The 286,793-nt window shown below is 40.7% G+C and overlaps 16 protein-coding genes and 1 non-coding gene across 33 annotated transcripts in view; 7 read left to right on the top strand and 10 right to left on the bottom strand.

Moving 5' to 3' along the window:
• Positions 1-40,898: 40,898 nt before the first annotated feature.
• Positions 40,899-41,873, bottom strand: ora2 (olfactory receptor class A related 2). Its single transcript, XM_073469139.1, has one exon. The coding sequence runs from the start codon at positions 41,859-41,861 to the stop codon at positions 40,899-40,901; it is 963 nt and encodes a 320-aa protein (XP_073325240.1). The 5' UTR covers positions 41,862-41,873.
• Positions 41,874-48,618: 6,745 nt separating this feature from the next.
• On the top strand, positions 48,619-49,584 carry LOC140998777 (olfactory receptor class A-like protein 1). The gene has a single exon (XM_073469152.1). The coding sequence runs from the start codon at positions 48,640-48,642 to the stop codon at positions 49,582-49,584; it is 945 nt and encodes a 314-aa protein (XP_073325253.1). The 5' UTR covers positions 48,619-48,639.
• A 1,613-nt stretch (positions 49,585-51,197) lies between these two features.
• Positions 51,198-63,198, top strand: phtf1 (putative homeodomain transcription factor 1). The gene is made up of 17 exons (XM_073468011.1): positions 51,198-51,429; positions 51,663-51,788; positions 53,190-53,246; positions 53,344-53,413; positions 53,687-53,845; positions 55,434-55,614; positions 55,813-55,933; positions 56,751-56,948; positions 57,031-57,276; positions 57,526-57,654; positions 57,884-58,153; positions 59,583-59,714; positions 59,831-59,917; positions 60,156-60,311; positions 60,472-60,567; positions 61,231-61,356; positions 62,185-63,198. The coding sequence occupies exons 2-17, from the start codon at positions 51,759-51,761 to the stop codon at positions 62,203-62,205; spliced, it is 2,079 nt and encodes a 692-aa protein (XP_073324112.1). The 5' UTR covers positions 51,198-51,429; positions 51,663-51,758; the 3' UTR covers positions 62,206-63,198.
• A 1,467-nt stretch (positions 63,199-64,665) lies between these two features.
• pfkfb2b (6-phosphofructo-2-kinase/fructose-2,6-biphosphatase 2b) lies at positions 64,666-78,205 on the top strand. Of its 2 annotated transcripts, XM_073468233.1 has the most exons (17): positions 64,666-64,731; positions 65,055-65,200; positions 65,758-65,883; positions 67,448-67,544; positions 68,896-68,962; positions 69,157-69,231; positions 70,451-70,507; positions 70,654-70,778; positions 71,001-71,208; positions 71,460-71,606; positions 72,802-72,906; positions 73,397-73,526; positions 73,619-73,681; positions 73,770-73,834; positions 74,531-74,698; positions 76,718-76,740; positions 77,337-78,205. In XM_073468233.1, exons 2-17 carry the CDS (start codon positions 65,116-65,118, stop codon positions 77,404-77,406), a joined length of 1,611 nt encoding a protein of 536 aa, XP_073324334.1. In that variant the 5' UTR covers positions 64,666-64,731; positions 65,055-65,115; the 3' UTR covers positions 77,407-78,205. The 2 variants fall into 2 exon arrangements, with proteins under 2 accessions (XP_073324334.1, XP_073324333.1); XM_073468232.1 differs by lacking the exon at positions 76,718-76,740.
• Positions 78,206-82,543: 4,338 nt separating this feature from the next.
• Positions 82,544-88,040, top strand: yod1 (YOD1 deubiquitinase). The gene is made up of 3 exons (XM_073469218.1): positions 82,544-82,588; positions 84,120-84,332; positions 85,008-88,040. Exons 2-3 carry the CDS (start codon positions 84,125-84,127, stop codon positions 85,703-85,705), a joined length of 906 nt encoding a protein of 301 aa, XP_073325319.1. The 5' UTR covers positions 82,544-82,588; positions 84,120-84,124; the 3' UTR covers positions 85,706-88,040.
• A 5,277-nt stretch (positions 88,041-93,317) lies between these two features.
• LOC140997581 (specifically androgen-regulated gene protein) lies at positions 93,318-95,087 on the top strand. The gene is made up of 3 exons (XM_073467528.1): positions 93,318-93,422; positions 93,646-93,841; positions 93,952-95,087. Exons 1-3 carry the CDS (start codon positions 93,318-93,320, stop codon positions 95,085-95,087), a joined length of 1,437 nt encoding a protein of 478 aa, XP_073323629.1.
• Positions 95,088-98,338: 3,251 nt separating this feature from the next.
• On the bottom strand, positions 98,339-105,274 carry kif17 (kinesin family member 17). Its single transcript, XM_073468746.1, has 14 exons — positions 104,787-105,274; positions 104,394-104,540; positions 104,120-104,221; positions 103,700-103,889; positions 101,671-102,123; positions 101,474-101,568; positions 101,170-101,371; positions 100,915-101,012; positions 100,697-100,812; positions 99,954-100,182; positions 99,496-99,771; positions 99,359-99,406; positions 99,150-99,270; positions 98,339-98,825 (listed from the first exon to the last, which is right to left on the bottom strand). The coding sequence occupies exons 1-14, from the start codon at positions 105,015-105,017 to the stop codon at positions 98,650-98,652; spliced, it is 2,484 nt and encodes an 827-aa protein (XP_073324847.1). The 5' UTR covers positions 105,018-105,274; the 3' UTR covers positions 98,339-98,649.
• Positions 105,275-105,819: 545 nt separating this feature from the next.
• Positions 105,820-112,352, bottom strand: sh2d5 (SH2 domain containing 5). Of its 2 annotated transcripts, XM_073467452.1 has the most exons (10): positions 112,024-112,352; positions 111,552-111,617; positions 111,386-111,466; positions 111,208-111,282; positions 110,978-111,124; positions 109,339-109,539; positions 108,923-109,109; positions 108,438-108,546; positions 108,178-108,337; positions 105,820-107,460 (listed from the first exon to the last, which is right to left on the bottom strand). In XM_073467452.1, exons 2-10 carry the CDS (start codon positions 111,600-111,602, stop codon positions 107,254-107,256), a joined length of 1,218 nt encoding a protein of 405 aa, XP_073323553.1. In that variant the 5' UTR covers positions 111,603-111,617; positions 112,024-112,352; the 3' UTR covers positions 105,820-107,253. The 2 variants fall into 2 exon arrangements, with proteins under 2 accessions (XP_073323553.1, XP_073323554.1); XM_073467453.1 differs by lacking the exon at positions 105,820-107,460 and having other exon boundaries at positions 108,246-108,337; positions 108,874-109,109.
• A 2,013-nt stretch (positions 112,353-114,365) lies between these two features.
• hp1bp3 (heterochromatin protein 1, binding protein 3) lies at positions 114,366-122,829 on the bottom strand. Of its 3 annotated transcripts, none has more exons than XM_073469087.1 (13): positions 122,746-122,829; positions 122,155-122,235; positions 120,656-120,833; positions 119,878-119,940; positions 119,616-119,772; positions 119,384-119,527; positions 118,525-118,584; positions 118,050-118,189; positions 117,497-117,587; positions 116,890-117,049; positions 116,481-116,592; positions 116,192-116,350; positions 114,366-115,886 (listed from the first exon to the last, which is right to left on the bottom strand). In XM_073469087.1, the coding sequence occupies exons 2-13, from the start codon at positions 122,219-122,221 to the stop codon at positions 115,328-115,330; spliced, it is 1,890 nt and encodes a 629-aa protein (XP_073325188.1). In that variant the 5' UTR covers positions 122,222-122,235; positions 122,746-122,829; the 3' UTR covers positions 114,366-115,327. The 3 variants fall into 3 exon arrangements, with proteins under 3 accessions (XP_073325188.1, XP_073325190.1, XP_073325191.1); XM_073469089.1 differs by lacking the exon at positions 122,746-122,829 and adding an exon at positions 122,458-122,532 and having other exon boundaries at positions 115,231-115,886; XM_073469090.1 differs by lacking the exon at positions 119,878-119,940 and having other exon boundaries at positions 115,231-115,886; positions 122,746-122,824.
• A 1,934-nt stretch (positions 122,830-124,763) lies between these two features.
• On the bottom strand, positions 124,764-185,947 carry eif4g3a (eukaryotic translation initiation factor 4 gamma, 3a). Of its 10 annotated transcripts, none has more exons than XM_073467871.1 (34): positions 185,295-185,947; positions 174,487-174,556; positions 170,550-170,711; positions 167,495-167,587; positions 166,001-166,033; positions 157,121-157,300; positions 155,885-155,996; positions 155,571-155,731; positions 154,137-154,271; positions 152,657-152,834; positions 149,856-150,632; positions 147,822-147,910; positions 146,198-146,486; positions 145,952-146,076; positions 143,741-143,860; positions 142,515-142,670; positions 141,801-141,998; positions 141,296-141,442; positions 140,943-141,179; positions 138,837-138,941; positions 136,798-136,936; positions 136,345-136,502; positions 134,170-134,260; positions 132,827-132,944; positions 132,478-132,704; positions 131,355-131,467; positions 130,768-130,940; positions 129,217-129,342; positions 128,666-128,747; positions 128,339-128,437; positions 128,054-128,200; positions 127,504-127,585; positions 127,219-127,365; positions 124,764-125,799 (listed from the first exon to the last, which is right to left on the bottom strand). In XM_073467871.1, exons 1-34 carry the CDS (start codon positions 185,456-185,458, stop codon positions 125,618-125,620), a joined length of 5,415 nt encoding a protein of 1,804 aa, XP_073323972.1. In that variant the 5' UTR covers positions 185,459-185,947; the 3' UTR covers positions 124,764-125,617. The 10 variants fall into 10 exon arrangements, with proteins under 10 accessions (XP_073323972.1, XP_073323974.1, XP_073323977.1 ...); XM_073467873.1 differs by having other exon boundaries at positions 132,478-132,701; XM_073467876.1 differs by having other exon boundaries at positions 136,345-136,493.
• Positions 185,948-187,004: 1,057 nt separating this feature from the next.
• On the bottom strand, positions 187,005-211,792 carry ece1 (endothelin converting enzyme 1). Of its 3 annotated transcripts, none has more exons than XM_073467526.1 (20): positions 211,766-211,792; positions 211,015-211,236; positions 203,809-203,895; positions 201,396-201,534; positions 198,242-198,454; positions 197,976-198,100; positions 197,709-197,855; positions 197,118-197,183; positions 196,609-196,797; positions 196,246-196,388; positions 195,997-196,111; positions 191,871-191,981; positions 191,676-191,774; positions 191,437-191,514; positions 191,234-191,337; positions 190,796-190,906; positions 190,019-190,086; positions 189,681-189,871; positions 188,995-189,090; positions 187,005-188,071 (listed from the first exon to the last, which is right to left on the bottom strand). In XM_073467526.1, the coding sequence occupies exons 3-20, from the start codon at positions 203,893-203,895 to the stop codon at positions 187,895-187,897; spliced, it is 2,259 nt and encodes a 752-aa protein (XP_073323627.1). In that variant the 5' UTR covers positions 211,015-211,236; positions 211,766-211,792; the 3' UTR covers positions 187,005-187,894. The 3 variants fall into 3 exon arrangements, with proteins under 3 accessions (XP_073323627.1, XP_073323628.1, XP_073323626.1); XM_073467527.1 differs by lacking the exon at positions 211,766-211,792 and adding an exon at positions 211,531-211,757; XM_073467525.1 differs by lacking the exons at positions 211,015-211,236; positions 211,766-211,792 and having other exon boundaries at positions 203,809-204,023.
• Positions 211,793-213,165: 1,373 nt separating this feature from the next.
• On the top strand, positions 213,166-229,898 carry alpl (alkaline phosphatase, biomineralization associated). The gene is made up of 12 exons (XM_073468375.1): positions 213,166-213,372; positions 216,159-216,327; positions 217,590-217,709; positions 219,172-219,287; positions 220,737-220,911; positions 223,480-223,655; positions 223,947-224,087; positions 224,246-224,315; positions 224,456-224,590; positions 227,758-227,949; positions 228,064-228,183; positions 228,955-229,898. The coding sequence occupies exons 2-12, from the start codon at positions 216,204-216,206 to the stop codon at positions 229,218-229,220; spliced, it is 1,635 nt and encodes a 544-aa protein (XP_073324476.1). The 5' UTR covers positions 213,166-213,372; positions 216,159-216,203; the 3' UTR covers positions 229,221-229,898.
• Positions 229,899-246,951: 17,053 nt separating this feature from the next.
• On the bottom strand, positions 246,952-247,023 carry trnap-agg (transfer RNA proline (anticodon AGG)). The gene has a single exon. It is a non-coding gene; the product is annotated as a tRNA-Pro (tRNA).
• A 1,951-nt stretch (positions 247,024-248,974) lies between these two features.
• On the bottom strand, positions 248,975-250,745 carry LOC140997507 (guanylate cyclase activator 2B-like). The gene is made up of 3 exons (XM_073467442.1): positions 250,668-250,745; positions 250,042-250,228; positions 248,975-249,045 (listed from the first exon to the last, which is right to left on the bottom strand). The coding sequence occupies exons 1-3, from the start codon at positions 250,737-250,739 to the stop codon at positions 248,975-248,977; spliced, it is 330 nt and encodes a 109-aa protein (XP_073323543.1). The 5' UTR covers positions 250,740-250,745.
• A 5,334-nt stretch (positions 250,746-256,079) lies between these two features.
• Positions 256,080-256,643, bottom strand: LOC140998834 (guanylate cyclase activator 2B-like). The gene is made up of 3 exons (XM_073469225.1): positions 256,569-256,643; positions 256,272-256,464; positions 256,080-256,149 (listed from the first exon to the last, which is right to left on the bottom strand). The coding sequence occupies exons 1-3, from the start codon at positions 256,641-256,643 to the stop codon at positions 256,091-256,093; spliced, it is 327 nt and encodes a 108-aa protein (XP_073325326.1). The 3' UTR covers positions 256,080-256,090.
• A 21,546-nt stretch (positions 256,644-278,189) lies between these two features.
• Positions 278,190-282,871, top strand: nmur3 (neuromedin U receptor 3). The gene is made up of 2 exons (XM_073469031.1): positions 278,190-279,048; positions 282,441-282,871. Exons 1-2 carry the CDS (start codon positions 278,205-278,207, stop codon positions 282,869-282,871), a joined length of 1,275 nt encoding a protein of 424 aa, XP_073325132.1. The 5' UTR covers positions 278,190-278,204.
• Positions 282,872-285,641: 2,770 nt separating this feature from the next.
• Positions 285,642-286,793, bottom strand: part of lactbl1b (lactamase, beta-like 1b) — a 15,512-nt gene continuing 14,360 nt past the window's right edge. For both annotated transcript variants that reach the window (XM_073469323.1, XM_073469324.1), the window contains exon 7: positions 285,642-286,620. In XM_073469323.1, coding sequence (XP_073325424.1) covers positions 285,642-286,620 — 979 coding nt within the window. The remainder of the gene's footprint in view (positions 286,621-286,793) is intronic.

The following is a 286,793-nucleotide window of genomic DNA, read 5'->3' as shown; positions in this document are numbered from 1 at the left end:
CTGTGATGAAAACCCATGCAGCTCGAGTGCAATAGAGGGTCTTCTATAATTCAGCGGGCCGCAGAAGAAGACAGAGTGAGCTGCATTTTTCTTTCGGAGCCACACAGCATGTGCGCGTGTGAGCCGTGCTGCAGCGGCTGCCCACACCCCCTCATCCTTAACGTCGCTTAAGCCCAAGAAGACGAAGAACAAGGGGTAAACAGAGGAGTCCGACCGAGGCTGGGAGTGATCTGTGGACAGTGCAGCTGAGGGGAATAGAGAATGAGGGTGGTGTAATGCGAGCTCCAGACTCTCTAGCCCAGAGACAAGTACCAAACAGCTCTCCAGTTGTGTGTTTTTGTACTCATTCATTTTTATTTGGCCCGGCAACTACCGGCCTGATGTTCAGCCTCTAGCACGGCTGTAATTTTATTGTCTGAGTTTCTGTCTTTTTTGTCTGACTTGACATTGTTCTCTCTGTAAAACAAAGCTATATTTCTGCTCAGACTGATTCAGTTACAGATGTGCCGGGACATATTGCTTTTGCATAAATCATCGAGTACTGACAGGGAAAAAATACATTACATTTGACAGAGACCAGACCCCAGCGAGTGTATGAATGAGAAAAATAATCAAACACAGTGATGCAGTGCATCCATGTGAAGCTGTGAAGCACATATGTCCATAATTCCCACACCACTGCACACAGAAATCAAAGAACTTATTCCACAGAAGCCTGTACGTTTGCTCGCCTTCCTCCCTCTTTGCCCATATGGCTTCGTGGGGTGGAGGATGCCAAGGTTGGAGGTATCTGGCACGAATAATTACGATCAAAGAAATTACAATGCAAAAGGAACAGCTGCTACCTCCACTGCTGACAAATCACTGTGAGCGAGAGGAGACAGCGATAGACGGCGAGTGAGGGCGAGAGAAACAGGGAAGAGGAGGAGAGATGGTGCATGTTCTACTATTCGACAACTTTCCCTCTAAGTATCTGCTGCTCCAAAACCCATTTAACATTTAATCCGCAGTGCAAATAAGGCCTTTGGTGGCCATTCACCCAAAAGCTGTACAAATACAAGCATCTGCCCAGATTATCTCAGTCTGTCTCCGTGGTCGGCCCAGCCCGGCTTGTCCCTAATTCTAACTCTGAAACTCTATCCCGCCTCCTAAGTATGATTTCGGGCAAATGCATAAATTTCCTTATTGTCTAGAAATAGAAATAGCCTGGTTTAAAGTACAGCACCCTAGTGATCCAGAGGTCTACCAGGACTGCAAACACAGGTGACTTTCACTCAAAATAGAAATTCACCGGAAGGCAAACAGGGGCGCAGGTCTTTCTATCTATTTTTTACAAAAACTCCTTCGGAGATAACACATACTGAGGAAAACAGTTTTCAGTGAATACACAACAGAGAACATTTCCCATCATTGCCGTAACTTCTTGATAGGGCGTGATCCTGAAAATAATATTGAATTCTCAAACTCTATTAAGTTAGTGCGGTCCCAACAGGTTTTTGGCTGCTTAGGGCTGAACACTGCACATGTCTCAGATGTAGTCTAGGAGTTTCTGGGACATGTTTAAGATAACTGATGACTTACTTTCCCCCCCAAAGATCAACTCATTCAGCAGGTGTTTTCTCACCAAACTGCGACGTTAACACACACAAGAAAAAGTCACAAGGGAGAAGCGATTCAGTTGCGTCCTCCTTCTGTAACCCAGTTTATTTGGTTTGAATCTGGCGCATGATTGTATATCTTTAACCTTTTTAACTTTAATGAATTCTTCATTCATGAAAATGATTCAGTTCCAGCGACCATAAATAAGCAGTGAAGTGTTTTGTACAGATTGCACGACATGTTGTTTGAAGTTTGAGAGCTGCTGATTTTCTGTGAAGGGGCTGCTGAATGTGGATATTGTTCAAATGTCGTCATTATTTATTGGAAATTTCACATTTGTCTACATGAAACAAGTACAACAAAAGATTTCATTTTCTAGAAATGGAACATTATTTGAGTTGGAGGCGTTTGAGCAAATGGAGAGAAATAGAAAGTATTTAAGCGTTGTGACACAGATTTGCCATGGTTCTACCACATTAAGACCCAATTTCCATACATTTTCCATGTCATATGACATGTTCCCCATGACCAATATTTGCATTTCTGCTTCCAAATTAAATTGCCACATTTTAATTGATAGCTAATTTGAATGTGCCAATGTATGAAATCAGTAATTATGGTTTCAAAGGTTGGCACCAGTAGGCGATTAGAGGAGGGATGGCATTCCTATCAAAATGACCAAAATGCATCCCCCTTGTTAGCCAGCCATTCCTACTCCTTCTTAGTAGCAAAGAGAGTGCAGGGACATGTTAGTCTAGTCCGGCAGATTCATTGATCCTTTATCTGAATGAGGTTTGTGCAAGTTAGAATCTACGGCCCAGGCTATGACCCTGAAACGTCACGGGTGAACGAACAGGTCCATCCCCCCTAAAAATTAGCCAAACTCCTACCGGCTGGCACCATCCAAACCTGACATGATGAACTAGTGAAAGGGCAATCAGTAGTTTGGCTTTTGGCCTCCTTAAGCTGCTGGACTAACAAAATTTTGAAAAAGAAAGGTCAAAGTTGGTGCAGAAGAAGCCAAGATATATTGAATTTTGGTCCCTGAGTCAAACGCTGGATCCTACATTTCTCATCACGGAACTTGGTAGCATCTTTAGTTTTGCCTTAATTCCACCGGGCATATTTCTCTGACTTTGCGTGTGCAACAAGGTTTTGTTACGTCCTTCATGTGGCTTCATGTCCCACCAGGACCATTTCAGAAGCAGAGTGTAAAAGGAAGTGTGTTTATTTCATAATGTTCCCTCGATTTTTGAGCTTCTGCTGTGGTTGAATAGGCTACGTAGGGAAATCATTTCGTATTTGTCTGTTTAAAGTGTGTCCATTGTTAATATTTCCAACTTGTTGTGCTGCTGTAAATCCTGAGGCTGCACAGGGTGTTTTATTTTGAAAACTGAACAGATGCTCTATCCCATTCCCGCTCTGGATATATTCGCTGCAGAGCGGAGCTTCTGGGACGCCGTGGCATAGCGTTGTCTGATTCTAGAAACGATCGCGCTCCATACCGGCAGCCGTGCTGCAGCCGTGCTGCAGCTGTAATGCAACGCAGACATGCCCGGTGGAATCAGGGGCTTAGACTCCCGCTGCCTGGTAAACATCCATGTCTTTCAAATTCTTCACCCACAGACTTTCTGTTAAGAATCTTTAGTCTTCAAACCCCAACCTGAGATAACCCTGATGACGGGGTTATCTCAGGTTGGGGGTTCTTTTGTCCTCCAAAGCCACAGAAAACATTACACAACTGTTCTTATCAGCTGGGCGGTACTTCTCATGATGAGTAAACTGATCATCACGTGCCCATTCAAGACAAAAGAGATTACAAACTCTTCAAATTAAAAAGTCATGTGTCTGTACTTCCCCAAGGAAACACAACACATGTGACATCCCTCAACTTTGTCTGTTTGCATTTTCTGTGACCATATGCTGTCTGCTTACACTAGTGCCAGGGAAAATCATGCAAAACACACACATCAGCAAAGTTATTGCACTGTTTGTATCAACAACGGTGTGACAATCTGGAGGCGACGCGCCATATTGCAAGACCGCCATCGCTGCATGCTGAGCGCTGCCAAAGCTGCCATCTGGCAGGTGAGCTGCACGCTTTCCACTTGTACCTCTCCTCCCTTTCACTCCTCTCCTCCATCACCACCTCGCTCTCTCTCTCTCCCCCTCTCCTTCCCTCTCTCTTTATTGCTCTCGCTATCTTTTCCACCTCTCACTTCCCCCTGCATTCGTCCCTGTTCTCCACCTTTATCTACCTGTACATCCACCTCCCTCCAGGCCTGGATCACACACTGAAACAAGAGGAAGCGTGAAGATTGAAAGAGGGATGAAGGAGAGAGAGAGAAAAAAGTGAGGACAACAGCATGCCGGTCGTGCTTGATGATCTGCAGTATTTTGTTCTCTTTCCCCCCCGTCACTGTCGGTTTCATGTGACTGTTTGTGTCTCTTCTCATCCCGTCTCTGCTGCTCTCTAATGTACACACTCCTATATAAAGACTCACTAGCAAATGCATATAGCAAGTACATGTGTATGGATGCACACACACACACACACACACAGTACACACACACACTGGGGGCTCTCCTCCTTCGTCTTCTTCCTCGGGCTGTAGCATCTGAACAGTCGTGTTTAATCAGTGTCTCTGTGGGCAACGGGGGTAACGGTGGGGGGAGGTGGCGAGGGCTGGAGGTGGGGGGTCTCCAGCTCTGGGTAGTAGCAGTGAGCTGCTGTGCACTCACACACCGTGTAATTGTGTTACATACACTAATTCGCCTGATGTAGTATTGCAGCGGCTATGCGTCGCCTTTGCCCCTGACCCACATCGTCGCGCTCCCTGATATTCAAATTACTCCAAAATCAATGTCGCGCATTGAACTGGTGGTCATTTAAATCAAAAGCCGTTTGATTTTTTTTTTTTTTTACTTTTTCGCAGCTGTAGCCGAGTTGTGTTGCAGATTTTTCTTCCTTTTATTTTTCTGTCTTCTCAAACCGACTGTGCAGCTCATTAATCTCTGTAGAAGTGAAGATAACACTGAACTCCTGGCTTGTGGGTGAAAATGACAGAGACAGATGTTCTAAATTACTTCACCTACACTGCTCAGGCGTCGCCTCCGGGATCAAAAGACTCCAAAACAATGCAGCTTCACCTGCAAACCCGCTACATTCAAAAACTGTCATTACAAAAACTAAAAGACGACACTTAGCGAAGTGAAATCAATAAACAATCCAACAAGTCTGTCTCTACCATGTGGAAAACTGATTAAATATATAATTCTCACACAAATTACATTGTCTCTCTTAAACCTAGTAGTGGCTAGCTATTAAAGGATAAGTTCACCCAAAAATGCCAATTGAAAGTCGTGTGTAAGGCGTGCAAATAACGTCTTTTTAAATCAGTTTGGGATCTTCCAGAGACTTGGATTGTGCCGGACGAGCTCCATGGAGAGAGTTTTTTTCAGACGTTACTTGTACATTTTAAAACAAGTCCCCATCTGCTTTAGCTGTTAAAGAGAGTGCTGTAACGCTGTACTGATGTGAAGCTCCACAAAGGTTTTCCATGGAGGACGAAACTTCATCCAACTTTCCATCAGTATGAGGTAGACAATGACTCAATTTTCATTTTTGTGCAAACTCACCCTTTAAACTGACATCTGCACCTGTAACTTCAGTCACAGCCCAAAAACAACAAGTGTAAATGTGTTTCAGCGCCTCAAACTAATGAAAAATGACATTTGGAAACCTCGACCGCGACTCGTCTTTCCAGAAACAATATGTCCAGGTTACACTGGATGAACCACAGACCGCAGATTTCATCAGAATGATTTCTTTAACAGTAGTTCCAGTGAAAACTGGTCACAGTGAGTTAGAGGGGAATAGTTACTAAAACATAGTTGTCATTTCATTATGGTTAGTTGTCAACTCAATCGCAATTAATCGGTTTGAGTGAAAGAAAAGACATAATTATCTGATTCCAGCTTCTGAAATGTGAATATTTTCTTGTTTCTTTACTCTTCAATGACAGTAAACTGAATATCTTTGGGTTGTGGATGAAACAAGACATTTGAGGAGGTCATCTTGGGCTTTGATCGACGTTTTTTAACCATTTTTTGATATTTTAGACACCAAACGACAACTCGGCTAATCAAGAAAACACAAGAGATTAATCTCCAATGTAAATAATTGTTAGTTGCAGCCCCATTGTATGACCGATGTATATCCATTGGCCGATATTGGCCTTTTACATATATATCGTATCGGCGTGTATGTTGTCTTACATCAACTGATATGAAACTTTCTGGTTTTCCAGAAAATAATGCGAAAAAAATATGTTTACGGTGATTTATAACTCTTACATTTTGAGTTTAAGTCAAAATTTGCTCTTTCAGTGCACTGATGTCATTTTAGACAATAAGACTAAGACTTGTCGATATTGGAATATTTGTATCGTCTGGCTCGGGTACAGATATCTTAAAGTCTTGCCTTGTAAGACCAAAGCTATCTGTTTGGCTTGAATCCACAAGGAACAATAGGTAAAATAAATCTCTTTTTTTGTATTTTTGGATGAACTGACCTGTTAAAACTGGGTCTACTAATGAAGTCCAGAAGTCTGCATGACTCAAACTCCTTAGATGAACAGAAATCAGCACAAACCAAACCTCTGTTTCATGCACAGCAGAAGAAGGGAGACAGAACTAATGTGGAGATTCATTTAAATTCTAAAATTAGCAGGCAACTGATAAAGTGCGGAGCGCATGACTGGCATGAACACGCCAGGAGAGAAGCCAATCTCTCTCCCCTCGCCTCTCTCTCTCTCTCTCTCTCTCCGTGAGAGGCTTTACTCACTCTGGAGGGGCCAGGAGAATAAAAGCTAGTCCAACTGGCCGGCCAGATAAGCCGGACCAGAAAGAGTATACAGAGAGGAGGAGAGGGCTTCATCTGGTTTGCATGAGGGGTGAGAGTCAAAGAGAGCGTGCATCCAACAACCAGCCCTTCACACACACACACACACACAGAGAGAGAGAGAGGGGTGCTAGGATGCACTTGGTCAACAGCATTGTTGAGGTTGGCACCGCTACAGCTGTGTGTGCTTTAGTTCTTTCAGCTCCATCTCAGCGCCTGCCCAGCCTTATCAGCGTCCCAGTGGCTTCTGCTCTGCCCAGGCTGCCAAGGCTGCACGGGCTCCGACTGCAGGAGGCAGGAGAAGGGGTGACTACCTCCTCCAGGCTAAATCCTCCACTCTGGTATTCTCCTGATGAACCAACTGATAGGATAATCCACATGTGCAAAAGAGAGGCTGGGGGGGAGAAAAACCTGCTCTAGGAAGTGAAACATTTTTTTTCTCTCCTCCTGATAATTTGCACCAAAACCTGCACAGAGCCGCTCTGCTTTGCTTGCCTGTGGTGAGGCATTTACAGCCGCTCTGTCTTCCAGAGCATCAGCCCCGCATCTGTTGGGTTGTTACAGGTGGCAAAGCAGAGAAATAATCCAATCATTTTTCTCATGCAACATTTTGTGCAAAAAAAAATACCTCGATCGCGGTGCGTCCGAGGCGCGTAAAGTCGAGCAAACTTTACCCTTGTGCGCGCTCTGCCGGGGCTGCTGTAGTAAAGGATGGACTACTCACCTTGAAATAAGAGGAGACTCATTCATGAATAGCGCAGATCCGGTTATATCGCAGGGATTTTTGGGGATGGGGGGGGAGGGTTGGTGGCTGAACGTCCCGCGCCAGGCAGTCAGTGGATGTGTGTGGAGATAAACTGCCGGTTAATTTATTCTACGCGCCGCCCGTGAAGTCATCCGGACAGCAGTGAGCATCCCTCCGTCAGCCGCTGAGAAGGAGCCGGCATCAAGTGACCCTCCCACCTCGTTCAGGGATTGATCATCTTCTGTAACAGGCAGCCACATAACCTCTCTCTCTCTTTTTCTCTCTCTCTCCCCCCTCTCTCTCTCCCTCCCTCTCTCTCCTGGTGCTACATGAAGTCACCCATCGGTTCACTTGCACCTCACGTACAGTGTGCGCTTTTAAGACCTCCGTGGCGTCATCCTTTTGGCACAACTTGAGCGCCATGCATTACATTTTATTCTATGTCTCTCAGGCGTGTGGACTCTTCACAGTGTTTGTTAGATTCGTGCATCCAGGCAGATCCAAACACATATTTCCCCCAATCAATGGATTTATTATGTGCATGTATTTTTCAAAAAGGAATGGACCCAGCCTTCAAATGTTATCAGCTCCACGCAGGATGAAGCTGATGTCAGTGTCTAAAATAGGCCTATTTGTCAAGTGATTGCTATCTTCATGTATTTGTCTGCCTTCCATGTGTGTGAATGGGCTTTTATTGTTGCATAAATCCACACATCTTCTGTGGTAAATGTAAAAAATGTGGTTTTTTGGAGAGTGTGAGCAGCAGCACTCACCAGAAAGTCAGACAGAGACGGACAGCCAGGCCCATTTTGAGTCTTTACAAAGCAAGAAATATAACCATTCAAACATTTTACAATTAATTTATGTGCGTTTTATTCTCATTAAGAAGTCCATAAATGCAAACAGCAGCATGCACTCTAAGTTTCTGTTGAAATACTGCCATCTGTAGGCTGGAAAATGCAACCACACGTCTATCAAACAGCTCTCCTCTCACATAAATCTAATTATTGAGTTTTGCTTCAGGTAAACACTCAAAAACAAGTCTGACTGTTGAGTAGGAGGGTGTATTGTATGATGAATAGACTTTGAAGGACACAGCACATCAGCAATGTGTCTACGAAACTGCTTACACAGCTGAAAAGCTCATTCCTGACAGTTTTCCTGGTGTTAGTAGGGGGGCAAGCAGGCTCCAACGGCCAGCTGTCTGCCCCTCATTATCTCCCGTTTGCTGGGTTGGAGATGAGTTGGGGATGTCAGACGGGCTACCTGTTAGGGCCGAGCAGCTCTGGGTGGCCGCCGGACTCCCTCAGGGCTGACCAGATGGCTGCTATGCTCCTCACTGGCCCAGCGTCAGGTGCCGGGGTTCATGAGGATCTGTTACACACATGCAAACCACACAAAACCACACAAAGCCTGCAGATGTACACACACATGTGAAAACATACACTGGAGGCAGGCTGGGAATAGGTGTGCAGATGCACGCACAGCTGGAGGGAAGTTTGATGGTATTTGATGATGTGACTTTTCTACCTTTCCCCAAAATGTTAATCGTTTTAGCAAAGGGGCTAAAGTTCGTTATATTTGAGTTACAGTAAATGCCAAGCTGAGCCTGATGATTCATGCTTGTATTAAATACACACTGGAGCTGTTTTTTAGTCTCGATCAATGAAGACTGTGAGGATACCTGAGGTGTAGAGGATTGTTATATTCATTCCACTGTCCAATTCAAGGACGAGTGCAGTCTTGAATGAGCTTTCAAGCTGCTGTGCAAACACATGTTGTTTTTGAGAATTTATTGTAATGTTTCAGGGTCTTGGATCTTTACCAAACCAATGGCCAGAATAAATGTTAGCCAAGCACGTCTCAGCAAAACCACAGATAAGTTAAAAACCGGATGTTGAAACTGGATTCTTTATGTTGCAACCTGTTGTCTGTTTAGGTTGAAGTTTCTATTTCTCTTTTGTCACAGCCCCGCGCGGTTTAGGCACAAAAAACACTTGGTTAGTGTTCGGAAGGCATCGTGGTTTCGCTTAAAACACCTGTTTTGGTCGCCACACTCACGGTTGGAGATGGTCCGACTTCCTGTGAAAAATAGCCGTTTTATCACCACTACAACGGATGGAAATGTCCTTAAAAATGTCCTTGCAGCATTCTCCTAAACAGCTGAAGTAGATGGGGACTTCTGAAACTGAAAAAAGAAACCAATATGAAATGGCTCCATACAGCTTGTCTGGAAGCCCAGAGATCCCATATTGATTTGAAAAGATGTTATTCAAACCCTCGATGCATGTTCTCTGGCTCAGCAGCTACAGTGCAGATTACAGCTTTAAAAAGCTATTTGAAAGTGTCGTGGTTGATCGGTCAGGCTGAGAGCCTCACTTCACCCTCGAAATCAGAGTAATTTGGTTGTGCAAGTACTTTCAAGATAAATAATGTCAATTGCTACCTGTTTTGTGGCATCACGCAGAAAGGGTACAGGATGTCCCCTGCTTCAGGTCTTATCTGTAATTGTGCTAATGGCCAATTATTACAGAAAGAACAAAAGTGCTTGTACAGGATGCTCCCGAGTTTTATATGATGTCCATTTTACAACTCTGCCTACCTCTGTACTCAGGCCTTCACTTCTGATAAAGAAAAAACATTTTAAAAAAAACAAAAAACCTTAAAATGGAGACACTAATGTGGAAAAAAATATGTTTTTTCGTGCCCAGCTTGATTTTGAGAGTTAATAAATTAGACAGCTTCATCTGCATATAAAAGAAAACATCAGAAAACTTGTAATACAAAGAAAGAAAGAAAGAAAGAAAGAAAGAAAGTGGTGATAATCCTGAACTAAGGTTATGAATAGTAAAATTACACACTCCATTTTGCTGTAATGTCACACCAGGGAGGCACTCCAGCCGGCCAGAGGGGCACCTGATGGGTTAAAATGCTGCGATCATTGAGCTCGAGTGCTCCTCTGAAATGAACTCTCAACCTGAATGACACCCGAACTGTAACCTTGTACACGGTAGAGATGTGTTCATTATGATTATTATGCTGTTGCTCCGGGCCTCTCCCACAGACAGGACCCAAGTGGAGCAGCCGGCTAGATGCGATCTACTTCAGGAGAATTAGCATAACAACACAAAGCTGTGGAAGGAGGCAAAGGGAGGTGCATGCAAATGGAACAGCAATGAAAGAAGACCGCAGGCCCAATCAAGCTGTCATAACACGCAGAATAATAACAACTGAAAGCCATTAAAACCTTCCACTCCGAACCGTTACACCTCACTGTGCAAAGAATAGGATTGAGAGGCCCTCATATCCCTCATTTTTGCCTAAACAGTCACATATCACACACACACCAGGTTGTATCCAACGCACATCCATCATCTCCAGATTGTAATGAGACATTCATCAAAAGGAGTCTTGCGCTGGAAAACAATTATCTGTCCCTTTGTCATTTGTTCCTGTTTAGACTTTTCATAGACTTTTTTTTTCTTCTCTGTCGTCCATGAAAACATTTTTAGATGTTTTCCACCCAAACAAAATAGAAAAAAACGGGTGTATTTTTCAGGTTAGGCAGACAGTTCGTGGTCGGGTTAATAACGCCCTTGGTGGCTGTTACAAAAGCCTGATAAAGTTTGTTTCTTGCTTTGTTGTCCAACAACTATTAAAAACACAACCTTGTGCCACAGAACTGCACTTTTTCCTTCATCACCATAAAAGTGGCCACTGCAGCTCATTTTGATCCCTCATAACCCGTCTTGCTGATGTAAATACTCGGATAAAAGCGACCTCCGACGCGGAAAAGTGCACCGAAACGTTCACCCAAGTCAGAATTTCAAGTCGGAAGCTTGGACAAGATCTGCATAGATGACATCACAGCAGTATGGTGGCGCACATAGTAAACAATTACTTCTTTCCTCATCAGTATTTAATTTATAGGATGTTTGTTTGTGAAACGTGCAGCAATTACAATTTATAGTTGTCATTTTCATTTTCATTCAGCTGATCTGTGCTTGATAGAAGTCTTTGAGAGTATGTTAGGAGCCGACTCCTCCTGTCTTTTCTTGAGTGCCCTCAACTGTTAAATCAGCTGCTGTAGTTGGACTTTTCCATTTAAACACCCGTTTGCAGCGAGTGTCCATGTTTTTCCGAGCAGTTGCTCTAGGACGCTTTAAGATTCGAAGGCGGGAATGGCAACTCGGAAATCCGACTTTCGACTTGCACAAAATTAGTCCAGCCTGTAAAAAAAGCCTGAGTATGAGCTTCTATTAGAACAATGTTTGCCAATAACTACAGTGATTAGCTGTCTGAGGAAGTTACTTGGTCTGTGACCTGTTTTGCAAGATTTATGTCTTCTGTGACAAATGGGCTCGGGGCTGAGTGCCACAGCAGCCCAGTCGCCACGATAAAATGTTTCTGCAAACCACTGATGGGTTCACATTTGTATGTGTCATAGGCTACGTACCATATTGACATTTCTACAAAACGTATCATGTCACGTTCACTTTACATGTCTATGACCTGACTTTCATGGGAGATTTTAGGGACCGTGCCGGAGTTAGATGCAAGAGCCAAGCCAGTGATTGCAGACTTGGATTTCCACTCTATTTATTGAAGGAGACCTCGGGACAATTTCCAGTCGTGTTTGTGGTGACAAAAACAGGTCATTAAAGCCAAAACATGATCTTCTCCTAACCCCAACCAAGTGGGTTTTGTGCCTAAACCTAACTAGATCATAAGCACAGTGTCGTCACAGGAAAACATTTAAAATTGAACCTAGAAACATATCCGTGGTTTGCCAAAATGTATTCTGGCTATTGGGTCGACCACAGACAGACTGGGAAACTCAAAGTATTGAGAGACGGGAACACGTTGTTCAGTTTGGTCTTTTCAAGAGATTTGTTGACAATAGCAAAAATATAGAATATGCCAGCCTTCTCCTTTAGGTGACAAAACTGTTGCTGAATAGATAACTGTTTGAAAGACATCTGTGATAAGTATCGTTCGGCTTGGAAGCAAAACAGCATCACAGCTAAAGCTTTTTTACTTCTGTCTCCGGACTCGACAAACATGATTTTAAAGTGTGCTCACAGACAGAAATATACGTGTAACATCCATGTTAAACAGAAAAAGGTCCACACGGTTCAGACTCTATTTAAAATAAGCAACCATCACCACTTATGTACTGTGTTTTAAAAGCACTATGAGACGACTAACAGTGGCTGAAAAGTTGTAAGCTGAGCTGCAGATGTATGAGCTACAGAGCCTGCCGTGCTGTGTGATGCAACAAGGTAAACTGTCATGATATCTGCCAAACAAGACCAGCAGTCAAAATCCAACACTCACCAACAGTCAGAGAAAAGACTCAGCTAGAAGCTGACGACCCCAAAGGTCCAGCCTCAACCTCTCACACATCAATATAACACTTCTATGACAGAGTTTCACAAAAGCACTTCTACCAGCTACCCTTCTGTAAGCTGCTATTTTTACATTCACAGCCCAGCTTTGCAAACGGTGTAAAGACTTCTTTTTTTTTGCGTGGGACCTGTCAGCCTCGTACTTTTAGCACGTTATCGTGTATGTCTTTTACAAGATTCTTGTTTCAAGAAGTCACAGAAAATCACAGCCCATCGCCAGGATAAAATGTTTGCAGTTAAACCACTGATATTTTTACATTTTCACCGTTCATGTGCGTTTACCATGTTGACATTTCTACAAAAAAAAATCACATGTTTGATGGGATGTCAACCGGGTGATTTTAGACGTAGCAACAGTAACTCATGGGGGCAGGGCTTGAACATTTGAAATATACATTCAGAGAAAGCCAAGAGATGCACTTAAACCTGTGGATCAGTGATGAGCCAGAGCAGTCATGTTGTGGGGGGGTCACTGACTCAGATGATCGTGTTGTCGCGGTTTAGTAGTAAGACAACACTTGGCAGGACCAGATCCACACAGAGCTGCCAACATCTCATGATGCTCCCAAGTTCCAAGATGATGATGTCCTTGTTTGCATAAATCTGTACTTTTTCATTTATTTCCCACGTGCATATTGCAGTCATTGTTTGGAAAATGGTCTCTTGAAACAAACACACACCAGAAATGTGAAAAATGTGTCCCATACTTGCAGAGGTAATGAAGCAATTAGTTTAAATTACCAGCTCAGTAATAACTCACATTGAAGATAGAATCATCTGTATTGTAAAATAATTAGCACTGATTTTACAAATGAAACACTTTGACTTTCGTTTAGAAGTCTGCGTACCTTGTATTATTATTTCCCGTGGGAAATTTGCCACCAAGAATACGAGCCCTGATGCTTCCACTCGATCTCATTACATCAATTAATTTCCGTGTTCAACAACACCGGCTTGATGCATTTGGATGAACAATTAATTATTTTAGTCATACAAATTCCTCTGGATTCACAGCCCAGCAATGTGCAAACACACGAGCATCACCTGATTTACACAAAAACCTTTTAAGACACATCAGGATTACCAGCTTTATTTGGCTGGTTTCTTATTTTGATCACCTTAAATGTATCTCCGTGCTCACCTCTGTGGTCGGTCGCCAGTGGAAAATGCTGGCAGTTAACGTTTCTGCAAAACACAGGTAGGCAACCTACCACATTTGCATTTCACGTTCTGATTACATATGATTATTACCTGACTTTTATTTTGGGAAGAGAAGGTTACAGATGACAAGGCTGCCAAGCCAGTGACCACAATTCCAGACTGTGTTTCAACCATTTGTAAGCTTGACAGCGATGGCTATTTTTGATGAGACCTCAGGAAAACGTTTGTGGTGAGAAAAAAATATATATTTTTAACGGGAAGACGAGCAAACAGCTGTTTGTGGTGATTTATTTTAAGTCAAAAATATAATCTGTTCTTATCCTAACAGGTGGTTTTGTGCCTAAACCTAACCAGAGTACAAGCACAGCATTATGCCGAGAGAAATATAGAAAGTTTAACCTGAAGTCATCATAAAGACATGTTAAATTTTAACTTATCTGTGGATTTGCAGAAACAAACATTACCAACATTTATTCTGGTGATTGGGTTGCCTCTTATATTAAGCTTTAGGAAAATCACAGCGCAAACATGCAGTTGATGCCAGAATAGATCTCATTAACTTTTGGTACGATCCAAGAATTTTATTCTCACTTTCTTTAGCATTGGGAGATGCCGTTTTTTGACATTTTCGTTAATTTCTTGGGGAATAATTCACAGATCTTGATTAAAAACATCTGGCGTATTTTGGCGGCTTGTATCTATGATTGAGTACAAAAGAGGACTGTTAGGCCTTGGCGGAGGCGTCTCTACTGAGTGCCATTCTAGTTTTCTGGTATTGTTTTATATGTAGTCTCCGGGTAGACGTGAGGCAACTTTGTGGAGGCTAATGGGGATCCAAATAAAGAATAAATACTTTTCTTAATAATTACACTTTAATATGAAAGCCAGACCTTTTCAACTGGCGGCCCGTGGACTGCATCCCTTTAAAACCCTCACACTGGCTCTCTGGTCATTTTGTTTGGAGGCTAATTAGCCCATTCATTGTTGCTAAGGACAAAATTGCTGTTATTTCATTAAAAAGGTTTTAACCCAGGCTGTTTAGGCAGAGGGAAAGCAAGCTGACAGTCTCCTTCTTTTTGTTTTCTTTCTGTACTTTTGTAAATATATTTTTTTTCCACTCAGAAGACTTATAAACAAAGCAGAGAAAAAAAGTGCATTGTATTAACATGTTTAAATAGCAAGCTTTACAGGGAGGACATGGGAAAGTAAAAGTGCGACTGCTTGGCACTTCAGTCATCATCTACTCACCTTTCGGCATGATAGAAATCAGGTGAAGTTTTGTAGTCAGCAAAACATTTTCTGGAGCTTCACAGCAAAACAGTGTTGCAGCATTCTCTTAAGCAGCTGAAGTAGCTGGAGACTTGTTTTAAAGCATAAAAAAACAACTTTAAGGAAACTAAAATGGCTCCATACAGCTCGTCCGGCATTATCCACGTCTCCGAAAGCCCAGAGATCCCAAACTGATTTGAGAAGAATTATTTACACCCTTTTTAAAGACAAAAGCATTAAAGCGCACCTCTTCTGAAGTGGGTACACAAGCTCAATCATGTGTCGAGGGTGTAAATAACATCTTTTCCAATCAGTTGTCGGTACTCTGAGCTCCCTGAGACTTAATAACACCTGACTACCTGTATGTCATTTTCATTTCTGGTTGAACACATCCTTGAAGGCATCGTGAAAAAGGAAAAAAATATAATAAAAGATGCAGTCATAACTTCGCAGATAATATCAGACAAAAAACGGGTTATTAGGATCGCTGTTAAATATGTGAACCACTTATCTTGTGAAAGCTTTTCTACGGTGAATAAGGAGTGAGTCACCGTGTCATTGAAGGTGAAACAAAGTAGTGAAATCCGAAAAGAAAACTTTCGATCCTAAGAGTCAGTTCAAGAGGATGTGTCAAGTCCAAACAGCTCAGGTATTACACACACTGTTCACGTTCAGTTCACTCACTTTACAAATTAAATTAAGCTGCAAATTATAACCTAATAACAGAGAGCTCGTTCACAACTTCTTGACAGACTTGAAAAGATTTCCGCCTCTTTGAGTCTTACAAACAATCCACCTCCTCCGCTGATTGAATTTCGAGTAAATTGACCCTTTCCTCTGTGAAATGAAGTCCTCTGATCTGTTTACGTGAGCACAGTGTTTATCATCAGTTTATTACCCTCACTGACTCTGGAGGTGTTTTGCAGGATGCAGCATCCCGTAGCAGGAAGGAGGGGGAGGCAGACAGTGGGAGCCAATTGTGTGTGAATGTGATATGAAAACACACAGTCCGCCCATCAGTCATGCATTTTCATCAGCTGACATTTGCTGACATTTTGTGTCCTCCTATTTATTCGAGCACTTATAATGCAACAAATCAATACTGTAAATATTGACATTACCGAGCAGACGTGGAATAATAAGAGAGTTTTGTCATGATGATGAGTTGATATTAATCTGATCCAAACTTTTAGTGCATTAATGTGGAATTAAACACATCGAGCCACATCCATGTTTTCTGGTTCCTTTCCAGGACCAAAAATGCATTTCTGTCCTCCTCTGATTCGTCTTCCTCTCCAATATATAGCCTCCAATTTGCTTCATATTGCACATTTTCTTATTTAAGAATAACCACAGCTTTTTGAAAGGGGAGAATTGTTTTCTGTGAATAATTGCATTCAAGATCAAAACCTTTATTTAACCAAGGGAAACTGAGAACCGGGTGCCTCGTTAACACTGATACAACAGGGACAAGTAAGAGTTACAGGATTATAACTCACTGTCACAAAGAGTAAAAATAAAACAAAAATAATAAGCTACAAGAGATATATAAGTGAAGGTGAGATGTTTGTGTTGAGTTATCTTTATAACTAATCTCAAAGGTATTTTCAGAAACCTCCAGCACAGATTGTAGTTAGAACAGCATCAAAACCAATAAACAACACAAATTGCAGCAAAAAACAGTTTGTCAAAGTAACTTTTAGTCAGCTATTACTCAATTCAAACTATGGCACCAACCTTTCTGAGTAATATGGGACAAGATTGGAATGAGGATGGTTGATAGAAGCATCATAACCAGTAAATAACAGGCAACTATTCAGTAAAACAGCCTCTTTCCACATTAAGGAGAATGAGACACAAACAAACTTTGATGCAAGCGTTCAACAGCTGGTTATGGATCAACATAACCAGCTGTTGAGCTGTTGATGCTGATATTGAGAAGCACCAAATGATTGTTTATTAAGCCTTAGTTACTATAAGATAAGATAAGATCTTCATAAATATAAATATAAATATAAGTGCACAGGATATATACATTGCTGCATCTGTCAATCTTTCCCTGTTTCCACAGCACATACAGTACTGTACATAGTCTATAATAATCATGCTGCCACTAGAAATTAGCAATAGATTTGACACAATGGGTCTTTGATTTCAGATACACTTGGACAAAAGCAGACTTCTTATTTTTAGCTGTCGACTGTCGACTTAATAGGCTGAATAAGAGCTGTCGCCGGCAGATTTTATTAGCTCGAACTCGCTAATGGTAACACTAAAACTCAGTGAGTTGATTGAAAACTCTCCAGCTCACTTTTAAATGTTTCCAGCAGACTTGTTTTACATCTAGAACCTCTGCAAGAGGGTTTTAAACATGTACTTGATGTCAACACACATGATGTCATCCGAAAAACTGTAATGCAGCATGCCTCAGGCAGAAAGTCTGCATCCTCAACCACTGAGGATAAGAAAAGCATTTAGGGATGAGGACAACATCTTGTCTTCCACGCAGGGAATGTTCCAGTCCTCAACAAGTACTTTCTAAATATAATCTGTACAAAACAATGTACTTGGATAGAACGATGTTTAATGTCAAAACAGTTCATTTCAGCCAGTCCTGACGTGCCTTTTTGAGTTACTCTATTTTATAGAATATTCAGTTTTGCCCAAAACACCAGATGGCACCTTGTCTTTCCAACATTTCAGGGTATTTTCTCTCCAGCTCACTTCCTGACACGTCTCTGCCTCCAAACTACACTTTGGGTTTGAGTTCACTCCCCTCTTCCCACACTGACATTATGGCTTCATCACTCCACTGTGCATTGCCTGCATGCTTGGCTTGAGCATGAACTTACCCTGCTGCGATGTCTACCTGTTCCTGGAGGTCATTCCCTCTGCGAACAGGTGGACAGAACTTGATCAGCTAGCTCAGCATTTCCCCCCACACATGTACCCTGTGGAGCAGGATGCTCTCTTTACGCCAAATCGCTCTGGTAACCTGCCCACTGCACACGTTTGAGTCCTGGGCATGCATGATAGAAAATGTCAAGCCTGTTTTTTTCTGAAGTTGATTAGATTTTCATCGATTTTAAAGAGAGCTTAAGAGATCCTGTATTTTGTTGTCAGGGAGGAACGTCGAAGGCTATTAGGAATGTTTTACGAGCCAGCACTCAGTGCAGTGTGCACCGTATTTTAAAGCACTTCCATATTTAGACCAACATCAGACCCTTTTTATTAAAGAGGGCTCAGAAAATCTTGAATACGTTTGACCTTCTTTACTGGAATTCATTTGCATCTGGCTTATTGGATGAAAGCAAATGTGTGTGCCCCTTAAATTGGCATTTTCTTGTCAGAGGAAGATACTGCATGTGTAAATATTCAGCAGGAATAGACTGAAACCTTCCCTGGGGCTGCAAATTAATGTGGTGAAATATGAAATTGGGTTCTTAAGTGTAAGCTGGAGCGAGTCGGTGTGGTCAGAAAGGGGCAGGGGTGCACCGTCGCCGAGTGGAAAGAGAAAATGAAGAAGTGAAGCAAAAATGTCTATCACTGCCATTTAACCACCAGCTCAGCCAGATTTCAGAAGTGCCCCTCTGCAGATGTTCTGGGGGGTCGCCTTAATGAAACCTCAGCACAAACGACAGAGCAGATTTTGGTTTAATTTGTGCTATTAGAAAATGTACCACAGACCTTGAGTGATGATAATTCTTAAATTGGCTTCTGAAAATGGCCGCTGATGAGCCTGGCTCCGGCATACATTGGACACTGGCTCAGTACAATGTGTGGCTCTGATTAGATCTCGGCAGGGTTTCTCTCACTTTCAGCCTTATTATTGGATTCTTTCACAATACACAGGGAGGATGAAGCCTGTGCTCAGAATAGAGTTTTAATGTGCAGTGCCTCCACCTCGGCACAGGAAATCATTGCACAGTGGTTGAGCAAATAAAAGGAAGCGAGGCAGAGGAAGAGAGTGTGCTTCAGCATCAATCCCTGGTTTTTGGAGGGGATTTGAGGAATCATGTCAGTTTCATCGTAAGAATTATTATCTAAAATGAAGCAGAGCAAAGGTTTCACGTCTAAACTTCAAATTACCTCATATTTTATCATGCCAGACTGCAGATTTTATACTGTTTTTAGTGGTGTAGCTGAGTTTGAAACCTGAAATCTATTTTCTTTCATTTTACGCGTACAACCATCATGTGTTTGGCTCTGAGCACATGCGACCTACACTCAGTACTGCGCCTGAATGCAACCTGTGTAGACACAGATGGAGGACTGAAGCTGCTGCTGACTGAAGAAGCTGCTCACGTTGCACCTCCTGTGTACAAAGGGTGGAAGAGTCCACAACCACGTAAGAAGCTCAGGAGAGCATCTATAAAAAGGGCCACTCTGTCTGCACAATGAGTGCTTTTACTCTTGATACCATTTTGCAGATAATATTTTCATTTTCGTGCTTCAGTGAAATTAAGATTTTATTAGTATTTTCACAGCACAGTATTGTTTTTTTGTTTTTCTTTGCACCAACAATAACCAATGCAGATATTCAGTCTTAATTTAAAAACCAGTTTTACCGCACGAGCTTGAGATGAAATGAGGTCTAATGAACTTGTTATCTCCGCGCCCGCTTAATCATAATAACAATAAAAGGCTGCGATGTGAGGAAGGCATCACGTTGGATGAATGGAATTTTAATTAGCATCGAAAAAATGCATCACATGATTTGAGCAAATGCACCCGAATAACCTGTCGTACAATTCATCAATCTCATCCTGTCTCCCGCAGGTGGAGTAGGCATTAAAAACGAAAACAACACTCGAGAAAATAGTGGGAGAAAAATGTCTCATCCTGTGTGTGTGACTGCACTCAAAAGTCGTCTCTGGTTGCTGATGAATCTCAAATGAAAAATGGTTTTATGATAAAAGTAATAAAAGTACATCAAAAGCATGATAACAGGTGGTTTTTCATCTGCCGTCTGGCGTGCTTTTAAAATATGCAGCACTTTTTCCACAAATGCTCTTCAATTTAAAAAACCCCTCTGATGGAAACTGTGTTGATCAGGCTTTTATTGGGCAAAATCAACCCTGAATAATTACTTTATTTGATATAATTTAAAGTCTGTCGGTTTCAAACATATAGACGGGGAAAGCAAACGCACACAAGTCCTTTTTGTGTCAATTTCAGCACCACGGACAGCTGCACTCAGTCATCTTCCTCCGCGCTGCGTTTTGAAATTGCCAGTCCAAAGCAATCACAAAAGTTTTGATGAGTATATATCTCCCTCTGCAAAGTTCTGATGTGACACATTCACCCACAGAAACAAGAAAACACACACCTGAGGCAAAATCCATATTTCCAGTTGGAGTAAAATAATTACCGCTCTGACAGGCCTGTCCAGCCTTCATATCATACTATCATCCCTGCAGTTCCTTATCTGGTTTGACATTTGAATTAGGTGGTGCGATGTGCACATCTTTTTCCGAGGTGAGGCGAGCTTGTGTTTGCTGTCACACAGAGTCACTACAGGAGAGATGATGACCCGCTCACCATGCTCCACTGAAAGCCCTAATAAGCGCAGCCCAGCACCAGCGCCGGGGAAGATCTGCAATATCAACCAACTGATCAGCAGGTCAGCTGGGATTTGTATCCTGGGCCTTGTCTGATGAATGAATCATTTCCTCTCATCTCTCGCTCAAAACACACTGTGTCCAAAGGCTGGGTTGTGGAGGACATCAAATACAGACAGGGATGTGAAGGGAGGAGAAAATATAGACTCAGTGCTGTCATGAATACAAGAAAACCCTCTTCAGGGAGAAACATGTTGAGAGGAAGAAAATGTATTTGTGTTGGACGTCTTCAAAGATTTTTTCTCGGGATGGAAGTGTGTCCACAGGCATTATTCAAGAAAAATGACAATTTAACTTTGTAGCGCTGTTCCCTCTTTGTCTCTCCCTCTGTGTCTTTTTCCCTATCACACATTTCGCTTAATTTATTTTAATTAGGACCTTGAGGTAATTGCACCTCGTTCCTTGCGAGTTGAATGATTTTATTTCTGCATGTGACGGTGGCTCCCTGTGAGCACGTTGGCTGCAGCTCAATCTGGTTTAGTTGTAGCTCTGCTCAGTGGGACGTATTATTAGACAAGGCCCCCCTCCACTCCTCCACTCCAGCCTGCTTCCTCATTGCTTTAAAATAGTCATGAATGTTCAGGGTTTGTTATTATTGTGGGTGGATTAGAATTTTATGTACTGTTACAACCCAATCACCAGAATTCATGTCGGCAAAGTAACTTTCTGCAAACCAAGGATGTGTTGAAACTTTACATTTCTTTATGTTGCATCATGAAACATGTTCAGTTTTCTATTTCATGTTGTGACAATGCTGTGTTTAAAGTCTGGTTAGGTTAAGGCACACAAACCACTTGGTTAGGGTTAGGAAAATATCTTGCTTTGGCTTAAAATACCTGGTTTTGTCACCACAAACACACCAAGGGATGTCCCGACTTCCTGTCAAAAATATCCGTTTTTTGTTGAAAGGCTGCAGAAATGTTAACTGCCAACATTTTACTCTGGCGACTGGGCTGACTGTTAATATAATATGCATATAACACCTTATTACATTACATATGATACATTTTTGGAAGTACATTACTTATTTTCTTGCAAAGAGCTAGAATAGAAGATTGATAAGCAATCACGCTCATGTCTGTAGAGTAAATATGTAGCTGGAGCTCGCAACTGGTTATCGTAGCTTAGCACAAAGACTAAAACAGTGGAAAAAGCTAGCCCGACTCTGTCCAAAGGTAATAAAAACTTTTTCTTTCTTTTTTAAAGGATAAGAGATATAACATCTTCACAAGCTTCACATGAGTGTGCTCCTTGTACCGAACAGCCCGAATAAAATGGTGGCAGTTAACGCTGCCAAGCCTGTGACTGCAGTTTCAAGACTGCGTTTCAACATTTGTAAGTGTGATGCACATTTCCAGCGACGCTTGTGGCGACAAATGGTGGTGTTTATGATGAGACCTCAGAACATCAAAACATTGTTTTTTTTCTAACCCTAACCAAGTGTTGTTTTTTTTGCCAAAACCTAACCAGACTATAAGCACAGAGTTGTCAACAACATAAAATTGTAACATAGAGAAATGTAAAGCTTCGACATAGCTGTGGTTTGCAGAAACCTACATGAACAACATTATTTCTGGCAACTGGGTTGTTACCTAAATGACTGAATAGCCAGTGGATCCCAAAACGTCAAATGTCACTGTTGCAAAACAATATGACCGTGTATCAGATCTTCGTCATACAGTGACAGTTTGGTTAAGTTTGGGAAAATATAGTAGTTTGGGTTAAAATAAGAAAGACTTATGTAATGTACCTTTATCAGGTATGTACGTTATGTTTGTAACTCAGGTTGCATTGTGTACCTGATGTCAGTTAACTATGTTAGTAAGATAAAATAACTCAACGTTGACGTTTGGTTTGATACGGGTCATGAACAGTGTTCTCCTGAATGAAAGACCTGTGTGTGTTTTACCACCTCTCCTCCCTTTGCAGACTTTGTTGCTCTTTCTACTACATCACCTGACTTCCTCTTTTGCTGCCTTAAATGTGCAGTTTGTAAGATAGTTGACTGTTGACTGTTGCGAAATATTGTCGCTTTTGGTTGGTAGCTGGCACGACCTACCCACCGACAGCAATAAAATGTTGACCATTACTGTAAAGAGAAAGGATGTTGGAATTGTGTGTTTTTCTTATTGTCGACAATCAGTCAATCCAATTAGCAAGCATTGTCCTCGTAGCCAAAGTCTGACTTGCGGTAGTTTTTACCTCTGTGCCACTGACTGCCATTATTTTCCAAAAACTGTTCAAATTCAGCCACTCTGTTGGCATTTAGCTTTATTTCATTAAACATGGGCACTCTTCCTCACTCTCCTGCTGCCTTAAATACTCACTCCAGCACTAAATAAGTGTTAATCTGCAGCTGAAAATTGTCCCCTAAAAATGCACCATTTAATCCAGTTTGAGGAACCGACGGGCGTGGGGCTGAGTGCCTCAAACATGATAAGTTGGACGTATTTATAATTTTGTTGCTTTCATGCCATTTGTTGACTAAAAGAAAAATATAGAATGTCACCAGACTTATCCTTTAAAGCAAATTTGATATGCCTGGTTTGAAATAGCACGCATGTTCCAGTGAGTGATTCTACAATTAACATAGGATTACATGTCTTAATCACAGGATTTCAAGCTCCGACCGGCTGTATCTTGGGTGAATCCACATTCATATTCCCCCACCTAAACGACGATCAACTTCTGATGCTGCTTTTCTCCCACAATAGCTTCCACGAGTCGACTAATCCTGGGTTTTCTCTGCTAAGACGTGCCGACATATTATCAAAGGTTAAGCTACCTCGCAGACACGGAGGGAGCCTGTAGAATTCAAATTTGAGTTCAAGTTCTGTGAGGGAGCTAATGAGAACTTAGGGATTATTTGAGTTATTGGCCGTGATCAGGTCAATTGGAAGGTAGTCGGGCATCAGGAGGAGTCGGGCGGCGATGTCTGCCCGAGGAAGGATGAGGAGAGGAACAGCAACAGAAGCCCCAGACTGTCTCAGTGACAAGCAGGCGTGCTCTGGGTCATGCACAGTGGTAATTCCCACAAAGGTCACACAAAATGACACCTAGCTGCATTAAAGCCAGCCCCTGTTCTCTCTGCTCTCTCTCCTCAGACCCATAATCTGTCTGATTCGTCTTCCTAGCACCGCTTGTGTCATCTCTCACACTGCTTTCGGCCCCGCTAATGCCACCTCTGACAACGAGAGGGCAAAAAGGGCAATCTCCGACACATTTCTCAGATGTAATGTTTCTGCAGCCGCACCGACTTAAAGGCACAATCTCCTGGTGTGTGTGTGTGTGCGACGCCGGGGAAATCAATGAAAAAGCGTTTCACTGTGTGAGCATGTGTAACTTTCTATTATTTTTTTTTTTCATTACCTAAGGAGGAACAGTACGTCAAGGATTTATTACGGTGTTAGCATTACAATGCTAAAGCAATTTGGTCAACTCCGGCGGTAAATTGGCTTGTCACATAAGATAGCATTAACGAGATGAACGGAAAATGCCATGGTGCGCGTTAAATTATGAACGATGGGAATTATATTAACATTTAAATGAGACAGTCATGGTCCGGCGGGATTACAAGTTTTCAGTGTTTATGGTGTGGAATGATGTATCGCGCGGGAATCAGAAATGAATTTCAGTGTGTTATTACATGCCCACGGTTGTTCCTTACACAACAGCAGTTTACTTCTAAATAGCATCCTGATGAAGCTGATGCGATAACTAATCATCATGATAGGCCCATTAAGAACCGGCCTACCACTGGTGAGGTGAATAAATAAGAGGAGAGCAGCAGCAGCAGAGAGAGAGAAAGAGACTCAATAAGTTTACATTTCTGTTTACTCCATATATCTGCTCCTCGTATGAGAAATGTTGTCATCGTATGAGTATTTCTCTGAAATCACAGCTCCTGATTCCCCCGGCTGCAGCTCCAGCAGGCTATAAGCAATCACAGCAAAACATGTCCAGAGGGGACGGGAGAGGAAAATGAAAGCAGCAAGTACAGCCGATGACCTTTGCAGACTCCTAGCATGATAAATGTCAAAGGTTTTCTGTTTTTAATTTGTCAGAGTTTCCAGAGAAGCCTGACCTATGCCTACTTTCAGCCACAGCGTTCCCATCACAGCAGTCGCTGAAGCGGCACCTCAAAACCTATTACTGCCCGCCCTTGCTGAGGCTGGTGCTGTCAAAGCTGCAAATTAGCCCATTTGCAACCTTTCATAATGCACTGTAGCAAGGAACAGCTTGTTTTTCTCCGGGAGGGCTGACGCCGAACAATGTAATGTATTGCGAATGTGACATATTGCAGACAAACCAGAGCATATACATTCAAATTTGGCAGGTGTCACTTTTGTGCCGCTCTGCAATCCATTATGCTTTCTTAGCAGATTTTGACCCGAGGAACAGCCCTAGTATGAAATCAGGGCGTGGTTTGGTGTTCTTGAAAGTGCACACATCTTTGAGTTCCTCCACGCTACATCATCATCGATATGAATTGTAACTCTGATATGTGACAGGCCCCCTGCAATCTCCTCAAATCTGTGCAAAATATCAGTAAGTACACATAAAAATGTGTTTCTCCTGGTGTGTCTTTACCTTGATATTACTCCCGGGAGGAAAATAGCAAAATAATGTCAATTGTGCAGCTTATTTTCTTGCTTTTTGCTTTCTTTTCATACTGTGAATCATTATTTTAAGAAAAAAAGGGTTCTAGCAAAACAACAACAAATCCAGAGGTCAAAAATAAGGACACGCTGGCAGATAAACACATGGGGAAACATATTTTGGCGCCAGACCTAACAAGACTCCAGCAGACTCATATGTTCTAATCAATAGCTGTCGTGCTCGTGCTGCACCCTGCATGAGTACATTTTTGTGAGAGACTTAGTTATGGCGGCATCCTCGTGAAAATGAGTTCTTCCTTGATGGACTAACGACGTCTGAGATGAGCTTTTTAGCCGTACACCCTCCGATCGTAATGTCGAGACAATAACATAATTAAACTTTCATTGAAGTTTTTTGTTTTGTTTTTGTTTTAGGGGTTGTGGAGGACTTAGTTAGCAAGTTTGTCATTTACTTCTGTTTATTACTCTTTCAGTTATTCCCTTTCTGTCTGTGACAATTGCAACCACAACAAAAGACGTCACAGTTTAAGAGATATTTTACAGCAGAGTGCTCCTCAAAATGACCATCAATCAAGAATTAAGTACAATAAAATGCAGGATATGTGCCTGTCATATCACGAAGATTTACTTAACAGAGCTATACTGGAAGATATAAAAGATTTCTGTGCACAGGCAGTCGACAAGGGTGGTGCCCTGTACCTCCGTCCTGATGGAAACAACTCATAGGAGAGCCCAGAGCAACATTATCTTCAATTTGGAGCTGATGGAGTCGAATATTAATGTCTGTTAGCTCTGTTTTTGTCTCCACCAACTCCTAACAAAAATATCTTCCTCTTTAGCTGTAAAATCCTCCACTATGTTCACCAGCTAGTGGTGAACTGCTGCTTCACATAGAGTTGAGATGAAGTGCAGAGTCTAGCCTACATAAACACCCGACAATGAAGTGTCACCTTTGCGGATAGCTGCTGCAGTCAGGTTGATAAATGGGAGTGAGGATAAATCCACTTTTCAATCCCAAAAGTTAAAAATTAACCTCTGGGCTCTCTTATCGTCAGTAAATGGCTCCGGATCAGAGCAGATTCTGATGTGACTCAGCTCTGCACCCGACTCTCAGTAGCTGGTGCTGATGAACGTTGGCGGATCAGCAAACTCAGTAAGCTTCGTCCTCTGGAGAACATGACCACGTGCTCTTCATGACAACGAGCCTGTTAGTTGCTGGGATATTTCGATCTGGACCAACCGGCAGACCAACATTCCCATCCCAACAGCAACAGCAGTAGAATAAATGGCACAATAAATGTACAATGTACAAACAATTAAATACTCAGAGATTTTGGAAATAAATAATGTTTGCTGGCAGATTATCATATTTAAATTCTACAATACCACTGGCCAAACATTCATACAGCATGACTGAAGAGACCTTGAATTTTTTTAATACCAACAATAGACATTAGAGTCTCCAAAGCTCTAAAGGATTACTGATTTGTGAAGCAGAAGCAGAGAGTTGGTCCCCCTCAAAGCTCTCTTTGTTCCCGTCTTGGAGTGCTTGATCAATGAACGGCTAGTAATCATTAAAAGACCCTCTGGTCGATTCCACATTAGACTCCATCTTCCTTATTAATGGACTTTTCTTTTTCTGCCTCCGCCTACTCTGTGTTTCAAGAGAGCAGAAAGATCGTATTTCAGATGAAAGTCTCAGTGAACGGTGGTCTTGCTTTATGATCTAAATGTGTGGGAGCATCTCGAGGGAAAACAAAACGGCACTCAGTGTCACACTGATGATATCTCATTAACAGGTCGTCAATTATGAACCCGGGCTGAACCGAAGTCTAAAGATCTGAATGCAAAGCGTTTGACCTGTCAGTCAGTGCGGCTCTATCCTCAGAGGTCACCTTTCTCTGCCAAAGATGGAAAGAGAGAAAACATAAAAAAAATCAAATAAAAAAAACACCTCCTGTCTCAAAAGCAGCAGAGCTCTTCAGCATGCAGTGAGGCTGCAACATGCTGACCTTCATCTCATAACCTGAACCTCTCTCCCCCTCCTGAGGACCGATGTGCTGCTGGCTTGGACATTTTCCAAGGTCAGGTGGAGGGCCTCGGTCCTGTGGGGAGGTGATGAGGTGATGTGTCCAATGCCCTCTACTGTTAATGAGAGTATCTTGAAGGACCATAGGGGGGTAAGAGGTTCCAGGGAGAGCTTGAGGTGAAGGGGTCTCGCACCATCCGCCGAAATGGGCCAGATGTGTGTGTTTTTATTTGTGTTTGCGCTGAAGGCTAAAGGGAGGTTGGTGGTGTAGGGGAGGCAGAGGAGTGGTCGTATTTTGATCGACTAGAGACATGTCAGTTTAAAGGAGCGTTAGTGTCAAAGATCTCTGCTTTGTAATCGTTTGTAGCAATGATTCCTCGGTTTATTGATTTAAATTAAGCGAGATGGAGAGTTTCTCTTCTCTTCTGACACCTGTCTCAGCTCCCAGGTATCAACACCGCTGTCAATAAAGTGGAAGTGAATGGATACAGTGTAGTAAAATGTGCCAAAAGAACAGGAGTAAGACAAACAAAACGGGTGTGGTAGATTAGATTTGTCATCATCTAAATATACTTAAGATACTGTGAGGATTGTCAGTGTATAATCTGACTGTGCCCATGCTCAGCTAAAATAGACCTGAAAGCGTCTGCATGTGAACAGAGAGGGCAGGCCGTTCGCTAACGGCACAAACATAAACAAGCTAGCAGCTGATTTAAGAAGTTAATGGCAGAACCACAAGAACTCTGTTGTGTTTTGGAAAACAGCTTGCAACCTCTGCATGGCTCCAGGGATCGTACATTGGCATGGTTAGTTAGCTTCACTGTCCTTCAGACTCGGTGTACTTATGTGAGCAGGCTCTGGGCTGTTTGGAAGAAAAGATACCAACCTTGTTGATTTTTTTCAAGTGACACACACACACATTGTTGGCCTGCTGTTGAGTTCTGTGATGACGCAGGATATGATGTATGAAGCTGAGCAGATGTAAAGTTACATATGACTCAGTGTTTATGTGTCCATGAAGCTGAACCAAGGTCTCCTCTGAAGTAAGATTTGTGTTGAAGATCGACAAGAAGTACAAGGTGCTGGTTTGTTTCGGACCAAATACCTCAGCTCAGCTTCAGCTGTACCTTTTAGCTTTTAGTGCTAATTAGCAAATTAGCTTGCATGCTTACAAGCCAAACTGTGGCAAACATGGTAAGAAGTGAGCTGCACCTACTAAACATCAGCATGTTTACAGTGGCATTGGGAGAAAGTTAGCATGCTAATGGTAGCATTTAGCTCAAAGTACTATTGTTTTGTTGTTATTAGTGAGAACGGTATCACAGAGCCGCTGGCTAGCATGGCCGTAGAGTCTTTCTATTTTACCAAACACACAAATAATCTGATTCATATTTCATTTCAATCCATAGAAACCTATTTGTTCCCTTTCTTCATCTCATATTTTTTTTGAGAAATGATTTTCGTGACACATTTTTAGATTACATTTGCTTTTATTTAGGTTAAATTCTGTATTTTATGTTGTGATGCTGTGCTTGGGTAGGTTTAGGCACAAAAACCACCTGATTAGGGTTAGGAAAATGTGTCACCACAAACACAGCAAGAGACATCCCGACTTTCTATCAAATAATTTTTCTGTCACCACAAAAACGACTGGAAATTGTCTCCTTTAAAATATCCAGTGGTTTAGCTCTCACTGTTGAAACACAGCCTTCTCATCTGTAACTCCCCTCCAACTACCGTTATGAAACTAAGATCTTAAACATGTAATGTGAACGTGTAATGACACATATTATAGAAATGTCCATATGGTAGGGAGCCTATGGCACGTACAAATGTGAATGTATCCATGGTTTGCATTTTATCCAAGCGACCGGGCTGCACTAACCTGCAGTGACAGTTAAGCAGTGTACTGTTCTGTTTATCTGGTAGCACTTTATTCCTGCAGATATAAAGCAGACGTCCCTTTGTGCTGTTAGAAACTGAGAAGGACACCGTTGCTGACCAGCACCTGCCTGCCCATCAACACTCTCTGAAGGCATGAATTCAGAAATTATCATCAGAATAGTGTTCTAGTGCTACAACAGACAAGACTGCGCCTGAAATGAAAAAAGAAAACTGGCAGTTCTATAAAGGCTAATTTGGCACTGCTGCTGCGCCATTGATCGCCCAGCTTACTGTGGCGCTCCTCCAGACAAATGAGTCAATACATTATTCAGTGCATTGAGACTTTCTACAAAACCTGTGTCACTATTAGAGAATAGTGGCCTCTGCTGCCTACTTACCAAAAATATCTTCATTACCATGAATGCATCCAGAAATCTGCAATCTGCTCTCCTCTTACTTGTGTTGATTTTCGGATATTTTGAATGGCTTTGGATTTAGAGACATGTTAGGGTGTGGGAGAGGTCTTTAACTATTTATATGTGAGACATCACTACACTGTAAGCCGGTGCATGTGTTGTGCATGACTTCACCACAAGCCTGTTTTGTGAATACATCTGTTAAATACAGTATTTTTTTGATTGAGGGGCAGGGATTATTTGTTCACAACATCACATGTATGCCGTAAACATGACTGAACGACATGTTGTTTCATTTGGTAGTGAAAATGCTCAAACAGCTCTTACGTTCCTCAGTCTTATTAATATAAACTTGTTTTTTACTTGACAAGATCGTTACTCAGTTGTTACTCAAGTGTGTCGGTGACAAGGCCACAAAGAAAAGGAACCTTGATTTTGAAGTATTTTAGCATTTGTTTGCCGAGGGAGACCAATTAGGAGTCCAATCGTGGCCAGTTTTAGTCAGCCTGTCAGAAAATGTGGATTTGTGACAGTGCAACAGCTTAATATGTAAGAATTCCACAAAAGCTTAAACAACTTTGAAGATATACGATATATTATGGAGAAGAAAAGTTCTGTAAGGAGGACTCCTTTAACTAGCAGTCAAACTTTTTCTGCAAAATGACAAGAATCCAAGACGAGAATCTTTTCTTTAGAGCTGCTTTATCCTGCTGGACGTTGTTATGAATATATGTAGGTGAAGGCAGAGACAGTAATATCCAATTCAAACATAAACTCAGCACTAAAGCAAGTCTGGCTTATCAAACAGGTAAAGCAGGGAACTGCCCCAGACCTCCAGACGTCTCCAAAGTCCCAGGTACACTGTGTGCCAGCTGCTTTTAAGGTTATCTCATCTCTTGTTTTTTAATACCAACCCATCAGGCAGAATACATGTTGGCAATGTATTTTTCTGCAAACAACGGATACATTCATACTGCCGTTATGATGCAATATTACGTTCTTTAGGTTCAGATCTCAGTGTTATGTTGTGACAACGCTGTGCTTAAGCTCTGGTTGGGTTGAGGCACGTAAACTTGGTTTGTAAAAGATCATGTTTTGTCTTAAAAATACCTGTTTTGGTCACCACAGCTGCAAATTGTCCCAAGGTCTCCTTAAAAATATCCAGTGGTTTCTTGATTACAAATGTTAAAACGCAGTCCTGAACTGTGGTCACTGGCTTGGCAGCCTCCATTGACATACAAACATAAAAGCCAGGTCATAAACGTGTAATGTGAACGTGATGTTCACACACAATGACACACACAAATGTGAATGCATCAGTGGTTTTCATGAACAGTAACTATAGGAAGATTTCATTCTGGCAGCTGGGCTGTTATAAAACTAATCTTGCAGACCCTGTAGTCCTCAAACTTTTTAGTTAATATTCTGCTCACATGGTTAATGTTACTGCATTAAAATGTGTTTCATCAAATCCAGACAAAGTAGCTCGCAGAAAACCAGGATGCAGTCCAGTACACGAGTGCTGCCGTTGGGTTTCTACGTCTCTAGGTGCAAAATATAATAAAGCTGCCATCTACAGTGTGTAGTGTGCAGTGTACTTGATGGGAACTCAGAGGTCACAGGGGATCAACAGCAATTTCCCCCCCTAAGCAAGTTAATTCAGGCATATGGTGAAATCATTTGCTAAAATCTGTAATACAAAGTTATTGTACAACAAAGTCTTTCAGAGTTTGGCGGTTTCTGCAATATTCTGTCAATCACTTTTATTCACTTGGACTAAAGGATTAAGGTCAATGAGGTTTATTCTCGTACATTTTTTCATTATTATTTCTGGGCATTTCTGCTTTATTTCATGGTGACAGTAGAGAGAGACAGAGAGGGCAGTGGAGAGAGAGTGGATGACATGCAGCAGAGAGCCCTGGCCAGATCTGAACCCAGGCTGCTGCTGTAAGGACTCAGCTTCAATACATGGTACGTGCATTCTTGCCAAGCCTCCCAATTTTCCTGGGAGACTTCCATCTTTCATTGCCCTGTCCCCAGTTTTCTACCATGGTTACAATTGTCCTGTTTTTATGATACATTTTCACATCTTTTTAGTTGTAACAACCTGTTTCTGGCACTCTCCAGCATGTAGTCTGCTGTTCTGTTGCACCTGGGGATGGACAGAGAAATGGAAAAGAGGAAGAAACACTGAAATTTCAGACAAAATAATCACTGTTTCTTTCAGAAAGTTTTAAAGGAAAGGGGCGTGCATTTTTGTAAAATCTTCCGCGCTGATTTTCTGTCGATCACGGGCGGTCGCACCAGTGTCAGCCACCATCGAGGGGCTGATAAAACCAAACATCAAACATGGAGCGGTGGCGTGCTGATAATTTGAAGGGCAGGGGCAATGAAAACTGGCAAGTACGTGCTCTACCAGGTGACAAAGCTTTGTGACTAGACTCAAAGTGATTAACAGAGTGCAGAATTGTTTGGACATTACTGAAAACAAAATGTTTTAGTTTTGCATGTGTGAACTAGTTTTCTCTCGTGTAATGCACGAATATAAGCATCAGTTTGGCTTCATGCATTTGTGAAAATGTGACAGACTACACCCCCTTTGTTGCCCCTTTATTGTAGTAACATAAAGAACCAACAGGTGGCACTCTCTCCTCCCCCATTTCCAAATACCTAAAGGTTACTAGTAGCACCCAACAGTGACCCAAACTCACACAATGTCCTCCCAGGTTACAAATAGTGTTTTCAAAAAAGAGCACAACACTCCGAAGTGAGCTGGTCGGACATTTTTCACAATGAGGCAGCTGCAACCAAACCAGTGAGTTTGTCTTTAATTCCTGCGGCGGTCCAACTCAGCAGACTGTGGAAAGCAAACTGGTGACTGATATACACTCTGATTTCGCAGCGTGAGTGCTCCACTCTTGTCTTTTGTAATTACTCTGACAGCGGCAGTATGATACGCAGAGGATCCATCAGATCTATTATTCAGCTTTAAGTGGGTGGAGTGACACCACTTATTCTGAAAAAGCACAAGGAGACTCAATTTTTCATAGTGTGTTGTAATGTTCCTTACTACAGCATCACATGCCAACAACTCCCCACCTCCAGGCAATTTGTCAACTTATATACATCCCATTAATAGTGTAGGACTGTGCCATACATTGCACAAGTGCTTTGTAAGGTACAGTAATTATGGCTCTAAAGAAGCACGATGTTCTTGTCGTGTTTTCCAGGTATTGTTCTGCACTTCCTTCACCTGTGTGAACGGTGGTAGAGGCAAGATGAAATATGTATGGCTGTTATGTCAGCACATGCCCACGTTGTATAACTTTACAAGGTCTGTTGCTCTGTGGCACAGATAGCAATCTACGACTGTTTAATAGAGCAGTCGTAAATGTCTCCAACAGCTCTGAATTTAGAGTTGTGTGAAAGCATCCTGCTGCTCTGAGGGCTTTTTGTGAGAGTTTCTTACTGTAGGTCGACAAACATATCGAGGGATGCATTGAAATTACCTAATGCACCAAAATGCTTAAGCAAAATAAACGATAACGTCTATATGAACTAGTTACTGGAAAAAAATCAGAGGATGTCCTAAGCTGACGCTCTGACTGTCAACTCCCAACACTACAGGACACGGCTACACTTTGAGTAAAAGCTTAACAAACCCCCTGAAGGGAGAGTTAAGGAGGTGGACGTGTTGTGCACAGGCTAAACACCTCAGCATACTGTTACTGCTGAGATTCGGCGCTCTGCAGGACTTGCTCCATCTTGCCTGCATTCCACAGCGCACACAGGGAAGTGGCTTGTGGAAAATTCCAGCTTTGTGGCATCTAGGGGGGATGATGGGAAAGATAAAGGGCAGGATCCTTGTTACAGCTGCAGTGTGGATTTGACACAAAGAAGGTTATGTTACTTTTTGATTAAAGGTCGTTGTTGGGGTCTGTTGCCTGATTTATAACCAATTTAAAATCAGCGAGCGATGGAAATACTCAGGAAATAAAGGAGTTGTTTTGAGAAATGTGCTTATGGCTTCTCTCTCCTCTCTCATAGCTTAGCAAACACATGGTAACAGGGGGAAACAGCTAGTCTGGCTCAGTCCGGTCAGCCCCCTCTAACGCCTCGTTTCCACACATATTTGTTTTGTGACCATAATTACAGACGTACGCCCTTAATTTTCAACGCAAGGAATTGTGTTTCTTAACAGATGGATAGAAACTCAACATGAGATAGAAGCTTATTTCCTCTGTTTTTATATGTGCTTGGAGCATTAGCATTAGCCTGCCAGACATGAAGCCATTTTCATGAAATATTTTTGTTTAAAGACGTATGAACACTAACATTATGCATGCACTCCCAAAATTAGCGAGCATATGCAGGCTTTTTAAATGCAGGTAAATCAGCTGAAAAATGGGTGATTGACTCCTTTCCCGCTGCCAGGAGTCGAGGTTGCTGTTTGTTGTCGAGTCTGTTTTTGTTTGTTTTTTCTTGTGTGTCACGCTTATCATCACGTAGGCGTTGGAGAAACAGGTAGAAAGCAACAGATCATATAGAAGACGTTAAACCTGTTTCAGAAAAGACTTGAATTGGACACGTCTTTTTTATCTGGAACTGATGACGGGAGTAGCTAAGGAGTGAGACATCGCGCCGCTTTCTCATCTCTGTTGAGAGTTGCACAGGCTATCTTAAGTGATAAGGAAGCACCTGACGTGGTAACGATGGTTACTTTTTAACATCTTTTACTTTAGTCTCTCTTCAAATTCAGCAGTGACTGAGTGATGCTCTGGTGCTGCTTGAAAGAGACAGATGGAAAATGATTAACAAACCAGCAACCTTGACTTCAACAGACTTCATAGCATCGCACCTGAGAAGGGAGGAAAATTAGTGTGTTCACCCGGTGTTGTGTTTCCATCACAGTCGATCAGTGCTGGACCCAATAAACAACCATGACTATTGAATCCTGATTGTACGCAAACACATTAAAGTTAAGAGCCAGGTGTTAGTGGGTGTTAGTTGATTTTTTTTGTCCAGTGTGAAATATATATATATGTTGCTCCCAATGTCAGCTAGATATGCCGTCAATCTTTTCATTTCGAAAAGCATTTATGAAAATAACTGTATTCGGCTACATTCATCAATCAGTTAGTCAACAGTGAGCATGGTCTGTCCAAAATCCAACAATTTTTCAACGTACTCGAAGCATATTCCCGACTGGAGCCCAGATGAACTGAAGCGCTCACAAATTAACACAACTGATCTGTTTTGTTTAATACGTATGAAAACCAAGGTGTAAAAAAACTGTCAAATATTTTACTTACACCTGATTTTTTGAAGACTAGCTGATGTGATGCTAGCTAACCAGCTGCTGACTCCAGCTTCATATTTACCGTACAGACATGAGAGTGGTTTCGATCCTCTCATACAACTCTCGGGAAAACAGCAAATACTGGAATCTCCAACTTTAACTGTTGACTTTATTCCAAAGATATTTCACAGGTGCAGTTTGTGTGTTATTTCCCTTCAGGTGAGAAGCTACTCTCTGTATTTGTAACACATACAGTATTCAACTGAGAGCTAATAACCTCCACAAATATAAAATGAAAAAACAAGAACCTCATATATGCATACGGTACAACTCAAAACATCAATAATTTAACATTATTCATACACATGATGTAAATATTCTCATCCTATACGTAGAGACCTGGTTGATGTCACAGTGTCAGAGTGTTGCATGATATTTGGGGATGTCTTTGAGTGAAGAAACAGTGCTGAGTTTTGCCCCTTTTTTTTCTTCTTTTCAGGCTTTCTATTCAAAAATAAAGAAATAAACTGAGCCTGCAGTTGCAAACACAGCTTCACTATTATTCCTGGAGTTAAATGCAACTTTCAAACCCCCAGTTTGAGCCCCCTGATGTGTCTGCTGCCTTTTAACTGCTATCATTTAAAGAGATTAAAATCTAGGTCCTGGGTTTATGCATTCACACAGCATTCAGCATGAATCAGTGTCCCTGAGGGACGCTGGATTGGCTCATCAAAGGATAAATCTCTGCAAACTGACATGCCAATGAAGCCCTTTCCTCCCTGATATACATTTATTTCTCTCTTGAAATGTATCTTTCTCCGTTAAAAAAGAGATCTTGATCTCAGTGAGAGAACCTGAATAAAGATAAAACAAAAACTCATTCACCCCGGAGTAATACATTATAAGCCACATATTTAGAGTACTGACGAAGCACATACTGATACTTGGTTCAGGTCAGGGCAGGTTTCTGGTTTCACCTCAGCCAATTCAAACTGTGGCTCCCATCTTCTTGGTGAAAGAACTATTAATATTCACTTGTTTGTCAGAGGTTCACATGACAACATTTCCATGCCTGTTTATGGAGTTTTTTTTCTCCCAACTCGGCAACCTAACCTTCTCCTTTCCACTCCCTCCTCTCTTTTTCTTTTTTTCTTTTCCTTATACAGTGATTCACTGCTGGATAGGGAGCAGTGCATCTTGAATGTCTTTCAAGTCTCAGCACAGCAATGCATATCTTACCTGAGAGCGGTGGAGTTGCAGCAGGCTGCTGCCCTGGGGCCCCAGAGCCTTAAACCCCACCCCCACCCCCCTTCACTGTGGTCCATGTCCTCACACATACACTGGAAATGGGCGTAAGTTGCTTCACAGCCTCCCTGTCATAGATTTATGCAGCCATTGCAATAGTAGTGTGGCTTCACCACTCCTATTTATCTGGAATCCGAGCTGCATTTAATGTTTTCTCTCCTTGTCTTGTAACCTTTCTATAAACTACACTGAATCTAGATTACATTTAAAGGAAAAGGTCAGCAATTTGGGGGCACAAGGGTATTCACTTTCAAGCTGAGAGTTACAGTACATATGAAGCTTAGCTTAGCTTAGCATAATTAGCCTGGCTCTGTCCTAACTAAACTATCTGTTAAACCATATAGCACATAACAAATGAGATACAACATTTTAATTAGTGAAGAGATTTTGTTACCTTTGAACAGAGCCAAGCTAACTCTTTTTCCATCTGACTCTAGCCTACATAAAACAAAATGGGAGTGGTATTGATTTCTCATCGCATGTCAGTGAATAAGCTGTATTTCCCAATATGTCAAACTTTTCCTTGTGTGGTAAAATCAGGCTGCCAATAAACCCCAGAACCTGCAGATTTATGCAGACACAAGTGGCATTTCAGGCTTTTCTACAAAATGTATACATTGATTAATCATTATCATTGATAAATCAGTCTTGTGTTTAAACTTTTTATTGCAGCTTAATTTAGTTTTTACCCTCACCCAGGAGGTTATGTCTTCACTTGTGTCCTTCTTGGTTGGTTTGTCAGCAGGATTACACAAAACCTTTTGAATGGATTTCCACGAAACATACATGAAGGATGGGGCTCGTCTCAGAATAGACTCTGTTAACCTTCTGTGCAGATTCAGATAAAAGGATCCATCATTTTCATTAACTGGATCTAACCTGCTGTATTTATTTGAGTAGACTTGACTGAATTAACAGGGACTGTTCGGCTTTGGCGTAGGGGTGCACTCTACTGAGGGCCATTCTAGTGTTGTCTATTGTAACACTGTTTGAGGCACCACATGTTCCACTTATCTCAACAAGATTTTCCTAATCCAAAAGGCTTTCTCTTCCCATTTTCTCCTCTTTTCAGAAAATACAAACTTCAATCAAATTCTTGGTGTGGACATTTTGCCAGACTTGTGTATTTGTGTCTAATTATGTACGCCTAACTCATGATTTGTCTTGTACTTTCCAGAAGTTTTCCCCGAGACATTCATTCATATTTCACAAGATACTCTAAAGACTTTCTTCTTCGACAGTGCCTTTAATCAATATTCACCGTAATGCAGAGGATCATCTCTTTGAAACTATTTCCTTTCATCACTACAAGCAACATCTACGTCATCTTTATTCAAAAGACATCTGAAAACGACTCTAATTAGCAAAGATTAGCAAAGGATTTCATTGTAATGCATCTCAACTTGAAAACATAGTAACCTTAAGTGTAAATTGTTCCTCTCAGTCTTGTTTTATTGCTTTTTTTGTCTATTTTCTTTCTTTTCAGTATGATTATTGGTATTTATATAAGGAGTTTCTTCATAAGACGTTTCTGGCTTCCGACCTCTCCTGCACACTGTTCTAACTTTTTATATACTAAACTATTTATCAAGACAGAACAGGCCAAACTTTCACCTCAATTCTGTGAGACTCCTTCTCACCATCTTGAGTTCGGAGCTCCTTGCTGCCGTGCAGCGCAGCATTCCAGGCAAGCTGAGACACGACTGTGTTTGTTCTCTGTCTCAGGGAATCAGTTAGACTGGGTGGATGCATGGAAATGGGTCACACACACACAACTCTGTAACTTAAGAGTGCAAAAAATGAAATAAAAATCATGTTAAACTTGTGTCACCTCGCGGCAGGTTTTCTGAGGTAGAGTTCAGAACACGTTGCCTTTTACATAATTTAAATATTTTCTTTATTTCCGTCCAGTGGAACGTCATAAATGTGGGCTGCACTGTATTAAAAAACCCACTTCTGGCACTTTTACAATCAGTCCTGCACTTTAAAAAATATATATATATATATATTAAATGAGCTTTACTTAAGAGTACAGTTCTTCTCTGGCATTCTCCATCAGTAGCTTCACTCAAACAGGGAATAAATCCTCTAAACAACACGCCTAGAGAAACATCCCTTTGAAGGAAAGGCAAAGACGGTATCAGCAAACATAAAAAAAGGGCTTATTACGTCTGTCATTTCCATAAAATTTGGGTTTTGAAAGTACCGTAGGATGTGTTTATTATATTTTCACCACAATAATAAGCCCCAAAGTTTCCACTTGCTATAGTCAGCCAGAACTCTTCTTAACTGGGGAAAAAAAAACATCAGAGAGAAGATGTTTATGGAATTAATAACAAGAATAACTTGGATTTAATAGATGATTTAGATGCAAACAGGTTAATGATGTTTTAAAAATGTTTTCTTGTGTCATTATCAGATTATTTAGGATTGTTTTAGAGAGGTTGAAGTATGCTGGTTGACACTGTTTGCATGTCCGTTGTCCAGTTACCCCATGCATCACACATTTCTTCATGTTTCACACACAGTGATTGCAGTGATTCAGTTTCTGATGTTTGTGTAATTGGAAAAGTTTTGTGCGGGGGAGGAGAGGGTTAGCATTCAGGTCCTGAGTAAAAAAGGACATGATTAGGGTGTGGACTGGCTTCAAGGCAGAAAAAGGGGGCGAGGTTTAACAGTGTTGCTGCATCGCCATTGGTGGACATGGGGGACAAAAATGCCTGTACCTGGTGCAGGTAAACAGACTGACATCAGGAACAGCAGGGGTTGATCGGCTGTCGGCTGGCGGGATTTAATGCAACCCTTCGACTTCTTTAGTCGACCATTCTGGACAAGTTGACAGCTTTTTTTATGTTTCACTTTTGTACAGGTTTGTGTTGTGTTTTTTTTCTTACTATGGACAAAAAACACTTGAGCATTTGTAGCTTTATTTCTTTGGTAAATGGTGCTTTGTTGTGTTATTTTTCTCCTGAGCAGATGAGTTGCAGTTGGAGGTTTTAACAGATCACGACGAGGTACATTCATCAGCTTTTGCGAGTTCTCTTCTAGCTGCAGAATTAAGATGGTGCGAGCAGAGGTGATTTGAGAATGAGTCAGTAATAGATGGTTACATTTGTGAGGGTTTGGTCTCTACGTGTTTAACAGCACCCTGCATTCACTGGGCTCAAAAGCTTCTCGAAGGACGGAAAGCAGTAAAAACAGGTCCTGTCTTGTGCAGGCGGAGGCCTGCCTGGCGCACCCTTCTCTCACACACAGTCAGAGACATCAACGTACACACAGATGGAACCTGTTTTTCATGTGTTTGTTCCTTTTAACTAATCTGCCACTTCTCTTTTCTCCCCGACAGAAAAAGAAAGAATGACATCACCGAAAGCGTTGAAGGGGATCAATCGTGTCAACTGTTTCGTTCCCAGTGATTCCTCACCGGAGGCGCCTGCGCGCTCGCTGCTCTAATGAAACCATCCATGTATTCTATCCTTCATTCCACCGGAGTCTGTGTAAAGTGCCAATCAGATTTCAGTGGTGTGAAGAGTAAGACACATGGAATTAGTCGTCTGGAGAGAGCTTTCCAAACAATATGGAGGATTTTTAATGCTTTCTTTACAATAAAAATGCATGTTGCTTTTTGTCAAAACCTTGTTGTATTCCCTTTAATATGCATTGATGTTGAATGCAACAGTTCTGCACAAGCACAGACAGAAAGAGGACTTCTCCTCCTCCTCCTCCTCCTCCTCCTCCTCCTCCTCCTCCTCCTCCTCACCTGCATTGCGACAGCAGTTGAATAGCGTCACATTGATTGCACTTTAAAGTTATTGCAGGATCACGGAGTGCTGGCAGCCCCACTTTTATGTCTTTTGGACTGTCACTCACAGAGGTTGTTATGTCCTCGCCCTGTCTTCCCGCCCTTGCTTCTCCAAGACATGGCAATTACATAATGACTCCTAAATTCCCACATTGCCACATCTACAGCAAACCTTTTCAGGGATTGTGCCAAAAAAACTGAGCTTTTGTGTCGCTAAAATCCCCCGCAGAACTATTACACATACATTGTCGGCATTGTATTGAGTGATTCATTATTGAGTAATAGGTTCTTTTTCATCGTTTTTTCCTCTAAAGAATATAGTTTTCCCATCAGGTTTTTAACCAATTCTCTCCGGGACAATTAACCTGCCTCATTAGCACAGGACATTTCCCAGATCCTATTCAAAGCCTTAATTATAGTTAAATGGGCAGCTGGAAGTCATTTGACAGCTACAGAGTCACCCCGGCTATAATTCTTCCATCCAATTAAGATGGAGAGAACATAACGAATAAACAAACAAAGCAACAATAATGGCAGATTGGCTGGGAATTCATGCAGACCTGTGTTGAGAAACAGGGTTGTTGTGACAGTTTTCTTCCTTAATTATAAGAAAAGAGTCCTACTGAGCTGCAGGTGCTAAACCCTCATCAGTAATTTCACAACATGTCTGTCTCATAAATGAAATATTTTAATCAATATTTGATCATGAACTCACAACCATTCCAAACACAGACAGAAGAGTCTCCCCTGCAATTCCCACACAGGTGGACCCATACATGACCCAGTCCTCATCATCCTCCTCTGCTGCCCTGTTAGTAATCAGCCAACCCAGCAGGTCTCAGATAGTCGAGAGGCTCGTGGCTCTCTCCTGAACTGGCTTCTCCTGCACCGTACACCTCAGCCTGCCATTCACCTTCCTGTTAGATGCGATGATGACCATGGGGCTGAGTGCTGCGTAGAGCGAGGAGAAGAATATGCGCAGGTCAGAGATCAGCGAAGATCTCATGGTCTTCCTCACAGTGAGAGTGTACACCCACAGACCATTATCGACCCCATAGAGGATCACATACAAGGTCACAAGCGCTACCACGGCTTTGGCAGCTCGTTGCTCGGCCCCTCCGCTTCCTGCACCGCCACTACTGCTGCGGAGCCCCTTCACCTGCTGGCTGTGCTTGTAAAGGAAGACCAGGATGATCAGACTTGCGAGAGTCATGAGGGCCATGGGCACCACGTCTCTGCCCACCTGAGCTGCCCCATTTGACTCTTTTGACAACTTTGAAGGAAAGTGAACAAAGCAGAATTGTACATTGATGGCATGGTTTGTTAGGCTTGAGTTATTCTGGGTGCCGAAGGAGAAGAGGACGGCCGCTGAGCTCATACAGGTGTTGAGGAGCCAGAGGAAGAGGAACACAAAGCCCAGATAGTGGGCTACCAAGACACGGAAAGAGGCCCAGCGTGAGCCAGGAGGGGCGATGCTCAGGCACTGGTAGGCACTCAGGACAAAGGTGAGCCAGATGGAGAGGGAACGAGATGTTCTGTAGACGAAGATCACAGCCTTGCAGCCCAAGTCTCCGAAAATGCTGGCCAGGTAGAAGGAGGCCAGGGTCTCCAGCAGACAGCGAACGCCCACCACCAGCAGGTTGACGCAGGCCAGGTGCAGGACGATGGCGTCAGCTGGGAGGAGGCGGTTCTCGTGGTAGATTAAGAGGAGGAACGCCAGGATGACCGCAGCGTTACCCGGGACTCCCACAATGGTGAGGGACAGATAGAGCATCCCGCGGATAAACTCGTCTGATGGCATCCCTGCAGGAATAGAAAATTAAATAAACTAAGTATTGTTTGTCTCTGTCATTCAAAATGATATCACAAAAATCAGGACAGACACTTACACCCTTACCTGACAAGAGTCAAAACTAGCAAGGTCTGAAGTGGACCCTCTCCCTGATCCCTCTCTCCTGAAGCAGTCAGGTTGTTTGTGTTCTTATACTTGCAAGCAGGTAGCAGTTGTTGGATCTGTTTTTCATGGTCCATTGACTTCTCTTCCCTCGGCCTCCAATTACTTGAGATCAATCCAGATGACTGCTTCTGTCCCCTCGCTGGATTTCGACAGGATAACACAGAGAAAGCTGTGTTTGGATTAAGATCCAGCCAGTGGACAGAGAAAGTGGCGGTAATGAGGAGATAATATCTATTATACACGTGTTTATACTCAGAAAAGATTAAAACACTTTCTCAGTTCCATTTTTTGGAGACTGTTGAATACCTTTTCTAATTACCTCTCCTAAATTTAGATTTCCTTATAATACCCGTGACAGTACTTTTGTATTTTTCATGTCTACAATCAATTCTAAAAGCCACTACCTATTAAAGAGTCCTGTCTCGTGTTGGTTAGTCAAACACCAACACCACAGTGTCCTCCAGTGGAGAGAGTTGAAACAAAGTAAAAGCCAGAGGACGTTCCACTCAGCCAGCATGATGGATCACCCACAGTTTCATTCGTAGAGGGTGACTTAGCATCCAATTTATGATTGTGTAATTCATGCAAAGCAATAAAAAGTTCTTAAAATGGAATTAAACCAAAACTGTGAGGATGTTGTAAGGGCACATCAGTGCAGGCGGGCTGCGAGATTTAACTGTCCAACAGTAGGGACTTGGTAATGAATATTAAGCCTGAGTACAGGATGAGACACGTCCTCCAGTGAAAAGAGAAAATGCGACAATGTGGCCATTAACGGCATTAGTTACATGTAAAATAACCCCATTACATTTATATTTTTGGAAGTGTTGAGTTGAATTTTTAATAGTTGTGGATAACATTAATCAAATATGAGGTACTTGTTCTTGACTGGAGTGTTTCAGTTTTATGCTGATTTATACTTCAACTCTACAACATTTCAGAGGGAAATGTTGTAGTTTTCACCCCACCACTATTATTTTATGACTTGCCAAATGAATATAGTTTCTTTACAAAACCATGGAATTGTATAAAATAGTACGCTTTGTACCCAATTTTGATTTAAAAAAAAAAAAAAAAGCAGTTAGCTTCACCTTAAAGAATAAGTGATAACTGAAAATGTTGTCATTATCTACTCACCTGCAGATGAAAGACAGGTGAAGTTTTGTAGTCCACAAAACATTTTCTGGAGCGTAACAGCAAAACAGTGTTGCAGCATTCTCCTAAACAACAGAAATAGATGGGGACTTTTTTTGAAACGTAGTAAGCAATAAAAAAAAACATAGAATGGCTCCATACAGCATAATCCAAGTCTACTGAAACCCCAAGATCCCAACTGATTTGAAAAAACGTTATTTACACGTAGGGCGCACAGTTTGGGAGAGTGCTGCAACCCTGTCTTGCTGTGAAGCTCCAGTAATGTTCTGTTGACTATGAAACTTTACTCGTCTTTCCAACGGCACTGGAGTGAGTAGATAACAACTGAATTTTCAGTTTTGTGTGAACTTATCCTTTAAACAACTGCAACAGAAAAATGATACTAACATATTCCAATTATATAATATACACAGTTATAATGTACAAAGTAAACTTTTGAGCTATGTACATAAATTTACTTAAATAACTTTTTTAATGTACTTGTAATGGAGAATTTTACCCGGTGATATTGCTACTTTTATTCCAGTATAGAGAATTAAACTCCTTCCTCCACCACTGTACTTTACCTTCACAGTTTATATCACTTCAGACTTAACTTAATTGTCCTCGAAGGGAAATTTAATGAAACGGATGGTAAACAGTCTTGAGGATAGGCCAGCATTAAAAAAAAAAACAATGAAAAACAACAATAAAACATATAATATGAAAAGAGGAAACTGATGGCAGATACCTAAACTGATGAATGATCTGGTGTGATAGGGGAAGGTGTTTTCAACTGAGCATTATAGACAAACTTAGAAAAAGTAAGTGTGCATCCTGTAGAAATGGAGTCACATAAACTCTAAGGTGATCCGAGGTCATTTTCACTCCCCTCCCCTTCAATACAAATAAAGAGTCGGAGGCCCATCAATATCAGACAGGAGACTGCTAAGCCAAAAGCCTCTTAAACCACATTTTTGCTGTGGGACAGATTAACCGACGCAGTCAGGGGTGCGCTGAATATTCCCTCTTCACCAACCAAAGCCCTCACCAGCATACTTAGAGGTTAAAAGCAAAAGGTTAAAAAGTGACATATCTCTGAACTAACTTGAGTTACATGCAAACAGCAAACTTAAACACTTGAGAAATGACCTGATTTAAGATGATACAGCACATTATGTCGCAATAAAGGCTGTCGACAGATCAGTTATGTAGTAAACAGGATTGTTTTTGTTTTAAGTATTAAAGAGTGATATGTAACAGTATGAAAATGTCTCATTTCAGTGCAGCTCAGTATTTAATTATACATGCAAAATCATTAACTGCTGTCAGGCTTCTTATATTCAGAAAGTCAATATGACGTGTCACATTTATTCTTGCATGTGCAGAAAAAAAACTCCAGAACATTGTACTTTACTTGAATGTTTACATTTTCTGCCACCTTACATTTCCATTACATTTTGGAGGCCAATATTTTACTTTTTACTCCACTAGTTTTATTTGATTACATGCTGTATCAGAAATGTTAAATACTGGATCCAATAATCAGCCAGGCAGATAATCGGTTGACCAGTAGAGTATATACACATATTTACTTTTACTTGTACTTTTTATACTTAGGTACATTTATTGCCAGAAAAATACTTTTGATACTGAAATACATTTATCATCAGATACCCTGAGGCTTTTACTCTAGTACTATTTGTATTAGTGACTCTCACTTTTACAAAAGGACTATTATTATCTTTACTTTTACAATATGATACGATACGATACGATGCAATACGATACGATACGATGCGATGCGATGCGATATGATACGATACGATACGATACGATACAATACGATACGATACGATACAATACGGTACGATACGGTACGATGCGATGCGATGCGATATGATACAATATGACATGATGCGATATGATACAATATGACACGATACAATACGACACAATATGATACGATACGACACAACACAATACGAGACGATACAATGATACAATACGATACCATATACTTTATTGTCCCGGTCTGGATATTCTCTTGGACTCAAACTCTGTACACATATTTCCTCCACAGTGGAGATAAAAGCAAAAAAAAAAAAGAAACATTAACAGAGCAATAATCTTAATTGGATTAGGCGCAAATGACTTTTTAAAATGGTAAAGTTGTAGAACTTAAGCACGACTTTTGGGTACTTTTTACAACACTGGTATTATGTTATACAGATGTAAACTTCATGTTTAATGATATTATTATAATGGAATTAGTTAATGTAAAATTGAGATTGAATTAGTGCAATAAGGGGAAACAATTTACATCAGCCATAAACAAAAAACTCAAATCTCATGTCGGGGGGGAAAAAAAACAGGATTTTTAAACTTGGCATGCAGCACACGTTATATGATGCAGTCCCTAGAGAAGGACATGCTTGAACTTGCCATTTTAATTAGCTCTCTGAACATGTAAACATGTAAAAAAAAAAAAAAACACACAGGGAAATAACACATTTGATGATGCTTTATCCCAAAGCCCACTCCCAGGAGAAAACAGGCTTCTCCAACAGCACTGTTTCCAAATGCAGTGTGAATTTTGCAACTTAGAACAAAAGGTGCAGGCATTTTTAATGTAAGTTCATGTGGATACTGTTTAAAAGCGAGTTAAACTTCTGTTGCAGCATATGTCGGTGCTTAGAGTTAAGAACATAAATGAATATTGGCTGATTGTCCCTCTGCCCCCAATTAGTGCAAACATGCATTGTTATACGGCTAATTGTCTTGCTCCTCTGTGTCTTTTAACACGCTCCCAGGACATGAAGGAGGAGAAGAGTGCGGGCGAAAGCACCAGCTGTGCATGTAAAAGCCTCTTGATGGCTCATTCAAGGCATCATCAGGCTGCTTCTGCATCAACAATAACCGCACACTGTTGTCTCCTGGGGGGGTTGTTCAACTCTATTTTTTAATTCCGTGGGGGAAAAGCATTATAATATTTCCGAGGACTGACTTTTAGTCTTTCTGTCTAAAGAAACTGACAACTGACATGTAGGAATTAGAAAGCCACTCAAGTTTAGAATCCACATAAGGTTTCACATATGTTATTGATGTGACCTGAGGCAGCCGATTACTTTTTATGATGATGAGCAACATTGAAGTGTAAAAAGTGATCTGGAGTGCTGTATTGATGTTCAGCCTGGAGCACCTTCATTCATGTGAGAAAAGAGGGGTTATTTGCAGACTTATGCCACGAGTGTTTAAAGTTTGATCGTCATGCTTTTGCTTCTATATCTGACTCCAAAATAGAAAATGTTCTCTAATTCCTCACCTGTCCTTATGTTTTTGACCTTTTTAATATCCTGTAACTTGTGTACTGTCTTGGCCAGGTCTCCCTCCCCCACTTCGAAAAAAATAATTTTCTTATTATGACAGATATAAGGATTTCACAATAAAACTTAAAGGATAGATTCACATTTCTAAAGTCTGCCTTCAAACAATAGTCATAATTATGGAAAGAGAATCCACTCTACTATCCAGCCTACTTCTTTATCAGTATTATGTGCTAAATTGCCACTATTATAATCTCTTCAGATCAAATCCAATTGTTACGTTCACTAGCTGAGCCAGCAGCAAAAAACCCTATGTTCATCCCCTCTGCAATAGATGTGACATATGACATAAAACTTGTCATTCCTATGTCATACCTGTACAGATATTTGCAGCTCAGAAGCTTTATGGCATTTCATTCTGACTGTTTCCTCTGCTGACCTACAGTAAAATCTATGAATTACTTAGCCTACCTAACCTTGCAGCTTTGGACTCTTTAAAACAGAAATGGAAAGAAGATATTGGAGAACAGATATCAGATGTGATGCGACACAAAGCTATTTATTAATCCTTTATTTGTCTTAAACACATTGTTGTTCAATATAAGATGTCCGCCATGGTCGAGAGCGCGGTTAGCTAAGGTTAACAGTGATCAGTGTAAACACTGCTTGGCCACTTTGTGCCACATGTTCTCATCGTGTCTAAAACTATTACATTTCTGGGGGTTTTATGTTTTGCACCTTTTCAAAAACATTTGGACAGTGTGTTGCTCCATCTATGTCCATGGCGATATTTGGAGAAACTCCTCTGGATGTCAACCTAAGCAGAGTCCAAGTGCTATTGTTTCAAATTTTAAATTTTAAAATTTTAAAAAACTAAATGAACAAACTCTTTTCATGACTGAATACTTTAATACTGTTACTTTGTTTATATGTGGCGGACCCTGCCACCTTTCTAGCTTCAAACAGTGTTCTGGGGACCTTATTTTCCTCTGAGAACAGCTGGTTTATTCTGTAATGGAAAAAATAAATATGTCTGAGTTTGTGTTATTACCTCACTAATGTAAATAACAAAATTCTGAGTTTTAATTTCTTCTCCAAAACTACATAGTGCCTCTTTAATGGACGGAGTCTTCACCTCCAACATATGGACAATGGATTAAGGATGTTATGTACTATATTCAATTGAAGAAGATCTGCTGTTCATCAAGAGATCATCGTTGTGTTTCTGTGCCACCTGGAAACCATTTTAACTTGTAGTGAATTACACTATGCTGCCCTACTCGTGTCATGCATGTCAAATTTTTTCTTTTAAATGTTTTAATTATGTCTCTCTGTTTCTTTTTGACTAGTCAGGCTCTCCTTATTTGTTCTTGTATGTTGAGGGGTGGGTGGGGTTGTTTGCACTGGATCTTGGTTCATTTGTTCCTACTATGTTGGGCTTTTCTGCATTGTTAATAAAAATACCTTGTTCAACAAAAAAGCAATAATCAAAGTTAGTAATTCCAGTAATCAGTAATTCCCTCTTTGAGTTTTGATCTCTCTGCTGCAGCACAGTAAGGAAACACTTTCTGGGAAACACAAAGAGAATTTCTCAAAGACTTGAAACTTTAAAGGCTTCATATCTTCAGAATAACTTTGGAATAAATCTCTGTACAGAACCGGACTGTGGATTTTGTCGTCCATCTCTTCCCTCGAAAACATGGTAGGAAGGGCTCTCCTCACAGCCAGTACGGACATTAAGGATGATTACGGCAAGAAAAAGGATTTCAACTCTCATATGTGTGCCTGACTATTGTTTTTAAGAGGAACTTGAAAATTTGTGTGTATCCTTCAGAGGTACCGTGTTGCCTTCGCAGTGCTGCCCTCAGAGACCATCTGAGTCAGATTTAGTTTGTTGCTTTAATTTGCCAAACTGAACTGTGGGCTGAACACTGCATTGTTGGCCAGTGATCTCGAGGGGCATTAAAGACTATAAATTGTAATTACACAGGCTGTTAAACAGCTAATGCACAACAGACTTGCAACTTCATGTGAGCATTATATACATGGTGAGGCTGTCTGGTCAAAAAGGTTTAAACTTGCTGTTTCTTGTGTGCAGTGATTTCATGACATTTGATTCTCTGTCTTGTTTGCACGTCATGCCAGGTGCAGGCCTCGGTGTCATGGATCTGTGTGTGACCATCAAAGGCGTCTCCTTCCTCTTGCAAACAGGTATGGGCATCTTGGGGAACACCGTGGTGCTGCTGGCGTACGCCCACATCATTTACACCGAGCCCAAGATACTTCCTGTGGACATGATCCTGTGCCACCTGGCCTTCGCCAACCTGATGCTGCTTCTGACCCGCTGCGTCCCCCAGACGATGACTGTGTTTGGGCTGAAGGACCTGCTGAACGACCCCGGCTGTAAGGTGGTGATCTACGCCTACCGTATCGGCCGGGCTCTGTCAGTCTGCATCACCTGCATGCTCAGTGTGTTTCAGGCAGTGACCATCGCCCCCGCTGGGCCTCGTTTGTCCAGGTTGAAGCCTGCACTTCCCTCCCTGGTCCTCCCCACGTTTGCAGGACTGTGGCTTCTCAACATGGCCATATGCATCGCAGCTCCTTTCTTCTCTATGGCTCCAAGAAATGGCACCGTCCCTGCTTTTACTCTCAACCTGGGCTTCTGTCATGTAGACTTCAGAGACAACCTGTCCTATGTGATCAATGGGGTGGCTGTCTCTGGAAGGGACTTCGCTTTCGTGGCTCTGATGCTGGGCTCGAGCGGTTACATCCTGCTGCTTCTCCACCGCCACAGCCGGCAGGTGAGAGGGATCCGTCGCTCTCAGCAGGGAGCCGGGGCAGAAACCAGGGCAGCCAAAACAGTCGTCACCTTGGTGGTTCTGTACATGGTCTTCTTCGGGATTGATAACGTGATCTGGATCTACATGCTGACGGTGGCGAAGGTGTCACCAGTGGTGGCTGATATGAGGGTGTTCTTCTCCTCCTGCTACGCCTCTCTCAGCCCCTATTTCATCATCTCCTCCAACAAGAAGGTCAAGGCCAAGATCGTGTGTGCAGCCGAGCAAGACCAACCGTCAGCAGACAATCAGGAGTCGAGTGACAAATGAGTCCTTCTCTATCTTGACAGGCTGTCAACTGACCTGCAAGACAGCAGAGTCGTACTCTCAGACTTTGTTATTTTGAACACTGGTGCACAGATCACTGTCATTTAGCTGAGCAATGGACCCTTTAGAAAGTAGTCAGAGACTGTAGAGTCATGCAATGATGTAACAGGGTTTTCTCTGTATATTTTTATCGAAATCATAAATATACATGCATCTGCAATGGGGTTTATGGTCATTTTGTATGTAGGCAAAAAATAAAAATCAATCAGTAAACTATCTGAATCAGCTTTAGAAGTAATTTAATTCATTTTGCCAAACATCCCCTCTTTCCAGCTTCTCCGTTGTGATAATTTGCTGCTTTTCTTGATCTTTTGTGATCATAAACTGATTATCTTTGGGTTATGGGCTGTTGGAGGCCATACGTAAGCTATTTGAAAAAGGCTGTTGCCACTATTAAGAACATGAAGGTCAAGTCTTCAACATTGTTTCAGGGAATTTGAAGGTTTATAGTCCCTTACAAGGTGTTTATACTGTACAGTGTCATATAAATGTCACACGGTTAGTTTTTTTAAAGCCTGGTTCAGATCTTTTTTTAGAGTTAAACTCATTAAATTGGACTGTTTTAGGTCAGAGACATACATTAAAATAATGAGATTTTGATTGTTTTAGGCAGCAGTCGCTCGGTGGCTTGTTCTAGTCCAGCGCGGACCAGTCAGAGTGTGGACAAGGCACAGAAAATCATAGCTGGTGCCTGACTATGTGGCATAACTTTGACATCTCTCTAAAACAACTGTATGTCTGTGGGTCATGGGTGTATATTGGCGCCGTGTAGGTGTACAATGTATTGAAAAAACTATGATTTTTTTTTTTTCTTCCATCACCAGAATTGTATTCTTTGCATCGTGGGAGTGCAGCTGTTCAGGGAGCAGTGCAAAATTATATTTTAGAAGTTAGATTATTATATTAACAATGTAAAATTAACAAAAGGATTAACAAAAGAAGAAAAAAGATTAAAAAGTTTATTTTGGCACATAGTCAAACATAACGTTGCTTGATGTTGTAAATGGCTTGTCTGAAATCTTGACTACAGTCCCGAATTTATAGATTTCCCTTTGGTCTTTAGGAAAAAGATCAAACAATTAACAGTGAAAATAATCGGCAGATTAATTAATAATTTAAAATAATAATTATTTCCAGCCGCTTCTCTCGACCTCTCTTGCTGCGCTCTGATTGGCTGAAATGTTGGGAATAACTTCAGGAAAATGCACAGGGGTATTTTTTTGTCCTCACACTTGCCTGTCAGGTAGCGCTTTCTCTTTACGAGTATGTGACAAGCTTCATCAGTCAAATATTTACAAAATGTGGAACATAAATTGTCGATTCAAGGTTCAAGAACAATGGTAGCGGTTTATAATGTGCCGGTTTTATCTCCGGAAAACGACTCTCAACGCAGCCTGAGCGAGCGCAGCCTCCGCCTGCGAGACAGCGCGCAGGGAAGAAAAACACCACACACAGGCACAACAAATCCCGGAAAAGGGAAGCGGAAGACCGAGCCAAATGTTAAACAACAGTGAAGTTAGAGGAGTTCAAAACCCCCTCAAATAAAAGTATCGGCGAGTAGACATTTGTTTGAGAAGGTTAACTTTATAAATGTAGCGTTTTACATGTCGTTAAACGCGTCGAAAAGCGGTCGTTGACGTAAAGCGCGTTGCTAACGTGAGTTGTGAATCTGACAACAAGACGCTGCTGCAACGCCCCTGAAAGTGATGACCGAGTATTTAACCAACAATTTGTGATGATTACTAAAGGTGTCCTCCAGTTTGTGCCAAATCGACTGTTTTATTTCAGGTAAGTCAACGTTGTCCTCTTGCTAACAGGCGGCTATTGTTAGCTAGTAGCCTGTACTCGGCTACAACTGTTCAGTTTAACGTCAACAGATTTAGTTTAGCATTAGTTGCTAAACTAGTCCGTAATAATTCGTGTAAAGTGCGACTTTATAATCAGTTTGTATCTGTTAATCGTTGTGGTAGTTGTGTGGCTTTTCTGTCAGAGTCAATGTGTCCGTGTCCCTTGTTGTTTAGTGAACAAATCTGGATTTGTGCCCAGTCGTCTCTCTGTCCTGAGCTCTTTGTGAAATGACCTGAGTCCCACTTCACTGGTTCCAGCATCGGATCACAATGGCCAGAATAGCCTGGTATCAAGAGAAGGTGAGACAAAAAGACACACATTTTTAATTAATTTCTAAAGAGATATATTGTGATATTTACACAGGAGCAACTAGACGTGTGCAATTTTAAGGGAAAAGCCATTCACGTTGATTTTCCTTAAATAAGATACTGATAAAGGTGTTTTTAGTAAGTTTTATATAAATAAATGCAAATGTGTCAGGGAAAAGAAAACATACACCAGTTCAAGAGCGGAAACCTCTCCCCAGTCATCCTGCAGCCTTTTCCCCTTTTTCCCTGTTTACCTTTCTTTGTTTTGTAACTCTTGTTTTGTAAAAGGCAAAGAAAGTTGGCAAAAACGAACAAGTTCTTACCTGTTCGGTGGGTTACCAGATGTGTAAACATGTATCGAGGTATTTAAAAGCCTGTCAGGGCTCAAGGCTGTCATTAGAGCAGAATTGTGATTCACTGGCAGTTTTTTAATTCATCTTATGAGCTCTGAGGCGTTTCATCTGATTTGCATTGAGTCATGTGTCGACACGTCTGAAAAGCAGCGCAGCGCAAAAGAAAGGGTTTTCTGCTGGTGAACTATTACACTGCTAAGTCCAATCTTTTACCTTTTTAAATGTCATTTATAATAGTTTATGTAGATCTATTTTGATGAAAATGTCTGTGGTTCATATACAGTTTCAGATACTTTCATTTGAATTACCCAGTTTGTTTGTAGCAGGTTTTACAGCCATAAAGCTCAATATATTTATTGAGACACTCAGATAAACAACTTCAGTTTGACCCCCCAAAATGGTACACATAGTTGTATTTTATATGATGAGGTTGGGTGGTCTTCCCTCAAAAAAAAAAACCCAAAATACGTGATATTCACTGGTATCTTTTTTTATCTGTAAAGCCCTTACTGAAAAGCTACCACATTATCTGTCAGACATGCTTCATCTCTCAGACGGGCTTTATCAGAACCGCTCTACTGTGTGGCTCATGCTATATGTTCCACATGTTAGGTCCGAACTTGGAAGGACTGCTTTTGATTTTAGTGCCTCTGACTCCTGGAACAAAATACAGCACATAATTAAAATCAATAATTTCATACCCTTTGGCCATTTCACATATTTGATCTTCAACCTTCCAACCTCTAGTTGTAACTGTTTTAAATAACTGTATTTTATTTGCATTCAATTATTTTAATCGTGACTTTTTTACTATTTTATGACTGTATTTTGAATGTTATTTTACATTATTTGAATTTTCATCATATGATCCAATGTTTTTTAATAGCCTTGGGTTTTTACTAGCCTTTTATGGGACTGCATTTACTTTGTCAGCATTTCTCCTTGTTATTGTTCCTCTGCTTTGTTTTGTTCGACTCAATGTCATTGTAAATGAGGGTCATTGATTGATTGATTGATAAAATTTGTGTTGTTGCCACAGATCGGGGCCTATGATCAACAAGTCTGGGAGAAATCTCTGGTGCAGACGGATCTAAATGTAAGGAACCTAAAAACTTTTGTAAAGAAATAAACATTTACTTATCTTTGTTGTGCATTACCGCTCAATCGAACAATACTACTCTCCATTTATCTAGGGTTTGGACAGCAAACCAAGGAAGACGGGTCACATCAAACCAGACCTCATCGATGTCGACTTAGTAAGAGGTGAGTGCCGATGAAGAGTAGTTCTCCATCCGTTGTTAGTTTGTTTCAGAACACGCACTTTTACTACACTTGTATACAAAAGGTTAGACAATAACAAATACATTTCTGCCTCCCTCTTAAGAACGCACCACACCAGCCTATGTAATTTCTGCCTGTCTTCGGCTTGTTTCCTTGTTTGTATGTTCAGTTTCTGTAACAAACAGTAGTTATAGAGTCATATTTCTATTGGTTTTAATGGAGTTGTGTAAGAGACTTTCTCATTCCTCCACTCAGGATCAACATTCAGCAAAGCCAAACCAGAGAGTCCCTGGACGGCTCTGACTCGGAAGGGTCTGGTCAGAGTGCTGCTGTTCCCCTTCTTCTTCCAGTGGTGGATCCAGGTGACCTCCAAGTCCGTCTCCTCATGCATCCTCATGCTGTACTTCATGCAAGGTTAGCATCTGTTCACACTGGGGTTGTTAGTTTCTCTCTGCCCTGAATATGAAAATTTAAACATTTGCATAATGACAAGAACCAGTGTACAAGTAACAGGCTGCACATTGTAAACCAGCTCCTGCTGCGTTGTCTTGACATCATTCATATTCATGGAAGATTTAGTTCTGCTTATTGTTTGAGCTTTAGAATAATCTGTTCATCAGCTTCTTCTATGTTTACTGTACCAATCAATCATGTGTTTTAAAATCCACAAAGATGGAGCTGTTATCAGTCTCAAGATGAAACTCAATGGAAATAAAACTACATTTCTGGTTTCCTTAAGATTAATAAATGTAGATTATTGTAGTCTCAAAATCTCAATTGTCAAGATCGCATATTGAAAGGGCTACTGAAAATTGGCCCTTTCTTTAGAAATGAATTCATTGTTCCTTGTTCTGTCGGAAGCGGTTGTTGAATTAAATTTTCTGGCTATTTTGGATTATGGTGACGTAATTTCCAGACATTCAGACAGATTGTGTCTACAGCTCAGCCCTGAGATTTATTACTGGTGACAGCTACAATACTCAGCACTGCCTCCTCAAAGATAAGGTCAGTTGGCCTTTTCTGTCTGAGAGATGTAATAATCACTACTATCCATTCATCTTTAACGCCCTGATCAGAATATTACCCTCATATATTATATCTATGTAACATTGGAACCCTGGTCAATTTTTAACTCCAGTGACTGGTTGGTTTTTCAGGTGCTTCATGCCAGGATTGATCTTGGAAAGACTGCTTTTAGTATTAGTGCTGCTAAACTTACGTGCTGTGCTGGAAGCCGGTCATTAGTTTATGTTGGAGGACTAGCAGAGAGAGGCACTGAGACAAGGCACTCGGAAAAGTGCATAAAGTGACATCCTTTGGACTGTAGCCAAAAATCTGACCCCTCATCTGATCAGCAAATCGTCCACAGGCTTGTATAGACAACCGGGAGACGGGGAAGGTCTCATTTTTCACATTACATTACAATCTGCTCACGTATGGCCATTAAAAAAGTGTTGCTAGAAATTGTTACATAGACCCCTCTTTAAATAAAGCTAGAATTAATAAATATGGTGCTATAATATATTAACAAACAGGACACGCACGCCAAGTCATGGTCTTAAAGCTAACTTGCAAAGTAGAAAGAGAGTCTGCATGCTTTAAACACTGTGAATCCTGTTTAAAAGACTTTAACTGCACAGTTATATTCTGAGTGTGTGTCGTTCTTCAATGAAAACATTACTACAATTCTAGTAAAAATCCTTCAGATGGATGCTGAAGGGTTTTTGGATTTTCTCTTTTGACTTTGCTAACCATTGGAAACAAAATGACAAATCCATTAAAAGTCATTAAAAGAAATTAATACAGTACATGGTTGTTGATATGTTGTAAATTTAGCCACACTATTGTCACAGTGTACATTCAATTATGTGCAACAATAAACATATAGCCAATCACAGCTGCTCACCACAGAAAGACCTCATTAGTGAGCATGAATTCTGTTATAATGGCTCCCCTAAGAGACCGTTTTGTTTGCTGTTGCCAAATGTTTTGCTCCCCTCAGTGGCAGCAGTGGTGCTGTACTTGGAGGTCCCTGGGGCGAGTGCCAGCGAGGTGTTTGGACCCATGTGTCTGATGCTGCTGCTGGGTACCGTTCACTGCCAGATTGTGTCGACCGAGTCCAGCCGGTGGCCCTCGGGCAGTCCAGCTGCCAGCTGCACCACCAGCCCTGCGCGCAGGAGGAGGTGGTTGTCTCATTGTTAGGCACTGCACACTCATTTGCCTTCACCAACACACTCTCACCTCTTGGCACGTTACATTACGCATGCAGATAGACCTTTAATCAACCTGAAGTTATTCTACGCACTGATACTCTCATTTTGTAATGCTGTGTATCTACAGTCTCTTGTTACTGAATGTTATTTTTATTCTGTCTCCTTCAGGCCGAGGAAGGGCAGAGGGCTGAAAAAATCAGAAGAAAAGAATGACAGCGGGGACACTGAGCAGCAGGGGCCCTGGCAGTTTGAAGAAAGCCAGCGATTATACAGGAACGAAGAGAGGAGGGTACAGTCACTCATCACACTTGTCGCTATCAGAACTGTGGTATGAAGCAAAATGGGAACAAACTTGAATTTGTGTCGATACAGGAGACACATGACACCAACATCGATAAAAGCACATCGTGTATATTGTGGAATACAGTGACTAAATTTACATGCACAAAAAATTCTGTTTTTTGCCTATATTCTGAAAAAGACAGTATTCCTATAATAGAGTCATTTACGTGGCTAATGAAAATGAATAATCTACTGATATTTCATATTAATGTGCCCTAACATGTTATTAATCACAGCAAAATGTAGATGTGTTAAAATAAGTTTATTCCACCGGTGGAGCCACCTTCTTTCATTCTTTCCACCTTTTTGGAAAGGTCAGCATTGTGATGTTTGCTCATATTCACAAACCTGTTGATATCCAAGTCTTTCATTATGTTTCAAAGTAGGTGTGTTGCTAAATCCAACCAGACAAACAGGCTTTGTATCTCTACCCCAGCCATGCAAACTGTTGGCTAAGCAACGTGCAGAGCAGATCGTAATCAGGCAAGAGGCCGTGTGTCGCAAACTGCTGTAAAAGCCCCAACTGAGGCGCATATTCCAAATGTACTCTATACATGTGTCGAGAATGCTCCTTACACAAGAATAATACTCATGTCTTAATTGGAAAATGCAACATTCAGAATAAGGACCAAATGCAGTATGCTGTTTACATGACCTGTATCAAATTCTGATTATTGTCATATTGTGAATAATAGTGGAGAATTACAGTGCAGGTAAACGTAGCCATTGTTAAGATGTATGCGTGTCTTGATGTTCTCTCACAGAACAAAAGGAAGTCAGGATTTGGGGCATCCGACGAGCTCTCCAGTGAGGAAGAGGAAGGGGTACAACTAGTGGAAGTAACTCATCCAATACCTCATCCGGAGAGACACCCTGCTGCCACCCTGCCGACGTCTGGCCTAGTGCCCTCTGTTAGGAAGAGAAATCTAAAGCCTAACCCCAAACCCACATTGAGACTTCAGGTAAAAAATTGTTGCAGAGTTTACAGTACAGTAATTAAGCTGTAGTTAGATATGTGCTACATAAGTTGTTTGATGGAAACAGGAAGGGGGTGGGCCATCCATCAAGGCGAAGCCTCGAGAGGTGGAGCGCCTCAGGCCGAACGTCAGTTCTCGTCCTGCCTCCGACACTGACGACACAATGTGGGAGGAGCTTCTCCAAGATCCTGACACCGCCTCGACAGGGAGCAGTGACAGTGACGGGAACGGGAGGTACAACGCTGGTATGACAATCCCACAAACCACCACTCTGAGCAGTGACGATGAGAGTCTACAGCAGGGAATCACCGGAGTAAGAGAATCTTTCTCAACTGTTCTTGTCTTATGTTGTATTAAAGAATTTTTCCAGAGTCAACATGTTGGTAAACTGTATTAATACACTGCCAGTCAGCCTTCATTTTCCCGGGAGATTTCGTTTCTTGTTAGCAGACGGCAAAAAACATCTGTTGCCAGTTTAAGCCCATTGCAGAAGTCATCACTGCATTTATTCCACATTGGAAACAAGCAGTAAACTGGATGTTATTAATTGTGTCTGTTTCAGAACCAGATGTCTTGGCTTCAGGCATGTCACCCATCCAAGGACCGTGTCAGTGCCATAATATGGGAGCAGGGCGAGTGTAAGAAAGCAGACATGTCAGTATTGGAGATCAGTGGGATCATCCTCACACGGGTACACATTATCCTCTTTACATTGGTCTTATTTTTGTGGGTAAAGATTACTTGGAGTTACATAATACAGGAGCTTAAAGCCAAACAATTGTACGTCACGTAAAGTGTCGTATTTCAACTTATTTACTTTCTTACATCTTACTATCACTGTTCTTCTGCTGTAGCTTTGAGCAGCATAAAAGTGGTGCATCATAATAACATGTCTCCTGTCTCGTGTTTATTGTTCTCAGGTGAAGTTGGTGGAGCAGGGTATGGGCTACCTTGTGCTTGGTGGGCTGATGACAGCCACCCTGGCGCTGCTTCCCTTTGGTTTCCGCCTGGCTCAACATCTGGACGTGTTGAGCCTCGGCTCTCTGTCCCTTGCAGAGCTCTTAGAGATGGCGATGGGGCCTCCTGATGCCAGGGCCTATGCCTTTTTCCTCGTCACAACGGTGCAAAGAGTCTGCCTCACTGGGCTGTTCTTCTTCATGATGTGTGTGGCTGAGAGAACGTACAAACAGGTGAGCTTTGAAATCGTGTTGTTCAAATCAACATCACTCAAAATGAGTTAGGGATATTAGGGTATTTTAGTGATTCACTTGATTGTTTATTCTGTGACACATCCAAAAAAAATTGTGTGTTTTTGTGAATATTTTTGTTCCCAAATAATAATGTGACACATTTCTTTAGACTTTTTTTGCATATCCATGCACACACATTTATGCATCCATATCCCAATATCCCTAACTAATTGTGTGTATATTGAAGGCTTACCCTCATCAACTTTATTGGTTTTTGTAAATGTATGCTTTTTCTGAATTTGAACATGTTTCAAACAAGTTGGGACAAGAGCAGCAAAAGTCCGGGAAAGTTGTTGAATGCTCCAAAAATGCCTGTTTGTTACATTCCACAGGTAAACAGGCTCATTTGTATCAGGTGATAGTGTCGTGATTGTGTATAAAATGAGCTTCCCTGATAGGCTTGCTTCATAAGCTAGGATGGGGCAAGGTTCACCACTTTGTGAAACGAATGGTTGCGTAAAGGATATTACTACATGTGCTCAGAAACACTTTGTAAAACTGTCTGTAAACAGTTCGTTTGCAAGTGATTGCATTCAGGCATTTATGTTTTTTGGAATCAGAGATGCACTACAGATAAACATCTAGAGCCCTCCTAGAAATCGTCGAGAAAGAATATACGTTTTCCTTATAACTTCAGCTTGTGCTTCAGAGTTACCCTATTTGGAAGTTTTCTTCAGTTTCAGTTCTAATCATGTGATGGTTTATCTGTACTCATTGTTACAGTGCAAACAGGAACTGCAAATAGCTAGTTTGTTGTAAATTTTAATTTGTTATGGTCGAAATTAGCAGGGGAAAACTTTTGCACACCTGTGGATAGACAAAATCAGGACAAAAACTCCTGCACACGGTTCACCTCACTTGCAATCAAGAATGAATTTTAATAACAATGTTTTGGAACAAAGACCTTCATCAGGTTATCTGTCTGGTCCTAATCAGCTAAATGTAAGAAATATAGGCTTTAAAATTAATAATTGCTTAATAGATGGTTTATAAGCATGTAATTGTTTCTTGACAGTGAAATAACTATTAACTAAAGTTTAATTAACTATAAATTAGCCTTAAAGTGTTAATACAGAAAATGTGTGGACATAGTGTCAAAAAACTTAAACCACTTTTTCTGAAATGAACAATATACAGTATGGCACAGCAACAACATCTAGGGTTAAAAAACATGAATTATTAATTGTATGGGTTTTTTATGTAAGGTGCCACTTCATCCACACTAATGCTGGTCTTCCCTCTAGTGGCAGTTGAGAAGTGGTGTCTACAAACTGTACACGAATCACCCACGAGACGCTTTGCAGGACTGTTAAATTCTGCCTCGTGCTTTGTACCTCTGACAGTGTGTGTCCGTGTTTCCTCCCAACAGAGACTCCTATTTGCCAAGTTCTTCAGCCACATCACTTCAGCACGCAAGGCCAAGAAATCAGAGATCCCTCATTTCAGGCTGAAGAAAGTCCAGAACATAAAGATGTGGTTGTCACTACGCTCTTTCCTCAGGGTTTGTATTCTGCTGCTGTTCTTTAATTACTTAACATTGTTTTCACCACTGTGGGGGTTGCCATTGACTTGTTTTTGTTTGCAGTGGTGCGTCACTAACTTCCTTGTTCATTGCAGAGACGAGGGCCGCAGCGCTCGGTTGACGTCATCGTCTCCACTATCTTCCTCTTGGCGCTTTCCATTTCATTCATCATTTGTGCCCAGGTCAGTCATATCCGCTGGAACAGATCTGATCTGCTTAGAGAGCACAAATTTAATATCCTTGTTCAAATAATGTGAGTGTTGAATAGAGATGAAATAACAGCAAGGCAGCAGCAAACATGTTACCATGTAATCATATTACCTGAGTGAAGATAAGCCTGAGAGGTCAGATAAAATATATTTTATCCTCATTTTCACAGCAACAGAGACTTTAAATAGAGTTGCTTGTGCCCTTCCTCAGCTTCTGCACAGCCACAAGACATTCCTCGAGTCTCTGATGAACTGGGAGATGATGGTGTGGGCCTCCTCCCTCATCCTCTATCTGCTACGGCTGGCTACGCTGGGCTCAGAGACCAACTGCAAATACAGCAACTCCTCAGTGCTGCTCACTGAGCAGGTAAGCGTCTGCAAAACACATGGAGCAGCTGGTTATTTCTCAGTGGGGTCAGCACTACAGGAAACACCACCAGCTGTTTCATAATCAGTATCATTTAATGCAGGTTTAAATGAATTACTATGTCTTGATTTACAAAATGTAAAACCGTTCTTTGTTGCAGATTAATTTGTATCTCAAGATGGAGAAAAAGCCCAATAAGAAAGAGGAACTCAATATAGTGAACAACGTTTTGAAACTTGCAACAAAACTGATGAAGGTAAGCCTAAAATGTTGCTTACATTTCCTCATTTCCTCCTCCTACATTTTCTCAATAAAACAATTAATTGACATGACAAAATCTCAGTCAGTGTTGCCCAAAGGCCAAGATGAGGTTTTCAAATTTTGTCCACCACCCAAAGATATGTGATTTTCTTTAGAAAATATTTATATTTAAGATGCTGGAAGAAGAGAATTTAAATTTTCTTTTCTTTAAAGAAATACTCATCGATTAATCGACAGTGGTTCTGTGGTACAAATACTCTTTTATCCTAGTAATATTCCATACTTATAGATAATAAATAAATACTGTTTTCCACCAGCAGAGCCAAAACTTTTCACATTGGGTTGTTTTCAAAGTGTAAAATATTTTGCATGCTTGATTTGAAGTATTTGAATCCAGTCAAAGTTTGATACAGGCAGAGTTTTTGTAATAATTCGAATAATCTTTGAATAATGAGAATTCATTGATACTGTGTCTCAAACCACATCTACAACACATTACAATGTCAGTGTAACAGAAGAAAAATACTCCAAAAGAGGCAAAAAGTATTACGTATTAATTCGTTGCAATCAAAATGATATACAGTATACTGGCTCTGACCCTTTCCTTGCCTCAAGCTGCATGTCATCATAACATTATATTCTCTCTGACCTCCCACAGGAGCTGGATACTCCATTCAGACTGCTGGGTCTGACTGTGAACCCTCTGATCTACAACATCACCAAGGTGGTCATCCTGTCCGCTGTGTCTGCTGTGGTCAGCGACCTGTTGGGCTTCAACATCAGAGTGAGAGTCTTTCCGCTAAATGTCAAAAGTACAACCCCTTGGTGCAAGAAGACAGAACAACATAGATGAAAAGGACACGTCACTTAATATAAAGCACTAATCCGCCTGTGAGAACAGTTGTTTAATGTCATCTTTGGCTCTAAAGTTAGATTTAGCTTAGACCTGGAGAGAACAAACATGGGTGTTTACCAGTTAGTTGCATAATGGAAAATGTAGGATCCAGATATTGTGGTGGCACTAAAACTCATGTTTGAAAATCTCTCTCCTTTGAATACTCCAACTTTATGGAATTGCTATTTTGAATGTTTTAGTCCCCTTTAAATGCAAATTATGAAATTTTCCGTTTATTGTTGTATTTTCAGCTCTAGCTGTTTGGGTTATAAGTAGCCTGCGGGGACATCTTAAAAGTAGCTTCTTGCTTCAAGATGGCGTCACGCAAAAAATCCAGGATATGACTGATGAAGATAATGATCTAAAGAGAGCCTTTAATTACATGTACTGTACACTGACACTGCCCTTAATTAAGGCAGGAAATGTTTTAAATAATAGTTGGACATTTTGAGAAATGGCCTCATTTGCCTTCTTGATGAGAGTTAGAATAAAAGATCTACTTTATGTCTGAAAGAAGTATGTAGCTGGAACAAGGGCGCTGTTAGCCTAGCTTAGCATAAAGACTGGAAGAAGGGGTAAACGGCTAGCATGGCTGTCTCCAAAGCTCACATATACGCCTACAAGCACCTCTAATTCCTTTCATTATGTGTTTGTGTTCTTCTGATGTCGGTGCGATGAGGGTAATATGTCTTCTTTTCTCTTTTTCTTAAATTCCAGCTGTGGAAAATCAAGTCTTAATGTGAAAACAGCAAACCACTAACAGTCGGACACTGGAGACCGGATGCTCCCCTCGTCTGCTGCAGAAAGCCTCTCCTCTACAAAAAAAAGTGCAAAACTACTGACAGATTAGTCATTGTCTGTGCCTTCAGACGGAAACGTGTGTGTCTTAAGTTTCAACGGTCATTCACAAGCCTGAGATGCTCTGACAATCGCTCACACACTTTTACTGGCGCCTCAGCAGGTGTGGCAACACAGTTTCCATCAGCCACGCCTCTAACCCAGTGCCTAACCTTTGACCCCAGAATGTTCCTCAGTATGTGGTTAAATTTAGCGGTGAGTTCAGGCCTGAGATCATTTCAGGCTTCTGCGGCATCCAGATTTCCTCATGTGACTTGTACAGATGTGTGGACACAAAGTGAAAGATGTAAATGAGTTAAATGCAGATGATGATGTAGATAGTTTTTCTTTTAGTTTTATTGGCTGATGTTTCTCATCAGTACATTAGTACAATTAACTGTAAAACAGGTTATGGGCTCTCTAAAGGCAGGAAATGAAGCTCAGTCAAATCAAATGAGCGACCGGCTGTGTTAAAGGGGCAATTTGTAAGATATGGCCAGAATTTTAGTTTAAAATGTTAAAAAAAAATGAACTAATATTTTCACCAGAATGGGAAGAAACAACAGTGTTAGTGTTATTTCAAAGATGTCTTTGGATTGTGTTTCAGAAATGTCAACTGAAGTTAGCATGCTAACCTGATAATCTGATAGCCCCCGTAGTTTCAGCTGGGGGTTGTATGCGGAGGAGAGTTCACTACTAATGAATCAACAAAATAAAATCACTAATTGTTAAGACAGGACATGTTTTAAAACATTTGCTTTTTTTCAACTAATCAGGAAAATTCAACCGTACACAGTCTGAATGACTAAGACAGTCGTAATTGTTAATCGTTAACTTGTCAAACACTCTTCATTCAAACTCGACATAAACTAAATAAAACTCACCTAAAAAGTCTTGGTCTGTCTTTCCACAGTCACCTCATGTTTGGTTGAAATAAATTCTCAATTTACCTGGAAGCTGTGAAAATATTTCGGGTCTAGCTGAGCGCAGTTATCGGCAGTGAATCCCCCCGCCATCCGAGGTAGCAGCGCAGGCAGACTCCCGTCACCTAGGGCGACTGAGCTCCGAGGCTAACTGAGCTACTTGCTAACGACTTATGATACGTACATAATTTTAACACCTCTTTTATGATTTTGAAGCATAAATGAATCAAGTAAAAATCTAATTTTATACATCACAGTCGCATGACTACAGCATCACCACCACTACACTTTTTGCTATTCTTTTCTTTACACACTTAACTATAAATTAATCAATCTACAAGTTTTAAAGTTAGAGTTTAAATAATTTGCAACGAAAGTCCACCTGTAAAGACAGGCTAATGAGTAGATGAGTCTCATTCACCCGCCTTGTCTGAGGCACAAATGCCTTATAACTCAAACGTGGGGTATTCACTGATGTATTTTATGTCGGAGAACAAAACGCAAAAATATCTTGATCATGTGTTTAAGGCATTTAACTGAAACCCCATTTGAAAACCTCATCAACTTCAAGACGAGGGAACCGGAAGTGCAGGACTGCTGACTTCTAACTTAGCTAGCAGCAGTTAGCAGTGATGCTGCCTAATAATTCTGGTCATCTCTTACAAACGACACCTTTTAAATGAATTGTCGTAAGACTCCACTTTAAACCTTTTGTACCGTTTAAGGAGAAAATATTGTGATTGTAAGTGGGCTTTATTTATTTGGGGTTCTGTTTTAGCGCTTAATTTTGTAATGGTACCTGTATGTCATGACCACTATCTGCCTTTTGTATTGAGGACCATATTGTGAATAAAAAAAAATACTATGCAAAATGAGTGTCGTTGTGTTTAAAGGGACGCTATGTTGTTTTTGGAGAGGAAAGTCAAACACACTGGGAAATATTATTTTTTTCCCGTAACTGAATAAACAAGCTGTTCTTGCACTGTTTGAAGCTAGAAAGGTGGCAGGGTCCGCCAAGTATAGACAAAGTAAAGCAGTATGAAACTGTTGTCCTTTAAGGTCAGTTAATAAACAAACTGACCTTAAAGGACAGTTTCATGCTGCAGTTAAGTTAACAAAGAGAGTTATTTAGTTTGTTTAGGCATAAATGAATAAAAGTCAGTCAATGAAACTACATAATGCACCTTTTAAAGAAAATAAATGTTTTTCATGGATGGCATCAATTCTGCCTCTGTTTTTTTACATTCTCCTGACTTTTGAATTAGTGATCTATTACCAACATTACGGTAAAGGGGGGGGGAGACTATGACGTACAGGCACACCTCCAGCTTGGAAGGACACCAGCCGGCCGAGGAGGCACCTCAGCTGCACCAAGGACAGGCCGACCAGACTGGCTCCTCCGCCGGGCGCAGACTCTGAGCTCCGCGTACCCGACGGTGCGCAGCGGCGTCCGGAGAGTAGGTACACACTTGTGGGCTGACTCATCATTTCCCCAATCGAGCAGGTAATGAAACAAATAACCAAATGAATGTGATGCTGTCTGGATCATATTATGCTATAGATGGTGTAGTGTCGCATGAACTCAGTCACCCCGGTGAGAAGGAAATCACCGCCTGCCTTCCTATGCGGCTCTATAAACACAGCGCTGTTCAGCCAGCAGATGATGTGGCAGCGCCTTTTATCTCTGTCCTTCCCTCCCGTGGTTGCATCTTGCATGTCACCACGGATGCATAAAATCCACATTCATAATATACTGTAAGAGAAACCACATAGCTCTGTGTGCAGATGGATTGAAGCTGCTGCATGTGTCTGATTCCTCTGTTTCAGACCAGCCTGGACATTATGCCCTTCTGAGTAAAGACCGAGAGGGGAGAGAGCACATTTCAACATGTCAAGCACTCAGATAGACAATGGCTCTGCAAACTCAGCAGAAGCAAAGAAAACAGACGTGAGAATGAATGAGAAGAAATGCTGTAAGTAAAGTCCCAAGTTCACTTCACACTCATTAGATTTGAGCTGAGTTCTTCTGCATGGCTGCTTTGGTTAAGAGTCCACAGGTGCACTGGGAACACAACACCTTGCATTGTTCGCTCTTTCTAAATCATCTCCCGAAATGGGAAAGTGGAGGAGTGTGTGTGACGCCTTCTGTGGTTTCGACTGCTCTTTAGCAAATTAACTTTTTCCTCTCCCAGGATGTTTCTTCTTCCAATTTCTTCACATCCAGCCTTTTGATCCCAGTCCACAGATGATATTTGTGTCTGAAGAGACACTTATTTTTGTCCAGCGACACATGCCCTAGTTATTAGATTAGGATGGCATCAAAATAGCATCAACGTGAATTTTAGATGCAGCATTTTCATTCAGTTCTTGTCAGTTATGTAGAGATAAAGCCTCATTCTCCAAGACACAGTCAGTTTTCATCTATTTATCTTATTCTCTCTGCCTGATATGCAGCATTTTTTCTTATATCTTGTCACCCAGGTGACTCATTTCTGTCAATGTGCTTCACAAATGTATGTCTGTCTTCTAGCATGGGCGTCCTACATGACTAATTCTCCAACCGTGATCGTGATGATCGGCCTGCCTGCAAGAGGGAAGACCTACATGTCAAAGAAACTCACACGTTACCTCAACTGGATCGGAGTACCAACCAAAGGTAGTACACGACTGGAGACACTGTCAGCTGTTACATTAATAGCCAACTATTTTGACTAAAGTTGGACCAGCGGTTTATCATCAGCCCACTGAGAGGACAAACTCCTCAGATTGTTATCATGACTCTTGTTAAACACTAATGAGGTTTTATCTGTCTGATAGAGAGCCGAAGTCTTGACGTCACTTCCTGTCCAGCGTCTGTTCGCTGACTTATGAAACATTTATGGTTTAATATAAATGAGTAGCCTGGAAAAGCAGCAGATTGTGTGTTAAACATCTTGGTGATTATTTCTTCCTGCCTGGTTGTCAGATTGAAAACAGCTCTGCAGTTAAAGTGAAACTTTTTTTTTTTTCTTTTTCAAGAAAAAGTCTAAATTCTCTGATTCCAGTTTCCTAAATGTGAATATGTTTTGGTTTCTTTACTCCTCTGTGACAGTAAACTGAATATCTTTGGGTTGTGGACAAAAGCAAAAAATTTGAGGAGGTATTGGGCACTGATCGATTTTTTTTTTTTTTTTACCATTTTCTGATGTTTTGTAGACAAAACAATTACAATGAAAATAATCATTAGTTGCAGCCCGAGACATGACAGAGTTTCTCTTCTTTCAACTTATTCCAACTTTCAAAGGGCATATTAATAACATTGTTATGAAGACAAGTCATTTTTTTTAAATAATACATCTACAGAGCTTGTAGATAGGTGCAGAATAAGTCTCTTTCCCTTAAAAACATTATTATGATTGTGAATTTATCATTTAAAATGTTTGTCGGGTCCAAAATGATTGTTGTGTTTATCTCTGTGTAAGAATTCTGACGGTTGGTTCCAGCTTCTCACAAAGTTTGAGAGCCGATAGTGTAACGCTGTTGTTATTACGTGGTATCCGTGTTTCGTCAATGATCAAGGGTCTTGGTCGTTGCCAGTTTTTGGAAAAGAAAAGTAAAAATGGCTAAGTTGTACTGTATGCGTCCACCAACTGGCAACCACTTGAGGGGACGGATGATTCGAACAACAGCAGCAGCGTGCCTACATTACCCACAATGCACCTTGGCCACTGAGTGACATCACTTGAGGCAAATTATTTAGGCAGATAGTTCACTGCACAAATTGTAATTCAATATAAACCACCATCTTATCTTGAACATTTCTTTACCGTACGTGTGCCATATTTAACTCAAATGTTCGGTACATTTCAGATACAAACTGTTGTTCATATTTAAAAGTTTTAAATCAAAGTTTTAAATCAGAGAAGATATCTGGAGGAGAATTTGTTGTTGTCAGTTTTAACTTCTTGTCGTCTTCTAACACTGCAGATATGGCATTAGGATCACTAACATATTGATTACAGGTGAAAGTGTATATTATTTTTACCGTTGTGTGCAGCAGCCACCACCTCCTCACCCCAGCTGACCTCTACATTCAAATGTAATGTCATAGTATCTCAGAATAGGAGGCTAAATTTAGCATCAGTTCAACTGCAATAGTTGTAATTGCGTACAAAACGACCCCTGGTGCCTTTAAGCAAACACAGCGATGACAGCGTTGATATCTTTTGTTTGATTTGCAGTGTTCAACTTGGGCGTGTACCGCAGAGAGGCCGTCAGAGCTTATAAGTCCTATGATTTCTTCCGCCATGACAATGAAGAGGCCATGAAAATAAGGAAGTAAGTAATGTTCTCATCATCTTCTCTTATTCAGTCACCACACAGGACATCACGTATCTAAATAACTTTAATAGAAGCCGGAGCATCTCTCCTTCCTGAGTGTAACATTTCCTCCAGTCAACATGACTCTGTTTGGTATTCAGCAGCCTCCTCTGCTGCATCAGTGACTAAGCTGTTTTTGAGCCAACAGTCGATACACAGACGGGGTCAGCACAGTGTTCGACCTACCTTCAACTGGCAGCGACCTGCACTCAATGTGCACAGACACACACCACCAAATTCTCGTGGTTGCTTATCTGTTAATCACCATCAGATTTCACCTCAAAGCCTAAAAAAAAAGAATATAACTGTCTCCTCGTGGTCTTATCCAGCAGTAGTCACTGAACTGGGTCTTTGCGGCTCACGCCGTTCATGAAAATGCGTCAGGCTGTTGACAGCATCCCAGCGCTGAATTGTGACCTAGATATTAAACAAGCTGCCGCTGTCACTCTGAAGCCGACTTAAGCCCTCCACGGTGTTTCAACCTCGGTCAAACAGCAGCTGAAAATAATTCTGAGACTTTGTCTTTTTTGCTATTGGAAGTATCAGTTGGGTGGGGTTAAAGGAATAGTTCAACAATTTTGTGAAATGCACCTTTGTGCTTTCTTTCCAGCCAGACAGGTTCTTTTTTTGATAAAAAAAAATGGTAGTAGCAGTAAATGGTCCCCAAACTTTTGCAAACATCCTGTTTCCCTTTTCATATAAGCATCACTCTTTCTAAATGAAACGCTTTTAGTATTTAGCTGAACCCAATGTGGTGAAGCTTAGAGTGAGTCTGCCTTGTTCCAGACTTGATTTTCTTTTCAAGGAAACAAAGAAGTGCATGTCCCAAAATGTCAACCTGCTCCTGAAACTCAATGAGGCAATTAAGTCTTGTTCTGTTGAGTAAATACCAGCCACCTGCACCCCAGGTAGAATAAATCAACCCCAAATACATGACTTTTATGTGGAAAGAGTAATGAAATAATGAAAACTGTGCACAGTAAAGTCTACGGATTATCAAACATGTTACCAAGATATTGTTTGTGAAAAATTAATTGCTTTTCAAGGTTTTTTTCTGTGCTTTGAGGAGCACAAATTATTTATAGATATTGTTTTATATGAATAAATATGAGAAAAAGCACTCAGAGTCAAGGTCTACATGACACACAATATAATACTAATAATAGTTCCTGTTTTCTGACATTTTCCGTGTCATTTATGAATCATACACAACACACAGTCAATGTAAATTTCAATAATTGTGGACTTTAATGAATGGGAGCTCACTGAGGCTCTACATGTGGACATGATTTCTCTTTCTCCTCCGCAGGCAGTGTGCTCTGGTCGCTCTGCAGGATGTGAAGGCCTACCTGTCGAAGGAGGGAGGTCAGATCGCGGTGAGTCCTCTCGTGACCCTTTAATCCATCTGTCTCTGTGTGTCTGCCGTCTCAGAGTTGGATCATTTCCAAAAGCTTTAAAATACTCCAACAGGAAATTAATCCCAAACTGTCCTACAAACACTTCGACACAGAGAACCCACGTTAAACATGAGAGATATTTACTTTTTCCTCCCTTGTGTCGATTTAATTAGGTGTTTGATGCAACGAACACAACAAGAGAACGACGAGACCTCATTCTAGCTTTTGTGAAGGAAAACGCGTTCAAGGTAAGATCGGCTGAATTTATAATGTGTTTATACTTTGAACATTATTTTATCTGTTTTCCTCTCGTTCTTGGTGGTGGTGGGATTTGGCTGTTGATATTCAAACACACAACAACAACAATGGAAGCAAACATTTCAAACATTTGTTGGTTCTAGCTTCTAAAAGGAGCAATATGTGAGAATTTAAGTTTAAAACGTTTAAAAAGTTGATTAAAATTATCAACAGACTGTGAAGAAGAGTTTTGACGTCGTGTCAAAGATTTCGAAGTTCGCTGCTGTGTCGCTGAAATGTCTCCTGAAGTAGCATGCTGACCAGCTAGCCCCAGACTGTTGGCAGCAGTTAGCAGTTACTCTGGTGATATGCTGCCCCCTATCTGTCTGGAGTATGAATTCAAGAGGTGGTCAGTTTTTACATATTGCACCTTTAAATGTAGCCGCTTGTAATATATGATAGTAAATGAAGAGTCTTTAGGTTTTGGACTGTTAGTTGAACAAAAGAAAAAAAATAAAGACATCACTTTGGACTCTGGGAAATTGTGATGAACTTTTATAGACACATTGTTGTCTTTTTATAGATGAAACAATTTATCGATTAAACGTGAAATTAATCATTAGTTGCAGCCTCATTAGAGTCAGGTGCTCTTAAGACATTAGTGCTGTAACAGGAGTAGAAAAGTGCTCACAAGCATCGATCAATTTAGTTTATAAATACTCTTAAAGCTTTTGAGCATTAGTGGCACTATGTTTGACTGTATTTCCTCCTCGTCATCACAGAGGTAAAACAATATAATGCAAAAAGTGCTCACAAGCATCGATCAATTTAGTTTATAAATACTCTTAAAGCTTTTGAGCATTAGTGGCACTATGTTTGACTGTATTTCCTCCTCGTCATCACAGAGGTAAAACAATATAGTGCACAGAGGTAAAACAATATAATGCAAAAGGATTACAGAGAAGAAGACTACAGCTAGCAAACATGGACATAAACAACGAAGGTCTCAAAATTTTTGAAAAATCAGCTTTGCAAAATTTCCTTGAGAAGAAAATGTACTCAACATTTGGTGTCAAGAACACACACAACTTATTTTGTTGAGAAACAGTGATTGTTAACTGCCACAGACTACCTTCAATCTCTGATGATACTGTGTGGTGTCGTTGTTTCAGTGGACACTTTCGAGAAGCTTTTGCACGTTGACCCTCTGAGCCGTCCTCTTTCCAACAGGTGTTCTTTGTCGAGTCCGTGTGTGACGACCCAGAGGTCATCGCTGCTAATATTCTGGTATGATCTCACGCCACCCAACCAGACTGTGACTTTCTTGCCCGGGTCAAACTCGTAATCTATTAATATTCACACTATCTACAGTGTTATGTAAGGACTAACGTGCTTTGCCCACATTGTTTGAATGCGCTGCAAACCTGTGACAGGAAGTGAAAGTGTCCAGTCCCGACTACCCTGAGAGACACAGAGAGAGAGTCATGGATGACTTCCTCAAACGAATCGAGTGCTACAAGGTTACGTACCAACCAATAGATCCTGACGATTACGACAAGTAAGAACTGATCAAATCCTATTGATTGTATCTGTGGATTTTTATTTATTAAATTAATACTAGATTATCCCTGTAAAACTTACTTTGGAGTGTTTTTTATCAAATCATTTGCATCTTAATACATAATCGTGTGGAATTACAGTTGCAGTTCAGAAAATCAACACTAGATGGTGACAGTTAACAACCATTTGATTCACCTACATGACTCACTGGCACATGCAGGGACCTTTCTTTCATCAAGGTGATTAACGTGGGCCGGCGTTTCCTGGTGAACCGGGTGCAGGACTACATCCAGAGTAAGATCGTCTACTACCTCATGAACATCCACGTGCACTCGCACTCCATCTACCTGTGCCGGCACGGAGAGAGCAACCACAACGTCGAAGGCCGCATCGGAGGAGACTCAGAACTTTCTCCTCGAGGGAAACAGGTGCGGTCGCCTTCATAATCCTCATTTTATGAACTGTAAAGCCAGAGTCTGCCGAAAACCCAATTACAGGCCTCTCTCGGGGAGCTGGATAAGGTGTGCTTAACTGCAATAATATGAACACTTGAGTCATGACCTTTATCACACTTAATCCTCTCAATTTCCCATCTTGTCTCTGTCAGCTGAACACGGATCTAATGAAGCAGAAATAAAAATAAATGTCTCTGCATCTCTCTCTCTCTCTCACATCACAGTTCGCCCACGCCTTGCGAGATTTCATCGAAGAGCACAAACTGTCAGATTTGAAGGTGTGGACGAGCCAACTGAGGAGAACCATCCAGACAGCCGAGGAGCTCGGGGTTCCTTACGAACAATGGAAGATACTCAACGAGATTGACGCTGTCAGTACGACTGTCATCTAACCTCTCACATTTTTACAGATTCATGGAGCTCTGGTTCAGATAGACAGAAACGATATTGTTCTGAGACACTTTAGATCAGCAGGAGAAAAGGGAAGAAAAAGAAACTAAAGGCGTGAAGAAAGCTAAAGTTTCGTTAGATACTGGCTACTGAAAAGGAAAAAAACGAAGAGAAGTTATACTAAAACTTTTCAGCCCTGCGTAGCTATTTGTTTTTTTATGATCGGAAGTTATTTTATTCTTTTTCTTTGCGAATACACCAAAACAACACATTAGACACATCATATGGCAACGCAAGAGCTGAGAGACAAGAAACAAGGTTACACAATTATATAGCTGGAGGCAGATATTGTAATTTTACTTCACTACATTTCTTTTTATAACTTTAGTTACTAGTTACTTTGCAGATTACATGCTGCATCAGAATCACAGTAGTGCCTTTTTAAATGAATTTATTTTTATCAGCAAAAAAAAAAAACACTGATTCTAAAAATCAGAAAAATGCTTAATATCAGATCAGATGATCAGCCAGACTGATATTCAGCAGCCATTCCCAAACTTAGTGATGCTGCAGCCCAGTTTGAAAGTGGAAAATCTTCTGGAGCCCAATGAAACTTTTAATCACACCTCTGATCAACACACAAGACGAAGATTCAGCATTTCCATAAACTTTCCCTGCTTTTTTCATAAATAGAACAATTATATGTGAACGTGGGTCTGAGGCAATGCAGTGCAAATTAATAATCCACCCACATACATGGAGCAGTTTGTAAACTTGCATATCTTCCAACACATGCAGGTACAATTCCCCGTCAGAGACCCGATAAGATACGTTCCAATGTCCAAATAAATGAATGGTCAGATAAATGAATAACATGTTTGTTAACCTTGTTTTTAACAGTACCCTTTTAAATGTATTTATTCAATTTAATAACTATTTTACCATAATTTCAAACTAAAAAAATTGGAAATAAAAAACATTTTATGTTTTCATTGTAAATGACCTCTTGTGGCCAGTCTGCAGTACCTTCACCCACCAGTGGGCCATCGTCGTCACTTTGGAAACCTCTGGTATACAGTTTAAACAAACATGTAAATAATTGTAAAATGTACTTTTACCTGTGTCACCTATTTGTGCCTTTGACATAAAGACAATTGTTGTGCTGTCCTTGTCCAGGGTGTGTGTGAGGAGATGACTTACGAGATGATCCAGAAGACATTCCCAGAGGAGTTTGCTTTGAGGGACCAGGACAAGTACCACTACCGCTATCCAGGAGGAGAGGTGACCTGACACACTGCTTCCATAACACAGTCTAGTTGTGTTTCAGTAAACCAAATTCATCTTAAAAGGCCCTTTTCAAGACACTTTGACATGTGGGGGAAAGCACAGGTGTAAATAATCCAATTAATGACGGCTGAGTTCTTATGAGCTGCTTTGGTTTCAGAGTCCTGGTCCAGGCGCCAGGTTTTAAAAAGGAAAGGCGATATCTCTGGTTCTGCTGTATCAAGTTTGGTCATTTTTGTTTTTTCGACTGTCTGTAATGAGTCCAACAGTGGACTGCTTTTCAAAACCTGGTGACTACATTACCCAGAATGCAACTAAGCTTCCTCTGGAGCCAGAAAAAGGCTTTACACTTCTTCTTCTTCACATATGCAATAGTACTCCCCAAGACCTGTAAACACACATGTGTTAAATCGATGGAGTTACCCTTTAACCAAACATGGCCTCCTGCGGTGAGGTTACAACAGTTTCTTCTCTTCTCTTCCTCCAGTCCTACCAGGACCTCGTTCAGCGTCTGGAGCCTGTTATCATGGAGTTAGAGAGACAGGGCAACGTGCTGGTCATCTGCCACCAGGCTGTGATGCGCTGTCTGCTCGCTTACTTCCTGGACAAGAGTGCAGGTCAGATACACACAAGTTCCCACACTTACCCACCAACTAGATCACACCATCGTATGATAAGATGTTGTCTACTCTCTCCTTCAATCCTGCAGAGGATCTACCGTACATGAAGTGTCCGCTCCACACGGTCCTCAAGCTGACCCCTGTCGCATATGGTAGGTCGGATCTCTCTCAACCATAAGACTGAATTTAGTCTCATAATGTCGTGTTTTATGTAAATGTATTTTATCTATTATCTTCTAGGTTGTAAAGTGGAAATGTTTTATCTTAACGTGGAGGCAGTAAACACGCACCGAGACCGGCCTCTTGTAAGTCGACCTGAAAACCAGCTGAAAAATTCACGTCGTTGCATAAATGTGCATTCAGCATTGTCGCATTATAACCTCAGATGTGATAATAATCCTAAACATGTCAGCAAATCTCAGCGTCTAATCCAAAGTCTAACAGGCTCTTTGTCTTTGTTGTGTCTGCTAGCTGAATGCAATCACACTTCATCCCCCGTGTGTGAGGCTTTGCTCCCTCGACTCCTCCTCTCCTTACATCCCTGTTTTGTTACGTCCCCTTTTATCTTTAATCCTTGATTAATCAGTCTGGCTTGAGCTGTGAGCTGATGAATGTGAAGTCAGTTGTTAATTTGGTATCATTAGAGGCAATGGCTGATCATGCTACCTCACTTGGCTGATCTAATCATTACCGTTGCTCTGGTTTGCATCCTGATATTTAGATTATGAAAACCTGCCGCTCCTTTTTCTCTGTCTTAATTGAAGCAGTTGTTCGTCTTCATTAATGTTTTGTGTTGTGTGGTGGAATGACATGGTTGAAACATTTCCTGTCACTAAAAAAAAAAAAAAACGCCTTCAGTCGTCTTCCCCTGTCGCTGTGGATCCATTTTGGAGAGGACGTCTTGCTTGCTTGGCAGCGTCTGGTCAGGTGTTTCCCCCCGGGTGTTGTGTGTTCCCTCATCTTTTTTTCCTTAACACTTGCGGTATTTCATCTCCTACCAGGGTAAAAGCCCGAGGGACTCTGCTCTCATACACCGGCGGAATAGTTACACTCCCTTGTCCAGTCACGACCAGGTCAAGCGTCCCAGGCTCTACAGCGCGGGCAACCAGCCCTGGCTACCGCTCGCCCCCACCCCATCAGCTCTGATGCCCGAGGGACGGCAAAGCCAAGTTAGTGCCAGAGTCACAGGCTCCCCCTCTAAATCAGTCACCGTCAACTGTAATCAGTCACCTCCCACCACAGTTGTAACCCTGTGTTTGGCATTCCCTCGGATCCTCCCGATGATTTAGTGTGTGTGTGTGTGTGTGTGTGTGTGTTGACGATCATGGACTCCATCTCTCTGTCTGTCTTTCTATCTATCTCAGGGCATGATCTGGATCTTGACTGCGTTGCTCCCCTTCTTTTTAACATTGTGCCTGTCTGTTTTTCCAAAAGTCAGAAGTTTGTCTTGCATGACCTCCCGCTTCACCACTGGGCTGTTCCCGGCTTGAATATGCAGAACAGCATGCCGACTTTTTTCTGAGGAAAGCTGCTCAGGAGTTTATAAGATACAAGAGACACACAAACATCAAAGACATCTTTTAATTTTAGGGCTGCAGCAAATTATTATTTTAATTGTTGATTTATCCGTCAGTTATTTTTTTGAAGTTAGCCCTGAGGGGCAAGTGAAGATATTGTCTTTAATGGTGATCCATGCATCAGTTCTGATCTAAATTGTTTTCTGTCCTATGACTTGAGATCTGGTCGAAAAATAGAAAAAAGTTTTGCCAGGATAATATTTGCAAGATTTTTTTTAACAATTTTCAGGAGAATTTTTTTTTTTCTTTTGTTTTTTTTTTCCACACATGGGAAACATTCACTCGATTTCATGTATGAAATCGAGTGAATGAAAAAAAAAAATTTCTCCTGAATTTTTTTTCAGGAGATTTTTTATTTACCATGTGTGAAACTGCAAAATATTTTTCTTTGTCAAGAATAAATAAGAAAAAAAATTCTCCTGAATTTTTTTTCTTAAATATTTTTTTTTGTCAAGAATAAATAAGAAAAAAAATTCTCCTGAATTTTTTTTCTTAAAAAAAATATTTTGCAGTTTCACACATGGTAAATAAAAAATCTCCTGAAAAAAAATTTTTGCACTCGATTTCGCACATGGCTGAAAAAACAAAAATCACTCAGTTTCACACACTGAATTTTTTTTTTTTTTTTTTTTTTTTTTTTTAAATCAATCTCCTTGAAAGTTTTTTTTTCCCACAAAAAAATCAGGAAAAAATGTTCCTGATTTTTTAAAAAAAAATTTTATTGCAGTTTAGCACATGGCAAAAAATCGTGTGGTTTCACTTGTTTAAAAAAAATATCCTGAAAAAAAACTTTTTTCACTCGATTTCACACATGGAAAAAAATTCTCCTGAAAATGTTTTTCCCGCTCTGTCTCACACATTTAAAAAAAAACATAAAAATCACTTGGTTTCTTTTTCTTTTTTTATTTCTCCTGGAAAAATGTTTTTCACACAAATTGTCCTCACAGTTTCACACATGAACAAAAAATGAACACGGTTTCACACATTCAATTATTTTATTTTTTTTCACTTGTTTCACACATTAAAAAAAAATCACTTGGTTTCACACATGAATTTTTATTTTTTTCACTCAGTTTCACAGATGGAAAAAAAAAATTAAGGAACTTATAAAGATTATCCTGGCAAAATTATTTTTCAATCAGTTCTCAAGTCATAAACACAGGCGAGAAAACAATTTAGATCAGACTCAAAAGATGGATCACCAGAATAAAAAATGTCTTCACTTGCTCCTCAGGGCTTCCGTAGTTATCAAAATAGTTAGCGATTAATTTATTAGTTGACAGCTAATCGATAAATCATTGCAGCCCTGTTTACTATATTTTGTCACAAGAGATAATGATCACAGTATTAGTTAAACATTACCTTTATACATCCACACTGATGATTACATTTGTAAAAACAGAATCCCATTTGAGGAAAGTTGAGAGCAAACAACAAAAAAATGACAAATTTCAAACTTAAAAAAACTGTTAAAGTTGAAAAATGCATATTCATATTTGTGGGTGTTGTGTAATTGTTGGCCTTGCCTTGTTGTGGGTTCAGTGCTTCAGTCCTTCTCCACATTTCTATCTCTCTCTCTCTTTCTCCACTGTCTTTAACTCTGTCTTACAGCCTCGGATAGGAAGCGGTTGTCTGTGAGTATTTTGGAGACTCGGTACATTTAACCAGCCCTTCATTTTCTTTCCCATAGTTCAACTCATGTCATTGTAACCCATGTCATTATGTTGTCACAGTGGTGTATTTTTATGGTTTTCAGTCTTCGGGTTCCTCTAACTTTCCATTGCCTTTGCACTTTATTAGAACGAACTTATCTGCTTATCTAGAACACTATCAGACACGGATTACTTGGTAGTTTAATAAATGCTTCAATAAAACTCTTTGTCGGTATTTGTTGGACAACTCAACTTGGATAAATTAACGTCAGAAAGCTAAGGGTTGGGAGTATCAGTTTCCTTGTTGTTGCATAAAATGAAGTGTACTTGATCGTGATTTTATAGCCAATGTGTCAGAATGTGATTAATTATTATTATTACTTCTTGAGAGTGTGATAAGAAGAGTTTCCACTAATTTCGCTGTTTTACCGCACTTCACATGACGACCTATATTTTTCAAGTAGGAACCTTAAGACTCCTGGGCCCCCTGGGTGGCTATTAGTTACCTCAAATAGGATTTGCTGCTGTGAGGCATTAATTTGTGAAAGTCAGTGACATTTTCTTTTTTTTCCTTGAAGGAGTCCCTGTGCGAAGGAATCGACTTTGACAGCCCCGAAGAAACTAGTGGCTGTGTCCGCTTCTGAGTGAGGACGAACGCGTCTTCCGTTCTTCATGGCACAAACCACATCCTGAGGGAAACGAGGGTCAAATTAAATGTCGGATGAAGTCGAATAGCAGTTGGTTTATTTTCATGTTTTGGTCTGTTTAACTTTACTCTGCATGTTGAGGCTGTGAACTGGAAGCCTTATCATTAATGTCATGAACACTTCTTGCATGTGCGCCAAAATCAATCAACCAAAAGAACAAACTGGCAACTAATCCGCAGTGTAAATGCTGTGATGCCTTACTGAACTTTCAATCTAGCAGTAGATTTAGCGCCACTGTATGCTCCACTGAATGTAACCACAACAGGTTATACATTATGATTCACTTTCACTATTGGAAATACGACATGTCATCAAGTGTTCTGAAAATATTTTTATAATACAAACCAGGTAACGCTTTTTATTTTCCAGGAGATTCATGGCAAGATGGTGGTAATTACCAAGTAGCATGTTTAAAATTTCTTTAGAGTTACCACATTAATTACCTCAAAATGTATTGAAATGTATCTCAATATTATTTAATAATAATATTCTGTTATTTTCAAATTAGAAGTTGATAAGTAGTTGGTAATTTCTTTAATACATTTCCAGGAAACTTGTGCTTAAAACTGCTTAACTTCTGCTGATCATGTCAGTTTAATTTCAAACTAGTTTCTGTCTACTTTCCCGTCAGCAGGCCACTAGATTGTTCTAGATAGAAGTTCTTCAATTTACTGACCTGCAAAAGTTGGGCAGAAACTTGTTGTAAATTAAGCTGCAGAAACTCACCTCAATGTAGTAATTTTTTCCCCAATTTTTAAAAAAAAAAAAAAAAAATCATACAAAATGTGTTGTTTTCAGTAGAATATTTTTGTTTTCATTCATGGAACCAAGTGCGAAAATACAAAAAGAAGAAAAAAAACTTGTCATGTGTGAAACCAAGAGAAAAAAGTTTCCAAATGAAAATAAGCCTTACAAGAAACATGTTTATCCTCTGCCAAGAAAGAAAGTTAGAAACTATTTGGGAAATTAAAATGCCATGAGCAGCAGAAGTTAAGCAGAAAGTAGTTAAAAGTTTCCTGTAAATGTATTAATTACCAGCTATTTATTAAGTGCTTAGCAGAATATTATTATTAAATTATGTAGGGGTGATTTTCACAACATTTTTGATGAATTATTGTTGTCATTTGGGGGTAATTTCAAAGAAATTTTGAATATGTTACCACCTATTTGCCATGAAAATGACAGACCTGTAAAATGAAATGTTACCCAAACCCATATCGACCGTACAATCAAGCTGCAGTTGTTGTTCACATCAGAAAAGCCATCATCTGTTACGTCTCATGTTACTGATTTGTTGTGGGTTTGAGAGAAATGTGTAAATCAGTTCTGAAGGAAATTAAAATGCTGTCTTGAGTTTCTTTTTTCTGTTTTTGAAGCATTATGTGTTGTTAGAAAAATGCACCACATTGCTGGACGAACTGTAAACCAGCAGTAGATTTTTTTTAAAAAAGACTTTATTTTCTGTGACAAGCTGCCATTCACATGCCTGCTGTAATAAACTGGTGTAATCTGTCACAATGAGGACAAAATCCTGAATGTTGATCTTTTAGTCCGTTCTTCTTCTTGCCTGTGTATTCTAGAAAGGGATATTGTGCAACAAAAACAACACATGTTGATAGTATTTTAGCTATTTCTTGACTTTCTGTGTTCATGAAGTCATTCTGGCCATGCAAATGTATCTTTACTGCTGAAACTCTGAAACATCAGCCATTTTTGACTCCACGATCCTTTGATTTAATTTAATAATAGACGGTGGTACAGGTTTCTATGACTATGTAATCTTTGACTGTCGGTAAGTTATTGCCCTGCTCAAAGCAGCCTATTGTGCCTTTTTAGCAGACAATAAAGGTGAATTTTGAAGTGAGATCATTTTTTTTTTCATTGAAATGTAGGAGATGCACAAGGATCTCTGTTGCACATGACGTCTTTCGAACTGAGTGCTCCAAATCTGTTACAAGTTATTTTATTATGTGACCTTCATTGAATTGTTCCTTGTTTAATGCAACATTGTCTCAAACTTATTAAAGAACCCAATGGAAAAAATGAGAATTTGCTTTTCTTGATAGATACTAGGCCTCAGTTCAGGTGGGTCAGGTGGAAAAAAAGGGTTATCAATTAAAAAAGGCTTCTCCCTCCTACTATACTACTCTCTGTCTATTTACACATTTCCCAAAGTACCAGATGGTACTGCAGCTAATTTTACTTACAATGAGTTTACATCACAAACAAAACACTATTCACACTAGGCACTGGATCATGTTGGGAGTGGAGGATTGGTGGAAGAGGAAGATTGCAGTCAGCCAGCGGTTTAAAAAAGGGCTCCGCTCCTCCCTCTGACCAATCCCGTGTCAGCAATCAGGCTGAGGCAGCCAATCAGCAGGTCCAACCTGCTCTTAATCAAAAACACACCCACACACAAGCACTCAGGGAGAGACTGCTCACACACACACCCACACTGAGGAGGAGAGAGATCAGCAACAAATAAACACAATAATGACTCAATAATGAGGGTCATAACAACTGAAAAAATGGTTTTATTCTCTGGGTCTGCTGTGGCAGCCCTGAGAGGCAAGTGAAAAAAATTTTTGCCAGGATAAACTTTCTAAATTCCTGAATTATTTTCCATCTGTGGAAACATTTTTTTTTTTTTTATCTGTTTTCAGGAGATTTTTTTTTTTCATGTGTGAAATCGAGCGAAAAAATTTATTTTTTTTCATAACTGAAAAATTGGTTTTATTCTCTGGGTCTGCTGCCCTGAAAGGGAAAGGAGATTTTTTTTTTTTTAAGTTTTGCAAGTATAAACTTTCTAAATTCCTGAATTATTTTCCATCTGTGGAAACATTTGGAAAAAAAAATCTGTTTTCTGGAGATTTTTTTTTCATGTGTGAAATCGAGTGATTTTTTTTTTTTTTTTCATAACTGAAAAATTGTGGAAGCCCTGAGAGGAAAGTGACAATTTAAATTTTTTTTTTAAGTCTTGCCAGGATAAACTTTCTAAATTCCTTCATTATTTTCCATCTGTGGAAACATTTGAAAAAAAAACATGGAAAAATGTGTGAAATTGAGTGAAAAAAACATTTTTTTTTTCATAACAGAAAAATTGGTTTTATTCTCTGGGTCTGCTGTGGAAGCCCTGAGAGGCAAGTGAGAATTTTTTTCTTTTTTCTTTTAAGTTTCGCCAGGATAAACTTTCTAAATTACTTAATTATTTTCCATCTGTGGAAACATTTGAAAAAAAAATCTTTTTTCAGAAGATTTTTTTTTTTCATGTGTGAAATCGAGTGAATTTTTTTTTTTTTCATAACTAAAAAATTGATTTTATTCTCTGGGTCCCTGAGAGGAAAGTGAGATTTTTTAATTTTTTTATTTTGCCAGGATAAACTTTCTAAATTACTTAATTATTTTCCATCCGTGGAAACATTTGAAAAGAAAAAATCTGTTTTCAGGAGATTTTTTTTGTCATGTGTGAAACCAAGTGAAAAAAAAAATAATTTCATAACTGAAAGATTGGTTTTATTCTCTGGGTCTGCTGTGGAAGCCCTGAGAGGCAAGTGAGAATTTTTTTTTTTTTATAGTCTTGCCAGGATAAACTTTCTAAATTCCTGAATTATTTTCCATCTGTGGAAACATTTTTTTTTTTTTTTATCTGTTTTCAGATTTTTTTTTTTCATTTGTGAAATCGAGCGAAAAAATTTATTTTTTTTCATAACTGAAAAATTGGTTTTATTCTCTGGGTCTGCTGCCCTGAAAGGGAAAGGAGATATTTTTTTTTAAGTTTTGCAAGTATAAACTTTCTAAATTCCTGAATTATTTTCCATCTGTGGAAACATTTGAAAAAAAAAATCTGTTTTCTGGAGATTTTTTTTTCATGTGTGAAATCGAGTGATTTTTTTTTTTTTTTTCATAACTGAAAAATTGTGGAAGCCCTGAGAGGAAAGTGACAATTTAAATTTTTTTTTAAGTCTTGCCAGGATAAACTTTCTAAATTCCTTCATTATTTTCCATCTGTGGAAACATTTGAAAAGAAAAAATCTGTTTTCAGGAGATTTTTTTTGTCATGTGTGAAACCAAGTGAATTTTTTTTTTTTCATAACTGAAAAATTGATTTTATTCTCTGGGTCCCTGAGAGGAAAGTGAGAATTTTTTATTTTTTTATTTTGCCAGGATAAACTTTCTAAATTACTTCATTATTTTCCATCCGTGGAAACATTTGAAAAGAAAAAATGTTTTCACTCAATTTCACACATGGAAAAATGTGTGAAATCGATTGAAAAAAACATTTTTTTGTCATGTGTGAAATCGAGTGAATTTTTTTTTTTTCATAACAGAAAAATTGTTTTTATTATCTGGTTCTGCTGTGGAAGCCCTGAGAGGAAAGTGAGAATTTTTAATTTATTTTTTTATAGTCTTGCCAGGATAAACTTTCTAAATTCCTTAATTATTTTCCATCCGTGGAAACATTTGAAAAAATAAATCTGTTTTCAGGAGATTTTTTTTTCATGTGTGAAATCAAGTGAAAAACATTTCTTTTTTTTCAGAACAGAAAACTTGGTTTTATTCTCTGGGTCCCTGAGAGGAAAGTGAGGGTTTTTTTTGTTTTTTTTTTAAGTTTTGCCAGGACAAACTTTCTAAATTACTTAATTATTTTCCATCTGTGGAAACATTTGAAAAAAAAAATTCTGTTTTCAGGAGATTTTTTTTTCATGTCTGAAATCGAGTGAAAAAAAAAATTCATGAGGAAAGAAAAATTCAAAGTGTGGATCTGAGTGATTTTTTTTTTATTTTCATTTTTATTATTCTGGTGGGGAAAAAATCACTGGGTTTCACACATGCAAAGTGTTTTTTAAATAAACAACGTCATTAGAGATGTTTAACCAACCACAGTTCTTATCTAAACATATGACGCGACCTACATGACAGCCTACATCTGTGGCTCTGCTCAGGGACACCACAGCATTTATCTATTTGTTGTTGAGGTTTTCTTACCTTCGCTATTAGAGAACTTACGGTACAAGCCGTCAGGCAGAGAGCGTGATGCCGTCATATGGACGTAAAGTGACGTTCTACACATCAGTCTCTCACTGGATGTTTATTGTCTGAGGCAGGGCTGCAGTCAACAGCAGGTAAGAAAACAAAATAAGTCCCTGTCATGTCAATAAATAAACCCTGTCGTGTATAGATATGTTAGCTGACAGGTAACAGAATTCACCAAAGTTCAACTACAATTGAAAATGCCCTGAAAAACTGTCCAGTTAACGCCAAGTCAGTGGCCAGGTTAGCATGCTAAAGTTAGCAGTTGATAACGTTACATGATACAGCTAACGTAGCTAACGTGAACGTTTGTTTGTTTGTTTGTTTGTTTGTTCGGGCCAGTAGCTGTGTTTAATGTACACACTTTCAGGATAAATGTCACACGACTATTTGTCGAGAGATACGACAAGTGGCTCCACGTAATGCTGCTTTTTTCTCGCTTGGCAGAGAGTTTCTTGTTAGCTCAGCCCCACTATCTGTCACTATCGTCAACGTCAACTGACAGAACAAAGAAATTAAAACAAAGCAGTGTCGCTGTCATGTGCTTCACAGTCGTCCTGCTGATCATCAGCACTTTCTTTGTTATGCCGGGTCCATAACAACCAGCATAATCCCGGTTCTTTCTGTGTTGCATTGGCTAACAAACACATTTAGCCAAATGCTAGCTAATATAGCTGATGAAGCAGCTAGCAAAATTGCGAGCTAACCTGGCTAGCTAACTTAAATGACCATGGCATGAAGGTGTCAATGAAGTAGATTTCATAACCAACTCGAGCAGGCAGTATTCAGGGCTACTCGCATAAAACTGAAAGGATTAAATCATGTTTGAGTGATTCAATGATTTGCTAGTGTTTCAGTCAAGGTTAAGAGGCGAACTAACTTTTCAAAATGTCAGAGTTGGCACTTGTTTAACTTCATGTATAGCAGTGATTCAGAAGATCTGGTCCTGTTTGTACCTCACACATAATCACGAGTTTTACATGTTAAACTTTTGAATGAATGAGATATTTTATTTCATTTAAAGGTGCACTATGTAGTTTTGGGGAAGAAATTGTAATCGGAAGAGAAAGATCTTCGTTTACTGAAGATTATGCCACATTCTTGAAATTACTAAAACATAATTAAAAATCTTACCTTTTAGTCAGGAAACAAGTGTTTTTATTGTGTCACAGATAGGATACACATCTTTTTAGTCAAAAACATTCAAGAACTTTAAATAAGTAATCATAAATCATAAGAGTCTTTCTGCACAAATAAAGGATAAATACATGGTGGCAACCTCATCTCCCTGTTCTTTATTTTGGACTCTGCAGTGATTACACACATCCTGTTTAACTTGTGTAACAGTGTGTAAGCCATGCCTCCAGCCATGGTGACAGGCTTAGGCAATTTGAAATAAATCAGGAAAACAATATAGGACTGTACGTCAGTGAATTAGATCATTCATGTGAGGATAATCATGATTATCTCGTTTGTGAAAATTCTCCATGATCAACTAATTGTGTTTTCTATTGCGATATGCAATAAAATCTTCGTCCCATCCCTACTCCTGACAACAGATGCCTCGACGGATTGGCAAAGCTCACAACAAATACTTACTGTGTTATTCACATGTCGTTGCAGGCAGGATGTTGCGGCTTCGCTGTAAGACCAAAAACGGGAGCCACATAATGCAGGGCTTGACTCATCAGTCCTGTGTGCAAGAGCTGAAGACTAAGGTGGAGGAGCTCACTGGTATCCCCTGTGACGTGCAGAAAATTATGGTTGGTTATCCACCTTCCAGCCTCGATCTTCGAAACGGAGACGCTCACCTTAAAGACTATCCCATCAAATCAGGTATGTTGTCAGACATTCAAAATATGCAGACAACATGAACTGAAATCACTCCATTTTTTGTTTGTAATTACAGTTCACCTTTTCTCAGTCTGCAGAGACAGGGACGTTTCTTGAGTTGTCAACAATGTTTGTTGTTATACAGATCTGTTGCACCTGTTTTCTTTTGGCAAAGTAAAACATTGTAGCCGAGTGTTACGAATGACCTATGAAATGACAACATGGAGGCTCCGTTTTGTGACCTAGAGTGGCCAACTTGTTAAAGTTTGAACAGTTCATGAACAGGCCACTCAATAAAATGTCTTACAACATATTAATAAGATAAGATAAAGTGGGATCTACTGCAATTCACTTTCATTTCTCTGTCAAGTAACAGAGCACTTTATTTTGAGATATCTTTTAGTGAGAGTGACAGAAGGTCCTGTAACCTGGTGCACTTTTGGAGAATTTGTGATTTTTAAAAGTCAGTGTTTTATTATGAACAAACAATTAGATTTTTCATTTTAAAAATGTTACAGAAATGTATGTGTGTGCTGTCAGTTGTAGTTCTCAGCCAAGAAAAATTGGAATTGTTGCATCTCAATTAAAGATGAGAAAAGAAAAACCCTTTTTACTTTAAAAATTCTTGTTACCAAAGTCTGACCAGGCTGATCCGTGGTGTGTTGTCATCCTCTGCAGGAGACACACTCATTGTTGAGGAAGAGAAAAACAAGCCAAAGCCTCAGGATCATCCCACTGTGACTAAAGTACCACGCCTGGAAGCCTCACCCATGCTGGCGCGTCGAGTGGTCCCAGCTGATAACTCCTGCCTCTTCACCAGTGTGTATTATGTGGTGGAAGGTGGTGTGTACGACCCTGCTTGTGCCCCGGAGATGCGAGGCCTCATCGCCCAGATTGTGTCAAGTGACCCTGCAGCGTACTCGGAAGCGGTGCTGGGAAAGACCAACGAGGAGTACTGCACTTGGATAAGACGTGACGACACCTGGGGAGGCGCCATCGAGGTGTCTATCCTGTCCAAGTTTTACCAGTGTGAGATCTGTGTGGTGGACACTCAGACTGTCCGAGTGGATCGCTTTGGGGAGGACGCCGGCTACCACAAACGCGTGCTGCTCATCTACGACGGCATCCACTACGACCCGCTGCAGAAAGAAACACCCGGCTCTGACACCCCGCCCCTGACTATCTTCTCCACAACAGACGACGTAATCCTGGCCCAGGCCCTCGAGCTGGCAGATGAAGCCCGCCGCAAGCGGCAGTTCACAGACGTTAACCGCTTTGCATTGCGCTGCATGGTGTGCCAGACAGGCCTGGTGGGACAAAAGGAAGCTCGTGAGCATGCCAAGGAGACAGGCCACACCAACTTCGGCGAGGTGTGAGCGTCGTTTTGTCTTTCCTCCCTCTCACAAATAAAACCACCACCAACCCCGTGCCCCATGTCTGGCAACTGTTGGTCTATCTGTCAATCTGCTTGTGTGATCCTCTACCTCACATTGTCCAGCGACATCTATGGAGAATCTGCAGACACTGTGTTCAGCCTCTAACCAGTTCAGTATTACTCTTTAACTGCTGTGAGTTCTCAAAGTCAGAAACACTACTGCAGTGCTCCGATGTCATTAAACCATCGTTTAGTCTGTTTGGGATGGTTTCAGATCTGGTTAACTGGGTCAAGTAAAATAAGCAAGTTATTCTTAGCATTTGTTTTAATCTGTTTAGAGTACTCGATGGCTGGATTGTACTGATAACAAAACAAATAGTGCAACAAATGCACCAAATTGCCAACACTTTCCTGTGACTGATTTTTTTTTTTTTAAATCCGCCATCTGTCTCTGGAAAGAATTTAAAACAACCACTAAGAATTTCTTGCACTACATATGATGTGATCTGATTCACTGTTGTCTTAAGCGCAGCACACAAAGTTTGACTGTTATTCATCATGTTGGTTATGTAGCATGTTTTTTTATTTCCCTTGTTGACAGGTGTCAGAAGCTAAATACTAAGAACTGATAATTTGGTTAACTTCAGATGTCCGAATTGTTCAACACAGTCGTTCTGTGTCAACGCTAAGCTGGATTTATCTTTTTACAAACATGCTATCTGTGACATCTTTGAATTTACTGGGTAGCGGCCGTTGAGATTGGGGTTTGAGATTGAGGTTATGCATTTTGAAATGCAGATTGTGATTAAAAAAACAAATCAGCCTAATTACTTATGAGACTTAATCCTTCATATATATTTTTTTTCTTTTTTGATGTTGCATAATGGTTTACCAGTGAGGTTATTTTAAAGTAGATAAAAAAATGGTGCTGAAAACAACGTTTTACAAAATCTGTAGCTCTTTGTTTTTCTTCATGTGTACGACAGTTTTTCAGGAGTGTAATTTTTAATTCTAGTGTGTGATTTTCAAATGTCCTCATGCTGTAGGAACTAATCTTTTTTAAAAATACAGTGTTTTTGTTTTATATTGCTGCATACTTTTGATTTTCATTTTAAGCTTGATGAGGCGTCGGATAACAGAACACAAATCATGGTGAGAAGGTGGCGTGATGACTAGAAATCTGAAGTGGAAGTTACGCTGTATGTCAGAGATCAATCCTGTTCACTTAATGCATTTACTGTTCAGGTACAGTCCTTACACTATGTTCTTTGCTTATCAGTATAGGGCTGCAATTAAGAGTTATTTTCAGCGTCGATTTATGTGCAGATTTATTATTTTTTTGTTATGATTAATCGTTAAGTCTAAAGTGTCACAACATTGTGAAAAAATGCTATTCGCAATTTCCCAGTCGTCTTCAATTTGCTTCAACAGTCCAAAACCCAAAGATTCTTCATTTATTATCATAAATGACAAAGGAAAGAAGAAATCCTAACATTTAAGAAGCTTAAAACAGCGAATATTTAAACTTTTTTGCTTGAAAAATTTAACTCAATCATCTAAATAGATGGCGATTAATTTTCTTTCAACCAATTAATCGTGCAGCTGTAACCCGTATTAACCATTTATATTTGCAATTTCACTTTTCCTTCTCACATTTGCGGTTGTAAAGTAACTTTTGAAAACCACTAGTAAACTTTGTCCACTTTGGTTTAATATTTAATGCACAATGTTACATGTTTTCGCACAATTGGAGCATGTTCTCACATCTTAAGTCAGGCATTATCGCTTTGCTACTTCCTTTGATACTCACTGCGTACAAGGATAAAGCACACACTTACAAACACAGCTCAGAAACGTAAAATTGGAGGAGGCCATGAAGATATTTATTGGATTACTTTTTTTCCTTGCAGCCTGGATTATTGTGTCCTGGTGTTGTTCAGAACCAGTATATGTGAGGGTAATATTGGTACTGAGTTGTTGCCAAAAAGAAAAGGATTGACAGTGATTTCACATTGTGATTGGTTCAGACTCAGAGATAGTGTTGGGAACAAATGAAAGGCAAAGCAAAAATTGTCAAATTATGTCTGTGTGAATGTGAGTTACTGTATTTTTTTCCTTCTCTGTTACTTTAGGTAGTTTATTTTAACAGTGATTATGGATTAATAGGCTTGCATAAAAGTGAAACTATGAAATGGCTTTGTTGTATTTTGTATTTACCAAGTTCTCATGACTCTTCAAGGACAATAACCATGAATGTTGCACACAAAGCACTACAGAATAACTGGATTTACTTGATTTTTTTCAATGTGGTGTCACAATTAAAAGTTATAGCCAACTGTGTTGTGTACGAGTCGTTTTGTGTCAATTATTTCATTTTTTTACGTCTGTAGTTCTGCTCAAACTACTTTTTACTAATGCATTTTATTTATATCTATTTCTAACTCCTATTGACAATCCATGGCCGCTGGAAATAAACCCTTGTTGGCTAAACAACACTGATCCTGTGCCATCGTAGTGGGATTACACTACCTACATGTTATTTTAAGGAGCATCTAACCGCTCTTAATAGGATCTTACATTTGTTCACGAGCTGGTTGACCAACTGAAGCAGCTACCACTGCTACTACAAGATGAGATGAGACTTACAGAGGGGTAATTAATAACTTTAATAACAGCTGTATTACATCTAGGTGTACTAGTTTCAAGGCCCTCTTGGATGTAATTGGTTACACAAGTGTTTTTTTTCCTATGTCAGCTAATAGTCTCCCCAGCTCACAGATGGACAGGTCCGTTTTATGGTCTTCATTTTATCTATTTACTGACTTGTCAAGGTCTCCATTAAAAGGTACGACCTGTTGAGTTTATCATTAGATAATAGACAATCAGTTCTGATAATCAATTCATTGTTTTCTCTCCAGTCTTCATGACTCGACAACTGGCGGGGTAAAAAAATTTTATGCCAGGATCATTTTTCTAAGTTCCTCAATTTTTTTTTTCCATCCGTGTGTTTTCAAAATTCAGAGAAAAAAAATCCTGTAAAAAAAAAAACATGAAAAAAAAAGTATACCGCAAGTCACTTTGTCAGATTTGTAAGATATCCGCAGTCCAGCAGCTTTAAACAACTTGAAGGTGCAATTAGTAAGAATTGTAGTTGAGAATTCTCAAAAATTAAATAAAATTGTCAACATAATGTGAAGAAATAACAGTTTTGATGTTATTACATCTACGTATTGTGTTGCAGAGATATCAGCGAAATGACTTGTTTCCCTGTCATTACTGGAGCCAGTCGGTCCGATAAAATTTGGAAAGTCTAGAAGAGCCACAAGATTCAATTACTTGATCCCATTTCAAGTTAGCCAGCTCGGTAGTCGGAAAAGTCTCTAGTAAATAAAATGCCACCGAGCAGCTTTCAAAGGAACGAATGGACCGCTAGCTGCATGGCTAACTAAGCTAACGAGCTAGAGTGAATTTGACGGGTGGGAATTTCTTACATATTGCACCTTTAAGTACAATTATTACCAGAAAGTTACTTTTGATACTTAAGTAAAAGTATCTGTCATTCAAATATACTCGAGTACTCTTCATATGAGTGACTTTCACTTTTTACTAAAGTAATATTTTCCACACAACATCTTTATTTTTTTACTCAAGCCTGACACATTCGGGTGGAAGTAATTACCTCCTCGAGAGTAACGTGTACTCTGATTACACTTCCTCTTACAGCAGGTGTTAGTTACACGTCCCTGTGAGCAGAGGGAGTGTGATACTCGGATACTGACCAGCAGATTACTGTACAGTTGTAGGTACCATGACAACGGGGCTCGTGCGTCTTAAGGAGAGCGCTGCCCTCTGATTGGCTGAAGGCTTAGAGCACAAAGTCCTTCATGCAGGTGTCACAGAGCCGCTCAGTCACTTCACTCACCGCGTCTTCACATGAAGGAGAGGCGCATGATGGATAACTGATCAGTGTACGACGATTCAAACAGGTATGTGGTCAAGTTTTAACTATTTTTATTTACTGATGAAAGCTTATTTTGCCAAACGATGGTACCCTCCTACTTCTTCTCTGTTTATGTGTAGTGTAATATAGCCTAGCTGATGTCATTTTATTTTAAATTTAAATGTGTTTGCAGATTTTTTTTTTTTAGCTAGCTTGTGTATATTTTTGCAGGCTGGCTTTAGCTGTAGCAAAAGTCTAAAGCATACCTAATAGGCTATATATTTTGTATAGACTGTATTTGGGGGCAGGTAATCTTTATTATATGTTACCTGGAGGTAGAGAGGGTTGAAGGCCAGGTACTGAGAATTAAAAAAAGAGCATGGGAAAAAAAATGAACAGTGATTATTAAACCCAGTTGCATAATCCCCTTCAAACAAAAGCAGTAGGCTAAGTGTAATAAAACCTTGGCTGGTTGCTCTTTTATAGCCACAATCAAAACAAAACTGGTGTTACTGAACCAGAGGTTATTGTTCCAGGGAAATGTCAAATGGCAGTTAGTTTTATTGCCCCGACCTCTGCATTATACTGTCTTTTGTGTCTGTTGCCCCTGTGTCGATAGGTGTATCTATATGGTGATAACGTTAATGATTATTTTCACCGGTGCCTAAGATGTGCTTTCACTGGAAATGGTCTGTGAGGGTTAGTGACTAACCACAGCGTAATTCGACTGATGTTTTGTTATGACAAAGGAAAAATCCTAAGTCACACTACACACCTGACAGCACAAGAAGTGTATAATACTTAAAACATTGTGATAAATGTTCTGCAAAGTGTTTTCTATTTCAGTCGCCTCCAGGCAACAGCAGCTCCTCTTCTTATTTGCATGCGATCAACCCAGATTGTGTCGGGTGAAAACACAATAAACTTTATCTCAGACTTTCCACTGTTTCGCAGATTCATATCCTGACCCGCATACATCGGGACAGATGGGGGGTATTTACATAATGGCATGGTGATAGGGGGCTCTAAAATTTTACAGGGATGAGATGACATGGCAAAGCATGAACAGTGAACAGTGAACAGGACTGCTTTTGTGCCTCTCTTGGCCTATCTAGCAGTCCTTCCCTCTCGGGTGGTGAAACTTATCCAAAAAGTAAATTTCTTTTCACTAGGATCAGACAGAGGTGCCTTTATACTAAACTTCTAACTCTGTTTCTACAATTTCTATAGGAAAGTTAAAAGTATTTATCCTCTAAAAGTGTATTGAATTGATGTTAGACAACTACTACAATTTCTAGGAAGATGATTTTATCTAAAGTGTGTCACAATGCCAGAATAGCGCCAACATTTTAGCATCCTCCAGAGACCAATCCCTAATCATGCCACTGACGTTTTACATTTTCTTTAATTTTCACCAGCTAAAACTAATACACTCCAAATGAATAGTCTAGACTGTTACAGTAAGACAACGTGGTCAAACTGGATATCATATAGCTTCCAGGAGATCATTGCTGCTGCCCTGCACTCCCTCTGAAACTGATCCGGTTGAGGAAGATTAGGAGTGGCATGTGTGCTGTAATCTGAGTCACATGCAGTAAGAGGACTAGTTCGATATCTGTCAGAAACACACTCCAAGCTATGATACCCTGTCATTCCCTCTCACCGGAAAGCCATTGTTCGTGTAAAACACACCACAGGGTTGTATGTTGATGAGATGATATTCAGACAGGTCTGTGTGAGACAGTGAGCAATTTAGAAATCTAGAAAATATCCTGACAAATCATACATGTCCATCTAAACACATGCAGCTTCTAAGGATCACTGAGGTCGTTTTAGCCAATTAACTAGAGAGTATGTGTACTTTAAATTATCATGAACCATTTGCCAAGCATACTGTAGGGTTAGAGGTTAGATGGATGGATTTTTAGATGGATTTCAAGGCAGCCACTAGTAAAAAGCTTTGTCAGTAATAATGAAAATGCACAAGCAAAGTGTTCAGAGTTTATTAAATCCATCATGGTAAACATTTAGCCACCTTTACTCTTTCTCTTTCTCAAAAGGTACGTTACAGCGGTGCAGTTTTGAGCATAATTTGCTTTTAGGTCCGGGGGTTTGCAGCCCTTATTGTTCTGCCCAAATTGTTTTAAAAAATCTTATGAGTTTGAAAATCAGCTGTACAAAACACAGTTGCCCTCAAAAGCTACAGTATCAGAAAATCAGACCTAGAAGAACAATAAAAAGTTTGGTGTAGGGGTTTGACCACAAACAATTCATTGCATCAATAACAATAATTTTCTAAAACTGTCTTTGAGCAAAGACATTTTTTACTTGTAACTTCAAGGTGCAGCAAGCAAATCTGGAGAAAGATAGACGATTGTTGAGTCTTATCAACAGGTCGTCAAAAACTGACGATTGAGTTGTCAGCTCCGACCGAGACAGTCGTTATTTAACAACCTGGGGATGATAATCAATCTTTTTTTTCTTTTTTTTTTTCAATCACTTATAACAGTTTTGAATTCCCTTGAAATAGTTTTGAGTTTCTTGAGTATCTGCATGTAATAATCCTGTGCCAACCATTGGACCCATTTATGGTTCTTTAATGGCATGATTAAGTCTACTGTTCTGTACTCTTGTCCAAGTCATGCGGCAGTATTATAAATGTGTTACGAAAGACGGATTATTGTGCAACATGTTATAACTCTATCAAAATATCCAACCACCGTGTAGGCCCTATTTACAGTAAAGGCTAATGACGTTAAAGTAACCCGTGTCTAATTTTAATCCTGGGTTGACATAACTCAGGGTTATGTTTAGCCCTACATGTTTGACTGTTTTACATTTAACCCTGAGCTAATCGTAAACACAGGTCAGCCTGATCCGGAGCTGTCCAGTTCCAAGTGGTGCTGATTACAGTTCACACACACAACATTTTCCATCCTCCACTGGAAACAACTTGACTGGAAGCCAGATATTGTTATTCAGAGTCCGTGCACATTGTACTGCCATTTATCTGTTAATTATATAATTAAAGATCAAGCCAAAGTTTAAATATCTTTACAGCTATTGTCAATTAATCAGATGTGGTTAAAGTTCTTAAAGTTCTCATTTTGGTTGATGCTTTTACACACAGTCCAGTCAGAAAAATGCTGAATGTCTTCTTTATTCAAACAGTTTTGTTGATCAATAAGTGCATGTCGAGCCCTGTAGAGTTTCAGTTTGTAATCTGTGAGAATTCACACGTTGCCTTTTTTTTAGTTGGACATCTGTTTATTTTTGTAATGGAAGTCTAAAAGAAATAAACAAGTTGGCAGATCTCCACAAGGCAAATCAACCTCCAGTTTTCTACCTAGAAGTGACTGCTGTTGTTACCGCAACATCACGGCGATTGAGTCTATAGGAAAGTATTTTGAAGACAATTCCCAATGCAGTCCTTTAGATTCTGTACTGTACAAGGAAGAATGCAAACAAATGGCTTTAATAATGTGGTTAGAATATTCGAAACAACCAAACTAATCCATGAATGCTGTCTTTTATTTTTAAGAATAACTTTGCTCTGCCAAGCTTGTTAATGAACAATTTAAACTGTTATTCAAACGCAACATGTATTCTTCTTTCCACAGAGTGAAACACAACAATCTTTAACACTAACCTCGGATAAAGTAGCGCGCCAAAGATGCCCAAAAGCGATACCTGGCCAGGTGGCATTGGATTGGAGGCGATGACCGGCATGGAGAGTGCTGGCAGCTGTGACAGCGTTGTCAGTGCCAATTCTAGCTATGTAAGTTCCTAAAAATCTTAGTAATTTTTCTTGAAACATCAAGACAAAACCATCTAGGTAACTGCTGGTTGAGACATAGGAGCTGAAGGATGGGTGTAAGGCTTAAATGTTTCCATCTAAAAAGTGACGCCAATTGTTCTACTGATGTCTAAGAGTTTATGTCACTTAATATCTTACTATGAAAGTTTTGTCAAAATGAAAGCCCTACTTTTATGTATTACAGAGTGATGACAGTCTGGAGCACCTGTCTGCTGAAGAGAAAGCCTGTCTCATGTTTCTGGAGGAGACTATTGAGTCTTTGGACACTGAGGAGGACAGTGGGCTGTCCAATGACGAACCTGACCAACTGCCCTGCCCTGGCAACCTTGCTAACAAACTGGCTGACCTGTCAGCCTCCCTGAGCAAAAGCAAGCTCAACAGTGAGTTAATCTCTGTGAACAGATGCCTAATTAGCAAGTAGTCAATGAAAGACTTTAAAGAAAGTTGTTTTGTATCTCTAGTCACGAACATGTGCTTGTTTGTCTTTCAGGTCCAAAGAAACATGCCTCCAAGGAACCCATGAAGGAAAATGTTGACACCAAACTTATGCAGAGCTACCTGGTTCCTACACCTTTTGTTGTGGCAAACGGTTCTCCTTGTTCTGTACCGAGTGCTAAGCCAGGGGTCCCTTCAGACAAAAACCTCAGCTCTCAGCCTCACTTCACTCCTTTGAGCCAAGCACCGGGGCACAAACACGACCAGAAACCGGCTCCTCCCCAAGTACCTTTAGAGGTTAATGTTGTGATACCTCCTCCCATCAAACCCAGGGATTACTCAAATAAGTCACCTGAAGGTCCTGTACCTAGAGGACCTCTATCCTATGACGCACTTGTTCACCTGCGGAGGAGTGCCTCGTCAAAGAAAACGCCTCTATGTCCCAAAATTGATCATACTATAGACTCAGACAAGGACCTTCCTGTTGCAGTGAAAGGGCCAAACCTCGGCAAACCGCCAAGATCTGACAGATACAACTCAGAGGCTCCTCCAGCTGTGGCCCCCAAACCCAAAAGGATTCCTGCCAACATATCTGTGAAAACACAAAACAAAGCACCCATAACCTCAGATTCTTCATACAGTGTCAATCATGCGAAAGATCCCAAGGTTGTTAGACTGGAAGCTTTGCAGAAGCTGGGCCTTCTGACAGACCAAGAGCCAGAAAATGATACAGTCGCCCCACTGGCTCCCCCTAAATCTCACACCTCTCTGGATCCAACACCAAACAGATATACAAGAGGTCCATCGAATGCTAATCCATCAAGAAGCCCATCATTTTGCTATTCTCAAGTGCCCTCAGAGCCCAAGAACAAGCCTCTGCAGAGCAGTGCCAGTTTCCATCACTACTCCAGACGTGACCAACACCCCGTGTCTGTATCACATCCCGCTCAATCCAACGGGTTGAAGCCAGCTGGTCTGGAGCGCTCTGCTACCCTGGACAGCCACATAAACGGTGGAAACTGTCCTGATCAGCGATACATCACAACCTCCAAGCCAGTGAAAACCACCACTGCAGCTCAACCTGCACCCAACAAATCCTCAAACTCAGTCGGATACACTGTGATGGTGGTGCCCGGGATGGGAGCTGATCGAAAGGAAGCGCTCAGAAAGCTTGGACTGCTCAAAGACTGAAACAGATGAACAGCAGAAGTCTGGCTGCGTGAATGCAGAGCTCGGAAAGAGTTCAAGTGTACCATCAGCTTAAAGAGAGTTAGAGCATTAAGCGGGGACTTGGCACTCGGCACTTTGGCAAACACAAGCAGAGGAGGAAGAAGAAAACAGAAGAAGGGCTATTCCAGCACTTTTAATGTAGGTCGCAGTTACTTACTTACATGAGGGCAGTTTTTCTTCATCTATTGTTCTTCTGTAGGTTTCACGAGTATCTGAAAATGCACCTTACAAACCCCTGAGGCTCTATTGTATGGTAATTATATGAAATCTAATCAGAATCTCTGTTTGCTCGAATAAATTACAGTCAGATATGACTTGATAGGACATGAGGTCAGCCCAAGAGTTTCATATGAAATAAAGAAGCACTTAAAACATCAATATAATAAGTACGAAGCCTCAGTGTGCACAAAACAAGCCGTACTCTGGTTTTCTACTAGTCTTGTTCCTTCCTCATTATACTGTGCAGAACACGCTGCTCCACTGTACTCCTACTTAAAGGAAACATCGACCCAAATCAGCAGAGTTTTGACGTTGCTGATCATTTCATAATTCACGGATGTGCCTGTAAGTGGATTGTTGAGTACAGTCCTTGGAGCAATCAGTTTATGCAGCTCACAATTATTGTAAAACAAAATTCTGAAAGTGTTTTGGGGTGATTTTTCAGTGTTTTCTAATCTTTAGTAGCTACCAGCAGTACATTAGGTAACACTTTATATTGTGGTTCTTGTAATATGCATTGGTAATATGGCCATAATACATCCTTATAAAATGCTTATTAACATTAATGAGACTATTTGAGTGTTAATAATAGCATAATAAACATGTTTATTGTCAGATGACATTTATATAACATATATAAGCCTAATTAAGGATTCATTAAGGCATTGTTCTTGCTTTAGATCCGGCAGCTGCACAAACATAGTTAACTGTTAATAAATGTGTAATAAAGTATGCATCAATCAGTATTTACAGTGACATAATTAAGTTAGTTGAAGGTACAATAAGTAAGAATTTCAGTTAAAAACATTCAAAATTAACCAAAGTTATCAACACAATGTTAATAACAGTTCTGGTGTTGTCCGAAAATTTGATGAAAGATGTACTGAAGTTAGCATGCTAACCAGCTAGCCCCAACAGGTCCCAGTCTAAAACACCCCTCCTGTTCTCCCAACTCCCAGTCCAGACTGCTAGCTCAACGGCTGCCTGAGCTAACTAGCTGACAGAAGCTATAGTTAGCAACCGTAAGCAGTGAACAGATGGCCAGTTCTTACATATTGCACCGTTAAACTCAATAAACATGTGTGTAATGATATTATAAACAATGATAAGAAACTCATACGGTTTTTATTAAAGGTGCAGTATGTAAGAATTGGCCATCTGTCGAATTCATACTCCAAAAAACTCCAAACATGGCTGCTAACTACTGCTAACTGTAGCTGCTGTTAGCTTGTCAGCTCAGTTAACTGTGCAGCTAGCGGTCGTATTAGCAGACTCTGTGGGGGCTAGGAGCTTGGAGCACCGGGGGGCTTAATGGTTTGTCTTCTTCTGTCTTCATATTCTGTTTCTTAATTTAAATTTTTAAACATAAACTAAAATTCTTACATATTGCACCTTTAATGTTTTTAAGCATTCTATAAACTGTTTTTTTATGTTTTGATGAGGGCTTACGATTGTTTATTACCTAACAATGTGTTTATGATGTTATTATTAATGCTTTAAGTCCGAGGACTTAAAAGGGCCTGATCACCTTTTAAGTAATTCTTACTACAAGGATCTTAATATAAAAAGTTAACGCACATGATTATTGAGATCTGATGTTTCGTTAGCTCACCGATTTGTTTCTACTATTTTATACAGCACATGTAGTTCAGGTGGTTTTGAAAATGTTTGACAAATGTCTATGTGACTGCCTTCATTGTCTAAAAACTGGAGATGTTCATACAGAATGAAAGAAAATGATAATGTGACTATTTTTACCCACTCTTCCCCGTTTCTGTGAAAATAAAGACGTTCACATCTGACATATTGCATTTTGTTATATTTTTCCTCAAACCTTTAAATACATTATTAGAGCTTACATCAGTTTATCTTTCCGTAGTGAAGTCTTAAACAGAGCCACCATTTTTAAATTAAGACGCTCAGTTTCTGAAACAGTTACAACTCCATGTAAACGGTTTGCCTTTTCATGCTGAGCTGAAAGAAGTGAGGTACTTCAGTCAAAGCTTCCTCCCTGTAGACCGGCTCCATCCAACACTCCACTCACAGAATAGACTATCAGTCATACTACTCGTCTTACACGCCACTCGAGCAACGAGAAAGCCCGCTCAGCTGTTCTTCCATTATCCGATTATCTTGAGCCCCACCTCAGCGTGAACTTAGCGGATCGGTCTTTCCCTTTCTCTCTGTTGTCTCAATATCCCTCGCAAGTAAGCAACTAATTCTAGCCACTGACTTATGAGAATGGCTCGGCTTTTGTTATGCAACAGTCTTGAAGCTATTGAATGAGTGTGTAAGAAATGATTACAGTTTCCCTCTATTGCGTTATCTCTCAGCAAGGCGAAGGGGCTCGTCTAATGGGCCAGTATCTGTGTCTAGTATGACTGCGCGCAGGACGAATAAAGGGTGTCAAATTTTGAAACTGACACGGCTCTCTGCCGGTCAAGTAATATTAAACAATGGGTGAAGAAATCAGGCCAGAGCCAAAGTTAGACATATGATACACAGGCAGAAGAGCGAGCTGCAGAAAGGATTGAGGTTATTACGGAGATACAAATGCAGCAACATTTTGTGCTTCTGTTGGAGCTCCTATACTAGAGATATGGACCACATCATAGGATTTATTATAATTCTATGCAATCAAACTACACGTTCATGAACCACAGATTCTCAGGGTTCTCCTATCTTTATTAGTTTTCTGTAAAGTCACACAAAAATCCACACTGCTGACCCCCGAGGTCAGAGGTAACATGAGATACCTGTCACTGCTGACTTGACAACAGCTCCCCTGACCCGCATTTGAGGCATCAATTTTGTATAACACGACAAACTGGTCTGACGTGTTGGTGACTTGAGATCCTATTCCTTATTACTGTTCATAAAACTCCACATAAGCCAAGTTTAAATGGATGTTTTAAAGTAGCTGACAGTAGCCATGAAGTGTATTTATTATTTTTATTTGATCCATTCAGCAGCAACAGAAAGTTTTAAATGTTAGAACAGGAACAGGTTAAACTTCAGGTTTACAGGCAGCAGCATGAAAACACATGAGAGGTTAGATATTAGAGAAGCTGGAGTCTCACAGTGCACAAGTTTTTAGGTACAGTGCAAGAATTCAAGGGTAGTATCATACTGTAGGTAGCATTATCTTTTCAGAGCAAGCGTTCAAGTTACAACTATACATTTCTGGTCAGCAGTGGTTATCAAAAAATCGTTTTTCATCATTTACTTTATACTGTATGTGATGGATCACAGTGTATACATTCCAAGTTACAGACAAACTGTATGTCAGTGATTCACAGTCTTTTCAAATCCCCTCGGTATGGTTCTGGGATTTGCTCTTCCTGCGCTTCACCTTACCGTTGGACACAGGGACATCCAACGACTCCAGGCGGAAGGGCCGAGAGCTGACGGGCGGGTTCATGGCGGAAGCGCTCACTGTGAGGTGAGCCGGCCCGTTCACCGGGGGAGGAGAGCGGACGGCTGCAGGAGGAGAGCTCCGTCAGGTGGGTCAAAGCAGGTGTGACATTGTGACGGCTGCGGGAAGTCGACTCAGCCGTAGCCGTCAGAATTTTTACTTTTAATTTAAATTGCATTTGTACCATTTTTTTAATATGAACTTGGTTTGATTATTTGCTCCTTCATCAAAGCCACCTACCTCATCACCAAAGACACCTCAGTATATAAGGTAATGACATCCTTGCCATCAGTTTGTAAGGCTATGTAACTGTAAATGTAAATGTTTTTATGGTAAACAAGGTAGTTGTATACAAGGAGTTATTTAAAAAGCACGTGTGCAGGTCTTACTGTGTCCCTTGGTGGCGTCACGTCCCAGCAGCTGGCTCGCCCTCTTCGATTTGAAGTAGCTGTTGGCGATGTTCTCGCTGTCACTGCGGTCCAGCATTTCCTTGTACCTGTCCTCCTCCACCTGCAAAAAACACAGAGGAGTGAGGCTGTGTGACGGTGTTTCAGTGTTTGTGAGAAAAGATGATGCATGGATGATTCATAAAACACACCATGGATGGTTCACCAGCATCAGCGGTGGAACCTCTGCGAGCTGAAAGCTTTGGAGCCACCGCTGTGAGAGAGAAAGACGGCGAGATAATATTTAAAGACAAGCTACATCATTGCTATAAACTGCTTTGATTGTAACTCTATTTTCTATTTGACCTGAAGGCAGTGTCGTTTTCTGCACCATCACATCGGGCAGCCTCCAGGTGGCGCCGTCTTCGTCCCACACTGCCTCTTTCTTCAGGCGGTCCAGGTTGCTGTAGTTGCAGTCCCGGCGCACCAGGGGCACCATGCGCTCCAGCAGGCTGTGCAGCAACTGACCCTCCCTCTCCAGACGCCGGATGGTTGCCAGGTAGTCATTCCTCTCCACCTCGAACTCTGCCTGCAGGTCACGGATCTCCAGTCTGGCTGCTTTCAGCTGTCACAACAGGTGGATGAGGTTTAACGGTTGGATGGCGGAGGGGATACTTCAGTGCTGAAAGCTTAGACAGCCTACAATTTTGATTTCACAGTATCCTGCAGCAATTTCTGTTGTATCTTATACTGCACTCCCTGAACCCCGTTGTTGAATATGCATCATAACACAACACTTTGACCTACCTTTCCCTGGACCTTGACCAGTATTTGGTTTTTGGCATGGACCTCTTCCTGGATGGAGTTGTAGACGTTCAACAGCACATTTTCGCTGTCCTCGCCGTTCTCTGACAGAGCGCGGATAAGATGGACTTTTCTCTGGTCGGCGAGGTTCTTCCTCTGCCGGTGTCTCTGCTGTAACTCTTTGTTCCTGGCCTGCTCTCCTCCCACCACCTCCTGCTCCAGCTGCTGCAGTCTGCAGACAAAAGGCACTTGAGCTGCCTACTGAAAACTAATGTTGTCATGGTTATATCATCAGATTAGCGATACTATGGGATGATGTCAGCAATAACACAACTATTACTGGGTTTTTGAGGCTGAAACTGATATAAATATCTTAAAATCTAGTAGAAAAGTATCAGCCTTATTTATTAAGTTATTAAAATTCTTACATATTGCACCTTTAAACTGTTATACATACTCCCGAACAACTAAAGTAGTAGGGGACTTCTGAAAAAGACAACCCCAAAAAAAACTAAAATTGCTCCTAATTCAAGGCTCCAGAAGCCCAAAGATCCCAAATAGATTTTAAAAGACAGTATTTAAACTTCAGATGCGTGGTCCAGCCTGTGAACCCGATTCAGAAGGAGTGCGCAGTTTTATCTTAGCAGCTCCAGTGAAGATTTTAGCTTTAAAAGAGTGTAAATGATGTCTTTTCCAAATCAATTCAGGATCTCAGGGCTTCCAGGGACTTGGGACTTCCCACACACCTTTCCAAGACATGTTGCTGGTCCAGAGACTCTGCAGAGTTGATATCAGGTGAGTCTATGAGCCCGCCTCCGTCTGGATCTTTTTGGTCACCGGCTGCTGCACAAGGTACTGCAGGCTGGTTCACCAACATGAGGAGATAAAACCCAATAATAATCCTTCACTCCAGCAAATATAACATGTTCTGTGGTTGATGGCGACAGATGTGAGTGAACAGTACCTCAGTCAGGGAGGTGTCTCCACTGTGGCACATGGGATCAGTGTTGTGGTGGAGCTCTTCCTCAGCGACCTGTGTCATACAGCTGGAGCTCACCGGTGCTGAGAAGCAAGACAAGCAGTGTCAGTATACAGGGGATGCACAGGGGTTGAATTACAAGAACTCTTGATAAAAGTTTATGTGATTCACAAGTTTCACATGGTTTTTTTGTTTTTTGACAGAATGATGAGCTCCAGATTCACCTTATATTCCACTTACATGTCTCTTTGTTTTGTGCAGATGATTTTCTGTTGCCATTCTTTGGGACAGAGCTCCCCCTGCTGGATCGAGCCTTCTCCAGATTAGACAGCTTGGATTCATAGGAGGATCGCAGGGCAGCAATGTCCTCCTGCAGCTTTGCTTTGGACTCCTGCTCTGCATTGTACTCAGCCTGCAACTTGGCCAGCCTCTCTTCGTACTCCTGTGGAGGCAGCAGAATACAGACACATAAATCACCTGGTTCTTATACAATGCATGTAGAGATGGGAGGTGATATATTGGTATGGGAAGGTCCTGTAGTTGCCTCTTTAATCTTCTCCTTCTCTGCTTCTGTGGTGCTGGACTGTGGCCTTGAAGGAGCGGCAGGGGGAGCTTCAAATGACTGACCAGCCAGCAGAGCTGCAGCACAAACAAAATAACAAAAAAAAGGTGTTTCTTTCAAGCAAGTCTGGTAATAAAAATCATTCAACAAAGAAGCAAATAAAACATTTCTAAACTTACAGGCTATGTCAGCAGATCCGAGCTGGCCTGAAATGAGGGCCCGCAAGTTCTTGATCTCCTCCTGATACTCTCGGAGCAGAGCATCCTTGGGGTCCTCATTGATGCGAGGCCTATTCTGGATGCTCTTGGCCCGGTTGGCGTAGCGCAGAGTGCTCAGGGTTTCCTCATAGTTGTTGTCAGCAGGGGAGAGACAAGCGATCATCAAGGTGCGCGTGTTTCCTCCCAGAGAGTCCTGCAGCAGTCTGGTGAGCTTGGAGTCCCTGTAGGGGATGTATTTGGAGCGTCCGTCCACCAGAGCGGAGATGACGTTCCCCAGGGCCGACAGGGAGAGGTTGATCTTGGTGGCCTCACGGAGTCGCTCACCGGTAGCGCCGGTTTTGGACTGACGCTCACTTCCTGCCAGGTCGACAAGGTTGAGTTTACCTGCTCGTAGGTGATCCTGACCAGCTGCATCTGAGAATGTGAGGTGACAAACGCAAAGGAAGAGAAAATATAACTTGAAGGTTTTTATTAGTATGTTCCATTAAACCCTCAACCATTTAGAAACAGGTGTTATTTTTCTGTATCTGTTGCTGTTTTTGTCATGATAATATGGCTCGGCTGTATTGTGATTAATATTTTAAGTCATAAATTAACCAAGAGAAGGTGGTTTGTTCTTGTTTTTATTTAGCATTATTGTCTGTTTATTGTTGTTAATTTTGTATTGTTTGTTTACCTGAATATTAAAGCCTTGATATTCTGTTATGTTATAGTACTGACAGAGGTCACTTGTTACCTGCGAATCATACAGAAAAAAAAAATGTTCACAAAAAAAGTATGTTCCATTAAAGGTCCCTTGTGTAGGATTTGGGGGGTTACTGGCAAAAATAAAATATAAAAATCATAATTATGTTTAAATCAGTTTGAACTCAACTGAAACTGAAGAATCATTTTGTTTTTGTTACCTAAGAAAGAGTCTTTTATATCTACGGAGGGAGCAGGTCCTCCATGTTGCACCGTCATGTTTCTACAGTAGCCCAGAACGGACAAACTGAACACTTTCTCTAAAGAGGGTCTTCAGTGTTTGGTTGCGTTTTTTGGGCCACTGTAGGGGAGGGTGAGGCGAGGGGTATTCAGTTGGTTGCAATTTGCACTGCTAAATTAAATTGACCTTAAAGCAAACAAATCATCCCTGAAATACCAACATAACAATGTTATAAGCACCTTGGATTTCTCTTTGTTAGCATTTAAAAAGGTCCTATGTAAGAAAGTTGATTTTTTAGTTTCATTCCCAACTTGTCAAATACTGGTGCTTTGGGATTGTTGGTTGGGTTGACGAATTGTGAATGAGACTCAAAAATCATCTTTCTGACAAATAAGTGTTTTAATACGGACAATAATTTCCGACTCTCGTCCCTAAATGAGTTTTATTTCTACATTTGTTGCATAATTATCAATCCTCAGTCTTTTATTTACTTATTTCTTTGGTGTTTTTATCTGATTAGAAGAGTAAAAAGACCTGACTTGACTATTATATTGTTATACTGTGCTGTTTTCTGTATTCTGTGTAGAACTGACAGCTCTTTTTGCATCAACATGTAAAAATCATACAAAGAAAGAACAACGGCACGCTATAAGAAATAATAACCTGTATCCTTCATCCATAAATCCCTTCTTGGACATTCACCAGCTTTTATCGTCTATGCTGGACTCAACCACAGGACCCTAGCAAACTTGTTTTACTAACTGCCTTGTGCTTTGAGTCCTGCAGGTGTATTTTGAACTTATTCTGCACCAAAGACATGGAATTATACCCAAAACATCCTCAAGATCGACAGTCTCACTATACCTAGACAATTCAAGACGATGATCACACACTTGAGTATTAAACTCCTCAATGATTTTCAAGGCTTAAATACATGTTTGAGTCACACTTTAAGATGTAAAAGGATCAGATCACAAGCTCCTGCAAGCACCCGTTTATCAAACAGATTACAGATCTGTTTCAACCTGTTAAAGCAGCCATTATGTCATCTGTGTGTTTGTTCACCTGTGCTGCAGATCTCCAAATGGATGGTGAAGATGGAGTGTGAGCGGGAGGAGTCTTTGTTCATCAGTGTGTAGCCCACCGCCCGGTTCCTCCAGCCTTGCTCTATGATCCTCTCGCACTCCCCGACGCTGTGCACAGTGTGCATGGAGAGGTCCCGCACATACACCCCTCGCTCCGGATGCTCTTTCAGCTAAACATTCATCAGCCGCACAAAGAAAACGCAGCATCATCCAAATCTGTCTGCTTGTTCAAACACCTTGACCTTCAAGGAGTCATGTAACTACAGTGCTTTAAAGTCACCATGGCAACTTGTAGCATAAGCACTGTGTTCACTGACACAGAGAATAGTCTGAGAAACAGGTTTCGTAAAGAACAATCATCCCTTCGGCTCCCGATTTGTTTATTGAAACAACAACTCACCTCCAATCTCTGTTTGGTGTCACTGCCCAAAAGGTCTCGGATTTCTTCATTGTAAATCTCCAAGTAGGAGGCCCTCACCAGGAATTTTGTATTTTCTGCACACTAGCTTGCACACAAAAACACACCCCACTTGTAAAAATGATTCTGAGCTTAAACAAGCCCAGACAGAGACCAGAACCACCAGACTGAAGTGAAGCAAGTTTGAATATCACTGAGTTACGCACACTTGTGGTTATGGATATGTTGCACAATTAAAAGCAGCTGCTGAACATACCTGAATGCTCTCAAAGATGTGCTCAAAGGCTCGTGGGATGACTCCCCTCTGGGCTGCAGGCTCGGACACTCCCTGCATGGTGAAAGACTTCCCACTTCCAGTTTGTCCATATGCAAAAATTGTGCCGTTGTATCCCTCAGTGACACCCTGTAGAAAATCAAAAATGTGGCATAAATCACCTTTTGCATTAAAGCTTCTTTGAATGATCAACATCCTGCTGACCTTTGTGAGTGACTGACAGCAGACTGTTAAGTAAATAATGAGGCCCACAGTCATTAGCAATAAGATATAGCCGGCTGTTGGCCTGAGGGTGTCCAGTGACCAGCGTGCTGCTTTTGTAATGCACAGATCTCCAACCCAAACACAGAATCAAAAGTAGTTCGAGGAGCTTACCTCCACCAACGGATAGGCAATCTCATTGTACATCTGCTCGGTGGTTTGATCGATGAAGTAGGTCCCATCAAAGGTGAACTGTTTGGGTGGCTCATCCGCCGCTCCGGGCTTCTCTATGAAGCACTGGCAGCGGTGCAGGTCCATGGACAGCACCATCTTAGAGCAGAGAGCCTTCTCCCTGTCATTCAGAGGCCTGCACCTGACCACCACCTTCACAGCCTCAGACCCCATGACTCAGGTTTCACTCCACAGAAGTCGGATGACACCCAAAAGTAAATAAAAATGCCCAATTTTGATTTATGAATCCATGTCTACAGAGCAGAGCAGCAGCAGGGTCCTCTCAATAGCTGGATGTTGAGCTCTGCAGGCTGGCTAATAAACAGCTCACATCCTGGTTGAAGTCCACTGAGAGAAGATGTCATGCAAGAAGAAAGAAAATACTCAAAGAGTCTCTAAGAGTCAAGTTCAGGAGGCAGACATTACTCCCAGACACGGTGGTGATTGTCCTCGTCAGGTATCCTTACAGGTCCTCTGTCATTCAGCTGCTCCTGCCACGGCATTTGGAAGTTGCTTAGCAACCGTAAACAACCGCTGAGGGAGGAAAGGCCCCACACCGGCGGCCATTTTGATGAGGAGGGAGTGAGGTCAAAGTTAGCAGGCTAACACAGTATGTGGAATAGAATAAGTATATTTGCTATCTTTACATATTACGACACAATCACGATTTGTATATATAGTTTAGTAGTGCTGTCCAAATGTATAGTGAGATTTAGTTTACCTCATGTAGCCAAAGATGTTTTTCGTTTTAAAACAAGTCCCCAACTACTTCAGTTGTTCAGGAGAATGCTGCAATGTTTGGCTGTGAAGCTCCAGAAATGTTGTGTGGACTAGAAAACTTCACCTAACTTTCCATCAGGTGAGTAGATAAAGACTGGATTTTCATTTTTGGGTGAACTTTTCTTTAAAAAAAAAAAAAGAAATATGCTCAGTTACTCATTTTGTCTTCCATGTTAGCCTTGAGTTCTTGCCAATGCATATTTTAAACACTTTATTAGTGTAATGATTTACAGCAAGGAGTGGACTCCTAGAGAAATCAACAGATACACTCAGTCATTAGTTTATTAGGTGCATCAGGCTAAAACTAAAACAGTCTAACAAAAGCAGTCCTGCAATAAATCCTAACTTCAGGAAGGTTGTAATTTCATTTTTGTTGAAACCGTTTTGGAAAGTCATTTTTTTAAGCTGTCATTTGTAGTGCAGTAGAATAATAAGTGTGTCTCTTATTTTGCCAACCTCATTTATATCAGTGAGGGAAGGTCAAGTAACAGAACACTCTCAAAAATGAATGCATCTAATAAACTGTCAACTGAGTGTATATCAGCATGGAAATCTCACGTGACCCCATTCACACATCAAGCAGTCCCTTGTGGAGTGTGGTCCTAAGATTTAGAAACTGCGTACAGTCTAAGGTTTCCTGGTTATTATTGAATATCAAAGCTGCGGGTGATGTTGTGCCACACAGTCACAGGTGAAGGAAGACAAAACTTTTTGAAGGTTGTGGGTTGAGAACAGAACACCTGTCATTTAATCGCTAACTGAGGTGAACAATATAAAACTTGTTTGTCGGTCTTATGTGGAAAAGACGGTACAAAGTGCTCACATAAGGTACTTTAGAACAATTACGTAACACGGCCTCTTAGACCGGAAAACAAAATCACAGGGCAGATGTATTTTCATACCACTGTTAAAATCAGTGTGCAAGGAATGTATTAAACTGCACACAACATTACCTGTTATAATTACCAAACAAGAAACAAGAACAAACATAACCAGTCTGACTGCACACACCACAGCCAACCTTTCATCCATTAGTGGCCAGGATATAAGCACACTTACACACTGAGGTGGCAAGATGTGGAAAATATTTGGTGTCATGTTCATATTTTCTTATACCAGGACAGATTATCTTTACTGCTTACGTCTCCTCCAGGTCTAATGCCCAAACACACAAAGAGTAACGTGTGAGCAAGATTAAAATGTGATTAAAACAATAAAATTGGTGCAACATCTTTCGAATGTATGAAAAAAACAATAACAGCTTTGCCATCAGGAGCAAGAAAGTTTCAGGTTGTTTGTTCTTAAAAACACTAATAAACTCAACTGATACCTTAAAAGGCACAAATAAAAATATTATTTAAAAGTTATATTGAAAAACATAAAAGCAACAGGCACAAAATATTAAAACTTTGACAAAGAAGTACCCTTTGAAGAAATGACTTGTGTACCATAAGTGCCAACGCTGTTGATAGGTGCATTGTGTTATATCGTTTGTAAAACCTCCCCGCAACACCAAATGTGATTTAAAGGTAAAAGTATACCGATGTGCAAAAAAAAAAAAAAAAGAAAAAATGTCATTAATTCTGGATCCTCTGAAGTTGACGATCCACAAGTTGCAGTGTCCAGGGGTTTAAACCCATTCCTTTCTGTGGGAACTTTTCATTTTGGTTTTGGTCGGGCTCTTGCGTGGCTTCACAGCGAGCTGTTTGCTGGCGTTTTCCTCCCACTCGTAACAGTGGTTTACTCGGGCGCAGCTCAGGGAACACGGCAGCTCCTCCTGAGTCTCTGTGTAGTGTTCGATCAGTTCGGCTAGAGAACTGAATTCAGTCTTGCATTTCTGCCACAAAGACAAACCAAAGAAGAAAAAAATCGGGTTATACAGAGTTCAATTTACCAATACATTGACCATCAAATGCCACGTTTCAGTGCAGTTTTAGACTTAATATGATTGTTTTAGTGCTATTTTATAGGATTTTGCATGCTGAAGTCCAAATAGTTGCAATATTTTAGCATGAAAAGTGAAAATTATTCTTCAGCACAGACCATCACATTTTGGAGTGCTGCATCAACATATTTTTAAATACTATCCCAGATCCCACAGCTTCTAAATAGTCAGTGTTTCCTCTAGTGGTGGACCGCAAAGTAAGAACCCAACCACCACAGCTAGATAAAATGGGGAATTAAACATTAGCTAACAAAAAACAAAACAAAAAAACCCATCAACAAGCCTAAGGCCTAGTGCATGAGAAGCCCTTCAACCATGATTAATGAACAGTTTTAGGGCTTCAAACCACTTAAAAGATACAAAATTAAGAGACATTGAAATATTCTAAATAACACTGAAATGCAGGGAAATAGGAATCCACATGACGTAGATTCCTTAAATTAACATGACTGTGCAGCCCTGAAAAAACCCTAAAGCAACTAGTTGAGAAGAGGAAGAGTGAACAACTTCCTCTGCAGTTCAGTTTTTTCCACTAATCTAAGCAAATACAACCTGGCAGTCCTCCCCGTTTGCTGTTAATTATTTATAAAAATGCAACAAAACAATTACCTCCAGCACGAATTTCCCTTTACGAGTGTTTTCTATGAGGTGAGTGATCAGGCCGGAGGGGAAGCGAATGATCAGAGAGCCACACTTGGGTTTTTTCGGATGTGGACACAGGAGGTACGATCCCAGAACATCGTCGGCAAGCAGGGAATAGCTGCTGTCACTGAAATAAAGAAGATACGCTATTAGGAAACCACTGACACACTCGAGACGAAATAGGGGCCAGAGGTCTAAAGTATGTTAAATACGTAAGTGACACTCACGTTGCGATACCTGCCCAGCACCACACCGCCTGAGCAAGTGCCTCTTCGGTTTCGGCCAAACTTGGAGCGCGAGATCTCCTCGCCTGCGTCTTTTCTTGGTCCTTTCCAGCTGCAAATATAAGAAGAGAAACCATTGGGAATTTGGATACATTTACATTAAAAAGTCCAAAAGTGGAGAAGACCCACCCACTCCAACCCAGTGAAGGAAATGTCAAGAGGTAATGAAACAACCCATAAAACCAAAACTTGAGTTTCACTGTTAAAGATGAAATTAACAACAGTGGGAGAAGCTCAATAATGAAATATGAAGAACATATATGACCCACGTGAGACAAAAACCAGTATCCATCACCTCATCAAATTAAAAACTACCTTCTGACACCACAACAGACAGTGAGTGACTGCCCATCACCTGACACTGAGGGGTTTGCTTTACCTAATCAACTCTTTGACCCTTGAAAGTGCTCTGTGAACACTTGGCCCACCTTGTGATGCACTCAGTCGCTCCTGAACATTTCGCTGTTTGAGTGGTGTGAAAGTGAAGGAGCGGTAGGCCCCAGAGCGCAGCGCTTTAGTGCGGATGGCTTTCTTGCGCACCAGCGAGGGGGAGGAGGTGGGGAAGACTTCGTCTTGGCTGCTGGCCGGGTCATCGGAAGACTTTTGACTCTTCTTCTACAGATGGGGGAAAAGGAAAATGCTGTTTAAGTATACTTGGATGGTCAAAAATTGGACTGGAGGAAGTTCAATCAGCATGACGGTTCGTCTTCAACCTCATGGACCCTCTGGAAAATTCACTTAGAAGCAGCTTGAGAGAAGGCTGCAAACTAAAAGGCAAACACTGAGGTTGAAGCAGTAATATAATGCTGTAAGAGTGAACAGAAGAAGAGATTCCAGTCCAAACCTTAATCCCTGGCAACAACCCTCGGAAAGGGGCTCTTCTGAAGGACACCAGGGCGCTGACGCTGAGAGGGAAGCCGTGGTTGAGCAGGGAGGGGTTGCGACGAGGCAGCGAGCCAACAGAGTCTTCCTGGGCCTCCTCTGGGTGTTTCTCTAAGTGAAACAGCTGGAAACAGCGGCAAAGCAGCAGGTTCAGGAACTGAGCCTGCAAGAGAGAAAGTGGGAATAGATAGCCGAACAGTTACACCGACCAGCCACAACATCCACAGATGGCCCATTGCTGATGGGACTCGGGTTTGACACCGGACTTCTGTGGTGTCTGGCACCAGAGCGTTGGCGGCAGATCCTTTGAGCTCTGTGGGTTGTGAGGTAGGGCCTCCATGGATCAGACTCGTTCCATTAAGCCCCACGGATGCTCAATTGGATTGGGATCTGGGGAGTTTGGGGGCCAGGTTGACACCCCAACCAAGGTGGTTCAGGTGCTGGTTCAGAGCCAGTGGAGTCTGGAACCAGTTTGTGGTGTTTCCACAGCTGAAGAACTGCCCACCCAGCCAGGAAGGCTATACAGTGGATGATTAAAACCACCCAGAACATCATCGGTACCATCTACCGAGCATCAGTGATGCTGGTGAAGTGAGTCGTCCGCACAGAGCCCAAAGGATACTAAAAGACAACAAGCCACAGTCTGTTCACCCTGCTGCTATCTGGCAGAAGATACAGGAGGTATCCGCTCCTTTCCTCAGGCTGTGAGACTTCTGAACTCATCCTCAACACTCCACCATAAAAAATGTTTTTTTTTCCTTGTGTAGCACGAAGGGACCACAACTTGTGTTTCATTGTACAACCCTGTGTTGGTGAACAGTGAAGAGGAAATATCTCAAAGCAGAGCAACTTTACAGTCATCCCTCAATCTAAGTCTCACTTACACTACAAAGGGCTGACTCAAAATGACTGAATGTTGCCGGGGTAACGGGCAAACGCTGGATTATCTGCACCAAAGCAGCAAGTTTCTGAAGTTTAAATGTTTAATTTAAGATCAGAGATGGCTGAGGTCGGATCAGAGTTTGAAATGGTTGAGTTTTGGGTAAGAAAGGCTTCTGTCTCTGCCTCTAATTACAAGAGATCGCAGAGTATATTTACAAGCGTGTCACTGCCCAAAAGTGTGTGGTCTTACGAGTGTGTCTCTCTTGTGTTAATTGTAGGGTGTTGTGATAGTCACATTAAAGTCTGTACACACACATAGTCCGCCCAGGCATGCGTTTTCACTTACGATGTCTAAATAGACCTCGTCTAAAGGCCGACATCTGCCTCACTCTCATGCTTTTGTTGTACCTGTTAGGGTGGGACAGCTTAACCTAGTAATTCTGAACACCTGTGTGGGCGTGCCTTTCTAAAATTATAACAGTGTACCATAATAATTTCTCAGCCGTGTCACAATCCTTGACAGCATTTCATACAAGTTTCAGCGGCTGTGACAAATTCCTGCAGAGAAAAGTTCAACTAGGCGCAAATTTGTTTTAAATGTAGCCTTAAAATACAAAACATATCCTCCCTTCTCTTCAATGCATCTTGTTTTTAAGACTACAGACCTTTTCTTCCCTTTGTCGTCATAAAAGAACAATGACATTAGCTGTATATCTCACCGCTCTGGCGTGCCTTGCTTGAAAGACATGGCAGTACAGCTGGGCGTCAGCGCTGCCAGGGTTGTGGGAGACAAAGGCGAACTGGGCATCGACGGGCCGGGCGGTGGAGAGGGAGACCCTGCGCAGAGCGTGAGCCATCAGGAGCGTCTGCAGACAAGAGGCACAACATCAGTGATCCCCGGTGCGACTGAAACTACATCTGAAAGCACAGTATCGACTACCACACTCACAGTTTCATCCTCATCGTACATTTTCACTCCCTTGATGGAGAATTTGATGGACACGGGCCTCCTCCTTCTGCACGTCTGATCGAAGACAACATATGAAGGAAAACAGGTTTTGAGTTGCTGCTTTTTTTTTTTAAAGATACAGACCATTCTGACTACCGTCGTGAGGCTCTGGACTCACTTTGAGAGACTTGAGCTGAGTGTGCAGTCGCTCTATCTGGTCATCCAGACAGCGGTCATCAACAGGAAATGAGCCCACATACTTTTACAGTGGAGAGATAATTTTAGCCAAAACACAAACATAAAAAAGACACTGAAGTAAATATCTATCAGTTGTTTGGAGTTACCTCTGCTGATCGTGTCACTGTACCATCTTCTGTCACTGGTGCCTCACCCATGCTGCCTGCTTATATCTGTAAAAACCAGGCAGCAAAGGACACAACTTCAAATATCTGAGGAAACACTGTCAAAACATGCACACATGTGGGACAATGAGTGAGAAGTCACAACAGTATTGATATGAGGGTTCAAGAATATGAAATGCACTGTTAAACCTGAGTGTGTCTCGGTGTTGAGCCCACAGGAACATGATTACTAACGTGGAGTTTGTGCTTGTTTTGCGGGTCATTGCACCTTTAAAAGCATTTTTCAGGGGCCGTGAACGCGTCAAAGTCAAAGTTACTCCACAGGAAACAACCGTCTGTCCGTCCGTCCACGTCCCGACTGACAAACGCCGGTGGGACAAAACTTTTTCCAAGACATTTCCGCAGTTCACCTCAAGTCTCAACCTGGAGTCACAAAAAAATCACAGAAACTCACTTTTCACAGTCGGGAGAGCCTCCAGCCACACAAACGCCACCTCCTCCGCCCAGTCGCCTGCTCCTGCTCCTTCTTCTTCTTCTTCTTCTTCACGCCGTAATTGACGCCGAGGACCTCCTCACCTTTACCTGCTGCCGCTCCGTGGTCCAGGTGCGCCGCTGCTGCTGCTGCTGCTGCTGGTTGTGGCTCGAGGCGGGGCTCGAGGGAGAGGATTCCTGAGAGGAAGAGGAGGAAGAAGACGAGGAAGAGAGGGATATAAACACTGCTCTTCCTCAGATATGAAAGCGAGCGGAAGGTAAAGCGTTGGATCAGTCCAGCCTCCCCCCCTGCCGTCGTCTCTGTCTCTGTCCACACGCACTTTTCTTCCAGCTCCGCACATTCCTGCTCATTGCGCAATTCATCCCGCCGTGACGTCACACGTTCAGTGGTGGGAAAAGGATTCACTCAAGTGTCACAACAGCAAAGTCAGAGGATAAGTATTGTGTCAGTGAAGTGTTCATAAAGTAAAAAAATAAAAAATAAAATAAATATCTCTTGTGCAAAATGTCAAACTGGAGTAAAAGTACAGATACTGTGTTTAAATATTACTTTGATTAAAGTGAAAGACACCATACAAGTAGTACTTAAGTAAAAGTGAAAGTATCTGATATTAAATGTACTTAAGTATCACACTTTGTGGCTGTAAATGTATTCAAGCAAGCCACAAAAATCTGTCTGGAGCTGCAAAACATAGTTGTGTCTTATAATGAAGGTAACACAGTCTTAAAAAGTCTAAATCAGCCTATCAAGATTAATAATAGGCCTAAATGGGCATTAATTAATATTTTCACATGATGTGGCAACTGTCCAAGTGGGCTACTTAACTTTGCATGTCCATTTCAATGATGTCATGTTTTGGTGCATTAATGAAATAAAAGAACAAGCCTACAATACATAGAGATAGAGAAGCACTACAGAGCTATATATATATATATACAAAATAAAAAGTAGCCTCCTGGGATAATAAATAAAACGTATAGTGGCAGACAAGATTTAAAAACAGTAAAAGTACAAAAAAAATGTAAATGTAAAATGTCAAAGCCACAGGGAGCCAGTGCAGGTTGTCTGTCCCGGTACGAGGGTGACCAGATGTCCCCGTTGTCCCGGGAAGAGTCCCCAATTTTTGGTGACCTGTCCCCGGCTGGTTTTTAACTGTGCATTAAATACATTTACTCAAGTAATTTACTTGAGTACACGTTTGAGGAACTTGTTCTTTGCTTGAGTATTTTCATTTTATGTAACTTTCTACTTCTACATCTGGAGGCAAATATTAGACTTTTTACTACAACACATTTATCTGACAGCTTTAGTTACCAGCTCCCTTTCACATGTAACATTTTTCGTCCCCTTTGCTGTCGAGTGAAAACCAGATGTGTTGATGTTGAATGTTTGTGATGAACTGAAAGATGAACTGTTCCCTCAGGTGTCGGGAGCTTCTTAAGATAAATAAACTCTTTATAAAGCCTCTTGGATTAGCTGGAAAATGCATCGTCACAAAGCTGAAAACGGGAAGTTTTTTTTTTACTTTTTAGAGATTAGTGCTTCTCACAGGACAGCCACACATGTGATGATCTTATGTAATAAGATGCATTCATGTAGATTAAACCGCCCAACAGTATATTAAGTAGTTCAAATGAGCTTAACTTTAAACATCCACACTTAGTACACAATTTTATCAGTCGACCTGCACCACAATTTAATAATAAAACAGTTATTAGAATTATAACAGCATGCCTCCCCTTTTTTTAATTCATAGATAAAAACATTGGATATTTAAAAAATATATATATAGACTGAAAACTGGAAATGTCCCCAGTTCTCATTTCAGAAATCTAAACAATTTTGTTACAAATACGCCAAAAGGAATGTTATCAATTAATTTGATAATGAATGTAGCAAAGTTTTATCTCCACAAATTAAAAAAAATGCACTTCAAAAGTTGACTTACTCAAGAAATCAAACTGTACAATCTGAGCACGCGCTCAGCTGTTTTCAGGAAAACGTCTACTTGGTTTTCATAAGTGTTAATAATGACTTCGACCTTTGGAAAAGTAAAATAATTAAAATCAGGTGAATCATCTATATTGCTGTTAATCATTTAAATTTCTTCAGAAGACACCCGCTTGTCCCAGAAACCCTGTTAGGAAGCACCGACCCACAGCCTCGTTGTACCAAACTAATCATTTATCACATTTAAATGAAACACCTGACACTGCTTTACGTTCTGGAATAAAGAAAATGTGCCATTATGGTTTTTCCAACGTTCTCCCTGTACACGATCAAAATAATTTAATGAACAAGGGTTTACAAATATAGCCATTTTATTAATGACTTGAAAAAAACAGCTTAACAACACAAGGAATACATGCATGCAGGGTATGTATGAGCTAGTATCCTCCTTTTTCTTATTCACAACACACATTTCTTACAGTTTGGTACTGAATTACAGTTGTGAAGCAATTAAATCGATTTATGTATATGCTTTTTTTTTTCCTTTTACACACATATCAAAAAAAGACACGTTTTTTTCCCCCAATGCGACTTGTTTTAAAATCAATACTAACATAGTGTTTTATCCTCTGTTAAGTTCTCAACCTGTCACCTGCAGGCCTAGTCTTTTCTCAGGGCTGTTTAACGTTTTAAATAAACAAATATCAATCATTGTTATTTGATGAGGACACACATGGATAGAAATTCAGATTCTGGTGCAGTACTGCATGGCCAAAACATTGTAATAACCTTAAAATCTGCATTTTATAAAACATTAATATCATTAGTAACCGTTTTACCTTTTCAACCCATATTTTAACTTAAAAAAAAAAAAAAGGGACATCATTTTCAACCCCGAAACACTGATATTTTGCTTCATGTGATATTAGGAACGTGTGCTTCCAACACCTAAAGATCTGATGAGGAACAGATATAAAAACGGAAGTCACTACATGGCTCTAGTTACAGTATGTTGGATCTTGCTATGGTTTCCTGATCTGGCAGCAGGTCTCACATCTGTTTAAACGGCAACACTAACTGAGCTTTTCTACACATGGTGAATAAAAAGGAGATTCAGAAACTCTCAACGTACAGTAAACTTAACTGGTAGGATAACGTTCTTATTCTACAATAGAAATTAAAAAAAAAAAAAAAAAAAACTACTGCCCCGTTAAAAAGGGAGAAAACAATGATATAAAGAGAGAGAGCACTGAAACAAAGCGGCAGACTGCTGCATATTCAGAGCGGCCCAGTCCGTGGAAGCCGCTCTCTGGGCTCAGTTTTTCCCTCTCTTGGACTTACGAGTGGACTTCTTGTTGCTCTTTGTCTCCTTTTTGACTACCGCTTCATCACCGGATGACTCTTCAGGTTTTGCCTGCCTGGACCTACTTTTGGTCGCTGGCTTTTTAGGTGCAGGCTCGTCCTCATTGGATGACTCTGCAGACTTAGATCGCTTGGACCCTCCCCTTATCGTCTCCTTTGCGTCTTCAAACTCCTCCTCCTCCTCCTCCTCCTCCTCCCCCTCCTCCCCCGACGACTCTCTGTACACAGGTCGCTTGGACCCTCTTTTGGTCAGCTTTTTCACTGCTGGCGTTTTGGGCTTTTTTGCAGGAGCTCCTCTTTTGACAGGTGTGGATTTAGATGGCGTTTGTGCGGATTCCTTCTTAGAGGTTGTCTTTTTCCTCGCCGACATAATGGCTGAAGACACTGCTTTCTTGGCCGGAGACTTCTTTGAGGGCCGTCCCCTGCCTCTGGCTTTTGACTGACTAGCGCTCCGAGACTTCTTGGCTGGTGGAGGGCGCCTAGCTTTGGGTGGAGGCCTCTTCTGAGATTTCCTGGAAGTAAATTAAAACAGGCAGCTGTTACTCAGTGGAAGGAGAATAATTACACACAAATCATAAATGGGTGCAAGGCTATTGGAAAACAGCATCAATGTATTTAGTAACGCAGATTTATTTGTACAGACAGTATAACATTATGTAATTAATCTTCTTCTCCAAAGACAAAGTTTTTATGTCTTTACTCCTCAGATTCTGACATCAAGAGGATTGATTGAGCATTTCTAACAATGCTTAAGCAACTATGCCTGTGGAGAGACTGCAGACTTCAACCCTCTGTGAGGGATTTTAAGTACACCCACCTCCTACGCGATGGTGCTTCATCTTCAGACTCCTCCTCCTCCTCCTCTTCTTCCTCCTCTTCCTCGTCAGAAGAGTCGGCCGCCCGCTTCCGCTTGGGTGGAGGCGCAGTGGTTTTGTTCTGAAGCTTTTTGAACTTGTCTGGGTACAGGGTGGTAGGGCTTAGGAGAAACAACAAAAAGATGTTTATAAGCTGTGTTTTTGTTAATGTGGCCTTTATAAGCCTGGCTTCAAACTGAACAAACAATGATAATATAATAATATAACTCTTTCCAAAAGCTGTGGATGTACCTTGGGTAGAAAGGGAACGAGAGCTGGTAGGTGCCTGTGAAGCCGTGACCGGTGATCTGCTCCATCCAGCCGAGTACTTTACACTTTGTCAGGGTCCTCCTCAGATTGGCCACTAAAGAAGAGAGTTCAGCTTTTAGTATCAGCATTTTGGACGAACAAACCTCGTTATTCAAAATGGTCATCGTGCATCTGAAAAGAAAGCACACATTAAAAAACATGTCCTTAAAGTGTGAAAGGTTTTTATTCTCCTCAGAGTTGTAATCAACACGCAGAACAAAACTGCAATCTTTTTGACGATACTTTAATTTGTCTCTTTTAATGAGGCCCAGTTTGTAACTACCGAAGAAACTAGTCAGTAGTCAGCAGCAGTGCTGCCAACAAATGTAAGCAGCAGAGGGGGGAATCTCACCTAACTGGTACTCCTTTCTATCCTTGTTGGTGTCTACTAGGTATCTGCGTAGAGTTGTGGTGCTGCACGTTTTAGGTTCATTCATGGCTGTGATGGCGGCTGTGATGGCGTCCTCCAGGTCGCCGCCCTTCAGCAGGATCTGGTTACCAGTTCGCTTCAGCTATGAGAGACAGATATTAACATTTTTAGGATATTAGGTCATCTTTTCACTTCACTTCACTGTAGCTTCTAGACATAAATATCAGCTTTTTAATGCTGCCAATATGACCATAAGACAGTAGACCCAACATAGACACTTGACAAACATTTATTTCTCCCTGGGTTTAATGTTTTACAGAGAGTATTACCCGGCAATATCTTTATCTAACAATATCTAATTCTGCAGAAATAGTGTAACACAACAATGATGCACGAGCTGGCAGTGTGGACCTTTGTCAGGGCTGGAAACAAAGCAGATACCAACAAAAATGCACACATAATGAAGAGGAGAGCGAGGGTTGCCAATTTCTCTTCCCCAGAGTTGGACATTATGTGCAACCAGTTGAGTCTAAAGACGTGAATCAATTTGGAAGAAAAATGAATAGAACGGTGTTACAAAGAGCTTTACCTGAAAAGTCCCTCTGGCTCCTTTCCCGGTGATTTGTTCCAGTTGTCCTCTCTCCACTGCCTTCACCAGGGCTGACTTCAGGACTTCTGGCCTGAGGACCAACCAGAGTTAATAAATCATTAATATATTCAACAGAGGCAACTTTACACGTCACTGAGCCACAGACACCCAAGGGAACTGGTAAAACTGTGTGTGTCTTGGAGGTTACATTTCTGAAAACTCACTTTAACCACATTATAGCTGCAGTTTTTACCTTTTTAAATTTTGTTACATTTTAAAGCAACGGCTGCTGTTACTGTAGTGATGAAAAACTTGTTTGACTTTTATTTTATTACAGTTTTGATCAGGGATAGATTGATCTTCTATTATCAAGGAAATCTGCCATTTCAGCTTCAGGCTTCCCATATGCAACCATGTTGCTTGCATCTACTCTAGTTAACATCATCAATAGTTCAATATTTTGTTTTTTCTGGAAACTTACGACGCATACAACAATGACATTTTCATACATCAAACAACATCAATAGGGAAAAAGTAAATGTGATGCCCATACCTGTTTTCGATGTTGAGGCTGGGGAAGTGCTGCTCAAGGTATTTCTTGATCACGTAGTAGGACGCCTCTTTGGGCTCACAGAGCCGAGTGATGATGAGAGGAAGAGCATCTCCCAGAGACTCAGACTTCTGAGCAGCTTTCTAAAACACCATCCATTTACAGACATGACGATTACAACCAAACACATCCCAGTCTCATAGGGGAAAATGGGAAAAGGAAACTGTTGACTATATAACATAAGCCTTAGATCTGTTAAATAATGTACTGTGAAAGAAACACTTAAGTCCAAACTAGGATGGACAGGACTGAAACTTCACTCATGACTTAAAGGAATAGTTTGTTATTTTGGGAAATGCACTTCTGTGCTTTCTTGCCGAGAGTTAGATGAGAAGATCAATATCACTCTATAAGTGGAGCTGTTGATGCTCCCTGACAAGAAATACACAACGCACTTCCTCCCTCTGCTGTAACATACCTTAGCCGACGTGGGCTGCTTTCCGATGGCGAAGGTTCCTGAAAGGCCTTTACCCTTCAGCTATGAGAGAGACAGAGAAAAAAAACAAGAGTAAGCAGACCTTACTCATTTCCTGGGTTCCTACACAACATGTGTGAAATAGACTGTTCATAAAACCCTCAACCTGACACAGATTGTCCAACAAACCTTAGCAATTGTATCGAGAATATTTGAGATGGTGTCAGTACTAATGTTTCACTGCATCGATACACCAGAACCAGCTGCGGTTTTTCTCTCTTCTGCGCTGCAGTGCCCTCATAGCCCAACCTCCTCCAGAAGTAAATCAACTCAGATGCTGTTGTTCTTTCCACACAGTTAACAAGCATTATTATATTTATCTTAAAAAAAAAAAAAAAAAAAATCAATAGTGTAATGCTCTCAGTGTTGTGTCCATTTGCCCTGTGGTATCAAACATTGATATTTTTCAGGGTATTGTATCGAAGTTAGAAATTGTCCTTCAACATCACAATTAACGTTGTTTAAAACATCATTATAATGGAGCAACAGAGTCTGACTAGGGTGCAGGTCATGGTAGTTTTATGGGTCAAACACAGGACTCTCACCCAGAACACTGGGGTTCGTGTCCCATTCTGAATTTGCTGTTGACTTATTTTTAACCACCCTGTCCATCAAAATGACAGACAACAAGGAAGTCTAACACAACCTCTGTTGTAAAGTTAAGTTTGACTGACGTAGCAATAGTAACTGGACCATAAAGACCAGTCAATTACATTTTAAATTATGTTCCACTGAAACAAAGCACACATATTTTGTCCAAATATGAAAATGAAAGATAATCCCCCCCCCACCAATTCTTTACCTGTTTGATGGTGCCCTTCTCCAAATGTTTCTTCATTGCTTTCTTTATGAGAAACTTCTTCTTACTAATCTCCATCCCCGGGTATTTTTTCACAATATATTTCAGGACGGACTGGTATGAAACTCCAGATCTGTCGTTACAATCCTGCAAAGAAAGTAGAGCAGAAATCAAACCGCTTCCTTTTTAAACAACAAAACAAAATGTGATTGCTGTGTTGACAGTTTGCACACACCTGAATAGCTTCGATGAGGATGCTATCCACTCTGTGCTGCGTGCCTGCAAAGTTGGTAACAGGGACTTTTTTGCTGGCAGTGACGCTAGCCCACGCGGGAATCGTCCTTTTCACCTTCTTGGATTTGGACTTCTCGTACTTGTAGCCATCCTTCAACCTGTCGCCGAAAGGAGCAAGACACAAGTTCAGTAAAGTGGGTCGTTTCTTTAGAAGCGATATTTCACTGTGATCGTTACCACCCTTATCTTTATCACATCCTCACCTTAGTAGGAGAACATAGCAGTGTGTTGCACACTGTCCAGCCGCGCAGTCCTTGCATTTGTCACTTTGTCCATTTGTCACCGACGGGAAAGACAAAATGAAGATTTAGAAGGTCTGTCTTAGTGATCATCATGGTAATTTGACCCTGACTGAATTGCTACTGTACTAAACTAGATGGAGGAATGTTAATGTTTGTCAAGGTCTTTGTCAAGGTCTGGGAGAAGGGAAGGAGGAGACATTACAAAAATTACAGAGTTATGGGCAAAACAAAGGTTGTTACTTTCTCATGACAAAAGTTTGTACATGAGGCTCGTGATGACGTCCAAACAATTCGATCACCTAGTTAACCGCAGGGCTTTTTCCTAAAATTTGGCACAAATTTTGCCTAATTTTATATTTGCATACGTGGGGAAAAACAAAAAAATATCTTTTAAACATTGTTGTGACTGTCTGTAGCTTGTAGTAGATAATGCTGCTCTGTCTTTTCAGATATGAGCTAAGCTGCTAACAGATCATCAGACTTTCATGACGCCAACGCCCTCTCCTCCTGGTCTCCCCCAAGACTGCGGACAAAGGGACCGGTACATCTGTCTGATATCTACCTAATGAATATGGTTGCGACAGGTCACATCTTTTGGAAATGCAACACGACAGCCATGAGAGGGGCAGTCTGCTGTTATCCAGCAGAGGTAAGGATAATATAAACAGATAAAAGTGCTATCAGAGTGAAATATCGCAATGTTCTCAGAGTTGCAGACTCGCTCTCTGGTGAGACTCACTCTTTCTTATCCGCCCCCTCTCCTCCCTTCTCCTCTGCGGCTCCTTCAGCCTTCTCTCCATTCTCTGTGGGTTCCGTCTCACCCGTCGCCTCGGCCTCCTCGACCTCGGCTGTCGCGGCCGAAGACGCAGCCTGCTCCTCGTCAGCAGAGGGCGACTCCTCCGAGGAGGCTTCAGGCTCTGAGAGGAGAAAGTCATTGAAATTAAGTTAAATCAGAAACACACAAGGATAGTGCCAATAATGTTTGTTTACTTTTGGACTTTTATACCTTTTTTTAAAGCTGACGGTGTAGAACAGAAAAGTTTTTTTATCTGGGTACCCAGAGCTGAAAAGCAGCTGGCCCTAAGGACCAAAGCTCTTCAATGCTTAATTAAATACTGTAAATACTTTCAATACAGGAATAGATGTAAATAAGTCAGGTTCACTAGATCATCTAATGCAAAACTTCAATAAGTACACACTGCGCTGGAGATATTTAAACTACTGAATATACAGTTTAGTATATATTATATAAAGGGAGTTAAACATTACGATATATATCAGTGTTGTTACACTCAAATGGGGTTATCAGACGCTCTTGACAAATATATGTAATGAAGGCAGTAAACAAAAACAACACACAAAATGTACTAATCATAAATCACCGCAAGCATCAATTTCTGCACTGTGTTCCTTAAAACCAAGAAGTTTTCATATCAGCCGATATCGACGACATATGCGCCGATACCGATCTACGATAGGCCAATATCGGCCTGCCAGTACATCAGTCGGGCTCCTTAAAATACCACGGTGAAAACCATTGTTGACTTCTCCACTATGGAAACTGTCCTTTGCCGTTTTCTATTTTTGTTTTGTTCTGGTTTGGGAAAAAATGTGAACAATTCTATGCAATTTAGCGAGCAACTTGGGTCATTATGTTAGCACCCACAAATAAAGATGCTCAACATACTGGGGATCATTTGGACGTAGTTTAAGACACACTGCGAGCGCAACATGCAACAGAAGTCTCCTGCAGGAATCCAACTTGAGGTGCTGCAAGTTGCATGATATGCATCTTATCCACTGAGATAGCAGGATTTATAGGACTTCCCCGTCTTCAAGGAGAGCTTAAAGGTCAATGCTAAGGTTGCACACAACTGTTTTGCTATTCCTGCAACTGATTTTAGTTGCGTTATGTCTGATAACAACATAGTGATGCACTGTTTGGCCATGTGACTGCTGATATCCTGATGATTGTATTACTCTTTCTAAATTGTAAGTACCCAGAACATTGCAGTGCATTTGATTCTGACAGCATTTTGTAAAAAGGTCTATAGAGGTGTTTCTGTGAAGGAGGTTTGTAAACACAAAACTTGGCATGCCCACACACATCCATCTCCAGACTCAACACACAAGCCTGGCTGTGTGGGTTTGTAATGGGTCCTGTGACCACACTGGAACCTGTGTCAGAGATGATGGTGCGTTCACGGGTCCTTAGTTTAAGGCACCCCCTGGCCTAACCTTTCTCTGCTGCAGCGGAGGGGGCCTTCTCCTGGGTTGGAGTCGCTGCTGCTCGGCGAATCGGCATCACACGAGATTTACCTGCATGGAGGAAATAAGACGTATCTGAACACCAGGGGAAAGCATGGGTTTGCAACAGCACCGGTACCGGGGGGGCCCCCAATTCAATGTACGTGCGTGGTTAGAAATGGCGAGACTGCCAAACCCACTTCATTCATTGAGGCCCATTATCGTCAAACAGAAAGGGAAGAGAGAGAAAAAAAAAGGTGCACTTGTAACGCGTATTAGCTAAAAACAAACCACCTTCCGCGCCGTGCACGCCGCTCCGGCTCAGCCGCCCGCATCGGCCGATACATTTGGACCATTTTCACAGAAGCCAGGACGCGAGTTGCCAGAAAATTTCGGCAATTTCGCCATTTTGTCAGTTGGCTTTTTACACACAGTGATGGCGTCGCACACGGCAGATAAAATTCTTCTCAGTTGCGTGGAGGACTACAAACCCGCCGGGGCCTCGTGCGTCCTCCCCGCATCGCACGCGTGCAACCGCACATTCGGCAGCTCACGGTGCGACGCGACGCGAGTGAAACTTACCTTGTACTTGTCCCGAAAAAGTGAGTTACTTCGGGGTAAAATTTCTGCACGATCCTTTATTTAGATTTCTCTGTTTACGAGCCCCGCCCCATTAGGACCGTTGGTCACGTCGCGGCGTCACACGGTTACGTCGGAGGAATCCCACTGTCATGGCCGCCGACACCAGCCCGTTCAAAAAAACCCTTTATTTAATTTCCTCATGACGTTCAGAGCATCACATAAAAAAAAAAAACACACCGGAGATTAATGTGCTTCAGTCAGATTGTCGCTATGACCGCCATTGTTTAGCTTTTAGCGGGTAGAGGCTAATGGAAAAGAAGCTAGCAAGCAAAGTGTTCACCACAAAGACTTGTTCCCCCTTTCTGTCAATGTCCTCTTTTAAAAAAGCTCAAACACGACACATGAGGTTTTCTGTCCGCATTTTTTTTAGTTTATAAATATGTCTTCTACCCTTCAGCTCGATACAATTTAAACCCGTCAGTATTTTAACCAAGATAAATCAATTTTTTACTGTATAAGCATTCATAAACTACAACTCTTAAGATTTTTTGTTTGGGAGTCAATGGCAAAGACTCATGGGAGTTGTAGTTGACTAATGCCAACAAAGTTTTGAATGGTGAGGAAGGCAACTTTTAGGATTCGTTAAAGGATAAGCACACCCAAAAATGAAAATTCAGTGAAAATTCAGTCATCCACTCACCTCCATGCCGATGGAAAGTGAGAGATCCTAAATTGATTTGAAAAAACACGAGTTACACCTTTTTGTTAAGCCGAATCTTCACTGTAGTTGTTAAGCTAAAAGAGCACAGACCCAAGCTCCATCGTGCATCAGGGTTTAAATAATATCTTTTTTTTAGGATAAGAACAAGTCCTCAGCTATTTCAATTGTTTGGGGGATGCTGCGACACTTTCTCTGCGAGAGAGTTTTCATTTTTGGTGAACTTATCCTTTAAAGTAAACCAGCATTATAAGCCAATATTACTTAAAGGCTCAAAGGTAGAGGTACACATTGTGCGGTAAAATGTTCAAAATTGCGTTTGAATCATAATTTTAGACCGTAAAATATAGACAGAAAATGTTAGAAACATTTGAGCTTTCTGGAAAGAGTGATGAAACAAACCCTTTGTGGAAAATACACACAACTGAAAATGACCCCCATGCAAAATGAGCACGTATTCAATATTTACACATAAACATCATAAACATATCTGTGTTTCTAGGTCAGTGTTGGTAGATTTGACAGTTTTAAATACTCTGCATTTCCTCTGGTATTTTGTATTTCCTTGTCTGCTCTTAATCACACTCCTGCTGCATTGTTACGTGTAAATTCTGACTATTTCACCACAATCCACTTTAGTGATATGACTAACAATTATTTTGATTAATCTGCAGTTTGTTTCCTCAATCAAAAGTATAATAGTTTGGTCTATACAATGTATGAAAATGATGCTTATTTTGTCCTAAACAGTTCAAAACCCACATAAACAATGACATACAACAGAAAAACAGGAAATCCTCAATTAAAAAGCTGTGACTAGTCGATTTATCTTATCAGCTCCAGTCTCCTCGTTCACAACCGATGCCGCCTTAAAGGCTTTTTGGGTGAACAGCTGTAAAGACAAGTGAATGCTTCACTGAGATCTAATTACACGAGCCACATCTGGTGATCAGATAAGCATGATGTGACCTGGATGACCACATTGACACACAACTTGATCTAGACACAAAAATATAAAACTTGTGGTTAAATACAAGCAACAAATGAACTGCTGCAACAATTTTAAAACCAAGGCATTGACTGAGAGTTAATTGATAATGATTGTTGATGCTTCAGTGGCTCCAGCTGCTCCTCCTCGTCAAAGCATACAGCTCTTCTTCTTAGGATGACAAGGGCATCGTCCATAATACAAACAAATGGAAACATTGCCTCTGTTGAACACACACACAAAGTCAGACAGAAAAATAGTCGCACATCTCCAAACACCACCCAACAAAAGAACAAATGATGAGAATCAGCATTTTTTAAATACCTTTTTTGTCTTTAATGTATTTACAAGCTTTAATCTGCTCTGTAGGTCTGAAGTATTACAAGCATGTCATGTTCAGCGACCCTGGCCATTTACTTTTTAAAGTTGCATTTTTGCTCATTTCATTTGAATGTATCCTGGTTGTTCATCTGCGTTTGTTTTGACAGTTCTGTGGACTGACTTGCATCGCTTCTTGAATGCATACCTCTGCCTCTCATGAGGCGTATGTACATGGTCAACGTAGAGCAAGCCAAGGCTGAGGGAAACACTTCCTGGTTATGAAGAGATAACCGTTGACCTCGAACGTCATACACGGACAACGTTAATAGCTTCTGTGCATCCACTCCTTTTTATCGCTGCTTCCCCTTCATCCCAAAATAATTTTGTTTTACCCTGTTTTAAACCAAACAGTGTGGAATCCAGGGAGGCTATTTATTTCACAATTATTATTTTGTTATTATAATTAATTATATTGTTATTTCTGTTGTCACGTTCTCGTTTGTGAGCATCTGCAAATGTTAAATAACTTTCATATTTGCAGTCCTTAAAAAAATAATAAATTAAAGAGTCCAGAACCTATGTATCTTTTAAGTCTCTTCTTAAAAAGTAACAAAAGAAAAGTAAGTTAAAATTTAAAACAAAAATATTTTCTATGTATAATACAGGTATTTAGTGCTTCCGCCGTTGGAATCCAAACTCAAAATGGCGGCATGTTTCAGAACCGTACCGCAGAAAAAAATTCCAGCCGTAAACATGTCGTCCTGCCCACACATCCATTTTGAATGTTTGGTCTGCCGTAAGAATGCAGTTCTACTCTACGTCATGTCCTCCGGATGTCTCCCTCGTCAATTGTCTTCCGACTCCTCCTCCGCCTCCCGCAGCCAGGTGAAGAAGGCCGTGACGGACTTGAGGGCCACACCCTTACCATGCTGCTCGGCGGGGTCTTTGCTCGACTCCCAGTTGTAGAAAGCGTCCTCCGAGATGACGTCCTCGTCATACAGACAGTCAAAGAACATCCGGAGAAGGTCTGGAAGAGCAAAGACACATCGGTCAGTTTTTTTTGGGCTGTGATATGGAACTGCAGAGTGACATATGGCTTTTGAAGGTTAAATATGAAAAAACTGGCCACGTGTCAAAATCATACTCCACACAAATAGGGGGCAGCATATTACTGCAGTAGCCTAATCGTTTACCTTTTAGCTTCTTATTTCTAGGGATGCACGATGTGAATTTTTTTCACCAGCCGGGGAAACTAAAACTGGGCTCCATAGCCAGTAGCGGGCTAACTTCAGTGGATTTCTCAACAGTACTATACATAAACGTGCTGCATTTGACAGAACGTTGAAACTTTTCATTCTTCACGTTGATAATTTTTAAACGTTTTACACTCAAGTTCTGACAAGTTGCACCTTTAAAACTCAATCATATTTTTGATGATACAGTTGAAAACTGAGAAAAATGTGCGCCAGACTAGATTTTCCCTTGAGGTAAAGCAAGGATCTTTTAAGGACAAATTATACGAGCTTTATCTGTGACTGACAGTAAACCGACACTACTTCCTGTCCTGCTGCAGTAACCCCCGACTGTCTGTACTTCAGATCATTCATAAGCCTCTGGAAACGCCCTCTGGAGGAGGTGTGAAACCCGTTTTAAATCCGGGAGGTTCAAAAGAAGAATATATCCTGAGGGTATTTGATTCTTAAAAAAGGTAAGCCTCTGGCACTTCAAGGTACATTATGTTCTGGTTTGTAGTTTTCTTCATTTATGCCATTTGGTCTTTCACACTTTAAGGTCTTATTGTTTTCAGTTTTTGTATTTCTGGTACTTTGTGAATTTGAATATAATCTTATTTATATGATTGATTGTATTGAATGTCGTAGTATGAGCTCACCAAAGTCCCTAATGTTTGTTGTAATGAACATAAAGTTAACTGGTTCCCTCACTCATTCAGGTTAACTCCTCTCAATGCAATGTCCCCAGTTTAGTGCCAACTGGTTACTCGTAAAATGTGTTTATTATTTGGTGCCACAAATGCTTTAAATGCTGCTCATCAAGTTACCACACCCGAATCAAGTTAAAGTTACAGAGCACAGTGATGTTGAGATTCTAAGCTCCTTGTTGACCCTGGAAACGTTTACTTTTATAGTTTACTTTTATTTTTAATCCAACATGGCGGAGAAGTCTTTTAAGTGCTCTGAAAAATGTACATTTGAAGATCTGCTGATGAAGATCACGTGACATGATCGATAGCTTCAGACCAGCTGCTTAATGGACCTCGGTGGTGAGATTATACCATCTAATATAATGCTGCTTAAAAGATTAGTGTAAACACGATGTAGGAGCTGAACAGTAAAATCTTCTCTGATAAAAAATAAAGAAATAAACAAGTAAAGAAAATTAAATCTCATAGTTCATTAGGAGAAGTAAACTATGATGCAGCACTTACTTGGAGGCTGATCGAGGGCGACGATCAGCGCCTGAAGTGCATAAAGTGCTTGCAGCTGTCGCTCAGTGTCTGAGTTAAGGTACTTGAGTAATACGGGCAATCTCCTCTGGATGATGGCCGTGTCCACTCGACAGTTGGTGTTATCATCTGTTTGGTAAAGCAGGAGGCAGAGTGAGTGCACGCTGAGCCTCTGCGCTCAGTTTGGCAGAGAGCAAAAACTGCAATCAGAGGTGCGATTTTTTAGCAGAATAGAGAAATCTCTCCACCAGGTGGTGGAGTGCTCACCTTTCACTGCTGCCTTACACACAGCTGTCATCAGGGCCCTCAGGAAGGGAGACGAGCTCATCTGAGATTCATCTAGGTTTGCCTGGGAAACGGAGAACAGAGGAGGATGAAAAACACCACTTGTCAATTTCACTTAATTTCAGGGAACACTTTCAACAAGAATACAAAAAAAAGACATGTTAGTAGCATCATGTTTGTATTCAGGGTATGTGAGTGGGAGTGGGTGTTGTTTGCCTGAATTGTGGAGCAGTAAAAAGATGCTCTCTCCTCCAACAGGACAACAGTTTAAAACAGTTCCCCTTTGCACCGTGTCGTATTTTTGGATGCTCTCATGTTCCCCAACACTCTGCCACTGTAGCCGGTAGCCACAGTGGCAGGGCTCTGTTGAACAGAGAGCCCCTTTAATAGACATTTCTGCCATGACATCTCCTGTCATAACATCTTCTCTAATTCAATAACCTGCCTATGTGTCATAATAAATAGACTTCCACACTCGCTAGCAGAATTTGAGACTTGGGTTTTTCTCTGAGAAATGCGTCACTTCTCATACCTCGACCCAGTCAAAGATCTGCTCGTCGCTGGCCATGTCCTCCAGGAGGAGTCTCTCCAGCTGCTGGCTCAGCTCCTCAGGAGACAAGATCTTTTTAGACAGAGCCGCCTCAGGGCCGGAGCCGTCCGACAGAACGAACTGGAGTTTCTGTTTGTGTCAAGACAAGATGATGTCGATATGATGAGGAAGTGGCAAATAAGAGGATGAAAGGGGAAACAAGAGGATGATGGAAGGGTATGTTTTTTTAAATTTTTTTTTATTTGAGTCGAGGCCTTTATTACCAACCTGTTGTGAGATGAAAGCCTGGACGTCCTCTCCGTCTGGCAGGAAGTCCGTCCAGTTGAGGCCAGATTCCCTCCACAAAGAACCTACAGTCCTATGGCTCTGTGGAGACAAGACGACACAATGTCAGCCAATGTCAGCTATAAATCAAAAGCGAAAAATATATATTCTATGTTTTGTCCTTACTCTTTCACATTCAAAAATCAATGGACCACAATATTTCTCACAATGTAACTGAACAGAACAGTATTTCCTCTTTATAATAATAGCAGGAAACAAATGTATACAAAATAAATTCAAACAACAATTGAAGCAGAAGTGTTTTCTTACCATTTGTTTGCATAGTAAGTGCAGTATTTCAGAAATTAAGATCCCGGCTCTTCCCACAGGAAGCAAAGGTTTCCTTAATTCACTGTGAACAAGCAGAGATGGAATTCAATAAACGTCTGCCAAAACGGTTTCACTTCATAAAGAAGATAAATAACCGAAACAACTTGTATTCTACTTGAGATCTATTCAGATGAGGAAGTTAACATCAAGTTAACAAATCACAGCTTCACTATGAGACACTTCAGACAATTTCCTCTGCAGTCAATAAGTGTGTGTCGACTCTTACGTTGTCTAAAATTAATCTTGGAAACGAGAACAGGAAGGAGAAACATTAACTCAAACTGTGTGGCTCAAAGGACAGCAACCCTGTGAAAATGCTGATCGAAATGGGGTATTGTGGTGGAAATACAAACCAAGGGGAAGAATTCTTAACTACTTCTGACACAAATCGATCATTTTTTCCTGAGCAAACACACCAGATGTGACTGTATTTTTAGTGTATGCTCTCCTTGAGTGTCAAGTGAGTGGCTCAGGTGCAGCAGCCTCAGTACCTAAAGAGCTCTCTCATAGAGAAGCCCCCTTCCTTCAGCACAGGGCTGAGCAGCTCGGCCAGGTACAGCCAGATGTGGGGAATGTCGATGGCCATGTCATCCGCTTGCTCCAGCGTGTCTGCAAACCTGAGAAAAACAAAGAGGACACACCTTTAAAATCATTTTATTATATGAAATATTGTTTTTCAACCAAATTGTTTTAGAATTATCACAAGGCTGAAGGTTGAGGGCAGGTTCAGATGTACTTTATATGCAAGTTTGTCAGGAAATGTAATAGTTTCGAAACAATTATATTGTTTATATCTGAAAATAGGAGGCAGGTGAGGAGCAGTCACATAACATAAGCAATGAAAGAAAACAGTGTATCGAGCCATATCTCACTGAGACAGTTTGCTGTGCTTCATATCTCAAGAATACACAAGAAAAGGTTTTAAGAAGTAGCCTCAAGTTTCTTGAATAAAAGCCAGAAAATAGGTATAAGGACAAAGACACATAAACAAAAATCCTGCAAGCATAAAAAAAAGGACTGCCCAAAAAGATAACGATGAAACCATTTGAACAATTAAATGCTTTTATCTCCCTTTTTTTATAGGTTTTTACAATTGAGACATTTTCTAACAAAACAAAAAAGACTGGCACAAAATTGCCAATCCCACAGGAGCAGAGAAAATCTTGATAAATGTACAACTGGGGAATAGTCAGGGAAAGATAATCTCAACCTTTTATTGGGAGTTTTTTAGTATGAACCCAAATTAAAGAAAGAAGTGAGGCTGAGATGCAACACGAGCCATCAACAGAGGAAGGTGACGTGCTCTGAAGTACACTTTGTAACTAGCACAAACCGTTGGAGGGAATTCACATGGAAAGTTACTGCCAGATATTTCTGAACACCACAGATAATGGCAAAGACGGGCCCAACACACACTTGTGAAGCCCAAATAAGACACCATTTTAACATATTCTGGTCACTAAGACCACTCTGGGAAGAGCTACATCGAGCTCTGCCACATCAACATCGCTCAAGACCCACAGATCGTCTTTTCGGGGTAAAACCTGAAGGTATGTGGAAGAGCTGAAGAGCTGCAAATTATTTATTGCAGATCTTACTAACCACAGTAATGAAATGTAACACAATTAACAGGTTAAAACCTGAACCACCCACGTACTATTTGTGGTCCTGAAGGATTTGGAATATCTATGAGATGGAGCAGATGACCTACTTTCCAAAATTATAAAAGAACAAGTCCTATAATGAGCTAATAAATGCAGTGATAACCTCAACTAACATTATGGGCTGATCAAAGCAACAATAAACCCAAACACAAATCTCCTCAACCCCTAGAAGGTAGATATGTGAAGTTATGTTATTTGTATTATTCATTTAATCTTATTTTAATATTTATCTATTTATGTTTTATTCATACCTATGTTATTATGCCATTATACAAAACTGTAGACTATGATATTATCTCACTGAGAACAAAAATTAAGTTAAAAAAATGAACAGTTAGCTCCTAGCTAAGTCATGATGCATGTTGCAGGTGAACTGACCCTTTGTTGAACTGGGGTTTGGGCAGGAGTCCCTTCTGCACCAGCTGGAAGAGGAGCTGGCCCATGTGGTCCCGTGTGATCTGACTGCGCTCCAGAGTCGACTCGACCCCCACACGCACAAAGATGTTCAGCTGAGAGCCCAACTCGAGCTCGTCCACACACTGAACAGCCTCCTGCAGGAAACAGAGACGACAAAACAACCCTGAGTGAAGAAGGAGAACTAAAACAACAGATGCTTCTGCATCTGATTATTGTTACATGATAAAGAAGGAAGATTTAGCTACTGTTCTGATCTTATCAACCCAGTAACTAAAGAGCAGTATCTAAATCTGTATACTTCATTAAATGTATGTATACATATATAATTTGCTAAAAATTGACACGGGCATGTTTCACAGCATCACTTAAGCTAATTAGGCATTTAAATCATAAATTACGTAAAGACAAATGAATTATTCAATGATAAATTAATCAGTGGTAGCAGCAGCAGCAATCATTGATTTATCATTGACACGCTTATAAGCTCCTAATCAAGTGTTTGCACCTAAACAGACATCTACTGTTGACTTTCTTGTGAATCTCAGTACCTTGTAGTCGTTTATGTGCAGGAACTCGTCGATGATGGACTTGGACTTTCTCTCCACCTCCTCTTCAGACAGAGCAGGTCTGTCTGGGGTCTGGACCACAGGCTCAGGTTTCACTGTAGACATAACAACAACAGCATAAACATCCTCTCCCTGAGAGTAGAACGACGACAACGCTCTCTACATTTATGGTTTTAGGGAGAACAAACCGAAGAATAGATTATCAACTGATGAGATAAAAGCATTTACAGTCAAAACAACGTATTGATTTTTGTTACTGGGATGATCCTTTTGTGTACAAACAATATGCATGTAAGTGTAAAAGAGGTTCAAATGTAGTTATGCATAGTTGCCGATGCCATTAAAGGTGTTTATATAAGTCATGTTTATGAACAGCAGACAAAGAGGTTGATATTTTCAGGTTTACAATACACACGTTTATAAGATTATTAAATAACGAAAATAAATGTAAAAAACAAGACGTTGTAGCTGCTGGTTTGAGTAAAACAATAAAACAGTGACTTCCACAGTGTCGAGTGCTAAAGTGCAATAAATTCTAATTTTACATTTGGTTCTATAACTTTTTACTGTGTAATCTGTCTGGTGCGGTGCAGGCAGTTTTGTATTTAAAGGGCGGGTCCATTATTTTCCTTGTTTTTGAGGTTTTTATATCATCCTGTAGCTTCCCAGTAGTGTTCCTCTTGTTGTAAAATTCGAACATTGTAATTTAATTTTAAGTATGTATGTTTTAGAGTCAAAATGCTACTTTCCCAAATCTTTTTCCCACGTGATGTGACGTAGGTTTCTGCATGACGTTACAGCAAATCTTTCCTCGGTGACTGAGCTGTAGGTCTGTGTGTCGGTGTCCTACAAAGTATGCCTCTAAGTTAGGGTTTATAAATAAAAAAATAAAAAACATCTTCTACCTCCATGATCATATCTTATAAGCAGTTTGGTCTCTCACCATGCTTTCACTGTCATTCTTTCAATGTCAACAAAGTCACTGACTTTTTAAACAGCTGAGGGGTGTTTTTAGTTTAAAAAGCCGAAAGAGAATGCAGATGAACTCGCTTTTCGAATATTTTTTTCCTGTATGTCCTGTGTTGTGCAGCACTGTCTTCCTCACCAGGCTCCCTGGCTCTGCTACGCTCCGGTTCTGTTTTCTCCTCGGTGACACTCGGTCTTCGAGGCTCGGCTCCCTCTCGCTCCCGGTCTCTTCGTGGCTCATCGGGGGTTTGACTCTCCAGCAGCTCCTTCGAACTGCCTCCCCTGATGAACGACCCGGGCCGTGACGATGGAGGGGCAGAGATCAGTGGCTTCTCACTGCGATCCCTCCCGCTACTGCTACGACTGCTGGGAGGACAAACAAATAAGCTAACCAGGATGTTCCTCTATGTGACAGATTATCTATCAGAGGCACAGAGATGAAACGATTGAATAGGAGCTCTAAATGTGAGCCAGGTGTTGTCCTTTACCTTCCCAGAGTTCTCCTGGAGTCAAAGTCGGGGTTCTGTGGAGGAGTGGAGGAGGGTTGAGGTGAAGGCGTAGACTGAAGCGCAGAGTAACGATTGAGGCCGGCTGTCCGTGATAGCTCTGTTATGGAGAGAAAATAAGAGACATGAACATAACTTTTGATCTATCTGCTAACAGCTGGTAAACAGAAAAAAATGGTAAGACAAAACATATTTCAACCGGCTATTAAACAGCCAAAAACTCTCCTCACGGCCTAATCTGTGAGGCAGTAAACTCTCTTTTAACTGCACTTTCATCATGTTCTCCATTTGTCATTTTAGGTTAATCTACTGCCGCCACAGATTTTTCCTCTGTGGTACCCCGGCACAGCAGCATAGCTAGCTTGATGAAGGAAGCGTAACCGCAGCAATAGTGAACTGCGAGGGTCAATCACAGAATTAGGGATAGACCAATTATCGGGCCTGATATTCAGCATTTTTCCAATTATAGGTTATCAGTCTCCTTGATTACTAATACGCCATAATACTCCATATTGGTATTAGTCTTGAAAAAAACTGTATTGGTTGGTCCCTATAAAGAATTGCAATACAATTATTGATGGTTATAAGATGCACGCTGCTACCGTTGTGAAGAGTAGATGGAAAAACTAAATATGATCAATCATTTTATGTGTTGTAGTGAAGTAGGCCTATTTCAGCAACCTGCAAATTGTGACTGACCCCATTTATTTCATTCGCCATCATAGATTTTTACCAACACTGATGTCTACTTCACAAAGCAACTTGTCAGGTGTGTCAGCTTGGTTTTAACTTCTCTCTCGGTCTCTTTTTTCGTTCTGTTATGTAACTATTTCTGTCACTTCAAGGTTGCCTGAAAGTGTGCACTGTAATCCCTCAGTTATGAAGTCTTGTCCCTTTCTTTGGCAGACATTTCGTCCCCGCCTTCGAGAGTGGTCGTTTGGAACAGCTATCAACATTTTTGGCATACTGATACTGATACCAGAACTATGTGACATTTAGACCAGCTGCAGCTACAATCTGACTGTCACACCTGGCCCGTCAAAAAGGCACAGATGATGTAATGTGTCACAGTTGGGCATCTACTTGGAACTACCGAGATTATTTCAAAGAAGTTCACATTTGTTTGAACTCAAATTTTGATTTCTCAGAGAGGTGAAGGATAAAGAAAAAAGTTTGGAAGAATCATGCTTCACCTCTGAGTCACTTTGATGTTTTCATGAGAAAACACAAGATGAAACGCACTTGGCTGATGAACAATTTTTTCGCTCGTGCAATGTTTCGACCCACTGTGGTCACGCCGGGTCAGTTAATATGTGTATTCTTACCTGAGTCACTGGCCTTGGCTCCTCCACTGCTGCCCTTCACCCACGTGACTTGAGCCCGAGGGCCCAACTGGATCTTCTCATCCATCTGAGGCTGCAGAAAGAGAAGAATTTAAGAACAAGCTGCAAGAACACGGTGCCAGAATACAGTGTATAACATGTAATATATTGCACGAATAGTCCGAGTAATATGGATGTTCTCCTGGTACGACTAACACTGAGAACATGGCAGAATTCCTCCTGCGAGTGGAGCTCTGCAAAAAATAAAATACTTTTCTTTTCTTTTTTTTAAACAAAGCAGTACCTCATAGATCCAGCAGGTGGACTGTGTACTACTGAACATAAACCACAATAATGTAGATCAGATGAGGGCAGAGACAGTGTAAACATCATGAGCCACAGGATTCCTCTCGGTGATGTGTAAACAATAATCTGCTGTGTACAGAAACTTTCTACTGAAAGATCAACGACCAGCAGTGAAGTGAAAGAGTTTGTGACTGACGAGGAAAAGCACTTAATGACCGTGAGACCAACGTGTCATGACATGAATAACAACCTCACACGTTTAACTAAATAACAGTGTAGACCTGACAGACTGGGGGATTCATCACAGACTCAAAATGCTGCAACAAAGCCTTTCAGGTTGTTTTTGGTCAAATGTGGATCCTTGGTTGGTTTTCAATCACCATAACTTTGAATTCATCCTGTGAATTTGATGCATTATTTAATTTAACCTTTGTAAAGCATTCAGAGCTGCAACCGGGGTTCATAATCAGTACCAGCCACGAGCCACATGCTGGTAAAATATGCAAGTATTAAAATAGATTTTAGATTTACTTTACTCACCAGCCAAAAACAACAATTGTAATCTAACGGGTGGCTGGTAAAATTTGAACATTCGCTTTGCTCCCTGGCTGTGACGAAAGATTATTTTTTTTGGATAAATCTGCTAGAAATCTGAATTTCTAGTCAAAGAAATGTCAAAAAGCTCAAACTGACGTCTTCAAATTGTTTGTTTTGTCCAACCAACAGTTCCAAAACCCCCAAACTCTTCTTTTACCGTCATAATAGACAAAGAGAAGCAGCAAATCTTCACATTTATAGCTGGAACCAACAGATGTTTGGTTTAAAAAATGACTGAAATTATTAATCGATAATCAAAATAGTTGGCAATTGATTTTCTTTTGGTTGAGTCATCATTAATTGACTAACTGTTGCTGCTCTAATGGCATTTAAACCTCTTACAGGTTGTAGTTATGCTTTCAAACCTAAGCTGCTTGGTTTGGTGAGGCTGGCAGTTAAATATATAAATCAAACAGATACTGCAGTATGCACCAACCGGAGGATTTAACGATGGTAGATTTGAAAACTTCACTACTGTCAGGTCTATCTGCTGATTGTGAACTGCCTAAATAAGAGGTGTGTTGTGTCTTACTGCTTCTATTTTTTGCATTTATTCAGTTCAAAAGTCTTTGTCAACACAAAGCAGATCAAAACAACACGTATCATTTTCTTCCCCTTGTGTGGACCACCTGAACCTACCCACAGGTGTGAAAGCAGCCTTAAGCCCTCTTCACACACAATTAGTATTCCCAGGAGACCTGATGATATTTAGAAATGAACTGCACACGTCTGCTTTTTACTTGAATTTAGTGACATTATCCCCGGGATATGATGTCAAAGCTCTACGTTATATTGATGTTTCAGAAGTGGACCCTCTGTTCTTGTGCAGACACATAGTTTAATGTTGATTTCTGCATGTGTTACAAGCATAAATTCACATTTGCAGCTCATTTAGATCAAGTACAGGACGCTGTGTGGCTACCTTTTATTGCTCCTAACCTTCTCTGTCACTCACTTTGAACATCAATATAAAAGATTTTTTTTTAAAAAAAGGTTCAAGTCCAAATCACCAAGATGTCGATTCACATGGGACTAATATTATAACGTGGCATCTGTGTTTGGTGAAATATGGTAATGGCACATATGGTAATATAATTTGCGGGGGAATTTTTACTTTATAAAAAGGTACAGACATTAACATGTGATTACGATCACGATCTACCTCTGCAATTACAACAAATCAATAGAGGCCCTGAGGTTACACCAGCCCCGTGCGAATAGGGCTTCAGTTGAAAGGGGAAATTGTGGGTATTTAGCTGCAGCTGCATGTCTCACCTTGGAGATCTTTGGGATCTTGGTGGGGTCGATGGTCCTGCTGTTCTTGGTCATGGGCACAGTGTTCCAGGTCTCTTCTCTCTGCACGCGCTGTTCTCTTTGATCTCTCTGATCTCTCTGATCTCTTGAATCTCTTGAATCTCTTGAATCTCTTGAATCTATGAGGCCAAAGAAACACATCGACGGGTCAAACAGTTTTAAAAGTGGAAATCAAACTATTTTCATTCGCGAGTGACATTTTTTTGACCGTTTCTGTTTTACATGATGAAATATTATAGATCGGCTAACAGATGGGAGGGAGTGGGGGGCTTCCTGTCTGCTGTTTGGCACAATAGCGTCTCTGCAGGCTATAGGGACAGGAAGTGTGCCTGTATGCTCGCAAGCTTCCTGAGTCACTGTAGCTGTGTCGATGTGGCTCTAAGCCTTAAAGAGGATTTAGACTGCGGGCCTGACCTGGCCGTCTCTTGCTGTCCTTGGAGAGCAGCTGCTGGTGCACTTTTCTCTGCTCCTCCTGCTCTTCAATCTTCGCCTCCTTGTGGATCTGCTCGATGGTCTTCGGGCCCTGGTCGGCTCTCCTGGACACCCAGTTGTGCTGAAAGAATAATGAGAAACACTTCAGAAATAATTGGTTGTCAGGCACAGAGGAAAACGCTGGTGAATTTGCCAATGATCAAAACTAAAAGACAGATGTGTTGACAGATTTATCAACCCTTCAGTTGTTAATACTTGAGCAACTCTGTGATGCTGAATCTGGAGGTTTTGTTTTTAAACAAAGTGGATCCTTGCTCTGCCTCTGCAACCTTGCTCATTTTAATTTCAAATTTGATTTTGAGCAGCGCAGCACAGCAGGATGGTTCCAGCATCTTGCAGGAGACGATGACATTGATTCAAACAGCTTGTGTTAGGTAAGAGTTACTGTAGGAGACAATCACACTTTAATCTATGCAGATGTCTCTCTACTGATAACGCCTGACATGACACCTGTCATGATAAAGTCATTTGCTTCTTGTTCGTGTATCTTCCTCTAAGTCTTCATGTTTGTTTCTGCAACTGCTGTGAGCCCAGGATACATTCATGTGCCCCCAACTGGTTATTTATTTGTTAGTTTATTTAAACGGGACAATACAGATAAATATTGTTACATGAGGAGAAACAATGCATCAGATGTTATGTTTATATGGCGTCTACCTGGAGCATAAATTGAGCCCCCGGGCCTGGTTAGGCCTTAAACTGAATGGCCAATATATCAGTAGATATTGACATGTAAGAATGGAAATCAAGAACTAGCGCCAAATTGTCCGAGCCATTGGATCAAGTCCTTATATTGATGCCGTCATGATTTTCTGACAGTTGCATGTGACAAAACAATGACATCATGGCAGAGAAAAGAGTCATGGTGGAGAAGAAGAAACGGTCTGACAGCGTGGCTTCATTTCAAAGAAAGATGACAACAGTGCTCGTTGAAATGTCTGCAAAACGACAATTGCAAGTGAAAACACCAGCAGCAATTTGCTGAAACATGGGTTTAAATTCAAAGAATGTCACGTATCTGACACTCTATGCAGGAGTGGTATTGTTTGCCAACAGAGCAACACATCTGTTACAGAGGGTAAATATCCTAATGTTGTAATTAGGGATGGGAATGGAGAACCAGTTCTCCATTCAACAGTGTTTAAGTGCTATTTATTCTGCTTCTACACTGTGTTCATTGTGTTCAGGGTTAATAAAACAGTTGCCCTGAAGCCAAAAACCTGTGTCAGCCTTCTTGAAACAACTTGACGACTTGAACGAAAAAGGCCGTCTTCAGTCAAAAGTAGAATCTTGAGTCATGATGTTAAACTGTGATGTGGAGATCATTAGCGACAGTTTACGGGACTGTCAAGTTGTCGAAATGTTGGCTAGCTCACAGTGAATGTAGCAATCACATCTACAAGAGGAAGGCAGTGTAAAATGTCTCTAAACACTCATCTGAGCTTTTGAAATGCAGTAATTAGAGATTGATTAGACTTCTAAGAGGTGAAGCCAGGGGAGAGGACTGATCAGTTTGCAGGTTTTTGGTTTGGAGCCTAAAAGCTAGCTCACTAACTCAGGCTGGTGTCAAGAAGCACAGACAGTACAAACGGTGCAAAGCTGTATGGGATCATCTATATTTCTTATAAATGCATAATGGTGACAATTCTGCTGTTAAACATGTTCTTAATGCTTTTGCTACAACTTAACTTCTAAGTTTTAGAGCCTCTATGAAAACCTTAATCATGTGTTGCTTCTATTATTCAGTGTATTTTCTCACAGATATTTCACACAAATGTGCTTAAAATCCATAAAGAGAGCAGCAGTAGATCCATTTAGCAGAATATAACCAGAATATCCACTATCATTATCCAGAAGGACATAAAGATCTTGAAATAAACCTCTGTGGGAAAATTAATCTTGAGACAGAGCTAGCCTGAACATGAGGAAAGAATTTGAACTTTCTACAAACACACACTCACCAATCTCAGGTCTATGACGTCCTGCAACATGAACCGTATCCGAGATGACGTCTTCCTCTCCTTGACGATTTTTTCCATCTGATTGAAATACTGATCCATCCGAGGCTGAGGAAAGAGAGACAGTGAGAAGGTTAATTTGAGACATGAAGGTTAAATTCTAAGTTTCTCTATTCGATGTACTAGGTGTCAGGGATTTCAACATTATTTCAGTTTATTACTTTGAGCAGGAGCTGCTCTGACCGCTGAAGATTAAATAGGAACATCTTTCGGAGACAGCAGAACAAAAATTGTAATAGCCCAGAAAGAACATATCCAATTCAGTGTAATGGCCGGACATTAAAACGACCATGTTTGGAAAATTACCACATTAAACAAGATGAAACTCATCCGAAGGACAAAATGGATGATTTATGACCACATTCTGTTGGATTTAATGTACAAAAACTGTGTTTATCTGTTGTTTAACAGTGTGAATATCCTTCAGTAGCAAACAGAAAAGGAAACAAAGTTCAGAGCAGCTTCCCTGCTGGTCAGAGGGCTTTCCATTTGCAGGGTGACTGGTAGATGATGAGGATCAAACCACATATCCACAGCACAGCAGAGAGAGATCAGAAAGGCCTCTGGGTCAGTTATGTCTCTTCAAGCATGTGGTGACTCTGGCTGCGTCTAGAGAGTCACTGATGTCGACAGGAGAGCTAGTCGGACAGAACGAAGCTGTGGTCACACTGTGGGGATATTCCCGTTTCACTCATAACCTACATAAACTGTTTCCCCTCCGCCTCTGAATGTGGCCCAGCTGGTGTGAGATCAAATCCAACCAGAACTTCCTCTTTTATGTCACTCAAAACTGTGTTGCTGCTGATAAGAATCACCTCCACTAGCAGATGCATACCGACAAACTGTACTGACGTCAAAGGGCTGCTGACAAACTGTTGGCCTCATGACTTCATCACTGCAAACACTGTCTGAATCAAGCATGCACTGATTTATTGGCCAAGCATTGTATCAGCTGATATTCACCTTCTGCAAGTAAGATGTTTATCTTTTGTGTCGCATGATCTCGCATCAATTTTGCGCTGCACATTCATGAGCTTCTGACTCATGATGTCCCTGTCTTCAGTTTGAAAGGCTATGCAAGTACTGAAAAATTCAGATCATTGAGTATGTTGTTGCATAGCTGACTGAAGGTGTTTGAAGCAGTTACCTTTTAGATAAATAATCTTTTTTTAATGTGAAAGAAGTTTGTTTCATACATTTATATGACCTAATTTGTGCTCATCGGTACCTGTAATTGGCTATCAGCCAAATTGTTACTCTTAACATTGGTACTGGCCAAAATTACACAATTCCCTCGTCTGAATTACTTCATCAGGAGGTCACAAAAGTTTTTATTACAGCAAGAGACAAAGAAAATCAGGTCTCTTCGTGGTTTGACCCCGGGGCTAGGGAGCCTCCAAATGTCTTATGGACAACGAGACTTTGTGTAGCACATCAACACACCAACAAAGGCAAGTTCCTGCCACATTAATAGTCTATAATAATCATATTGAGCTAATAAACTTTAATTTCAGTTGCAAAAAACCTGCTAAATCACCAACAGCATTTCAGTTTGCTGAATATATTTCAAGCTTTCATCTGCGATCTGTGACAACATGCTGTTTTGACCCCTTTAAACACACATTAATTAAAAGATTTATATCCTTCATTAACCAACGTACACAGCATGAGACGCTTATTCTGAGGCTGTCTGAGCCACTGCAGTCTCTTGTGAATTCACAACTCTGTAGCCTTTTCCACACGAAGCTACACAAATTAAAGGAATAATTTGATGTTGTGGGAAATACACTTATTGGCTTTCTTGCTAAGGGCAGTTTCAAATCTGTATGGTATAAATTAAGCTCCAGCTAGCAGCCAGTTAGCTTAGCTTAGCAGAAAGACTGGAAACAGGGGAATGGTTAGCCTGGCTCTGTCATAAAGTAACAAATCAAACTACCAACACCTCTAAAGCTCCCAATGAATATGTTAAAATCACAAAAAAAACATGAAACCAACAAAAAACAAACCACTCTGGTTCATGTAATAAATCAACGCTCTTCTCCGCCTCACCTTGGCCTTCTCAAAGTCGAGGTCCTTGCCGATGGTGGTTAGCAGCCTGCACAGGCACTCCAAAGACTCCTCATCGTGGTTCTTCAGCAGCTTGACGACACAGTCATGCATGATGGCCTCCGTCAACATCTTGAGCTTGAAGAGCTCGCCGATGAACTTGATGTTGCCGATGGAACGCCGCCGGGCCTTGTCCTTGGCTTCCTCCAGCTCTTCCTGCATCCTCTCACGCTCTGTCGTCTGAAGGGAACCAGGGAAACACGAATCAAATACTCGGCCTTGACGTTATTCATAAGACACAAAAAAGTATCATTCACTTTGGCATCTGTTGTCGCACTCGTTCATTGGCCACGTACCGATGCAGCAGAGTCCAGCTCTTTCTGCTTCCTCTCGAACACCACATCGTCCACCTTGTCCTTCTCAAACTCCTTCTGACAGCGGTTTAGCAGCAGCTTGCGAAAGTTCACTGTGGTGTTGGGTTTGTCAGTCATGGGCACTTTGAGCTGTACATGAATAGTACACATAGAAGATATAGTAAAGAAACAGAAGTATAAAGACAAGTAAAGCAACAAACTAAACCTTTCCGTATATTTTCCGTGACTCGGTTGGGGCCATAAGACAAAGAAACTTTTACATTTATAGTTTCCACGTGTGGAATCTCAGAACAGTCTGTATATGTTTCGTGTTCAATGCAGAACATCAGTTATTGTTGCCATGTCATGTTTTTCTGGCAAATGGTCCACAGTCAAGGTGAGATAATTCATTTACTTCCCCAATCAAGACCTTGCAGATCAGTCGAGTAATTTAAACCATTAACAACCCTACAAACACAAACATGCATCATCAAGTTGACACACTGACCGTGGCGAGGCAGCGGCACATGTTTCCGTAGGCCACAGAGAAGCTGGGCTCATCGAGGGCCTTCTCAAAGACCAAGTCGATGACCCCTTTGAGCCGCTCTTCTGTGTCGATGGTCAGGTCCGTCACCTGCTTCATCAGCTGGTGGAACTTCTGAGGCGTCAGCTTGTTCAGGATGCTGCGGACCTTCCTGAAGAGATCCTGAGGGGAAATAGTCATTTTAATTAGACATATCATTGAAAATGTATTCTGTTATAGGGCTGGCTATTATAGGTAATTTTTGATAAGGATTGGATTTTCTTTTCCTATTTTATATAATGCATATTTTTCCTCATAGCTGCAGGGGGTCAACAGGTATGAGACACAAAGACTTTATGCTTTAATGCTTTATAAGGTCTTTTCAAGATGATTTTTAACCAACTTTAAGGCAGATTTTTTTGACAAATCATTTTCTTTATCAAGCATTGCAGGTAAGTGTAAAGGAGAGTATGTGGTCCTGTGTAGAGGTAGGTTTTATGTAGGAATATGGTTGTGTGAAGTGAAAATATATATATGTTAGGTTCAGGTTTAAAGATTTCCAACATGAGAATTGTGGATTTTCACAAAGAAGTTACTGATATTAAGAAACAAGTCTGGTGCAGGTATCTCACGCTCTTTTGTGTGTGTTTGTGTGTACAGTAGGTCTGTGTGCTTATATATAAGATTACTTGGCCCTACCTGTGTTTTTTGTATCTCAGGATCCTCTGCAGGACTCTCCCTCTTCAAGCCAGGTTTCCAGGCATTCTCTGATTTTTTCAGCTGAATGTCATCATTCACCGACACGTTCATGATGATCTTCCTGGGCGGAGGCCGTCGTGCCCCAATGTTCATAAGCTGTGAATGTAAAGAATGGCAGAATATACAGCATGTCAATATTCCTGCCGTTTTTCCTTTAACAAGTCACAAAAACACATTGTCTATTACAGTTTAAGTGCCTTTCCGTAATAAAAACAACAAAATTTAATCAAAAACATAAAACAAAGCTACACTATAATGACTGTAATGTACCTACCATCTGCTCTGCTCATCATGTTGTAAAAATATGTAATCTATTCTACTTGAGCAGAGCCATAACAGTGACTCTGCATTGTCTACAAGAACAGATACACTTTAATGTGCTGCAGCACTTGAGGAGGTTAATTCTGATCCAACAAATCTCGACTCTAATAATGGTGAAACAGTGCTGCATTGTACTTTAGAAATGTATCCTGGAGTTAAATCAGCCACTGAACATTTATAGACGTCGCCTGAAACCAACTGGAACCAAGAACCTAAAATGATATCCTGTAATCCCCGAACTATAATGAAAAGTTTGACAGATGTGCAGTGTCAATATACTCTTAAAAGCGGCAAGTTTTCAAGCAGCTAAGAGGAGAGGTTGTTATAGTGGTTATAAAAATGTCAATTATTCAATATGTACAGCATGCGGAGCCCCCATTTTTTTCTATTATTGCTAACAACTTAAGGGCACTTGGAAAAATGCTTTATATGTAGATTCCTATAAAATAAATTATTAAATTATGATGTTTTTTTCAATTGATTTTTGGAATTATGTAAAGTGTCACAGTTAATTGACACATTACTGAAATCACAATATGACCAGGTACAATATGGATATCGAAGAAGCCATAAGACCATAGTGTTAGCTAATGTCAACGTGCAACGTTTTTTTTATCCTCACAGTACAGGCGCTTCAACCAAGCGACAACCCACTGGCCTCACAATCGTAATGTCCCACAGAAACTAGTTTTAGTTCAGCGGGGTAAACGTGGGGACGAACTGAGTGTCGAAATGGAAAGTGAGAACAGGAGGACTGTGTGTGATTTTATGAATGATTGTGGCAGCTTGAGCGTGCATGTGTGTGTGTGTGTGTGTTTGTGTGTGTGTGTTCATGTGTGACTCACTGCAGCTCCTCTTCCTCCAGTCATCTGCCTGCCAAAATCTGCAAAAGCAGGTGTGAAATCAGGTCCTCTGGAAATCGCCCTGGTATCCACCACCCGAGATGGCAACTTGTTTTGGTTTATCTATAAGACACACAACATACACAACACATTATTGCACACGCACACAAGATGAGGGGTGAACAGCAGGGGGAGCAGTGATCCCCTAATAATTGTGGCAATAGGGTGAAAGGAGTCAGCCTGCTGAGACTGTCTGTCTGTGCGTGCGTTTCTAACCCAGTGGTCCCTTTAAGGTGACCTGTTGTAAATCAGAGTCATCCGATGTCAGCAGGTTCTGGTTTATGTATTTTTACTGTTCTGGTGATAAATTGTGCTTGGCGGGTTCAGCAGGCCGCTCAGTCGTTCAGTGAGAGAAGTCAGAACCAGATGTGGAAGGAAGGAAGGAAGGAAGGAAGGAGGAAAGGCACGCAGGAGAGAGCGAGATAGTTGTGGGGGAGGAGAGAAGAACAAATCCAGCTCTTTGTCTTTCAGCTGTCCTTGACTTCCTCTCGACTCTTTTCCAGAGAGATTTCACTTTCCCCCTCAGAGTAAATGAGACTAAGGGATTGTACATCAACTGTTCGCCGGTCTGCTTGTTCTTTTTGGTGAGATGGGGGGAGGGGCATGTACTCTCAACACTGCCAAGTGTGACATAATAGCAATGTGATTTTAATCAAAACAGCATTTCGGCCGGACCATATGCTCCACCCATACGTATGTGTGGATCAGAGGAATGAACCAAACTCTCTGTGGTTTATCTTTGATCCAGTGTGTGAAACACGCCTGTTGCTGTGAGCTCAGGATAAAGAAACCTGTTTCATGAGGAGCTCTCTTCAAAACTAGGGCTTCAACTAATGACTGTTTTCATTAATAATTAATATAATCCATCAATTAATAGCTTTATCAAACAAACAGTCTTTAAATCTTAAATATAATCTCAGATAATGAGAAATAATGCCCATCACCATGTCCAAGAGCCTGATGTGAGATTTAAAAATAGCTCGTTCCGTCCAACTATTATTCAAAAACTCATTGACATTAAATTTACACCGATATAAAAGACAAAAAAAACAGAAAATCTTTCTATTTAAGAAGCTGAAACCACAGAATGTTTGGCATCTTTGTTTCTGGAGATGCAATAATTAGTCGATTAATTGATTAGTCAATTGAGAGAAAATTACTATTACTAACTATTTTGATAATCGAATAATCGTTTCAGTCATTTTTCAAGCAAAAGTGCAGGTGGGACGTAACAAAATACAAATACTTTGTTATTGTATTTTAGCAGATTTTTCAGGTGTATGTACTTAACGTGAGTATTAATTTTTCGGACAACTTTTTATTTTTACTCTCTACTACTTACATTTTTAAAACGGGCTCGTTCCTTTAGAGTCAATGCATTTGAAGGGAATGATCGATTATTCTTATTTTGCATCACTGCACGCCGCCTTCCCAACATCCCGAGACTGATTTCAACCTAACAGTGGACCTCACGCACGGCAGATGTAGACGCCGTAAAAGACAAAAAACAAGACAGAAACAGACAGAGAGGGAGACTCGAATGGGGAGAAAAGCTGTGTTCGTGTCTTGTATCTGCAGAGATCCTGCAGCCCTCTGCCTGTATCTTCTCATTTTCTCAGTTTGTTGCTGTGCTCGGGACGCTTTACCAACCCAAAATGTTTGTATTTGCCGACCTGGAAATGAGACACTACAATCACCTATCTTTGTGGGGCGTTTAGGAACAGCTTGGACAAATCCTACTGATTGTATCTTTAAATTGAATAGTCTTTGAATTATATCAATATAATGTGAGGTTCAGTTAGCTTTGCACAGAAATATCCTCCAGAGGGATTATCTGTACTTCTACTTGAGTAAGGAATGTGTGTACTTTTGCCACCTCTGAAAAATGTCCAACATTTGCTTGTTCAATCTTGTTAAATTTAAGGGTTAGCTGCTTTTCTCTGTCATTTATGACAGTAAATGAAGAATCTTTGGGAGCAACTTGAACTTGTTTTTGACATTTTGTAGTCTAAACAATTAATCATGAAAACAATTGTTAGTCGCAGCCCCATTTGTTTCATAACTGTCTTAAAATATTAATTGAATATAAAATGTATTGCTGTTTAATTTTCTGTTGTCTGACTTACAGTATCAGTTCAAGACTGGCTCACTCACCTTGTCCAGCACCACATCGCTGATGGGCGGGAGCCCCTCAGGCTTCTGTACACAGGCGGGCATGAACTGGAAGCCCAACAGGAAGTCCCTGTCATATTGACGCTTCCCACTGGACTCGGCCAGGTCTGGACCACCAAGCACAATTAGAGAGGGAAGGAAACAAAAAAAAGAGCAATTACAGCGTTGTTATACAGATAAAAAAATTAAGTTTTGTTTAAAGTAGCTTTTAACATCTGTCTCTCTAACCTTCCATGTCCTGTGGAGCACCTGTGGAGTTCTCCTTGTCTCCGGGGGTGGCTCCACTGTCACTGCTCTCAGTCTCCGAAGTGTGGCCCGCCCCATTCCTCATGGGCTCTATCTCAGCCTCACCGTTCTCCTCTGGTGCAGCAGGCTTCCCGTCAGCCTCGGGGCTGCTGGCCGGAGGTGGAGCAGAGGTGGAAGTGAAGACTGGTGGTAGGGGCACTGGGCTGCTTCTCAGAGGAGCTGACTGCGGGGCCTGGTCTCCAGCAGGCTGATCCACCGGCCTGGGCTCGTCCTGTGTGGAAGAAAAACTCAGCTTTCAGATCCTCAATATTTGTCAGTAAGCATTATGCGCTGCTTTGTTATCATTGAGCCAAATAATAAACGGTTGCTGTCGTGAGGCTCTCTCTGAGGGGATTTAATGTACAAAAAAAGAATGATTTGATAATTCATCACATTTAAAAAGTAGCAGCATCACCATTTCTCCAGATAACACGGTCTATAATTATTAGTTATGAAGCTGTAAGGAGGTCATCTGCCGACAGGGTGAGAGCATGAAGAAAAGGTAAAACTGCAGGAGTAGAAAATGAGGGATGAGGGAATAAAAACGTAATGAAGGTTTGGGACTCGGGGATGAGTGAGAGATGATGAAATGCAGAAAGGACAGAAGGCTCAGGTGCAAAACAAAAGACAGAAAAGGGGAAAAATAGGGGCACAATGGGCTCGTCATAGTGGGCCGGGCCATTGGACAAACCTATATTGGTATGATTTTATCTACACCACTGCTGTTGTCATTAAATCAATAGTATGTGAATTATGACCATTTCTGCACAATAAAAGAGATTATTATTCTTAGATTTTATTGATTTTGTGTTACCTGCTCTGTGTTGTCTTGGCCAGGACACCCCTATGAAGGATTTATATATATTTTTTATTTATTTGTTTTCTCTGAGGCCTAATCCAAACATACATCGTTATTTTATTTTTTTCAAAATCTTAGTTTTCTGCCCGTCCAGACGTGAAGAGTTTCTGAATATCTCCTCCAGATATTCAAATGTGAGTTGTGAGGTTTATTTTTAATTATCTGTATTATTTTTTTTAAGGTTCTGCGTGAATTGTGTCTCTCTGTGTAAAATAACATTTCTTTTTAACTGTGTTTGTAGCCTCAAAGAAGGCATCTATACACGTCTGTACCACCAGTTATCTGATGGTGTGAGAATTCTCCCACAGCTATAAGCCCCAAACAAAACAATAAAGGGGAGGAAATGAGAGCGGGACTGAGCTGATTTTACATACAGTGGGCTGGGAGAGCAATGAAGATGATGGATAACTCCTCGCTGTCGTTCTCGGACGATAACAACACCCCCAAGTCATTTATGTCTGCTTCCTCCACCTCACATGTGGAAACATTTTCCACTTGAACTATTGCCCACATTGTGCCTTTTTCTCTTCTCTCTCAGCCTCTCTGTCCCGATCTTTGATACTTTGTAGGCATTTTTAAATGTCTTGTTCCAAAAAAAAACACCAAAGGTTTAAAAAAAGGTGACAGGATCTCACCAAATTGTTGAAAAGTAGGTAGTCAACGGACTAAATAAAATTTCTACAAAGACACAATACGCTCATTTGTTACCTCTTCCTCCTTTTGAGGTGCGTCTCCAGCAGACATCCCTTCATTTGGTTTCCTCCAGGTCTTTGGTATAGCAGACGCAGTCTGATTCACTGTAGGGAAACACAGGAAAAGGCAATCAGCCCCAGCCAGTCAGCAAACAACACAACCACAATGGATTTAAACAAGAAATTTGTGTTTTTGTCTGTGGTAATAAACCTGTGGGGCCACATCTATCACGACAGTCCTGGAAAATACTAAAATGTTCAAGCCTACAATGGGCTGCAGATGGTTTTGGTCAAGATAATGTAAACCAGATAATTCTATAAAATGCTTAAAAGTCACTTAAATAGACTCAACTTTGAGTCCTATATAGTCCTAACATGTCGAACTTTACAAACCAAAATAAAACATTATTAGCGAATAATATTTGACAGAGTGGAAAAAGATGGATGAATGGTCTGATATGATAGACACAGCTAACTATGCTTCTCCTGCTTTAGTTCTTCAAATTCTGTACTTAAATAATAAATGTAATCTGCTATAAACCGAGAACATGATAAACTGATATGAATGCATCAGTAAAGACTTTAAAGGGCTAGAAGAAGTGACATTAGTTAGTCTATGATCTAACATAATAGTCCAATTCTGTGCAATTTCTCATTTCATCCAATTAATTAAATTAAAAGTATTCTACTGGTGATTTAAGCAATTCTTCAACTGTGAAATTTCTCTAGCATACTGTAGCACTTATACTGTAAATTATTGTCAATTATTACCTCATTCATTATACGCACTGTATTAAGGGTGCACGATATTGGCAAAAACTGACATTCCATATTTGAATTTTCTGCTATATACATTGAAATATGAAAAAATACAGGACTTTATTCCTCCAGATAACTTGAATAGCTCTATCTGGGTAAAAAAATAATCATTCTTGAATGATTGGGGGGATTTTGTAGAGGAGTGCATTTTATCAAACAACCAAAGTAGGCCCTGCTTTGTTTGATAAATATTACGAAGGTTCCTCATCGCTCACAAGCAAAAACTTTCCAAGAACCCATTAATCTGACTAAATTAAGCAGTATTAGAAGTCTCTCGTGATATGAGACAGACATCTCTCTTGTAGATTAGTCAAGGATAATGAGACAAACGGCAAAAAAGTTGCTCCATGCCGTGTTTGAGTTAATTTGCCTTCCTTGACAGTGTACATCCGACGCTGCGATGCGACTATACTGACGATGCTGAAACAATATATTGTGCAGCTCTTCACTGTATAGTGTAGTATGAGCCAGATGTCACTATGTATTTTTTTTACTTCTTTAGTATATAGATACTGTATATATAGTTGTCATAAATCATAGGTTAATGCATATATTTTAACATTTAATTTTATATTTTATCTATCCTACCTTTTTTCCCCTATTTTTTTTTACTATCTCTTTTCTATTTAATAGTTTTTTTTATAAATTCTCTACACTGTGACATTTCTGTTCTAGAAAGACAAAACTGATGTAACTCAGTTTTCCCCTCGGGGACGAAGAAAGTATTTCTAATTCTGATTTCTCTGACTCTGACTCAGCAAACCAGTGATATGTATGTCAATGCTGTCTCAATAGAGGGAAAACAAAGCACATGAGCTAAAAATGGTTTACTGAATCTTGACTATGAATGGAGAAGGAGTACTGCAAAGTTCAACATGCTTGATGCGTCCCTTTTTGAAAGGGAAAAAGTCTTAAATGTATTTAAAACGCGTGTCATCAATTCTCAATGTTTTCTGAAAGAATGTAACTCTGACCATGCTGAGCATTTACCCTTTGTGAGGGAACCAACTGTGTCAGCACAGTGCATGATTAGAGATTATTTGTAATGAGTGCTATGTGGGTGTTCATAAAACTCCCTAGTGCCCAATAGAGGCACTTAATTTTGCTAATAAGCCATAATACCATGAAAAAAGTGTTTTAGTTTTAGCTTGAGTGTCACTGAAAAAAAAGGTTGAAACATTTTTGTCGAGGCTACGATAGATTTTATAGTTGAAATGAACAGATACAGTACCTGTAGTGGGACTCTTCCCTGTGAGTGCTTGTTGCTGGGACTCTGTTTTGCTGTCAGTAATGCCTCCATGTGCCTCTGTCCCTACTCTGGGGAGGTCTTTAGTGTCTAAGGGCTTGCTCAGCTCGCCGTCCTCTGTTGTGGCCTGCACCAGAGGCGGAAGGCCAGGGGGGAGCATAAGTGGCAGAGCTGGGGCGGGGCTTGAGGTCAGGGTGACTGGCACTACAGCCACAGGTGCCATGGGGGCGAGCGCAGCAGCAATGGGCACCTCTGGCCTCACATCAGAGGGCAAAGTTTCAGAGGAGGAGGCCTCTCTATAAGCAGGAGCAGAGGCCTGGGGCTGGAGTGCAGCTGAGGACAGAAGAGAAGGCTCGTGAGCCGGGGCGTCGAGCTCGGTCACAGAGTCTGCAAGGCCGTTCAAAGCCTTCGGAGCCGGTGCTGGCGACGCAGCCAGAGTTCTAGGGGCGTCTGAAAGAGGCTTCTCTGTGTTGGGAGTCTGAGGTGGCGCCAAAGAAGGTTTGGGCTCCCCGACTGAAGGGGAGGGAGAAGAGGCTGAAGCAGCGGACTCCCTGGCTGAGGGACGTTCACTTTTGTTGGCCACTGACAGAGGGAGAGTGGCGGGGGCTGTCATCGAGGCAGGAAAGGGAAGCTCTGGTTCAACAGTAGAACAGGGCTCGGTTACAGGAGTGTTGGCCTCGAGTCTCTCCACAGGGGCTTCAGGCTGCACGAGTCCAGGCGAGGAAGACTTCTGGACAACTGGCTCCAGTTTTGGCGTATCATCTGGAAGGATGAAGAGGAGATAAAAGATTCAGTCATCAAGGGTAATATTTACATCATATGCTGTGTTTGCCAGTTTCTTTAAATAGCTGTAAATGTTTCTCTGAAGCATGTTAACTAAGGCACTTTTTTACTGTTCTTCACGACACAATATCTTCAGATAGCAAGTAAAGAAACAGGTCACTATGTAAACATAATATTTGCATGGAGTTTACCACTTCAGAAATGCGGTCTGAAGCTTCTTAGTAATAAAACTGGTTCCAAAAATAAAGTTAAGTACTGTTGGCTAAACTGTTCCAGCTGCTGACACAACACTCGCACACACTTGTGAGTGAAATGAAAGTGAAAGAATTCAGTGTGCAGCCTCTTCTTGGAAAAAGAAACAGATACTTAAAATGTTTAGGAATCTTTTCTTTTTCAAACCTGCTCAGTATCTCACTATGGGAGGCACCTCCTGGTGTCCCAGCCCATGTCTGGATTCTCACGCAACTGTTCTCCAATGCAGCCATAAAGGTAGTCAACGAAAAGAAATCCAAATCCTGACACAGGATAGTCACGCTTGATTCTAACCCCTTACAGAGTAAGCTAGCCCACTGAGGTGAGCTGTGTGTCTGTTACTGCTGCTAGCAATCAAGGATTTGAGGGGAACAGTGGCGGCAGCAAGGCTAAATTTGTGGTAACCATCTCAGGGTGGGAGGCATCGCCGGTAGACTTAAAGTCTTTTGAGTACACATGCGCCGTGCCAGTGAGGATACTGGACCCCCACATCAGTCGCCTCAAAAGTGGACCCTTGCCTTTCTGATAATGCAGTTTTCCCTTGAAATTGGGAAGGTGATGTTCTGCCCAAGCCTGTGCCTAATGTTAGCTAATCTTCTTCTAGCCACCCCGTGCCGGAGATGTCACCCAGCGCCTCTTGCAGGGGGAGTGAAAGGCTTCTTAATTCACTCTGTCCTGTAAGAGCCTTATGCATCTATTTGGACAGGACTAATGGATTTAGGAAGAGTGACCAGCTTGTTGTATCTTGGCCCCCTTCTCACACAGGGAAGGCTCTGGCTCGCCTTTGCGTGTCAAAATGGGTGGTGGTGGCTTTTGAGAGTTGTGGTCTGTAGCTATTGGAGAGCCTGCGGGCTTAGTTCACCAGGGGTGCAGCCACAGGGGCATTTCTGTGAATGCCCGCTGCTTGTTGGACATCCCTTCACACATTTATTTGGTTTTATCACCTGGACATGATGACTTCATGTGACTTGATGACGAGTGTGGGTTCATGTTAACTGTGTGCTAGCCCAAAAGGAGGGTTTGCCTGCTGGGGCAAGGTGGTACGTCTCCTTTAGTGACACAGTGTGGAAGGTTTCAAAGGCTGCGTTCAGACAGCAGGCACAGAGTCTAGAATTACCGTGACCTGGATGTCTGAGAATCTTCACCAACAATTTATCTCATCGTTACTGTCCATGGACTGTCTCCTTCAACACCGCTCTGCTAGTAGCAGTATGGATTCTGTTTAGCTGCTCTGATGCACTTCCGTCATTCTGGATTTGATGTCGTCATTGTATGTCGCATTGTGAGGGACACAAAAGACACTTTGTAATGTGATTATGAGCGGCCAGAGCATACGGACTGAGACGCATCTGTAGAAATTGCATTTAAGTCGTATTTCAAACCATCTTCAAATGTGGTTTTTTTTTTGTTTTTTGCAGTGCAGACTTCCTAAAATCAATCCGTAGATATGCCTAATATCTGTTTTGGGGCTGGCAGTCTGAGCACAACCAGAGAAGAGAATTTTTTGTTACCAGGGTAACACCAGTGAAAACCGAGTGAGGTATCTCACAACACTGCCTTGCTTGCATTCATGTTCCCTGTTAATTAAAAGTTTTCTCAGTTCAGGGTTACTGCTCCACATAAGGGGGGACTTCCTGCCATAAGAGGTAATGACAGAGTAGTAACTGGTTAAACTGTTAAGTGTGGGACCCCTGCTTGTTAGGAGTGGATCTATTCTGAAAAAAAAAAAAGGGGGGGATGTTGGTGCAGACCTGGCCCTGGTTTGGTGTCTGAAGCCCCAGTTGTCAGCGGCTGCTGTGGCTGTTGGGGCTGTGGTGGCTGTGGCGGCTCCAGCGTGTAGCCTCCAGGATGGGCCTGTTGTGGCTGAGGAGGCTGAGGCTGCGACTGCTGCGGCTGCTGCTGCTCTGGAGTCTGGCTGCTGCTCAGCTGCTGCGATTTGAGGTAGAAAATGTGAGGATAATGAGGGTGCGGCCATAAAAACTAGCAACACAGAAAACCAGAGAGATAGGCACAGAGATGTAGGCAAGCACGCACACAAAAAATAAACAAACAAACCCAAATGCAGGATTAAGCAGAAATAAGGAGTCCAATGGGGTGTGGGTAGATTAAGAGGACAGCAATGGAGGATGAGACAGAGGATGAAGATCAATGTGGGAGGAATGGCAGGAGAAAGGGAACGGCTCAGAGCAATGCAGAGGAAAAGGACGTAGGGAAAGGGGGCAGATAGAAAGAAATAAAATCAAAAGGGGCACAAAGAGACAGAGAAAGAGAGGAAAGACACTGTTAACATCCACAGAAGGACACAGGGAGAAAGAAGTCACGATGTCCTTCTTCAGAATCCAGGAAAGCAGTCTTATTTGGGCTCTGGACGGTTCATTCATTTAAAAGTGCCAATGGCGTTAGATCAATAGTTTCAGCTTCAATACCATAACCCAGAGCCCTGCTGCTTTCCATTCTATCCTTCTGATTAGGAGCTGCAATGCCAATAACAGCGGCACTGTCATTGTTAACATCTTGGCAATGCATTTGCACTAAAATACAAATATTTTTTTTAAGAACAGAAGGGATAGACAACATTATTTGAATGGATTCTGTAGAAGGAGAAGGAGAAACACAGTACATATGCATCTACTGTAGAAGATTGTGAGTGAATAGAAAGAGTGATAGGAAGGGAGTAAGTATTTAAAACAGCTGTTAAGAAGATTAAGTGTTGTGAGAAAATTAGGCATTAAGTGGTTTTAATAAGTCATAGATGTCCAAACATGTTGTATGTCATGTCAACAAAAAGGACTAGTTGTTTAATATTCTAAGGGCCTTTCGACTTGCATAGTCTCACGAACATAAGACAAAATGACGCGTGTGTCGCTAAAAAACACTCAAGATTATTTATTAAGAAACTACTAACAAAACGTCCTTTCATATAATGTCATCATTCTTTTCTAAATGTAAGTCCTGAGCAATAAACTACAGGCATGTTCAGGACAGAGAGCCACCATGAATTTCTTATGAGAGGGTAAGATGGCAGAGTGAATTACCAAGGACACCGAGGCCGTGTCCTGTCTGTCACACACATGGTGGAGAGCAGACAGGATTAAAGAGCAGAGCTACCGAGCAACATGAGACGCTTCTCCTCTACTTGGGTGATGCTGTAGTCTAATCAGCTGCTCTTAATGCTACTCTACCTCAAGTGTAACTACTACAGGTGAGCGGCGGATGTTGAGGGAGCCATACCTGTGGGGGTGTAGGGGTAGAGGAGGGGCGACCGACAGGAGGCGTTGAATTCCTGCTCCCTGAACCCCCTGCCATGATCTCCTCTGTGATATCCCTGCCACCCTGATTGGGGTCACGGATACGGATCTGGGAGGACAATGGCACAAAAAAACAGACCTCACTAAAGCGCCCAAGTCTTAGAGCGACCCAGCCTCAGCCATATTTTGTGTAAGTTGTTCATCAGCAGAGTTATAGACCAACAGGAGGTGGGTCTAAGTTTGGAATAAAACATCTGTTGTGCCCTGAAGTGTGTCCTCAAGTGAGCACTGTACTCGAAACAATATTGGTGTGTTCACGAGCAAGATGAAAGCGCTGCAGTGTCAGCTCAAAGGCAACAAAATTAGCAAATGTAAAGTCATATGACTGGTTTTGGGCCACGCATTTTTGCAGAATTTTTAAAACAGTAAAACTGATGTAGTGTCAGCGTTCTCTGATTAATATATTAAATAAACAAACCTTATACTGAATGATTAAACTCCCTATAAGGAACATCTCAATTTCAATTTAATGTGGAGTACAATGTCATGTTGAATATTCCATCCGTGGGTAAGCGAACAGGTCACTGACACTTAAAGGTGTACTTTGTAACTTTGGGGAAGAAATCTGACTCAGAGGAGAAAGATTTTCATTGATTACTAAATAAACAAACTAAATAAACAAACTCTCTTTGTTTTCATGACTGAATAAACAAACTGACCTTTAAGCACAATTTCATTGGACCTTATTTTCCTCTGAGAACAGCTTGTTTATTCAGTTATGTAAACAATAAATAATCTGAGTTAGTATTACTAGCTCATTAATGTTATAAATATTATGTGAAAAGTATTTCACTAGAGATCATAGAGACAACAAAATATAATTTCTCCAGAAATTGCAAAAAATGTGTATATCTACGGATATACCTAGCTCTAGTTCTTTTAAAATGTAAATTTTTTTCTGAAGATTTCTCTTAATATCTGTAGATTTTTATCTATATACTGACTATGGCAGTTTTTAATGATAAAAAAAGGGAAAAAAAGTCATAGTGGGATGTCTAAATCATAAAATGACTTTATGCTGCAAAATATAACAGTGGTAAGATCCAAACATAGCTGAAGCCTGCAAATTGTGAAAACAATGTGTGAGGATGTGCAGATAGATTAGAGTCATTACATGCTTATGCAGGAGAATTTAAAGCTAAATTAAATCTTTACCTTTCTATTCAATTTATAAAGTAATTCACATTTAATGCAATAAAAACATATTTCAAAGAAGGGAAAACTGATCCTGTTACTCTCAACCGGAATAAGTGGGCAAAGTCCATCTGCTGATAAAGATTATATTGCATTATATAGTTAAGGTGATTTATATTTACTTTCACTTTGCAAGCTTCCATGAAACTACTAAGATACTCACTGTTTTCTTCTCACGCTTGGCTGGTGGAGGTTGCTGTGGTGTAGGCACTATGATGGGGGGTGAGGGGGGGTACACAGTCTGTCCTGGGTAGTAGGGCGGGCCGGCTGTGGGAACGGGAGCAGGAACAGAGGGCGAGACAGGTGGGTGGTACCTGAGGGGGTCTGAAAATAATAAAGAAGAAAACACATGTCAGGAAAAAACACTGATACGCAAGCCTGATAGATTGTGCTACTGTGTGGTGAAATCCGATTTTAAATGTGTTTTGGGTGCTGGAACAGTACAACATGTGTGTCTGCATTCAATTAATGACTCACGATATGGGGCAGGGTACTCCCCCGGCCCTGGACCAGGATAGAAGGTTCCAGACCCTGGAGGCTGAACAGAATACTGCTGAGGAGGTCCCACGTAGGGCGTACTGTGACGATACTGCGAGTAAAGAGGGCAGAGAGACAGATTAACACATCATCAGTGAGACGAGGCAGATACTGCAAAAACAATTAAAAACTGCACACAATTGGCAGTGTTTATTTGAACAATTGGATTTTATTGAAGAGGTTTTAATTGTCCGTCTGTGAGATTTTAGATGCCTACATCAGTGTTTAAACTGCATTTCTAGGAATCTGTCAAATCTAACGAGCACCAGCTGCAATCACAGAGCGTTTCTTTGAGGTCTTTCAGCGCAAGAAGAAAACAAGAACAGGTCAAAACCGGGGCTCAATCCCCAATTTCCAATTTTTACCCCTACCCCATGTTTTTAAGCGGCCCCTTGCCCCTCAGAACAGAGTTGCAAGGGTAAGTGGTTGAAATCTACCTCTTCAAAATCCTTGAACATCATTAGTTGTCATGGCTTTGATGTAAACAGACGCAAACGGACATTTTCAATACGTCGTCTTCAGCTGTGGTGATTTCTCTTGCGTTACTGTGACAACCCTGGTGGTATCACAATTCCATTTGCCATTTATTTGATGGAGATAGAAAAGTATGAACGCTCGCAATTTGTTCACAACTTCAAGCTATTAATCAAGTGGTCAAATATAGAAACAACACCGCCTCATTACCTGGTCGCTAACAGTGCTTTATAGGCTAACATTAGCAACCCATGCTCCTTTCCTGCCAGTCTGCGGTGACATTGGAGGAGAGGTACCAAATGCAGCAACTTTGCTGCTGGATTGAAGTTAAATTTCAGGCATCATTATATTTGTGCAAAATATTTGTTGTTATGTGATGTTATGTTCTGGACTATTTCTTGGAATGGTGTTGAAACTTTCTGGAGTCTAGCCGTTTCTCTGTTTCCAGTCTTTATGCTAAGATAAGCCAACCGATTATTTCTTTAATCAGTTAAATCTAACCAGTAGCAGCTGCAGCTTTCTCAGTATTCAACAACTGCTGAAGAAAGTCTGAAATTAAAATACTTCTGCTTAACTTGAAACAAAGACAAAGCATAATTCAGATTTTCAGAATCTGTGCTCATTTTAATAAATTCAAACTTACGTGCTCACACAACTAAACTGAGGTACAGAACAACAACTTGAGTTGAGTGTGTGTGTTACCTGTGGGATGTAGTACTGTGCAGCCTGTGGAGAAGGGAAAGGCATGGGTGCCATGGTCATCATGATTGGTTGGTTAGTTGGGTAGACAGCCGCTGTTGGGGTCTGCGAGCCGGGCCGTATGGTGGGTGTGTTTGTAGGGATGGTGGGCCTCGCAGTCTGCATCTGAGTCCGCTGGAAAAACTGAAAGCAACAACAAAAGACATTGAGGACTATCTCTTTTCAGCATGTCGCCACGCTTGAACTAAAATACAAACCAAGTGACGTTTTTTGGATGTCTTCACTGTATGACCGACACATTTCTCACAGTGAGAAGACAGACAGACAGACCTGGTGTTTATCAGCAGCTTGAGAAATTGCTGCAGACCATTCAGACCATTACATAAAAAACAATCAGAGGGATGGAAGACAGAATGATTTACAGGCAGACATGCACAATAATATTCTTCTTTCAAATCCATCTATAATCACCCCACAATCTCCTCCACGGATTGCTTCACTAAACACCTCTAATATCGGGATTTTATATTGCAACTGGTGGGCAATATTAGGAATCAGATGATTGACATCACTTTTTGGACACTTTGGTCCTAAATATTTCCTCCTACAAACATCTAATCAGCAGCTGTAAAAGCATGAGTGAGTAATTTATGTCCGAATAGAAATCGATGGCATGTAATCAGTGGACTGAAGAGTGAAACATCTCAATCCCTCCTGGCATTCAAAACCTTCACAGCCATTGTCCTTTACAGGGTTCATATACAAATGTATACAAAGCGGTGGATCATTTAGTTTCAGTTTTAGGTTTGGAAAGGTTTCACTGACTGACTGGAGTCTGGGTACAGAACCTTTGTGGTATCTTGATCTGAATATTCAGAATATTTCTTTTGATCTTGAGCCATTTCTTTGCTAATTTTTGCTTTGTTTAAAACAAATTCTTAATGTCGTATTACCTCCGCCAAAGAGGTGTTGTTTTCACCGGTTTGTTTGTTGGTTTGTCAGGAGGATTACACAAAAACTACCGATCGGACCACAAAACTTGGATGGGGGATGGATCCCAGCCCAGAATAGACCCCATTAACTTTTGGTGCAGAATTTTTTCACTTTCTTTATCGTTGCAGCATTTTCGTTTCTTTTCATTTCTTAAAACATGGATCGTGATGACAAAAAGTAGGCGTATTTAGGTGGCAGGTATCCATGAGATGACATTTATGGGCCTTGGTGAAAGTATGCGCTCTACTGAGTGCCATTCCAGTTTTAAATGTATTTCCAAGGTGGCAATATGGGTATATCAATACAATATGGCATATCAATGATCTTGCCTTGCCTAAACACACAGTATAGTGCTATTAAAAGACAAAAGCAGACTTCTTTATACTTTTATTCATGATTTATCTCAGATTCAAGTTGTTTTTTATTCATGAATAAACCCTGTGATGAACCAACATTATCTACTGTTTGGTTTAGACTTGTGACTGACTGGTTACAACACTTTTTCATTCATCAATGAAACCTGAAGCCACCTGCTACCAAGTAAAACAGACGTGGAAGGAATCAAGTTAAATGAATAGTTTGTCAAAGTGATATCACATACCTCTACACACAGACTGGTGGTTTAAGGCAGCGTTCATTGGGATTTTAAATGTCTTTTGAATTTTGATGATGGATAATTTGAAACTTAAAGTCCCCTTCAGGTCAAACATGTGTTTTTTCTTCTTGTTCCTACAGTCGAATGTCTGAGCTTCACATTGTAGAATGATGCATGTGCAGAACTTGACAGTAAAAGGCTGTTTTCACAAACATTGATGAAGGTGTAAATTTTTGTGTGCTCATTAAAAATCTCATTTGAAAGAGGCCGACCCACGAGCATGATTTGTGTCATCACAATTGGTTTGGAAGCCAATATTCAGCATGCCCATTTTTATACTTCCTTCAGTGCACACCACTGAGAAGTGAGAGGTCTGTGTGCCTGTGAAGCAGGTAAACATTTTAAATGAAATATAATTGCATAATCATAGATCCAGGATTCTTATAATGAGGGAGAAGGAATAGATGCCATTTTAAGGATTTTAATGTTGTAATTATACCTTCTTTTCCTGCAAAAACCATGTTAGAGATTTTTTTTGTATGTGTGGAGGGGATCTTTAACTACTTTTAACTAGAAGGAGAATCTCTGTGAGATGCTTGTTAATCAATTTTCCTGTGGTTGGATAAGCAACAACTTTGGAGCGTATTTAAAAGACAAAGAACAGAGGTAACGGATACTGTTAAAAAGCATAAGCCAAAGTGTAAATTTCATTACTTCTTGTTTTTTATGTTTTCCAACATTTGAGCTCTTTCTTTTTCTTATTTTGGCCAGTCTGTCCGCACTGTGAAAAAGCTACACCAGACTCCACAGCTGTAATAAATAAAAACTCTTGGGCTGCTGAAAGACTTCAAATACCTCTTTTTGTGCCTGAGCAGCCTGGCCAACCTTGTTCTGACTGTGTGACACACAGCATGGCCCCTTTTCAACGGGCAGCAATATGGCCTTTTCTCATGAATCGCAGAGCGCACAAAACTTACCCGTAGCCACTGCAGCTACAATGACTTCTATAAAGCCGGCGTCACCATTTGTCCAAAGTTCAATATTGGATGGGCTTTGTGTTTAGACGGGCCCTGAAGAAAGACCACTATCAACAGCTGTGTCTGACTTCCAAACACCCCGAGCTCAAGCTGGGATACCCAACCACAAGTCACAGAGTGCTCCAGTGAAGGAGAGCAGAATAAACAATGCCGTAAAAACCCTCTAAAAATACCCAGGAGGGAAATCACCTTTACCATAATAAATCAGGTTCAACGGTTTTTATTGTAAAAAGCCCTGTGGAAATCTGGGAAACAACCAGGAAACTGTTCATTAGCAGCTACCCGAAGATGGTCTCGGTGTAATTGCTGGCAAAGCAAGAAATATGAGTCAACAGACAAAACAACTTTTAAACCCTGTCTACAAAAACAGTGCTTGAAACAATCACTGAAAACAATATGTGGTTTCTGCAACAACACTGAAACCACAGGTATGTCCAGTGGGCATCTACAAAATAATATCCAAAATTACACATTTCCAGTGGTGGAATGCAACTGAGTATACTTACTTATACTTAAGTACAGTGATGGGTGTACTTTACTTGAGTATCACTTCACTTGTTACTCCACTACATTTGTCTGACAGCTTTAATTACTTTTCAGATTACAATTTTTAACACCCTTCCTGCCAAGTGAAAACGCCGTATCCCCAAATTTGATGCTTTTGAATTTTTCTATTAAACTGAAGGATTATGTGTTCCTTCATGTGTTGAGAAAATTCTCCCTCTTAAGCTAAATAAACTCTTTTAAACCCTCTTGGATTATCTTGAAGATGCATCATCAGAAAGATAAAAACAGGCTGTGCTTCTGAAGTCATGAAAAGTTGACTTTTTTAGAGATGCGATCACAGGACAGCAACGCTGCAAACATATGATGATCTTCTCGAATATGATGCATTGCTGTAGATAAAACCACCCAACAGTATATGAGGTGGTTAAAATAAGCTCAACCTTAAAACATCTACGGCAGTTAAATACAACATACACAATAAAAAGGTGCAATATGTAAGAAATGGCCACCTGTTGAATTCATATCACCTGAGTAACCGATAACTGCTGCAAACTGTAGCCGCTGTTAGCTAGTAAGCTTGGTTAGCTGTGTAGCTAGCAGTTCAGACTGTGAGCACGGAGTACCAGGGGAGTGTTGGGTTTTTACATTGCCAGCACTAGAGTTTTGGACCTGGACAGGCAGGACTTGCTGGTTAGGATGCTAAACATGCCTTGCAACACAATATATAGAGGTTTTAATGTCAAAACTGTTCCTTTCCTTCACGTTCTGGTGATAAGGTTTGGATGTTTTCAAACAAAATTCTTACATACTGCACCTTTAATGCAGCAGTATTATTAATCCAAAAACATCCGGTATAATAGTCATTTTATTATATAATGTGTACTTGTCCTTTTCATAATTTCATTACATTTTGCTGGCAATACACATTTTTACTGAAGTAAGGTTTGGATGGAGAATGTTTAAAACATTTAAAAATTTACTCAAATTATCAACAGAATATCAAGAAACAACAGTATTGATATTATGTCAAAGACGTCTGTGTGTTGTGTTGCAGCGATGTCTACTGAAGTTAGCATGCTAACCAGCTAGCCTGACCCATCCTGTCTTCTAACACCACTTTGTACCTAAGGAGGCAAAAGTCTGCGCCCGGTAGTTTCAGCTAGGAGATGTTTGTGTGCAGCAAATACGCCATGTTCCACAAGTGCTCAGGTTTTTTTAAGTCAAATAACAAAATGTCAGAAAAAGAAATATTCTTACATCTGTCTTCCTTACTAAACAGAAGTTGTTTGCCCTGTTAATTCATCTAGAACACACTTCATTAAACCCGACAGAAACAAGGCCAAATCCTACATCTTGCACCTTTAAGTAATGGATGTGAATACGTCTGCCACCACTGCATATTTCCAACAGGTGGTAGACTTTTTCAAACAGACAAAAAAGGGAACTTAAAAACCACTTATCTTGGGGAGCAATATACAGTATCTTTCATTCTGCATGCTGTTCATTAAATTGTGCAAGCTAACTAAAGATGAGTAATGAATGGAACAAAAAATGACAAAACTACAAACTAAAAAGGTCCAGTAATGATCCTCTTAAGATAAAGAGAGAAGACATGGGGATGCAATGATGATTAAAGACCTCTCTACTGAGCATACACTGTGGTGAAAATGAGGGGGTGTGCAGGGGTAAAAGTTAGGAGGGGTGGGATCATTTCAGGGTGATCCTCATCATGCCATGCAGGTCTGCAGAGACACAGAGGGAAATGTTACCTGGATGGGCCTGAATCCTCCCTTGAGTATTGAAAGCAGGAAAGAGAGAAAAGCCAATGGGAGACTGAAGCCTCAATACAAGAAACAAGCAAGCAATCGCTCACCCACACACATCAAGACAGGAAACTACCCAATTATTTCCATATACCTGACACAGTACCTTTTCCTGAGCTGCTTTGATTGACTGAAATAACTCATACAATAGCAAAGAACCTGAGAGTGAGAGCTGATTTATCATTGAGTGGGTGGTAGAGCGGAAAAAAGCGTTAAAGTCACATCAGCATTTTACTCGTGGCAACCATTTCCGCGTGCACATGGGACTTTCTCCCCCAAACACGCACTTCAAGAGGTATTTCCTTTCTCCAAGTGTGCAGCCTGTGTGCCAGTCTACCTTTGCCAATTTAGCTTTTTCCAGCCCCATTGAGAACTGGCTGTCACCTACAATAATGACTTAGCCACAAGGATGAATGTTGAGGGCTGAACAGGGAGAGTTACAGACATCCTTCAATCTTAAGGAGCTGATAGGTGTCACTTCACTGCCCTGATAGTCCAGCTGAATCATAGAGATTAAATAAATCTCTACTTTTGGTGGAAACTTTTTGTGTTCTTGGGAGATGTGGATTATTTTGTAACACACACACACTAAACTCAGGCTGACGACTGATCTTTACTCTACTCGAACCATTTCAACCTTTATGAAATAGTCTTTATCTCGTCTTTTTTCTAGCATCATGATGCAGTGTGAATCTGAGCTGGAAGGATTTGTCAATTAATTGATTTGTCCAGTGGTTCAAAGGTGGAAATGCTGACCTAAATGCACAGTATATATTAAGATCTTTCGACTGTGTGACATTTCCACTGTCCTAAGCATCTCAAAGGACACACTCAGGGGTAAAACTCAGATTAATAGAGTTATTTACGCTCTGGACAGTTCTCTGGAGGAAACAACAGTTGTTTGTTTAAGCGTCAACTCCATCATCATCGTCATCTCCACTGGTTTTGACCTTTTGGTTCACACACATACACACAAAAGCTGTGTTTCAAACCCAAAGTAGTCAGTTACACTGATAAGTGGAGGAGGAAAACATAATAATGATGATCCTTGTTTGGAGACAGACTTATGTTTTTGGCCAAATGAATTCATTTTCTGATCTCTATGTAGCCTTTGCTGTGCATCGAGTGTGTTTCAGGGGGACAATGGCTGTTTTCTCCACTAGTATAAAAGGCCACTGTTCCCCTTCATCTGCTTTCCGACTCCACTTCCGTGGTGGCACAAGAGGATCCCAGCGCCAGTTTGTGACAGCCAGAGCATGCGCTTGTATGTGTGTGAGTGTGTGTGTATGTGTGTGTGTGTGTAGACACTAATGTCGGCAAACACACCCGACACACTATGACACCATTCTATTAATAGTCTGTTAAAAATGTGTCCACACAGAAGGGTCCAGAAGGTGAGCATGTTAGACAACAAGTTACACAGGGTGATCTTGGCAACCTGAGGTGTGAATAACACATCAGTCTTAAAAGTCGACAGCTGTGTGTGAATCATTACAGTGTGAAATCAATAAACATAACAGGAAGTCACATGGACTGAATGTCAGGAGGCAGATGTGGCTAAGACTCCACCAGGTAACACACAAAACAACATCAGAAACACTGCACTGCCAGACAAAAAACACATTAACATGCCCTTCATAATCTAATGACACTGGAGTCAACTGCCGAACAGGATCCAGAGTGTAATCTACACAAGTGTCAGCCACAGACACACACACACACACACACACACACACACACACACACACACGTAGTTCCAGTTCCTGACTCTGTCCTGGACTACAGCCTACCTGACAACTGACTACTATCACTTATCACTTGGTCTTGTTTGTCCCTGGAGCACATTTTCCATTTAAAAATTCCTGTCACGATTTTGATTCTCAAACGAAAAGATTTTTTCTTCTGCGCTGGCTGCCTGCTTCAAACTCCATTAATAAACACACTGCTTGTGTGATCAACTTTATCTTAGAAAATCTGAATTTTGTATTTTAGAAAACAGAATAATCAGCATCTCAAGACTATTTCTTAGAGGCGTCTGTGTCCCTGTGGAATTTAGTTTGTAGATGTGGTTGTGAGGAAATCTAGATCATAAAGTTTTCACCCCAAAAAACAATGAAACAGCCAATTTAATTAGTAGTACCTTGGTGTAATTACCAGAAACAAATGAGACTATGGTCTCATGAGGTTGTTGGCACTGAAAAAGTCTGACAGACTGAGTCACACAAGCGTGGAAATAATTGTCCCTATTTCTGTTTTCTGGCATAAAGCAATCTTTAATACAGCAAAATATCCTTCAGTGCTAGTCTGATTGCGTATAACGCCTATTCATCTGAGGCCAACAACACTGACGCTTTAAAAAGATTCACTTTCAAATATCAAACTGATGATGTTTAGATGACAAGTCGCTGTCAGCCACTAGGAGAACGCCTTTATCCTTTAAGATAAGCAAACATCTTACAACATACTCTTCTGCTAAGATTGTCATTTCATCCTTAGAGGTAGATTCTCCTAATTTTTCAGAGATGCTGTCAAGTATTAGGGTATATATTATATTAAACATACTTTTTTTAACGTTTTGGTTTACATATATACACAGACTAAATCTTTTCTCTTTGTTTAACTGTAATGAAGATCAATGCTTTATTATGTTAAATGCCGTGTAATTAAAGCCCATATATATTTCAAAGTAAAAATGTGAATTATGAACTAAATGTGATTATCAAACCCTTGCAACAGAGATATGACACTTGAAAAATGAAACTTCACTTCATTTAATAATTGAAACGTATCCCAAACATCTCTTTCTGCATTATAATCGCTAAAAGAAAGTTTTCATATTTTAATATTATATTAAAGTTTAATTAAAGAACTAGCTGAACCCAGTGCAAAATCTGAAATTCAACACTCAACTTGACGTCACTGGCTTACAACACTGTAAGACCGTGCTATATATTCCCTATGGCTGAACCAATTGAATGGTGAAACAGCAGCAAAACGTCTGAGCTAGAAACCTACATGCTAAAAATGACACATTACCCTAACCATAACCTGGCCACTAATGGTACAAACCTAAAGCAGCTAGCAGCTCTGACCACTTCTTGTGCATGTATTTAGCCATTTTAATGCCAGGGCTCACCTCCACACATTCAAATGTTCTACCTAAACAAGTCCCCCGCCGACACCATTTTGCAGGACCACCATCACTGCATACTGTGCTTCCTACTGTTTGCACCGCCCAAGATGACTGTGATTGGTTTAAAGAAATACACACAAGCCAGAGCGTTTTTTTTCTTCTATAGCAGAACAACAATGGGTGCAGCCAGTCCTTTCTGTTCCAGCTCTGGAACAGTAATGTGAAGATAGATCTGGCTATGCAAGACTAATCGTTTTATAATTGCATCGTAGCCCGTAGCTATTGAAAGGTACCAAGAGATTTCCACCCCTAATAATCACTCAGAGAAATATATAAAACTAAGGAATCCTGGGAGAACGACATGAGGATATATCCTGTGGAAAAACAGATACTTGTTCCACTCAGAGCTCAAGCACGGGACACCCTAGAGCTTCATTGCATCTAAACCTGATAAAGGACTATTAAATACCAATTAAATTCTTGGAATGAACTAAGATCAGTCTCACCATAAAAATAAACATGAATAGTGCGAGAACACACCCGACAGGAAACGGCTCTGTGCACCTGGCTGGATATCTTGATTTAATAGCGGCATGCTCAGAAAAAAATCCCACGATAATTAAAACCTCTTTAACTACATCCAAGATACTTGAAGGCTTTTCGAATCTGAGACTTTTTTAAGGAACAGCAGACGCCCCACAAACAGCCTTTTTTGCCAGCAGGTACCAGCAAACTGCTTTGATGATGATGATGCGAGAGAGGGAGCAGGAGGGGCGTTCAGCGGGGGTAAATTACCTGATGGTGGGTTGGTCGTGGGCCCGTAGCAAACTGGTGGGGGAGGGAGGAGAGGTCCAGCAAGGAGATTTGAAGCAGTGATGGCAAAGCGGGGGGAGAAGAAAGAGCATAAGAGAGACACAGAGATAAGATGAGCGATGAAGGCAGATGCTTGAAAAATACAGTACAGAACCACAGAGCAACAAAGCTTTAAAAGGCACACGGCAGCGCTCAGATCAGGTCCAAGTGTGTGTTTGTAAATAACAACTGGCTTTAAGTACAAGACAGCTGCATCGGGACAGCGTAGATATTTTGATGCATAATTGTCAAACACAGAAAAGAATACAATTTGTAGTAGCATTAGGGCTGCAACTAACGATTATTTTCTTTGTCAATTAACCTGCTGATTATTATAAGCCAAAAGTGAGGTCCCCAAATGTCTTGATTTATCCACAACCCAAAGATATTCAGTTTACTGTCATAGAGGAGGACAGAAACTGGATTCAGAGAATTTTGACTTTTTTCGTCCATGAAATATTACTCAAACAGATTAATTGATTATCAAAATAGTTGAGGATTAATTTAATAGTTGACAACAAATCGATTAATCGTTGCAGCTCCATTCCAGTATTTTACGTGGCAACACTGTACACACTGACCGCGGTCTTTATCTACTGATGGGGGCTGGGCAGGAGCCAGGCATCATTAATAAATAATGTTTACTTGATGTGTGTGTATAGAGAGAGTCAATATTATATTAGGATTTTTTTTATTATTAATTTGTTTTTTGCTAGGCTTGGTGTGGTGGGATTTTTCACAGAAGGTGTCTGCTACCTTTCAGTGGTCCTCGAAGGGAAAAAATGTGAGCGATTGTCAGCAACAAAATTAGCTTTATTTCATTGTGTCTTATTGGAAACACTTAAATAAAAGCAGCACGATGCGGCAAGCTGTTTTGCTCACATTAAAATCGCGACCTGGACGAGGAACGGTGGATTAATGAAGTTCAAATGAGGAGTTATCTGTTCACTACCGTCTCCTTTGACTACAAAACCCTAAATAAAGGTGCCAGCTGGTTGGAGGGAGATCACCAGTGAGCTGAAAGTGTAAATATCACAGTATAAAACATTTGTTTTCTGTTTAAAAAGTACAAATGTAGGAGGATCAGATAGTGTTTGAGTCCCTAAATCTGATCTCTAGCGCACAGCTAACAGGTATGGGTTTGGTTTACATGACGTAACAGAATGCATATTTAACGGATTCAATGTGGACAGTGAGCGTCCAACATTGCATCATATCAGGTGTTTAGATGCTGTTACAACACAGTGCGAGTTAGATATTTCCTCACTGCCATGAACAGACTGATATCATCCACCATTTCAGGAGCTCTATTATGTTGCTTCTACACACAACATCCCTCCATCACTAACTCAATGAAACGTTCACAGTAAAAGCACAAACTGTTTGTGTACTTTAAAGCAGGTGAGCTGTAAATCTACAGACCAGAGGGACACTCACCGGGCGACTTTGTGGCTGTGCATTCATTGGCTGTGTCTGGGGAGAATACACTAAAGGGGCAGAACCAGCATTTTGTCCAGGGTTGTATGGAGACTGTCAAAAGACGAGAGGCAAAGAGACAAAGAGAGGGAGAAGGTTCATTACAAACAGACCAGAAACTGTACAGCAAGTCATTTCATTAAGACATTTCACAGTAACAGTACACCAGGCATCACAGCAGTACTTTGCTTTGGATGTTGCTGGGAGAAAATGTTTTCGATTGGGGTTTATGTTCTGCGCACAGATAATTGGTACCCTCAAGGACTGCAAATCCTGTGTTCCTTTACTCTTCATCTAGTGTGCAGCGGAGCTCGGCAGAGGTGGGTTTAAAAAGATCTGCTTACTCTTCCTCAAGCTGCTGCTGGTGCTGCTGTGATAATTTCAGTTTTAGCTGGCTGACAGGACTATCTATAGAAGGAGAGACAAGAGCTGCTTTCGGGTGAGGCTATGGGCCATTAGGCTATAGCGGTAAAGAGGAAGAGTAAGATTCCTGGGAAGCAGAGTCACATTCTCCCAGAGAGGCTGAGTCACGCAGTCAACATATTCATCAGTGAGAGCAGCCAGAGACACAGCAGTGTCATAGTCTCACTGTGATTCTGTCCTTATAATAGGGCTGCAACCAATGATCTCTAGATCAATTGATTCAGCATGTAGTCAATAAAATCTCAAAGAAATTGTGAAAAAACGCTCATGTCAATTTCCAAAGGGCCAAAGTGACGTCTTCAAATGGCTTTTGTTGTCCAACCAACAGTCCAACACCCAAGCACTCCTCATTTACGGTCATGACTGACAATGAATAGCAGCAGCTCGTTACATTTAAGAAACTGGAAAAGCAAATGTTTGACATTATTACTTACTTCATGGATTATCAAAATAGTTGGATCTTAATTTTCTTTCAAGCTCTATGATTAACCCTCAGATACCTACACAGGCACCAGTGGCTAAAATGAACTATTCCTCTAAAATGTTTAATAACTTTTGAACCACTAATCCTATCCATATGCTTTGAAAACTCATGTAAAGCTCGGTTTCTCAGCTCAATGAAACCCATCGTTCCTCTGGGCCAACGGGCAATGGTTGAAGCCAAGCTGCTTTTGTTGTTCATGTTTAATGGAAAATATAATTCTGTGGGACAAGTCAGTCTTGTTTCAGTGTCCTCTGTTATGATTTATTAACCTTTGGAACAACTCTTTAAACTTTTTTGGACACATCTACATGGGTCAGTAAATGAAATATAGCATTACACCTATTTTCACTGAAAAAGCTGAGGATAATATTATAATAAATGGCTGTAACAAATAAACAAAACTTCCTGAGGGTTTGTCACATTCTGACTGATACTTTAGGTTCTCCTGAATCAAATGATGCATAACACTTGATACTGACTGCTAGAATAGGCCAGGAAAAACTAAATAAATACAGGGGAGTCAGGGTTTGATGGTTAAGCTATTAGCCTTTTACAGTTAATCTTTCTTCCCATCATGCTCGGCTCTGGTTTATATCTGTTGTGCTTCGGTCCTCTGATTTCTTTCATTGCCCTTTATCATCTCCATCGCATGCGTATGGATCTCACTGTAGTTCTGAACAGAGAGCACAGCCACTGTTAGCTTTCCTAATAACTGTGCTTCTGCCCTTAATCCTGGTAGTATGCAGGATTTTACACCCATAGCCCCTTATAACGAACTCCCAATCCTGATTAATTATTTCCCACGTTGACTTTTTACAGAGCTTTCACCCAAAGAACCTCAGTCTAAACAGGACAGGCAATGCTTTTAAATGTTTAACTGATGATCTTGAAGCTTTGCAGGAGACTTTTTTCAGCTGCAGGCTCACAAATCTGACTCTAATATGTAACCATGTGGTTAGTACCACAACCTTACAGTGATAGGGTGCTGGGTTCAAACCCTCTGCTCACTTGAGTTTCCTCCAAGTTCTCTGCTTTCCAACATTACTCTTCAAGCATATCAGGTACCGTATAAAAGAGGAGTGCAGTACAATAGATGCATGTTTATCTATAGGAACCAGTGCAGAGACTGGTCTATTTGGATTTCATTAAAACAATATACACATGGCTTACTGCTGTATTATGAAAGTAGTAGGCGATTTTTGCAGAATTAATATACTGTATATATTTTCACAGCATTATCTTTAAGCAGATGTTTTAAAATTACATGATTCAAATCCAGACTTAAAGTTAAAATTATGTTCTGATTTCTTTTCTTTCTTATTTTCTAGAACTTTAATCCCACAGTTAGAAAATGTATTTTTTCTCAAGTGTTCAACATCTTGCAAAAAATTGTTTTCATTCAGTTATACATAGAAAACACAACATCTTTGTGAAATTTTGCAATTGCAAAATTGGTCTAAATGAGCTTTCCATTTAAATCATCATAATCCAAACAGGATCTGCAATTCTCCCTGTAATATCTTTACCTGTAACCCTGCCTAAATGTGCACATCTGAAGAAAGTAAAAAACACTTAATAGGTTAACTCCATCAATTCTACACATTAAAGTGTGTTTACAGGTCTTTGGGAGTACTACTGTATATGTGAAAAGTGGTATAAAGCCTTTTGTGGCTCCAGAGAAGCTGCAAGTAATCTGGTAAATTGCCTTCAGTGATGTCACTCAGGGGCTAAATTGCATTGTGGGTAATGTAGGTGCTGAGTGCTGAAAAGCAGTCCACTGGTCTAGCATTTCACTCCTACAACACTGTTGGACAGTTTAAAAACAAATGATCAAACTCGATTCAGCAGAACCAGAGATACCACCGTTTTTATCCCACACATTCTACTTCCTGTACAAAACCACTGTTGCTGAACAAAAATGTTATCGAATCTTGACCTTTTGAATTGGACGCCAAATCAAATGGATTTGGATTATGGTGACACTCCTAATGAATTCTTGTGCTGAACTGTCGCCCAGCCCTAACATAAGTCATAAAGAGCAAGCAGATGAATGGACAGATGGAATATGAATATGCAGAGAGGATGACGGCGGACACAGTGACAACTCACCCCTCCACCTGCCTCCCAGCCCTTAGGGTAGCGATATGGGGAAGCTGTGGGTACCTGAGAGAGCGCCGGGGAGTGGGCATGACCGGGCGGGGTGCCCGCCAAGCTAGGGTGTCCCTTTGTGATGTCGTGAGCAGTGTAAGGAGGGCCAGCGTGCCTGGGTACCTGCATCACAGAGAAGAGAAAGGTTAGAATGAGATATTATGTCAGACTGATGCACACAGACACACTGATGTAGACTAGGAACAGCAGAGGCAGGATTCCACAGGTCATTAGTCTACCCTCCTGCTGAGGAATGTAAATTAAGTGCTCAGGCTGGAGGATTAGCCCCTGTATGTGTGCAGAGGTGAAGACTTGTACTGTGCATGGGTGTTGAAGCCTGCTGGGGTTGGCTAAGACTGGCCTATTCTGCTGTCTGCTGCGCCAAACTACGCTGTGCAAGGATGTCCAGGCCTCGTATGGCAAAAATGGGTCAAGTAATCATATTATGATCCCACTTATCTGTGATAGATAGAGTGCACCTGGTACAGCAGATACAACCGAGTCATGCTGAACAAGCCTCGTCGATATGGGTCAACAAAGGGTTCCAGGTAGGCACCAGCCGAGCAAGTAGTAACGGGAAAAGATGAGATTTGACTCGGCTCTCAGCCCGAGTGTGGCAGGATGGGCCTTGGCTGCTGCAGCTATGGGCTGGCACCACTGCAAGTGCTGCTTGTTGCTGCAGCAGGCCCGAGACACGAGGGAACGAGACAGGATACTGCAGGAGGAGAGCAGGAGGCAGATACTGAGACAGCCTGCAAAGATGGGCTCTCTCTCTGGAGACCCTTTTTTCTTCCTCTCTACACAACCTGACCATTAAGAGCTGCAAAAGCAGAGCTAACATTGAAAAGCTAACATCTCCAAATTAGATTATGTTTAAAGCTACCCGGTACAACAGGGACTATTCTGTACAGCTTCTATAGTACCAGTCCCCTCTGCATCTCTCCATCTTCTCTGTGTGGCCCACTTCCCTCGGATGACCTCGGATAAAGCAACTAATCTAGCTGCTGTTGCCAGGGGAGGGGCCTGCTCTGCTTCAGGCGAGTGACTGATTCTGAGGACATACAGAGTGATGGGATGGGGGATGGGAGGCAAGCGGCTGTATAGGAGCTGTACATGAGGCGGTGGGAGAAAAAACAAAAAGTAAAAAAAAAAAAAAAAAAAAGAGTACAAACCAAACCGTCCACTGCACAGAACGAATGTTTCATGCCATGGGCACGGTTTATTTCCACCAGTGTCGTCATTGTTACAGCCTGACGCTTTTCAGAGCTAGAAAATCTCATAAAACCAGCAGGGTTTCCAGTTGTGTTGAGTTACAGCAGATAATTAAGGTCACATCTTCAAACAGTGACTTTGCTTGACCGTACGTCCACTTTTCAGAAACGTTTTCATCACTGTGAGGATCCTCTTTGTGGTGTCAAATAATCAACGAAGCAATTCTAAGGTATACTATAAGGTAGTCTCACTGAGCGCCACAATTGTATTTATTTTGTCAGCTTAGTTCATTCAGTGTGAGAAAAATCAATAAAGTGTGACACGATAAAGGAAATCAATATTCCTATCTCCTAATTTCTGCAGTAAAGACTCATTTACAAGATGTGCAACAGTGGACAAAGAGCTATCTGTGCTTTTAATGGGAGGATTGTCACTATCAATATCTTACAAAGTCTACAAACAGCCTCTAATAAATCCATGCCCTGCAGGTAAATGCACATTAGGCTTATCAGAGGAGAGACCCAGCACGGTGCGGCAGAGCGGCATGGATCGTTGTACAACATCACGTTCTCTTGGAAAGGGTGATGGTCAGGACAAGATCCGCAGAGGAAGGGAGGATGCCATTTCGGGTTTGTTTTTGTCTTTAGAGAGATACAGTAGGTGTGGCTGGTCACTGAGAACCAGACAATAAAGGGCCCCACAGTTCAGCCAAGGACAGACAATGAAAATATTTAGATTTTTTTTATTTTATTTTTATCTGAGACTAAATATAATTGTCTACCTGAATCTCTTAACTCACGTGTTGTTGCCCCAAGGAGGTTCAAATAAAAACAGCAGGAATTATGTGAATATTATTATGACAAAGATCTGATACAGGGAATGTTAATTAACTCCTGAAGGACACAGTGAATGGCAAAGGTCCCCTGAGGTGACACATTTCCACAGCAGGCTTCCTGTGGTCAGATCTCAGCACAATGTCTTAACAAGCGTGCCTTCTCCTTGAGGTGATAGAAATAAAAAAACCACAAACAGATGTTTACTCTGCCTGTAAAAGCTATTCAAACCTCTTGCAGAGATTTGTTTACACATTCCAGATAAAGTGCTTAGTAAGAAAAAAAATCCTAGTTACTGTGACACAGTGTTAAAGATATAAAATTTTATATTAGATACACTTCTTAATATTTTTTTTTTTTTTTAGATTTTTGGGGTGAATTATTTTACAATCAGTAGGTGGACACATTTTGGCACGAAGACCTGATTATAATGGTTATAATGGTCTGACTGAGGCGTTTCTGTTATTTCGTCCGCCCTAGTTATATCAATGATGACACACTAAGAGACACCTCTCAGTATCTCACTCGCAACTGGAGGTCAGCAACCCTCAAAAACAACCATAAAGCTGAATCAACACCTCTCTACGACACTTTCAACAACAACAACACTTCATTTTAGCCAGGTGTACATAATTATCTGGCAACCGATGGCTGAATATTTTCAGTACAGTCATGGTTGAAGTATGTGCAACTACATCCTTCCTCTCTAACTGTTGTGGTCGGGAGGCGCTGTCCACACATAAAGATATTTTTCTCAACAGATATTTGTCCACACCACAAAATATATCTGTAGTATAGTCAAGGCTCTGTCAAACACTAGAGAACATTATAAGCATTCATAGTGAGCTTATTCTATTTAAATAAAACAATCCACTTAGTTGAGTTGAAAAGTTGGAATTAGACCTGGCAGCACAACTCACACTTAAGCGAAATCTGTAGTTTGCTGTTGTTGTTTTAAGTGCTCAGTACATAAAGCAATCATGGGCGTGCACGAATTGACGCGATAACGTTATCATTTCCCAAACGCTCAGTTTGGCCTCAGGCACACCTTACCGACATTAGAGAACTAGCAGCAATGAAGGCCGACTGCTGTGTTGCCTAACGTTGCCTGTTTCCCGGCCAAAAAGCTGCACTTGGACACACCGCTAACTGCCAGCAGCCAGCTAGCTCGTACATTCTTTGCCTGTGTGAGAGGAAATACTTTTCCGTACCACCAGGTGGTGGTTGTCTGTATTCGTCTTTACGAAAGGGAAACCGGAAGATATATAAACAGTTGTTGTGATAAAGCAGTGTTTGCCTTTCATTTTCACACCACTAATTTAGTCACTTTTTATAGAGCGTGTCTGATAAAAAGTTGCAAATGCCACTGCCGAAGACGTGGAGGCGAGAAATAATGAGAAACCACACTAAATGGGTGAAATCGAGGGTACAAAATACTCTATTTTGCCGTTTCTCTTTGCGTGCGCTACTTTGCATATCTCACCAGCCAATCAGAGTGCTTTCTGTCTCCGACGGGCTCCACCACCAATTCTACTTGCTCAGCCGGCTGAAAAACCACTCGCCGGTGAACCGACATTAGTCGTGACCATGAGCCTGGTGTGTCTGGGCCCTTACATCCACACAAATACACACAAACCAGGGTTTTTAAAAAATCTGTCCTTTAGGAAGAATTAAAAAAACCCTCAATTTTAGTGACCTAAAATGCTGCTCGCGTGAACGAGAGGCCAAAACGCTAAGGAAAATCTTAATTTTGCAAAATATCTATAAACTTGTGGACGAGGCCCTCGGAGGTGTGGTTTTTCTGCATATGCACTGCGGTATACAGGTGGGTTTATGTATGTGCAGTGACTCACGCTGTATACTGCAGCGACTCCAGACTGTGTGGAGAAGATTCGATCGTCCAGTGATGGAACCCGTGGGATTCTAGAAAGAGGCGCGTTGAGGAAAACTCTAAAGACGACAGCAGATCAAAGAAGTTTCACGCTGGATAACAACAGGTAAGATTCCTGTCATATTTCAGGTATTTATGTAAGAGACGTGGTTGACTCTAAATATTACTGTCTGAACCACATAAAGAGACTTAATTTAGTGTGCATTTCCTGCATCAGCATATAGTGACAGCTCTGCTTAAATTACTTCCTTCAACACTGTTTTTATGTAATACTTTTAGCTGCTTCAGATCTAAAGGGCTTTCCTCAAACCCCACTGGCTCGCATAGTTTGATTTCAAGGATCCCCTTAACCACTCACCCCTCCCAAAATGCCCCATCTCTGAGAGTACACTATGTACCTTCTGCTTTTTGCAAGTGTTAAAGGGAAAAGCTGAAATGGATTACCGGACCGTTTCAGGCGAGGGGACGGACTAGAGCAGATTAGGCGACTGCAAAGGCATAATAAAAAGCATAAACTTAATTCAATATCATTTCTCCTTTTCTAATGCTAAAGGTAGAAAAATAAGTCCAATAAAACCCGTGTGTCACAACACTAAAAACAGTCAAGGCTTTATGAGGGCTTTGCTTTGTTTAAACAAGACGATAACTTTCTTCAAGGCCTCCAAAACATGTAATAATGAGATTCACTCTGGAGACAACACTCAGATGTTCAAGGAGACAAAGAGGGAATGTGTATCCACCACATAAAAGAGGGAAGCCCTGTGGTTAGTAACCTGCTCAGGCAGTTGTCTGTGACAGACAGACTCGCACACTGCTGGTCACATGGTTTATGGGAAACCGAACGTCTGGCTTTCTTCCTTTCACCCAAATCACGCCTCCCTTTCCCCCTAAGGGCCGGGTTATACAAGATAAGAAGTATTTCATTTGGTGCGTTGTCCGACCACGTTGGAAATCAAAAATGTTTATAGTGAATGGCCACACGGTGAGGAGGGGTGAAAAGCCAGCTGTGATTGAGAGAGGAGGGGTTTTAAAAAAAAAAAAAAAAAAAAGGATATACAGATACCAGTCACTCCTGGGAGGCATTTATGGTGTTGTCACATGAAAAGTGCCACAAATAGTAGTGTTAGAAAGAAGAAAGGAGCCGAGAGAAGTGCGAGCAAACCAGCAGACGGTCTCATGGCATGAAGAGAAACAGTCGGAAGCTATCCGACCATCCAACAAGCAATCCTGACGGAGCAAACTGCCCCCTTAAACCCTCTCCCTTCACTCTGCTCTTGCCTGCGGGGGCCCTCATCTCTCTTGGCCCCCTGCCAGCAGCGCTACTCGTAACCGACAAACACGAGAGGGAGATAAGGAAAGAAAAGAATCATTTAAGAGGGGGGCTGCGATTCAAGAAGCAGAAGCGCAGGGGGGCGCATCATTGGTTTCATTGTCGGGGAATTTGGAAAAACAACACGCCTACCACCACACACACACACAGAAATTAGGAGTAATTAGAGGCTCAGTCTCTTCACACTGACCTGATAGTCTAGGTGAGGAGAGCACAATTAAACTGTGCTCTGGGCAACACAGTATTTACAATTTTTTATCTGTTGTTTTGATGCGCCAAGAGTACCAGAAAGACTGAAAAACATGTACTGAAAGAGGATTCAGTGACAGATTATCTTTCATGATTTGAAAAGTATTGATGTGGTACATTCAATGCCACAAAGCACAGCATAGGTGAAGAAATCTATGGTGAAAATCCCTTGCAAATACTACTTAACCCAGGCCTGATGGGTGGCAGACAGAGAACGATACAGGCAACCTGATCTGTCTGCTCTACATGACCACTGGCTGGCAGGGATGACTGTGTCAGGGACTGTAAACAGAAGGAAGGCAGCAAGATGTTCACAGGTGAAAACAGGGTTCGACCTGCTAGATGACATTTTCCGGGGATTTTGGCAGACCTGATCTTCTTACACCTACAAGAGATTGATGTATTGGTTGGCCATTATGCGTGTACATCAGCCGATTTTGTGGCTATGACAGATGAACAGGGAGTTGTGTTTGAGTCTCCGTCCCATTCATTCTGGCAATATGATGCACTTTCACCACTTGAATTATGTTTCTTTACTTTTTTTTTTGCAGTTTAAAAATGGACTTTCTGGTAGTAAAGATATTCCAATGCTCTGACACCAGAATAAAGCCAGATAAAACACCAGATAAAACATCATCAATGGGTACATCAAGTCTCTTAAACTGCATCCACTTTTCCTTGTGTCTCAGTCCCTCCCACAGGGTACGCATGAGAGACGCAAAGAAATCATGCAAAGAGAGAGGAAACAAGGAAATGAGCTTTAAGAGTAATGAGACGTCCATCATCTCATTCAAATGGGCCACATGTAGGGGTATTTATATGTCGTGGCATGCCGCTGAAAGTCCTCCGGAAAGGCTGCTCTCGTATATCATCGTTATGGCTCTCTCCTCGCTCATCGGAGTAGAAATAAGAGCTTTGGGACAGATTGCAACATGGCGGACCAGAATGACTTCCGGTTCAAGCGAGGCTTTTGGAGAGAGGAGTACTCTGGATGTACCCGACGTCAATCCCTCCATATGGGTGGTCAGGTAACCAGATGGACGCAGACGCTTTTCAGTCAAGCCTTACCCCGTGTATCAGGAACAACCATGAAAGTGGCCGACCTGCACTAATTAGACATTAGTCATTAGTTTTGATCTCCATTAATTTTCTGCTTCAGGAGAGAGCACAATGTCAACTTAGAGACTTACAACAGGGACACTGCTTCAGGGAATAAGAGTGTCAGTGTGGCTGAAATATTACATGCAACATCCAAGTGGACAAAATTACACCAATGGTGAGTGATTCACATTTGACCTTCACTGAGACTGAGGAGAAATGCAATGAGTGTGCAGATGAGGGAGGATTGAGGGTGCATAATCTTACATGAACGATACCTCAAGGATGCCAACTATTGAAACTCAAAGGACATTTGAAGACAGGGATTACAGATTTCTTACGACACCATGAGCACATCAGGGCTGTAACTACATATCATTTTCATTGAGGACACATGCACACAAAAATCTGTTAATTCACCCAAACATTTTGATTTGGTCACACCGTCGCACCTGATATTCAACATGTCAGCTTCATTTTTTCATTGTTATTTTAATTTCTTGATGCTTGTGCTGTGATTTAAATTAAGAAAAATGCTAACTGCTTCTTTATTTCCTATTACAATCATTTACGTAATTGTTCAAAAATTCAATTAAAACCTATTATTGGGTGCAACTAAATTATGCGCTGGAGCCCTGATTTAGTCTATAAAATGTGAAAAAATGCTCATCACAAAAGGCCAAAGTGACGTCTTCAAATTACAATTTTTTTCCAACTAGCAGTCCAAAACCAAAGACTCTTCATTAACTATCACACATGACAAAGAAAAGCAGCAAATCCTTACATTTGACAAGCTCGAACAAGCAAATGTTTGACACATCTTCTGATTAATCGACTAATCGTTCCAGCTCTAGCGCACATGTCAAAGTTCCCATCAAACAGGGTTCCCATCTTCCGCCACAGCCTACAACGAGCCAATGCTGACCATTCTTCTTTGCAAAGTGGCTTCAGCCACTGCTTCCTGACCTTTAACCCCAACACTGACCTGCAAGCCACAATTAGGAGGTAAAAGCTTCTGCGGCTCCTGCTTCATCATTAGCTTACTGTAAAGCCATTAAGTGCCGAGTGGATGAGGAAGGGGAAGCCAGGAAGAAATACAGCCTTACGAGTAAAAAGCAGGGGGATGATACAGCTCAATAAACTGCAATCTGAATAAATTAATGAATCACAGCTGTGTGGTTAGCAACCTCACCCTTGAATAAATCACAGGACATACACAAGAAAAAGGGAGGCGAGAGAGTGCCAGAGAGTGAGAGGTGAGCTTTGTAGACAAATGTAGACAAACATCACCTAAATCAAACGGTAATATCTGATCTTCTGTACGGCAGCAGAAAATCTTTCGCCACTTAAACATGGCCTACGTCTCTTTTGAATGACACAGGCTACCTGTAAATCTCAGTGCAGTGGGTTCAGTGTGGAGGCACAGGAAGTGAGTGGAGACGGTCCAGATGGTGCAGACACAAACCCTCCTTCTCCCTGCTGGCCCAATGACCACTCTAACACACACATACACACACACACACAGTTGGATAATAGCAGAGCTCACAAAGCTCTCACTGACTGCCTGCTGTTGCTGCTCTTTCACTACAGTATGAACGATAGGTGACAGGTTAGTGGATTCAACTCAAACGAGCCGAATCTTGAGCAACAATGGTTCTGGATTTCTACGACAGATTGTGTTTGGTTTTAAAATTTAAAAGGACATGATCACTAAATATGCAGATAAAAAGGAGGTAGATGAAATAAAGTAAAATACTGAAAATAGTTTCAAGTCTTCTTCAATACAGCATGATGTTTATATTGTAAAGTATGATCCCATTTACAGTAAAATAGACGATACAGCAGGGTATGATTTAGGCTGTGGCTACATGGTGATGGTGATATCTATCGATATCCTTCCCTAGCTGCACCCTCTTGTCCAAATTTGGTTGCTTCTGGCCCTAAATTATAATTTGATCTATGACCATTAAAATCCAATCGGTTTATCTTTGAGTCAGAGTGGACATTTGTGCCCCAATTTGAAGAAATTCCCTGGATGCGTTTCTGAGATATGGCGTTTACAAGAATAGGATGGACAACCCAAAAACATAATGCCTCTGGCCAAAAAAAAAAAATACAAAATGGCGCCGGCCACAATGCCAAGCTTGAGGCTTCAGAACGCTTGTATTGATCATGGTGGGTGTACGCTTGGCAAATCCACATTCACGTTACCGCTTTCTTTTGGTTTAACTTCCTAAAATTACTTTGATCGTGATGAAATGATGATGACTGGAGGAAGACATATTACTGAAGCCTGAGATGATTACACATGTTGATTACACATGCCTGTACATAGAAAACTTCCTCTATTTGTCAGAAAGCTGGTCTTAATAGTTTATACTGTACTGTATACTGTCTACACTGTATATTTGTTGGAGGGTGAAACTCCACCAGCAGCCATAATACTGCAGAGTCTGTTGTGCATCTCTGAAACGCTGCCAAGGTGCTTTTAAAAAAAAAAAAAAAGAAAATACTTCCTGTTATTTAGTCAGTAACCATAGTGGATGTAACCCTTGTCCTCATATTGCAGTGACGGCTATCTTCTGTGAAACAACTTAGACTTAAGAAAACATGAATTAGTCTGATGACTAACAACTTGCGCTGTTGAATTGTGTGAGTCAGACACAGGTGATAAATTACACGAGCCAAATTGCTCTGACCAAGAATTGAAGCGTTTTCTCGGAGACCCTGCGGCGGAAGCAGAAACACAGGCCAACAGTCAGAAGGAGCAGCCAGGAATACACCATCATGAGGTCACTGGTTTGTGTTTAAAACTGCAGCAGAGCTGAACCACTAGTCTTAACAAGGGGAAACTGACCCAGCTGACAAATACAAGCTCGCCAACAGAAGCCAACAGTGCCAACAAATGGTGCCCGATCACTCGAAGACAAGTTTCACCATGAAATGCTGAGTTTTTTGTATTATCCTCTGAATAAAAAGACTTCTGATGTGCGTGACAACAGATGACTGAAACAAATGCCTGCCACTATAATTGCGTTATCGACTTATCTTACACGTCTTATCGGCTTATCAATGTATGTACATGACCTCGATGTTGCCCGTTGTGTGTATTTGCGTGTTAACATTACTACATTGCTGCAAGAATGATGATTGTGATCATGATGAGCATTTTTTTGCGTTTTATTTAATGTTTCGATTGTACGGTTTTGTATATTTATGTTGTTTTATAGTTTTTTTTCATTTAGGATATAGGTTTCTTTCTGATTTTGTATTATTACCACATTATTAATGTAAAAGTTACCTTCCTGAGTTTTAACTGCATAGTGCACCTTTAATAAACCTTTTTTCACATTTCCAATGTCTGAATATTAAGAACTAAAAGTCTGTTGCTCTCTGAAAGGGTGTGTTTGTATTATGCTTTTTATTATAACAGTGCCATAAATTGACAATAATTTTGTTTATTGCAGTCATTTCCTGGACAATAACTCATCCAACAAAAAGTAGTAGCACTAGTAGTAGTAAGGATGGGACAATAAAAGTTTTTATTGTAGATCTCGATATATAAAACACTCACTGAAATGATTGTGGTTAATTATTATTGAGATAATCATGAATATCACATGAATGACTCGAAAAAAGCTGTCTAGCTTGCTGACGTACTGTCCTATACTGGTGAACTGATTTATTTTGAATTACCTAAGCCTGTCCCCATGGCTGAAGACATGACTTGCACATTGTATCCCCCGTAAAAATGAATTTAATTGGATGTGTGTAAATACTATGGATTCAGACCAACGTGGAGATGAGGTTACCACCATTTATGTATCCTTCATCTGTGCAGGAAGACCTTATTACCTTGATTTATGATTACTTATTTAAGATTCTTTGATTTTTACTTTAAAAAATGTGTGTCCTGTCTATGATGCAATAAAAATCATTTGTTTCCTCAGAAAATTTAAAGTTAGAGTGATTCCAGTGTGTTTTTGTGTCATTTTATTTTTTATTTTCAAGGTTTTAAGAATATTTTGATGATCACTGGGATCGGGACATGAAATTTTCATATGTACCCATGCCTAAGCAGCAGTAAGCAGCCTTACCAACACCAGCAAGAACAAGGGAAGAGGGACAACTGACAGAAATAGCTGCTAAACTATCTCTAACTGAAAAAACGTGGCAGGGTAAATTATATATTGCATCTACATTTATAGGGCAGAGCATACATTGTTGCTCTTACGACTGACATTACAACAAGGTTGTAACATTACTTGCTGACAAGAGTATGTGAATGTTCTCAACTGCACCATCGACTTCAGAGCATCACAGCGTGGGCGGGATGGATCTCAAAACACAGAGTTCATTGTAAATATCGAGTGTTGTAAGAACAGTTGACAGCAATATGAGCATAAGCAGAAGATGTCAGTTTTCAACCGTTACTGCTAGTATTTGGAAAGCTTTTTCTAGACTCATTCAACGTCGAAAAAACCAAAAACATCCACACTGATGTGACTTCGGATGAAGAAACACTGGGAGATCACCGACGGTGTGCCGCATGTCTTCTTCAACAGGCCACTCCCTCTCTGGAAAGAACAGTCCTGCATGCTGGCTCATAACGACTCAGCAGTTTATTTATAACATCCCACGGCGAGTATGCTCATGAGAATATCTTCCCATGCAGGCTGCACACACCTGTCCTGAAATACAGGACTACTGTGCAGTGTGACCCACCAGCTGGGCACACACGATACGTAGCTGTATGTCACAAGCGACACTAGCTGCGACTGCACGTCTGGCTCACGGGTTACGTTGAACTTCGCTGCTCTTTATTGGCAAATGCTGTCGTCCCTTTTGTCCAAACAGAAACGTGAGGACAAAGAATTTTTAAAAAACTTGCGAACTCGAGAGGGAGAAAAAGGAGTTGGCTTCCTCGAAGAGAGATGAAAGTACTGTACCATGAAAGCTAAGGGATTGGGTGGGGGGTGCCCGGCGAGATGAGAAAGGGGGGAAAAGGGGGAGAAGCCCTCAGTTTTCTCAGCTGGGCCAGCAGTGGGGTGAGGTGAGCTGTGGGGGGATGGAAGGAAATGAGGGAGGGCTGAGGCAGGCTGGGTGACCTGGGCCTTTGTTGGCAGATGGTGGGAAGCGCCACCTTGGCCTCTCGCTCTGAATGCTAAGCAGCGCTGCCATTGTCTGACAAGTGCAGCAGCAGACGCATGCGCTGGGTGTTTCTCTGGCAACCAGGAACAGAAACAAACTGCCCCCCCCTACCCTCCCTCAACACTGCACACACACATGCACGCACAGGGGTTCAGAAAAGCAGGGTGGTGAGGACTTGACAAAAGCACACGCCAACATCCTGCAAGTGGGAATTCCCATACAGCAGGAGCCAAGGCCAGACGTCTGTAACATGCTCCCACACTCCTGACCTCGGAGATCTGGAGAGAGTGAGAGGTCAGACAAGCGGCGACACTCAGAGGGTCTGTCGTCATATGGATATGAAAATGAAGTTCAGTGCTGTCTAAAAACAGTTCAGGGACCATCAGGGGGATGCTGGAAATCACTCAGAGGTCCCAGGACAAAGCAGACCGGCGTCATTTTCCTGCAGTTCACTCATTTGATGTCGGAACAATTTATCCTTTCTGTTACCTCCCACCTACTGCACAGATGGTTACGTAACGCGAGAAAAAAAAATCATATTTTATTATAGTGTAAGAAGACACGCAACAATTGAGCAGTCAGTAAAATCCAATTAAATTCAACAGCACCACAAACGATAAACTCCACATTACTAGATAGTTGAAACAAAACCTCTTCAACACACGTTCAACAACAAAAATAATAAAAGTAAACTCCATTAAAAGAAGGCGTCAGTGAGCAGCTGCTGCGCTAGACTGAATTAAAAAATTAGCATCGTTTAAGTGTATCGTAATTCATATTCCAGGTCGATCACAAACACCGTACTGAATGTTTTGGATTGGATTTAATTGACCAGGTGTCCATGGTATCATCTCCAACCCCCTAAATACACTATTTCAGACTGTACGTAACCAACCAGGCTAATTCTCAACTTTAAAAAAGGTGCACTACGTAGTTTTGGGGAGGAAATTTTAAATAGAGGAGAAAAATGTTTAATGCCTTAACAAACAAAGTCTCTCTCTCTGTAATAAACTGAAAAGGACATCACAATTTCATGCTTTGTTTATATTTGGCGGACCCTGCCACCTTTCTAGCTTCAAACAGTGTTCTGGGGACCTTATTCTCCCTCTCAGAACAGCTTGCTTATTCAGTTATGGAAAATATAAATATTTCTGCGTTTCATAAGTTTATTATTATCTCATTAATATTGTAAATATTAAAATTCTGGGTTTCTGGTCCACAATTACACAGTGCCCCTTTCATAGCAAAATTAATTTGTCTATGAGGTTACCATCAACTCTTCCATACTGCCGTCTGCCACAGGCTTGTCACTGTTCATTTAACAGGGACACATGAGCTCCCAACATGAGTGGATCAATAGCCACAACTTCATCACGTGAGTCAATGTTGAATTTAAGCAAAAGTGATCACAGCAAACCAAAAAAATACTGCAAACAGATGTGATGTCTCGAGCCAATTCGAGCCACTGTTATGTCTTCCTATCGCTTAAACAAAACGTGGGTTGAGTAAACGGGGAGGGTGTAGTTCTGTATTCAACATGTAGGCACGATCATACGGCTAAAAGTAGGTTAAGCAAATTCAACAGCCATTTCACAAGCCCGGAGAGTCAAAAGAGGACATGGCACAAGAGGTTAAGAGATCACTATCTTCTGCGCTGCGTTCAATTTACTCATATAACTCACAGACAACACACTGTGAGCGAGAGAGGCTTTCACACCGCCACCTGCCATAACCAGCTACTTACTGCCCCTAACAGATGTCAGAATCACGGGGTCGGCTGTGATGATCGTGGGTGGCAGGATATCAGGTTGAGACATCACACCCCAAAGCTGAGCCACAACAGAGGCTGTCAGATCACAAAAGACACATCTCTGTGCCACTGGCAGACAGTAGATGTCAACTTAATCCTCTCTCTCACAATACTGCCACCATGCTGTAAATAAAACAGGAGGTGACATAACCACTGTGACTTCACTCCACCAAAAGTAGGGTAGAGTAATACTGGCCTGTGCTGTGTTTACTCAAAAGGTAAAAAAAGGTATATTTAGGGCAATGACGGTGCAAGACCACGACAGGAAAAGGCTGATGATGAATATTTGGAGTCACAAAACAGGATGATTGTAGTGAAAACATATATATGCTTTAACAATCACGCATATCAAAACTATAAGTCACGGCTGGCTACTTTCCCACTTCCCAATTTCTGCATGCTGTCATCCTCAGAGCTCACCGGCCCGACCAGGCACTGACAGGCCTGTCAAGGTGCACCAGCAACACCCCCCCCTCCTCCTCCTCCCCTTCAAAAGGCTGGCTAATGTGATGCGAAATGGGACAGGAGGTGCAATTCCCACAGACCAGGCCTTGTAACCGCTAACATTAGCCCCCCATTATTAAGCCACAGGTCGTCACCCTGAAATGGACGAGGCTTTACTTGCTCTGCGACGTCGCACACACACACACCGACTTGTGCACTTGCTAGCTGGCTGCAACAGCAACTCGGCTAATGCACCTTTGCTAGCAAGGGAAAGATAAACTGAACAAAGCCGGTAACCGGTGTGGGAAAGCCCGATAGCTCGCCGGTAAACGGAGATTTAACACACCAAATAATGTCAGCTACACACATAACGCCAATACACTCAAATGTCAGCTATGTTTGATCAGAAATGTGATTAGGAGCGGCGGTGTGCGGCCAACTCTCAAAAAAAATGGGACTGACATTTCCGTTAGCTTTGACAACCGGCTTGATAAGCTAATGTTAGCATGCTTAGCTAGCTAATTGTCCCCTCCCCTCCCAGCGCCTTTCCAAACGAGACCATCATCCCCGCATCCAGCCGATATTATCTACTAACACAACAACAGCGTGTTCTACTGTCAAAATGCAGATTAAAAAATGCATAAATAATAATAATAAAAAAAGACATGTTACCCAAGTCAAAGGATACTGAGGTGGTGGTACCGCGCCGGGCTGAGGAGCTGTCGGGGCTCCCGGCGGCAGAGACACGGAGGTCAGGGTAGCCCGCAGTTGGCTCGACGGAGAGGGGCCACTTCCAGGTCCGCTAACTGCGACAGCGGCGGGTTTGGGGACCACTTTCGGTGGCAAACTCATCGCAAAAAAACCCCCCAAAAAAATCAACAAATTAAAAAAACAATACCTTTAATAAATACTGATACAAACAACGCCTAGCTCGCATGCATCGGAGCGAGCGTAGCAGATTTCTTGAAAGCAGGCCCCAAATCCCTTTAACGAAACTGGGATAACGAAGCTCGAGCAGCAACGCGAGCGTCTCTTTTTTTCATGGAAAGTCGCTGCTCGGATCAGCGGTGCTGTTCATGGGGACGGTGGGAGGTTTAGCCTCCCTCGCCCGGTCCGGAACCTCTGCGGATCCGGCTCGGTTCGTTTCTTTCAAAAAAAAAAAAAAAAAAAAACACCACAACGACGATCGCCGCGATCTTCAGCCTCCCTTCGGCGATCTACCTTTTCTTCTCGACAAGTGTCTTTTCTGTCATTTTTCTCCTCACAGAGATGAGAGACTTCGCCAACATGGCGTTGCGGCCGCTTCCAGCAGTCCGGGCAGGACAGATGATTCGGCGGTTCTCGGCCGGTTCCGGCTCCGCTCGGCTAATCAACTAACCTGCTCTCGGACACAGATCCAACGCGCGGCTCGTGTTTCCGTCTGACACACTGCTTTAAGCCGGTTATTATTATTATTTTTAAAACATTTTATTTTTTTATTTAAATCTTCAATTTAACCAACAGTATTAAACCAGAATATAAAAAAACATGTCATTAAAAAATTACATATTTAAATTTTTTTTTTTTCTTAATTACAAAAAGCTGCACAAATGTTGGTAGTAATTTTCGTTTCTGCACGGCCAAAAAAAATAAATAAATAAAAAATCTGAACATCCAGTATTCCGATTTATAATCCACAGTATAGATAATGCTCCGTCCTCTGCAGCAGCAGCACTAAAACATGGACCCGTGTGTTATTAGCGCCACCTAGCGTTCACCTGGCTGCCTCGCATCGACCACACTTTTTTATTATTTGATTGTTTTATTCTGTGACATCTGTTTTTGTGATTTTTTTTTTTTTTTTGCATTTCATTTGACTTTTGTCGCATATCCATGAACACATGGATGCAGGAAAAGTAAAAACGAGGCTATAACATATGCAGAATTAACAAGCAGGCCCAATTAATTAAGAATTTGTCAGTGACAGCGTTACACAAAGTTTATAAAGCTCCTCCAAATTCAGCAACTCGCAGAATTTAGTGATTTTTAAAGGGAGTCTGGGGAATTTCTCCACACGTCTTCATCTCTTTGCTGTTGTTGACTGTGGTTGGTGCCTGTGATATGTGCAAGTTTGCCATCTGCTGTAGTGCAAATCACTCTCAAATTGTTTAAAATTATTGTTAATAATAATAATTAGATGCATGTTATCCTGGCCCTTAAAATTAATAGAAAATAACATAACACCAGTGCACCATTTACGGTCATAATATAGCCTGACCCCTCAGCACCTTCATCTGACTTGCTTCCCACGTCCCTGTAAAAATAAAAGTCCCTTGAAGTAGCTTTAAGTCATGTTAACCGAGAGTGTGTTTGCATTGTATGTGTTTGACTGTAGACAAATTGTGGACATGACACAAACCTGTTTTAAGATTGTTTTTACTATACAAAATAATTTGTGACAAACTCTTATTATAAAAACAGGTATGGCACATCATGGCTTAAGCCTATATGACCAAGTTCTGAATGAAAAAAAAAAAAATAGATGAAGCTTTATTTTATTGCTGTGAACTTCTTCATTCCTTCATTCTGTTTACTGATTTGTGTTGGTCTTCCATTACAGAAATGAAATGCCAGCAATGGGACAGTGTTATCTTGACACCTGGTCTGAAAATGAGATTATTAAACACAATAAAATGTGACAGTTTGACCTGATTGTAAATAAATTGTTTCTGAAACATTGCAATGGTTAAAAACTGCTGCTGTAGCATTAAAACATGTGTAATACTTTTTAATAAACGGCCTTAAAATGGTTTATATGACACAATTTCTCCATCAGGTTAAAGATCTCGCAGGTCCCTGGTTAACTGACATTTATCATGTGTGACCATAAATTAAAATACAGCTTAAGTAAACTGGAGCAGATCTGAGCACAGTGAAGAGTAAAAGAAACGTCACAGTGCTTATTCATCACTTTGTGACAAACAAGCAGCTTACAAAATGTGAGAGTGGTTCCCCCCCGTGTTTTGTAACCATTTGTCAGGTTTCCAGTGTTCAAAAAGCGCATTTATAGCTACATTTAAGTTCAGAAGTTGGGGAAAGCTGTTTGCAGTCCCTGTGGAGAAGCACTCCAGATAGCAATCCTCCAAACACAGCAGCCCATTTTGTCCTGATAAGCATTAAGTGGCAAGGCAGTGAAAGTTTCAGTGGTTCTCGCGTTCCCTGTCCGGAGAGACTTTGTCAGTATCTCGAGCCATTTCCCCGAACGTCCATTTCACTCCCTGCTGATAAACAGCACTGAGCAATGAGGCATCACCAAAGCTCACACTTGTGTTTCGGGTTCATGGGAGCATCTGCTTTGCAGCCAAAGTGCTCCGAGAATTCCTGCGAATTGGAGATGGTGCCGATGACTCTAAATCTTGATGGGCTGTGAGGGTCTGTGATTACACCCTCGTGTGAGCTTTCCGGTGTCCTGACAGAGCACCATACCTGCAACAATAATAAACAATCAGGTTACTTTTTCCACATGGTCTTTCAAAATTAGTTGCTTTTATTTTTTTTTTATTCATTTCTTGTCATTAAAGCTCTTAACGTTTTTTGTTTTTTTTACCTCAGCCAAGAAGGTTATGTTTTCACCCGTGTCAGTTCGTTTGCTGGTTTTCCACGGAAAAATGGGTTTCAGCCCAAAATAGACTGCATTAACTTTTCTCTTTTCACATCAGGCCTGTTTAGGTGGCTGGTATCTATGAGTGGGTACAATTTGATTTGGATCCATATAAAAATCTGGACCTAGAGGATTTAAATATGCTTTATTTGATATTGGATAAGGCTTGACTGAATTAAAGGGGGCTGTTGGGCCTTGGTGGAGGTATGAGCTCTACTGAGTGCCATTACTAGTTGAGGCAATTTATTAAAAAAAATATCCTGCGTAGGACAAATTTACATTTGAGTTCCCCTCTTATCAAAAATGTGTTTGTGTCTTTTTTTCTTCTTGGTCCTTGCAGTGACCTTTAAGCTACACTGTGGAAAATCATTTATGTCCAGAGTTTGACACTAAAGGGCTGTTTTCAGGTTCAATCTACTGAAGATGGAAAGTTCCTCTGTGACCACCTTGAATCTGAACTTAACCCATGAACGTACGAGCAGGATTTAGTAACATCACAACTTGCACAAGTGTGATGTAGAAACTTGAAGCCTCCAGTACACACACACTGGCTTTCAATGAAGAAGAAGTGTACAAGATATCAGACACCAATTGTTATTCAGATAATTTTCATATGTCTCAAAACATGTTAAGAGGGGAGGTTTCAGAACAGGAGTAGTATTAGTATGTGTAGTATAGTAGTAGTATAATAGTAGTAGTAGTAGTATATGACAGAGGAAAGAACATGAGTAACATGAGAGATACAAACCTGAGCAAATCCAACAAAAAACAGCTGATGGTTGGTCATTCCCAGCGCAGGCAGCGTGGCCTCCTCGCCGTTCTTTTTGACCCAGTTCACGTAAGCCTGCGAAGGAGCCAATGATCATATTACACACATGCGTACACTCACGAATCAGTATATAGTGATATACATCAAGTGGGAAAAGAAGATCCTTCAGGTCCTCGACAGAGTCGTTTCACTCTGTTTAACGTGGATCACATAATGCAGGCTGCTTACACTTCTATATGATTTGCTCATCTCCTTCATAGCTCATGACCTTTCATTACATGGAAAGAATGTGTGCATGTGAAGAAGTAACCAGAGGCTGACAAGGCCACTCGTAACCACCTGTTGCATTTCCAGGCTTCGCCGTAAACCTCACAACCTGCTTTTTCCAATACAGATGAATGGATGTGACCCACTCGACAAATAAACTAATGCAGAGGATTAATGTGAGACCTGCGCGATGGTTTCTGACCTTGTAAACATACAATCTGTCAGTGCTGCTCTCGGAAACATAACAGCAGAGGTCTGACCTTTCCGTGATAATCTAAATGCTCTCTTGGCATTTGGTTGCTTGTTTTCATCAGTGACAGAAATCCGTTTCCCCCTCATGGTTTAGCAGCATACAGAAGGTAAATGAGGTTTGTTATGCTTCCTATCTGACATCGGACCTTGTAGGCGGCCTTGAGTCCACCGTTGTCAGCGATGTTCTCTCCCAGGGTGTGTCTTCCATTCAGCGGCTCCTTGTTGATGCTGTAATTTCCATACTGCTCCACCATGCACTGGGTCTGCTTCTTAAAGGCCTCCACAGACGAGTTCTTCCACCAGGGACGCAGGTTTCCATCCTTGTCGTATTCCCTCCCTTTAATAAAAAGTGTGAAATATGACTGCATTCTGTGCCAAGTTGTGCTTTTTCAATCATTTTGTTTTTAATGATTTACACTTTCAGGATGGTTCATTTTTATCTTTTGAAATAGAAAATGTTTCAAAAATAAAACTTGTTCCCCACCTTGGTCATCAAAAGCGTGAGTCAGTTCGTGTCCCATGACTACTCCAATTCCACCGAAGTTAAGAGCTCTGAAAGACATGAAAGAAACGCAACAACTTTTACGATTTGTGTTTATGGTCCTGAATTTGGTTAAAGCAATGGCCGTAATTAGATCAGCAATAACAATAAAATCCACCTATCAGCACCTCTAAAGCTATTTATATCTTGATTGTTTAATTTGTATAAAAACCCAAGTGTAAGTGACAGTTTGTGGTTTTACGGGAGGTTATGTGCGATGCTATTTTTTGGCCGGCTTCAGTGAAATCATGGAATCTTGTCACTGTGAGTTAGTTTATTCATTCAAACTTCATTTATACTCGAGAGATCATTAAGGGGTGACCATCATTTGCAATGACATCAAGTCAATTACAAAGAAAACGATGAAAAACAGCAACAAAGAGATACAGTGACAAAGAAAAGGCAGTCCCACTATTGCCGTTAAAAACTTGTGGTTGAGAGAGAGAGAGACTTGAGAGCTGCCCACATCTCAGATTTGTTCAGCATTTCAGATTGAACGAATCCATATATAATATCCCAATGAAATTCATTAATGAAGTGAAACAAAATGGCCGTACAGTCCGATTATCAGACCAAGGACTGAAGTAGTTAAAAACAGCAGCTAAATTACGTCTTCAGTGGATAATGTTGAATATTTTTATTTGATGCTGCTTTTACGGCTTTATGAACCAAAGAAAATCCATCCAACGTAATTTAGTAAACCTGACACAGAAGACCTACTTTGGCCATGAACGACTATAGAACGGAGCCTGAAGAATTCCTGCCGGCAGCACCATCTCATTCTTGGTCGGGTTGTAATATGCATTCACGGTCGGCGGGGTCATGCTCCACCTGCAAAAACAGGAGCACAGAGCCACTGAGTGAGGCTGACATCAAGGTCACACCGAAATCAAAAACATTGATTCTGCCCCGCTCTGCCGTGCCCGGCTGACTGCAGATCAGTCTGAAAGGCACTGGAACACTGATCTGATATGCCCCCTCCCTCTCGTAGCCTAATTAGAGACAAGGATCAGTTTGGCGGAGAGACGTCGGTTGCCTGGGAACATTTGTGGACAGCAGCAGTATTCTGCTGAGTCAGTACAATGGGAATGTGTCCCTGCTGGAGCGTGCAGCCTCCTCTCTGGAAAGCGGGGAGGTGGGGATGAGGGAGCGACTCACTGGTTTCTGTTGGGAGTTTTCCTCAGCTGGTCCGCAGTCACTCTGGCTGAGAAGTTGTAGTACTGCATGACGTTTTGGAAGTAAAGATCTGATACCACCTCAAACTAAACAGAGGAAGTGATAGAAAAAATGTAGTGTTTTAGTGAGGCAAAACGAGATGTTTGAGTGGTTAGAACGTATAATACAGCTCCACATTTACCTACATCATTGAAAACTTTGTCGAGCTTTGTCGAGTTCATAATGAACTCTGGATATCCCACCATGTTGTAGATTGCATCTGCCTGTGACCAATATAAAAAAGAAAAAAACTGTAAACGACATATTTTCACACCAGGTGGCAGTGCTGTGTATCTTAGCACACAAAACAGCTCAACAGAACTCATATCAGATGGTAATTTCTCCCGAAAGCAGCAGAGAGAAATACAATAAGTCTTTCTCCCACCTTTTCCTTTGCTGCTTTTTTCGTCTCCGAGTCCATCCAGCCCACATACTTCAGGCTTTCCTCAAAGGCCCATTTAATTTCTCCAACCATATCCTCGGCCTGAAGCACAGAGTCAGCAGACATAAGGAAGTCAGAGGCACATCATCTCACACAGTAGGAGCAGTTATTGTGAGGGGAGGACTTTGAAGTTCTTACAATGGCCTTGCTGTCCTCAGCAAAGGTGGCTTTGACAAACATGGCTCCGAGGGCGAAGCCCAGGGCGCTGTCGGTGTCGCTGACGCACAGCTTCCAGCGTGGAGTGCAGCTCTGCAACATCAAATCAACACATCCAGACACGTTAAGAAAGAATGCACCCACACATTCTCTTGCAATGTTAAATAACATTGCTGTTTTGTCTGATACAATTAGTCACTTCCTACGTTTCCTAGACTGAACATGACTAACCCTGCAGTTGGTGGGTGGACTTGTTACTTTCAGCTGTGGGCTGCATGTGTAGGTGTTGACAGAACTGTAGTGATAGTGAAACAGTCAAAGCGAGAGATAACACCGTGTACTAATAGAGGCCCAGTTCTCTTGCAAAGCCATGTGATAGTTTGGTGACCTGGCTGATCTGTTCCTGCTTTTCACCCAATGCATGCTGGGAGGAGGATAAGCATGTATATAAAACTGATGAGTGGATTGTTTCCAATATGTGAAGTGGGGACGTACACTCTCTGTTGGTTTTATTCCTGCATTTCTTTAAATTAGTCATTAAGAAATCGATACTGCCATCTTTTTATAGAGCAAATACCCTGCCTGTATTTTTACATATGTTATTGTACCTTTGAGTGGACATTGCTTTATTTGTATTATTTCTTTCTATTTTGTTCGTGGTGTGTTGATATATTTTGGAGTGGATATGGACATGTTGTTTTTAATGTTTTCCTTGGTGAAAAAGGATAAAAAAGGTTAAAAAAAGAAATCAACACAAACTATATCAGCGTCATAGTCGGACTGTCACAGACTTTTGGGATATAGAACATAAACTCTTAACTGCCACTGATTAAAAAGGAGCGGCGGTGTGTAGAGGATTCATATGACAAGGAAAATCAACACGAGCAGAAAATGAGACGAAACAGTTGTGATCTTCTCGTGACCTTTCTTGTGAGTTCAGTGTTTTTGAGCCGTTATCTCTCTGTGGACTGAGACATCGTGTTCTCTCCAAAGGACAGAGTCGTGGGGGTTTTTGTTAAGACAAAATGGTGACATTAGGACACATGCAGATTCTCTTGGTATTTACAGTCAAAACTGAAGAATGACAGCGAGCAAGCAAGAAAGAAAGGTCAGTTTCACTTAGTGTTGAACTAGTCTTCGACTAGCTCAACACTACATTAGCCTTTGATTTGTTATATTTAGTAAAAGTTATATATTATATACGTTTTGGTTATATTTTGCTATTTTCTAAATTTGTTTAAAATCAATGTTTTAAACCTACAAAATCTTTGAAACATATCTTAGTTGTGCATTGTTGATTAATGACTGCAAATTATCTTTCTAGAACTATGCTGGAAGTTTTGCAATTTGTTGCACTCTGTTTTTAACTCATATTCATGAAAGAGATACATACACACAATACAGACATGGCCATATCCTTTTTCAATGACTATGTCTTCCCTCCACCTTGAAACAATAATTTTACATTCTTTAAAATCAAAATCTCACGCTAAAACTCACTAACCCCAGAGTATAATCACTGACTGATGGTAAAAAGCCCCTGGCTGACAAAGTTATTTTCAGGTGAAAGGAAGGACAACGACAAATGGAGCTGCATGTATTCTAAGATAAAGAGGAAACAAGGTCGGAGGGAGGAAATGAGGAGCGTTCTGAGCAAGTTGTAAACCGCGCACATAGGCACAGATGGAAAAAGAGACAGCTGCACTCTCACATAAAACAGATACACACATTGGGAGTTTTGTGTTTGTTATTACAGCTTGACCCCAGTGGAAAACAAGACCGAGGGAACAGGATCTCGCTCAGATAAGGTCTGGGGGTCAACGGAGTCTTCACAGTCAGTAACTCACTGAGAAGGAAGTAAAACTTGCAGCCTAGTCAATTTTATATACACGTCTGAATATCTTCACCTATGAGTCTAATCAAAGGCTCAGTTCACCCAATTTACAAAAAACACTTATCTCATTTATCTATAGTGTAGCGCATTGCAGATCATTCTGATCTGATCGACGGTGGATTTAAGATAACTGTCTCTAAGATTTTTGCTAACAACCCAGAGACTAATAACATTTGGAGGAACTCTCCACCACAGGAACCAGGGTTTAAATTAAGTTTGGGGGACATTATTTTACCCCCCATAAAGTCCCTGCTTAGGGGGGAGTATTTTCCAGAAGTACAGGAACTTTAGGGTAGGTTTTTAGGGTTAAAATGAAGTTAAAGAAGAAAGCACACAACAGATGGACTTATCACTGCTGTTGTACAGTCCGTGCAACAATGATGTGTAAAAAAAAGACATCGCTTTTTCATATGTCAGCAAATTAATTTGCTTAATCCTCGCAGGTCTGCATGTCGTGGTGGAAACGCAGACAGCAACAGACTGAATGAACCTTTAAGTTAATTGAAAAGTAGTTCCTGGGACTTAAAGTTGGGTGGGTGAAAATGTGGCTTTTGTTTGTGGTGCACGCAGAATTGGAAACTCAGTCAAACAGCAACAAGGCTAGTAAATGTAGCAAATGTACATTTTCAGTGTCTTGGCTGTCACAAATGAAATTCCAATCTGAGCACAAAAAGCCAAAGCTATCATTTTTTATAATTTGAATGAACTGACCCTTTAGCCTCACTATTAAATACTCAACTTCAACTTCAGTGCAAGTGCACATAACCCAGAGAGCCTCTGTATACTTTACAAGTCACACAATATTACATGTAAAAAATGCACACATGTTTAGAAGTTTTTAGGTAATTGAAAACAAGGATCATACAGTGTATCGTTAACAGGATTAAAAATGAGAACATTCAGTGATTTGAGTGCCCAGCTGGTGAAGTCAGGAGGGTCATGGTGAACAGAAAACAGATGTGTTTTCAGTCTGGATTTGAAAATGTTAACAGAGCTTGCCTGTCGAATGGTTAGTGGTAGGTTATCCCGGATAATTGGAGCTCTGTGGGCAAAGGCTCTACCATCAAAAGAGTTTTTATTGAATAAAAGTTTTTTATTAACCGCAGGAATTTTCTTTTTATAAGCCTTTATTAACCAACAGCCTCTGTTTCCATGTACATGAAAAATAAGCTACTGAGATTTTTCCTTTACCTAATGAAACATATCTATCTTATATATCTTTGCTGACTGTTATGTATGTAATGATGCAGTTTAGAGTTTTTCCATTTCCATTTCCATTTTTCGGTCGAAGCATTTTACATTATGCACATATTGAAGACAAGACCTGTTGAGTAAAATCATAGTCTGTCTGCATTTTACAAAAAGCCTATTTCTCAGTTGAGGAAACAAACTTATTTCAACTGGTTTGTTTCAGTTTTAGTTGCAACGTAATTATTTTCAGACACAAGGACGAACAGCTACGTGTTATAATGTTTCCCCTCATCTTACCATACTGCTGCCCATGCGATAATGCCATGTGGTGAGTCTTTGTAAAGGACTGATGCAAACATAAACATTTTGTTGGGCACCCTGGTACACATGGAAACCAAAAAATAATAATCAGGGTTCACCAGCAGAAAAGTAGTCGTGTTGAGCAAATTCCTCTATTTAATCTCTTATCCCAATTAAGGAAACCAGGTGGAGGAAATCGGGTTGAAAGACATTAAGCACCAAGTGATTATTTACAGTTCGTGTCAAGTCTCGTCATAATGATGGGAACATTCTGCTTGGTGCCAATTTCCATTTATCTGCATTCAGTACAAATGAATCCTCTGCCAACTGTCACACACAAGAACAAGAGGTCAAGTGAAAAGCTCTCCAAACCCAGCTGTTTGGCTTTGGGATATTTCCTCTGCCAGTATATGCTGGGCCTTCTAAAAAAGCCCACATACACTCAGACTGATAGCACTTTCAAACATTTACTTGATTCATATTAACATTAAACTGTTTTTTTTACGCAAAGAGCAGAAAGATAATGGCAAACAGTGGCTTATATTCTTATATTCAGTTCACAATCATGTTAAAAATACATTATTTGGATGAGAATCTGCCGGCAGATGAAACATGTACAGGACATTGCCGTTTGTCCCGCTTTTTATCTGCTTTATTCAACCCTTGTTTTAAGATAAATCTGTGTCATGTCGGATTAAAGTGGCTGTAAAAATTATCTCTTACCTTCTTGGTTCCGTACATGACCTCCAGGAAGCGCTGCTCAGCATCCTGAAACCGTTGGTCTAAAATGGACACCATCTTCCTCACCACCTTCATTATCATATAGTTGTTGAGCAGACTGAGAAGGAGATGTCAGGAGAACAGCGTAAATACTTTTAAAGTTCCCTTCCTCCTTTCTATCATCGTTCTTCTAGAGGGAACAGTATAACCTGTTTTTGACATGAAATGGAAAATCTATTAAGTGTATCTGACCTTTTATTTGTTTTAGTTATGAGGTCAGAAACTTTCTGGAGGTATTCTTTGGCATAAACAACCACCGGCTCTGACTCGTTGAGCGGGACAGGAGCAAACACTTCTGTGAGGTATGGCATCCAGTCCACTGCAGGAACCAGACCCTGCAGAGACGCAGACGAAACACACGCACATGAACAAACACTGACTGTGTTGTTGAGAAAACTCAGCCTGAAGATTTAGATTTATATTTCCATTTTCACACAGCACAGCGTTTCTTTTCTTTTGGTAAGTCGTAGGAGTGCTCATGATTTGTGCAAAATGAGCATCTTAAGTGCTGTATACTGTCATTGCAAACAAGGAAGACAAACAGGAGACACTTACTGCCAGATCCTTGGCCTCCATCTTATGGTAGATGAGCTCCTCATCTCTCCTCTCCTCCTGAGGGACAGTGATGTTGGCCAGGGTGGTTTCAAAGTCCACAATCTCCCCCATCAGCGACCGAGACGTCTCCTCGGAGCCGCCCAGGAGAACCCCTAACTCCACCAGGAAGTTGAGGTATGCTGTCAGATACTGCAAAGTCCAAGAAGGCAGCACAGTGAGGTGGAGATGGAGGAGGGAGCGGTTGGGAAAGTAAGAGGTGTGTTTATAATTCAATTAGGAGAGTAATCCCAAACTGAGCAAATACAAGCTACTATGGAAAGTATTTCCCCTGAAGCTGAAATATTTATCTTTCATTATTTATTAACTTTATTTACAGAAATCTGCAATCAGCCTTTGGTTTTTTTTGGTCTCATTACAGAAAATGCCAGAATTTGATTAGGTGACCTGACTTGAGCTTTAATATCTTTCGCTTTTACAGTGTAATGCTGCAAATGATCCATCCACTGTACCTTTTCATTTGCTGTTTTGTTGAGGTAGTAATCCCGTGAAGGTAGTCCCAGGCTGGACTGATCCACCTAGAGTTAAGAGAAACCTTATGACTTCCACTTCACCCTCCATTTCAACTCACACACAGCCTTTTATTTTCATTCCTGTGCCTCCAGCACGGAGGCTTAAAGCAAAAGCTTGCCAAAGATATTATCAGTACCGTTTGTTATGGTCTCATGACACCCTACAAAAGGAATGGATGTCAAACTGTCAGTGTGAAACCACGACCACTGTGATAATGAGTGGATTGTCCCCATAATATCGGCAGAGATAAAAATCTGGCCCCTTAGGGAAGTCTGTGAACGCTGCTTGTGTTGGAGGGAACTCTGTGTATGTGTTGATGTATTTAAAGGGTTAGTTTGGAGTTTTGGGGCAGTATGAGGTACTTCAACACATTAGTTCAGATCTGAACTAAAGACCGAAGTCATACAATTACAAAAACACACTAACTGATCGAGACAGCAGTAGACCTGCAACTCGCGTGTTCTGCGAGGTAAAATGGTGTTACACTTAATACACTTAATTGTTCAAACTAATCTACCATGACCTCTCACCTGGATGATGTTACTGTTGGAGTTTTTGGAGTCAGTGCTGACAAACACGGTGAAGAAAGGCGAGGTTCGGTAGTTGGCTGACACCATACGCAAAACTTCCTGGAAGTTGTCCTTGTCCCAGGATCCGGTCAGGGCCCATCCTCCTATCTGAAACAGACAGAGTTGAGGCAGACACTCAGAGACAGCTGGATGAAAGGAAATTGCTTCTTTTAATGATTAAAATGATGAAAGGGTTTGATGTTTGATCGCTTTGGGAAAGAAGCATACCTGGCTGATTAGCTCTTGTAGTGGCTTAGCTCCTAATTCCTCAATCTTGGCCTCATTCATGCAGGCCTGATAATATCGCTGGGCCTTTTCCTCAGCCTTACTCAGACCTTTCATCGTTGTGTTTTCTGCCCAGCAAAGATATAAGATAAATAAACGTAAATGGAAAGGGAGACCAGAAAATGAGCCAGAAAAAGGGAAACGTTACACCTTTGCCTGGGGTAAAGGCAGCTGAGGACACTGAAAAGCACTCAGACGAGGACTCTTACCTAATAAATGCTTCATTACGAGCATGTTATGCTCCCAGAGGTTGCTGAAAGGTCCCCAGCGGGACTTGCCCTCAGGGAGAGGGTTGCTCTTCACCCAGCCCCCGCAGGCAAAGTTGTAGAAGTCATGGCAGGGGTCTACGGATCTGTCCAGGGCTCCCATGACCGCACTGGCCACAGTAATGCATGGCTCTGTTAGGCACAAGCCCGGGTGAGCTGCAGGAGAGCAGATTTTTAAAAAGAACATGTTTAGTTCATAGATCGATCATAGATTCGACTGCTGGAAACTGTCTCTTGATACATTTTTTTTTTTTTGAGGATTACCGTGGAATCTGAAAATATTTCATAGGAGGACATCCAAATATACATGTGGGTCTTCAGACCATCTGGAAACTATTATTTTATAAAAAGTAACAGCCAAGATATACAACCTGGAGGGAATACTTCTTGTAGAAATCCTTTATAAATAACTGAAACGTGGTTGATGATGTTGACTTTTGGGGGGGAAAAGCACATTTTTTGCAAACTAATGAATGAATTGACTGTGTGTTTAGTTGATTTTATGTCGGCCATGTTCCCGTTAACAGGGTGGCTGGTATTTACATGTCAGTGTTACTCCTACATTTTCCTGAGAACTGTTATTTTGTGTGTTGTGTTCTCTGGAAAACTCAAAGTAAGGACACTCCCACACAGAGTTTAAAAGCCTGCAACTCCCCTCCAGCTAGTTAGAAGTGAAGAAGCCTCTGGGATGAGAAGTGAAACGTCATCAAGAAACTGAAACATGTCCAGCTGCCTACGATACAGCACTTTGAATTACCATGACCTAGACGACTGAGAACCTTCATCAACCTCTAGGAAATCGTTAAGCAGAAGTGATCAGTGACTTTTGGCTGCTCTGTGGTACTTTTTTTCACAGTCTAAACACAAAAGCTGTTAAACAGGAAGAGCTCTCAAAAGCCAAAGAAAGTGTTTAGAGAAGTGTAAGTGCAAGTTCAAATCCAGGGAACAAGTCACCTCTAATGCACGACTTACAGTAAAGACTTTTCCCCCACCTATCCATATAAGGTATCAAACAGAGACGGATCCACATTTACGAGCAGTGATGAGGTTAGTGCCCTCTGGAGAATTTCATCCTTATTCCTTTTATTATTTCAAAGTGTGATCTGACACGCAGCTCTGAATAGGAGGATGTGGCATTAAGTTTCCCATGGTAATTCTGAGGAAACCGACACAGATGAGACGTCGCCTGGATGTGATGGTAAATCCACAAGCCCTTTTTCCATAATGAACAAGCTCAAGGGAGAGATTTGGAGTTGTTTTTAGGCAGCTTAGCTAAAGGTGGGGCTTTGGTTTAAAAAAATAACCCACATATACCGTATTAAATCCCACCGCCCTGTAGTTTTACAGTTGGGTGGACAAATAAAGAGATTCATGCACATTCAGCTTAGAAAGGTTGTACGCAACAGCTTTTGACCTGGACACGACAGAAAATCCCTCTCCTTCACAATTACCTTTGATGAGAGGATTGGTACTAGCTAAAAAACTAATTCTTAAAGAGTGGAGAAGAATTTTTGTTTCCAAGTTATTTTCAAAAGATATAATGAAACAATTGATATTTGTCATAATTGTTCAGCATAAAGAATGTAAAGGGTAACAAAAGATGTTTAATTTACGCCTCGTTATGCATCTGCTGCTAAGACCCACCCTACTCTCTGCCTCTAACTGGTTTGTACTTGTTGCAAAGGCAGCTTATTACAGGCAGAGTAGTAGAGCCCGACCAATACTGATACTGACAGGAAGAAGATAGCTAGAAGTAAAAAACCCCGATGTTGATATATCAGCTGATATACACATCTTTGCAATGATACCAGCCTTTGTGGTTATCAAATACTTGTGACAAAGATATGAAAGGGAGGCAGGGTATTTGTGCATTTGTACGTGCAAGTTTTCATGTTCTTATCAGGCCACCTATACGCTGATACCAATTTATCTGTGATAGGCCAAAATCAGCCCATAATATGAGCAAACCAATATATCCGTATGGCTCCACAGTGTAGGGCTGCCTTAGCAAGGAAAGCAGTTGAATCCAATACAACGTATAATCCACCTATTTTTTGTCCAAGAAATATACACGAATATAACCACAATAAAATTGCAAATTATTGTTTTTACACTTTGTTTTTTGTGAGCTTTAGGTTGGTTTTTAGACCAAATCAGGTGGTGCGGCGAAAAAGTTGAAACCTACGCAACTTTCGTAGAAACGCTGCCTGGCGTCACATTGCTGTGGCCAATCACATCAACTGGCAATCAGACTTGCTGCATGAATGATTGAAACCACAGTAGATTGTAACATAGTGCGTCATGTATTCACTCAGTTTGGCTTTGTACACCATCCGTGGATGCCAACGTTCAATGTAGGACCGACATGCTTAACTTACTGTGGCCGAGGCGTGACGGCAGATCAGAGGCAGATCAGGTCAGTAGCAGGGCGTGTTATTTAGCATGGCTAAATGCTACAAAGGGAACACAACGGACATTTCTCTGCGCAGCGTGATGTTTCACTTGCGATCACTCAGTTTGGTCTTGTTTCCCAGTTTAAAACACACAGTAATGATCTGCCTCACATCCTGGTTGTTTACTGTCATTTTTTAATCCATCAATGGTGAGAAACGATCACCAGCATGCTAATAGCATAACAACACAGCCAACCATGGACTGACACTCCCACACTGACGCACAAGCCTGCAGCATTTCACCGCCCCACCTGATTTTGTCTGTATGTACCCTGAGAGGTGCTGGTAGGTGGCTTTTGTTACCTCTGTTTGTTTGCTACTGTTGCCAGTATTCACTCCAGATTTACTGCAATGGACAGACGTGAGAAGGGTATCACAAGATGGTATCAAACTTCTCATCCATCTCTTGGCAAAAAAGCAATTCTCACCCCATCTCCTCTTTGTGTGTGTTCTAATTTGAATTATTCCTCTTCTTGGAAAGGTTGCTTTGTTTTTGATTTGACAATATACTTAAAACTTGAGAATAAAGAGGATATAAGAACAGTTTTAACCTGAAGTCTCCTGGTTAGACTACTTCACAGAGACCGCGGGTGTTACTTTTCAGCTTATGTCACCACTGAGTTTAACTAGAACTTTGAACTCACTCTGTTTGTAGAAGACGCCGGTTGTGATGAGACACACAAACAGGCCCACAGACACGACACACAGCAAAAACAGCAGCCTCCTCTCTCTCGGTGTCCTGTCTGGCCAACATGACGGACCGCGGCCGTGCAGAAGAGTCACCTGCACACACAGACACAATAAAACCTTTAAAGCACTTCATTTAACTCACTTTGATATTGTTTGGGAGTTTTAAAATAGTTAAAAGACATAACAACACACTTTAAATCAGCTTTAAACCACATGAAAACACTCTTAATAATGTCACTGTGTTGCACTAATACAGTGTGGAAAATGTTGTCTGTAGTCAAACAGCTTCTCAGGGATTTGATGACAGGTTTGGTTTCCAAACACAATGGCTCCTCTATTACGGCGCTTTCGACCCTCCTACATAGAAAAGATTAAGCATTCTTCTATTGTTTCCTCATCTCTAGTTTAACATTCACTCATAAAGGACTTTTTCCTTCTGGCCCAGATCGGGAAAAAACACAATAATGCAGTTGAACCATATCTGCTGCTTTTGTGTTTCACCTGTAGACCATGAGGAAGTCAACCAAGGACAAGAGACAGCGCCTAGTTTATAGATATTCTGGTTCCAAAAAAAAACTATAAAGCCTCTCAGAAAAGAATTTATGAGCTAAAGAGAAGTCCATATTTTGTGGTGAGTAATCAGTGATTGATGTAGTGGATTTTAAACCAGCATACCGTGCTCATGGACTTTTTCTACTGAATGTTTCTTTAGGTGAGGCTGCCAAGGGAATTTATTTCCTACAGGAATGATTCCAAGGGTCACTCACAAATCTTTCCCAGGGCACATTTAGCGCTCCGGCCGCTCTAAATAAAGGCCAGATCTCGGACCTCACATATATCCCGTGGAAGTCAATTACCCCTGAAGTGTACATTTATATACATATATAAGGATCCGATTTATTACTATTAGCTCAGATCGAAGTCCAACAGTCAAACTTAATGTGACCAAATCAAATGCCAAAGCCACAGAGGCTTCTTAATCCCAGGAGCTCAGCGTGTTGGGCTGGTTTGGACCTAAACTGAGTGTGTTTAAGAGAAGAATCCCACTGCCAAGCCTGTGCACTTTCCATCTACGGTTTATCACAATCTCTCAAAACCACATTTTATTCGCCTAAAAAAGAAAAAAAAACAGAAAAATGAGAATTATGTCAGAGTCTTGAATTCACAAACTATACTCTGCATATACGTATGAAATGTGAACAGAAATATCCACTCAGACGTGTGCAGTATGCTGTTTAACACAAATAAGTGTTTGTCAAGTTTGTCAGCCAATATATCAAACTAAAACCTCAAGAACTTGCTAGAAAGGATTTAAGGTTTAACAGACTTAGTTTGTGTGTGTGTCTCTCTAGTGAAAGAGAATTTGATCTCAGTGGGAATTTTGGGATAAATAAAGCTTAACTACCTACTCAAAGGCTATTAAGGCGTAAGAGTAAAACAACTCAGAGTTTAAGCAGTGACAGATTTTGGACTTTGTTCAGACACATTGTTTTGGTTTAAAAACAAAAAGAACGCTGCTGTTAACAAAATTTACACACAGTTCTGCTGAAACGAGAGTTGGTGTTAATCTTCTTCTGCAAAAACTGAGCTGCAGCATTAGGCTGATTTTAGGGTCCATAAACTGCTCATCCAAAAGACAGTCATATAACAGATGGGCGATAAAAGAAAATTATATGAACAAAAAGCACAATAGATGCTTCAGTAACATCGGTGCAAAATGGTTCAGATAAAAATAACAGCATTAAAAGTAACAATGTAGTTTTTTTTGCCGTACAAACGTCTGAAGAACATCTGAGTTAATTTTCTCATCCATCTGTTAGCATGATGAAATTACTGTATTAGCAGTAGAGCTAATATATGACTGTCATTACGTTTAATCCCATATTTCCAGCCTCACAGTGCAGCATCTGTTTAGCAGGTTGGCCTCTGTAACATATTATGGAGGCTTTTTGAAGTTCTGGCCTACAAAGACACATGTCGTGTTTCAACAAGAAAGAAAAGAGACTTTTAATGTCATATCACATACATTAGTTAACAGATCATATGCCTCCGGTTACGCACAGGCATTTAACCAAAGTGTATATCTGACGTACAATGGTTCATGTTTCTGGATTTATGACAACATGCTCCAGTTAAACCAGTTCAAACCAGCAGCCACGATGACACAAAATAAGTGAATGTTCTGCAGTCACAGACATTTTTTAAAACATTTTCCTGAAAAGATCTGATTTTTACACGACAGCTGTTTCATTTTCCACATAGTGTGACACCCTAGAAGGCCAACACAGTTTTCTATGAACTGTATAATAATAGCCTACTGACAGTAACGCATTAGTTTATTTTTAGTATAGGGTGTTGCATGTTTACCTGCATAGGTGATGATGGGTAGATGTCGTCACCGGTGGAATCCACCAGGTCCTCCTCATCCAGCGTGGCTCTCTTATACGTTGACATCTGAAAAGTTAAATGCAGAAAAGACTCTCTCAGTGCTTCCATGTTCCTTCTACACCGTCTCCTCTCCCACTCACGTGTGTGCGAGAGAGAGTGTTTGTGTGTGACGTCTATTCGTCAGCAGTCTCTGAGGCTTCAGGGTCGGGTTTCCCTTTAAAATCCATCAGGAGGTATCTAGTTTGTCTTGTTGGAGCTCTCCCACTCGAACACGGAGTTAACTTTCAGAGCACTCCTTTCAAAAGCACTTCTCTGCTCCCCAACAACACCTCTCACAGTCCCCATAGTGCCTGGCAGATCCCCCAGAGGGGCAAACGTCACCAGTGCCACCAACAACAAAAACCTCCTCACAAAAAGTCCTTGGAAGCTCTCCTTCTGGGTCCCTCTCTTCCTCTCTAACAGTACTGTGGCTCTTCCTGGGCAAACTTTTTTCTCCTCTGGACTTCCTCCTTCAGTCTATGCAAACATGGCACGAGAGAAGACGGAACCAGTGAAAAACAGGAAGGAGCACTGACTGCAGCAACTTACATGACTGAGACTGGGTGTGTGGAAGTGATTGTACAATTGTGTGTGTGTGTGGTGTGTGTGAGCGCATTCTCCAATGTGGTTTCACTTAGATTTAGGGAGGGAACCCCCCCAGTCGTAGATCACACCCAGTGTCTTTTCTATAGGGCGTGATGCGCTCGGGGGAGGTGCCTGGATAAAATAACCTCCTCCCACTACATGCTTGTAGTTGCTGCCCGTGGCAACCTGTTACCTGATAGGCATGACAGCCACTTCCTCTCCAGTTTAACCCCTCACCCGCAGGCCTTTACTGCACGATACAAACACTGCATTTTGAATACTTTACTCCTCATTACGGTATTAAAACGTGGGTGATAAGCTTCAAAAGAAAGGAAACAAAAATGTGAGTCACCTCCACATGTTACAACTAACCTGCTAATATACTGTACATAAAAACAGCCAGTAAGTCCTACTAAACACGACATCCACCCCGGACAAAGGACAAAATCTAGATATAAAATATCTAACAAACAAGTTTAAAAGTCAGATATACAATTCAATAAATTATTTTTCCTAATAAAAAGCAGGAAATATGACTTGGTTTTACGTAGAAATGATGTCCTTGCCTTATTTATCCCGTAGAGCCTACTCCAACTCCATTCTTACTCAGTAAGAGTCTCTCAGTCACACTGACCTCCTGAGGTCGGGACCGGAGCTGAGCAGAGCAGAGCAGAGTTTGCCTCCACGGTAGGTTTATAACTAGTTTGTGAAATTAACAAGGACTCCATAAGTTTCCCCGTTTCAATTCAACCCACTTGTCCGTGAGTCATGACGTGCGTCGTTGTGTCGGTCATGCTTATCTGTTCGTTATGTTGTAAGCTTAACGTTAGTGCAGGCCGTCAACAACCGTCATGTCACTCTTACTGATCATAAGTTCACTTTGCTGTATAACATTAACCTTATGACTGAGCACATTAAGGCTACATTCACAGCAGCACACCAGGTTTTTTTTCCACATCGGATTAACTTGCGGTACGTCGAGAGCTCGCCCTGCAACCAACAGCAGAGGCATTGGTCATCTCTTGACTGTTTGTGACCATTAAACACTAAAAAAATGAAATATTGCAAAACATGACATGTTTTGATAACGTTAAGCAAGAAAAGGCTTTTCTGGTCAGAGTTTGGTTCATAAAGACTTTACTAATTATGTTGTTTATACTCCTACCTATCACCTAAATATAAAGATAATAGTAAATTCATCATTTGTAAATACAAGCTTTGTTCATGTAGACATGCCTTGCAGTAAGAAAAATGCGTAATGTTGAACTGCAAATGCCCCAAGTAACGTTAGACATATTTGTAATAATAATTATTATTATTATTGTTATGACAATAAAGAAAAGTTCCTGCACTATTTTTTGACAACAGAAGTATTCTTAAACAGTAAAAGGTTCTGCCTACAGTTAATTTCTTTGTCACAAGTGTTTGAACTATATTAAGGGACCAAAAAGAAGTTTCATTTTTACTGTGAATGCATATCACTCCCAATCATCTCCTTGATCTCTAATAATCGGTATAAACCCTGAAAAAGCCATATGAGTCGACCCCTACTCGATCTTTTAATAAATGGACAACAACCTTATCTAAGTTATTAATGTTTTCTGATGCTTTTGAAGGTTTGTTCACATAAGTAATGAGTGTAAGCACAGGTAAATAGACATTTATTTTGATCAGCTGATCATACAGGAAATAAATTCCCCTTGAATATAAAATTCCTGTTTTTTTCTATTCTATAAGGCGGCCTTCAACTGTAAATGACATGCCTATGATGTATATGGTCAAACAAATTACTGTTTTTGGCTAAAACAAATAAAATGTGACAAAAAAACACGAGTAAACAAAGGCCGTGGTTGAAACACGAGGCACTACAGGAGAATGTTTACATCTGATTCCTCCTCTCTACAGTGCCAGCACGGTGAAAAGGGCAATGATTAACTTAGGCTGTCTGCCAGCCTGACAGAGACACAGCTCACTCCAGTCTGATTGCTCAACACAACGTAATACGGTGCAGGACTAACTACCCTGTGAAGAAAAAAATCCTGCTATGATTTTGCCTTTTCTGAAATACAATGAACACACAGTCACAGTCTCTCTCCCTCTGGACTTCAGCTTCATGCTCTGGCTTGCAACCTCCCATTTTAACATCCAGCAGCACAAGACAAACCAGTGACTGAAGATAAATGTTTATGCAATAAGGACAGATTAGATTTTCTGGTAAACATAACCAAAGGGGAATACTGTCGCAGATCCCTGCTTATTTTTTCCCCCACTTGTTTCACGTAAACATGCCGCAGAAAAAAAAAACATGTTCCCACCACAAGCATTCCAGAGAATTCCAGGCAAAACCGAGAGCAGATTCCTGTTAAATCTTGTTTTCTATCAGACAAGATGCCGCAAATCCACTGCAAGGAGGAGGGAACTGCTGTTAGCCTCATCCTATCTCCAAAACAACAAGACATAAAATCATACGGGGTGCACCGGTAAGGGAAGGGTAGGGCCCTTTGCTGCATGTCATCCTCTCTCTCTCCCCTGCCTTTTCTGTCTCTTTTCAGCTGACGCTATTTAATCAAGCAGAAATGCAAAAAATAATCATCTTTAAAAAGAGAAATAAAATCATACCAGACAATTCCCGTGCCGGTGTGTTTTTAAACTCTGTTAAAGCTCAGCACCCGGCCACCCAAGTCACATTATCGGCTTATAGAGGGACTGTTGGGACAGAAGATGGAGGTGGGTTGGGAGTCCGTTTTTCAATTACATAAATGGCTTCAAATGGCCTATAGCTCAAAGCAAAAAGGGCCTAATGGGGGGTATTGACGTTTGACTTTTTCTGTCTGAGCAAACAAAAAACGCAGCATTTGATCTCGATCAATAATTAACCTAGAGTGCGTGAAAGGATTACAGCAGTTCCCTTTAACTAAACAAGGGATGCTTACTGACTTTACTTAAACTGGATTTTATCTCACAGAAAAATAGCATGTGGCCTGTTTTGGATCACACTGCAGCGCAACGAATAGTGTCGCGGTGTAAACGATCTGGCACAGGCTGTGTTGTTGTCGCACACATAAATTCCTCAGGGCACAATCGTCGTTTTTCCAACACTTTCCTGGCATTGAGATCTGCGCAGATGTGATTGCCACATAGATTAACACCCCCCCAACACACACACACACGAGCCGATCGCTGCTCGGTGACGACGCTGCCTTCCCTTTCCTGTTTAAGATATTTGGTGACTAATATGACGTTTTGCGCCTGATGCAGCGAGCCAAGATTTCCACATCTGTATCCTGCTCCACATAATCCTGAAACTAGGAATCAAACAAATATAAATATTTTAAATCTGAGGTCATCAGCCTGCCATAACCTGCGGGAGAGTGAGAGCGGTGTTGAATAACCTACTGAGGAGCTCCTGCTGATATCTGGAGTCACGCTAAGTGGCAACTGGGAGCCATGAGAACACACAATATGATGCTCAATAATAACAGTTTGTGGTCAAGGCCAGCTCTGGACAATTTGTAGATAATTTGCCATTGTGTCCCACAGGGCATGAAGAAGTCCTCCCAAAGAAAAGCTGACAGTAAGAGGGGTCAGAATCCCATGATTTCTTGGAAGTGACGCGAGGCCACGGCCCCTCGAGTGAGGCCGTAAAACCACAAACATGCGTCAGTAATTCGTCACTGATCCTGCAAACCAGACAATTATTTGTAGCACGGGGAGGGGGGGGGGCATTCCTCCAAGAATAACTGGAGCCTGTTTGTGTTTGGGTGCTGCGTTCGCTTGAGGGTGACTTGTGTGCGACAGTTTGTTTCTGAAGAGAAAAAAACGACAACAGGATGACAATTTATAGAAGAAAAAGACAAAAAAAAAGAGAGAAGCCGACAAGAAAGGAAGGAGACTGCAGGTGATTTACAGGCGTGTTTGACGTAAGTTGGCAGTAAACACGTTTTGAATCTGAAGAAAGGCGGCTCGGCCAACCACCGTGGTTAGCCCAGTCAGATGCGAGGCCTAGATGTGGTTTCAGACCACAGAGGAACAGTAATTAAAGACTACCATCCACAAAACAAGCTAAGTGACAATCTAATCCTCGTATTCTGTGTGATAAGTGACTTGACCTCCGTGATTGGAGTCATGATTCTCTTAAAAATACAACTTCTGCTTTTCAGTTCTGCTTCTTGCTGATAGCATCCTTGTAAACTCGCTGTCGTACAGAGATTAAGCAGGTACCACAGAAAAAAACAGAACTTCCTCTTTAGGCGAAAAGCAATCAGTTAACCCTTTCTGTGAATCCCAAAGGAGCTCACTGAGGCTGGGAAAACATTCCTGAAATACCACAAAGCCTAATGAAAACACGACTACACGATTCATCGTTACCTCACATGAAGGTAAACTGGCAGCACACATTGCACATGCGCTGTTCTCCCCCTTGACTTGAATGTGAGGTCCTGACCCTGCGCCACGTACAGTATGTGCCCGTTGACTGTATGTTCACATATCAAATGCAGCAAACAAACAAACCGGGATGATGACTCAACACTTGGACGTTCATAAATAAAGCCGCTAGCCACCTCTGCTGTAACACTTTATCTTTCGTGTTGATTCCCCCTGTGTTTTTCTGCCTGAAGGCCACAGATAAGACAAAGTTGTCTCAGGCTTTAGCTCCTGACCTCTGACGTAGGGACAGCTCTGGAAATGTCTTTCTTTCCATGGCACAGAGATGTTTCCTTTAGAGAAAACACCCTGATAATGAAGCGTTAACAAAAAAAAAGAAAAAGAAAGCTACTTTCCCAGGCAATCGGCTTTCCCCCGCTCTGGAGTAGGATTGTTAAACTAAGCCGAGAGGGACATTTACTGTAATCATAACACTATTGGTTTATTTTTAGACATGCAAATAAAAGTAAAGAGCTTGCATATTTCCTCACATGCAGGCTGCAGCTCTGAAATTCTTCAGATTCCTGGTTGCTAGAGTGCTCGGAGTCATTCTTCTGTGCACGTTTCAGGTACTCTGACGTACGAGGAATGATCAAATATCACACAGTCAGGTCTAGTGTCTATGCCGTGCACTTTATCTACTGCAAGCAGTCAAATTCTTGTCAGTCAAATGTTGGTATATGATGATATATTTCAGAGCTCCTCCTAGTTGGATTTTTTTCAGCGTAAGGTCAGGATTAAAAGGAGTGGCACATGGAAGCTTGCTTACAATAAGATTCAGCCGAGGCACAGACAGATAACAGGAGATTACCTGTTCCTGCTGTTGTTGCAGCCCGGCAGCACATTAATGATCACACCTAGGTAATGAATAACTGCAGAGTACACAGAGCTCGCTGAGCGCAACTCATCCAGAACCGTGTGAGGTTATTAACACAATCAATCACTCGGGCATCAGCTCGTACAATAAGCGATCGAAAACAGTTCCCTGAAGCGAGTGCTCTCATAATATTAAACCAAGTTATTTATTGTTTTGAATCTGTAGCACTGGTTTGTGGCATTTTAACTGCTTCATGATTTAAAACAACACACAATAAAGCAGAAATAAACCAATCCTCGGTTTAAAAGGAAAAAGCAATGACAGATTAACAAGATGTGAAATGTCTGCATTGTTCACAAGAGACTTCGTGTCTTGCCCCAGCTGACTTTAAAGTGATGCAATCCACAGTTTGGCAATAAATTGGCTCTAATACTGCGAGCTAAAGCACCTAAAAGCTGTTTTCTACTTCATTTGCTTTAATTTCGCAACATGTGTTTTGCTCACTTTTTCAACTGATTAACAAGATGATCCCTTTTCATGTGTTTCGGGATGGGCTTGTGTTGCCAAGGATGACAGCTTACTTTAGGAAAACACACAAACCAGCAGATGATATTTCACATCTGCCGCCGATCCTCTGAGTTGGTTTGGTTACTGTTCAAAGTTAGCGTTTGCTTACAAGTATTTCTGATTGATGATCACTGGCATGTGGTTGTTTACAATCTCCCCTCCAAGTCCCAATAAGAGCAATGACTTCTAGACATATTCGAGATAACATTTAGACAGTTTGAGAAAATATTAATCTGATGCAATGTGGTTTTGGTGGGTTTATTCAGTGTAAAGGTTAAAATGACTGACATTTTAAGATGTAGGCTAGAGGGGAAAAATTGAAGGTTGACTATATGACTGGCTGAAAGTAGTCTGAGTACATGTGAAGTTCAGATTGGGAAACTTTCAGCTTGTCAAAGTTTTCCTCTGAGTAACAGTGAAAGTTAGTGCAACAAGATTTATACATTTAAAAAAAAAAAAAAAAAAAAAGTCAGAGATAGCCTGATAAAAAGTGAACTTAAAGTAAAGCAGCAACACCTGAAGTCCCTGTAAGAATATTTGAGAGAAGATGCACACAGTCTGTAGTAAGAAACACAACCACAGGATTACACTAGTTAACTCAGAAAACACTTAGTTGCATGTCAACAACACGCCTGCAGTAATCAATCAAGCACACGTGACGCTGTCAATCCTCACACAGATAATTAACCTCGCTAATTACTGAACGTTTGTAAACACATGGTATAGTTCACGACCAGAGGACGTGATCTTACCTCTGCTGTCAGATGGTGCACCGCCGCCGCTGCTGCTGCCCGTGACTCCGGTGTGCTCTGCTCTCTGCCCGGGGACAGTTGAAGTGAGCCTCAGCTCCAGCGACCAAAGAGGCTGCGAGTCAGCTGTCAAGATAGTTCACATCCCACTGGAGCTTTCGCCGCTACAGCGCTACCCCGGAAATCATCTCGCACTCTCTCTCTAAAAAAAAAAAAAAAAAGTTTCTAAAAATAAGATAACAACAGTTTAAATGAAGATGCAGTGTGATGACAGTCGAGCTGTAACTTAACCCTTAAGTTTACATTTACATTTTACATTTACATCTGTTCCAGTATGTTCAATTTAAGTTAATGTAAGAATTAATGAGGTACACCACTGACCCAACCGCCTATCCAGCTAACAGTTAGCTAAATGCTAAAGTATCTTTGTATTTGAATATGTGTACAATAAATGAGTTTGGCTAACAGGTAGCTAGCTAAGTTTCATCTTGCATTTATAAAACCACACATACAACTCACCCTGAGAGAACAGTGAATACTGAAATATGAATAAATAATAGAAAGGACCTGCTAGGTGCCTCAAGTGTGTCAAATGCGGTCATATACTAATGCTAATGGGGGTACTGGTACTTTGGCAAATATCTCAGTTATATTGATTTTTTAACTGCTTCAGCGATAAAGTTATCTACATTTTTGTGGCAGCTACCAACGGTTAATAACATCAATATTTTACACCCTGTCTAATGTTACGAACCTCCAAGACTTCATGATGTTGCCCAGTGCCCTAACGACCCAGCTCGCTAAGTTTAATCTTTCTGCTAGGTGCCTGTCCTAGTGTGATAAGGTTATCTACATTTATGTGGCAGCTACCGACGGTTAATAACGGTTAAAGTTATAAACTCAAATTTCATATTGTCTTCGCACGCTCAAAGGGTAAAGTAACGTTTGTGACGTCAACCTGGTTTTAATGTAACTTCCTTGCGTTAACCACTGCCTTAGCTAACCACCTAGCTAGCTGACTGTCAAAATCCAAAAAAAGGCAATAAAGACCTTTAAGGTGTTTAAATTAATATAATATGATGCATATAATGTCAAATCTGGTATTGTAAAACATGAATGTCATTGTTTTTTTACTTGGCTTGTCTGTTTTGCCTTGTTTTTGGACAAGTGTACAATAAAGAAGTGAAATAAAGAAGTTTCCTCTTTCATCAAGTGGTTTATGTGCTCTTACTTTTGAAACACCATGAAGTGAACTGCACCACACAATGCTATCAGCAATTTACAGCATTATCACCTTAAAATACACCAAACCACCCAGGAGAAGAGTTAATAGTAAAGGGGGGGAAATGTAGAAGATCAACTGTAATCAGTGAGAGCTCACTTTGGATCTTACTGGATCTGCTTCTGCTCTCTAAATAATGATTTTCCAGGAAGAAAGACCATTTAAAATACTCTGAATGAACATCAGATGAATTGGGTCTTAAAGCAATTGAAAGTAAAGAGGCAGATTTTTACACATACAAAGTCAGTCAGGGTCAAAATAGTCAAAAGTAATGCAGCGGGTGCTGATACAAGTTTACGAACAGCCTTACAGTGACATCCGAAGGAGGCCACAGTAAACAGCAAGGAGTCTGCACTGTTCAACTCTGCTCCACCCGACAGTCAGTCCAAACATAAAAACCCTAGCTAATTACTTGTGTTCACAAAGAAATGTTCCTTCAAAAACTGCCATAAAAATACTAAATATTAACAATATTTTCAGCTTTCACTGGGTTACATTTTTCAACCAACATCAGTCCTAATAATAACTAAATATCCATTTATTTTCAGGATTTTAACCCTTTAAAAAACAGCTTGTTTACATGATGATGACAGTTTTTTTTAATGAAAATAACTCAATAAAATGTTATTTTCCATATACTTAATATACATATTATATGAGCTGAGGTTTTTTTTGCAATATGCATTAAAACAGCCACAATAATCCAAAAATGAAAGTTAAAAAAATATTAAGTGCATGCATGAGGGTTAAAGTAACTGAGTACTTCTACCAGTACTCAGTTACCATGGCGCTCCATCCATGATGCAATACACCGGGCGGCCGACAGGGGGAGCTCTCGGTCCATCTCTCTCCTCTGCAGCAGCATGGCATCGTTATTTCTTTTTTTGTTTTTTTCAGCCCCTCGTGGGACACAGACCGCTATTCTCAGACCCCCAGAGCCGGAGACGAACAGTGTGGCCTTATAAAAGGGACTGAGAGCAGCGACAGGGACACATTTTGAAGGTGAAGCAGTGGATGAACTGTGTGTGGGCACGTCTGGATGTAGATCTGTGTCCCGGGACAATAAACGTCACTTAACAGTAAGTAAAACAAGAATACAACTTTTTTTTTTTCCTTTGGCTCGTTTTTCACATTAAACACGTTGCTTTTTTGGGGGGGGAGAAACACGCTGTCGGTGGAGTGTCGGCTGATATTTGGTGACAGCTTGTTATTGTAGTTTTTTTTTTTTTTTTTTGCATCTTTCCTCTCAGCATCCAACTCTGAAGTGATAGTCTTATTCTGAATGAATGAATGAATAAAGAGGGTTTTTTTTGTACAACTGCTGCACCGAGACCAGCTCTGTTTTCACTTGATGGTGCTTCAGTGCACAGTTTTAATTAATTTATTAAGAAGTCATGCGTGATTTGATGCCTTGTGTTTGTGATAGAAACCAGAAAAGTCTTGAAACAGTTGGAGATTGTAAAAGTGTGTTTTCCCTGCACCTACTCCTGTTTCCTCTCCTCTTAAATGTGCAAAAAAAAAATCCCATTATATCCCAATTTCTTGTCTTATTTGGGGGGGGTTTTAATGGCAGAATCTCAGCTGCAGCGTGGGCTCGACACCACCCAATAACTTCTTGTTTTCTTAAGATATTCACACTAACGGATCACATATTTGCTCAAATAGAGGGAGGGGGGGAAAGATGTCCCCTTTCATTGTGAAATTCAGTTGAAATGTTAGTTATTCTGTGTGCATACTAGAGGCTGTGGATGAGGCAGCCTGGTGTGAGAAGCAAACCAAGTTGCCTATTTAAAAACTGGCAACCGTGTGTAGTGTCCTTGGCAAGACAGAGAAGATAACACAATCTTGCCTGTCTGGAGAAACCAGGCACACAACAATGAATTATCCTACATCTATTATCCCTCCACTCCTGAGCATTATTAAAAGCCCCATAATCCTCCCTCTGGAGCTGCTACCTGCTGGAGTGACACACTGAAGTAACTGACTTGCTTCAGGCTCCGAGCGGCAGTGCAGACACGAGCTCAGCGAGGGGAAGTGAAGTTTTTTTTCTGCTGGGAAAAATTTCACCCTGTTTGACACCAGCTGGGGTTTTTTGGGATATACCGGAGCAGCTGAATGTTTGCCGACACCATGACTGAAGTGGGATTTAACTTCATACTGACCACTGCCCTGGGCGGCATGCTGCTGGGGGCTGTGGTGGTACTGCTCTGCTACTTTACCTGCAGACTAGCTGGTGCTCTGCCTGTGGGTGGACCTGGCAGGTTTTAAGACATGCAGACTACCTCGAGGGGTAGAAGAGGAACATGCTTCTACCGTGCCATCTTGCATTAATGCCATTTCATAACATCCTTTTTTTTTTGCCTGGTTGGCTTCTTTCTATGGCTCTCGGGTTGGTTCAGACTTGCCTTCATCTTATTATTAACCCAGAGGGATCCTGGCATGGTTTCCAGGCAGGAAGCGTTTGGAGTCGTTGACTAGGTGATCTTTTGCAAGCTGGTTGGAATTTAATTAAAGTCAGCAAAGAAAGTTAAAATGTAACATGCCTTTTTAAAAAAGTTACATCAGTGGAACAGCACAATGAATTAAATGGAGAACCATTTAACGATATAAAGCGATACTTTTCTCATAATTTGGAAGATGCAACCCCCGTCCACACATAAAAAACTCCAGCCAGAATCGCACATGTGAAAGATTTTTACGATACAAGTGTAAGAATCTTTTTTTCCCCTCCTGGTTGGACGTGTCCAGTCAATCATTTGGTGTTAATCGGCTTTATTATGGCCCTTAAACCTCTCAGTGCTATGGAGCTCAATCCCATTAAAATGACCTTGACTATAAGCACAGGGAAGAAAAGGAGGAGGGTGTGGATAATTATAGATGAAAGCCTGACTGGCCAGGACCCATAAGGGCCCCTATTGTGACTACTTACATTCACAGCGAGGCCTCCAGCTTAGCTTCACCAAGCTCTCCTTTTTTGTTTCTGCTTCTGCCTAATGGTGGTCTGAAAGATTTTACAGCTGACACCAGGTTCAACGGGAGAGGAAATACAGTTCATCAGAGCGGACACAGTTGATGGATTAACCGGCTATTTTGATAATCGATTAATTGCTGTTAGTAGTTCTCGTGAGGTGCACTATGTAGATTTGGGGAAGAAATTTTAATCAAGAGAGAAAGATCCAAACAAACAAACCAAATAAACGTCAATCCTGAATAAACTGAAGAAACAAAAGGATAAAGGATTTCAAACTGTTGTACTTTTGTTTCTGGGGACCTTATTTTCCTCCGAGAACAGATTGTTTATTCAGTTATGGAAAAAATAAATATTTCTGCTGTATGTTTGTATTATTACCTCATTAATATTGTAACTATTAAAATTCTGAGATTGAATTTTCTTCTCCAAAACGACACAGTGCCAGATTGAGAACTGAAAATCAAAATTGTCTGATTCCAGCTTCTTAAATGTGAACATTTTCTTGTTTCTTTACTCCTCAATGACAGTAAACTGAATATCTTTTGGGGTTGCGGAGAAAACAAAAAATTCAAGGATGTCATTGTGGGCTTTGGGGAACAATGATCGACATTTTTTCACCATTTTCTGACATTTTATAGGCCAAACAAGCGATCAGTTAATTGAGAAAATGATCAACATTTCATTAACGAAGCTTTGAGGACATGAAAACAGATGGTTGGTTGCATTCTACTTGTGCTTTTGGCCTTATTTTTCCATATACATGATCAAAAGTGACAATGTCTGCAGAGCTCGGGCAAGAAATATGTTTGCCTGAAATAAATTTACTTGTCAGAATCAGTTTGTGACGAGATGACACAAACTTAATCACCAGTGATCTTCTTTTTGTCCCACCAGCTGCGAGGCAACAGCGGACTGGCTTCCTCAGCTTCTCAAAGTGGCATGTTATGGCTGTGTAGAGCAACGCGTCAGCCACACAGAGACGACAACATGAAGATGACATCCCTCCTGCTCATCGTTTGCTCCTGTCTGATCGTTGGGAGTGTGGGGAAGCCGCAATTCCCCGGTGAGTTACTGTGTTGTTAGTCAGTTGGCACCAAGAAAAAACCCCAAGAAACAGCCGTGGAGGTGTTCGGCAAACACACTGGAGAATGTTTGGAGCCATTTAAGGAAGTTTATTTTACTATTGGATTTCCTGTTATTTGAATACGGGATATTTCTGGAGCTGTATTTAGTTTGGTGGCGCCAGGACAATAACAGGATTTCATTGTTTGAATACATTTTCTTCAGAAATGTTCACTCTGCTGCTCTGTAGGAGATGGATGTGCATTTGACGTGTAACAACTTCTGTCTTCACATCTTATAACAAGATGTGATCATTAAGTGTATCTGCAGAAAAGTATCCAGCACCTATTTTTAATTGATTTATTGTTTTAGGCCTCAGTTAGACTAAATCAGGTGCTGCGCCGATGATGTCACATCTTCACAGAGGTGATTGAGAGGTCAGGCTGTACCCTGATTGGACAAACACCACTCATGGGCTCTCTGCTCCTGGATTTTAATGTCAACATCGGTGCTGCTAACGAAGACAATGAGTGGGAGGCGTGGGAATGTTGAATCCTGGGACCACGTACCATGAGTGTGGCGTAATGGGCAGCAATGCGGACGGCAGGGGTCGTCAAAAGCTAAAACATAATAGACTTTTGAAGAAACGCAACCTGATGTCACACTGCAGTGGTCAGTCACAGAAGGTGGCAATCAAACCGGCTGGTCGACAGCATTGTTGTTCACGTTTTTTACAATGTTAGTTATGGCCTGCCCAAATTGCTCAGAGTTTCTATGGTGTCGCTTGGCTAAAACACATCAAGCTGCTAATGGGGGAGAAACACTCTGCGAGCTTGTTGCATGTGAAGATGAAGACGTTGTCGTGCCTGAGCCGGTAGCCAGAAACCGGACGCCATCCAGGTGGAGTTCACTGACCAAACAACAATACTCTTTCAGTTGTGTCCTCAAACACCACCACAAAACTCAGCATTAAATGCTGCAACGCCTGATTTGGTCTGAACGAGGCCTTATTATTATTATCATGTTATTTCTAAGCAAAACAGCCAAACATTTGCTGGTTTTAGCTCTCAGATGTGAGGGTTCGGGCCTTTTCTTTGTCATTCATGACAGTGAACAGAATATCTTTTGGACTATTAGTCGCTTAGGACAAGACATACACTATGAGGACATTTCCTTGAGCTATTTGAAATTATAAACATTTTATCTGATGATTTCCTTTAACTATCCAAATCTAACCAGTAACTTGTGTATTGCCATTCACAGAAAAAGAGAAGGATCCCAAGTTTTGGAATGCTGGTGCCCAGAAGACCCTGAAAAACGCCCTGACGCTGCAAACTCTCAATATAAACAAAGCAGAGAATCTTATCCTCTTCCTTGGAGATGGTAAGACACAACATCCTAATGGTTACATGCTGATTTGTGGCAAGAGAGTATGAAATGTCCCTAAATGCTTCAGGTTGGAAGGTAACCTAGCTGGAGAAGATTTCAACTGCAGTAAGCTCATCATTTTGTCATTTTTGATAGATAGTTTATTTGTGGACAGTCGAGCTGAGCCAACATTTATTGAAGCTGAAGCGATGTTCTCGAGGATCCAGTAATCCAGCAGAAAATGAATGAGATTTTTTAAATGTTTTCTTACATGCGAGATGAATGAATAGTATCAAACAAAACAACTGTGCTGCCACCAGATCACTGGGCTTCTGTTTGAGCTGGGACGCTCATTGGTCACATAATAACTTTTATCCTCCATCGGGGCCTCTGCTCTCTCTGTTTGGACTATAGGCACAACATGACATTCTTGCACACTGCTGCATGCAGTCATGTTAGTGTGGTTGGCGAGTAACAAGCAGCATTTTATAACTTATAGCTGTGAGAGGACACAGCAGGGAATGAGTGTCTAACTGGAAAATGTTTCCAGGACATAGTGTACCTTATACCAGGAATTATTCACAGGATTCTGATTAAGTAATGAGACTCGACTGTGTCCTCTCTGTACTTCTGAGCCTCATGCAGGCTTTACTTATTACTGTAAGGTATCAAACTAGACCTGGGGCAAATGTTGCCTCACAATGTGTACTCACCTGAAACTAAGAATTGTTGTGTTGTAGTAACCTCAGAATGAGCCTTTTATATCTACAGAGGGAGCGAGTCAAATGTCGTTTTTTTGGATTTTGTGTATGCAAGAAATTCCTGGATGTTCAGTATACTACATTAGCCCCCCCAGAATGCACTGTGTCTCTTCAGACTGTCCAACGGTGGACTGAAGCTGAAAGTTCAAGCACCGCAGTTTTATTTGCAATTTTTGAATGCTATTTTATCTCTAACTTCACTTCTGTGACCCTTTCAGCTGAACCAACTGTTCAGCTGGTTGCAATGACGTCACTAGATTCCAATAAATCCTACAGACTCAACCTTTAAAAGAAAGTAATTCAAAATTAAATTAATCCAGATCTGGCAGGTAAATATTTCTCATATTTACCTAGAATTATCTATATTCTGGACATCCAAACCGCAAGTCATCATCATCCTGCAAGTGACAGATTAGCTCAGAGAAAGGTCCTTTCCTTCTGTGAGCTAAAAAGTATCTGTTTTGTTTGTCTCTGTTTTCTTTTATCTTTTTTTTCTTCAAGTTTTTAAAGTAATTTGTATCTCAGAAATGTTGTTGCCTCACAGCGATCATCTTGTTCTAAAATGTCAAAGAAAACAATACATCTCTCATGTGTTGCAAACTGTGCACAGCGGTGAATGAAAAAGTGTTTATGTTTGTCATGCGCAGTATCTTTCTGTCCCTCCCTGAGGGGAAAATGAATCCAATGCTAACAGTCGACCCATTTCTGATGTTTAGGGATGGGCATTCCCACTGTGACGGCTGCTCGTATACTGAAGGGTCAGATGAGCGGACAGAGTGGAGAGGAGACGCAGCTGGAGATGGACAAGTTCCCCTTTGTGTCTCTGGCCAAGGTCTGACTTGCTTATTATTATATCACACAGTATGGCGCAATGTATTGATCTTGCTGTGACCATTAATGGCTTCCTGAAAAGGCCTGTGACCGTAAACAAGGTCATTCAGTGGGTCACGCTATACTAGCTGTATTATGTTACAGACCTGAAGACAAAAAAAAGCCTGTTCTACTGTAAGTCTGGTGATATTCTGTATTTTTCTTACTGAAAAGACGATATACACGAAAAGACCAAAACCAACAACTGACTGATCATGTTTCCTTATTACTATAAAGATACATATATTTTTTATGATGTTTGGCATAAGAGGAACTAAATGCAAGACACCAAGATTGACAGGTTGAAAAACTAAAAAGGGAGCCTTAATAATGTAAAGCTGATGTCCAAAAATCAAAGGCAGGCAACATAACAGACAAAAGGTAGACCGGGGCAAATCCAAAGAACTAGAAAGAGAAATACAAAAACTAAATTCAGATCGAACCGTTAAGGCACAGGGGATCAAAAAAACAGGAACACTGAAGATCCACATGATGGACAAATGCAGGAAGACATAAGGGGCTTAACAGGACTGGGGAAGAGATGTGAAAACACAGAAGTGACAAATACTGATGACAAAACACAGACTCAAATACACCAGGTGTGGAAGACTAATGCGGTACAGGAATTCTGATAACATGATACAAGAGGATGAAAACTACAAAGTAAAACAGGAAATAACTGAACTTAAACCTAAAACTATGACAGGATTGGCTTCCAAACTATTTGTAATGTCACAAATCATGCCTTTAGCGCCGCCTTTTATAAACTGGGTCGTCAGCGAGCACAGAGAAACTTTCATCAACAGCCCTCGGGTGACGGCATCAAGTAAAATTCAAACGTTCAACTGTAGGAACAAGAAGAAAAAACACGTTGACAGGATGGGGACGCTGAAGTAAAAATGTTGAACACAATACAAATGATCTGAATATATAAACTGGGAAACTGTGTCAACGGATTTGAATAAACTGAATTAATAGTAATTAAAGGTAATCTCTTCAATGATTAGATGCACTCTGCAGCTCAAGCCCAAACAATGTAGATTGATAAATAGCACTACAAGAAAGAGGAAAGTATTTACTTTTTGATTTTGGGGTGACATGTATCTTCAAGCCTGCTTTTTTTTAAGATAAAACCGAACCAAGGAGCCAGGGGCTGAGAGCAACAGAAAGGTTAGGGCAAAGCGTTGAGAGATGGACAAACACATTGTTGGTTTTGGTCATTGGATTTGACAAAAATAAGAATCATCCTTGAGCCCAGTAAAAACTTGTTGTGACACTGGAATAGCACCAGTCCAGTTAGTGTCATGTCTCAACAAATTACATCACACAAACAACCCATTATTAGCACATCAGCGAGGCTATAAACAATATTTTAATGCTGACCACATGTCAATGACCTGTAATTCTGCAGACGTACAACACTAACGCTCAGGTGCCAGACAGCGCCGGCACTGCCACAGCTTACCTCTGCGGGGTCAAAGCCAACGAGGGCACAGTGGGAGTGAGTGCAGCTGCAGTCCGTTCCCAGTGTAACACCACGGAGGGCAACGAGGTTACCTCCATCCTCAGATGGGCTAAGGATGCAGGTAGAGTGAAATTGAATAACATACACAGGCCTCTTTCACAGACGGTTTTTGTCTACAGGGATGCAGAATTGTAATTTTTCAGACGACTGCAATCAATTATCATGCGTTTCACGTCCATGGAAACCTAATTGTGGTTGTAGTTGCTGCTGTGTTAATGTGAAGTGGGAATACTCACCGGGGGTGACTTGAACGCTCAAAGCAATGACTTTGAAGTGTTCTTGAAAGCGATGCTCTGTTTTTTCACTCTGCTCATTCCCTTTTTTAGCTGTTCAGCCTTTGAACCGACGTTCTCCTTGGAGCAGTTTGTAATCGACATTAACTTGACCCAAAGAGTTATTTTTTTATGTGTTTTCATTTAAAACTTTTAGCCACTCATTTTACAAAAATCTCCATCAGGCAACAGTTGCCCTGAAGTTTCGTCAGGTTTTTGCATTTTTTTGTTTCGTCATTTTTTTTCCTGATTTCTTCCAGATTACTGATGTGTTTGGGTCCTTTATTCAAATGCCAAGTGGTTTGTAGTGCTGAAGAACCCAACAGAGCCACATCTTAAACAGTTTTTTCTAGTACATGATTTTCTTCATTTTTCCTTTCCATCATTGTTGTTACAAAGTTTCCAGCTGCCTTGACGCATATCCAGTACAAGAACAATAGGATGTACATGAAATCCAAGGAGGCAGTCATTTCTTCCATTGCATACAGCTCCCATGCTTCCAGAATCCAGATGTTGTATCATCTACTTGTGATACATTTAATTACCCCAAAGAGTATTTTTTGGGAAATATATTTGGCCCCCCTCCCTTCAGCTTTGGCGATATATTGATGGAGCACCTCTCTCAAAGCGAAAAATTACTTAACTTCTTACATAGCCAAAAAAACATGTGAGTGTGGTTTCTCTTTTGTGATTCCCATTTTCTCAGGCACATGTCTGAACTGGTTGGAGTTCCCTTGGCAGTTATCCGGACGGATCTTGTTATAACTTTCCATTTGAACTTTCACTGAACTATAAATCTTTTTCCAGTTATCTAGTAATTAGATCATTGTTCATTGCAGCCTCCCATGTCCCCTTTGTTTGTGAGTTATTGTTTGTTTTCATTGAGAGGCCAATTCAGAACATATTTGGGAATACTTTTCTAACCCGTAAGTAACTGCAATATTTTTCCCGTTCCTCATGTGTTGTAAGAAAATGTCTGGGTTAGGAATGTGAACCCTTATCTTATTTGTTCAAATGACTTAAGCTCCTCATTGTGAAATCATTCAGTCCATTTTCAGACCACTTCAAAGCCTTCATCTGTATGCGTTGTTGCAAAATCCGTCAGATAACCAGCAACTGATGAGATTTGTTTTGTTAAGCAGAATGAAGTTTGAATAGCTCTCAAGACTTTTTAATACCTTAAAGAGCATCAGACAGAGGCCCCTTTCAGAAAAATCCTCAATCTGTGATAATTGGGGTCTCAGTCGTGTGGTAAAACCTGAAATTTGGAAGCCTTTGCAACAAACAGTTTAGCTAAATGTAGTGTTATTAGTTTTGTTCTTGGTTGTTTTGTTTGCCAGAGAAATTTTGAAACTATTTTGTTCACTTCAAATGTACATTTTGAAAATGAAATCTGGAATAGATGGAGTAACCGGGGCAGAACGTTCATATTTACACTCTTCATGGTCTGTCAGAGATTAGGGAGCACTGACTGTTATCATTTAGCCTCAAATAGTTTTTCTGTGAAGGAGGGAATACAAATACCCCGGTATTTTAATGGATCCTTAACCCTTTTAAGTTCAACTGATTTTGGAAAATAGCCACAGGTATCCACAGTTCTTATCATTGTTAAACAAATGCTTATGATTCTGCATGGACATATTACTTAAAACACAAAACAATAAAAGGCACAAAGGAGGAAACAGAGATGTGAAGAGACTGCATACCATGGTTTTTTTCAGAGGGCGGTGTTGGGGATCAGTCAGGGGTGGGTGGAGGTCAGTGCATGTGTGGGTGTGAGAGCATGTGTGTGGGTTCAGAGGTCACAGATAATAAGAAATCCAATCATTCCTCAGGGACCATGGCAGGCAGCAGCTGACCTCCTGCACAAAGCAAATAGAAATGGAGTGTAGAAGTGTTTTCCATCAGGTCATTTTACAAGGCTGTCCTCTGATGGTTTACCCTTTAATGTTTTACTTTTGACATGCAAAAGATTTGATAGCAGATTTATGCTGATTCATATTGGTACATCCATTAATGGTGGCTGTTTCTGTTAATCCTGGGCTCTTAAGATGTTTTTTACATGATTAACAATTGCTTTCATATGATCCAAAGATAGACTTTTTCTATTTTAATACAATACTCACATGCCCTTATGTACAATAGCTATTGGTTGGTGACTGGCTGAGATGAGTGATAATTCTATCCCAGCACTGCAGCTTAGTGAGAAACCACAGCCTGAGGAACCACAAAGAGGGAATTTGTACTGAAAAGACAGTAACTTATCTACATCTGACGTGTTCTTTAACCAGAAGATTACTCACTCAACCCTAATTCATACAGCTGACTGTGTGTGTGTATGTGTGTGTCCACTGCAGGCAAGTCAGTGGGAATAGTGACGACAACCCGCGTCAACCATGCGACGCCCAGTGCTGCCTACGCCCACAGTGTGGACAGGGACTGGTACTCTGACAATGAGATGCCAGCTGATGCACTGCAGAACGGCTGCAAGGATATCGCCAGACAACTCTTTGAAAATATTCCCAACATTGATGTGAGTCAAAAGTATTAACTCTGATATATAACTTTTTATCAAGTGACGAGTCACTAGACAGCCCTCAGAGTTACATCTGACATGACGCACATTAACACATCGAACTCGGAAGAGCGGCTCCCCAATTCTGGAAATGGGACTATCTGAGGAGCATGTGAATGCAGCAATTGTATACCCAAAAAATATTAAACTAAGTTGTCGTTTCATACTCATTGCGCATATTTTATCATTTGGTCCAGAAACAGTTAGGACTAACATTGACATTTGTTATTCTGCTCTGCGACTTTGCAGGTGATTATGGGTGGAGGAAGGAAGTATATGTTCCCTAAAAACAAGTCGGATGTAGAGTACCCTGGTGTGGCGAAACACAGCGGCACACGAAAAGACGGAAGAAACCTGGTGCAGGAGTGGATTGACAGAACGAAGGATAAAGTAAATTTCTCCTTCTCCTCTTCGCTCTCTTTGCTTCTCTTCTTTGCCTGCCTCCTCTTTTATCTACCCAATTACATTTACATATTTAGGAGTTCAAAGTGACTGCAGTGTTAAACATTCACACCATGCTGTACATTTGTGTTTTTTTAACTGTGCAGAAAGGCCATTATGTATGGAACAAGAAGCAGCTCTTATCACTAAACCCTAACAACGTGGATTACTTATTGGGTGAGCTTCCAGTCTCAGTGTCATTATGAAACTCTCATTGAAGTGTAAATGAAGAGCCATATGTGTGTGCATTCACTGTAGGCTTATTTTCGTTGTGTAATATCCTATTTCTCCTTTAACCGTGCCTTCTGTTAATCCAGGCCTATTTGAACCTGGGGATTTGACATATGACTTGGAGAGGAACACTGAGACCGATCCTTCGCTGACAGAGATGGTGGAAGTGGCCATCAAGATCCTGAGGAAGAACCCCAGTGGATTTTACCTGCTTGTAGAAGGTGAGTTTGTAGCCTCAGGGTGACATTGGACTGTCATCTTTTGTTTTAGGTTTTTATTAATGAATAGTGAATGTCCCTGAAGGTTTGGACATTTGGATTGTAGTTATTATATAATCTGGGTGTCACCACTGATCAGCTTGACAAAGTCTGTTGTAGTAGAGGCTAGTTAGTGTGTGGAGTTTGGATTGTTTGTTTCAAGCTCTACTGAAACATACATATGATACACTGCATCGAGGTTTCTTGATACGTCCATGGTTGCTGCCAAAGGTTGTTATTAGGAGTATTAAATGAATAGTTAAACATTTTGGGAGAGACACTTGTTTCCTATCTTTGTGAAACCAAGATGAAAAGATCAAGACCAGTCTTATGTTGGCGTGTGAAAAGTGAACTCCACTGATTTAACATTGCGTGAACATAAGTGAAAACGCTGTCTGAAGGTCAAGATGGAGGTTATCTCAGGAACACCTTGAAAGGATTCCCTCAAATTTGGCAAAACAGCCACTTGGACTTGAGGATTGGACTGGTCAGATTTCTTCTCAGGAACTTTCTCAGGAAGGAAATTTGGGATAAACGTCCACTGGGACTGGAGGACAAACTGATTAAATTGATTGACCAGGCTGATTCCCAAAGATAGTTACTGTAACTCTAAGTGCTGGATCGCAAAGTACATTAATGTGTTAGTGTAGCTTATCAAGTCACTGCAATTATGCTGTTCTCCTAATGTGACTTTGACGGTTCTACAAAAACAAAGTAATTTAATCAATGACATCTGCTGACAGACGACCATGAGGAAAACACGACCCAGTTTGTGGTTTGCTAATATTGTTGTGGAGAAAGAAAAGCAAAGACAAGGATAGCCCTTGGTTCACTTATTATCCATGAAAAACATCCCTCAAACCTTGTAAATTAATTTTACAAGGTGCAAGAGTAAACAGTTCAGAATCTCTATTGATCATGATAAATTTACTTCCTTCAGATAGTCAAGACGTAGGCAACCTTGTGACCATATGTCTGTTCAAAACATGCCGTATCACTAAATATTCTCTAGTTTTACATGTTGGTATCACAGTAGAAAAGGGCCCTGTATATTTTTGAAACTCTAGCAATATCATCATGTTCTTAAGTTTAAACAAAATAGTTCCAACTTTTCTGTAAAACTCCTGAATCCAGAACGATTAAGTTGTTACAGAATCCGTGCCTGAGAATCCATTCACATACCATGAGAAATTGATGGAAAACATTCTACCTTCACCAAGTAGCACTGAGCTTCAACAAAGCATCCACTTTTACAGTTAGTTTAAAGGCAACTACTTTCTAAGCCCTTTACCTTGCTGCCAACTTCCCTTCACTTAATCACCCCTTCAAGGAAAATGTGTTTTGCACCAGTTAATAAACTACAAAGAGGAAGATTCAACATTCAGTAACATTCACAGGGATAGGTATGAAAAACATAAAATCCAGCAAACATCCAGTCAAGGATTCAGAAGCAGGGGACAACAATTAAATAGTATAAAAAAGTGTTTATCAACTTTGAAAGCTGAAAAATGTAAGAGTTTGTGTTATAATTTAAGAAATATGTTGATGTTTATTCAAGGTGGTCTGCTTGGGAGAGGAGAAAACAAGAGCCATTCAAAATAAAATTCTGTATTGTTCTGGGCTTAACATCATCATCGTCTGTGGCACAAGGACTGTGGAATCTGTGAATGGCCAATGTCTGCACGACTTTAGACAAAATAAGAACAGGAAGGTTGTTGTTGATAACTATGTGTCCTTGGCTGAATCTGTTGAAAGAAACACGGCTGCAGTCAATGGCTGTTGATAGCAAACACCTGCAGGTATAGCAGTGGATGTTCAGCCAGACTGAGCGAGAATAAAGGGGTCAGTATGTTTCAAACAGAGTCTCGTCGAATCATTGAGCACCGTCTGAAAGGTGGTAAGACGGCCCCCACACTATTAGATGGTGGAATTGTGGGGGCTGCATCTGACATTTTTTTGTAACTTGTGACTTGACTTATTTTTATGTTTTCTGTGAGTGGTGGGAGCCAGTCAGCCTGAACCAAATTTGATTGGATAGTTATGAAACTGCCCCAAGTTCAAGATGAGTCATTAAAAACAGTATATTTAAAAGAATACTATGCAGGGTTTGTTGGTTGCTGTTTGTAACCTCCCCATTCAAAGTTGGCCCCTCCTCCCTGGAGAGAAAGAGAGAGAGAGAGCAGCAGTTTTAGAGTGAGAGTGACAGTAAATGACCAGAGGGAGCTGCGTTAACAAAAACAAAGCAGTGAGTCAGATGGTCATTACGTTCTGAAGTACAAATAAACATGCCCAACATTGGCACAACCCTCCAGATTTTGTGTGAATGCAGCCAAAGTGCAGGATTTATCATGTTCACTGTATGCCTCTTTGCTCTGCCTGTGTGTGTGTATGTGTAGCTCAGCCCCGCCCTCCACAAAACAGATGCAAAGACCTGCAAAGGAGAGAGACAGCGATGTCCCTGTGTTTTTAGTTTTGACCTCTCCTTACACCCTATGCTCTCTTATTAGCTGGGGGCTACGCACCACTGCCTAAAGGTTGACGCCCAGGAAGTTAGCAGAAGGCAGGGTCTCTGCAGATACAGACACTGCCACACACTTCTAGAGTGATGATTGAGAGGAATTGCTTTTGTATGAGTCCATTCATGTATGTTTTGGATTTTTTTTTATAGTATACCAAAGTCCTTTTAGGCAAGTCTTGCCACTTGGCAGCCACCTTGGCAACGCTCCCAGGCAATTATTTCGGGCCAAGAAGGTCAGGACCCTATCTAAATGAATGGAGAGAGAGCCAGATCTTCACTTTTAAAAACTCAATTCAGGGTGTCGTAACTTGACGCCTTTGAGTGTAATGTCTTTGTCTAATGTCTAATATCTTTGAATAACCTCACCTTTCTTGGTAATCCTGTGCATTAGCATGATTCTCCTTTCTATGCTTATTAGAAGTCCATCTGCAGCCCGCATCATATTCGTTGAAAAGGTCATGAATCTCTCACTTGTTCGCTCGCGTCAGTGTAACAAGATAATTGAACAATTCGCACAGGGACACAAGATGAGAACATTAAAAAAAAATGGTTTTCATCCCACTGTGTCTCTAAGAGACTAAGGACTAACTGGAAATATTTGTGTCACTGTCAGGAGGACGCATTGACCACGGACACCACGAGGGCAAGGCCAAGCAAGCTCTACATGAAGCTGTGGAAATGGACAGAGCCATCGGCCGGGCAAGTCTCTTGACCAGCATCCACGATACACTGACTATAGTTACTGCTGACCATTCTCATATGTTCAACTTCGGAGGCTACACCCCCAGGGGAAACACAATATTTGGTATGTAATGATAATCAGGCACATCCAGTACTGTATACATCTTTGCTGTAACATCTGTTTAGTAGTACTGTTGTTTTGATAATTGGTTTTAATTTGCTCTGTCTCCATTCACAGGTCTGGCCCCAATGATGAGTGACGTTGACCAGAAGCCCTTCACCTCAATCCTATATGGGAATGGACCAGGTTACAAACTTGTTAACGGAGCAAGAGAGAATGTCTCTACTATTGACTACGGTAAGTGAAATCTGGCTAGTGAGAAATCTATGGATAAATCTTCTGCAGAATGGGAGACAATACTCATTTCTCCACCGGAGATACCTGCAATAATTCAACCGGTCTAGACAGATGGCCACCCCCCACTAAGTCTGGTTCTGCTTGAGGTTTCTGCCTGTTAAAAGGCAGTTTTTTCTCGCCACTATCGCCAAGGGCTTGCTCATAGGGGAAATGTTGAGTCTCTGTGAATAAATTAATTTAAAGAGTATGGTCTAGACCTGCTCCAATTGGAAAGTTTCATGAGATAACGTTTGTTGTGGTTTGGAGCCAAATAAAGATTGATTGATTGAATAGACAATAAGCCAGTTTTAGTAGAGCATGCAAGGAGACTTTCTTGGAACAATTGAGGGGGCACTGAAACCAAAATTGTAATAGGAATGAATGTATAAATACATTTCTTTCAACATTTGAAAAGCTGATTTTTTTTTATATTAAATCCCTATTTTTTGCATCCATGTTTACTTGCTAGCAGTCTCCTTCTTCCCTGCCTTTGATGGCATTTTGTGTTACTGAGTGTTACTGCTGCCTATAGATCAGGGGAATAGTGTGAAACCATTGAAATACATGCTTGTGGGACCTTGTGCTTTTCCTTGTAATTGACAAAACGGGGAGCCTGCCACTCAGGGAAAAACAGCTCCATACCACTACTAGAGGGCAAAAACAAACTCACAAGGGAACATTTAACTGTTAACATTTAACAATATCTTTACATCCATTCTCTGTGCCTTTCAGAGGGAAACAACTACCAGGCCCAGGCAGCTGTACCTCTGAACATGGAGACTCATGGGGGAGAGGATGTGGCTGTATTTGCTAAAGGTCCCATGGCTCATTTGCTACATGGGGTCCATGAGCAGAACTACATACCCCATGTAATGGCATATGCAGGCTGTATCGGCCAGAACAGGGAACACTGTTTGTCACGCAGCGGGACTGCCGGTCTGCACCCCGTCCTGTCCACCATCGCAACCATTTTCACAGTCACCCGACTTCTGTGCTGACCTTCCTCGTGAACGTCGTCATCCTCTGTTTTAACAGTCACATTTTGAGATTTCAATTCGTTGTTGTTGTTTTTTTTAAATGTTCAAGTTTTACTCGTCACTATTTTGATAATGGGACCACTGTTAATGGACAGTGTAATGGACACAAGTATCAGTTTTAGTCTCTTTGAGCAAATATGTAAAACATTACAAAATAATCAAACAGCCCTGATGCACTGAAATTAAGAGATTTGTTGCAGAATTAATCACAAAATCAGAGAGCTCAGTTGTGATTTGCCTATTAAATAGTTTTTATTAAAAGTGTTGGGACCTGTTGAGCCTCTTTGTTAAATGTAAACCTTTTCAAGTTGAATAGATAGATTGGATTTACCAATGTTTGAATATGTTTCATTTCTTAAATGTGCAGTTAACAGAATCTACCTCACAAGCTTGAAAAAGATCTCTCATGTAATCACGGTGTGTTCAGAGGGACACATTTCGATGGACAAATTTAATGCCGAAAACCAGAGGTGACTGAATGTATGATTGACAAAAGAGTAAAAGATATATAATTCTTGTCATACATCTTGTGCATACTTGCAAAAAGCATTGAAAAAGCCCACCTGTCATTGTTGTGTCCAATAACAGAAGTTGTAAAACCTATTAACCAATAAAGGAAATGTGCTTGTTTCCTCATAATCTTTTCTTGAATTTACTTTATATCATTTTATGTTATTGTCCCAAATGTCCACAATTTTCATTAGAGTAATTCCACCAATTTTAAACACTTAAGTGTGTTTATAGGTTTTGGGGAGTACTACAGCATATTTGATAGAAGTAGTATAAAGCTGGCTTTTGTTGCTCCAGAGAAAGCTGTATGTAATCTGAAAAATTACTTCCAGTGATGTCACTCAACAGCTGTTGCAGCGGGTAATGTAGACGCCAGGTTTTGAAGATTAAGAAGAATGTATGTAATAATGGCGATATCTTTGGTTGTTCTGAATCAATTTTGATCGTTTGTTTTGAACTGTCCAATGAGTCCAACAGTGTTATAGGACTGCATTGCTAGACTAGTGGACTGCTTTTCAAAACTTGGCACCTACATTACCCACAATGCAACTTAACCACGGTATGACATCACTGTAGGCAATGTATCAGTTTACATGCAGCTTCCTCTGGAGCCACAGAGGGCTTTAAACTACTTTTTCACATATGAAGTGGTACTCCCCAAGACCTGTAAACACACTTTAATGTGTAAAATTGGTGGAGTTAAAAGTGATAACTTTTCAGTACACAAATACTTAAGTTAAATTGATTGATATTTGACATTTTTTATGTAGCAACAAAGGTATAGAAATAATTGCGTACATAAAGAAAAAAAACCTTTTTGACATACATTACATCTGACATTTTGAAATCAATTAAAGAATGAAAGCTAAACAGAAGCAACATTTTTATGATAAACTAGTGCAACCACTGCACGCACTTCACCAAAAGGTCAAATAGACATTTTGGTGGTATGCACTGGTATGTAAAACGTCACACAAATTCATGATTCGTCACATATCTGCCCAGAGATCCTCTGTCAGTGAACATCCTTTTTTTTAGGTTGTGACATATGTTGTATGTTGTACTTTTCCATCTGCTCTATTGTGCGTGTGTGGAATGTGAATGGACTGGAGCCACTCATTCCTTGGCATCATGTGGTCACTGGGAAAACAGAGGAGGACTCATGCTGGCTCAAGCATGAAAAGGGGAGGTTCAGTTTAAACGGGCATGAAATGAACTCCTCGTGCTGTCACTACTCGTATATTCTAAACATCAGCACACATAATGGCTGCTGAGGACCTCGAGGGCCTCTTCATGCTTTTGTGTAATCTTGCTTTGCTGATTAAGATTTTTCTTTGACTCCTCTTGGCAGAAAAAAATCCTTGTCCTGTAATCCTGTTTTATCTTTTCTATTCTATATTTAGAGATGACGATCAGTATCAGATTGTATGAGTATGGCATGAATATTCAAATGGGCTTTCAACCACCAACTTCCTTTTGCTTTCAAGTGTATTTGTACTCTCAGTGCTTCCTGAATAATGAAACCTTTCATTTTCTAAAATGATAATGAAACCAGGGCAAGGCCTTGGCTGTGTCTTGAATGTATAGTACTTGTAAGTGTTCGCCTTGCGAGAGCTTTGCTATTCAGTCCATAGACGACAAGGAAAACAGCAGTTGTGATGAAGCACAATAGTGAAGCCCTCCTCTTTCACTCACATGTCTTAGCTGGAAGCAAGTCAGGTCCCTAGAAACACTCGAGGTGGCCTCACCAGACATACAATTTGCTCAGGCAAGCCGTGATGTCAAATGAGTTCATATCACAAAGCCATGTGTAAGGCTGCATACCAGAAACACTGTAATTTTCTATGTCTCCCCATATGAGATCTTGCCTTTTATCTAGTTATTATGTACACTATGTCCACAATTACTGTAAAACTAGTTGTAGCATTTGCTTGTTGACCTCGTACGATGACGATACTCGTGGTTGTGCAGATTTTAGCTCATTTACTACAATCTACTTTACATTGCACGCATTTTGCAAAACATACTGCTGTTTCAAACATTATAATAAAAATATGAGTGTGCATGCACACATCTTAACCAAAAAAGGGGGGGGGGTCTCGAGCCGAGGGAGAACAAAACATGAAACAAAAAGGCCGCTTGTATGCTACAATATCTACGATTTAATGCACCAAAGTAGTGACATTTCCATTAAAAGTTAGAGTTGACTTTTTCAACAATTCCAGGCACCCATTAGTCTGATTAGACATCTCAATCACCTCACACATCTCTGATTTACTCAGTGATTCATAAGGTCTGGTATTGTGCCAAATGACGGCTGTTTACCTGGATTAAAGAAACAAATGTCCATTCAGAGTTTAGTAGGCCTGGATTAAGAAAGAAGGAAATCCTATACAAATGGCTGGGAACATAACTACATCCATGAAAACTAGCCACAAAAATACCAACAGCATGACATTGAGGCAGCTGTACAATAACAACTGTTAAAGGCCTTGAACACCCACACAGGTGTTTTCAGTTATTGTCAGGTGAAATAGTCCCGTGGGAAATATCAGTCAAGCAGAGTTTGACACCAATACAGACAAAATAATAAAAATGACCTGTGTGAGTCTGTCATGGGCGTGGAACTGAGGCGTATCCATGTGAAAAACATCAAGTGTTTTACATTGAGAAGACGGACACATCACTCATTACTGATTGGTTGGGCCAAACCAAAAAGAAACTAACACCCCCTCCCAACACCAAATCAGCGAACACTAATGTTTTCAGGGATAATTAATAAAGTGAAATGAAATGACAATCCAGACTTGGCAGCCATTGGTTTCCCTGCCAGTACTGGTTGAATTTTGTAATACATCATGGTTTGCTTAAGGTTTGCAATGAAGTTACCGCTATAAGGCATCCAGTTGCCAGAATAAATGTTGGCATTGTACATTTCTGCAAACCACAGATATAATAAATCTCTACCACCTCTTGGTTAGGGTTATGAAAAGATCATGGTTTGGGTTTAAATACCCACTTTTGTTGCCAAGAAAATGGCTCCCAGCGTCTTGCTAAAAAAAATAACGATGGTCTTGAACAGTGGTCTGATGCTTGGCTGCTATCTAGTCGACCAACCAACCCCTCCCTCTCCAAATGAGATCTGAACCACCTTTACCTGTATTGTAGAAATGTACGGCATGAAACACAAATATTTAATGTATCTCTGGTTTGCAGAAACCAACAATGCAGATATATCATTGTGGTGACTGGGCTGTGTGAGGTGGGACACGATTTTTCAAATCAGTCTGCACTTTTGTGACGGTTGTAACATGTTGCTGTAATTTAGTACATTTCAAACCATAAAGAAAGACATGTAAATGAAACACAATGGCTTTCTGGAACTGTGTTAAAAATACATCCAAAATCTGTGACTGTACGAATGCATTTGAAAAAGTTGGCAAAAACATAAAGTATATATAATTTGTAGTTAAAGGGCTACAATTAGCAACACACTGTGTTATCTTTTAACCTCAATGACCTGCCAGTTACTCAGTCATCACAAACTTTTGCTGTGCAGCCAAACATTGTTCAAACCCACAGACTCTATTTTCATTTCTAGGGAATAACAAACATGTCAGGCTAAAATATATAGATACAATACAGCCATATGGAATCACCAACCAATTTCCAGCTTTAAAGCTAACTAAGGTGGAAAATGGGGAAAGCTATGAAAGTAATTATACTAGCATGATCTCTGTCCTTGCTAATTTTCCTTTTAATCAAGATGGAAAAGCTGCTTGGATGTCAAATTTATTCTATATAATGCTCTCTCTGATGCTTCTTGGCAGCTATTCATCAGAGCCTCAGTTACAGCTTTCACTGTGAGCCTGGATATAACAGAAAAAACTGTAGCCGCTCTGCTGTAGATACAGATCTTGATTGACCCTGAAAAGTTCTGACTGTGTCATCAAAGCGTCACTCGCCCTGACACCACTGACATCAATTCGCTCATCAAACACATCACCTCAACCTCTCTGAGCAGCGTGCTGTGACAGCTCGATGCTTTTCATTTCACCCCCTCTTGCTCTCCTATCTCTCTCCCTGAATTTGATTTGGCCAATTTTACTTTGAGTGATGATGTTTTGTATCAATCAGTCTCTCTGACTCTGTATCAGGGACCGTCTCTTCAATCCATGTCATGATCTCCAGCCCTTTGATTCACTGTGGGTATGGTTAAATAATGGAGGGGAAAAAAGGAGCGTGTTGGGATTCGGAGCCTCAGACAGATCAAACTAAGAAAGCAAGGCAAGGCTGACAGCTCCAGGCTGCTGTATAAAAGGAGCAGTGAGGCTGCAAGAAGATGCTAATTCTCCCCTTTTCAAAGCAGAGATCCTTCTCCGGGCAAAAATTGAGTCAATGACCCTCCTCCTTTTGGTAATCTAGTTCAGCAGAATGCAGTTAATGAAACTCACAATGATCCACAACCTGATTAACTATGAAGTTCTTAATCATAAATGTAATGATGAATGCTTATTTCTTATTATATCACAGGAAATAAAACTCATACTTATTTTTGATGTATTTTAATCAAATGTTTTATATTTTACTGTTCCTTTTGCTTAAACTCTTGATGCAGTGCTGAGTACATCTGCCATTCTCTCTGCACATTTCTGGATCTGTTCATAATCTCATAGTCTCTTATCGTTTCCTCCTGGGAAGAGGTGAACAGGTCCTAATCTCCTTTCTCTACACCCTCCAGCTCCCATCAGCCCTCTCAGGGCAGCCAGCATGAGGTCTAATCCCTCGGAAGCTAATGAGGGCAGAAAGATTTAGGCCTGGGCTCTGACTTCTGCACATATTTCCATTTGGTTTCTCCAATTCTCCTCCATACAGCCTCACTGTCAGGAATATAATGGCCTAAAATGCCCCTCTGAATGTGCAGGGACTGAAAACTGGGAAATGAGAGTGAGACCAGCCATAGTGGTCAATTTTATGGAAGGAAAATTTGCAATAAAGTCAGGAAGAGATGTGCCCAGCAAATGTACATCATTTGACTCACACTACACCAAGCTCTTTACTTTACACAAAAGATGCCGTTTTTCAATCCTTCTAATGCAATGTAGTGTAATGATTAAGAATTAGGGACATACATTGGCATTTTAGGTTGGCTAGTCACTCTGTTCCTGTGGCCTTCGATGAAACAATGGAGTGTCAGCTGTGTGTCAGCCAAAACTCATTTCACCCACGGGGTTCACTGACTGTTAGCCATTGATAAGGTGGCAACGGCTAAGGTGTAACTAAGGTGGCTGATAAGATAACACAAGACAACACAACACACAATGTAGATTCCAGGATTGGGTTTTTGATCTAACTGGGTTTGTCATTTCTCCCACATATCCACTCCATGCACAATAGTCTACCAGAGTTCCAACTTTACGCAACAACTTTACTCATTGTTTACTGGCAGTCAACAAAAACGTAACACTGTCTTACTAATGTCATTTTATTCTTGCCTAATTCTCTCAGCATGCGCAAATAATTAGCAAGGATTCAGAATGCAATCAGCCTAGTGTTAAAACAACATGTTGGGGGCATACAGTTCAAGGTAAGTACAAGACAATGTAATATGATCCAGGACATCCAATTTTCGTGAAAGATTGATGTGTTTAAAGGCATATCATACGCCAAAACACTGCACAACTGCAACATTCACAGACAGGAATTCTGGAAAGATATCAAAGCAGAAACTCTTTTATCTGTCATTGTAACGATTGTGAGTTAAACAGTAGAAATATGGTGTAGTCTTCCAAGAATGTGATTGTTTGGACAATGTAGCTAGATGACATCATGTTGTGTGAGTTGAAAACATGATTACAGCTCTTGTCAGAATGGTTCTGAAAATTGAGGATGGGATTTTGGGGACCAAAGACAACAATTTCGGATTTATTCCTCGTAGCTAGAGAAAGTTTTGTGACATCCAACAATTGACTTCTAAGAAACAAGCTAAAGGAAATGATAGTGAAAGTGTTTGCAGATATTTCCGTGTGGAAGCATGTATGCAGAGAAAAACTAGGGGATGAGGACGGTGCATTGGGAAACACCACAAATCAAAACAAAGGGTTTACCGAAGAGGAGGTAGCCCCAATAACAACTGAAAAAAGTCTTTAATATAATTTTAATAAGTCTTAGGCAGTATCCTTGATGTCATCCCAATTGTTTCTGATATCAAAGTCAAATTGTAGGTGGCTGTTTTTGTGCCATAAAGGTCAGGATTACTGGCATTAGGTGAATATCAAGGGCTAAGTGTGTTAAAAGTGTGCACTGACCATCGGGAGGAGGAGTGATTTGCAGGAGTGATTTGCAGGAGTCGGCGCCAAACCCATGCAGCCCAAAGAGGAGTAAGAACAACAGGAAATGCAAAGATTAAAGGGAAATTCCTGGTGGGCCAAACATGTCAAGTTGTTATTCTGATTGAGAACACAGAGTGTCAGAATCAAAGCAGATGAAAGTGAAGCAATTTAGAAGAAAACATTGATCGACAGTGTTTCTTCAAGTGTCTGTTTCCATTTGCTCAGCGACGTCTTGCGTATTTTTCCAAAAGCAGATGAAAAGGCCTCCATCAAATGTCCAGATGGCGAAAAATCTACAAACCAACCGTATGTTATCCAGTGGTCCCACTCTCAGACTGTGAGTCGCAGACAGTCTGTGACTAGAGTGGTAACATTACAAGAAGAGGTTTCAAAGTCGTGCTTACTTTAGCAGTTTGCCACATTCACAAAGAAAGAGTGGTTTAAGTGAACAAGAAATTGATGGTGCCATAAATAATGTGCCATAGATCTCTACCAGTCATATTCTTCAAAGTATAGCTTACTGTATATCCCTCATTGATACCATAGGGTTACTGGTTAAACATGCAGACAATAAGACAGCTATTTCTGATGTAAGATTACCACTTTTCTGCCAGAATGTTTAAAAAAAAGCATGAAAGCTATGTTCAATCACAAAGTTCTGGGTTGCTTTAAAGTGGTTAGAAATATGATAGAAGCATAAAGAAATGCAGAAAACAGTATTCAAATCCTTTCTTACTTGGAGACAACCCCAAAACACCCTGCTTTTTTTGTGCCCTCCCCTCCACTTTTCAAACCAATTCTACTCTCTTGAAAGTGACTTACATGATTCTGTTGAAAATCTACTTCTGCACAGGTTACTGGGAAGAGGCGTGAGATGAGTAACATACGGTAAAGATTACACAATAATGTTTTCCTCATTCAGCCACTACATCACTGTTTCAGCAGTATGCGTTAAACAGGAAAACACAAAACAGGCAGATGAGGCTGCACAGTAAGCAATACGCTGGAAGAGAGAAAGGGAGGCAAGAGACAGGAAGAGTCCAAGAGACAATGACTTCAGGGGGTTTCAGGCAGGGTACAGGAAATCTTCACTATTCCCAAAAAACAATTTGTGTGTCACAAGACCAGTGTAACAGATGTGCATCCGTGTCTAATCAAAGCAAATGTTCCAAAAAAGTCTTGGATGAGCCAACAGTCATATTTTCAAACCTCTCAACTACATCTGAACAAAAAAAAAGATTTATTCTTATTATTACTTATTTTTAGGTCATGATTTATTTCCAAAACTCAATCGACAACAGCTTTTTCAAATTGAGCTGTTTGGTTTGCATGCTACATCTCTGCGTCGGCTTTCTCTCTCCATTTCCTGAGAGCAGAGCTTTGAACGAAGGAGATCTGATCTCTTTTGTAGTCTCCTGGCTCCCACACATTCCCTCTGCCCTCTCCTTTTGGCCCTCCCTAACCTCCCCCACCCGACGTCTTGACTCTTTCTCCACAGCTGCATGCATAAGTTGATCTACACAGTGAACGTAGAGCTTTTCCCCTCCCCACCCTGAAAAACCCAGTGGGCAAGGGGATGCCAAGTTATTCTTTAATGAGCTCTGCAAGCCAGAAAGCTGTCAATGCTATTGATTAACCAAGGCAGATAAAAACCTAATGACACTTGTTACAATCCAGATTAAGTCCTGTATGAGAGGTTGGGGGAACATTTAGTATCACAGATGCAGAAAGAAGCATTTCCTGCTGGAAGAGGTTCGCATCTTCAGACAAGACTGGAGTTTTGGACAGCAGCGCACACCAGCTTCATCATGTTTGTAATCTAGACTGTATAAACTACTACAATGACAACGCAAAACTAAAAATATAATACACTCTCTCTACTGTACAGGTGGACTAACATGTTTTTCTGCCACACCAATCTGACATGATAGGACAGGCTATGGTTAAGCCATTGCCTGCTGGCAAAACAACCCTCTCACGTTCTTCTGCAGCTCTTGTATGACTTAAAAACAAACGAGTGGACATACTGCAGATTTTGGATTAGTGTTTTTTTCCAGTGTAGATGAAGTGACCTTTTGGTCTCATCCAGCTTTACCATAACAATCCTTTGGGTTTTCTAGAGGGGATAAACTAAAACAGGACATCTTTGTAATCTGGCACATGACATTTCCCGACATTGTCAGATGGGACCACCGGATCTGGCTTTATCCAGAGAACTGAAGCAGCAAGGTGGTTTCATGTAAGTCGCAGAATGTTTTTCATCAAGACTAAACATCGATCAGCTCTACGAACTGATAAACACAACAATCTCCAAGAGGCTGGCACTCCTAGAAAACCAATCATCCAGTGTTCCCTCAACACCTCTGTTTTCCTCGTGAGTAATCACACATGTCACAAACTGGATGGCTGGCTTTTTAGATTTGTCGCCGCAGAGCCAACTTCAGCTGCATGTCTTGCTGATGTCCCAAAACAGCAGAATTCATCTGATGATCGCAGAAGAGAATTACTTGCCAAGTACAGTTAATATCCAATTAACCCGATTGCTGAACCCAAATCCCTTCTCCCACAGGCTGCTACTGTTGATAATGCCCCCAATTAAAACACAATATTTGGGGCCTTTGCCTCGTTACGTAGCAATTAACAGAAGGTCCACTTACTCTTCGTTAGAGCAGATAGCTCCTATTTGCTCATTCAAGATGGCAGCATATGAATGGCTGCTTGAAATTCTGCTGAGACAGAGGACTCTTTGATGTGTGGTAATGAGTGACTGGGGGGATTCATTTAGTCCTAAACAAACATTGAGGGCTAATCATTATATATACATTCTTCCCCCTCAACTAGTCCATCAACGAACGCAAACATACAGTTTTCTGTGGAGTAAACTCTATAAGCTCTGGCAGAGATTTGCTTTGATTCAACCGTTTGGCCCATAAAGATTACATTTTTGTGGAAACGGCAAGATTGTTGTTTTACAGACTTGAAGGTTTTCATCAGCTCCATTTCCTAAAAGCATTTCATGATCTTTACCTCATCCAACATGTCTAAGCATGAGTGGAGTGCATTGGAAAGTAAAAGGGCATTACAAAACATGTTTATAATCAGAAGGCAATCAGACGTTAATCCCATGCAGCTGAAGCCAAGATCTCCTATCTGTCCATCTGGCGAAAAGATGGGATTAACTATTGATTACAGGGAAAAATAGGACAGGGTGGGAAGTCGAACAAAAGACTGAGATATAGAAAGATAGTAAATAAACAGAAAGAAGAAAAAAGAAAGCGTATTTCTTTTTATGGTGATTTCTGTTTGGGTTTATTACATTAACATTAAATTGGTGAATGAAATACTCATGGTGCTCCTCTGTGATTAAGTCATTGTTCCATTGTTCTTAAACCAAAGTAGTGTATAAATGAAAAAGATAATGGTGCGAGAGGAAAAGTCAGATGATCATCAAAGTCTGTAGGCTTCATCCTCTTGGCACCACAACTATTTAGACTAAATGTAATGCCAGTACAATCAAAAAGTTGTTGAGATGTTTCAGAAAGAAAGAAAGAAAGAAAGAAAGAACATATAAAGGGAAAGATTAAAAGGCCGACACAGATAAGACCTCTTGCCTCAGTTCCTGTCTCAAAACTGATACTATAAGTCTAACTGGTGGGTTCACCTTAGGTTAAGCACAAAAGAGCTCTGCGTCTCACTTTTATGGATGTGTGTGTGTTCTTATGTCATCTCAGATCTGTTCTCAGCCACATTGTGTTCTGGGAAAAAATTCTCTCATTGAAAACTCTACAGGAAAAGAGAATAACTGTTTGTACAAGGAGAACTTGGGTGGTACGGATTCCAGTTTACGCAAATGCTTATGTTACCTTTTTTTTTGTGTGTTATGGCTTTGGACGATGTCTTCGCCTGCCAGACGAAACAAAGCCATGCCAATCATGTGCTGGGTTAAGTTTGTTTGTTAGGCATGACTGTTGCTCTTAAACATTATTTGGATGAACTTTTAATTTACTTTTAATTGAGGAGTCACCAATATTATGGCTACAAAATCAATCAAAAAACATAAAATGACAAAAACAATTCTGGTTTCCACCATCATGTATGTTCAGTATGGAAATGCAGATTGGTCTGAAAATTAAAGTTTATTAAATGACAGATGCAGTCACGTTCCAGCAGGCTAAAACAGAGAATTTGGTTTAAAATAATATAAAACCACATTTTCATCAATAGCTGTATCATATTTATTGCGCAATATGGAACTTCTGCTGTCGGGGGCCTCTCAATCAAAACAATGAAAACAAAAGATGGAGTTCAATGATTTTGTGCAGTCAAGTGGCAGCTTGTTGTCTTTATTGTTAAACAACCACCGTTGCCAATGAAAAACTATCTGTCTCAAGCAGAAATGATCATGGGCTAGTTTAGACTGTTTATAGTTTTAGTCACGTTATGTTTGGTCACATTCACCTCACAGACTTGCTCACTCTCTGACATAGACTCTCTATGTAGATGTAATGCCAGTACAATCAAGAAGTTGTTGAGATGTTTAAGAAAGAAAGAAAGAAAGAAAGAAAGAAAGAACATATAAAGGGAAAGATTAAACATATATAGATGTTTCCCAGAAGTTAAAGTGACAAGGGACCAAATGAAACGTGCTGTTACCTTGAATTAATTAATACACTTTTCTGGGTTTGACGTGTTGGAAACATTTGGGATAATATGATGTTTCTTGACATTTAATGCGGAAATGTTACATATTTCATATTCAAACTGTCACTCTCTCTGATTCACTGCATTCATCTCTTTTATATGTTTTGTTAGACTGTGGGGACTGGTTGGCCATCTTCAAAAACAAATGTCTTTTTGTGGATTTTCTGTTACTCTAGCAATAAACAAGATTTATACCAGCTTCTAACACAGCCAAGAATCCTCCTTTTCCTTGAATAGATATTTTAAGATGGAGGTACACTTACAGAGAGCAACTTGGGACTATTTTACTTTGTATTTGACGTTTGAAAATTTCAATGTTAAATGTAAATAAGACCAATGTCCTAATTGTCACTTCCTAGTTTAACTAACTGAATATGGATTTACAGAAATTTATTTTTCCGTGTTGAATGGGGGTTAAATGACAAGGAGCAACAACTGGAAAAATTGAATTACTTATGAATATAAAATCATGCTTACTTACTGAAAAATGCATAAAGTAGTAGTAGATACGACATAACTAATTTGCATTTCAGGGTTAGGGTTAATAACTTTATTCGTAGAGCTCCTTTAAAAACAGTTTACAGTTTACAGTTGAGAGTTTACAAGGTGCTATGATAGAACAAACGCAGGACACTCAGGAAGATAATATAAAAGGCTGCATAACAGTCAAGCCAAACTTTTTTAGTTTTGTTAGATGAGTCACATTTAATCTTTAACAGTCACGTTAACTGGGTTTGTTAGTTTGTTATCCCACAGGATTCCCATTAAACAAACAACTGTCAGCCGTGTTTCAGAACTTGAACTTGCACTTACAAAGAAACTGTAGCTGCTAGTGAATCAACAAATAGAGCTGCAATGTCTACATATATTTTAGTTATTTTGATATTATACAGGTCATTTTTCGAGCTGCTCAGATGAGAACATTGGCTGCTTGAATATCTTTTGGACTGTATGTCTAAAAAACACAGGTGTGGCACTGACATACACTTTCCACGGGAGAAGATACCCGTCAGATTAATCGAAAATGACAATAATTATTAGTAGCAGCCCTATCAACATCTGACTGGAGGCTGAAGGTTAAACAGGGGCTTGAAGCAATAATTTCATTTCAGAGGTCGCACAGTTTCAAGACAAGAAAAACATAATGACAAGATAACGCAAATAATAAAAATACTGAACTACTATTGGCTATAACCACCAGAGTAAACCAGTATACTGAAATGGTTTGGCTTTATATGGCACTGTTACAAAAATATCAGTAGCACTGACAGTTTTAAGAAGTAATTTGAATTCAGAAACCGATTTGCATACTGTAATTTACTGGCAAAGGACAAAGTTGGAGGTTTGTAGCCTGAGTCAGTCAAACTGATGCGTCATGTGGCATGCCAAGACTAGCAAAAGTTATAGACTCACAAAGCCTGACAGCGTATATGACGTTGTTAGTTTGTGTTACAAAGATATTAATCTGGAAAAAAAATAAACTTCAGATAAATATTACAACATCACATGTCAGTGATGTATGGGCATTGAGTTGATTATGTCTTGTTGCCTCTCAAGACCTTCCAACATATACAACAAACAATTGTAATACAGAAACAGAAAGCAACCTGAGCTCAGTCTGTGGTGAATTAAAGTCAATCAAGTTTAGGTTTATTTTGATATATCTAACTGAAGAACAAACCATCCGTCATCTATTACACAACCTACTTGAAACTAAAACTGTCAAGATATTTCAATCATGACCACAACGAGTGAAGTGAAAAGGGTTTGCCAAATTCATAAAAACTGTCAAGGGATAATGCAGAGAGACAGACAACTAGTTCATTGCAGCGCAAACTGGCCAACCAACATGTGTCGCTTCAAGACATACATGACCACATTCACAAGTTAATGCAGCTTGTTATGTAACACAACAGCAGCCAGATGTGGGTAGGAACTTGATCTTGTCTATTTGATGACTGCCTTCCCCAAACAGTGATTATCCAATTATAGCTTAATAAATATGTAACTACACTAACCAAGCCTGTCACTTTAGATGTTTAATCTCCCTGAAACAGTGTGTATTGGGTTTTATTAAGATGGCAAGAGTGTAGAAAAGCAAAACACTCAAGACTAAAAGTGAGAACAACAGTCTGATCTTACGTCTTTCCAGGTTGTACTTGCAACATAAGTACTTACCACATTGATAATCATCTGGTGAGAATGATGACTTTTCGCTCGGGACAAGCAGTAATAGCCTAAGTCTCATGCTCTTGATGGCTTCATAGATAATATGGTGCTAAAAGACCATGTAGGAGCCATTTTCCAGGATTTTTGTTTTTAAATGTGTCAGCTAGTAACATTAAAAAGTCAGCTGGAGATATTGTTTTCCACCAGATCATAGAGCTAACTTCATTTGATAACTAGCGAGCTGATAAAATCCGTTAGACACAGTTAGCATTTCAGACGGCAAAATTAGTGGTTGCCGGTTAAGCTGAAACAATTAGTGGATTGATCGATAGACAGAAAAATAATTGGTAGATATCATAATTAGAAATGAAAAGCCTGCTTTTTCCCCACCTCTGTCTATGACGGAGGACCCATTGTTTCAAAAATACCAAGGATTTTTGAGTGTTAGGTAACATCTGCTGCAATTAACGTCATAAACTACCAATGTGTCTTAACAGAAGGGGAAGCTTGCTCAATATGTTAATAACAGTAACTAAGGGTGGCAAAAACAAAAAGTCAGTGTGCTTATTTACTTCCAGTAACCTGCTGTAAGATTTTCCACAGAATGTTGAAATCAAGCTGAACTTACTGGTTTGTTTTGCCAGATTTGGTGCAAATGAGATACATCAGTTTATGATGAAAGCCCGGGAACCGCACACGTTAATGAAGAACGTGCATTTCATAACTCTATCAATTGATCTGAGTCACTCAAAGGGATGAGGGGGTTGGGAGATGTGGAGGTTCAGGACTGTGCAAATCCAACACATTTCAAAGTAAAAAAACACATGTTTTTCATTCAGTTTTCCTTATCGCCTTACAACAGTCTGCGGTTTTGAAGCGAACGTGCCAGCTGGTTCCTTTCTTTGTGGATTTTGCATGTTTTCCTAAAGTCAAAAGCGAGAACTTTAGATGTGATGAAAAATCTATAAACATTAGGTGCAAATGCAATTGTGTTTGTATGGCTATGTTTCTTGGCTCTGACATAAACTAGTCAACATAGTTCTCTGTACTGGGATAAACTCCAGCAGCTTGACCCTGAACAGGATAAAGAGTATAGCCAAATTAGGGATGGAGGGATTGTTTCCTTTATGCACATAAAACAAGCTGTGAAAATAAGAAAGATTCCTCTTCAGGAGACGACGAGGCGAAAGTGCTTCGAAAATGTGTGGGATTCTCACTCTTTCTCATGGCTCCTTGGAAAAGGAGGTAACATGGACTTTACGTGCATGCTGTTTAAAGCTGTACTCTTGTGCACATTTTGTGTTATTTAAGTTGTTTGGAAGTTTTTAGACATGGATACAGACAATTATGATACTATAAATTAGTAACCTGAAATGATTTACTCTTTATTATATACTCAACAGTACCCTGCCATAGAACAGAATAGAATAGAATATATATATATATAAATAGATAAAAATAGTCAAATATATACAACAAGTTACATAGACACAAGATTCAAGTTGTACACAAGTGGGTATGTAAATGAGGGGTGGTAGTGGTAGTGGGGGGGTTATTGTACTTGCAGTTCTCGGGTGTGAAAGTCTTTAGAGAGTGAGGAGTGAAGGGGAGGGGGGTGTTGTGCATTTCACTGCCTGTGGGAAGAAACTGTTCGGCAGTCTGTTTGTTTTACATCTGATAGATCTATAGAGCAGGGGGGAGAACAGGTAATGTCCGGGGTGAGTGGGGTCCTTAACAATACAGCTGGCCTTTGGAGTCGGCCAGCGTCAATGTCTCTGAGAGGGGGTAGTGTCGTCCCGATGACACGCTCCACTGCCTTCACCCCCCGCTGCAGGTCCTTCCTGTCCTGTGTTGTGCAGCTGGAGAACCGCACCGTGCAGCAGTAGGTCGGGAGGCTTTCTATCGCTGACCGATAGAAGTTGGTCAACAGGTGGTGAGGGAGGTGAGCATGCTTTAGCTTCCTGAGGAAGTAGAGTCGCTGTTGGGCCTTCCCCACCTGATGAGAGATGTGTGTGGTCCAGGTGAGGTCGGCCGAGATGTGAACCCCAAGGAACTTAAAGCTCCCATATAGACTGTGGTGTTGTTGGGGTAACTGTCTGCCACTGTCAACCAATGGGCTTTTTCTCATCCTAATTTTACCCAAATAGCAGCTTGCAAGAAAGCAGCTGTTTCCCCTTTTGAGGTAAAACAACATAAAAATGTAAGTGCATACTTGTCTTACTAACATTGTATGGAAATAATATTTTAATGCAGAAGTTACATCCATAAGATACCTACAAGCCTGAAGTCTGCAGAATGAAGTAAAAATGCTTTAGTAAATTGTGCCCTCTGGTGGGTAGTGAGAGGAATGAGCACACTGGACAGATATACAAAGGTGTACTAGCAAAATGAATCAATGTGTCAACAGTAAAGGACCATTTTAAAGGAAGGACATATATCACGAGTTATATATCAAGTTATAATATATGTTAAATAACAGCATTATTATTGTTAAGGGTTTAAGGAAGATTTTAATGTTGTTGCTGGTAACAATAGGGCTAATTTTAACCACTTTATAGTGCTGGTCAATACAGTCATTTTAAAGGCAGATATGTTTTTGTTTCTACTTTCAAATGTATGAAAATACTTAATTAAAGTAAGAGTGACCTACTCAAAACTTTAGTCAAGTACCCTACTTGAGTAAAAGTACTTATTTACTTTCCACCACAGCAAATAGGACTCCAACTGATGATTCCTTTAATTATTGATTGATCTGTTGAGTGTTTTTCCAATTTAATGCTTAACCATCTAGTCTAGAAAATGTCAAATACTGGAAATCTACACAATTGAGAAGCAGTAAACACAGAATGTTTTGCATTATTGATTGATAAACTATTTAATTTATTATCAGAATCAGTACATAAAGTACTTTGAGCTGAATTTTGTGCATAAAATGTGCTGTATAAATTAAGTTTATTACATTTATTATTACCATTATTATTATTTTACTTTTGTACCACTTAACAGGCAGTGTTAAAGGGTTAATCAGTGGGTTATTTAGCACAAAGACATTGTGTGCAGTCAAACATCGAACAGAAATTAAGTTTATTTTCTAGTAGAGATAAGGAGAACGTCTCAAAAGACATCAAATCTGTTATGTTGAATTTTGAGAAAATGTGTGTTACATGATGTGCAAGATGTAGACGATATTTTCATTTGATGAAAAAGAGCATGTCTTAGGTCTTGGGTTTGAATATCTGACTCCGTAAAATCATAGCTTCACCAAAGAGCTGGAAAAAATGATACACAGTGAACATGTGATACTGTTGTATAGTGTGATTTTAGCAGACTTAAAGACAGTGCTGTAAAAAGTACCCAAAACTTTTACTTGAGTAAAAGTAAAGGAACTGTGTTAAAAATTACTTTTTCAAAAGTGAAAGTCACATAAGAATAGTTCTTGAGTTAAAGTCTTAAAGTATTTGATATTAAGTTAAGTATCAACAGTTGTTTTCTGGCAATAAATGTATTTAGGTATCAAGATTAGTAAAAGTAATTATACATATATTTACATGTATGTATATTCTGTATACTATGGGTAGATCAATTATTGGCCTAGACGTTTAACTATATATATATATATTTAACATTTTTTACAGAATCAGTGTTTTTGATCTGATTGCCAATAAAATAAATCCATGTAAAAATACACTACTTTGGCTCTGATGCAGCACCATTTCTCAAAAGTAACTACTAACTAAAGTTATCAAAAAAATGAAGTGGAGTAAAAGTAAAACATTTAGTGGAGTGGAAGTGTAAAGTAGCAGAAAATAGAAATAGAAAGGTAAAGTACAAGTACTTGAAAATTTTACTTAAGTACAGTACTTGAGTAAATGTACTCAGTTACTTTTCCATCACTGCTTAAAGGGAAATAAAAAGGCACAACTGAATGTTGGTGGTTGCATACTTGAAAATTACTTTCTTCCAAAAGTACTTAAAATGGAGGGCTCGTCCGGGATTTGAACCCGGGACCTCTCGCACCCTAAGCGAGAATCATACCCCTAGACCAACGAGCCACGTGATCTGCACAAACCAAACTTGCAGCCAGAAACCTGCGGATCTTGAACACAATCTTATTGTTGTTGTCCGTGTGTCAAACAAACTTTTCTACTGCAGCTGTCATCTCAATTAACTGCAGTACCAACAAGCTAACTCATGCTATCGGTGATTAGCACCAACCGAAGACTGAATGTGAACGGTCCGGGTCTAATTACGACGGGTTAGAAGAGAGAAACGGTCTCTACAAAACTAAATACCGTTACTTAATGAACACGACGTCAAAGAGAAAAATTAAAAAATATAAAAAATTAAAGTCTGCTACCTAGTTAGCTGAACTCTGCTAGCTAATTCTCAGTCTCCTTACCTCGTTAGGTTGACTGACATCGTGGCTGTTGACAACGTTTTCTTTGCTTTCTCTCCTATAACAGAAATAAAAAAAATGAAACAGGGTCGAAATATGAACCAAATGTCTCTTTAGCTTCATCATTAATCTGTTTGAGGCGATATACTTACCGGAACAATGCAAGTTTAGCTACTTTAGACGTTTTAAGAGGTGTTTGTTGAAAAGGACCGTTACTTTAGAACTCTCACACCGTTGTTACGTCACTGCAGCGCCACCAGAGGTCGCCGCGAGCTTTCAGGAAGAACGCTGAGGGAGGACGCAGAGGATCCGGGCGAGGCGAGAGGGTTCGCTCCCCCACACTTCCGGTTTCGTTTAAATCCTGTTGCTCAGACAGTGTCTCTTTTTCTTTGTAGTAACACAAAATCTACTGCCATGAACTACACATGTGATGTTTGTCAATTTAAAAAGTACATTTTTCAAGTCAAGAAAGTCGCAGTTTGTCGTAAAGACATTAAAATAGCATCTAGTTTTGTGTTAAACCCACATCACACACACACACACCAGCACCAACATGGCCGCCAACTTGGCACAGAAAAGGTACTAAAAAAGATGAAAATCACAATGAATCTGCTCATATTGACAACTGCAGTATGTGAAAGGGTAGTTAGTCACTTCTGTGAGATGCTACTATACCGGGCCGGCTCTACAATGTTTAAGTTATGGGTTTTGGTGAGTGTTCAATAAGACAACGTCACTAATGCAACTGTTGGCTGTGTAGTCTTTATAATTAAGTATTTTTACAGTCTTGTTGCTAACAGGTGGCCAAAAGGGACTACATAGGTCGCCATCATGCCGAACAGAGACTTATCTACTCACTAGCCTGTCTTCACAGGCCAACTTTAGTTACAAACTATTCTAACTCTAACTTTACAACTTGTACATTGATCAATTTATAGAAACCATGCATAGTAATTGTGTAGTAAGACGCTCAATGGTGGTGACGTTTAAGTCATGTGACTGCAAAGTAGTCTGTTTATCGCCTAACATTAGCTTTTTACTCCTGCTACAAAAAAACATCATCCCTTCAGCAACTCTGTACTGGAGGGAAACGCACATCAGCCTTCAAGGATTAATCCCACTATTTGTTGAGGTTGATCACTTTCATTAACTGTTCCATTAAACTCCCATTAGCGTGTATAGATCATTGAATCAAAAACAATGCAGGCAGTAGAGCAGCATCAATGAGGGTAAATAGGAGGATTTACTTTTATGAGACTAATGTCAGTAGTTTTGAAACAGCTTCTCCCTTTAAGTGTGTACGTGTGTGTCTTTGTGTGTGCATTTAAAGTAAAAACTGCTTCCAAGGATGCAAAGAAAACATTTTTTATTATCAAGAAGCTGCATCAGACTCAATAAATTAAAACTTTAATATGAAAGCAAAGTAATATTCAAACATTGTACTTATTAACAGCGTACTCCACTACGTTGACCACTGAGCCTTGAGCGGTTGCTGGGTGACAGTCAGTGTGTTGCTGGTGTCCATGGATGCCTTATACATAGAGATGTGAAAGAACTACAGAGGATGAGGCCCCCCGGTGTGTTTGTGTGTCTAGCAGATGGCAGTCTCAGTCCCGACAACCAAAGCAGGCGGGGTTGGCACATATTTCACACTGATCCGTAGACGTCATGATATCCACTGTAACAAGCAAGAAAAAGGAGGAAATATAAATATTCATCTGACCTAAAAGACGTTTTTTGCACCACCCGAGGGTGAGCTTTTCAGGTTCATGAAATACTTGATATAACGGGATCCGTAATCCATATCTGTCTTAATACAGCAACAAGGGTGCAGTCTGCGTCTAACTAGCTTAAATGGTCCCTGAAGACTATTTGCACAGCTTTCAATAGGCCACTTGTCAGGCATTATCATTCTAGAGCTACTTCATGGTGAAGCAGTTGTGCAGGATGTGCATAATAAAGTGTGTAAACCGTGAACTCTTGGGTGAGCCTGCAGGCAATGGCCTGAAGACTAAGGAAAATATTAAGAGTCGTTGTTGTTTGGGTTGGTCTTTTCATAGGATCTCTTAACAATCAAAAATACAGAATATTGCCAGCCATATCTTTTAATATGATCGTGATATTCTTCTGCAAAGACACTCTCCTCTTTTCTTTTTGTTCTCTATCTTCGGTCCTGCAGTATTATTTGCCGATATGTCACGAGCACAACTTTTCATCCGTGCAACACCCTCTGCAAGGTGCTGTTCAGAGATCAATAGTGTTTTCACATTTATATATAGATCAGAGAACACAAAAGATGGAGACTTGGGAGCAACGCACCGTAATCATACCTGCCAACCTTCAATAATTTCCCCAGGAGACTCCTGTTTTTCATTGAGCTCTGCCAGTTTCCTCCCGAGGTCACAACTCTCCCGTATTTCTCCCGATTTATGACAAATATTTTATTTAACATGGCCTGTTTCTGGCACTGTATAGCGTGTAGTCTGCTGTACTGTTGCAACTCATACAGAGATGAGATTAAGATGTCCTGAAAAGGAGAATTTCTGTTTCTTGCGCAAAATTTTAAGCAAAAATCTGCAAAAAATGATATGTAGGTGCAAAAACAAAGCTGATGTCCCATATTCCACATGTTATTTCCTTATTTGTCATTGCTTTTTCCTTTGCTCAATCTTACCTAGTTTGGAGAAAACGATGCCGGCTCCCTTCCCTTGACACACGGGCAGAAAGATCTGCGGTAGGAGAGGGTCAGCGCAAACATTCGCCACGCTCGTCCCAGTGAGGTGAGGGTTAACGCTGTCGTCCAAATCCATCAGCAAAATCAACTGCTTCACTGGCTCCAAGGGTAAGATCCTGTCTCCAACCTGGGGAAGAAAAGACCAAGAAGAGGAAATATCGAACATTATTAAAATCTTTCAAGCGCAGGTGCTTTGAATTGAGAGTGAGTGCTCTGTCCGGGTCTTGTAATGAGATTGATAATAGGTGCAAGGGCTGAAACTACTTTAATGTATTTTCAGTTTTGAAAGGAGCTGACAGGATTGCCACTTTAGATATGGCTTTGGAGGATCGAAAGAACATGACTGGACTAAATAATTGGTGTTTAAAGAGGTGAAACGCTTCTGCAAATGACTCTTCTGCCATTAAACAGGCCTGACAACATCCGGGTTTTCAAAAAAAAAAATGCTACAAGTATTTCTAAGATGCGTTTAGAAAATCTAAAGAGCAGAGTGAACAGAAAAACAAGCAACACAGCCTGACTGATAAGATAAGTCAACAATATTTCCAAGAATATGCGATACTCACCTTAACCTGCACTCCTGCAGCTCCTCTGCACACACACAGCACCAAAACAAGGACAACACCGAGCACTCTCATTTTTCAGTCGATGCAAAGATCTTTTTCTCAGTTTGGTCTCGGTGTTTCTGTCTTCTGTGGCCTCTGTATACCTGCTCGGCCTCTTATAAGGTGTCTGGACAGATTTGTGAGTAATTTATTAACAAAGACAAATGGCAGGGTGAGGACGGGAGTACAGGTAAGGGTAAAGGTACTGACTGGTCAAAGATAACCAAATGCGTACTGCGTACTTGAAATGTTAGGATCCTCTTTTTTTAATATATAACCAATAAATTTGTTTATAACCGCTCTCTCTGTTGTTTCCCCCGTCAGCACCATATTTCATTATTGTCTCTGGGTTGCACCTAATAAATCTCACCCTGTGTCTCTCTCCCACAGATGTACATCACCGAGCTGTCTGATAAGGAAGCGGCAATACACGTACAGAGCTGATCCATATAGGTCACTTGTTTTTCATGGCTGCAGATGATGATGTTTTCCACATGCAAATGTTACCTTGACTTGTTTGGTGACACATTCAGAAATACACACCCTAAAAAAGAAAATGTTTTTTTTCCCATGAACAAGAAAACCTGAAACACTTGGGAATTAAGTCTATTAAAAAGAGACTTTCACTCCCTTATTTTAAAATACACAATTTGTGAGTCGGTGAAATAAAAAGTTGATTAATACTCGTTTTCCACTGGTCAAAAATCCCACTCAAACCTGCGAATATCCGGCTTTTGTGTGCAATGGAAATGTGTAAACTCGGCATTTACACCCGGGTCAATCGACAATTTATCCACCGTTTTACGGACGCTTCTTTCACAATGGGTCTATTGTTGTTTTCTCTTCTGTTAAGTGAGAAGGTCAGTGACCAAGACCAGACCGGTGAAAGTCCCACACAGTCTGACTGGTCTTGAAATAAAATCCAGAGTCCACTTTTTCTGAGTATGAGACAAGACATCATTGACTGAAAAGTATTACATGCTGAATATACACTTACCTGCTCTATTATGAAAACAAACATCGCACAATGTTTTTAACACAATAAAAGACAGAACTCAATGTATAACATACGCCGAATTCACAAAGAGGCCCAAATTATTGAGAATTTATGCAGACAGTGTTTCACAAACTTTATAAAGATTCTCCTCATTTAACAACTCACAAAATTGAGCGATTTATAAGGGAGTCTGGGGAATTTCTCTCCCTGGCGACCAAGATTGATCTTACGACACTTTGTCAGGGCCCTCAGGCAACCAGGGATGTGTGTTAAAAAACAGTTATTCACACAAAAACTTGGGAGTTGGTGAGAAGGAGCAACTTTTTAAAAATCTGTAAAATCCACGAAGCCATTGTGAGTCACAGCTTGGAGCTTCCCCATTAACAATTAATCGTGTCTGACTGCGTGAGACATTATTTCAGAAGTCACATCAAAGTCACACAAAATCGACCAATTTTAGGCAGGTTTCACTCCGATGAAGTAAAACAGAATAACAAAGCTTTCACTTTCTTTTTTATAACTTTGAGACAAACTTTGTTCTTTTGTATTTTAAACACTTACAACAGCCACCACCACCATATATATATGAACCTAGAAATGTGCAGTATATCGGAGACCCAGCTTGTCTACTTATATAAATCACCCAGACGCACACACACATCAAATGGCTGTTAATGAAAAACTATAAAGTAAATAGACGAGTATTGTTTGATTATCTATTGATTTCCACGTGTTTCGCCAAATAAGCATTACATAACTCTTTACTGGCTGGAATATGGAGGTCCAGGATGGAAATCTACTTTAAAAACATGATCTCAGTGAAGTTTGAAGTTCATGTAGAAACTTTTAACCTGAGCTTGTCTTGGGGAAAAAGAAGAAAAAGAAATGTCTGTTCAATCCCTGCCAGACAGTGAGTGATACCACATTAAAATTTGAACAAGCTGGTGAAAATATTGGAAAACTGGAAAGAGAGGACTGCTTGGACCAGTCCTGGTCCCAAAGTAGACAATTAAAGGAGGTGAAGGACACAAATCTAATTCTCAATCGTTAATGGAAAGATCCTCGATTCTTCTGGCTAACAAAAGGGCAAACTAATCCCCCTACAAGCTGAAATGGGTTTCAGCACAGTTCAATATCATTAAATATGATATTTATAATTAGACTCGTGAGGAGAAGAGATATTCTTTCTGCTGAAACAAGGTAAAAGACCAGATGCACAGAAGGACATCTTCAGACAGATGAACTGTACACATGCTAAGCTGTTAAATCAAAAATATGAGAAGAATGAAACAAACAGGATGGAGGGGGAGGAGGCCTGTTTTGTGTTAAATGTCAAGTTGGTAACTGAATGAGAAAGACTTAGAAAATGTCAAAGCAATTCTTTGAATAGTTCACAAGCTGTGGAAGAATTCTGGTCAATGACAACAGTCACCAACCAAACGACAAAGGCAGGACAGGAGTGTAGGTGTTGAAGTGTGAGTCACTGCAGTCTATGGCTTGTGCAGCGTCGACTCCTCAGGTTGTCTCTTGTTTTTAATGTGTTTTAGTCAATTTTATTTATTTATTTCACTTTTAATAATAAGTCGACTGAGCATACCTGATTTTTTTTTCGACAAGCCTCTTTTAAAAGTTTGGCAGAAACAGGCTGAGTCACGCAGTTGAACAGAAAATTGACTATTGTACAGACTCAGTGAAAGAAATCAGAGGAGGTAGGAAGTGTTTTGACATTCGGGTGACGGTGCAGATTATTCGTTGAGACTGCTGCAAAGGCAGTTCCTATATGAAACTTCTCATGAGCAGCAAGAATGAGCTATATATTGTGAGAAAACCTCATAATCCAGAACTGAGAGGAAAACAGCTTCAACAATCCTCTTTTTCCAGCTGAGGGAAACTGCTTTTGTTACACAAGAAGACATTTTTTTGAAGAGAAGAGAGAAATACCAAGTCACTTTTGTATCATATTCTTCTATTTTATTTTCTATATTTCAATTTAAAGTCAAAAGAGACAAAAGGCCTAGTGTCCAAACGGTGTTGTTGTTGTAACAGTACCTAGAATTTGGTACCGGTGCTCAATGCTACCTTTTTTTCAGGACTCACTCTGTAATGACAAAAATGTTATTTCAGTTGTCACCAAGTCACCAAATAAAAAGGAGGCAGCTGTTAAAAGACCTGGAAGCAGCTGGAGAAACAGTTTTAACTCTGTGCACTTTACTCAACTTGGATACCTTTTAGATTTTATGTTTGACCACCAGGTGTTTCCTCAGATTAGATGTGTTGCCTTGGCGCGGTGTTGTCCTGACTCAATGAAACTTGTTGCAGGGGTGATGTCTCGCTCTCTCTCTTTTTGTCTCTATGAAGTTACTCTAAAAAATTTGGCACAGACTGATTCAACGTGAATCGGTACTCTGTGTTGTACCAATGTCATTTGGTCGGTACCCTTGAAAGTACAGAGTTTAGTACCCAACGCTCCTGCCAGCCTGACTGGATCTCGAATCAGCCTTTATGTTCTCAGCAGATTTCGTGCCCGGTGGCAGACAAAGTTGCATCGTGAAAGCAGTTTATAGGGAACCAATCTGAACACTGATGGTGTCCTTATTCTATTGCCATTATATTGTGCAATCAACACTTAGTACATAATGATAAATATAGTCTTTTACCTTTTTTTTTGCCTTAAACTAGTCAAATTTAAACACAGTTATTCATAGTCTATAAATGTAAATGTTTGTAAACACAACAAAAAGAAGACAGTGAAAGGTAGCGATTTTATTTTCCCTGTAAGGCAACAAGAAAAAAAAAAACAAAGTACCAGAATCTGCCTGCTCGGCATTGCTGTACATATATACAGAACACCATGTACTCTCCACACTGACTGTTGTGTGTTCTTATCACCTCAGATATACTGTATGCACTCTTCATTACATTAATTATCTGCCCTCAGGCATCAAGGCTGTGTATTATAGGTGTTGGAGCAGCGATGCATAAAGTCCCCTGGTACCCTGCACTGACAGTATATCTGCATAATGAGGTAGTTTCGCTGAGTCAGATAAGATGCATAAAAAAAATTATTCACAACACGAACCATGGTACATATACTGTACGTATATTTGAAGCTGAAATGAAGGCGGAGGCGGCTTGAGCAGAATAAAAACAGAAGGTGAAGAGGCAGCTACTCAGAGGTAAGAACAGCTACTCTTACAGATGCAGCCAGCGGACACCAGACAGGACGTGAACCATAAATGTTCTCAGGTGAGTTAAGACTAAAGACAGTTAAGTAATCAGTGATGCAAAATAACACAGCACAGTTACAGTATGTGTTAATATTTGAATAATCTAACAAATGTCTGAAAGCTGTTGTTTCTTTGTAGAATAAAGTTCAGTTTCAAAACCAAATAATTTAAGTTTTAAACCTACTAGAATCTGAAAGTGTGCACATTTGTACATTATATCAATTAACACATAACAGTGTGGCTCATAATACTGATAATATAGAGGACTGACACCCGACTGTGCAGCTCTTTGCATCTTTTTACCTACTTTTAGCTCATTGTTTTGATTTTTTTTGGAGCGCAAAGTTTCCTCTCACATCAACCAACCATAAGCTTCGCCTGTCCACCAACAAACCACAGGAAGGAGAAGTTAGCAACAGCCTCATGAAGAAAGTTGAGCATCTAGTAACTGAAGACCTCGATAACTTTCTCCTGGAGGAGACCAAAACAGAGCTAAAAGTCCAGTAAATATACATTTACAGAGACACGACTCCAAATGAATGCCGATGTTGCTCTGTGTCTGCTGGATGTGTGAATGGTGCTAAAAAAATAAGCCAGAGATTTACTGGTAGCCTGGTGCCCATCATTAATATTTTCTGCCCCCTACTGGTCAAATATAATTCAAGGCAGCTTTAAACAACAATACTTTTTCCACAACTGGGAATAATCTGCAAAAATACACATCAAAGACCACAAAGGAAACACATGATCTATCAATGAAGGCTTTTTATTCAAAACAATGTTAATAAAAAAGAAAAATGGCACAAAACTTTTCTTTTAAATACGTATACAAAGCTTGGCAAGATAGAAATGTAACAAACTATCTAAATTTAAAAATACCAAAATGTATGATAAAGAGCTGTCGGCAGAAAAATAAGTAAAAAGTAACAGTTTGCAAATAAAAACATACCTCAGTTTGTCTGATTTTTCTCATATCGCTGCCTTTTTTTGGTCTAACAGTGACTTAAAACTTATAAGTGCTCACTGACCAGAGTCAGGGAACATATCGTCGAATAGTTGCAGGAAAACATTTTAGAAATTCCCTGAAATAGCTTTGAGGGGGAGGAAAGAAATCACAAGTTTTAAGCTAGGCGAGATGTTTTCTGGCGTGCTGGGTCCGTTTAGCAGCCGGTGCAGGCAGCAAAGGCGCAGATCTCACAGACGTCCAAGGGAACCATAGCTGAAACAAACACATGACACAGAAAGACGTCAGCTACACTGCTGAATCACCTGTGCTTCGGTCTGCATGACCTGGTATTTTCACTTCCGGCACAGAGACTGGCTGGTCATAAATGGTCTTACCTAGTCTGGCGAGGGATGCAGATGCTCCTCTCAGCTTGCAGAGGGGCAGGAACTCCTGTGGGAGCATGGGGTCGGCGCAGGAGGACACGGTGCTCGCCCTGAGACGGGGATTCTGTTGTCCAGTCGCAAGGTGGCTCTCCGTGAGCTCCTGGAGCCTCTTGACGGCTTCCAGTGAGAAAGTCAATCCATTCTCCTGGAAAGAAAAGGCAGATGTTGGATTTAAAGATTCAAAAATAATGCAGGTTTGTATATATAAACTCCTTCTTCTCATCATGAAGACATCAATGCTGCACTCACCTCAACCTGCACGGCCTCAGAGGTCCAGCCGAGAGCCAGGACGAGGACAGCGATGGTGATGAGAGTGGCCTTCATGGTGACAGTCGTTTGTCTTGCAGCGTCTTTGTCTGGTTGCTGTGGATGTGCTCAGCAGGTGCTTAGCTCAGTGTATGCCTTCCCTCTGTCCACACGCCTCCTTTTAAACCATTCTGCCCCGCAGCTCGGCGGTCACGTGACCACAGGTGCTGCGAATGGGAGCAAAGTTTTTCTCACGGGTTAATGAGTAGTGACGAGGTTTTACAGGGTAGTAAAAGGGAATTCATAAATCCATCTTTGACCTCATCACCTGTCTGATTATTTTTTATGGATCCCTGGCTCCCTTGGCTTCTCTGTCTTGCAGAATTGATCACACCTCTTGTTTTGTGTTAAACAGTTACCCAGTTGCGCCATTGATGACGAGAAAGCCCACACCAGCCCATTGTGAGAAAGTCCTGTTACTCACGTCGATGCAAATGATTGAACTTTGTTTAATGTCTGTCTGGATCACGATCGTATTGTATTTAGAAGAAAATCCTATGTTTTTATTTATAAATATACTGTTTTTACACAGTGAATTTGTCTTATTTCTAGTCAGAAATGGCTCATTACACTTATTAGACACAAATTAGCCACCTGTCAAATTCATACTTAAAACAAATAAGGGGGAGCATATCAACGGAGTTACTGCTAACCGTAGCTGCCATTAGCTTGTAAGCTCAGTTAGCCGTGCAGCTAGCGATATGGACAGGGAGCTCGGGGACCAGTGGAGTATTGGTGTTTACACGGCTAGCACAGGAGCTTTGGACCTGGACGGGCCGGGGCTAGCTGGTTAAGCATGTTATACCATACAGAGACATCAAACGTCAAAAAAATATATATAATATTTATAATATTATTCTCACATATTGCACCTTTAAGTGATATTTTGCCTCGTGATACGTAGTAAAAAAGTTTGCATTTCCAGAAAAATAAATAACAAAACACAATATGGCAATTAAATCCGTTCCCTTAGTTCCTACAGGGTTTTCTGGCCCTAATGGCCCACGTCCCGATGGTTGGGAACCCCTGACCTTGGAAATAGCATTTTAGGGAGATAAATGGGACTCGTTTTAAGATCATTTTCAAGCAAGAAACGACTTGTATTCATTGTTCCTTCGAGGAGCACAGAATACATTACAAAAGTAGACATATTTACTGCTAAATTTTATGCCAAATATTTGTATTGCCTTGACAGTCTTACAGTCTCATGAGCAACACACCCATCTGCATCTCACTAGGCTAAAACAAACCATTAAATCTACACGCAAATGTTTTTTCATCCCATGTGGGTTGCCTGCCGAGCCCTCGTTAGCGAGCAGTGTGGAAGAATCAGATGGTATTTACTGAATGCTGGCGTACACTGTTTCTGTGTCTGCTGCAGAAAAAATTATGTTCAGTTTATTTATGTAGCCCTCGAGCCCGACCAGATCTAAATTAATTACTGTGAACAAATGTGAGATATGTGCATAACTCCTACAATGCTTGTAGAAGCCTTCAGGATGTGGGTGTGAGTTGTATCATGAGATTAAGAAAGGATATGGCATGCTGCATACTGCAAATTAAATTAATGAATACCTATAGATGCATTTCTCTCAAGGATGAGTTTGCCTTTCAGGTGAAAAACATACACACATATAGGCACATCCGCTGCTTTGTGACCTTCCAGTAATGGCCCGACTGTCTAATCAACATGGCTGTCAAGGACAGCACGAGGCCGCAAAGAAATCAATTGACTTCGCTTATGAATGGCACCGAGCGTGAACCCACACACACAGCAGTGTAAGGGTGTTGCAGACCAGCAACACATCTCTGAAGTTCTTAATGAGCTTATTAAACGCAATTCTTTACGCAGAGAATGAAGGATCCGTCAGCAGCACAGACATGGCACGTTGCATCCCAGCAGTGTTGTCGTCATCAAACTCCATTAACTTAATTTCTGTTGGATAGAAATGGAAAAAAAATCTAATTTTCTGTGTCTATTATCGGATTAGTAATCAAGTAGTCAGGAGTTGCGATTAAAGAGGTGATTCTAGCCAACAAAGAAAAGGACGGAGCCATTTTCTCTGTTCTTGATTATACACAATAAATGTATCCTGCCAACAGGTATTACCGTGGTAGCTATCATCCACAACAACAGAGGACAGAACGTGAATTTCTTCACTCATTTATTCTATAATGGAGCCAGCCTGAATGGAGCACCAGTCAGTCTTCATTCATTGATTTTCCTGGGAGATTTCCTGCCCAGTGGCAACGATGGTATTCATATTTTAAAGCCATTACATAACTGGATAATGATACCTTAAAGCAAAATGCTTGTCTGTTGTCAGTTTGTTTTGTCAACACTGACGTGATATGAGCCTTAAAGATCAGCTTTTCATAAAACTGAGCTGTACAAAGACACATTTATTTTCCAAATTTGTGCTACATGATCAGTGAACAAGGGCTGTGGTATTGCCTTTTCCTCAATAGGTAAAAAACCTACAACAACCAGAATGCACTGACATTCCCTCACCATCCAAGGAAAAAAATCTTGTCTATGGAGGCAAGCATAAGTATGTAAGTATGGAGGGAAGTTCTTTTTATTATTCATAATTATAATATTGGGAGGCGGAGGGGATGGGAGGCTGCCGAGCCAGCTACCAAGGACAGCATTGTCACAGGATAAAATGGGGGATTGGACCTAAAGAAACGTACATTTGCAACATAAAGAAATAGAGTTTCAACATACAGTGTTGCCAGTTCAAGGAGACCTACATTGCAGATGATGCAGACGGCCTTCGTGGCCTTTCCACCCACAGTCCAAATACATGTGTATTGGGCGTGCAAATGATTGTCTGTTACCCCACCTCTCACCCAATATAACAGGACCGGGTCCAGTCACCAGTGACCTCAGTGGGAGAGATTGTGAGAATAATGCCAGCATTATGCTTAATAGTCAGTATTAGTCATCTTTAGTTGCACTGTATGCATCATACAGTCCCTGCAGACAGGTGGGAGTGGGATATGACGCTGAGATTGCATTGTTAATAAATAACCTTCACTTCAGACGGCTAAGGGTTTACCCAATCAGGTGTTTTGAAATCAGGCCAACAGGCTGCCATGAAAGATGGGAGGAGCGGAAGTGTGTGGGTGGTGGGGTGTGATGTGCAGCAGGGAGAGAAAAAAGAAATGAGCGTAGTGAGGTGCAGACATATTCCTACCTCAGCATTTTCATGCTCTGATGGATTGTTGAAGAAGTGTTTGGGTGAAAGTTACAGATTCTCACCTCACTCTATAACCGCTCATTGTTTTTGTATCGGTGGTCGAACAATTAAAGCTAATTGACTTCATAATTCAACCAGGACAATGTTTGTTCACGCTTGACAACATTTACTGTTTGTCCAAAAGGTTTTCTGTTGAGCCAAGCAGGGAAAAATAGTCTCCAAGTCACGGGAAAGGGCAATCAGTCAGACAGGTAAGACTAATGAGGACCATTTAGGCCGGAGAGAAGTCAATGATCAGCCTGAGCCTGAATAGAATATCTTTGAGTATTTAACGTCAAGTGGGTCAGCAAGCAGAGTTTCTCTCTGAGGACACTTCATCAACCCCTCTTCATGTCTAAACGTGAACCTACGGCCCCTTGAGTTCCTGGTTTAATTGATTTTCTTCGTAGCAAAACAAGCTGTTAACACAACATTGACATTTTAACACCCTTGAAAGTTGTTTTGTTGAAACAGTTGCCTCGTAGCTCTGGAGCAAAATTAGCATAAATCTTCACTCTTGTTGTTTTTGGCCACTTGGTCCAATATGTACACACTTTTTGCTTTGCTTTGCTCTGTACACAAACACCTTGAGTCTGTCTGCTACGGTCATGTCTGGAAATAATGCTGATGAAAGCAGTGAGACTGCGTCAAAACAAAAAAGTTGTGGGGTGTAAAATCAAAACAGTGAGCTGAAAGACTCTCTGTAGAGCTGTGCGATATTACGTTATACTTCATGACCTGACTTCCTTATCACGAGGTGGAGGGGATGCTGGTGGAGTTAAGGCGCATTTATGCTCATCGTTGAATACACATACGGATACGGACAGAGCCTTTTGTCCATACACCCCTTTTGTCTGTGTTTCTGCATGTTTTCTGAAAGTTTATCCGGTAGTCATGAGGGGCAGTGTAGCAGCGTAGCCAGTTGTTTAAGTGAGACACGACCACAGGACAAGAGGAAGGAGATTTAAAAATGGTGGGACTGGATGAGGAAAGGTCATGCGAGTTGGTGAGACGTTTTAAACATCTGTATGATGTTACTTCGCCCGGACACAGAGACAAACTGTAACTACAGGACAACTGAGAGGAGATTGGACAGCTGCAAAGGAAAAGTGGCGGTCTGTGCGAGACTGAGTTGACTCTGAGTAGCGCCCTCTAGCGGTTGTATTGCCAGCGTGAAGTATGCATGGAAGTATGTGGGCGGTGACAGCTATATAGTGTAATGCTTAAATGTGTTAAGCCAGTGACCACAGTTCCAGACTGCGTTACAATATTGGTAAGTGTGACACCACTGGATATATTTAAGGAAACCTTGGACAGCTCCAGCTGTGTCTGTGGCGACCAAAACAGGTATTTTAAGCCAAAACATGATCCTTTCCTAACCCTAACCAAATGGTATATGTGCCTAAACCTAACTAGACCCTAAGCACACAACTGATCCTAAAGAAATGTTAAGGTTCAACATATCCAGCCGCATAACTATATCCAGCTATTTTTTTTATATCTGTCAGTTAAAAGGTGATTACTCTGTTTAGGGACTTGTGTTATCTGCTGCTCTTTGAAAAGTGCTTTAATCTTTTATCTTATCTTACTTACTTTATGGAGATAATTGGGACAAGATGTAGCCCAAATAGATGTTCACTGAGGACATTATGTTCACATTAAATATTATGAAGACGACTACTTGTTTTTTAATCACACGTCTGGCAAGTCAAGCCAAATTGTTATATTTATAGGCCAAACCTTGGCTCGGGGGTGTCAAACTTCATATTAAATGCAGCTCCTCACTTTTTATTACCTTTGGCCTCCACCATCGGATCCATGCTGCTGTCCAGGAAGTCAAAACATGGTTTTTGAAAAATACGATGAGTCATATGCACTTTATGACAAGAAGCAGAAATGAGCAGCTTTATTCCCAGTAGGATAAAAATAAACACGTATAGTTATCGAAAATGGGAGTGACTGAAGCAGGAATGTTACCAATTTAAAATATGTAAAAGCTTAACTGCCTCATTGTTTTTGTCTCGTACTTCCTTCCTTACTAACAAACTCCACTCTCCCAGGAGTTTATTAGTGTTTTTGGATGGTGCTCATGCTTGTCAGGCACGAAGGCCGAAGTTGTTGTGTGATTATTATCTGCTCTCTGTGATTAAGTTATCATTTAGAAATTGATAACATACAAGTTGCAGGACTTTAAACTTGGTTATTAGTTTCAGTTTCCTCAGTGGGCCTCTTCTGTTGTGTCAAGCGTTTAATATACAGCCATTCCCTCGCTGTTTACATGTAGTAGAGTGTATTTATTCATCCATTTTAATTAATATCCTGTTTATATCAATCGCTGTGGGGAATATTATCTAGTTACCGATAGAATACTTTGACATTTGGGGAACTACGCTCGTTCACTTTCTTGCAGAGAGTTAGATGAGAAGATTTACACCACTCTCATGTCTTTACAGATATTATGAAGCTACAGACAGCAGCTGGTTAGCTTAGCTTAGCATAAATACTGGAAACTGGAAACATTATGTCGTAGTTTTTACATTTTGGTTACTCTACGGATTTAACAAACGCAAAACATATTAATCACAGCTATTTCCTTCTGTTTTACAGTCTTCATGCAAGTTTTATTTTAATTGTACAGTGAGTGGTGTTTATTTTCTCATCTGACTCTTGGAAAGAAAGCAAACAAAGCATAAAACCCAAAATGTGATAACCCTTTTAAACAAACATAATTGTGTGGGAAAATTTGACATTCAATTTCATCTCAGAGTTATTATATGATCATCAGATCTGTGTGTTTGATGTATAAACTCACTAAATGTCAGGCACAAACCTAATAAAGGCGTCTCCATTTTGCCACGTGTAAACTCTTCTTATCTGAGGCTTCAGGACACTTAACTGTCTAAAGCTGTAAAGTGGACCAATCATCCAAGTCAAACAGCCAATAAAGATATAATGAACTTCTCTCATACAGCAACTACACACTGAAAGGCCAGACCACTTGGGAAAAAAGTCCATGATCTTAAAAGGTGCTATTTGTAAGAAAAGTTGATTTTTGAGTCTCATTCCCAACAATACTGACGTATTGTAGGTCGGGCCGGCCGCCATCCCAATGTATCATTATTTGACGAGTTCGGAATAAGACTCAAAAATCAGCTTTTCTGACAAATTGTGCTCTGGACGCTTAGTGACCCTGAGAGGAGCAACAGCAGACTAGGCAGGCCGAAGAGGTCGGTGTGTTTACTGGGGCAACTACAACTCATAAACCACTGTAGCAGATCCGCAAGAAAAACAGACAAAATCACACTTTACTATGAGTTAACAGTTTGAGTCAAGCGAAGAGAAAGCAACCAACGAAGGCAACCAATCAGAGGTGGAATAAGGCAAGGCTTGCAAGAAAACCAGTGGTATCCATAATTACCCGGATCAAGGGCTGTGTTCTGTGAACGCAGCTCATCGTTATCATTGCTAAACATATCCAACTACCTCATGTCTCACTCACATGTAAGGAAATGGCTGATATAGCTACAGTATGTTAGTATTTGGAAACTTTGGCTGCACTTTCTCTGCCATTCTTGTGTGACTAGCTCGCTACTAGCTTTAGCAATTAATCCACCTGTTCAGTGTTTTCATACTGCCAGAATGAGATGATTAGGTGAGCTTATTAGAGGCCTGCAACAGCCACAGATATTGAATCTTTTTCTTTTATTTGTCAGAGAACTTGATTTATTTATTGCTCTTGGGATGTTCAAAGATTTTCTACAAATATATAACAAAAAATGCTTCTATGATAATTTACCAACCCTCACTTTTTTAGAAACAAATATATAATATAAACTTTAGGATTCAGGGAAAACGTACAAAATCACTTTTGTTAATATATTCTGCTCAACAGATAACCAAATGTTCAAGGATTTTGCTACCAACCTGTCGTCTACACACTTTAAAGTCTGATCATGGCATAAAATATTGACTGTGTCTCTCTGTGAATCTCATCACTTATCATAAGTCTCACGCTTTGCTGTTTATAAGACAAGGGCTAACAGTGGCGGCTTTGGTTACAAAGCCATAAATTGACACAGATGGCTCCTCCAGTTCCTGCAGACTGAACTTGTGGAGATTTATCAGTGTCAGATTTACGCTCGGCTGAGTTAATCCTCACCAATAAATCATCCTTGTTTATTTCACCTGCAGGCTGGACGTCATACTGATTAGCGTTGTATCTACTGCTACTGTTCCCATCGCTTTGCGTTCCCCTTACACCTCCCTAGAAACGTAAAAATACAATATATGTGAGTAAAAACAGAAAAGTTTGAGACTGAAGCCTGTTTATTGTACTTTCTTCTTGAAAGTATATCTCTTGTAATGTCTCTTATTTTGATGATTTATAACAGTCATCATGATACTTGACAACTTTCTAATAATGTTAACATTAACATATAATAAAAGTTACACTGAGATTGTGCGCCATCTCCATATCGTGATAGAAAATAGTTTGAATTTAATTTGTGATGACTGATCCTGTGGAGTCTAGTCAGGTTTTGGACACCTGCTCGGGTTTGTGCAGCCCATTTGGCAAAGTAACATGATGGCAGTTAACATTTCTGCAAATCACAGGTATGTTAAAATTAATACGTGTCATATCAAGTTCTCATTGGATGTATATGAGCTGACCTTCATGTCAGGGGGTGAGAGGGGCTGGTGGTGGAGTTACAGCTAGTGAACGCAATTCAAGACTGTGTTCAACATTTGTAAGCATGAAACCACTGGATATTTTTAAGGAGACCTGACAGTTTCTAGACGTATTTTGTGGCGACAAGAAACTGATATTTGTAACAAGATAGACAGATACAGCCGTGTTTGTGGGAACCGAAAGAGGTGTTTTAGGCCAAAACATGATCTTTTCCTAACCCTAACCATGAAGTTTTTGTGTCTAAACCAAACCAAACTACAACATAAAATTGAAAACTGAACATTTTCCAGATATGAAAGTTAGGTCATAAGCATATAATGTGAATGCGACACGATTTCACATTAGAAATGTCAATATGGAACGTAGCCTATGACTTTAACACATGTAAACATCAGCACTGCCAACATTTCATCCTTTAATCTCGAAACTTCAATGTTATATGCTGAAAAGTTTGGGAAAAGCTACATTCGAAATCTTAGAAATACAGGATATATCCACAGTCACGTGACTTTGTTTTGATTCTGCCTCATTCACAACGCTGATAATGTTTAACTAAATGAGTGCAGTGTCTGCTAAAACTGTTTTATAGAGTTTTTATGATTTTCTTGATCTTGTCACAGGGTCGTGTTACTTGAGGAAACATGATTTCCCCAGAGACACGGAGGACCCTTCTGCATTTTAAGTCGCTGTTCAAGTTATGTTATCTATTAAAAAGTTGTGCCAGTAAATGCCTTGTACAAAACAATTAGAGCAATGTTTTATCCGACCAAGTGAAGTAACTTATTATCTAGCTGCATTGATTAAAAGTGTCCAGCTGCACGTACATCACATGCACACACTGCAGTGTCCTGTTTGTATATTTCTTGATGCTAAGTTGTAAGAATCTGCTTCGGGTGCTCCATAAGTCATTCAAACAACTAGCAAGAAGTAGCAAGAGGCAGGACAGCACTTCACACGATGCAGACAGACATAGCAGGCCACCGCACCTACCATCTTGATTATTTTCAAGATTGTATTGCCTCTAATTATCAGTCAGTACAAAAGTCAACCCATTAGGTCCTCAGCTGGCTAATGTGAGCGACCCAAACAAGTTGTAAAGCATGAAAAAATGAAACTGAGCAATGAAAACATGATAACACTCTGTCCTGACAGTGTGATTAAAAACAGATTATTCCATCTCATTCCTTCAACTACAGGAGAAATATTGTCTGATGAATTGACATTTCAACAGACTGGGATGGATCTGAAATGAGTGGAGGAATCTAATTATGGACTAATCAGATTTTAGACCTTTCCTTTCAAGAGTGGCTGTAGCTCCGGGTTGAAAGTACATTTCAAGGTTTCCTCCCTGAGCTCCTGCTGTCCATCAAAGTGTCCTTGAGCACAACGCTGAATCCTAAAATGCTCCCAATGACTCCCAAAGCATCTGCCAAAGGAATGTGATTAAAAAGATATGTAGAAGACTACGATGAATTTTATGATCCGTGTCTGTGGATGGCAATGTCAGTCTGCCCATTACAGCTATATCAAATACCTATTAGGGAAAAAATGAAGAAGAAGAAGATGAAGAAGAAGAAGAAGGAGGAGGAGACGAAGAAGAAGAAGATGAAGAAGAAGAAGAAGGAGGAGAAGAAGAAGAAGGAGGAGGAGGAGGTCAATAAGTAAGAAGTGGTAAAGTCCAACAAACAGATTTCATCATACCATCATCATCAGCATCGTTATCTTCATTTGCAACATATGCAGTGGGAGATATTAAAAAAAACATTTATAGCGTACACAACAAAAAGATAAAAAGCCAATCAAAGTGAAGCGAGTTCAAAGGCCTGTGTGTTCATTATCAGTTTCAAGCTGTTTGCAGCCAAGCAAATAATTTCTTTTGTTTCTAATTAGATATTTTCATTTGGCTGTAATTGTTTTCACCTTTTTTATTGTACGTATATTAACAAAAACAAGTAATTGTCTTGTCTTCACACATAACAGATTAATCAAGGCTGCGAGGCTGGGTGCTGAGGTCGCTGTTTGTGATTATTATATCAAATAAATAAACAGATAATACGTTTTTATTTATATAGTACTTTTCAATGAAGTCATAATGAAACAATGAAATAACAAAAGTGAGCAGTGCAAAAACCCTCACTGACGTTATGACGGTAAAATACTTAAAAAAGGTGAAATCAGTTCAAACATCCGTTCCAAGTGAATCGTTTGCATTCATGTTTTTTGCGGTTAGTACGTCGACCCATAAAAGATCAGTATATGAATGATTACATTTAGTAATGGTCGAGCAGTGTGTCCTGCGTTGCCCTGGTTACCGACCACACATACAATGAAACAACAGCTGCATGGACCAAAGTTTATCTCAGATGGTTGGCCTTTAAAAAATGAAATGGCACTAAAGCTGTTTAAGCCTTTGATGTCAAGGTCGAGGTATTATGTGTGAGCTGACGGCGGCACCGCTCTGCATAAATCGTGCCCCGTTCTCATGTGATACAATCACCGGCACAAGCGGTTTTTATTGAGGGAACAAAACATACTCCGCACAATGGGGATCTGTGCATACAGATCATTTTATTTTCAGGCAGACGATCCTGATTGTTTCTCTGTAAATCATCACCTCAAAGCAAAGAGCTCAGCCCCGTTTGATTCATGTCTCTGGTGTTACATCTCCGACCCTTATCGAGGACACATGTGAAAACAGTCGAGTAGTGAAAGGCCAAATATGTTCATATGGTTTAGATAAGAGGAACTCCCTGCGAAAGGTACATTATGTAAGGTGAACAGCCCTGATGTCTCTTCAGTGTATCGTGGGGAAGCATTCGTAGGGGAAAACTGGGCGATGCACTTTCTCCAGTTTGTTAAAATAAATATTTAATGTGCTGTAGACCATAAATTCTATTATGTTTTTCAAGAAAGGGTTATAAACTTGGAGGCTTTCTTAGCCTTAATTATGGTAGCCTACTGGGACACATACACCAGATGTCTTAAACAAAACAAATGCCATTTTACGACACCAATTACATTATTTGGCTGTAATAAAAGTAGGCTACATTTCCTGCATTTGCACTGTACTCTTACGAAGCCCTTGGGCTCTGGGCATCATAATCATGGTTCAGGAACAAGATCACACCAATCTTCTCAAGAAATAGGTTTTATTTAATCATCCGTGAGCAGTAGTGAGTCGAAGGTGAGACGCTGAATATGAGCCGACAGGACCGGAGCCCGAGTATCCTGCTGAAACTTCTCACAGGGCGCACTCAGGTACATCAGACTGTATTGTAATAATCTCCAGCTGTGGTTATGCTAAGAGGAAGGGGGGGGGGGGGAATATGTGTCAGCGTTCATCTCAAACCTTGTTGAGTGCAGTTAATAGAACATCTCTGACACTTGTATAGCACAATGTCTCACCTTAGAATGACCAAAGCCTTCAATGACGAACCACTCACACACTTCTTCTTCTTCTTCTTCTTCTTCTTCTGTGGTGCTCCACTTTGTACTGCTCATCTGGAAAGAAATAGCTGTTAGGTTTTAAAATTATTGAGCATCTTACAGCTCTCACCATGTGCTCTACATGAAGTGTATCTTGGATGTTCAATGTGTCAAGGGAGTACAGATTTTTGCTGCACCTGAGCTCAGCACCACCTGCGCTGCCTCAGTCAGAACAACTCTTGAAGGACACTTTTCTGACAGTCTAGATGTAACCGTGACATTTTTTTGATGCCGAGTAGCATCTAAACAAGCTGTACACACCGCGTGGCCAAAAGTATGTGGATGCCTGAGCGTTGCAGCCGTATGTGATTGATGACTATCTCATTCCAAAAGCATGGTTATTCATTTTCTGCTGTAAAAGCCTCCTCTCTTTTTGGGAAGGCTGCAGGGCCTCAACATTTCATTTCATCTCAAAAATTGTTTGTTGGCTGTGAAGCCGGGGGTCTGTGCAGCCCAAAGGACTTCTTCCACACCAAACTGGGAAAGCCATTTGTTAATGGACTTGGACTTTGTTCACTGGGATGTTTTCATGTTGAAAAAAGATGGGACTAAACTCAAGCAAAGTTGGAACCGCTCCTTGTATGCTGTGGCATCAATGCTTAATTGTTTCTCCAACAGACACGCAATTTAATGAATTTAAGTCCTCTCCACTTTCCTTAAACTATGTTTTGCTCTCCACCAACGCCTGAGGGAAATATCTGGCTCTCTAGCTGCTGAATACTCACGAGCTCGACAGTGTCTGTCTGCTGCTTGGACCTCAACAGGCAGCATATGATGAGTTTATCTGAGCTTGTTTCCCCCCCTGAAAACAGTTGCTGCGGATAGCGGTGAAACTGAACCAAAAAAGTAAAGTTTTGTGACAGAAAAACACAAGAAAGCTGAGCTGAAACAGGCCCTGTGGAGACGTGAGCAACTCATCCGCTGACATTCACTCACATACGTTATTTCCCTTGTTAGCGTCAAAATATTGATTAGTACAGCTTTAATTTAAACTCAGAGGACAACAGCCACAGACTAAAACAGTGTGTGGTGTCCACAGACTTTAGGGAATGTAATGTTGCCTAACTTTCCACAGTGTTAGATATAAAACTCTGTACTATAATTAACTGTTGGACTCGACAACTTCCTAGCTGAAATATGCTGTATTAAAATAAATGTGGTTATAATGAAGTCATGCACACACACACACACATTACTTTGTGTTCACTCTGGAGGTGTGTTCAGTCATTGTCACAACCTGAACCTACTGTGCCCTCTGTTGGCGAACTCAGGCAAGAATAACTTAACATTTTTCAACACTTTTGTCAGTGGTGGATGTTTCAAATACTGATCCATGTTGTGGTATCACTACTTTGAATTGGGGTCCCACCTTAATCCCAAGAAAACAAACCAAATTAACCATTAAACTGATCAGTCTCGTGGGAAATGTAATCCTGTTCGATATCCTGTTCGACCTTTGTCTTCTGTTTTAAATAACACACACAGGCAACTTCTTGCTGATAGACGATGACATTTATTTATGGCTGAATGTCAACCCAATTGTCAGAGTGATTGTTGGCATTCTATATTTTTGCAAACCACCAGTATGTTACATTTGTACGTTTCGTAATGGGTGTTGAAACTTTTCATTTCTTTACATTTCAATTTTTGCAAGATGGTTATGTTTAGGTACAACAACTAAGGTGGTTTTGTCACCACAAACACAATGTCTGCCTCTGTCGCCACAGACACAGCCAGAAAAGTCCTGAGGTCTCGTTAAAAAATACCTGCAAATGTAAAAATGTAACATATCTGTGGTTTGTAGAAGTGTACAATGGCTTTGCCAACATTTTATTCTGGACACGGGCTGATAAATACCTTCTATTTAACGAGTCAATGAAGGATTAATAAAAAATGTATTTTAAAGCAAAAAAAACAAAAAACAAAGCAACTTATAATTCAGGATAGTGAGGCTAAATATGTGACTTAGCTGATCGAGGGGAATCATTTTATACCACATTAACTCATATCACACAGCAAAGTCGTGTATTTTGCGTTCTTGTGGAGGCGTTGGACATGGAGTGTTGAGTCGGCTGCTGCAGCGTTGTTTGTGTGTGACCGAGCTGTGAAGGAGTTGCTGATTAGGTGACAGGAGGAGTTGAAGACAGAGGTTTTGGCTGCAGCTTTTGTGGTACAGAGTCCTTCTCATGTTAAACTTGAATGTTGAATGAAATGAATCGACTACACTTACTTTTTTGACTATCTTACACAATTCCGTTGGCCTGATGAAAAACTTCAAAAAGAAAACAGGTTATAAAACAAAATTATTAACGTCAAAAGGAAGCAGTCATTCAATAATGCCGTATTGATCAAAGAAGGATGGATTTTTTGGTTTCTTTTGTCGTGTTTCCTTTCTTTAACAACACCTCCCCCATTTGCAGTGACTCAGTGTTTATCAAAGGCTAGAAACGACTTCTTCTATCTCAAAATTGTCGTGATTTCTCAAGGTTGCCCTGAATACCCATTGAATCTGTAATTGCTCAGCTCAGCGAGTTGCCTGATTCTTGTTGTACTTGCTCAGTTCCGTTTTTTGAATTTCAAGTCTTGCTGCAGACAAACGTCATCGTCCGTACTCTCGTGTGGTGAGCGTAAAGCTTTGTGCGTGGTGTTCAATGTTATTATTCAGAAAAATGACTTGGCACCGAAAGTTATTAGATTGAACACATATGCATTTAGACACACACATCATAAAAGTACATAGAACTGAACTAGTGAACATCTTCAAACGAGACGAGGGAGAGTCTCAAGATCAGGTAATAGAACAAGACCAACCTTAAAATGATTGTACAAGACTGCTTGTACGTGAACTGGGTCGCTTATCGTGACGAACCTACAGATTAAAATCATCAAACTCTGCAGCTTTATTGAGCGTTACATCAAACATCCAGCTCTGTGTCTTGGTTCACTTACACTGCTCTCACAGTGTCATTTTCAACCATTGCAGGCAGCTTTTTGTCATGAAAAACGGCTCTAAAAACCTGCTGTACACTACGCGCTCACACCAAACGTTAGACAGGTGACAAGCTGGTGTCAGGATTTTGTAAAACAGACCGAAATACAGGACAGATGGCGGGCAGGTTGCAGAAATCCAAAGAACAAAAAAGAACGGCAACAAAATAAAAGCTGACGAGAATCTAAGAGCATAAACCGAGACACTGTGATGACACAAGGAACACACGCAGAGAATGTAGGACTAGGGAGAAGAGGGAAACAGACCAACTAATTAACTAATGAGACACAGGTGGACACAGAAAACAGGTGTAAAAAATACAAAGACAGGAAGTGTAAAGCAATATATGACACAAGAGGAGAGTATGGAGCAGATAGAGAGTCACATTTTCCCCTCAGAGGTTTTTTTTCGAGACCAAAAAGAGCTAAAATGAAAATCTCCTGGTGGCTACAACCAGAATTTTTATTGCATAATGATGTCAACTCTTTGCTAAGAAACTCATCATATCAACCTTAAAGGTGATAATATGTCAGTGACTTGCTTTACAGTTTGAGGGGCTCTTTTAAATGGTTCATTATCCAGCCTGGCTCTGCTGGACTCACAATGCAGGTGGTCAGACCTCTCAAAACAGGTCCCCCCCTCCAGTTCAACGAATCCCCATAAAGAGTCACTATCTTGACCGAGATTTCTGTTGTCTCTTCTCTTTCAAAAGTTTGTTTGTTGCAGTATGTAGGCCCGATCCAAATGTCCACACTCAGGAACTTGTGGACTTTGAGGCGCGACCCTGATAAGTCCACGCTGGCTCTCTTGAGTTGCTACACCCTGTCTTGCACATATGGGCAGCTCTGATCGTGACCAAACGTCAATTATCATTTGCTGTGACGGCGTTGACTTCATCCTGAATTTTGAGCAGGATTGGAAGTCAATCTGGAGAAGAATATCTGCCAGATACCGTGGATATACTTTGTTGCATCTTCCAAATCCCATATTTGTTTACAACAGGGATTTTAAAGGATTACACAACAAAAGGCGGAAACAAAATGTTTCCCCGGCATTAAGTAGGATACCAATATTCCTGGTTGTCATTCATTTAAGCAAATTAAGACGAGAAATAAACAGTCTAGATTTGTAACAAGACAAATATCTCGGAGGGAGGTCTGTAACACTGACTACACAAATAAATAAAAACAGCAGGGGGTGCGTAGCTGAGTGTTTTAGATGGTGTGCACTGTGAGAAAACAGACTGTGGATAAGAAATGTGTTATATACTTATCACACAATATGTGGAGAGCCATACCAGCAATGAATACTAATGAGCATCGCCACTTCCTGTGTATCACTTAAAAAAGTAATAGTCTTTGAGAAGAGAATGGCTTTGAAATAAGTAGGTCATTTCACTCTTAGCTGGATAACGATGCAGCCTGAATAATTATACACTCAGAAATGCAGAACTTATATTTACATCTCTTGCGAACACTTAAATGTTGACAGGGCAGATTAATGCAAATTCTGACTTTCAAAACGTTATAAAGTGTGAGGGATGAATAGGTGCTTCTGAATTGGTGCATTTGCATTTACCCTTTGCCGTGAAAAAGAGAGGACAAAAGATCCGTATCAGTCGAGAGCTCAGCGTCAATGAATTTCAGCCAGACTGAAGGTCGGGTGTACTGTATGACTATTGTGGTTTGTGGAGGTTTTTCATTGATGTCATGTTTATTTGTCTGCAGCGACATACAGAAGCAAAAACATTTTCTACCATGTTTACCTTGTGTAATCAGACAAAAGATCAGGGTTGCAAGAGAAAACTGCACTGAACAAAGAAAAAAAAAAAATGTTTTCCAGGAAGCAGGTACAATCAAACATCTCTGTGGTCTTCAGAAACTGTTCCAGCAGCATGTGGTGAGCTGCAGATTGACACTACTGCAGGAGCGTATATACATCACACTGTGGTTTGAATTTCCCTGAAGAGCAGATTAAAATCAACTTCTACTTTACAGCTCCAGAACATTTGATTTGGTTTCACTTTATACAAACAAAGCTTTGTTTTTTGTTGAGAAATCGACACACATATTTGCTGTGTCTGAGTATCTGCAGTGCAAAAGAAGGATGGGCGGATAGATACTGCAGTGTTGATAATGCGATGCTCACAGCTACTCATTTGGTAATGATTCCTTAAAAGAAGTATAGAAAAGAGGAAGTAGAAAACTACGTAGCAAAACGTGGCAACCGTCAACTTTTATAGAGACGTTTTGCTACTTTTCACAAGCTCAACAATTAAAAAGATAAAAGTCAAAATGAAAGTTTTCAGAAAGGAAATAAAAAAAATTGACTATACACCTTCTGAATTCCCTGTGAAAGTTTCTCTCTCTTACTGAACAAAGACGATCTAAATTGCCTTGTTATATCTTGCAAAACACTCTATTCAGATTTCACAGAAGCAAACTAAAACTCACCTGAACCCTCTTGCTTTGTCATCCCAGAATAACCTGTTTTGTAGAAACAAATCCTCAATTCACTGAGTTAGATGTGAAAATATTGTGGCTCTAAACACTGTTTTCAGTATTTGATTGGAGTGACCTTCAAATTTTGGCCATATTTTAAATTTTAATGATTGTATTTAACATAAGGGATTATTTTTTTTACTGTTTTTAGTACAAGCCTTTATTTAATCATACTCATATTTGCTTTATAATGAATTCGTTATTAATGACCATCCAAAATTTCAAATCATTTTGGTCGCATGATTTCAAGTCTTCGTACACTTTTTATACAGCTATGAGCGATCCGTTCTGTCATCATACAAACTCAAACACTCGTCATTGTTTCCAAAAATCTCAGAATCTCTCTTTTATTAGTTTTGGTAGTTCAAGTTACAGCGGCAAGTTTTCCCCATAACTGACAACTGAAATTCTTTGTGTAACACAAGCATACATACTTTAAGTTGCTATATGTGCCATAAGTTCAACACTGTGAACACATATTGACTGACAGCCATATAAAGTATTTATTTTGCTATAGTAATGTTTCATTTAGTAGTTAACGCAGCATCTACTGCAGGCTGGCACCTCTGAGGAAAATTATCCCCTGCTGTTTATTCAAATCTGTGTGATACCACCGTGCTTATGATTCATATTCATTTTTTAAAACACAAACAACTGTGTGACGGCTCTGTTTAAAACAACTTGAGTGACATCACCCGTGTCAACCTGATGGAAATATCTCATCATCATACAAAGAGGAAGTCTCAGATGGGTTTATTAAGAACTATAACGAGTACCGGCTTTAATTATGGTTTTGTTTGGTTTAATTGCGCCTACATTACAGATAAGACCACTTATCGTCTTCATATGACTTTGCAAACAAGATGCGAAAATGCTGTGTGTTTTGAAGCCTCCATTAATTTGTAGCTTGGCTGAATAGAGGCTGCTGCAGTATGAATTAATTTGTTTAATTTACAAATGCACCTGTGCAATTTGACAGTGCTTCTTTTCCCGTTTTTCCTGTTTTCAAACATCTGCATGCTGCTGCAGTTCCAACAAACTCACCATCACATTCCCCACTGATTTCTTCTCTTTTCCGTTTCTTTGTTTTTCCAGTGCTCCCCGATCTATCTGTCTGTCTCTGTCTGTATAGTACAGACGAACATCCCTTGAGAAAAAATTAATAATACATAACTCCCTCTCTCCCCCTTCCTGACCCCGTCCCTTGTGCAGGACCTAGGCATAGGCATTCTAGGCACTGAGCCTTATTGCCACTAGGGGGCCCCGACGGAGGAGAAAAGAACTGCCTACCTGAAATTTTCATTTCAAAATGTTTTCAAAATTCAAAAATCTACAAGAATCTCTGGTATAAAACTTTACTTTAAAGGTCGAGTTTGTAAGAAAGTCGATTTTTGAAATCTCATTCCCAACTTCAGTATGATAAGACTCAAATATCAACTTTCTTATGAATTCGACCTTTAATGTTTTTATATTTATTTTAGGGCTGTCAATATAATGTCAACTTTGATTAATTAATCCTGAAAAAAAATCATGCGATCAAAAAATAATGCAGATTAATTGCGCTCTATGATGCCCCTTGGTGGCGGCTTTGTAAACATGATGGAAGCAGATCACTAAACGCTGCTGAGCATAGCCTCTGCATAGGTGCATGCCTTCGCTTACGCCATAGCCTGACATGCACCTCCCTAGAAATGTAACTGCAGGTTGCAGCGATGTGGACCCCAATTGGTTTGCTTGGAAGCTCTGCATTTTCCGGCTTCTTCTTGGGTCCTTTGGCTCACACAGTTGTGAGCCAAAGGAGTTGGTGTGTTTAAAGGGGAAAGTCACCACCGACAGCAACGTGGACACACCAGCGCACGCGTACAAAATGCTCACTACACATTTCACTATTGATAGGAGCACCATTTTGTGCAATTTATGCAGGCAAGAGTTTTTTGATTAAGCTTAGGATGCCCATTTATTCATTGATTCACTCATCTACCAGAATACATTTGCACTGGACTATTTTTAAATGCTTACGGCATTTACTGGTATGTGCGATTATTCCGATTAATTAATCACAAAGCTTGTATTTATTCAGATTATTTTTTTTAATCGCTTAACAGCCCTCATTTATTCATTTATCTTTAAACATACACAATGTTTTCTATGCTCCTTTTTTTTTACGACTAGCAAATTGCGTTTGAATACCGAAACATTAAGAGATTAGTTTAAATATATACCAAATTAAATTCACGAGTATAATAATAATCATGTGGCAGTCTGCCCAGTCTGCCCAGAGTAATCTGCACATTTAATCCAGCCCTGCCCGTCCCCCCCTAACCATTTTTGTATAGTCTCTGATGTTTCTGTGGCACACAGCAGCAATGTATTTACAACATGTCAGATATATATTGTGCAGTTTGGATCTTAATGTTATTTTTCCAAACCACACTGGCTGAATAAAGTATGCACGATCTCTGTCTCCCCCTCTCTGCCTCCCTCTCCCTCCTCCTCTTTACATTTCACCACTTTAATCTCAGTGTGAAGGGGGACGTGGCTGCAGCGCAGCTCACATCCTCCCCGTGGACCCTCAATCCCTGTCTGTCTGTCTGTCTGTCTCCTCTCCTTTCCTCTCCTCTCCTCTCCTCTCCTCTCTCACTCTCTGTAGCGCGTCCAACAACTTTTGCATCCGCTGTTTCTTTTGTATTCTCCTCGGTTGAGCTGCCAGCTTGCTCACCTCCAATCATGACCACACAGAGAGCGCGTTATAAGAAGCGGATTGCAGACTAGCAGCATCAAGGTGAGGATTATTTCCATTTATCTGATATTTTTATATAAAAGTTACAGGCTACCAGTGTGATGTCAAGTTCAAAATAATATCTTTTATTTGCTTTTTAGACTTGTTTGCAAGAGCACTCTTGACATTTAATCAACCTTAAACACCTCGAAATAAAAATAAAAACTCATTCTAACATTTTCCAGTCATCTTTTTTAAAGATATACCAATAAAAATGACATCACTGGCATGTTTAATTCTCAACTGAAACATTATGTTGAACTGTCTTTAAGGTTAACTCCAACAATGCAGCTCATACCGTATTAGTAACATAACCTTGGATTTGCAGGGTGATGCATGAAATGTAGCAACGTAATTAACCTTCCAGAAAAAGCCATTAGCATTTATTATAGCTGAGCGTGTAATGTCAATTATCCTCAACATTCAGCAGCTGATGAGAATAATTTGAACCATATTAGTGTGGCAACAAAAGCAATATTCCTCAACAACCCACAGGAGGAATGTGCTATTCCAAAGATAATTTGTTTTTTTGTGTGTTTCCCCCCCCCCCCCCACTAAATTGTTTCTTCATTATCCGTGACCAACAGCAAATGGCTTTTGTCATCATGGGTCTGTCTGCAAAAATTATGCAATTTAGATAATAGGTTGAGAGTCTCCTCATGTGCTGTGAGGTCTGAAGAAACAATGTATATGTCCTTAAATAGAATAGTCAAGTTTAATAAGATAAATTAAATTGTTTTTTCAACAATAGCATTATTAAATCGGTCTGTGTGTTTCACTAATATGACCCTACCTGCTTAATAAACACATTCAAAATGTGTTTTTATTAATTTCTGCAGCAGGTCATCCTGTCATTAGCAGCTCCATATGTTCATTGAAAATACAAGGATGGTAATATGCAGAGCTGAAACAATTAGTTGATGGATCAGTTAGTAATGGGAGACTAATTGGATAATTGTTTAATCGTTTTAGTGATTTTTCAAGCACAAAAAGCCAAATATTCTCGAATTTCAACCCCTCAAACATGAACATTTGCTGCTTTTTTCAGTTATGTCCTTCTGAAATTCATGTATTTTCATTTTGGATTAAAAAGCAGCCTGTAGAGTGCATACCTCCACCAACCCCCAACAGTCCCCTTTATTTCAGCATATTTAAATCTGCTAGATCCAGACTTTTATTTGCATCCGTGTCAAATACCAGTCCCCTCAATATTTTTTTCATCAAGATCCATAGATTATTAAACCCAACAGTCAAAATAAATGTTAGACAAGTACATTTCTGCAAAACCACAGATAAGATGAAACCGGACCTGTCATTATGTTGCAACTTTCTTTGTTACAATGCTGTGCTTATGCGTATACTATAAAAACCACTAGGGTTAGAAAAACATAACAGTTTGGCTTAAAATACTTGATCTTGATGGAGATGGTCCGACTTCCCGTGACAACCAGGCGGTTTTGGTCACCACAAACACAGCTGGAAATGTCAGTAGCTCTCCTTAAAACAAAAAAAAAACAAAACGCATTTTTAAAGATAGTAAGAAAAAATTTCCGGATACCTTCCTTTATCCAGATTCCCGTCCTCCATCCAAGTTTTGCAGACCTAACCCTTCAGTATTTTTTGTGTAACCCTGCTGACAAACCAACCAACCAACCAACAAACGGACACGGTTGAAAACGTGTTCGATTAATCAAATATTTTAAAGCCTGTAATCACGTCGTCAAGTGCCGGGAAGATGTCAGTGACGTTTGACGAAATGCTCTTCTGATCGCACTTTTTGTTTCATTTCTCTACTTTCCTTTCAGTAAGAGGCTCCCAGTGTTGATCAAACCCAGAGGTCAACACAGGATGTGTTAACATCTCCTGTTGTTGCTCCGGTTTTCCTCTCTGAAATGGAGCTCCCTTTGCAGTGCTCCCCTTCAAACGTATCTAAACTGTTCCACAACACCAGCATGCCACCAAACACCACTGGGAATTACACCCCTGACCAGTTCACTGAAGTCAACCTCTTTGAAATCCTGGGTCCAAAACGTTCTCCCTTCTTCATGCCTGTGACCAGCGTTTACCTTCTCATCTTTCTCACCGGCTTGTCTGGAAATCTGCTCACATGCGTGGTGATAGCGAGGCACAAGAAGATGCGAAACCCCACCAACCTCTACCTGGTGAGCCTGGCTGTGTCGGACCTCCTCGTCCTTATGTTCGGGATGCCGCTGGAGATTTACGACCTGTGGCAGAACTACCCCTTCCCCTTTGGTGAGGGCGGCTGCTACTTCAAGACCTTCCTCTTTGAGACGGTCTGCTTCGCCTCGATCCTCAACGTCACAGCTCTGAGCGTGGAGAGGTACATTGCTGTGTTGCACCCACTCAAAACAAGGTACCTGGCGACCAATCAGCACGCCAAGCGGGTTATCACCATCCTGTGGGTGGTGTCGATGATCTGTGCCATCCCCAACACCTCGCTGCACGGCATCTTCTACCTTCCAGAGAGGATGGAGGAGTCGGCCATATGCACCGTGCTGAAGCCCCTTTGGATCTATAACATGGTTATGCAGATCACCACCGTGTGTTTCTTTTTCGTGCCCATGATGGTGATCAGCGTGCTCTACCTGGTGATGGGTATTCATCTGGGCAGGGAGAGACGGCAGCCCTGCGGGAACCTGGGAAAGAACTGTGGCAGCAGCATCCGAAGGAAGATCAGCGTGAACGGGCGCAGGAGACAGGTCAACAAGATGCTTTGTGAGTTCTGTTTTCTCTCCCTTTTTCATGAAACGTGCATTACCATGAACGGCTGCTGTGGTTTAAAAGCAGATCCCCTCTAATCTGTGTTATCAATGCCGAGACATGTTCTCGAGGACAAAACATGATGAAAAGAGGAAAAGAAATGTCAAGTCTTTGTAAGCATCATTTGTATTCCAGGGACTCTTCTTGTATCTTCTAAGCTTTGGAGCATGATGAGATTTCATCCACAGTGTAAGCACAGATAACTCATTTGTTCTTTTCTTTCTTATCCAACATGTTCTCACTTCCAACTCTTCAAATACAGCAGCTTTGAGCTTCAAACTATGACCCTCTACTTGCCCCTCTAGCGCCAGTTTTGCACAGCAGGTACGAGTCCTAAAACCTGGAAATAAGTTAACATTTTTCCGCCTCTGGTTCCCTCATCCTAAAGCGAATGGGTTGTTCGTTAGACACCTCACATAAGGTCTGTGCTTTACACAGGCTTAAAGACAGGGAAGGCGATTCTGGGGTAAGAAAAGTATCAGGCCGAATACCAACCCAAAGCGTCGGTGTTTGACGACCTGGGAATGAGACTCAACAATCAGCTATCTTTCTCCGAGTCTCCGTGAACGAACACGGAGACTCATCTACTCAATAGTCCGTCTTTACGGGTGGACTTGTAGACTGATAAATTTATCGTAAAGCGAGTAATCGTGTAGTAGGAAGCTTCGTGGTGGCAACGTTGAAGTCATGCGACCGCGATGTAATTTGTTTGTAGCCTAACATTAGTTTTGCAACCCTAGCATTTGCATTTACGCTTCGAAAATCACAAAAGAGGTGTTCATCTGTAAAGATTGTTTTGCTGAACAAAATGTGTAAGGATCATAAACTTGTGTTTGCCACAGTAGATTATTTTCAGCCATAATCCAAAATCCCCCCCCAAACCCCATAGTGTACTTGTCGAGGGAACCGGGGCGATGCTAACTTTTGAATTTGGACTGTTTAGGTTTAGGCACCCAAAACTACTTGGTATGGTTTCAGAAAAGGTCATGGCTTTGGTATAAAACCGGGTACAAAACAAAACAAAACATCAACTGAGGACAAAGACAAACACACTCTAAAACAGTCGGGACTGCTTGGTCAGTAGAGGACAGAGCTCCTTCTCCTCCACCCTCCCTTATATATGGGGCAGGGCTAATTGCCTGCTGAGCAGCGCCTGAAAGAAAGGAAGGAGAACAGAGGAGGAGAAAACACAGAAGTGCAACATAACTCAAACTTAGATCTCCTGGGTGAAAGTACTTTGTTTGACCAAACCAACCACCCTGACAGACTCCCAATACAGATTTCTCTTACCTTTTAGAGGTTTGCCTCCAGAAATGATGTCAGAGACGTACCTACAGCGTCGTGGGTTGAAGCGCTTGCTGAATTTGAGTTCTCATTTCTCAATTCTGCATGAGGAGTTTCATTTGATCATTCATTCTTTCACCGTGTGCAACAAAACAAAAGTAATAAGCTGGTTTGGATCCCATGAATCACTTTAAAGGCCCTGAATAATCCCTCAATTCTACTGAATTAGTTTCTTAGGGCTTTCTTAGTGATGGAGTCCCACATAAAGTCATTATTATTTGCCAAGGTTGGAGAATTTCTGGCGTTTTGCTTCAAGGGAAATGTCAGGTATTTCTACAGCCGTTCAGAATTTAGCAATTTAAAAATAAGACTCTGTTAAAGGCTGTTGCTTTATATAGGCAGGGAGACACAAATGTGTATTAAAGGAAATGTCACTAACCTTTGACGAGCCATAATCCGTACAGCTACATCAAACCCACTGAACTGTTTTTATAGTGAACATCCAAACGTTCCTTAAAAATAGACGCTGGGCTGAATTTTGTAGAAATTAAAAAAATTAAATAATGATGCACGAGTCGTCTGGAATATTTCCATTTGATTTAATTATGCAGCTATTGCATCAGTTGGAATATTTCACACTGTGTAAACATCGAATCCTACAGCTTCAAGAGCTGGAACAAGATGATACAGAATATACATTTGATTCCACCAAGCAGCCTTGAATAAGCTGTTAAGATTCATATACAGGGCGGAAAAAGATAAACAACTGTTTGTTCAGGGAATAAATAGCCAGATCTCATAAACTCTGTTGTTGGTGAAACAGATAAACTGTCAGATGTTTGCAGCTCTCACATTTATTAATACCTTGTCACTGTGGAGTGCCACCAAGCTTCCAACAAAGTCAGACCACCCAAACGTAAACAGCCTCCTGCTGCGCCTCCTTCAGAGAGAGTGAGAGCATCATGCGCTGATTAATGGGAGAGGAGCGTACGAGTGCTTTATCAGCGAGCGAAGTTGAGCGGCCTCTACCGCTCAGTGTGACACACTCGCAAATGACGATGACTCAGACTTTATATCCCCGGTTTCTCATACTTTGTGTCCAGTTTTTGTCTGTAGGCCGTATCAAAAGACGCTTTTATTCCAGTTTTTAACCTGTCAAAGTAAATAAAGATGACAAGGCTTTTAAAATATTTTTTAGAGGTATGTACTGCGGGCTTGTCGTTTTTGTACTGTTGTTGAAATGACAGACAAATGACAGATGACAGGCCTCTCCACTAGAGGCAAAAAGTGGCAAATAGGACATTTTCTTGAGTCGGTAGCTTCAAACACTATTAGGCAGCAGTGGAAGTGTGAATTTGGTTAAGAGTTTCTTGATTAAAGAGGCTCTATTAAACAATTTGTAGCGATTTACATTTATATGTCTCTTTCTTATCAGCCATATGTGAGCGGATTGACGTGACGTGAATAATGAGACCTTCCCCGTCTCTCCGCCGTCTATACAAGCCAGTGAGATGTGTTTAAGTTGTTTAATGCTGCTGGACTGTGGATTTCTAAAGATATTCATTCATTCATATTCATGTTTTTACTTTCAAATGCAAATGACAAAGAAAAGCACCAATCACCACATTTGACAGGTTGGAAACAAAAAAATATTTGGCATTTTGCTGAAAAACTGACTAAAATGATTCACGAATATTGAAATAATAATCGCTGATACATTTTCTGGTGATGAACTAATAACTTAAGTTGAAGTTGGAGTTTGCTAACGTCAGTGAATGTTAACCGCCGTGAGTTACTGATCATCACTGATGTTGTGGTTTATTACCTTTTCATTTCAAGAGGAAGAATTTCAAGTTTTCCTCTGAAAGTGTGTATAACTGCAGGACTAAAATACAAAAAACAGGCCGTTTGAATCTGGATCCCCACGTTTCCTTCCCATCCAAAAAAAGGCCAGCATGAAATTAAAAAAAACAGCCGCAGCAGCATCAAAGAAAAGTCTGTGACCTTTATCAAAAGAAAAAACTTTTGTAAACAGCTGATTTCTCTCTGACCTTATCCTCCAGCGATCGTGGTCGCAGTGTTCGGAGTCTGCTGGGCGCCCTTTCACATCGAGCGGCTCCTGTGGAGTTCCATCAGCCAGTGGACCGATTTGATGCACAACATTTATCAGTACGTCCACATCCTGTCGGGCGTCCTCTTCTACCTCAGCTCAGCAGTCAACCCTATCATCTACAGCCTGCTCTCCACACGGTTCAGGGAGTGTTTCCGAGAACTCGTGTGCTCCCAGGCGGAGGATAACAGCTCTGTCAGAGACTCGCCGCCCTTTCCCAAGATTTTACTGGATCCGACTGTGTCGAGCTCCAGAGCTCAGGCCGAGGGTAAGGACTCCAACGCCTTCATCCCTTTGCTGTCGCCTAACATGACACTGAGCACGGACACCGCGATCCTCACATGCGCTTGTGAAGACGCGACCTGCAAGACCTCTGTGTTCTAACTGAGATTTGTTTTTAATAAGCTAATAAAAAACACTTTAAAGGAATAGTTTGACATTTTGGAAAATGTGCTTTTTTGCTTTCTTGCTGAGTTACATGAGAAGATAGATACGGATCTTATATCAGTTAAATATAAAGTGATCACCGGGAGGTGGTTAGCTTAGCTTAGCTTAGCACAAAGACTGCACACTGGACTGGAGCCATCTGCAGACACCTTTAAATCTCACATGGTAACATATTAATTAACACATCATAACTTTCGATTTGATCCGTCAAATCAATCTGCTTACAAATGACACGACTTTACACTTTCTAATTGCCTGCAGTGCATACGACAAAGTTCAGTTTTGCATCCCCATGAAACAGAAGAGCTATTTCCCTATATTTACGTGTTTCCTGTAAAAACAGTCAGGTATGGGGGGACTCGTTGAGGATATTGATTGCCATTTGTAGCAGCCAATAGCTTTAGCACAGAATGTGATTTATGCCCAAGCCCTCATGAAGAGCGCCAGGCTTTAAAGCCAACTCTCCTTGTGGCCAAACCGTGCAATTACATCGTCACATGATGCACTGGGGCCCAAAACAACTTTTTCCCATAAGCTTACAATGTGAAAGAAGCGGTTGTAAAATGGCAGATAATTTTTTTTTTATAGTGTCACAACTCCCACGAAATGACTCCTTTGACTATCGTGAGTTAAGCCATTCGGTCCAATAAGATTTGGAAAGTCTAGAAGAGACACAAGTTTAAATTATTTTATCCACATTCAAGTTAGCCGGGCGCTAAACCGGAAGTTAGCCGGTTGTGTTGGACTTTTTGGCCGTATGTACTACACACAATTTGAAAGTCTTCAGTTGTGTCATTTGAAAGGCAGACTGAAGCGACTTGGCTAGTCCAAAATGTCGAATTATTCCTTTAAGTTTAATACATGTCATTAAAGAGCTTTTAAGTGACGTTTGATTTGGTTTGTTTGTTTGTTTGTTACTCTGGGTAATCTTGTTCAACAGTGCCTGCATATCCCACCTGCTGTCTTATTCTGTAACTGCTGTATGCCTTAGAGGAGGACTCCATAAGGAAAGTGGGACAATCAAATCTGATCGGAATGATAACGTGTTCATTAATTTTCTTCTTATTTGCAAAATGTATGCAGTGCTGGGCGACAAAGGCAGGTCAAGTGTTTCTCTGTGTTTCCGTGGAGTAAACAAAGATTGTAATGCTTCACTGTGAGCTTCACCTGATCTCGTTGTGTCTTTTCTTGCACTCATCCAACAATCATATCCACGATTTGATTGATTGGTAAGCTCGTGTTCACTGTGATTGCAAAAGCTGAAAATCTGATTATGGCTATTGTTCGGTGTCTAATTTTAAAAGCTACAGAAATAAATGTTGAAGCTGAAACTATTATTTTCCTTACCGTTGTTAATGCCTGGTTATGTTTATATGTCACTTTAGTGCTGAATAGCATTCATCATCATCGTCATCGTGATTGCATTGTGTGATTCTTGCATTTCTGAAAGCCGTGTAATTCTCATCTGACATCTTACCCAAAATAACGAGCCTCAACAATAGCAGAGATTGAACACATGCTATAATTTGCATGTTGGTTCAGTTTTGGCTTACAATACTGCGTGACCCAAATGATTTCCCCCTCCCTCCCTTTCCACCATCCATCAGAATGAGTTCCAATCTGTGGGCTGTGACAACAGCGCATTACATCTTCGAAAGCCAATTTCAACCATCCATATCCGCATGAAGTGGATACAATAGATTTATTTTTTTAGGCAGCATTACATTCACATTCCCTCTATCACTCGTTGCACCTGATGCTTCAAGAGCGGCCGACATCTCCAATATTAATCCATTTCCATCCCGCCGTCAGAGAGGAAACCTCATATGAAAGGTGAAACATCAGCCGTCGACTTATGAGGGGGTTATTTTTGTACATTTGAGTCTGTAACTTTCCTGCAGGATTCTGGGTAGTGTGTCTGTTAGAGGTCGGGAAGTCCATTTTTCAGGGATTAAACAGCAAAGAGTCACACAACTAAAAGCCTCTCTGTCCTTAATCGCTTCTCATTGGGGAGTCAAAATATTCTGCGTCTTAGTCACACCTACACGCAGGATTGTTAACATCAAATCAGGAGGTCTGCACCTGTGGCAACGTCAGTGTTCAAGTAGAAGTCACGTATATTCATGTTTATATTCATGTCCTGATTTTACCTTCCACAAGTAACACGGAAGGAAATTAAATGGTTTATTCTTCACCTCCCTCACAATGGAGGATGAATATGTATGAGTCGATGAGAGCTGCGGTGTTGATCCAAGAATCGGCGATAATTTAATGTATGAAAATATTTATGTAAATGACCACAACAGTGAGTTTATTGTGAGCCAGTGTTCTGCTGTTGTCGCTCATGAAAAACTCAAGGACAGAAGAGGTGAGGACAATTTGAGAGTGGTTTAAATGCAAGCAGGAGAAAAGACAAGCACCGTATCACCATAATGTGGGTGTTCAGTTGGGAGGCACAATGAAGGACCATGGTGAAGAGGACATTCATATACATCATTCAGCAGAGAAATTAATTTTCTATGCAAGACCTTATACATAACGCTGTCCCTCTCAGTGCTCTCAGTAAATCATGAGCATAATCCTATCTTTGACTGCTAAATGACCCCAGCTTTTCCATTCAGTCTTTCAGTACCACGTGGCCGTTTATTTGTTTACCATCACGTATCCCAAGGGCACATTTGTCTGTATGACATAGCATTGCTGCAGTTCAGCTCGAAAACGTCGGCCTGCGGGCTATTCTCACCACATTATATGTGTTCAGTCCCGGTGCATCGAAACCAGGGGACAAACCGCGCTTGTCAAACGTGTAGAAGTTAAATAATTGGCCGTCTTGGGCTTCCAGGGACACCGAGGCTGAGCCGACTTGTAAAACACAAGGGTACTCCTTTTCGAAAACCACTCTGAACACCCTGTCGACCAGGTAGTTGAGCTTTATTGTCCTGAACTTCTCAGGGATCAGCTCTTCAATCTGAGGCCCAAACTGTTGCATGATCAGAACGCCGTCCGTCCCGACTTTGATCTCGTAGAAGGTGATGTTGCCGTAGGTGAAAAAGCCAACATAAGGTTCTGGGTTTGGCGGAGGAAAGAGGATCTTCTTGGCCTCCCTGAAGGCTTTCTCTATGGCTGGGATGATGAAGTTGTAAGCCTTGGTGACCAAATCCTGGTTCTGAGACCGGCTGCCAGCCATTAGCACCACTAGACCAAGCTTCAGTCTAGGCACCAGGGAGAAGGTGGCAGAGTATCCGTCCAGGTCGCCATCTTTACGCACCACCTCGTAGCCCAGCTGCTCATTCACCTCCCACGGCGTCCCAGTGCGGTTTGCAAAGTAGTCCTTATCGCACCTGAAGAGCGGGGTCAGCATGATCTTTAATGAGTCCGGCTCCAGCAGCTTGCGGTGATAAGCCCCGAGTAGCACCATGGCGAGCTTGGCCAAGTCTGCGGCCGTGGAGAACATCTGACCAGAAGGCCGGTACCAGCCCAAATCGTAGAGCGGGGCTGGTTTTCCATTGGAGTACACTCCCACAGCCATCTGGCCCTGGAGCCCCGGGGTGATGTCGAAGCCGGTGTCCTCCATCCCCAGCCGGTCCAGGATGTTGTCTGTGATCCACCGCTGGTAGTCGGTGGAGGCCACTCGCTCGGCCAGCACATGGGCCAGCAGCGAGAAGGCGAGGTTGCTGTAGTGACATCTGGAAGGAAGCAAAGAGAAGTAAAGAGATGGTGAGTGTCTGAAAGAGTCTGGCTGTTCACGTAGAAAATAAGAAAAATAAATCGATTTTCCATTGTTGAAACTCACGACCCCTCTTGAGGAAATACTACGCTCACTAGCTTTCATGTTGAGCGTTAAATGAGAAAGTTAATG

Source organism: Pagrus major, chromosome 6 (genome assembly GCF_040436345.1).
Source record: "Pagrus major chromosome 6, Pma_NU_1.0".
Taxonomy (NCBI): Eukaryota; Metazoa; Chordata; class Actinopteri; order Spariformes; family Sparidae; genus Pagrus; species Pagrus major.
Note: the sequence above shows the minus strand (reverse complement) of the source record. Positions and strands in the feature narration are given on the sequence as shown.

Excerpts from the sequence above, each read along its gene's own strand:
- LOC140998777 (XM_073469152.1), top strand. The coding sequence starts at position 48,640 with ATGGATCTGTGTGTGACCATCAAAGGCGTCTCCTTCCTCTTGCAAACA.
- ece1 (XM_073467525.1), bottom strand. The coding sequence starts at position 203,937 with ATGGAAGCACTGAGAGAGTCTTTTCTGCATTTAACTTTTCAGATGTCA. Across the intron at positions 196,112-196,245 it reads ATAACTAAAACAAATAAAAG|TCTGCTCAACAACTATATGA; the intron begins GTCAGATACACT and ends TCTCCTTCTCAG. Across the intron at positions 188,072-188,994 it reads TTTTTGTTGGATTTGCTCAG|GTATGGTGCTCTGTCAGGAC; the intron begins GTTTGTATCTCT and ends TTATTGTTGCAG.
- phtf1 (XM_073468011.1), top strand. The coding sequence starts at position 51,759 with ATGGCCAGAATAGCCTGGTATCAAGAGAAG. Across the intron at positions 55,615-55,812 it reads AGCCCTGCGCGCAGGAGGAG|GCCGAGGAAGGGCAGAGGGC; the intron begins GTGGTTGTCTCA and ends TGTCTCCTTCAG. Across the intron at positions 61,357-62,184 it reads TGTTGGGCTTCAACATCAGA|CTGTGGAAAATCAAGTCTTA; the intron begins GTGAGAGTCTTT and ends CTTAAATTCCAG.
- LOC140998834 (XM_073469225.1), bottom strand. The coding sequence starts at position 256,643 with ATGAAGGCCACTCTCATCACCATCGCTGTCCTCGTCCTGGCTCTCGGC. Across the intron at positions 256,465-256,568 it reads CTGAGGCCGTGCAGGTTGAG|GAGAATGGATTGACTTTCTC; the intron begins GTGAGTGCAGCA and ends TTTTCTTTCCAG. Across the intron at positions 256,150-256,271 it reads TGCATCCCTCGCCAGACTAG|CTATGGTTCCCTTGGACGTC; the intron begins GTAAGACCATTT and ends TGTTTGTTTCAG.
- LOC140997581 (XM_073467528.1), top strand. The coding sequence starts at position 93,318 with ATGCCCAAAAGCGATACCTGGCCAGGTGGCATTGGATTGGAGGCGATG. Across the intron at positions 93,423-93,645 it reads TCAGTGCCAATTCTAGCTAT|AGTGATGACAGTCTGGAGCA; the intron begins GTAAGTTCCTAA and ends TATGTATTACAG. Across the intron at positions 93,842-93,951 it reads GAGCAAAAGCAAGCTCAACA|GTCCAAAGAAACATGCCTCC; the intron begins GTGAGTTAATCT and ends TTTGTCTTTCAG.
- kif17 (XM_073468746.1), bottom strand. The coding sequence starts at position 105,017 with ATGGGGTCTGAGGCTGTGAAGGTGGTGGTCAGGTGCAGGCCTCTGAAT. Across the intron at positions 100,813-100,914 it reads GAGACACCTCCCTGACTGAG|CCTGCAGTACCTTGTGCAGC; the intron begins GTACTGTTCACT and ends TTGGTGAACCAG. Across the intron at positions 99,772-99,953 it reads TGGTCAAGGTCCAGGGAAAG|CTGAAAGCAGCCAGACTGGA; the intron begins GTAGGTCAAAGT and ends CTGTTGTGACAG.
- sh2d5 (XM_073467452.1), bottom strand. The coding sequence starts at position 111,602 with ATGGGTGAGGCACCAGTGACAGAAGATGGTACAGTGACACGATCAGCA. Across the intron at positions 111,283-111,385 it reads CTCAGCTCAAGTCTCTCAAA|ACGTGCAGAAGGAGGAGGCC; the intron begins GTGAGTCCAGAG and ends GTCTTCGATCAG. Across the intron at positions 108,547-108,922 it reads GCGACTGAGTGCATCACAAG|CTGGAAAGGACCAAGAAAAG; the intron begins GTGGGCCAAGTG and ends TTATATTTGCAG.
- alpl (XM_073468375.1), top strand. The coding sequence starts at position 216,204 with ATGTTATGGCTGTGTAGAGCAACGCGTCAGCCACACAGAGACGACAAC. Across the intron at positions 216,328-217,589 it reads GGGGAAGCCGCAATTCCCCG|AAAAAGAGAAGGATCCCAAG; the intron begins GTGAGTTACTGT and ends TGCCATTCACAG. Across the intron at positions 224,088-224,245 it reads TTGACAGAACGAAGGATAAA|AAAGGCCATTATGTATGGAA; the intron begins GTAAATTTCTCC and ends TTAACTGTGCAG.
- LOC140997507 (XM_073467442.1), bottom strand. The coding sequence starts at position 250,739 with ATGAGAGTGCTCGGTGTTGTCCTTGTTTTGGTGCTGTGTGTGTGCAGA. Across the intron at positions 250,229-250,667 it reads CTGCAGGAGTGCAGGTTAAG|GTTGGAGACAGGATCTTACC; the intron begins GTGAGTATCGCA and ends TTTCTTCCCCAG. Across the intron at positions 249,046-250,041 it reads CATCGTTTTCTCCAAACTAG|TGGATATCATGACGTCTACG; the intron begins GTAAGATTGAGC and ends TGCTTGTTACAG.
- eif4g3a (XM_073467871.1), bottom strand. The coding sequence starts at position 185,458 with ATGAGTTTGCCACCGAAAGTGGTCCCCAAACCCGCCGCTGTCGCAGTT. Across the intron at positions 134,261-136,344 it reads AGATCCCAAAGATCTCCAAG|CCTCAGATGGATGAGAAGAT; the intron begins GTGAGACATGCA and ends CTCTTTCTGCAG. Across the intron at positions 128,438-128,665 it reads ACTTACTATGCAAACAAATG|AGCCATAGGACTGTAGGTTC; the intron begins GTAAGAAAACAC and ends TTGTCTCCACAG.
- pfkfb2b (XM_073468233.1), top strand. The coding sequence starts at position 65,116 with ATGTCAAGCACTCAGATAGACAATGGCTCTGCAAACTCAGCAGAAGCA. Across the intron at positions 73,835-74,530 it reads CGCACCGAGACCGGCCTCTT|GGTAAAAGCCCGAGGGACTC; the intron begins GTAAGTCGACCT and ends ATCTCCTACCAG. Across the intron at positions 76,741-77,336 it reads CGGATAGGAAGCGGTTGTCT|GAGTCCCTGTGCGAAGGAAT; the intron begins GTGAGTATTTTG and ends TTTTCCTTGAAG.
- yod1 (XM_073469218.1), top strand. The coding sequence starts at position 84,125 with ATGTTGCGGCTTCGCTGTAAGACCAAAAACGGGAGCCACATAATGCAG. Across the intron at positions 84,333-85,007 it reads AGACTATCCCATCAAATCAG|GAGACACACTCATTGTTGAG; the intron begins GTATGTTGTCAG and ends CATCCTCTGCAG.
- ora2 (XM_073469139.1), bottom strand. The coding sequence starts at position 41,861 with ATGCCATCAGACGAGTTTATCCGCGGGATGCTCTATCTGTCCCTCACC.
- hp1bp3 (XM_073469087.1), bottom strand. The coding sequence starts at position 122,221 with ATGCCGATTCGCCGAGCAGCAGCGACTCCAACCCAGGAGAAGGCCCCC. Across the intron at positions 116,351-116,480 it reads TCGTTCCCTTTCTACCCAAG|CCCTACCACCCTGTACCCAG; the intron begins GTACATCCACAG and ends GTTTCTCCTAAG. Across the intron at positions 115,887-116,191 it reads GAAGCACCATCGCGTAGGAG|GAAATCTCAGAAGAGGCCTC; the intron begins GTGGGTGTACTT and ends ATTTACTTCCAG.
- nmur3 (XM_073469031.1), top strand. The coding sequence starts at position 278,205 with ATGGAGCTCCCTTTGCAGTGCTCCCCTTCAAACGTATCTAAACTGTTC. Across the intron at positions 279,049-282,440 it reads ACAGGTCAACAAGATGCTTT|CGATCGTGGTCGCAGTGTTC; the intron begins GTGAGTTCTGTT and ends CTTATCCTCCAG.